Below are 250,993 nucleotides of genomic sequence, written 5' to 3'. Positions count from 1 at the left end.
TATCCATAAGGCCAGTAAACCTAGCAAAAAGTAAGTAATAAACTAAGTTATTTTAGTGCTTGAGGTCCAAATTTATTAGTGCATTTTTGTAAATGCATTAAATTCTCCTGTCATTAAAATGGCTTCTGGTAAGGTTTAGGAAATCATTTATGAGATATCATGATAGTTAAAAACATGATTTCTATCTTTAATTAATCATCCACTCTATGTTATTAATTCTCATTAAAAAACCGGTATAGAAAACATAACTTCTTTCTGATCTCAGTGTTCATAACCTTTAATAAAGTGTCATAGTTACCTGTTCAGGCAAGGAATAATTTTGCCCCATTTGGGATACATCCGTTTGTCCTGCACATCCCTTGTGAGAACACATATTGGTTTGCTTCCCATTCTAAAATGAGGAGGTATGAAGAAATATTTTGTAAATAGTTTTATACGTTATGCATAATAATATTACATGTTATATATACTGATACTATATATACTGGTAATTATAACCAAAGCTACTAAAAAGTTTTCAATACTCTTGTAGCGTAACACTTTATTCATATTCAATATGATGTGGAGCTCGAGTGTGTTGAACTTGTTCCCTGACTTTGCCAGTTGCTTTTTGGGTTGTTTCAGGCAACTCCATTTACCTCTCTGGGTCTCAGTTTCCTCCTCTCTATTAAAAGATAAAAGATACAGAATTTCTCTTCAAAGTATCTGAGCATTTATAGGTTGTAGAGAATAACTATCTAGCCTATTGTCTCTTCCTTGAGGGTTTTTGAAGTATCTCAATTGTGATAAATGGAAGTGCTTTGACATTTTGAGTATCATAAGAATCTTGTAAGAATGATTTTGCCTCATGTTGTATTTAGTTACAGTAAGCAAATACATCTTTTCATTCAACATATTTACAAAACCTAGTCCAAGAGAGCCCAAGCCTTTGAATGAGATCTCTCAGTACTGTCGATTATAAACAACAATTATAGGCAGCAGCTACTAATTTTGCATCCACAATTATTTGCAGGTGCAAAGTGACGATGTTCCCAGTACAAGGATTGAAATGTTTTCAGTTACATGTTCAGGTAACGCTGAAAACAGTCATTGAGAGGTGTGAAAGCATCAGCTAGATTGAGGCCTCTTAAAAGCTGGGAACTTAAAATGTGGCTTGCACAAACTGGCAGAGTAAGGGCCTGAATGAATGTACATCTCTCAATGTGTTTTTGCTAGTTTTTTTGCTAGATGTTGCACTTCTGAATGTAGAGAATGCATTAATCTCAAACCAACTGATATCCCTACCAGAAAAATTTCTAAAAAAAAAAAAAAAAAATCCATTCATGCTCTGGAGCTGAATCAGAAGTTGGAGAACTTGCAGAATTATTAATTTTTTTTTTTTAGATTTGTACTGATCTTTACATTACAGGCAATATTCTCCTCCAGATGTATCCTGCTGCAGTACATTAATTAACTTTGGACCTAGTGAAGTAGCTGTGAACCACTTTTATGAATGATGTATGAACATTGCTCTTCTGTTGGGATCATGCAGGAATCTCTTTGACTTTCATGGGTAGTCAGCTGACTGTATGTAAAGTGGTTTGTGATATCACAAGTGGGTAAATAACCCCTTTTAGACTTAAATAGAAAATAATTGCTAAGATATTTTGCATAGTGGTATGCAACAAAATGCTTTGAAGGGATTTTATACTAATTTTTGTCAACTTTTTGTTTTGAAGAGATTAATGTAAAGATTTTATTTTTTAAATTTTGTGGTTTGCTAATGTTACCTTCTGCAACGTAGCTAAGAAGATTTTGTTTTGGGCAATACATTGAAGAACTGGAAAAACCTCCAATTTCTACACTACAATTCTGTAGAATAAATGAGGGAACTAGGTTTGGATACCACAGAAAATGGAGGGGGTGAAAGAAAAAAGATATCACTTGTGTTATGACTTGAGTTGTGATTTACCTCTGCATTAAGGAAGAACAAAAATACATAAGACATGTAGACATGGCACTTAGGGACATGATTTAATGGTGGACTCGGCAGTGTCAGGTTAAGGGTCAGACTCGATGATCTTAAGGGTCTTCTCCAACCTAAATGATTCTATGAATCTATGTAGAGGACAATGTTAACCTTTCCCCTCCATCACGTAATTAATATTACAATTTAAAAAGAGAGAACTAATATGGCATAGTCCTAAGTGTCTGATTACAGATTGAGTAAAATTGGTGACTCCATTTTGAGGTTATAAAATGATTTTTGGAGTGACCAGTGGTCCTGGAAATGGTATTTTGGAGCACGTGTGGCTAGAGAACTAAAGACAACCTGACAGAATTTAAAAAGCCTCACTGTGAGCGTTACAGAGACTCAAACTTTGTTGGCCAATAATCTGAATTTTCAAAGCTTGTTGAATTTATAGACATACTTACAAACTTAACAGTTAAGCATGCCTGTTAGATCAGGAGTAATCGTAGTACTTCCAGATCTAGGCTGCAGTGATGGTGCTGGAATTCAGGTCTGCTCTATTAGAAGTGACTTGTCAACCTGCAATATTTCTTCTGGAGAAGAAGTTTAAGCTCAAACTCCTTTCTGAGTTCTGTCTTCAGGTTGCAGCTGTGGGCTCTGTAAGTTCCATCACTTGGATTAGGTTAGTAATGAAAACTTGATTTTTAATTATATTTAGAGTTTTCCAAAATAATAGAATGTGACTTTTTTTTTTAATAAATTAGTGTTTGAAGAATATTACACTTGAGATTTCTACCGTAAACTTTGCATAACTCTCCTATATATTAAAGATTGCACCGATTTCATAGATTATCATATATGTTGCTTTGCAAATTACAGTATGATGTAGAAAGACTTTCATTTCCTCTTCCACTAAAACAGAGAAGAGTCCACTTCACCGTACATTTGCTGTAATGACGGTAAGGGACAACCTCTGGGAGTTGTGAACAGGCGGTGCTTGTGAAAATCAGGCAGTTTCTATTTAGAATGCTGAGGCATCTAAGTTAGGGAGATTTTCGCTTCAGTGTTGGGGGGTGTGTGTGTGTGTATATTTAACTTTTTACACTTATATGTAGGACTTCTCAAGTCCCTTTCACCCCTATCAATACCTCTAATACTTCCTCTCTTTGAGGAAGAGTGTTCTGTCTTGAGCCTATCTTGCAGTCTTGAACTGTAAAGACTGCCAGTATATAGGATTGAACTGATGTCGTTTTTCTTGAGAGGTCTTGTTCAGATGTATAAATGTCAGAATTAACTTATTAGTAATTTGTTTCTCGGATGTCACAAAGACCTGCACAGAGTACTTGAGTGAAAATTACCCTATGTGAGAAACAGAAAATGCTCATCCAAAGCCAGTCTCATTTTCTCAAAACAAAAAAGCAATAGCCCCAAAACCCATTCCTGACCCTCTTTTCTCAGAATACACTGTTGTTACTTCCATTTCTCAACAGTGGTTCACTTCTAGTACAAAAATTGTATTTCCAGTGACAACAGTGCACTTGAACACGTGTACAGAAACTCCATTCAGCAGCATCGCGTAAGTAGCAGGTGCCTCAGCACCTGTAACTAGAACATCCACACCTGTAAACACACGTGCAAAAGTTTTGATGGGGCAGTGACGCCCGGGTATGTCCCAGGGTGAGGTGCGGTTGCCCCTGCGGACAGATGCAGGACGAACGCTGCCCTGTTGTGCTCTCTCTGACTAGGCTGTCGCTTTGGTTCTGCCGACTGCCGTGAAACTCTGATTCAGTGCACTTCCATGATGAGATCTTTATCCTGGTCCTTCTCAGAAATGAGTATTAGCTAGCAATGTATGCAGGAATTCAACCCTGAAGCCTTTACAATCTGTTTAGGTCTGCAGATTGCATAACGTTCGTTTTCTCTGTGTTCTTTGAGGCTGTAAAATTTCTCGAGCAGTATTTCATCATGTATATGTTTGGGTCTCTATAGATAATGATGGCCAGAATAAAAATGAAGGGGAACATACGCTTTGTACTGGAATTTTATCTATTGCATATTGTGGCAAAAATGGTGCCTTGGTAAACATACTGTACTGGTGATGAACTTTCATTTAATTAAACGAAGTGCACCATATGGTGCAAAATGCTGCTGTTCTGCTTGTTTGTTTTGCATACACTTACATCCTCTTCTTTCTGATACTGTATGATGCTGGGAAAGGTATTAAGTTGGTTAATATAAAAGTTCTGATTTATAATGCAAGATCTGCATTTTGGTGGATAAATGTTTGCATCCATAAATAATTAAACTTACAGTTTTTCTTAGGAATGAATTGATTGACTGTGTCTTAATATTTACATCTGTAACGTTGCATTTGCAAGGACAAACATGAAGGCTGGGCTGGAGGTTGGCTGAAAATCTGGTCTTGCATATTCTATGAAAAATATTACTCAAATTTCTCACAGGTGAATAAACTGCATGCATGGATGAATCTAGTTAATTCAATGGTTTAATAAACCTAGAATCCCAATGAGGCTATAACAAATCCCCCTGACGTCTTGGAGTTATGAGAAAGATGTATAAAATTATATGCAAGCAGAAAAGCTCTTTCTAAATCTGCGGAGTCTTTTGCACATTATTTTTTTGTTCTGTTCACTGCACGAAATAACTTCTTATCTGTGGCTCAGTCATGATAAGGTATTAGATCAATAATTGTTTGAGGGCAATATCTGGGGTCAATTTCCATCTGACTAGATTTTTTTTTCCTTTGGATAGTCTGTTTTTGAAACAATTCTGCAGCACTAAGACAGATGCCTCTCTGTTAATGTCTTTGGGAAAGATGGTTAGTTTGAAGTGGAAATTTCTGCAGCTCCCTTCCCAGGGAGCAGCACCTTGTCGTAAGCTGCCCCGTTTTCAGATGTTAAACACACGTGGGTCCTGGACCAGAACCAGTTCTAATTAGAAACACCAGAATTGCCAGCTGACTAGAACTGACTGATTTAGCAAAACAACTGGAATATATAACTGTACGAATGCTAGGTTTAAGGTCATTGTACTCTGAACTATAATCTGGACAACTAAGCAATGTGAAGCCTGGTCGGTTCTCGGATGCTAAACCTTCCAGGAAAGAACTATCATACAGGAAATAATAATTCTGCAGTAGGTTTCTTTTCTTTTGCTGCGTTTTGATACAGAACCAAAACCCTAGGTTAGTGATCGTGTTGCTCTTGTTATTTTTTCAGTACCATGTATGTGTTTGTTTGCTATTTTACAGGCATTCACAGAGACAGGATACCCACTCCAAGAAAACCAGAATATGTTGGAAGGGGTATATGTTTTCAGGTGAAAAATAAAGCAGATACTGTGACTACATGTTAGCATGGGAAGATCCTACCATATCTTCAGGAAAAGGACTCTTGTTTTTCACAGCTTCTGAAACGGGGAACAATTCTGCCTTTGTTTTCCCCTGGACTAAATAAAAAAGCAGGTAAAGCAATGCTGAGTGATGTAAACCTCCTCTTTTCTCAAAGATGCACAGGTAATTTTACAAATACACTTGGAATACAGTAGCAGAAACTTATATTCAAAATTTTCAATTAGCGAAATTCTGTGGAGTTGAGAGGAAAAAATAATGAAGCTGAAGAAAATGATGATTGATAAGCAAACTTTCCACTGAATGTACTCCTGTATAAAATTGTAATTTTATTAATAGGTGAGGGAGGATAAAATGCACAAAATGGTAGCTAAATATGTGGAAAGTCTTATACTCTGTCCTGGTTTAGAATATCACAAATATATGAAATTGGAATGCAGCTGAATTGATTGCGATCTGATATTCATTATACTTCAGCACTGCTGGCAGAATCCCGTCTAACCAAACGTGCATAACATGCTTTCTTAGCACTTTCGCAAAGCCTTGAGTTTATAATGACAATTAAAGTGCATCTTTTCCAATAATTACACAATCTGAATTTGGTCGGTGCTAATAAGCTTTAAGAAAACTTAAATTCCACATTTTAATACCAGAAATCCACTTAATGATAGGTAATCTCTGGCTCTGCACGTCACCTGTATTAGCATTTATATTCCTCATTGAGTCTGCAATATAATTTTCTATTTATTGTTGTGAACATCCTTCTAATATATACCTGCAATCTCATGTAGGCCATGGCTGGCAACCAGCCAAGCTCTTAATTTATCTTTGCCTTATCTTGTTTAGCCCACGGAAAGAGAGTGGCGGTGTGAATAGCAAACATTCTACGGGAAGGGCCAAGGTGACAGCCTGAACAAGCACCAGCTTGTTGTCTTCGCCGTTATCGTCCTCATAGGATTCTGTTAGAAATGAAGACCTGATGTGCCTCCCCATTTCTGGAGGCTGGGTACTGGCCTGCAAAACTCACTTCTTCAGCGGAAAGAGCTTATCCAAGAAGGCAGTGCCCTAAATTCTGCTCTGTTCACCATTTGGAAGAGGCAGCCAGGTAGAATTTATTTCTCTCAGGAATTTTTCTTTTGCTGATTAATTGTTTTCCATACTAGGCTATTATGTTGGTAAAATATTTATAGCCATGATGATGAAAATTGCCAGGAAATGAATTCACACAGTCTTGCTACCTTTTGAATTTATTTTTTTTTTTTCCCAGGACTTTGAAACACTGCTGTGGCTTTGGCTTGCCTCTCTATTCTTGCTATCCTTTTCTGTCACACTCAGTAATTGGCCTAATAAAAGGCAGAAACAAGAATTTAGTACACCTTGGGCAATACTTGAAACAAACTTTATTTGCTGGAGCAGCACTTTTTATCTATGCGCTGCTGTGTATTTTGACATTCCTTCTAAATATTAAATTTGACTTTATTAAAAGTTAAATCTTGGCTTTTTTGTGATTGCTGCTGTTTTTGCAGTTTCTTAGGCAGGCTGGTACATATATAAACATATCATTTTAATGAAGCTTGTGGAGAAACAATATAAGATGTGGCTATATCTACTTTGTTACTGCCAGAATCCACAAAAATGGTATGAATTAAAAACAAGCTTCTGTAATACCTTGTAAATTAGTCTTGGAATAATTTCTGTGATGAATTAAGAGAACAAAGATGAGAACTACTCAACTTTCCATACCTTTTCCAAGCTTGGGATTTGATGAAATCTTCCTCAAACAAATGATGCCCTTTACGTTTAAAATTGTTTGCAAAAATAATGACAGTAGTAAAAATGAAATCAGATTAGATTGTTATAATGTAATTTCCACTGTTGAATCTGTTTTTCTTCCACGTACTAGGTGGTAAAACGATCAACTTTTTTTTTTTTTTTGTTTTCTAAAAAGGCCTTAAGAAATAGCAATACGTCATCCTGGAACTGTTTATGCAGGAATTTTTATTCTTTGAAATCTTCCAGTGTTAAAGCAACAAGAAAACATTTAGAATGTCCTTTGGTGGAATCTTATTACACTCGTTATATATGTAAACTGATATTCTTTGATGCCAGCACGTTGCCCATACAGAGGAATCTCTGCACAATTAAATGAAAGGAAAAAGAAAAGGACTAAATAAAAAGTAATATTTTTCTCTTATCTGATTAGAATTAAATACATTAACAAATTGTCTGGTAACACAAATAGGCAATAATACAAAAAATCTACATTGTACATTATTTCAAGAAAAATAACTTCATTTGAATACAAAAGGATAAATACACTTTTTGTCCTATAGCCACTCTTGTACAGTAGGTGAACACAGCATCTTACTGATGCAGTGCTGCTAAGGTATACAAGGATATGACTGGCTTGAGTTTTATTGGGGGGGCTGTTACACATGTGCATCACTAACATCAGACAAAGAAATCTTTCAACCAACAAGGGTTACAGAGCAATGTTCACTAAAGCACAGGTCGGAAAGGATTTGGGGACTGAAGCAGGCCAATATGGCAGCTTTTACAGATTTCCTTATACCCACAATGCACTGACAGCAAAGAATGCCTTTATTTGGTCGGTCCACACACCGGGCGGAGGTACAGTAGCGCACCATATAGGAGTAGCAAACGTTTCTTAAATTCTCCTCCCATTCTGGGGGCTGTCAAAGCTGTTTCAGTCCTGTGTAAGCTTTGCAGCTAGCATTGACTTGGCAGAATAGGCAGCTGCCGACTTGCCTCGAGCCAGAGGTGAACAGTCTTGACTCAGAGCCCGTCCGTAACTGATTCATATGGCTTAGTTCAGTTAGGCCTTCTTAGTTTGTAAGCAGTTATTTTTTCTCTCTTGTTTCCTTTTGAAATTTCAGTAGCAAACGCTTGGATTTTGTTTTGTTTTCATGTGGCACGTTCATTTGAAGCAGTCTGAATGTGATGCCATCAACCATACGGAGTCTAGCATATGCAAAGTCCGGTTGCTCCTAGTAGAGCAGTCAGCAGTAATAGAGGCCCGTGTGATATTGCCCCCTGGCCAGAGTTTTGGCTGCAGCCTCCTGGATCCCTTTCACACTTCAACTTCTCGCATAAAATGCCAGTGTAAGCCGGAGGGCACTGGCATCGCACATTGTTGATGCATGTTCCTCCGTTCTGGCAATGCAGTAGTTCATTGTCACATACATTTGCTGCAAGATAGCAGGGGAGGGAGGGAAAGAAAAGCAGAATAAATATAAGTTCATCTACAGGAGAAACTGCACTAAAACCAGGATTAGAACACTACCTCCCCCCTCTTCCTGAGACATGTAAACAGGGGATGTGTTTTTTTGAACACTTCAAGTTTGGATTTTTTTTATTTTATTTGATATGTTCTCATCCTTTTTTTTTTTTTTTTTTTTTTTTCTGTTTTTAAGGCTGTACTCTTGGAGAACCATATTCACTTCAGACCACTGACTATGATATGTTCATTAATAAATTAATAATGAAATAATATGAATATCAATACCTGCCTTGTGCCAGCGTCTGCATTTTTATAGTTACTACTGAATGGGAACTGTAGGTGGGTGTGTTATTATTTGAAAGGGGCAACGTATCTAGAGCTTTTGGAAAGCACGAACAGTGGTTAAAAAATCCAACATGGCTTTGCTGAATTAAAAAGATCATATGACAAGGCAGGGTTTTATAATCAAGAACCGCAGGTATTAACGATCTGGAAAAATTACGCAAAAAAGATAAGGCAAGCACAGGCAGGAAATTCAGCATGCTATTTGATGGGGTTTATATGGTATATACATATGGAAATAAAAGATAATGTTATTTCCATTACAGATCTTATGAGATTTGCTACTTTGGTACACGGGTAACTGGCATCTTAAAACTACCTTAGTTAGATATTGTAGCCAGATATAATAACTTCAGAAGTCAGATTTGACAGAAAGGTTAAGAGAAAATAACACAGGCAAAAGTTTTAGAGCATCATAATATCGTATTTGAAAAATTAGCAGCTTTACTTTGTATTACTTAATAGCAGTTGAAATATTTCACTGGGTAAATAGGTAGAGATATGAGGAACATACTACTTAAATGTCTCAATCTGTGTTTTATTCCAGATGACACCGCTAGTAGAATATGTGCTAGATTACAGCTCTGTCTTCCATAGGAGAGGCAATTTTGGTAAAGATCTTGCACCTATTATCTAGGCAGAACGTAACAGTAAACATTTTTGCTCAGAGAATTAGGGAAAAGATTATTTGGTTTAGAAGCAGATGCAACGTTATATGCTGTTTAAGCATACCCTAGCCTGGAAATACCCTAAATAATTCAGAACAGGGAAAATATTGTTGATTTTACTTTAAACATTGTTATTTATTGCTACAAAAAAGTAAAGTTTTATAAATGTTAATTTACTTATTTTTAAAAGCAACACAAATATTATGAGAACTAAAATTGAAACAGTCCAAGCTCTTAAGTCATGCAATTCTACATAAATCTGTACAATTTTGTGCACTAGCAACCTTACTGGTAATCTTATCTGTCCTGGCTTGCTTTCAGAAAAATAATTTTCTCACTCTAGAAGGACTCTCTGACAACTGCTTTCTAATGTTCTGCATCCAAGTGGGCCAAATAATAACTCAGTGTGTTAGAAACTCATAGATGCAATGGAGAGAGAACAGTTAAATATTTTTTTTCAGTGATTCCTTTAGCACTCAAAGGTTTTTACTAACATTGGATTATTTACTATGGATTTAACATTGTTGTCCAATTTCTGAAGTGTAATGTCAAAATTTGAATATTAAGGTACAACAAACAACACATTATTGATGACAGCCATATGTCTGAATTTTGATGTTCTATATATACATTACAAAAACTAGTGTTTCTATTACATACAAGGAACAGTAAGTCACCACCAAATAAATGTGGTGAGATTAACAACCCAGAAGAATATAATGATAACAGGCCAAAAAAATCAACTGTATTTTAAAAGTCAAGATTTGAGTTACATCTCTTATAACTGGGGCTATGTATCTTTAAAGCTGACTTCATTATTCATATTGTATATATTTAGCTGTATCAATATGCAAAATCAGAATACTTTATCTGATGGTACAGCTACTGAAGCTGGTTGTTCTAGACTACTCGTTGCTGGGATGCTTCCTGCAGTTCAGGCAATGAAAATGGTGAAATACCTGTCCCATCAATACTGACCATCGTTTGCCTTGAATAACTGAGTGGAATTGAATAGTTAATTAAATGCCACTTCTTAAACAGCAGATGAGCTATTTCACTTCGTGTTCGGCCCGGAATATATTATCCAAATTTTCCCAAGTATTCAGTAAAATAAATTTATTTTCCAATAGCTTTCCTATTTTTAAACTTATTTTGACAACTACAGCCCGTTATTTTAAGAGGCCATCAGCCCAGATTCTCATCTGTAGTTACAGGTTGCTGGAGATGGGTGGCTGAAGTGGCGTTTTGCTCCATGCTGGCTGTTCTGCCTGACGCGCTGATGCTGGCTGCTATTAAATGACTCTAATCCTTGCTGTCTACAAAATTCTGGATACAATGTTATAGATGCTGATTTTTAAGTCAGACCATTTATTTCTCATTAGAAAGTTTTTAAAATGTAATTAAAGAAGGGAGGGATCACAAGCTTCTCTTTCATTATTCTTGCATGCTTTTAAAAGTTTGCCCACAGAAACGCATTAAAGTAAAAACAGGTAGAGTTTAACGTTCTCAGCAAACTACTATGTAGCTGAAAATTGTTGAGCTGTTCATCTTGTATTGTCACAGCTTTCTTCGCCTTAGTTTCATCCTTGTATCTCTTTCTCTTGCACACACACGTACACACATATGTATCATGTAGACAGCAATTGTGGTGATTTGGAAGTTAAATGAAACAATTCTGAAAATGTTAGGAAATCCCAGTATTTATTTTTTGCCAATTTTGTTTTAATTTTATTCTGACCAACTCTAATACCATTTCCACCTTCCCAAAAGCATGGTCACGATTACTTTTAAAACTTCTATATTAACTAATTAGGTTTATTCAGTTTAGGAGTTAGATTAGCTACAGCTAATGAGCATACCACAACCGAGGCCTAAAGAGAAGTACTTTCACTGGAGCACTTTCACCGAATTTAAAGCAAAATTTATGCTTTAAACAAAAGTTGTTGACGTGCTGCCACGATCAAAGCAAGGCAAGTATATTAATTGTTGTTATGAAAGTTAACGATGTTTCTAATGTTAACACAGTATTTTTCTAGGGCACGTGTTATAACACATTTTATTTCAGAAGAGGCTCTAGGCTTTCCTCAGAGAAGGCAGTGACCTGGGAGCTGCTGAGCAGGGCAGGAAGGGCCAGGGCCTTGCAGACCCCTTGCTCGGTGCTGAAGCCCAAGGAGAGCTGCTGCAGCTGGTGCTGGCGGGCGCCGGCAGGGCTGGGGAGCCCCGGCATGTGCCTGGCCCTTGGCCTTTTCGTTTCCCCAAGCAGCAGGAGCCGCGAGCCTGGCAATGCTGGGCTTGCCTGCCCCTTGTACCCCTCCTACCTTCTACCTGCCGTGCCCTTGCCCCTTCTTCTAGTCCAAGCAGTAAAATGCTGCCTCCGCTGCTGAGAGGTGTTGAACCAGCGCTGCCTTACCTTCATCATTAAAAGTAACAATCATGAAAAATTAGTTGGAATTAATCTGAAAGGCATCAGGTATCAAGTTCTGATCAAGGAATGAAACTCGGAGAAGTGATGCAAGTAAAAGTAATGAAGTAATGACACGTGACTATTAAGATTTGTGTGGCTGAACCAGCTGTGGGTTTGCTGGGAGATCTTCATTAATTAGAAGACAGAACATCAAATTGATCATTTAAGAAACAAAACAGAGATCTCTGATTTGCTCTGGAGAGCTTTGCAGGCCTTTTTGGGGGATATTTCTGAGCACAGTCTCCAGATCTGTGCTACTGCGGGAAGTGAAATATTTAAGTAAAATCAAGGGAAAATTTTAATGTTATTTTCATAATTCATCAATTTACAATCTAAGCTATGGTCCAATTATGGGATCCTTAAAACACTATACAAAGGAGACTGAAAAAAGCCACATGTGAAAATGGATAGCTATTTGAAGTTTTTCTGTCCTTGGGACAACTCCCCCTCCTGCCTCCAAACCCCTGCAATTAGCAAGAGATTATTATTATTTTTGAATTAAAATGTAAACATCTTTTCCAAAGTAATCATTAATAAAATATTGAAGCCTCTTTTTTAGGGTAAGACCTCTATGAATGATGATGAAAGATGCCATGCCACAAGTCACAAAATATCCTTGATTTGTAATTCCAATGTTATTACATTTGGAAATGGAATAAAAAAGGAAAACAAGGGGAAAATATCCAGTCTTTCAGCTGGCTCAGGCAGTTCAAGGGGTAAGTGATGTGCTAGTGTTTCATAGAATTTATATTGGGTATTTAATGAAATGTATTGAGAGTAGCATAGTTTGACAAATGTCTACTTTCCCCTTAAATGTTCAATTCTGAATAATACATGAAAATTTCTGAGTCTGTCCAAAACTCAACTTTCATACCTGTGCAGCTTCTTGAAAGAAAAGAGATAGACAACTGTGGCTGATTTTAGTTCTGAAGCAGCAATACAGACACAGTAACACAAGTGCAAGCCTTGTTCTCTTCGAACTGGAGGGCCACCTCAGGCACAGTATTGTGCTGTTGGCTTATGTTCTCTCTGGTTACTGTGTCTGGGCAGCTTCAGAGCACATGCACAGGGCTTTTTGTCTGCCTATGGCTCAGACAGAAAAACAATACGCTATTGGACTTCAACATGATTTCTTTTAGCCTCCTGTCTTTCCTGAAGGCCATCCGGGAGGGGAAAAAATACATTTTGTACCTTTCTTTGTGCTACCATAATTTTTGTACAACTTGTCTACAGTAGCATCTTATTCACATGGGTCAGCCACATGAAGATGAGAAAGGACAGGTTGTTGACTTAACAAAAAAGAAATGAACGTATTCAAAAGGACACCTTTTTTGATCTGAGATAGGTGGTGTTCACTTTCTGCATCAAAATTTATTATGAAATTTTCATGGTTTGTGGAAACAGCATAAAGACCACCAATGATAAAGTCACAGAAAGAAAACTTATTAGAGGTCCTTGCTTCCTTTCTTGAATTCTTAAGTCTTTCATTTCAAGCAATGTTTTGTATGATCTCTCCCATCACTATTTTTCTTCGGTGTGCTCTTTTTGTGGTATCATTTGTTACAGCCTTCTCTCTCCCTCTCTCTCTAAAACCATCTCTTCACTTTTCTCCTTTTTGTCTCCCAGATCATCAGTATTATAGTCCCTGGACAGGTTGGTGGGTTGACAGCTCTGAATATATTACACAACATTTTGGTCTATTCTAAAGCACTGATGCAAGCTTTGACCCTACTTTTGCTGCACTGAATTTCCCATACTCTTCGTCAGTAGTTTGTGTGAACGGCACTACTGAAATCATGAGAATTTTTTGATCTTGGATTCTACCCGTTGTTCCTAACTTTGAAAGTATGCAGGTCTAGTGGCTGAAGAAATTATTCTTGGCTTTTTTTTTCTCTATTTCCTTGGTACTTCTTATCTAATAATGAATGTTACTTGGACTCATTTATGAGGAAGCTTTCAGCGCACATGCTAACAGAATATTCTGTCTCAACATAAGAAGTGAGTAGAAAACCAAGCATAGTCAAACCCATGTTTTCAGTACTGATGTTCATAGGTAGCTTCAGTACATGCAGTGGTTGTCTATATAGAGCGAGCTGTGAACAGCACATTGAAATGCCATGAAAAAATTAGGAGATTTCATCTCACTACATAAATAAGTTCAGTAACTTGAGGCCAAGCACAAGCGATTTCTTGTCAAATACAGAATTAGTGCCTATGCATACTACAAAGATTCTGTAACTAACAAGCATTATTCTCTAAAAATATGATCATTTAATCAATAAACAGCAAAAACAATCACAGAATGTAAGAGAAATTGCAACAAATGAGGAAGCTTGTGTGTACGCCTAATAAGAATACAGAATATCTGCACATACATATAGCAAACAAGCACGAGAAAGCCTCTGCAGTCGTGAAGGTATTAGTAATATTTTTCCCACAATTTGTCAAATAGACATCAATGGAATCGGGGAATGCAAAACACTTAGTCTCATTCAAATGCAAAGGTTTAAAATTGTTTCCAGTTGTATCAGAACATAAGTGACCACAATAAAAATATTTTCAAATTGCCAGTGTTAGCAACAACAAATTATTTCCATTATTTGGAAACAAGCCTAAAAATACAATATATGCTTGTTATGTGTTAAAGATATCTCTGTGGAGCTCCACTGACTCATGAGATTTCACTCATATAAAGTAAATAATAGGAATGAGGATATAAGGGCATGGGGAAAACTTATTGGTAGTCAGGCCTCTTCTGAAAAGTTGCAACTATGGCTGTTACAATTAGTGTTGCACAGCACATGACAAAACCTCAAATTTTTATAACTTAAGTATCTTATTCATTTGAATAACCAGTGGCTAAGAACTGACTTGGAGGTTTTGTCACTTCGATTTCTCCCCCTGCCTGTCTTCCAATTAGATCTACTGTTAGATTATTATGAGAATTTAATTTATTGTTACCAGTCACAGTTACTGCCAAGTGGTTTTTAAATATTTTGCTACCATGAATACACGTGTCAGTGTTGATCAGACTTCTTCAGTGGTTTTAAACCACAGACATACCTGATATGAAAAACAGCTATTGCTCTTTTAAATGAGATACTCATAATGATTTGGTTTTTTGAAGTGACACTAATTCAACATTTGCTGTAGTAGGATCAGTAAAACTATCTTAGGATACCATCAAATGAAGATAAGGTAGATGCTTTGATAGCATGAAAAGAAAACTGGTTTGTGCTTATCTACCAAGGCACATTCCAAAGTTAAGACAAAATAAATCACTGTAGACAAGTACAAGCCTAAAGCGTATCTTACCGTGTCAAAGTTAAGGTCATAAAATGACAAACATTAATACAAAGATCTCCAGCGCAAAGCTGAAACAATGTTGTGATTAATTTTATTGCCAACAATACAAGGAAATAAACATTGACTAAGTGAGAGTAGTTTCTAAAGGCAGACATCTCCATCTTGACTTGTCTTAGAAATGCCCGTTAGAGGCACAATTTGAAATGACACTTGATTTTTTATCAAACCAGTTTTATTAAGTTATCAGGGAGTAAATGAATAGGAGTGTAATGGAGGTACTGTGTTTGCTGAAAATTTCTGGTAGAATTTTTAGATTGCCTACATGTAATTTCTGTTCTTTCTGCACAATTCTCACTTCAAAGCTAAGCCAGTTCTAATCAAATTGCAGGAAAAGTCTTCAGAGTTTCTACAAGAAGATGCAGCTGCTATTCAGAGTTCTCCCCAGTGCACAGCCCCAGAATGGATGGCGATTCCTCTCTCCTGTAAATAGGTACCAATTTATCCTAGCATCCACAGGGGTAAGCTTAGTTGATTATGTTTCACTACTGAAAGCGCAAAATCCTCTACAGAACAAATTTTATTTTAACCATGGTATAAGGATAGCAGAGGTAGAAAGTTACTCTGTTTCACGGGTTGTGTCTGTGCTTTCTCATTTTCCATCTCTAAATCTAAAATCCTTGGATTTAATTAATAAAAGATAATGAGAAGAAATACATCAAATCTGTCAAAAGGACAAGGGGGAGAACTGAATTTTGGAACTGATACTCTTGCATGATAGAGAAGCCATAGTAGCTTTGGCAGAAACAACACAAGATTACCGGTTAAAATGGCTGAAAACAAATCCAGATTTAGTTATCTAAGAATTATGGTTAAGATAATACCTTCCAGTCTTCCTCAGTTTCAGGAAACGATTGATTAACCTTTCCATTTTCTGATTTTGATGGTTCCAATTTTATATTACTCCAAAAGACGATGATTCCCAAAGTGGGGGAAAAAAATCCCCATTCTTTTTATTGCTTTGCTTATGGAGGAGCACCACTGAATTGGTATGACCCTTATCATATTTTAGGATAATCTCAGGAGAGCAATACGCTACATCAAAGCTTTAGTTGCTCAAAAGGGACTACATCCCCCCATCATTCATATTCCACTTACAAAGCTGTAAGCTGCAGTGCCATTATTTTGATCTTCCTGGAGATAAATGAACATTCTTACATGATTTGTCTTCTCTTTCCTTAACTAGGAAGAGAAGCAATTGAAACTACTGTTTTTTTTTTTTTTTTTTTTTTTTTTTTTGTCTAGTGCCAACAGCAAGGTCAGGGTTTGGATGTAACCACTATCAATAAAAACTGTCTAAGCACAAAAACTCCTCAGATACAGAAGATGAAGTGGTCACCAAAAGGCCCTATCTATGAACAGTTGGAGGGTGGGATTTGGTTCCCTAAATAAAAGCAGCTACTGCCATTGGAGGTGCCAGAGGGCATTTCAGACATTTACACGGAGCTGGCAGATATGTCGTAAGACCTATGCAAGATTTAGGCTTGTGGGAGTGGTGGCAGGAGGCCTGCCAGGGGGATGCCCGCCTGTCTCAGGCAACTGCTGGGCCCCTGGGTGTGCTGGCAGGCTCTGACTGCTGCGGGCAGCCTGCAGCCCCCTGCCTGCAGGCTCCCCGCCCGGCGATGGCTTCCCTGGCTGCGTTTGATGTCTGTGCTGATCCAGTGGAGCTGTGCAACACTGGACATGGCTCATGTGGAAACCCCTAAGTTGCGAGCAAGAGCTGTGAAAAGCCTCATCTGAGGCCTCCAGTCAAGCACCCTCTGCCCACCAGCCTGGGAATGCATTTGAACTCAGGCCCTTGCCTTGGTCCTTGCCGAGTGACCTGGTGGGCTCGGCCCATCCTGGCCTCGCACGTTTGACCTCCTGGTGTGACCCCAGACCTGCCTCGCCACTAGAGGCTTATCTGGCAGTCTGCAGGCTGCGACTGACCCCGCTACTGCCACCGGAGCTGCTCGGCTCGCCTGGCTTGGGTGCTGCGGGAGGGACCCTGTGCTGGGGAGCTCCCTGCCGTGCCGCCCCCCACCCCCCTTTCCCTCCCTCAGTCCCCTCCTGGTCCGGGCTTGCTCTCTCCTTGTGGAACCACCAACTGCCATTGCTCCTTAGCAGTGGCACTAGACGCCTACGGTCAGGCAGTTCAGTCCTATCCAAAAAGCTAGCAGGATGGCTTTGCCTGAACAGCAGCGTTTTCAGCTTCATGCACGACACGAGTATTTTCTTAAAAGTTCCCAAGAACTATTAAACAGAGCTGCAACAAGTATCGCTTTTACAGAGCGCAAAAAGGCAGAAGAAAGCCTGGAGAGCAAACCAAAGCAGGAGCATGCAAAGGCCAGCAATTCAAATACATGATTATGAATTATATAAAAGGCTGAATGTTCCTGCATGCTTAGCTCCTAGGGTGTTTGACTTGCAATAATGTTTTGGACACAAAAGAACACAAATAATTTCTCTTTGTTTACACAGACAAAAGTTTCTCTTCCTGCCATTCTTCCCAATCAATGCTGCATTGAAGACTTCCAAAACCCATGAAATAGCCTCATGTACTTATTACTTTATTTGGCAGCAAAACCAGAGAAGATATAATCACAAATGAAAATACCTCCTAATGATTTAGGGGATTAGAATTATTCTAATAATTATTTTCCTAAATTTCTTTCAGGGAAGGGGAGAGAGAGAGTGAGAGAGAGAGAGAGAGAATGTGTTGGTGGCTTCTATTAGTGACATTCCACAGTAGTACTAATCTGAGGACAAATACGGGATGTATTGGTATTCCTCAAAACATCTGCATGGCCCTGGATCCTGAAGTTCTTCCTAGACAAAACTTAAAATGATTTCAGAGAGCTGCTGAGTGAGAAATTTAAGATTAAATAGTAATCTTATGTTATTTAATGACAGTATTTCAAAAAATTTACTCTCTCCTAATTTTTTGCTCCCCAATTATGTGATACGTTTGTGCATGTGTGGGTACTCTCTGGCATTTTGACAAAAGTGCTCATGATGTGTTTAATAAAGAAGAAGAGAGTAATGAGTTATTTAAAGTTTTTATTGCCCAAAGCAGCATAGTTGTTTTAGCTTAATAATATATGCCCTGGTTTCGGTGTTAAGAAAGAGCTAAATTTTTAATAATCAGTTTAGTATCACTCAGATGGAGTAAGGTTGGTTCTGCAAATTTTATTTTACAATACTTGCTGTGTATAGCAAACATTGCGTAGAAAAATTCTTTGAATTCAAAGTAAAAATTTTGCATTGTAATGGCTAGTTTTTTAAAGCAGACTTAGTTGTATTTATTTATTTTTTACACAGAAGGTGTTATATTCATGTCAAGTTAAATTTTGAACATTGCTTTTCTAAAGTTATTCGTGATCTAAAATAATTTGAATGTTGCAAACTTTCTTCTTGCTGCTTTGGCTTAAAGCCAATTGCGTGGTGCATTTTGAAAAATTAGTAACAAAATCTACTGGAAATATATGTTATGATCAACTTCTAAACTATGTGAAACAGCATTTGTAATGGAAACATCAGCAATCTTTAATTACATTATCATAAATATAAAAGATATTAAAATGGAATGGGTATGTAACTAAAAAAAGGCAGTCACACTTACATAAGTGTGACTTATAATCAGCTACGTTACAGTGACCACAAGTAAAGGTAAAGCCAACTTTATATGTCATTACGTATTACTCTTGTGTGCATTTTTCAAAAGAGAGAGATTGAAGATACCAGGATAATACTCTCCTATAGGAGACCAAAACACCGATGTGCAAAGTAAATGGCGTAGAAACTCTCAGGAGATGAGCATTCAGAGTTTATGTGAACATTAGTTGCAATGCAAAGGTAAAGGTAAAACATTTATATAGTTCCTACAAAACATATGAAATGTGAGGGATATTTTTTTTTTGTTAAAGCAGCAATGATGGGAATCAAGAGATCTTCTTTCTGAATCTACATTGACTTATTGTTTTGAACGTGGATGAAATGCTTTGGAGTGCTTTTGTTGAGCTGGCTCTAGCATGGGGATAAAAACACCGCCCTGTAGGTCTCTCAGAGCTCTTCAGAGTAAGAGTGGTTACTGCCAGTGAACAATGGAGAAGTTGATGCCAAGGAAAGTCAAATGATTTGCCTATGCTAACAAAAGAAGGGAACGAACCGGGTCCTTTGAATTCCAGTTCTATTTACTAGATTGCACCGCTTATTAGATAAATGCAACAGTAGAGCTGATTACTGTTTCCAAGGGAGTCTGGAGACTCTCAGCTATAAAAAGGCTTATAAACGATGAAGTTTAAAAAAGGAATATGCGATCTTGTCCACTTAAGTGTCATATGCAATTCCATAAGATGTTTAAATACTCTGACAATTAGAAATACCGATTTCATATATGTACCTCTTTCTAATCTCACTGGTCAGAACTGTAGCAGCTTCATATTCATATATCAGGAACATGGTAAAGATTTGCAAATGTTTTTTATCCCCTCTGGTTTATCTTGGCCTTTAAAAATATTACCTGTTATTGTCTATTTTTAATTATTACAGTAAAATTTAAAAATGACACTCAACAGGCAGATTCTTATATCATAATTCCTTTCTGAGATATACTGGCTGATAATATGCTTTCCTGTAAGCGGGGTTTTAATTGGTGTAACGCTTTACTTTCCTACTCTTTTCATCAGGAGATCAATAAGATGACTCAAAGAGCTGACATGTAGCACTCAGCAAAAACGAGAACTAATAAATTAATGTATCAAATAATTAAAGCTATTAGCTGCTTCATAATAGTTTTCATCAACAATATTTATTGCTACACACAGACTCGCTCTAGGTATCATTGTGCATTTATCTCCATGAGAGAGCAGCCATTAGATGGGAAAACACAGATAATAGATGCTCGCTTTCCAACACAATCTTCTTCAGGCACACTAGTTTTTCTGCAATGTGCTACCCAGGTGTAACCAATGCGATAGTCTTCACCAGTGTTTTAGCTGAAAACACTTTTTAAATTGACTTATAATATCATTCAGCAAAAATGTCCAAAAGATGCTCACACCAAAACACAAAATAACTGTCTTTGTTTATCTAATTATATTGCCTCTTAACAAAATTTCAAAGCCTCTGATTATTTATTTGTCTTTTCAAAAGCGATGCTTTGATAAGTACGCAGTTAGAATTCATAATTCAGTATTACACATTGACCAATACAGATGAAGACTGCATACAGGCAACCGACATATTTTTCGCAATATTATTATGCAGGCTACTATTAATAAGTATCGCAATAGTAACAGGATTCCACTAATCTCGTTTTAGCAGCTCTACAGTTTTTCTACAGTGTAGAAAACATCTGAATAACAATAGACCTGGCTTAGACTTAGAAAGAGCACTCAACATGTGTGCGTTTGGGTTAATGTCTGAAAAGTTCTTCTACATACCTATGAACTAAAGATAATGCCTCTGAACATGGATGTTGATATTGCTTACTATGACAAAATGTTAAAATAATTCAGGATATTAAAAAGTCCAGAGTTAAAAGACTCTCATGAGTAAGAACTGTTTCCCTCTGCTTTATATGGTTCTTGCATTACTTTTGACATGCTGATTAACATACTTATATTTCTGTTTATCAGTCCTGATGCACAAAGGTGTTAAAATTTAATTACTAGTGAAGACTGAAATAACCTGAGATCCTCAAGGAACAGATAACTGCAAAATATTATTTCCCTTCAAAGTAGTTGCTTTATTTTATTTAAAATTATTTTCTCCAATTTTTAGATTGTCAAGTCATGCCAGAGTTGAAAAATAACAGACATCTCCATTAATCTAGACAAAATAAATTCCTCTATAATCAGCGTGTTATATATTTCTAAAGATATATTGTATCAATACCCTTAAACTTCATGATGAAAAGAAATAATTGTCTTACTCAGTCTTCCACTCTCACAGACTGAAAAGCCAAGACCGTGGTCATCTCCTCATGCTCCTGAGAAGCTGTGCATATAACAGTGTTACAAACTCATATACTCACCTTTGGTTTAGAGAAGGAAGGGTCACACAAAAAATGCTCATTTTTTTTGAAAATGTACTTCTAGAATGTCGTATATTCTTTTAAAATATAATGTTTGAGTATACTTTAAAATATAATATCTGAGTATATTTCTTTGTAGAACTCAGAGAAAATGGAAACAGATTTCTGCTAAAGAGAATTGGGATGATGAAGCTGTATTTCCTGACAAGTTTATCTCTTTCGGTCCAGCCCTGCCCTCTGCCCCCAGCCATCCCCCCTTGCATACCCCTACCTTACATAACCCGAACCCCCACAACTCCCATCACATGCTTGTCCTTCTCTTTCAGCAGCCTTGGCAGTGATGGCAATGGAAAACTGACTTCTCCGATCACAACTCCTCCAGAACTGTGTGCGTGCCTTTGCGTTGCCTCCTGTGGTGGGAGCTGGTGTTTGCTGCGCGCCTGTGTAGAGCGCCGGCTGATGGGCGCACGTGATATTGGAGGACGAGAAAAGGCTGTAATTCCAGGTAGGACAACTTTTTGTAGGATGGGTCTATGCCTGGATCCTAATGAGGGGTCAGACACTGAGGCTAAACACCAAGCCTCTTCCTGCTCCATGATGCCACGTGGCAAGCATGGCTAGCCAGCGCGTAATACCAACCTCTGCACAGACGTGCCGTCTTCGGCAGCAGACACGGCGGTGTGGTTTCTGCTCAGGTTTGAAACATAGGCCCAGTGAAGTGAGAGCATGAGAGGAGTGTGAAATGCAAAGGTTTTATGCTGCCTTTGTGAGACAGCATTTCTTAAGTGGTAACATGGCAGATCTGAGTGGGATGATGGTTTTCTGAAGACTGCAAGAAAGCTACAGAGCGAGTAGCTGTTAGGCTAAAAGAGAAAGATAAGTGCTAAAGGGAAGTGGTTGGAACTGGAACAGAGGGGTTTGGGCCAAAGCCAGGATGGGTGGGAGGAGGTGAGGGAGGTGCTCAACACATCTTGGCTGGCTCAGTGTTTTGTATTTGCAAAACAGTCAAGGTCTTCTAATGGTGCAGAGCAGCGTGGGTTGCAGCATCATCGCTAAGTTGTCATGTTGCCACTGAATAGAAGATATAACCCAAGTACACTTCTCTAAGCATCTTTTCAGTTGTGTTTTAAATCAGTAATGGTTTTGCATGAACTAGCAAAGCTCTCAGGTTGCTGCAGAAAAATTATAGCAGTATATGGCTTTATTTTGATAGGTGGTGTAAATCTAGAGCCAAATTTTCAAACCTTTGCATTAGTTATGCTGTGTACATGCAACCTTTCATGTTTCTCCCCAGTTGTGTACCAAATGGCATGTGTGCATATGTAATCTGAGGCATTTCAACACATCTGGCTCAATTTTTGAGACATTTGGGTCATAATACACTTTTGTAATCTGTCTGCGAAGATATGTGGAATAGGATGCTTTTTCTGAGAACCAAAGCCTCCTTGCAGAGAGCTGCACTTTGCTGCATAATGTCAACATAATGGGGCTGATTTAAGGATGCTATGTTTGCCCCCAGTATGAATTTCCTCGCACTAAAAAACAGCCCCGATTTAAATCTCTTTGTGGGATTCTCCTGTTCTTGAAATCAGTAGGAAGTAAGCCAGGATTTTGAACCTTGTGAGAGTAACTTGTTCTCCTTGGACGCTAGTCAGTGCTTATTGCCTCACTATCAAAATGCAGCTTCAGCTCTTTAAAGAAAGAGCTACATGTGGTGAAACTCTCTTTACTCTCCTTGGAAATGAAATGCTAAGCTCTTCAAAGTAAGAGTCCTATTTCAAGGATCTTCTGGCTTAAAGAAGTTCATTTCCCATTTAAAGTATGTGTAACATTCAGAGCTCAGTGATGCAAAATCTCATTAGCAGAGCACCCTGCTGAATTGTCTCCTACGGACAGCTATTTCTATACTGAGGATACTGGAGGCGTTTGTTCCCCCTGCACCTGTCAGCGTATATGGGGCCTGGTTATTGTATGTGGGTAACAAAGCTAGTAGCTCTTTTGATTGTAGCCCTTGTGTATCCCTGATCTATAGCTGCTTGGTGCTATTTCTTAAGGCTAACCTAAATAACTATTCAAGGGAGAATTCCTCCTCCAAAGAGATTATGGCTGAGCTCCTTATAACCTAGCCGTTTTCAAGTGCAAGAATAGATTCGTGGGTCCATTGGAAAAGCCTTCAAATTTAAGCAGGAGATAGAGTAAGAACAGGGGAGAGCACGTAGGTGTTGCAGAAAGATAAAGGTGTCTCTTTGGCTGTTCAGAGATGTTCAATATACAGCTCGGCCACTGGCTCCATAAGCTGGAGCAATATTTTGGTTTATCCACAGACAGATTTTGTCATGCTTTATTCTTTGTACATCTGGAAAATACACAGGGTTTCATAAATGTCTGAAAAGTGTGAAAAGATTTGTAAAGTTACTCCACTCTAGAAAGGCAATGAAGTGGGTAAATTGATCTGCAGACAGAAGTACATATCAAAATATTGTCTCTAGATTCAGCCAGTGGCATCAGTGCAATTGTTATTACGTGGTTTTCCACCTCCATATGAACAACAAGACAGACATTAGAAAGAAAAAAATAGCATATAAAGAAGTACTTGTCCAAGCTGTAGTTATAAAAATACAAAATAGTTTTGGGCATAATACTTTAATCATTGTGGACCCCAGCTGTATATTGAAATCAGTGAGGTTAATGAACACAATCTCTTTAATATAATTATTTCAAGGTGATTTCGATTAGAAGTAATCTTCTATAGACATTAATTACCAACAACTGAATTACGATCAAACTCTCTTTCTCCTTCTCTGTAGAAATCTTTAAACTTCCAGCACTGTCACAGCTTTCTCTTCTCACCTGATGATTATAGGTAAAAATTTTATTAACAATTTAATTATTCTCTTTAGAAGCCAAGATAATTATAATGGGCTTGACTTGGTTTCCGTTAAAAGTCTCTTTTAATGATTTTGCTGTTGACTGCAGTCCAATGTGAGAGAGTAACAGTTCGTAATCAACAAAATCGTATCTCAAAATTGTGCAAGGATGAAAGAAATTGAAAGAATACTACTGTTAATGTTTTCAAGAACATCATGGTACTTTTGTATGGGTTATCAGTCCCCTTTAAATATATATTGGCTGAATCCTGTAAAGCTGTTGCTTTCATAGCTGTTATAGTTGTTATAGCTGCCCTCTCATAGTTGTTATTCATATGAATAGCTTGACTAAAATTTGTGCTGTAAAGGGTAGTAGTCAAAGATCTGACAAAAAGCTGGACTGACATTTATAAGATCAAGCTTTTATTCCTGATTTTATCATACCCAAGTTCCTTGTCAAAATATTTACTTGCATGCTTAACTTCAAGATGAATTTGTAGTTACTGGAAGGGTTAGTACATGTCTCAGGGGTGTGGATCGAGGGGAAGAGGAGGTGATCATGTAGGCACTTATTAGAAAGAAATTCAAGGAGAAGCTAAAGGGGCAGAATGCTTGCAGATGATTTGGTGAGCTGGTCATATTAGAGCTGCAGAGTAAAGTGAGTATCAAAAAAAAGAACACTGTTTAAAAGGATTCTTAAAAATTGCATTGTTAGCAGCAGAGTAAAAGAAAACTTTATCAATACATTTACAAACAGTAAAGAGAAATGTTGAAATTATGAAGGAAAAAAGAAAAGAGTACAGACTGTCACAATTTAGCTTTAACATGCTAAAGTACCAAGGAAGGCTAGAAATGATTGAGCAATGTACTAAAGTCATAAAAATTAGTAATTAATTTTTTTTCTAAACAAGTCAGAAGCAGAAACTTTCTAGGAAGTCTCTATGGCAAATGAATAGTGTGTAAGGTAGGGAAGGGAAAAATCTACGCAGTATTAACTACAGAAGAGCTTTAGGAGGTTACCAGGCTACTGCCTGTGTTGATGGGTGCATGCTCTGGAGGTGTGTCTTAAAGTTTATACAAGCCATTCTTAAAAAATGGAAGATCGTCTGTTGTAGCAGATCACCAGAAGCAAATAATATTGATCCAAGAATTCTGCAAAAATGCAAAAACAAATTTCTGACTATTACCTGTGATTTTGCTAATTTAATTGCCAAGTCAAGCTTGATTAACTATAAGGAGGGACTACGGCAGATGTGATTTTTATAAAGAGCTTCAAGGAGATGGAGAGGAACTGAAGACTAGCACGTAAAACTTTTGCAGCAAGCAAGTTGATAGAAATTGTAATGAAAAATAGAATTAGCAGATAGACGAATGAGCATGATGAGCACAGAAGAGTGAAATTTTGCAGAGGGAAATAACGGTGTACAAACCTACCAGATGATCTTTTAAGGACTCAGTAAGCATATGGACACAAATGATCATGTTGATAATGTGTCTGAATCTCCAAAAAGTATTTCGTAAGATCCCTCAGCAGTGTTTTTCAAAGAAACCAATAAGAGAGTTTTTTTGGTGATTTTCATGGACTAATCATGGATTGAAATATAGGAAACAGGGTAAGAATAAATGTCAGAGACTACTACTCAGTCCTGCAAGAACTGTCTCAGGACTTACACATGCAGAATTGTGCTAGAAAAGTGAGTGAAGAGTAATGTAATAAAGTTTGCTCATATTACAAAAGTATTGTGGCTGTAAAGACCTTCAGAAGAATTCCTAAGGTGACAGCACAATAAAATGGTAGATGAAATTCAGTGTTCAAGAGTAATGCACCCCTATAGATACTTGGCTTTTACCATTTTGAAAAGGGACCTTAAGAGTACTTCAGGGTATTTTATTGAAAATGTTGACTTAATGCTCTTCATCAGTCAAAAAGGCAAATAGATTCTTGAATTTTTTAGGACAGGAAAAAAAGAATGAAACGGAAAACACCACAATGTCACCATATAACTCCATGATGCACCCATCTCTTGAATGCTGCATGAAGTCCTGTATATTGAAAAGGAATAGAGTACTACCAAAAAAGGTAGAATGAAGAGCAATCATAGATACAAGCAGTTCCTGTAAAAGGAGAGATTAAATAGATTAGGTTTCTTCAGCATAAGAAAGGGACGATAGAGTGAAGGAAAATAAAATAGACCTGTCTAAAATCACAAATGTTATGGAGAAGGTGAACTGGAAATGATTATTCATTTATTCTCATTACCTCTTCCTCCCAAGAACTAGGAAGTACCAAATGAAATTGTCAGCCAGCCGGTTAAAACAAAGAAATTATTATTAGTAGTACTACACTTCGCATAATCGTGAACTTGTGCCCAGGACATTTGGATAACAAAAGTATGAATGTCTCAAGAAGTGCTTAGACAAACTAGTGGATGAAAGGCTCATTGAGACTGACTAAATATGAAGATACTGATGAACTCTTTGGCTAAGAAAATCCATAAATTGTAGCTTCCTAGAGTTTGGATGCCTATGCTGAATGAGATACCACGCAGGCCCACTACTGTCAAATAGAGGACACAGGGGTAAATTGATCCTGGTCTAACTCAGTACAGGCTTTCTAATTTTCTACTGTAAGACATTCTACTGTCTATACGCATGCAAGCACGAAGATAAACACACGACTCACACGAGTGAAAGGTCTTGAAGACCAGCTCTGAAACGGGCTAGGTAAGACAGTCAGAAGACAATACGGTGAAGTGGGAATCGGGAAATGTAAAAAGGCACTTCTGTTAAGTGTTTTAGTTAACAGCTCAGCTCTGGAAAGGTCTTGATTATCTTCAGAAATTTATTGCTGAAGTACTCAACCTACTGATACTAAATAATAACTCCTTTAGTTCAACTAAATTTCTTTAAAACCTTCAGTCTGAGATTATTTTTTTCCCCTCTATAGATCACTCATAACAAATACCGTCAATGAGTAAAGACATCTAAAATCTTTTGGAAAGTACCTCAAATAGTATTAATATGTAATTAAAAAGCCTTGAGTTCATTAGCTGTTAGATACTACAATAGTCAGCTCTGTAGAGATACAAACCTGACGTTAGAAATGCTGATTACTTTAGGATTACATCCTTTCAGCATGTTCAAATTCAGGACAGAAACACACCTTTACATCAGGTGTGCCCCTGTACCTAGAATAACTCTGAAATCCATTAAAGGTGGAAGATAGTATTTTAAAATTTAAATTTACAGGTAGACTGAATCTTGGTATACTTACTTCCGCGGCATCCATTTATTAATGCATAATATTAAAAGGCATTTTTTTACTTTTAATAACAGTGGGGGAGCTTAGCTTCTGTTAGGGGAGGCAGTCAGCACCTGCCAAGTTAAAACCAATCAGCTCCTTCTAAACTAAACTTTGGTTTTCATATTGCCGTCACTGTGAACAGAAAGATCTCTTGGGAGAGTTGTATTTGCACATGTGTAAAGGAAGCTAAAACAATAACTACTGACGTCTTAATAGTGCTGGTGTCAGCCATGCCATCAGTTGCGCCCGTGGCAAGAGAGGAAGCACTGACTATCTTTAATTGCCTCGGGTCAGTAGTTTTTATCTGCGGTTAAGTAGGATGGAGATTACTTTACTTACTCCTAAATGATCCTTTTAAGGCCCCTTCATAAAAATGTCCCGTCTGGGCGTGTCTGTGGTGCCACTGATCTCTTTATTTCTGTCCTCATAAAAAGGCAGCGAGCAGGCAAATTACACAGAAGTTACAGCCACTGAGCAGGCTTAAAAGGAAAGCGTGACAGATTTTTCAGAGGAAAAGCAGTCCTGCTCATCACTGTTCAGATGAATATTTAATAATTCATAACAACTAACTGAGTTATAAGTTTCCCCTTCAATACATTTCCAAACGTGAATAGATTAAATGGTGATTGCTATCAAGTTTTATGTTCTATTTCATGTACCTAATAAAAGTTTATCTAGTGGAGCTTACTTTGTATCTTTTTGATCTATTCCTAACCAACTGCAATATACTATATTAAAATATTTATCATTGTGCTATCAAATATTAACCATTTTAAAATCATCTGACTAGAGAAAACAAATAATGTTACTTGTTTAACTTTTCATGAATTTGCTAATATTTAGTTGCTCAGAACTCTCCCATGATACAGCTCCAAAAATACTGAAGACCCTAGAAATTGTCTTCACTCTTTTTAAATTGGGCTGGTTTGAAATGCACTCTGCTCACATCCGTCACCACTGTTCATTCTGGCTCTGCATGCAGAATCCTAGATATCCCGTCTGTAAAAAGTTATGATTCTGCTTCAGTACAAGAGAATCTTAGAGACATGTTTGTTTTTCTGTAGGTTAGTGGGGTTTTTAACTATTTTTTGGAGAGTATAGAATATTTTTTTTTTTTTTTAGGAAAAAGTTTTTAGGAAGTTTCCCTAATTATCCCTCTGCTCATCCATCTGAAATTCTGTGGCTTTGTCTGGTAAAAATACCAGCAACTTGCTAGACTAGAACGTGAATGATCTGACGATGGAAGGAAGAGAATACTGATCCCGCAGATGCGCCACAGTTGCACGGCAGCCTAGTCCAGCCTCACTGCTGGCTGCCAGGGCTACGTCGCTCCCCAGCTGAGTGGGTTATGCTCTCCCAGGGTGCTCCTGCTTGCTCAGCCCGTTGCCGATTCATAGCACAGAACTAACACAGCAGAAAACGATTCTTTTTTGGTTGGCGTCCTGCTGAGTTAGATCTGAAATGGTTCAATGAAAGGTCAAACAAGTGCCTGAGAGATTGCTAGGGGTGTGGGACTAAATAGCTGGGAATTGGGAGAAGAGGGATTGCAGCACTTGCAATTAGAGCAGTTTAGACAGCCATGGAATAGCAGCTTTGAAGCTGACGCCTGGGCAAGATCAAGAGGAGAACCACCTCTTTGCTCCAATCCAATCCTTCACCTTGCTGGGGAACAATTGTTCTATTAAAGGTCAGGTGTATAAATGTTGCTACTGAACCATTTCTTTTCACTTTGGAGAAAGTGAGTCTGATCACCAGGTTATCCGAGTAAATCTCCTGAAGAGCTGCAGTCTGTTAAAGAGCCTGGTGCTTCTTTATGAGATGTTAACTATGCTAACTATCCCCCTTTTCTATGCCTCGTTCTCTGGTTGATTTATGACCTGTTATTTTCTTCAGCTTCCCCACACACGGGTGTTACCTAATTCGCAATCCCCATCCTGTTCATAGAAGCCTTCCTTCCAGCACAGAGATGCTGCGATAACGTCCTTGAGCTCTCACCAGTGCCCCTCCAGTCTGTTCCTTCTGCGGGTTCTTCCATTTCCACAAGATTCCACACGCTTTGTAGGCAGCAGTACTAAAAGCAGCTTGAGACTTGATCCCCAACCTAGGCAGGCTAAGTAACTATGTAGATCTGTATAATAACTATATAGAGAAAGCATCCTACGCTTTCATCTTCTCTGTGCTCTTCATAGAGGAAAGATGCTTCACTTAATCATTTTTGTTAAATACAGTGTTTGTGTTCTGGCATGTTTATTCTGACTAAAATATCCTCTCCCCAGAGAGATATCAACCTTCTTTTTCTCCTTCAAATCCAGTATCTCATTAAAAAATAATACCATTCCATGATATTCATACTTTGGTGAACAATTTTCTATGTATCCCTGTTATTCTGTGGGTCACGCATTTTGGAATGAATGCGTTAATACACACATTCATATTGTCTTTTCTCAGGTTTAAAAGAGCCAGGATATCGGTATGGCATCACACGTATAAGTCGTCAGCATGCTTCCCCTGAGGTGAGTGGAATCAGAGTTTTGCATTGTCTGAGAATCAGGCCCGATAACGCTGTAATTTTGTTTGCAATCTTGCCTTGCTTGTCTTACATCTGTAAGCCATACTTTGCCTTGAGTTGAGCAATGGGATTCTGGATTGATTTAAGGAGAATTATTCTGGATTTAAATTTGGAGCCATTTGAAGCAGAGTCTGTTCCTCTTACATCCAAACCCCTATACACACACAATTTCTTTAGTCTGCATAACAATCATGTAAGACAGGTATTGTGAAATCAGTATTTCATGTATAAAGACCAGGGGCAGATTGTTCCTTGGGGACAGCGATGTTCAGCCCCAGCAGAACTTTATCCTTTTCAATAAATTCTTTCTACGTTTTACTTCCCTCCAGCTCCAAGCGTGGCAGTGCACTTACTAGCACCAGTCCCGGCACCAAAACACACCAGAACTGAAAGTACATACAGCACCTGTGCAGCGGGGAAAGCCCACTGTTCCCTGACCAGCTAAAAGCATTAAAGCTGCTACTGGTAAAAAGATGTAAAAAGATATAAAAAGATATAGATAGATTGTCTATGGCTCCCCACACAGGCAGCTGCAAAGGTGAACTGGAAGGCAGGGCATCCCGGTTCTGAATTTCTGTTTCTTGTTACAGAGTATAGCTCCCCAGGCACAAGTTCAATGTGTAGGTATTGAAGGACTCACAGGATACATCTGTGTACAAACATGTATAAAAGATCATTAACCTTCAATGGGGGAGACAACTACATTTATGTATTAAATCTGTCTAGAAAGAAGTGCATGATGTATTTTTTCAAGAAAGATTTTTTTTTTTTTTTTTTTTTTTTTAAAGAAATGGATGGTAACACGTCTTTTCTTGCTGAGTTGTAAACACAAACTACCAAAAGCAAATGTTAATATAAGTTCCAGGGTTACAATTTCAGGTTTGATTTTCTTTGGCAATTCAGTCTACATGATGATTTTGATCAAATGTCTCAGCTTCTAACATTTGTAACACATGATAAAATGCACACAAAAAAGCTTATATTTAAATAATCATATAATAAGTTGAATGCACATTGTGACAGAATATGAATTATCTAACAGGCTGCAGAGTAATACAAGTTCATTCTGGAAGACAGATATAAGCACTGAGCACAGTTTGAGCATTGAAGATAAGAGTGTAATCCTTTGCCTGCTTTAATAAAAGCTATTTAAAATGAACAAAAAAGGGTAAAATAAAATAAACTATTTGGAGCTTGACGTAAGGCATCTGGCTAAAAACTCATTCGCTAATTGTTTAAGATTTACACCACTGAACCAAGATGATTTATAACAGTGATTCACAATAAATAACGCACTGAATTTAACTTGGGTACAAGCTGACATTGGTAACTCCTGTACTCGGTCTAGGCCTTTGTGGGGCTGCAGGTTCAATGTCTTTATTTGCTCACTGACTGTATGAAGGTAGATAGTGAATAATATTAATCATTGGACCTTCCCTCACCTTTTCCCCTGTGGGGTGATCACGCCTAATGAAAAGTCGAGCTGTGCTGGTAAACCGAGGTTGGCAAGAGAGTCACTTTTTCTTTGCCTGATTGGATAAATATGCAGCTGGTTTTGGAATTGATTCTTGTGTGCGTGAAATTAGAAGGTGTTATTTTCAAATGCTCCTGTATGTATGCAACAGAATTTAGTCACCTGAAATGTCATGGCCAAGAAATACAAAAGATGCAAGCCTATGAGTAGTACACTTAGAAAAATCAAATGAATGCTCCTGCTTAATATTTTGCCTTCATCCATTTTTTTAAAACTCAGGCAGTTCTTCTGTGTGTAAATGTTTCTACCTTTTGTTACAGGCTCCTCTTGTCACAAAGCACTATGTTCAGTTTAAGACTGGCTCAAAACAGCTATAGTTGCTGGTTAAATTTCTTGCCAGGCTTGGAGCTTTTTCTTCTGTTTTTATGTTCATTTTTAAAGGGAATTGTTTAATTTCTATAAAATAGAAAAATGAAATATAGCTATGTATTTTCTCATGTTTCTGGAATTCTAAAAAGGGTTTCAGGACCAGACTGTTCTGTTCTTAATTCATTCCTTGCGCTTTGATCTATGTATGGATGCTGGTGAGAAAACCATTGTCGGTATCTGGGAGGGAGGTGGAGAGCGAAACCCCAGCAGCTTCCCTGCACGCACAACGCCTGCGGCATGAATGGTTCTGGGGGAGGGCTTAGAAGCAGCGCAAGGCACAGTCGCATCTATTGTGCCACTTTTTCTGAGGGCAGCAAACCTTCCTGTACCAACCAGACCCTGCTGACTGCTATGTCTATGCAGCATAAACCCTGAATTCAGTAAGATAACAGCTGTTATCACGGCGCTTTTTATCTGGGAGGCAAAGTCTAAAATTGCATCTGACCTCTGTATGCACAGAGATGCAAGTGATGAGCGCTCTGCCTAGATCCTCAAAGGTTTTAGCCGAAATCAGTAAGAGTGAGGTAGCTAAATGAATACTTCTGAGGATAACAGCTTCTGCGTCTTTTGCCCATGTGTGGTATAAGGTAGACTACAAACAGTAATTTATCAAATGATATACTGGGAGCCTTAGAAAACGCCACAAGACTTCAGCATTGGTTTTTCCCAAAAACGATTACTAATATATAAAACTAAGCCACTTCATTTACTAATACAATCATACAAGTAATTAAACTAGCTATGGTACAGATTTAACTTACTTATTTATAGGTCAAGCTTCTGGTTGCCCTAGGTCAATGATTTTTAGCAACAAAGCTCCGTAAGAGTAGATTTTCTTAATAATGCCAATAGTCTATGTATAACAAAAAGGAAACAAACACATATTGGTCTGTTGACTGTGTGTGCGTGTCCAGCTTTGCATATATACATTTCTGTACAGCACAAGCTCAGGGAAACAAATCAAAACCACACGCTACGTGTCCAGACAAATAATCTTTTTGAGCTTTGCTCAAATTGCCACACTACAAAATTAAATGAACTGGAATTCTGTTCCTCCATGAAAAGACTTGAAATGAGATTTAAATCAGTGTGTGCTTGGTAAAACATGGCAATTTGATGTCTGTTCCGTAAAACTGACAACCGCATCTAGTTGTTTTTCTTCTGAATTTGATTAGATAATTTGGTCAAACTTGGAGAATATCTAACAGTCACACAATCAGACTGAGATTTGTTCAGAAAATCACAACACAGTGAGGGAAACTTAATTAGTTTTGTCAGCAAATATAAAGGCACTAGCTTGCATTTCCAGAAACCGTCTAAAGCTTTTACAAATACTCTGATTCAGCTAAAATCAGGCTAATTATACGTTGGGCTCAAAAAATCCTCATTAAAAGAACATTATTGGGGTTATAATGTCCAAACCTGAAAAGATAGGAAATACTGCATTTAGTAAGCAATTGGCTTGACAAGCTGGTATACCTTTTATTATATTAATTATATGACTGTAAAATTTGCTCCACAGACCTCCAGACCTGTTCAATACCTCAGCTACTTAATATCTTTTTTAGACCCACTGTGTGGACATGGTGTTTACTGTACTTTATTCAAATTCTACTGCAGAGAATCATATTGATTTCCTTTTTCATTTTTTTTTTCCCCTGTGGTTCCTGTCACTACAATATCTCAATGCTTCACAAATTCTAATGCTTGTTTTGCCAGTACCTAGGGTAAGGTACATGGGTGGTGAGAACCTCCTTCTACATAAGGGGTGCAAGGCAGAAGGAGATCCTATGATTTCTGAGTGCCTTTTTTGAGATACCCAGGATCTGATTTTTCAAAATATTAATAATAGAGTACTCTGAGATTTGAAACACTACTTCATCTGCTTTCTGCTGCAACTCTAAGTGCTCAATAATTTTGTGAATCTAAACTCAAGTGCAAGCATCCAGAAAATGAGAATACAGTTAATAACCACATGCGAAAAGTATGGTTTAAATAACCTGCCAAATAGAAACAGGAGCTTTCTGGCAGAAGCTGAGAAAGTTCCAGTTTCCTCGGGTAACATTTCACTGTGTTGCCCATGCAAACCTCCTTTCTCTTCATGTACTAGCTTTAATGCTAATTGGTTAATTAGCACAATCTTTCTTGAAATTCTTTATTTATTGGTTTTCTTTCCAGATATATTTGGTGAATTGTCACAAGCCCAGATTTTCTAGTTCAGAAGTACTCATCACTTGGAGAGGCAGTGGTAATCTCTAGCTTTATTGTTTGTTTGTTTGTTTTTTTAATTTATGATATAAGATTTGCATTTCTTTTAGAGCATTTGTGTGGGTACATGGCCAATTTTATAATATTTGGCTAATCGGTGTCAGTAATTACATTCTCTCTTGTGTTTCTCACTCTTAAAAAATCAAAAGCAAGGTCTTGTAGAAATCTCTTTAATGTGTGTGTGGAAGAATGCAGAGAGGCAGGGAGAAAAGGTGAAAGAAAAACATGAGAGGACTCTCCAGAGTTTCTGGAAGTAGATGATCAAGACAGTTCTAAAGAATAAATCTTAAGAATTTACTACAAAAGAAATTTGCGATAAAAGTCTAATCCTGTATATACCGATGTAGTATTTCCACTCACTTGTTTACAAGACCCGTTAACTGGAAGAGAAGCTAAATATACAATAAGCATTGAAACAACATCTGCCCTAGCAATATTTATGCAAAATTTCAGCACTTATTTTTAAGGATGTTAAGTATACCCCCATTTTTTTTTACCTTTAGCTTTTGTCTAGTTTTCATGAATTGTAACAGGTCATGAGCCAGTGTTTTGCAGTTTTATTGGCCAGGGACATAGTGTTAAGGTATGAAAGCATAGTTAAGTTACTCAAGAAGTTGAAGTTTAGTACAGAAGAAAGTAAACATGCAGAGAAATCACCTTTTGTCTTTTAGTAAAGATTTTAAATTTGGAGTTAATATGCTGATGTTTAGTATAAAAAACTTATTTCACAGTTGGCAAGACACGCATATTTACGTATTTCAGTGGGAGCTCCTCCAGGCATTAGCAAGAGAAAGAGAGAGGACACTGAAAGCTTATTGAAATAAATGGATGGCACAGGCAGTTTACTGTCCTCATCTGGGAGTCCCCGCAAAGGTTCAGGCAGTATGGCGTTCTTACAGCTCGTAGAGCGTTTTGCTTATTTTCTGCTCTTAAGTAGCTGCACGTGATAGCATACAGACGCAGAGGCAGCAAAGTTGCAGGAGAGGGGCGACTCTCAGAGTTACTTACGTTGACAGCCCAAGCTGTGCCAGATATATCCCGGCAGACATTTATCACATTTAGGCCCTGATGCTCCCTCCTTACACTCACAAAATCCTCTGTCATTACAGCGATCATGGACTGAACCAAAAGGGTTACAATAACAGTCTGCAGAAACAAGACAACACATACACACTGGATTCAGGTCTACGTATGGTGGTAATTCATTCAATACCAATAAAGGGTGCATTTCCAGCGCTAAAGGTAAAGGAAGACTGTCTATTAAGGATATCTAGAGTAGTGAATATAACTACTATAGGTCCATTTATTTGTTTGCATATGTCATTTCAGGAAGAGACATTTTATGATGTGAAGAGAAAAAGTAAACAGAAAAGATATAAAGGCAGAAGACACCATGTTCTTTGAGGATAACTGATTGTAACAGATTCTCTTTTGGTAAGAATGTTTTTGACAATTTAATGAACATTAGAAAGGCTTTGTATAGTATGGATATATCAATGTGCCATCAGGGTGAAATGTTTCGCCTCATTAAAATAGGCTTGTCTCTATTACTCAATATTTTCAGAAGCGCTGAATGTCTTTACAGGGCTATATAAATGCACTTTACTTATTTCCAAGATAGTCTTCCTTTATAGTTTTGAGCAGCGTAATAATTTATGTGGATATTTGCCATTAAATTGATGAGATTGTATTTATCAGTGACGTTAATAAACCTTTTACATATTCCACAATGAAGAGCTTGAGGTGAGCAGTAACGTAATGCAAAACTTATCAGAACTGGCTTTACGCTGCCATTTTCATTTCTCTCACCTCCCAGTGGGCAGATGGAAAATGCAATGAGGCTCACTCCCCACTGTATATTTCCCATGTGTGTTCACCTAATTGAAGAATGACTGGGGTAACCCATTTACTCCCACAACACTTACTGTGTTGCTCCTTCACAGCCCTTTTCTTTACCAGGATTGCAATATCTGTGGTCAGCTTTCAGCTAGCTGAACAAAGAAGACAAGACAGTAGCTAGCAGAGCTCAGTTTTGGCACTCCCGATCTTCAGTTCATTTATTTATTTATTTATTTTTAAATGAAGGGCTGTATCTTATTTGTATGTAGACCCATGTAGACCCAGAGTAACTCCACTGTCAACTGAGACCACAGACACATTTTGGCAGCATCTGATCTCTGCTGCTGTGGAAGGCAAAAGATATACAAATCGATTCCTGAATCTGGGCAACCTGCTGGGAGTCTGGCTTTGTATGTCTGTGAATCAGCGCTACTTTGATGACTACCTTTGGCAATTGTTCCCTAGCATTAGGTTAAACCTCAGCAATATTGTAAATGACAAACTGGAGTTGAACTGGGATGTAAAGTATAGAAAAAATCCAAAGGAAAAACTGTAACAGGAAAAAAACTATCAGCAAGACATTTGTCATCTGTTGTCTCAGTGTTTATTAACTATAAATTACAGATGGCACTTTGAACATTTGGCATGCTGAAGAAGAATAGTTACCTTTGGCAAACAGAGTTCCACAATAATAATAGAGTCAATTAGCTAGCAACATTCATTAATGAAGCTGAAAACTGACATGCCAAAAATACTGTGCGAGGCTGAGCAGAATTATAGCACAGTGAGTGCCATTTGAAAAGCTGGCAATTCTGATGTTAATCAGATGTATGAAAGGTTTATGTAAACAGGCATAGAACTGAGATACATATTGAGTGCAGGAAGTCAAATTTGCTCGAAGAGTGTCTATAGAAAACCTTGAAAGACAAAAAGCTTGGAATTACATTAGACATAGAAGGTCTCATTCCTGTACATTAAAAATAGCTTAGTTGGACATAATGGAGTTACAGTGATTTAGGCAAGTGTTTGTGAAAGAAATCTATGGCCGAGGATATTGAATGTTTATAGATACATAATGTTATATTTTCCAGAGAACAAGAACCTGACCCTGAATCAGTGAAAGCTTTCCTACTGAACTCTAACATATAAATACATAAGAAGTACCAGGCCCATATTATGCTGTTTAAGGGAAAGTAGATAGTCAAAACAAAACTCTAAGCCAGGCCCTTTTACAAAAGTAGCAGATCAAATCAGAACACCACCCAGACCCAGTAACCTTTAGTAACTGAATCTAGCCTCCGTCTTTCCCAATACACAATTGATACCATAGATATATAGCCTACGAGGGTCCACCAAACATCCAAGCTCGTTGTCCAACACAATATCACAGGCTGTGGAACACTTCCCAAGACCTGCAAATACTTAAGACATTAAAAAGCTTAAAAGCCACAATTCCAGTGTGCCACCGGGAGGCAGTCAGTATCTCCAATGCCCTTACAACAGGGCATTAAATAACATTAAATTAACATTCCCAGATCATCCTAATAAGCGGACCACACACCAGGTTGCAGGATGGGGAAAAAAACCCCTGCCGATCTGAACTGGGAAGGAATTTTCCTCGTAACCTCCATCTGGTGGCTGTTTGAAGGATGGGAAGATGACAGTGGTAGTCATCTGTTCACTGAGATTCACTATATCAGCGTGATGCTGCCAACAGAACACAATGAAAATAAGTAAAAAAGAAGGCTGGGAAAATGGGCTGAAGCTTGCAGGCTTGCTGCTTATCGGTCTGGGTTGACAGTGGCTACAGGACAACCCTCAGGGTTCACTTAACCATGTATCGTTAGGGTTTCTAAAGGTCTCACAGGTGTTAACTGAAGCTTAAGCCTAAGCGACTGCAAGGTTGGCTTTCTGAGAGGTGTGAAAATAATTACCATTTCAGTATATATGTTGTAAGGCAAAGGAAATGTTTTATTACTCTGGGTCTACTTGGTGGTTTCCATGCTTGCCAGTGTGTGTATTCACTGAAATAGTTATTAGGACTTTATCAAGACCTTGTAAAAACAAAAAGCTCTTCAAGTTGTTAAATTCTCTTTCACTGTAAGCATGTCAAGTGAATGACTTTTAACTTTAAAATACCTTGATTTATTTAGAAACTGCAGTTGCCCATATGAGGTAATTTTGCAGCTGACAAATCCACAAAATTTTGATATTTCATTTTAGGAAATAAAATTTATTTTGCTTCTAAAGAAATTAAGGGCATAATGAAATTAGATTTAAGCCCACTGTATAATGCATTGCATTGGGTTCACTGGTAAAAACCTTCTCAGTATTTCAATTCTTTGTAACTTGTCAGTTTTAAAAATGAAACATTTTACATTTTCTCCGTTTAGTTAGCATCGGCTAAGATTCACAGATTGGTTATTCATGTACTTACCATATATATTTACGAAAACTATGTAAGTAGTTTTGATAAATGAGAGCCAAAGCCCTGTTAGCTGCCATTAAACTAGCTTATCCAAACATTTTTTACTTTTCTACATATATTGCTGAAGAGGAAAGAATTAGCCTGGAAAAATGAGACTTTCATATGGGAATAAGACTTGCGCATGTCACTTGAAATCTGCTTATTAAAATGTTCATGCCAACATTCCACTCATACTTAAAACCCAAAACACTGCTTTTAAACTCAGAGAAAAGAGAAATGAGCGTTTCCAATAGAGCAAGACTCTTTGTACTTGACCTAGAAGGATGGTGAATCCATCAACTCTCTCAGAGGTGAAAATAGTCTACACTTTGCAGGATTAAATCTTAGGAGCCCCAGTTCCTAAGCACTTTAAGAACAAACTTCTGTTTTCTGAAAAGTGCTTAGGTATCTCCTTCACTTCACTGACTTTAAAAAAGAAGTAGTAGGAAAGTCTTCTTAAGTTGGCAAATCAAGTAGGATACATACATTTTGTATGCAGTATGATCACTAAGATCCTGAAAACTGTCTTAGTCCAATAAGAATATTATTTATTTAAAACAAATTACCTACTATGTAGGAAACCAGGGTTTGAACCTATAGTCATCTTACATGGTACAATTCTCACGGGAGCCCAAGAGAATTCCGCTTGCATTAAGGTGAGAAAGTCACCAAATGCATCACATTGCCTTTTCTTTTCTTTTTTTTTTTAAAGACTCTTGTTAAATGGAAGGTTTTAAAATTTTATTTCTGCAGAGTCTGGGCAATTTCAAAGTGCAGAGTTGTTTTACTAAGACATCCTAAATACACCCCTTGCAAATTAATTTAAAATTTACTTATTTTTGACTCCTGGTTTATTAACTTCCTTGCCTTACGTAGCTACAGCTGCTGTCTTAGTATTTCAGTGTATGTGGGAAAACAATTTACTGAATGAGCTGATGGTAAATCCCAAACAGAGTAATTTAATATCATATTCATTAGGCCTATTTAGGCGGCTGAAATTATACAGCTCTGATGTCATACCGATGACGTCCGTCATCTACATCAAACAAATATGAGGGAGAGTGGGTTTTTTCTAAGAACATTTGATGGGGTTAATCTCCTCAGCACAGTCATATAAAATCATGACTTGCCTCCTAAAGTTCTTATTAGCTCAGACTAATTAATGTCAAAGGAGATCATGCATTTTCTGAATGTGTTGCCAAGCAAAGTTAAAAGAAGGACATGTGAAATGCAGTGCATGGATGGATCTGGGTGTTTATCACAAAATAAAATGTAAATCTGTCAGGCTGCAGATTGAAACTAAATAGTTTCTGGCTCGAATCTCAGCAATGGATTATGAAGAATATTAAAATATAATTTATACAGCCGTAGTCTATTTTGGCATGAAAAAAATCTTATAACTACTCTTTCTTTTTGCTTCCTGGAAAATGGAAAGAAAAAAAATCACAATGAAAATTCAGAACAGGTTCTACCAATGCTTATGTCTATAAGAAACATTATATAATAAGTTCTCCACCTCTGTTTTTTATTAGAACAGTGCCTTTTGTGGCTATCTGTTAACTACTTGCCATTGTATGAGGCTTCCTTTATTGACTACATTCAGTCTTCACCTAAAGTGTCCTAACTTCTGCTATACACTGTCTGCGGTGACATGAGAACAATGCATATTCTTCTAGTGTGATAAAGATCTTACGTTTTTTCCTAATATGCTTTTTTTTTATTATGTTCAGACATTTTCTTTAATTCTGCATTTTGGATCTTTACAGCAGATGCTAGGTCTAAAGCACTGTTTTCACCTAGGAATCCCTTTTCTAAATTGATATCATGTCAAACTGATTTGACAAATTCTGCTCCTAACCACACAGGCATAATTTCAGTTTCTTCTCTAAGGAGAGGGGAGGTAACACTGCATTTACAGCCCTGTGCCTGGGAGCAGAATTAGCAGCAACGTGTTTTTATGAAATTGAAGTGAATAAAAAGGGGTTAATAAGCACCACTCCCCATGTCCTATTGATGCAGCTGGCAACTTTTGTAGGTCTCCAGGCAAGTATTCAAGATTCTGTACTAATAATTCTGAAAGTTAGACTGGGAACAGGTATTTATGACTCAGCCCTTCAGTCTTCACATGCGCAACTCCAGTGTGGCGCTCTCCTGCAGAAGGACAGCACAGTCAGTTTCTCAGGGGCTTCTGGGGAAAGTCTTCCCACGACCCTTAGCCAGGGAGGTTCATCATCACACACAGATTCAAAATACCTCCTTGGGGCTACAGGGGCAACAGAAATGAGGTGAAAAGTCTACACAGATGTTCTTATCCATTGAAAAAGCTCATTCTGGCTCGACTGGCAAGTAAGCAGCAGTGGTCCCTAGCAGCTGCCAGTAGCTGAAAAGGCACAGAAGAAAAGCCGCAGTTATCCCGGGACTGACCTATGCACACATTTTCATCGTCCAGCTCTGCAGAAGCATTTCTGAAGTAGCCCAGCCTGCATAACTCACAGTGCTGACCTCTAGTGTTGTGCTTACAGCTCACGCAAATGACCGTATTGAGCAGCTCGATGTAACTGCACCGGTTGGAGTGCCCGAAGCATTCGCAGTCTTTCAAGGAAGAACAGAAATGTATACAAAATGTATACGGCAGCAGAGTAATAGCACATTACATGCTTAGTAAAAATGAAGCATGAACAGAAGTATGAATGAATGGCACATACATGTTAATCAATGTCACATGGACAACAGCAGATGTTTATCTGCAATGAAAGCGAAGTTTGTTTCAGGCAGGTTAGCGTGACCCGACGACCATGGCATGACGTTGAAGGTTGGCTGTTGTTGGCAGACCTGATGGAACTGAAGCATTTGCAGTTGTAAACCTTTCAGGGGTACTGGAGGCTCAGTTTCCGCTGATAGAAATGCACATCTTTTTGCACATTTGAGATGAGTATAAATCAGGACATGGGAAAAACTTCCTCATATTAAAAATATTAAATACAGTGGACAAAATTGTCAAACTTCATCATGCTTAAATCCACAACTGTAAGTAAAATAAAAGCTTTGTTCTGACATAAATGGTGAGTATTCAGAAATACTACCGAACTCAGGGTACTGTAACTAGTAGGCACCTTGGGAACCAGACGGTTTTGTTTCAAGACCAAACCAACCTCTAGTTTGACAATTTTGGCCAGCACCTCCTAAAACAATTAACAGAGAAGAAAAGGAAAGAAGAGAGGTGTTATTTAAGAGCTACTTCTACTGTACTTCCGAGGTAAGCATTAACCCATTTTTATATTCTGAGATGAAAAACAATTGGGCCAGAAAAGATCACGAAAATTCTGAAATGCGTACTAAATAGAAAGCATGCTTACTGCAGCCATCTGAAACGCAGCTGGCACGACAGCCGCTTTTTCAAAACCCCTTCATTAAACATAGCATGCTAGTGCCTTTTAGTCTTTAATCACAAGCAATGCTTGGTTTTATGCAGAAAGAAGTAGAAATTAGAAATGTATCAATATCATTATAGAAGGCACAGCTATGCTTTGTGTAGAAAGCTTGTGTAAGTCTGATCACTCAACTCAGATTATGAGCCCAGAATGAATGCAGGAAAGGTTATTAGGATGATCAGAGAAGTAGAGAGCCTATTTAAAAAGTGAAGACTAGGATAATTTGGCTTGTTTAGTTCAGGAAACTGAAGACAGGGGATATCACTGGGCTATAAATACATCAAGGAGATAGCCTTCTGCCATCCTAAGTGAATATCTGCGCTAATGGACAACACTGGCACGAGAACAAATGGATGTTAACTGAGAAATTTCAACTGGAAATTAGGAGATGCTATCTAGCCATTAGGGCACTGGGGTTCTCGAACACTCTTCCAATTTGTAGCAAAAACACTGGTGCTTTAGAGATGTAGTTTATTAACTGGTAAAAGAGATTATGGTGTATTTCCTGCAGTAATGGAGTACTGGATGCAGTGACTTGGAAGGGCTTCAACCTCTTGAAGTTAACTTAGCCTGTAATTAGATAAAGCTGTAGCAGAGGGTGTAAAATGTTTCCATACATGACAGGGGCCAAGTGCCCTGTGCTGCCTTTCCTATGGCATGCTGCTGATTATGCTAGGGCACCTAATGAGCCCACTGACTGTTGGCATAGGGCATCAGATACAGTATTTGTGCCAGTCTGTATTTTCATAAAGAAATAGCAATACCGGTACATGTTTATCAGTATGTTATGCACACCTAATACATACGTATTTCTTTGGCTGTTGTCTGATGTAGTGGACTCTAAATAGATAGCATCTGTACAACGCTTAGCACAGCATACGTTTCAATGCTGAGAGCTGCCTTTCTGCTGCCAGGAAGCATTAATTCCATTTATATGTACACATTTAGTTAACATACATGCATACTTGCTCTCTTCAAGGTTATACTGCTAAACCGATGTTTTGTGGTTCACACCAATCTGATAATTTTGATGCCTGTAACTGCTGGGGTACAGTAAAACATTTGGTGTATCAGTCTCAGTATGCTACCACTTGACGTAATTGAGGGGGGAGGAAAAAAGTGTTAATGTTTGTTGTCTTTTGCAGCTGGTCAGTATGCTTCAGCATCTCAGCCAGCCACCCAGCAGCATTTCTCCCCTACTATATCCATCTTGCTCGAGTAAAAAACGCCTGTGCGGGGCAGCGACAACAGATCTAAAAGTGGAAACTAGCACTAGCAAACAAAAGTCACAGGGAAAATTGTTACGATTGTAAGTTTTTTATGTGTTTGATTTTTAAAATAAGAAAGACTGGTTAGTGATAAGCAATGTGATCCTTCTGAATCTCAGATTCAGAAGCAATACTGTCTTAGTCTCTCTGTCTGACAAAGGACCTGTCTTCTGCTACCATTAGACAATTTATTTTGGTGAGACGATACCGTACTGGTATGTTTGTCACACTTGTGGCTAAACACAATCATACCGTAGGTGAATTCAGAGGAAATAATTTCCCTTGTTTTTCAAATCAGTAACAGGCAGCAGAATACTACACTTTTATGCTTCAAAAATATGCAGACTATAAAGAAGTGCCAGTAAATCAGACTATGCTACATCAACTTTTGTGTTTAAAGTAGCAGAAAGAAATTGAGAATATTCTGTGAATGAATGACTGCGCTACTTCCACTCTGAAATTGTGATATGACCTTCAATAGTATCACTACTACACATAATTAGCAATTACAAAAGCACAGGAAACAAAGCTGCACATAAAGTAATTCACTCTGTAACAAGGCTTCCTCCAAGTTATGATTTGGACTGAAGAAACATCTACTAATTACGAAGGACTTAGTCTGATGTACACACATGCTCCTAAACATACGCAGGACTACCCAAGTTCAGATGTGGCTCATCAACATTAAAGGTAAATAATGGGACCAATTCTTATACTTGGTTGCATGCCTATGGGTACTGCTCTTTTGTAACAACTGTGCTGTGTAAAAGAAAGCCTTTGTCTCAAAGTTAACTTATACTAAGATATAGGAAAGCTCTAGGAATCTTGATCATCAGACTGGTAAATGCTACACGGTATAGGAAAAAACCCAGTTAACCCCCAAAAAATCTAGCATCTGATCAGATATTAGCAATGACGCAAAGGAAAAAAAAAGGCATGGCAAGTAACGATTAAATCAAGTTTTTGCTAATTTTTGCTTCCCTCCCCATTTTGCTAGTACAATAATATGAACTTATTTTTCTTACTGCTGGTGGCCTGATCAGTGAATCATTTTTACATCTGTCTGTATTTATAAAAAAAGCTATGTAAATTGTCCTTATATGATTGAAATGGAATTATTTTCTCCACTGGCTACACGCGGTGCTACCCTAAACCAGCCAAACATAACGTGTAGAATTGCATTCAGCATCATGCCAGAGGGGAAGCTAACACCTGTCAATGCTGTATGGCCTTTCTAGCTTATGCGGTTCACCTTAACCAGCACACCAAGACCAGAAAGTAGCCTGCTTATTAGACTTGTCAGAAGCACAGCTTAAGGTTTTTAGGCACGTGTCTCTGGCTAGCAGCCCAAACACTTTCATGCACTGGCAAAGCCATGCAATCACTGAAAGAGATGGGGGAAAGTACCAAAATCAGGCTGCAAATGGTTTACCAACAATGAAATGACATGAGCTTACAGTGCTAGAAAATGCTGCTTTCAGTTCTGAGTGCCACATGTCAGAAAAGACTCAGATAAACTGGAGACAGTTTAAAGCTGAATAACAATAACAAGTAAATGGTTTGGAAAATAAAACCTCAGAGGAGAGGTAAAGATAGCTAGATAGATTTAATGTGAAGGAAAAAGGGAGAAGAAAGAGCCATGTTAGATTTGATAATTGTCTTTGGATGATTCAGGAATTGTCAAATCCCTTGCCAACTCACAGAAGGATTTATGAGCCTTTAAAGACTATTTCCAACGCAATGATTCTATTGCAACAATCTTGATCCTGTTGTAGAAAGCATGATAAAATTAGCCATTGAAGGAGGCTCATAAAGAGGTTGATCATTAAATTGTTTTGTTTCTATAAATTGAATACTTTTTTCCCCCATTATGATGCTATGCATTTACATCTTTGAGATGACACACTATTGTGCTGTGGGGACAAGGTTCAGCTGAAGCTTCAGCTGCGACCAATAAAACATGAAACATCATCACATGAAACAATGGTAAACACACACAGGAGGGAAGCATCATTTTTAAACTAAGACAGGTAATGCATGAGACAGCTATCGCTGTCATTTTCTACTTAAAAGCACAAAGAGTATTTCAAGAAAAGTGCATTCAGAAATCATTAAGATATTTTTTCTTTTTCATTTTCCAGTAACTCTGTGTCCTTCCTCTATACACTAACAAAAGGCAAACAAAGGAGATTTCATTGTAACCTTAGAAATGACCTGCTTCATAACAAACAGTATGGCTCGTTATCATGATCTCTTAAAATAGGTGAAACTAAGTTCAAACATTTGTTAATATCCATCCCTATTCCTTGTTAATATGTATTTCATGAATAATGAGATATTCACAATAGCTACAGAAAGACAAAACATCTTTATACATACTCTTTACAGATAAATTGATGAGGAAGAACAATGAGAAGATCTCAGGGTTCAGACTGTGAATGACGTATGCAAGTGAAACAGTCTGCCTGTAAGTCAGAGCGAATATTGGCATCCTTCATTATGCCCATATAATTCCATTTTTTTGATAAAACACCAAAACATCGGTTCCAAATGTAATGGCTACACTCTGAATTTGCACACTGTTACAATAAAATGAAGATATAAGGCACACTTACAACGCATTAAAGGACATAACTATGCATTACACTCCATGGCATTTAGAGAGACTTCTTGAGGATACGGACAATGACATTTAATGTATTGTTTGCCCTCAACTAATCTGCTTATGTATCCTCTTTACAATTTATGCGTATCAGTGAGGAAAACAAGACTCTAGCAAACATTTGCTTTCTAAGCAACAATCTAAATGGTCATATTCATACATTTAACTCCGTTAAAAACAAATGCCATGTCACTTCCTATGCCAGCAGCGACTGTCTAAGAAGCGTATTTGTTATTTTCTTTGTATGGCTTATGTTTATGCAACTTAATGCGTCTGTTGTTGTCAATGAAGATGCCTCACCAGTAAGCTGATGGGTACACTTCACAGATATTCCAGATTCATACAGTGCAATGTTTTCACAACACGGAGCACTATGGAATCACTGTATGAATCCAAGAATTCCTACCTCTCTTGTGGTTTGCAACTTGAACAGAAGAAACAGTTGACATAGCTAATTTGGGAGCAACTGGATAGGCAATAAAATGAACAGTAAATTAGAAAAGGTGTCATATAGGAACAAATCAAAAGATTAGAATAAACTTCTTTATTTTCTAACTTCTAAATTAACTTTAACAATGGTTATCGTGTTGTAAGGAAAGGATGAAAGTTAGGGAAAATGAGTTATATACTGTTAACTGTCGAATCATTTGAGGTGTAATATCCAAGATAAAGAAAGGGAATGTAATTCACATCTGCACACTTTGGCAGTTTTGTGTTAGAGGTTATTTGATGGTTTCCCCCAGTCCATGACCAATGACTATGGTAACCAGAGTGGTCTGCAAAGGGTTTTATGTAATTTACATGCATATTTATTCTGGCCTAATAGCATAGACAAAGAAAACACAATAAAATAATATTAGGTATAGGCAGATTTCTGTAATTATTCTCCTCATACACTATCCTTGACTGAAGTATTTAGTCTACAATAAATGTTAAACACTGTAACAATATACTGCAAGCACATAATCTGAATAGAAATGCTTTTAAGTTTTTGTGCTTTGTGCTCCCAACAAAATGTCAAAACTAAATTTACTAAAACTCTTATTTTTGGGGAAGAAACACTGAATAATTTTGTGCCATTCAAGACGTGTTTTGCAATGAAGTTAAGTCTTAGATCACAAGCAGTGTAATTACGCTATGAAATCCATTAGAAATGCTAAGTATCATTTCACTGGGAATGTTTTGATTTAAAATTCCTGTGAATAATGTAGGCTAATCCTTACAGAGAGCACAGGAGCAGAGATCAATCTGGTTGGTTGGTTGGTTTGTTTAAGGAACACATGCAAAAGCTTGGAAAATATAACGGGGGCTAAATGAAGTTATTGGAATGCTAAGTATCACTTCATCAGGGATATTTAATTTAAAATATATGTGAATAATGTAAACAAAAGTACATTGCTAATCCTTACAGAGAGCACAGATCAATTAGTATTTTCTATTTTGTTGGGCACATAGAAATTTGCACATATAACATAGTAGATTTTATATGTATGTGTGTATGTTTTGATTTGGTCGTTGTGATCAATGGATTTAACTACAGCCCTTCCAATGTCATTACCCAACAGATTCCCGATACATCTTGTTCAGGTTAGTAGCTATTTTCTAGATCACCTTTTCATTAATTTTATTCTCCATCTGTATGTGTTATAGCACAGAAAGGACACCCTTTGAACAGTCAAAGCAAGCCACAGGCCAGATTTCTGCAGGGATTTTTTTGGGAGCAAAGGGCAGTAAATAAGGAGAACAAAAGGATGTTATTTTTTATAACGAACAATCTTTTTGAAATGTGAAGTATAGCTGAATACAACTTCAAAAAACAAAGAATCTTACTTTTATCAGTCATCTTAAGAAGTTGTTCTGTCTCTTTCAATGCTAATCATCATGCCACAGGCTGTGAGTAATTTTTTTGCGTGGCACTCAAATTGCAGAAAACTATGAGCCTATCCTGCAGAGAACTTGCTTGTATTGTGGATGGCACGCAAGCCGAGAATGCCTCTGAGCTCACTTGGGAAAACAAAGCGGAAACAAGACATTAAAAATGGGTTTGATGTAGACAATGACAATCTTTCTCACTCAAGAATCTCGAAACTTACTCAAAAGACAGACTGCTGTCTAAACAAGTCCAACATTATCTAGGGCTTTCTGTATATCAGTACTTATAACCTGTGCATCTGCTTTTCCAGACTTTTTGCAGTGATGATGTGCATAACCTGAGTGTTTGTTGGAAGACTTTTCAGATAAGGTTTGTTTTATGGTTATTTTCTCACAGAATAGCATTACTTAGCACCAGAAGAAAAATGAGTTGGATTATCATTGTTACTACTTTTGCCACCATGTGGGACTCCTTGAAAGCAATTTCAGTAATTTTAGACCACTAGGAATTTTACAGCATCCTACCTTGGTTTGGTTTAGAAACCTCAAGGGAAGAAATATTCGGCCATATCCTATCAAACTTTGGAGGATCTGCATGCATCAGGAAAAATCAGGTTTTGTTATTTACATCTGTGATATTGTTCTAAACAGGCAAGCATATGGACAAAGACATAGATTACAAACATCCATTACTGGACTAGTCTAGGTTGCACTTGAACAGTACATGACTCCACAGTGAACAAGAAAACAAGCAATTGATGATTCCCAAAACACCAAATGGACATAAAATACTGTGCATAACAATTTATCTTCCGTGGTTTAAAATATAATTTTCCTCGATGAGAAGATATCCTAGACCAATATATGTGATTCTAACACCAGGAACAAAACAGGAACATATTCTGTTAAAACTGCTCTGTAGAGATACAATGACAATATCGGACAAATATGGATTTCTTACCAAAGACGCATATCTTACCGTAACATCCTGCTTTAGGGCCTTTTGAGTGAATTATATTTCTGTTATCAGAAGAAATATATTTACCAGTAGAGCGGGCCTTTTCTTTTGCTGTCACACTTTTGTGTGTTGTATCTATTTCCTATCACCTCTACTGATATATTCTACAGCTTGATTTTTTTTGTAAGAACATTAAATGTCTACATTTCTTAAAGGCCCTACATAATGTGTCACCTACGTGTAGAAGCATTTTGTCTCTCAGTGAAACAATTAGCTATGTCTCTTCAGAGCTTCATCTCCTTTGGTCAATGTGCTTTGGGGCGGGGGTAGTGGGGAGTGATAATCCTTAGCAGAACGGTGCTCAGTGTTGGAGCTGAGAGTAAGTAAATGGGATGGGGTTGCGGGAGGAGGAAAGAAAGCTTTTCTTTGGGCCCTGATCTGGGAAATGGTATTTATATTCTCCTTATTTTTCTGATATAATCTTTCGTCTGTTTTCATCTGCCTAGGTTTGAACATCAGATTTGGACCACGTTTTTTTCATCTTCTGTGAGTACTGCAGTGGTTGTGCCCTTTCTGAGCTGAGCAGAATTTTCCTTAATGGCCACATCAGCCTACACAGTGGTGATATTAGTAGGGGCAGAGCTATTTCTTCATTTCTACCTACAAGAAACTCAGCTGGGTAGTGAGTAGATGCAGTTGTCACAACCTAGTTGGCATTAAGGGTCTAGGCTTATAGGTCTTTCGGAAGAAGGTGTGTTTCACTGTTATGTCCACCTTAGCGGAAGACCTGCAGGGATGCTATGACAAAAAGACTGGGGCTTCAAACATCTGATGTGGAAGGAGGACATGATTTTTTTCCATAGTATCTTCTAACCCATTTGTTAAGGGTGAAGAGAAATCGGCTGGGTGGGGATGGCTGACCCAAACGTCCTCCCACATAGAGAAGAATTCAAGGAAAGGATGATGACCTGCACTGTGCCATTTACTGTTAAGTAGCCTTCTGCAATTGAATCAGTCAAGTTGTGACATAATCACATCATTACATCATATTCTTGCATTTTTGTGCTTTTTCCTTATCAATCAAGAACACGGAAGAAAAACAGAGTCAGTTTGGTAGATTCTCAAACAGTCTATGTATTGATCAAAAATAGCCTGCCTCTACTGGTCAGATCCACCAATTCACACACATAGGAAGTGCAAACACAATAGTCAGAGTGTATGATAAAAGGTATCTAAAAGCCATACTTACTGAGGTGGCATGATAACCCTAGCCCACCGAAAGACTGTAATTCCATGCACCTGAGACACCACCTTCCTCCTCCTCCTCCTCCTCCTGCAACACTGACTGACTGGTTATATTAAAGAAGTTTCAAGCACACACAGACAAATTATTTGCACAGTTAATCCACTGTTAAAGTTTTGGTAGTTTTAGGAACACTTAGGCTTAACCTAAAGATTTTAAAGGGACTGGACATCAGAGAATACATATAAAAATCATGAGCTAAAAAAGGAAAAGCGATCTTTATTGACTACATTGTCCTGCTCTCCCCTGAGCCTCTTTCTCTTTTAGCCATTGTGCAACATCAGGGTTGTTGCAGAAAACCTGTAACATTTCAGACCAGAGCTTCCAAAATCCTGCTTCTGTTGTTGAATATTGTTTAGCACACATACTCCAAAATTTCACATGCATGATCATCTCCAATTGAAATGGCCTAGGTATTACTAGAAGTAAAAGTAATAGCGTCAAAGCTTTGTAATTCCTCAGGACTAACCCTCTGGAATATCTGTCATTTAATAAACTATAAGTCCTATATAGGAAATCAGATGTTTTATATAATCTGATTCATATAATCAATAATATTTCATCTAGAATCTTATTCTGATGATTTCCCCAAGTAATCTCTTGTCTTGTCCAAACAAAATCATTACTTGTAGGACAGAAAAATCAGTGTTACATATTTCTTAGTAATCCATTAAATGCTATAGATCTGTGCTCATTTTAGCAAACTTACTTAAAATGGAGGTTGTGACTTACTGCAAAATAATTAAAAATTCCCCGACTCTTTAAATTAGATTAAATTCAGCTGAGTTTCTTAATGGACATCCAAAACAACAAAGAGCATATTTATAGTGCCTGAAGATTACCAATTAAGTATTATTACTAGTGATTACTACTAGTTATTAGTGATAATTACAACCATCTTAGAAGGGACTTCTGGAGGTCATTTGTTCCACCCTTTGCTCACAGCAGGGTCAACTTCAAAGTCAGATGAGGTTGTTCACGGTAATATCCAGCTGAGAGCAGCCACTGCCTTCAGTGTCTCTGGGCTGCTTAGTAATGTGGTTAATGCTCCCGAGGACTTAATGCTTCTATTATGTGGGTGGTTTTGGTTTTTGTTTTTTTTTTTTGATCTTTGGTAAAGATAATATTTTTTTCTTATATCCTTCTTCATGGAATGTATTATCATCAAGATTAGAGTTTTCTTGATAAAGGCCTTTCTTCTTATCTTTGAAATTTACTTTTTTTTTATTATTTTTTTTTTTGTTATGGAGACAACTTTAAATGCTTCATCTAAAAAGGTATGTGAGATGTCCAAGTCAAAGAATGTTGACTGTCATTCCCACAAGTGTATTGGAGCAGATGAGTCATCCTTTGAACAGGCACTGGGAAGACTCATTTAGCAGCTAGTTATTCTTTTATAGCAACTTGTGAAAATATTTCTAGTCCTCAGTGATTACCTCTAAGGGTTTTGTGTATAGAGAAGTTAACCAGATAAACCAAGCATTTCCAGAACAGTTCCATGTATGGACACTGTATTCTGTAATTAAAGTAATTATTTGCCAGAATAGTTAATGATTTTGGTGTAGGTATTGTACAAGATATATAAATCTACTGTAATATATTCTATGACAGTTATTCTGGGCAAACAAGGCTACAGAAATGTGAAAAAGAGTTTCTAAAAGTATATATTTTTTTTATATTTAAAAATGAAGCTACTGTAGGCACCTTTAAGAGTAGAGGTATGTGAGCTATATGACTGAGCAGAAAATCAGGTATGACATTTTAAAGTTGCATTGGAAATTTCTGCATTTTTAGTTATTATTGTTCCAAAGCTGATTATATGCAGAAAATAACTATTCAGAAAAAAATCTTACTTTCATGAATTAAGGAGAAACTGATTGCGTGATACTTATTACATGTATGATCATTTCCTTCTTTTTTTTTCTCCCAATCCTTTTTTTTTTTGGATATACAGTATCGGAATTACCTATGATATCAAACAAAGAAAATCTGTCTCAAATATTCACTGGAACTGCAGTCTGCACCAGGGGCTACATCATGGTTTCAGATTGAGGAAATAGTGGAAATGAATGGGTAGGTTCAGCCTGATTCCAACCAGACAGCTGCACATGAAAAAACCTGTCATGATGTTGGCAGAAATTAATCAGCACTTTGTTGCTTTCTCACTCCAACAAAGTACTGAGCTGGCAGTACAATTAAAATGTATTCCCACTGAGAGGGGCTATCCTTCCTCAGGGAGGAAGAGCACAGGTGATGGAGCGTATGAAGACTACATTGCTGCCTGGGCATCTGTGCTCTACGGCAGACTAGCGTATTTTCATCTCCTAAACTGTTTCTGCTGACCTGGTCCACAAACAATGCATTTGATGAAAATTACTAATAATAAATCAGTAAGTCTTAAATAATGCTTACTCTAACGGAAGACAGGGAGCACTTGTGTTGACAACTATCATTACTTATTTAATTTATAATAACGATAAGGAACCCTAGTGAGAGACTCTGATTAAGGTGTTTTTTAACTTTCCTTCAACTTCTATTTAAAACATAAAAAAGCATTAAAAAAATAGTCAATGTAAGCTTAATGATTCTAGTAGGAGTCCATGTTTCTAGTCATAGAAAATTGGCCTTGCCACTGCCTGTTTTAAACCATGAGCAGTTGAGAGTAAATATCTATTCTAAAATATAAATGTCTGCTGAGCATAGTAGAGTTATATGTATGACAGTGGGTTTGGTCGTTAATATTAGACAAAAAATTAGGAATAATAAAAAATAATGCTCACTGAAATCAATGGCAGATTTAGTAACTGCTGGAATAATTGGGTGTGTTTTTATCAAATCATATTCCTTCACTTATTGCAAAGACCACACTATCATTATTACAGCATTTCTATCTCATTAGGTCTGTTTGAGGTCATGATAACCTACCTCACATAAAATTTGCCTTTCAGCACTTTCATAATACTGCAAAATCTGAGTCATCAAAAGGGAAGAAATGCTGAAAAAGTTTTTTTTAAAAAAATCACTCCTTTATTTTATTAAGTTAAAAAAAAAAATACTTGGCCAATGTTAGGCAACCTTTTTTGGAGCAATGTAGGAAGTTTCATACCTGTTCCTTTGAAGAAAGGAGAATTCTGCATAAATGTGAAGATGTGGTTGTTTTATGGCAGCTCCTCAGCCATAACAGCTTTTATAACTGTTGGAAGAATTTAAATGCAATTAGTCCTTTACGTGCCCACTTGTTGTCATAGAGTAAAAGTAAGTGATCTTTTCAGAGGCTTAAAAAAAAAAATCCAATGATCCGGCTCTGGAAACTTTTAAATATCAGAAAAAAAATCCACTGATTTTAACAAATGTGTCGGCTAATTCTCAAACTAATGAGGTTTGAGGGAGTATTCTTCAATTGTAATACTTCCACTAAAATATTTGCAAAAGTGCACAATGAATTCAAGTATTTTTGGAAGGAAATATTTAGGTACTTTCTTATGGGAAAAAAAAAAAGTAAATTATTCTGGGGATAGTTTGCGGGGGTTGTTTTATTTTGATTCATTCTGCTTTTTCCTACAAAGATGCTGAAATTGGCTGGTTGACTAGGATTATTGTACAGTAATTCACAACTGATAAAGAACAGTAAATCAAGATCTTTTTTTAAAAATCAGAATGCTGATTTGGAAACCTCGTTCTTCCCTTATACACTATGAAAGAAACTGATTACATGTCTAAGGGACAGAAAGAAAAAGAGAAGAGGGTAAAATATAGAAGTGCATTTTTTCCTAGCAATTTCTCCCTAAGCTTTATAGATAATTACATTTTTAAATACCTTCGTGGATCATGTCTGCTCTCTATAAATTCCCCGAGTAACTGCATCTAAGCTTGCGTATTGCAAGTACAATGTGTTTTGCATGGGTACCATGGTACATACCAAAATGTTGATATCTTATTTTCTATAGCGTCCTATCACTGGATTGTTTATTAATGGTTAAAACAAAGATAACTGTGAACTAAGTAATTTCCCATATATTACAGCAAATAAAAAAAGCACTGAAAAGACAATTTGACTGATACACTGTTTTTAACCAACTCAAAATGATGAAGGTAAACTGGGATGAAGAATGAGAAACAATACTAAACCGTAAGTGGCCACGTCTACTAGACTGGTGAGAATGGCTCTTCTTATCTGTTAAAATTGGTGGATCTGGCAAAAGAAAAACTCAAACAAAGGCTCCCCTGAATCCCACCCCAACAACCTGTCCGTGCTCCCTGGAGCAGCGCTGGCAGTCTGACCCTGCGCTGGAAATCACTCCGCAAAGAGAGGGTTTCTGCTCAGCGCTGGGGTCAGCCCGGGCGCTCCGCTTACTGAACTTCAAGGGTAAAATCCTGTTTATACAGAAGAAAACTGGCTTTGTTATGAATCCTACCAGGTAAATAAACTACTCACAATGTCTTTTATTTGGAATGTTAAATGTGTTTCAGATCCAGTGTTCAAATGAGTGTGTGCATTATGTGACATAGGCTATCAGTATTTTCTTTCAGCCCAGTAATGTTTTAATATAATGGAAAATCTAATTGTGAAAGTGAAAAATTCTGAGTGCTTCAAAGTATAAAAGGAGGGAAAACAAATACTGTTACTAGCTTGATATTATAATCAGTTACTTAGATAAGGTGATTGCCTTAGACTAGGAGCCTGATTAACAGTATTACTTATTAAAAAGTCAGATTTGGATAAAATTGAATTGAGAACATTTTGCTAGTATGTCCAAAATAATATATATAGTCTGAAGACAATATTTAAATGTTCTAAGGAGATAAACATCTTAATGATCTCTCAACAGTACAGCTTTCTCTGTAAAACTTGACTTCAAATAATAATAGAAAAGTAATGTACAACCTACTTATGCATGTTTATATCCTACTGACATATGTGGGTGTTGTGTACATACTCTAGTCCAGAGCTTGGCATTGTAATGGTTTTGATCCCATGACTGTAAGTTTAATGAGAGAACTTCTCAGTTACCGCAAGGGGGCAAAATCAGGTCCAAAACGCTTTGTGTTGTTATAAAAAAGAAAAAAAAAAACTCTCACAACCTTTTAAGATATATATTTACCACATTAAAATTTCATAACAAATACGTAAAACAAATAAAGCTACACTCATCCTGACACTATTTTAGTTTCAGAAAAATACCCACTAGATCTTTCAAGGTTAAGAAAACAATAAAATAAAAGGGTGCCCATTCAGTCTGTTTTTACTTTTGTCTTGCATTTGTTATCATTAAAAAAAAAAAGTTTTCTTAATTTGAAATTGGCTATAAAGAAGAACAAAACCATAGAGAACAAAGCAGAAAATACCATTTGATTATTGTGATTGCATCTTGCACTTGGGTGCACGGTCTGTCTCTAAACTCTGACTCATCTGCCACCAGCAGGCTTTAAGGTGATAATCACCCACACAGAGCTATTTGCACATCATGTCTATCCTATCCTGTATCTAATTATACCCTTTATAACAAACTGTTTAGCATAATTAGTGGAGTTATGCTTTACAGGAATAAAGATAGAAGCTGTAGTTTAGAAGATTCAACTTTTTGAAGGCACACGTGTACAGATTAGTAACTTTGATATTTGGTCACAATAATGAACATTTTGATGCATTGGTCTATGTAAAATTGTACAATCATTATTTTAGCAAGTAAAATAATGTTGTTTTCAGAATATTTACATACTGTATGTAAGCATTGCTTAAAATTATGAAATGGTTTTGGGACTCATTAATTGCTAATACTTTCACCAGTATTTTTCCAGACATGGCTGAAAAATGCTCAAAGGGCCAGCACTGGAATCAAGAATGCTGGAAATGACCAGAGAACCTATTATTCAACTGACAGACAACAGCAGGTACAAATGACCTTAATGGGAAAGCTCTGATTTTTTTTTTTTTTTCTTCTAGATGATCAGAAAGGATGTTTACTTAATGACCACTCTTTCTTTGTGTTCAAACTTTAATGATGAGCTGCTTTAATACAAGATCCTTTGAAGTAAAAAAGGAACAGAGAATGATACATATATGTGCACACGGGTAAATATATTTTATTTTTCTTTGCTTGCTTTCATTGTGGTCTTAAAAGCGTTAAATGAACATCGCTTGCAGTGGCATCTTCTTTGTATGCTGGCAGTTTAGCCTTCATAACCCCTCGCCCCAACCCCATCCTCCTTATATACTAGGAAAAAGCTTGAAGCACACAAAAGTCAATACCCACCCGCGCCGCCCCCCCCCCCCCCGCCCGTTAGTGTTTGCTGCCAGGCAAAATAAACCCCAAACTGTGTCTCCCGAGAGTAACTCCCTGTCCCCAGATGGGGAAAAACTCTGCTGATACGAACACAAACATTGTATTAGCATAGACAAAAGAAGAAATCATGCAGAATCCATTAAAGCAGCCACAACTAATTAATCTTGCTTGTTTTTATTTGTTAATTGTACTTCTGTTAAATTCTCTTAGACACCAGGATAAATTTATGGGTTCTATCCTTGTTTAATGATAATTCTGCTATTTCTATTTTATAGGAAAGATGTTCAGAACATTGTGCAAGTAGAACTATTTTTCCCCTGAGCTATTTAAGAAAAAACACATGAAAAAACCAAGCAGAGTATCAGTATTTACTTGTGCTCATGAAGAGATGCTTGTGCTTCATCATTTCCAGGTAGGCAAAGAAATTTGTTGACTTCTACCACATATTATTCCAAGACATTTACAGCAGATTAAAGATAAAGCATAAGATAAGACTTGCAGAAACTCTTGTATTTCCTATGGAATGTTAAACAGAATTTTCTCCATTTGTACTAATCACCCCAATGTAAAATACAAAGAGGTCAACAATGCATCCTTTCAGGTCACCGTTGTTTAAAAGGTATTTGAGTTTCCCTATTAAGTTTTCAAAGGCCAACATCTGCTGATGCTCAGAAATGGTAGATGTGGTGACAAAGGCTGTATGGAGTGTGAAGTGAAAACACAACCATATAGTCCATGCAACACAGTACTAAGAAACTATAGCACAACCAAACTCCAAAGAACTATTTTCCCATTCATCCCGTTTCTGTTATTAATGGCAGGAATATTCCCGAGAACAGTGACATAAACTTCTCTTTCATTTAGTTCATTTTTTTTGGTTATAAATACATGTATAAACACAAGGTTTTGAAAATAGCAATCATGCAAATGCCAAAGGAGATCCTAGAGCGGGAAAATTACATTATTAAGATTGAAGGCTTTCATTTGCACGTTATTGTCATTGATGCTGTTTCACTATTTAAAGCGGCAAAACAGATGCCATGGCAATCATCTGTTAATGCTGCTCTCATTTCCAAGAAGGCTAGTTTTGATGGCATTTGACTTGCTGTCTAGAGCTTAACAAATCAGCACCATTCATGAGCTTAAGTAAACTGAGCTGATTTATAAATTGACAGACCTGACCCTGCATCATAAGAGGCGAGGCAGTTTTACCCAAATTATTAGAAGCTTTTCAGTTGGACATCAGGTATGGCAAATTGCATTTTACTACTGTGATATTTTATCATTGTGATAGTCCTGCATCACACAAGTTGTGTTTGGGGAATATTCTTTCAGTCAGCTGCAGCGGGATCCCATTTCTACCTGCCTGCTTTATTCGTAATCAGCTAACGCGTCGTGACTGTGTGCACTTCTCAGCTCTGGAACTCAGTCGGACTCACGGCTGAGCTACTGTGCACTTAGTCCCTTCAAGTGTTTTATTTAATTAATCATCTATTTCATTGATATACTAGTTCTTTACATAACGGTTTTACAGTTTTGTTATAGTTTAAGTGTAATATTCTGGTGCTTTAATTGCATACGGGAAAGCAGGTTTTTGTGAAGGAACAAAATTCTCTTTATTTTGTGGAGTAAAGCCCGGTTCAAAGGCCGCTGGAGTTAATGCAAAGATTCCAGCAGATACACTGCATTTGCTAAGCTACTTCATAAAAATGAAAACTCTTCCATTTATAAACTCTTCCATTTGCTCTTCGATTTTACACACACACACATACGTGCATGAAAATTAATGGTCCTATACTTCTCTGTTATTAGCAAACACTTTTTTTTTGGAAAAGATTCTCAACAAATATTTTCTGTGGAACAGTGTCTTAATTCTCTGTATAACACTCAGTTTTATAGCACTCAGTTTTCATCTGCTGATCAGAACTGATCAGCAAATCTGCGGTTGAAGGCAGATGTGTTGTCAGGAGTGACATTCTCTCTGACCACGTAACACGGTTACATGTTAATGCAACAGAGGAAGGCCAATATATAGCCCCTGCACTATAGAACACATTTTCAGAGAAACATTATCTGCAACAGAAAGGGATGTTGGGAAATTAGATCCAAGAAGCTGAATGACAATGCAAAACAATACTTGTTTTATTACTTACTACCAATACTGGAAATACTGGGTATACCTGTAAAGAAAACAAAAAAGTACAGTTAGCTGTTTGCTGTGGTTGGCTGAGCTATAACATCTCAGATTCTGAAAACAATTTTCTCCTAATTTTCAGAATATTATCTCAATACATAGCTAAACCCAAGCAACTGCCAATATGTACCCAGCCCTTTATAAATGCAGAGCCTCTAGATTTTTCAGTATGAGGCTGCAGGGACCACTAAAATGTGTTGACAGATGGGTATTTCTGGGACCTACACCAGCTCTCTGAACTTCATGAATTTGTTCAGAACAGTTTTGTGTTTCAACTAACCAGCCATTAGGTTTAATGCTCAAGATAAAAATATCAGTCATGCATGTATTATGCAGATCTAGGAGAATAATTTAACCAAGGGATAGATGCATTGCTAACTGCTTTGGCCAGCTGCTTAAATCAGTTGATACCTTCTGTTGCATTAACTCTATATAGCTATTTTTTTCCTTTTTTACCTGATGGTTATCTAAATTAAGCTATAGAAAAGAAAGGTAATTGAGCGAAACAATCTAATGCATTAGGTTGGTCATATTGACTAAGCCTCTCATTGATTTTTTTTTTCTTTTTTTTTTTTTTCTGCTTTCATTTCAATTCCTAAGCTGAATTAATGCAAGGAAACCATTCCAGAGGCAGGTGAGATTTACCAGAAGAGGTGGGGCTGCTGAGGAGTAAAACTCCTCTGCTGGGTTAGCAATGCAGGATCTCATGTTGCATGATGCAGTCCCAACATGTAGCTTCTTGTCAGGTCTGCCCTGAAAGGTGTGTAGCACAAAAATCCAGACATGAAATCTGTCCTGAAATGCCGTTTTCTTTAGATTAAATGGCATCGGTAATGGCACCATTGCTAGTCTCTTGGGTTAAAGTCACAAACTGCAGATCGGTGTTTAAATCCTGGATATTTGCATCCTCTTAGTTAAATACAGTTTGCCTTTTGTAAGTTTTATTGACTTTTGATGGCATGCATTTTACTGCAGGAATCTGTCTGTTTCTCCATTAAAGATCTGCTACACTTCTTTCAACATCTATCTCGAAGTTCTGTCTTACTCTGAGATGGTATGGACCTCATTCTGCAATTAAGCAAACTGGAGCAAAGGAATGTCTTGGGGATAAATGATATTCACTGTAAGCACTCTAAGTTGCAGAGTCAAGTGGGGAACATTTCTAACTCGTGGCACAGCTAAGCCAATGCTGAAGCAATTGCATTTGCAGAATGGCGACCATAAACAGATCTTTTGTGTTTCACCACATCAGTCCTGGGGCAGATGTCAGAATTGCAGCTCTGGTTCCATATCCTATGGAACCCGTGGTCTGGCAGAGCGCCGGGCACCGCACTGGAGACAGCACCTGCCGCTAACCGAGCCCCACGCTTGGATGTTTGCAAACCTAATTAGTTCTACTTCTGCTGAGATTAACAAGTATTTACCAAAACTTTAGAATCATGAGGGATTAAAAGCTAAATAAAAGTATCATCATAATAGAAGAATGCTGTTATAGTTCTAAAAGTAACAAAAAGTGCTTTTTTCAGTTAGAATAATGTAAGAGAACTTCTATCCTTTTGCCTTAAATGTCAAAAAGGCAGTCAATTTTCAAATAATTTTCCACGAAGTTTCGATAGCAGCTTGTTTATATTTTTGCAAGTCATTCTAGCTGTTCTAAATTAGCAGGATTCATTTTCCTTTATACACTGATGGAAACTGCACAAATATTAGATAAAATACAGATACCGCCTTCTCGCACTCACACTTCCACTGTGAAATGGTATTTGTATTTCCTCTGGGTATACTCCCCCGCCTCAACCCTCTTTCTCTCCTACACGCACATACAAATACCCTTTCCTTTCTCTCCTGAACAGATTGCAGCAAAGGGAGAGGTTTTCCTGCAAGTCTGCTCTCCTCATTTTACTGTATTTCAAAATTTTCAATGAATTCACAGTGATAAATGCTTCCTGGGCAGAGAATAATGAAAACAAGACGCCTGCTAGCCTGAAGGGCTCTCCATTAACCTTGCGAAGTTGTCTTCGGGTTCTGTTTGAAAAGCTCTTTTTCTATTTCTGTTCTGAGTTTCTGGGTTGGTGTGATCTTCTGTAACTAGCTTGATTTTTTCGTAATACCAGGTATCCCTGTGTGTGGTGACTGGCCTTGATAGTGCACTACTTTATGCCCTTTCTGCTAAAGAGAGTGAGAATGGCACGTCTAAGTTTGTCTGGAAAAGAGCTGGTTATGTAGGGCCACGAAGCAGGATCTATTAACACTCTGTGAAAACTGCACATATGATGGGAAAATTATTCTTAGTAAGAGTGGTTTTGTGAGATCTGGAGTTACGTATTGAGGCTAGCTCTTGAATTCAGCTGAGCTGTATTTGGTGCAAGTCCTTAGGTAACGAGGCACAGGCGGTGTGATTCTGCCTCTCCCTCTCTGTCAATGTGGAGGCATGGGGGGCCCGACCCCACGGCTCCTCCCGTGGCACCACCGCTGGGGACACCAACAGGCTGTGGGGACTCATCCCACCGCTGCTGGCCCTTTGGGTGGAAACCGGTATGTTACATGACATGGATCGTTTCCAGTCAGCCTTCTATTGAAATCTGTGAGTACTTTGCAGCAGTGAAATGATGTGAACAAGTTATAGAGAGAGACAAAGAATCAGGCCCGTTACTTCCCTTGATGTACAACTCTATTCAGCTAGACATAAAGGGTAAAAAAACCCAAGGGACTGCATTTATGTATATTCGGTTGTTAAATCAAAGCAATGTTCAGTCTGAATTATCTTCCAGTTGAAATCACCGGGATGGTTATTAATGGTAATAGTTTTATAGTGAGGAAACAGCAAGTAAAGCATGCAAAGAAAGTTCAGGGGTAGCTACTGCCCCCAAAATGGCAAACATTGCAGAAGAAAGTTGCTAATCCTATTTATTATTTTTGACTTGACTTGAGGGTGATGGTTTGGTATATTACATGTTCACTGTAAGTGCATCTAAATATACATGCATTACTTGAGAGAAAAAAATTTGGTGTTTTCCTTTCACAGAATCTTCTGCATCTGCCCTGTAATTTTCTCGTTTCCCCTTTTTCCAGAAATGGGTTGTTTTAGCTGTTAGCTACCATGGAGCTGACTATTAGGAATGGAGAAAAAAGCAAACCAGATGCTAGCAAAGAAAGCAAGTTTTTGATTTCTTCTATAGTTTGTGTCAGCGTGAAATCTGTAACACAAAGGAACAGCGTCAAGCTTTCGGTGGGAAAGGCCACGCTGCTGCTTCCAGTCTCAGGGCAGGTCACACGCTGCAGTCCCTCTTTATCACCTCCATCAGCAATGCCTGTGTGTGCTTCCCGCCAGCACTGCAATTAATGCAGCCAGGCTGCATCTCTTCCCGAGCAGGGAGTATGTGTGGGATGAAGGAATTATTCTGTCAACTTGGTCTTGGCTACCATCTTTCCCACGGGCTTCTCTGCCTCTTCTCCATCACAAGTTGAACGTGCACCTGCCATATGACAGGGAGCCGGGGACGGGCTCCTGCTGCTATCAAAACACTACACCCAGCTCACAGCTCGCTCACATTCAGGGCAAGAGTGTCACCAAGAGCTCAGTGAATTTTCCAGGTGAGGTGAATACAGCCCAGAGACTGAGAATTAAGATTGCCTCCCATGAAGGCAGGGCAGGATACGATAGTAAATAATGCAGTGCAAGTCTGGATTCATATTAATTGCTGATCAAGCTGTGTGAGAGCTTTTGTGCCAAAGGAGACATCCTTGTACTTGCACTCTATACTGCACATTTTAACTCTTAAACAGGAACAAAATATAGAGCTGTATTCCACAGTAAAGAGTCAGAGCAGGGCTGTTAATGCCACATCTGATCTTTTGCTGGAATATCTGTGCTGCAGCATGACAGCACTCTCTGCAGTGAGTCTTTTTTCCCTTTGCAACTCCTCCACTGAGGCATGATTGCAATATCAGATCCTCAGCATCAATTTCAGAAGTTCTGAATTCTCTAGTAATTTAAACCCTGAGAAGCTGGAGGAACCTAGCATCTTGTAATCCCTTGAAGGGAGTGATTGTTATGATCATAGGAGTAAACTTTTCGTGTATTGCCAAACCTGTATTCAGCCAAAGGGCCATACACAGTGAAAGACACAGTTCTTAGGAAATTTCACATGTGTTTCATTGCAAAAGTCCTAGAATTCCTGCTACTGTTAATTTTGCAGTTGCTTGCTCTGTAAAGATTGACATATTTTCAATTCCCAGAAAAAGAACTGCTTAGATGAAGTTTGTTATCCTCCACCTCTGCCTTCCCAAGCAGTATCACCACAAATAAATGGGACAGAGAAAATATTTAGTTATTGGCTTATTGGGTAACACCTTTTAAAATTTGGACCTTTTCTCATGATGTTTTAGTGGCGCCAAACCAGTTTTGAAAACTCTCTGTCTAGGAAACTCCCAGTGAGATCAAAGGATTTTTTCAAGTAATTATAATTTATTGATAGAATATTAGGTATTAGAAACTTCAAAAAGCCCGAAACTCAGACCATTTCTAGAACTTTGGAGTGTCTTATAACAGACACTTTGCCTTCCCATACTGCTGCTTCGGGACTAGAACCCTCGTTTCATTGCTCTTCTTCACTGTATATGGCAAAAATAGAGTTGTTTGAAACCAGTGACGGATGGAAGCAATTCATTTCCCAGCAACAGATGCCACCACAACCAGCACAACCAACCAACTCAGCAGGGTCACGCAAGAGGATAGAGTGCTGAAGAATAATTTTTCAAGCCCCATTTAAAAAAAAATACAGCCTGTTATTTATAGTGCATTGGTTTTTAGGTATGTATCTGCAATGTTTTGCTGGCCATTGCGCTGGATACCCAGCTGAAGGGAAGTTAGTTCATCATTTGCATGTTTTCCTGACACTTCTATCTTCCTGAATGCTCTTGATACGCTACAGTTTTCCCCCCGCCCCCCTCAAGTTTCCCAGCCTGACACAGCTTTTGTGACGTCTTCCAGTGGCTTTACATCTTCTGTAAGCTTCATGAGCCAAAATTAATCTGTAGTGTTAAATGGGAACAATAAGAAGCTTTGCTGTTTTGTAACTTATTATTGCATTCATATCTTCCTTTTTCTCTATGAAAGATGCTACCAAAATGACCAAGGAGCAACATTTTACCTCTTAAACAGGAGTGTCCCATTCCTTCAAATTGAGATCACGTGGGTTCACCTCCTCTGCCTCAGTCATGAAAGTAGCCACCAGAAAGTTCCTTCCAATTGTTTGGGAGAATGGGGGCCTTAGAAAATGGGACACTATCTCCTTTATGAGTCTGCTTTGACAGGACAGCTGGACGCATGATCTTTTCAGTTACAGGGATACATGCTATTTAGATTCCTGAAGAGAAAGCCTGCCATCACACAACCTCTTGGCCAGCTTCATTTACCCCGGTCCTTCAAGATGGCTTTGTGTCAGCAAATATTCATGGGGAAAACTACAAACGCAGATGAGGGTAATCAGTGCAATACTGCAATTGCCATATTTTTTGCCAGAAACTTTCTGCGGCAGCTGTGCTGCAGTGATGCCTCCTAAGTCGTTTCACATCCAGGGAGGATTAAGGCCATGCTGCTGAAACAGAGGCTGTACTATCAGAAGGGGACCCACCGCAGGAGATATTCAGTAAACTGATTGAGACTATCTGCCAAACTGTTGACCGAAAAGAATCCACCAATGTTCCCTGTGTTCTGGTCAATCCTTTGTTTCACGTTGAACTGCGAATTAGGAAAGTCATGTAACAGCTGGGAGGCGGTTTTCGCCGAGTGTCAAGCACTTCTGGTACGGGTTATTGGTTGTGGAGGGACTGACAAGCAAGCAGGCTTTGACGGATGGGAGCCCAGCACAGTCTTAGAGAGCTCTGTCTGATGGAGCAAAGAACATAAGTGCCAAAGATGATCTAAACGACAGGAGGAAGAAAAAGGCTAATGCTGTCAGACACATACGACTGCTTGAGGAGAAAAGCTATCTTGTAATACCAAGTATAGAGAAATTCAATAAGTTCACTTTGAGTGTCAAAACATATTGCAGAACACACTATCCATAGAATGTGGCAGCACAAGGGAATAAATGTAATCACAAAATAGTCAATAAGATAGAGTGAAAATATAAAATAAATGCTATGCCCGAGACAAATGTGGAAATATTGTTAGTGCCAGTAAACAACAGAGTACTCGGTGTCTTTCACAAGCGAAGCAGGGAAAAAATGCTTTGCGTTCTCCTGAAAAACTCATGTTGACTTAAAATGAGAAGGATACAGAAAACAGCTTTATATCAAGGTTTAGGCTATGACTGGAGTATAATCTAGAATGGTCTTGTATTTCATGAGCTGTAGCTTGAAAAGGTACAATAAAGTCTTATTGGCCACAAAAAAATGGCAGAAGCAGAACAGTGGAAATAACAGAAGTTCCAGTTGGGAAGGATCTGGAAATGGACATTAGGCTTCTTGTTGAATCTGAGCAAATTTCCCAAATTCAGAGAGTCTCAAGAAAAAGGATCTTTTTATTTTGTGAAAAAAATTTCTGAGTGTTTCATTTATACAACTATTTTTAGCTGTATCTTATTTAAATGCTCTCATATAAAACCAACTTCAAATCCATTTGAAATTTAAAAGATTTTTGTCTTAGATGGAAAAGATAGACTCTGAGAATTGGAGGAAGGAAGAGTATCAAAGGGACACCGTATTACTGGATTATACAAAGTGTCCCCAGGGAATTAAAGTAATATATCAAGGGAAGTTTAGGGTCAAACCAGGTAAGTTAATTCTAGCAACATGTTCCAGCAACTATTTACAGACTTGATGCCTGACTAGTGAAAGTGTAATGCCAGGGCTGCATTACTGACCACACGATGGAGATGGTGACATAAATGCAACGGGGTAAGTGAAATTACATTGGCTGTGCAGAGAGCTTACACAACACTGCAAAATTTAATATGCTCCAACACATGCGGCATTAAATCAGGAAGTGACGAAAGAAATGAAGCTTTTACATACCATAAATGATTGCTGCTTGTAGCAAGTAATCAGACAACCCCCAAGAAGAGAAGCTGATTCAGTTCTGAGTAGTACATAGGACCTGATTCAAGAAGTAGTTATCAGAGAACCACTTCTGGACTGAAAGTCAACATACTTGTTGAGAAGGAAAAGGATAAAAAAAAAATCCACTGCAGTAATATTTAACTTTCAGAGAGTGAGCAGATAAAAATGAGGAAGTTAGCTAAAAATGAGAAGAACAGCTAAAAAGATTTAATGCAAACAGCATGGAGGCAGGCTAGAGATAATGTGTGTGAGAGATTCAGAATAATCACACAACCCATCAATTTTTAAAAAAAATTATAAAAATCAACTATCTTACAAACAAGAAAACCCCCCAATACCCAACCTAAAACAACAGAATGAAGAAGATTTTGGGAAGACACCCTTCAAAAGTGTAAGTTGTCTCAATGGAGAAAGATAGGGAAAAAAAGCATAAAATCTGTCAAGTTAAATACAAACCACAGTATTTTGAGAATCAACTTGCTACAGACATAAAAGTTAGTAGTTATTTTTTGTTACAATAACTACACTAGAAGCAGCAGGCCTCCCAGAGAGATGACTGGGTAGATAGGCAATCAAGGTATGAAAGTGCTGAATACTAAATTGATTGTTTTCACTGATGTTCACAACAAAGAAGGTTAGAGAGAGTCTCACAATCTGAGGAAGTTTCTCAGTGGCTATCATCATCTGAAGGTGTTTTAGAGGAAGTAAACAATACCGAACAATAAGAGTTGCCATAAGGTGATGTTCACCCAAAAAGTATTTTAAAGGAACTCAAACATGACATTTCTAAACTAACTAATGTAACATATAACCTGTCACTTATGTCAGCCTTGATGTCAGAAGAAATGTTGTAACTGTGGCACACTCTTTAAAAAGGACTCAAGGGCTGATCCCTCTAATAACAAAATATAAAGGAGACACAGTTTTATGCCACTGTAAAAGATCCATGTTGTGCTCATGTCGAGAATATCACGTGTAGTTTTAGCCTCACCAAATAAAAAAAATGACATCATAGAACCAGAAGAGAGCAAGAAAGCACAGATGACCAAAGATGTGACATGGTTTTATATATGAGAAGATTAAATAGATTAGGATTCGTCATTTAGAAAATAGGTTGGAGAAGCGGACACGTCAAGTCTATATAATCATAAATGGTATAATGGATGTAAAAAAGGATGCATTATTCTCTGTTTCCTTCTATCTAAGGAGGTACAGGCTTAATGATATAAAAACATTTAAAGCAAGCAAAAGGAGATACCTTTCACTCATTGTGTCATTAAAATGTGAAATGTATTGCCATAAGATGTCACTGAGATCAAGCTTATGACAGCTGGGTCTCTCTCTCCACTCAGCAGCTAGCAACCACTGTGGCTACGATGGAGGGTCCAGCTCAGAAAGCCAGTTTATTGCTGGCAACTGGGAAGGCAAAGAAGAAATCTTTCATACTTCTTCCTGTTTGCCATAAATTTCTGCTGCTGATCAGTGCTGAAGTCAGGATTTGAGGGTAAGTGGAGCATTCGTCAGCTCAAACAAGGTTATGTTTTCATGATGCTATCATAATAATAGTGATAATAATAAAAAACAGAAAAGACTGCCTATTATTTGCAAAACATTTGGATTTTTGATAGAACTGTATATCTGATGGAATTAAATAATGTTGAAAGTTGTTTTAACAAGCTTCAGGCATCCTTTCGGTGCGTGCTAATTCCACTGGTCCGTCTGGTGTGTGCTCAACTGATTGGAAATGATGTAACTGCCATAGCAAGCCGCATTTAGAAAGATCCCCGTTTTCATGTGCAGATGTACCTTGTTGCTAGTTTAGATCGTTGCTGGGGTAGCAACTGCATTTTTTACATATATATAGGTGTGTGTGTATATATATATATATAATGTATATATGTGCATGCATATGTACGGATGTGTGTATATGTATATATATCAAATATATAAATAAAACCAACCTGGTAAATCTCACCATTTTTCCCGAACATATCTTTAAAGTATTAATTCTGTGAGCCACACTCACTTTTTATAACATCCGAAAAAGTGAATACTCTTACAGAATGTTTTTCCCCCGCTTTTTGGAAGTTCATTTTTTTTCTGCTCAGTAAGAATTTTATCATAATTTCATGCCCCCACACTTCACGGTTTGTTACTTGGTCTATTACTCTCACATTTAACTTGATAAAGTCCTGCTTCCTATGATATTCATTTTTGAGTTTTGATTCTTCACAGCTGCTGCTTTGAAGTCTTAGATAACATTCTGAGCATTGCACATTGCTGCTGGTTTTAAACTTTTCATTCAACGGCAGTACATAGCCCTGTTTCTCCCCAATAACTTTTCAGTAAATTGTTATATTCTAATATTCTAAAATGAATGTTTTGCTTTTAATCAGGGCAAAACTGTGGAGTCTCTTCTTAAAAGAAGCTGGCAACTCCTGTCAAAAGGTTTGGTGATTTATCCTCATCTTCTTCAATCCTTTCTTCAAAGGAATTTAAGTCTGCTACTCAGTTCAGGAGGATTCTGAATCATTGTGTATTTCATACATGCATGAAAGGAAGAACAGATGCTCATACTTGTCTTCGTGCCCTCTCTTTCAGCACCATGTTCTTTTTGACCCAATCCTGTCCAGGATCAGGAAATGCAGCTGCCAATAACTTCCTCTGGATAATATGAACGTGTGCTGGAATAGCGAGTATGTGTGTTGTTGAATGGCTATTAGCTGGAAGCAAGCAGACATAAAAACTCAGGTTTTGCCCTCGCTTTCCCCTTTCAACACTTACAGTGATCTAAAACTGTGATCTGGACTGCAGGTCAACATCAGGCAAAAACTTCCTTTACCAACCTTTAGATTTTTAGTTATGAATTGGAAAAAATTGGTCTGAGATTTTTTTTAACTTTCTTAAAAGGACAAAAAAAATCAGCAAGGGCCTCATCTCACACATTAAGCTGAGGTTGTTTTGAATCTCAAGGCAACAAGGATGTATGAATGGAGAGCTGAGGGCACCATGGCTGGAGCAGTACTGCAGATATTCCCACTGGTTTCTCTCCTCTGTGTGGGCTTTTTATGTGAAGGGTCCTAATTTTTTTACTCCTTAGCCCTTTCTGTGCAGTGTCCAGTGATTTGTCTATGGAATCAAACATGCAGTTCTCATGCAAGTTATTTACAACCATGTAAGAGCACAGATTATGTACACTTACAATCAACACAATTTGACACCTTGTCAAATTATATGCACTGGCTCATAAAAAAATGGCAAACTTTTGCCAGCGTTAATCTTCCTTCAGAGTCATGATATGGGACAGAATTCTAATAATGAAATACCCTTATTATACAGAAGTACTTACAGATATTAGCAGTGCCCTTAGGTATAGGCAGATAAGAACCAGGGCTCCACGGTCGGCCCTGGTAATTCTTCTTGCATTTTCCACAGTCTGGGCCAGTTGTGTTATGCTCACATTCGCAAAGTAGTCTTTTGTTTTCTTCTTTACAGCCAGTAGCATGAAGGTTGCACTTACACCTATTTTAAAAGGCAAAAATAAAAAAGAAGTGGGATATTATTGAGAGATGAGTTTAAGTTCAGATTAAGTCTTAGTAAAGCATGGTCTATGGCAACCACTCTATTTCTGTGTGTTGTGCCTGTATTATTGTTTTAGCATGCTTTACAAGACATCACGCAAACAGCATGTTGTAATATCTTCAACTCGCACAGGTCTAAAAGCAGTAGTTTCACCAAGACTCCAAGATGCTGAATCTTTTCTTGTTTTCACTAACGCAGCTCCACTGAGATCAACTAAATTATTCTTAATTTTCACTACAGACAGATCTATAATCTTGCAAAAATTCAAGAGTTACTCACTACTCCCAGGAACAAAACAAGTCCTCTGCATATGTCCTTAGAGAATCTGGCCCAAATTAAGATCCAAGTTAGGCCCTGGGAGTCTGACAAAACAGACTTCAATTAAATACCCTCTGCAATGCCATACTTCAGTAGAAGGGAAGCTCACTGTAATGGTGTTTTGCCATTCTTCTTCAGCAAGTACTTTCTTGCTCAGAAAGGAAAATAATTTTGCCTGCTTTAATTTGATATAGTTGTAGTAGCTGAAGGTCAGAGGAAATATTTTGGTAGGCACATTTAGTTTTACTTAGGAAAGAACACCTAATGGAACCTTGCGACAAAATCATTAGATTAAACCAGATTCTGCACCTGGTCTTAGAAAAATTGTATTTTCCTTAAATTCCCCTCTTTCCCTGAAACTAGGACACTTACAGAATGGGAAGCTAGCTTCATAAACAGTAAGGTATTGTCACGTCTATCCATCCCTTTTCAATAGATGTCAAAACCGGCTAAAATCTGTTTCTGTTTGGGGCTGGGGAGAAAACTAGTATTTAACGACCCTATCTGTTTTCCTAACGATTGTACATCTAGTGATTTAAAGGGTTCTCATGTGGACATTTGTCACCTGTTCCATACAGTGACCGATAATTAGAGCAAAACAACACATGGAATGGCCAAGTGCAAATTAACAGCTGTCAAGCTGACTTCCATTTGGCAGGAATATGACCTGAAGCAACCGGCCACATCCATCTATATCCCTAGGGTAAAACAAGTTTGCAGTTGTCATAAGTGGCTGCTGGAGAAAATCCACAAGAACCTGTAATACAGTAGATAGTGGAGCATTCTCCTCAGCACTAGAAATGAGGTATATGAAACTGTTGTTATTTGAGCAATGCTCATTCTAAAGAAAAACAGGTTCAGCACCTTCTAAATTGAAATTACAAAATGTATTGAATATGCTAGACAAAAGAAAGTGCAATTCATTTTTATATCATTTCCAAAATAACGATGCTTAAAGACTACATCAATTGTAATGTAAATTTTCAACGACTAGCCACTGCAGAATGAAAGATGTCTGGGTGTCAGTGGATGAGATATACCTACTCATGGAGAGACTGAAGATTTTGGTAAATGGTACTGCTATTAAGAAAAGTGATGGGGTGGTTTTACTGTCCACAGGAATATGAAAATGGAAGACTCCCAAACAGGAGAGATAGATACACAATAATGACAAGACCAAAAATAGAGGGTCAGAGGAGAGAGAAGCAGGAGAGACTGTGCAGTCACTAGAATAAATGAGCGAGAGGAACTGACTGGGTTTCTTTCAGGGGGAGATTTCTGTTTTATTGGAGGGACTCATCAGTGTCAGAGGCAGCAAACTGCTCTAGGCAGGAAGAAAAAGCCAGCTGATTCTGAGGAAAAGCTGTAGTTCCTAGGGCTCTGAAAGGGTGCTGCAGACTGGTGGGGGAACTGAGGTGGGGGAAAACAAATGTAGGTACATTTGCCAATTGGTGTAAATGTGCACAGCTCTTTTAATAAGCATCTGAAAGTAAAGAATGGTTGTGTCAGAAAACCTTGTGCAAAGTCTGTTGGCACTTCCTAGATGCTATACTTGTCATATGTTCCTGAAGAGATAGACCCGACCCTTCCTCAATTTTGCTTGCATGGTTAAAAGTCTTGGGCGGACTCTGGCCTTCTCCATCTCCCTCTGCTTCTCTCCAGTCCTGTCCCATGCCTCTTCATATATATACAAAACATATGCATATATTTATATGTATGGATGTATGTATGCATACACAAACAATTCCCATAAATTCTCACGCATACTGATTTTCTTTAATTTCCCACATTCCCTAACTCCACTGTGATCCGCCTCTTCATAGGTTGTGTCCTCCTTTTCCTTATTTCCCAAGCAAGAGAGCACAGACAGCACCGAATAGCTCTGCTGCCTGTTCTGGTGCCCAGTTTTTTAATTTCTTAGGACAAGATTGCTGCAGAGGAAGTCCTTCTCAGCCCAGAGCTGTGGCGTCACACCATGGTGGCTGTTCTGTGGTCCCCGCGGCAGGGCCCATGCAGTACAGCAACGGGGAGGCTTTCTGCATAAGGCATCTTCTGTGATTTTAGCCACCAAGCTCCAACAGACAAAGGAAAGCTACAGATTTTGGAGGTCTATGTTTGTACCAAATATGGGCAGGTTTTCACAAAAACAGCAAAAAACATTTTCTTGTGGAAGTAGTTGGGGACCTTCTGTCAAATTTTAAAACCCTATTAACTGAGATTTAAAACAATGGGCATTCAGAACAAACACACACAAAACAGACAATATAGGGACACCTTAGCCACTTAGCTCCCTAAATGAAGGAATTGCTAAAAGGCTCCTCCTGCCCTAAACCGGTAGAATAACCACAATTCATTCAATCAATGCCTCTCTGCAAATTAACTTATTTGGATGTTTTATATGTACTTTTGAAAGCTTTCCCAGCAGAATCGCCCAGAATGCTGCATCCTGCCTTAAAAGAAAATTCCAAATAATACCATCTTTAAGAGAAAGGAGAGCAAACTTTCTACTTCCCCCAATTAAAAAGAAAACAAACACCCCCAAACCAACACCTCTCCCCCGCAAAAAAAAAAACAACCTAGCATGGGGAGAGAGGTGTAGCCTTCTAGGATTATGATTTAAAGTGAATGACAGAAAACAACAAATTTGATCACTGAAAAAAATAAAGGACTGATCTAAAACCTTTGTGGGCAGAAAATAGATAGTCAAAACCTAACATTAACAACTGAGCAAAAAAAGAGCCGACGACGCTGAATAATCCTAAAACCCCTCAGAATAATTCAAACTTAGCTGTGTACAATTTCCAAGGAGAAGAAAGTAAGGAACAAATGTGGTTACTGTGGTTTTCTCTAAGACTAGCTAAAGATCAAAGATCAAGGTAAAAAAATACATTTATATTAAAAATGTCAAATGTAGAGTTAATGAGAGCTAGTTAAAGTGGGCACAGAAAGAAATGTTTAAAAAAAAAAATCCAAACCGCAAAAGGTCAGACAATGTGTGGCAAAAAACATTACCTTTGCCTTCTTAGCGTATAGGCAACATAAAAGTTGGGTTTGGTTTATGATCATTAGTGTTATACAAGTATGAAAAAACCTGTACATTAATGAAATCTGAAGAGATTAAACCGGAATTCTTGTTGGTGTCAGTAACTATACATAGGGAGTAAAAGAGCAGAAGCATAAGCAGAAAAAAGACATTCAGAGGACTGAACCACAGAGGCTCTGATTCTCCTCTCACTTGCACCAATTTTTTGCTGAGGTCACTTCACAGATCTCAGAGAGATTAATCATGATTTCCACAGCAAATCAAGGATGTAGCTGAATACTGAATGAGTGTAAAATGCAGACAGTGCTAAAACAAAGAGAACAAAAAGCATCTGTGGAAAGCAAACTGAACGTAAGTCATATGGTACCGTGTCTGGGGAAAAACATGCCAATACCAAATTCTGTGGTGTATGTGAAGAGACATTTTTACTGCAACAGGGAAATAATACTTTGTATACTTGTTTTTTTAGGAAGGCTGCACTAGGAATTGGGCAATCCGTCCCAGGGACCTCATCAGAGTGTATGTACAGACAATCTCAGAGACTTCTGCAAAGAAGAGAAATGCCTGTTGTGCTTGAGGGACAGACTTCTCTGAATGAATGAAAGAGGTAAATGTGCATAGCAGGGCTGAGAGATGACTAGAGTACAATAAAAATCTACTTCTATTTGCGGAATAAGCAATAAGGAAAATTGAAATATTTAAGGTTACAGAAAGAAGACTATTTAGGTAAAAGTACCATCCAGACAGACCACGAGAGAACCACTCTTGCGATGAGATATACTGGATTGTGAGCAGTGTGAAAACAAAGCAGCAGAGCCTGGACCATAGGCATTTCAGGTAACTGTGAATCAGCTGAGCACCACTGATCTGGTACCTGACTTGGGCTCCTATCAGATCACTGTCAGGATGTGGACATCAGCTTCCTATGGAAGACTGCCCAAGTTCAGAGTCCTTCATCTGCCTCGTCTCTTTTTTAAGGAAGGTTACCTTTCTTTTCTGCTCCAGAGGTAAGGAAATATTTTGTTACCTTATAAATTATTACTGCAAATCCTAGGTACCATCTGTAATTTCTTTAAACACTTGCTTTGAAAGGCTGTTCCTAGCTGTTACTGCTATAAATCTGAGATAGCAACAAAAGGCTTAATTAGATATACATACAAAGCACATTAAACACAAAACTTCGTATAGCCCTTGTAGATTCTTCCCTTAGAAGAATGTGGTCACTTTGGCTGCATGTATAAGAATGGAGAAGTTCTGAAAACCTTAAAAAACTGCTTCCACATCCTGTGTACTGAGTTCCAGATGACAATATTTCATGCCTATATAGTTTCTTGAAATCCAAAGAAAAAAGTCAAAGTGCTTTACAAGGTATTAAGTACACATGCCCAGAAATGCAATTACTGGGTAGCAGTGGGTGGGTAGCAGCTGCTTGGCACGTCAAGTGGGTTTGCATGTGTACTGAGGAGGGATGATTGAGGGAGCTGTAATAAGTAGAGCAGGTCTGAGAATACAGGTTAAGGTGTGGCAAATGTAAGAGAAGGTATGCTGCAGCCTTTGCACTGCACTGGCAAATTGCCTAAGGGCAAAATCCCATGTAAGGATGGATAAAGCAAATGTTAAGGGCAAAGTGCAGTTCTGAGATACAGTATATGCTCACCATAAATGGCATTGCTGAGGTCTAATGCTTTGTGCATCTTTACAAACAATGTCTGAAGTCCATGATTATAAATATCAACAACTCCATGAGCAGTTAGGTTACGTATGGGGGGATGCAGGCCTTGAAACAGCTTTATACCTGAAGGGAACAGTTGTCTGACTGTTATATCTGGTGACAGTTTTTTCAGACTTTTTTTTGTTGATCGTTGTGGGAGCGGCTCTGTCAGTGCTGAGCTTGTGAAAGCGGACACCACATCCCCACAACACTTGTCTGCATTTGGAAACTTCCATCCTGATGTTTCCACAGCTCAGCTGATATCCATCTTTTCAGTTCAACCTGCAAGGACGTTTCCTGCTAAGCAGCCTCACACGCAAGAACACATTTCCCTCCAACGTGCAAATTCAATTTTGAATCGCTGGAGATTGATATTGCTGTCCAACGCTATAAACTCTAATTGTGTGGGAGAACAAATTTGTTTTTCTGACCACTCATCTTTGACAGACTCATTATTTTGTCATAAAGCAATTGAAATGATATTTTTGGCAGTTACATAAGGTGCAGGAAGCGCTCTGGCATGCTGAAGGAGCAGTGCTGTTGTAGTGGGAGCAGGAGCCCCGGGTGCGCCGCTTTCCTCACAGGCTCTATTTACATACAGACAACTGACATTAAAATGCTGTAAATATATCACTAAGGTAATTGGTAATAGCGTGCTGATGCTCTTGCATGTGAGTGCCAACCAACAGACTGAGGGTCACATGAGGGGATCATTTATGTTGAAGAGATCATTCATGAGAAAGAAAGGCAAGAGAAGCTCTTCGATACATTTTTAACGACTAGCCATATGTTCCTCACTTAGATACATCTTTGGATCATTCTAGGTCATTGCCAAAGTTTAGAAAACCAACTTAAAACCAACTTGTAAGCAAGCCCTCTGCATGGGCTCTTCACTTTTACATGCCACGGGTCAGCTCTCTGCTCCTAGGTAAGCAAAGCCTGAACTTGCACAGGAGTCGGCATGTTTGCTCTTCACGTTACTGCCCACACAACGTGGTGCACACACAATACAAAATACCATCCGGCACAGTTTTAATTAGGCATTTTAAAACACTGTTAGCAATGTTCGGAGCCCTAGTCAGCTTGCCTCAGTGCTAGCAACTACTTCCAGCACCTTGTTACAGTTGTCCTAAAGGACTTGGCTGTGTTTAGCATGACATCAAATGTGTTAAGGCTGTCATCTACATTATGCCTCTCAAACTTACTAATGACCTTGAGGCAGCTTCACCAGTGAGATTTAGTTTTCTATAATCATGTAGACAAAGATGAAAATTCCATGTTGCAAATACATTTTAAGTGATACCACAGCCCTGAAGGAGGAAGAGACGTAGGTCGAGAAAGTGAAAGTTAAAATACAAATACCTTTAAAATATACCATGAAATATTTGGGATAAAACCAGCTTTGCATCTAAATCATTATTTTTTTTGTTTTTCATCTTTCTCTTTTTTTTATTTTTTTGACACTTTGAGACAAATTCATAATAATTTGAGAAACTGTCTGTACAGGTGAGTGACAAAACTCTTGCACCATTGAGTGTGTGATGTAAACATCATGAAAATACTTAGATATGTCTGTTTTTCCTTTAAATCTCTCTAACAAGTGGAACATCTTTTCATAGAGGCTCACAGTCTCAGAAAATGTCTGCTGAATATTATTATTCATTATATCATAGGATTTTTCCATGTCATGTCAAAAAAAAACAAAGTATGCTGGTCCTTATCCTAATTTCCAAAGCTTAATAGATGTCTACACAGCTTTACTATTGAAGCAGATTTTGTGGGGATGAAAACAAGTATAAAGGACACTATTGTGAAGAAATAAAATGATTGCTGGCCAATTTATTTCTGCGAGGATGGAACAGACAGTGAGAACACACACATAAAAGAGGTAACAAGATAATTACTGCAATCTAGGCTACCAGTGCTCACTGCAGGGACTACCCGTCTGCAGAAGTTCTGAGCTAAAAGGGTCAAAAAAACTAAGGACAGTTGGCAATCAGAAAATGGCACAGGTTGCTGGCTGCAAGTAGGTCTGCTGAACAAACGTTCCAGCTCACATGAAGCAGAAAAGTAAATTCTGGTTTTTATTCAGTGTTTTTTGAGCCATATGAATATCTCGGGTCCACGTTGCTGTACGGAATCCAAGTTCAAAAAAGGCGTTACATCTTTTTCTGGAAGTTATGAATAAGACCCCTGTGGTCTGCTGTTAAAATGTAGCCACTGTAGTGAGAGTAATGAAATGTGAGTCCTTTCTTTCATTTGTTTATTTCTGGAAACGCATTTGGTCACCAGTCATTTTCCCTATGCCTTTCCCTGAATTTACCTAACACATCGTAATCTCCCACCAAAAAAAAAAAAAAAAAAAAAAAAAAAAGATTCCTTTGTGGAATGGGGCTACATCAATAATAAAGGATAAAAAAATTTCAATAATAACAAATATAACTTTGTATAGGTAGATATATTATTCTTTCATTTGCAAAGCAAGGACTAATGTTGGATCAGGTTTTTAAGCTTCTTAAATCTGTAAGTAGCTTTGTGGCTAGAAAAGAAGTTTAACCTGCTCTCAGTAATCCTGCTGCACCTTAGTACCTTAGAACCCAGAGATTTACAGAAGCCTCTTCAACTTTGTTCTTTACTGTTTAGTTTTTGCTGCTAAATTTGGGAGGAAATTGAATTAGATTCCCACAGGCAGTATGGAAAATTGGGGAAAATAGCTTCTTATTCTCCCTCAGCTGAATATAACATATCTAGTGAGGAACAGCAAAAGCCAGGCACAGAGAGCATGTTTGCTTTGCTTGCTCAGTGGCCTACTTCCAAGCAGTTTGGAGAGCTTGAAATTAAAAAAGAAAACAAAGTCCAAAAGGGCAGCATCATTCCCTTTCCAACAGGAGCGAGGACTTTCCAAGACTCACAGAAAGTGTGCAGGGCATGGAATTGCCCACTGTTTGCACTAAGCCAGCCCAACAGTAACAGAACACAAGCACTAAATTTAAATATTAACATGTTTATAAGATTTATTGTCTCCACACGCTAGTAAACATTTCTATATATTCTGATTATTTAGATGGGAACTACTGTCAAGTTAAATGCTGGTCAATGTGAACAAGACCTACAGGATCACTACTGACTGATTTATATCTCAATCTGTATCTGACTAGTACGTTGTCTGACAGATGCATACTGTCTTCCTTTTGAAGGCAAACACTAGTGGGGCAGGTCCTTTTGGCTTCACCGCTCCTATCCCCCTGCCCCTTTCAGGCAGAGGGCCATAGGCAACCTTACCTTGCCAAATAAACTGTAAATGTTTCTGAAATGCAGTAGTTTGCTAGATAACATCCTTCCAAACAAACAGTTTGGCAACTGAAAATGTTTACAGGCTAGATCAGCAACACTCAGAACTCAAACATAGAAAGGAAAAGGCCGTAACCTATTAAACCTCTTACAAACACCTAAGCATTTGAAACTGTTCTGATTTCTTGGCTAGGTAAAAAAATGTTACAGACCAACAGATCTGAAAAATTTCAGACTTACTTCAGTCTCTTAGGTCCAAAGTCTAAGAATAATCCAGCGATGCTTATACCTAGTAGAACGGAACAGCTAATTCTGAGTCCGAGTTATTTCAGTTTACCACATAAAAAATGCCTATCCTTAATATTAAGTACTTAGATACACCTAGCCAAGTGGAATGGCCAAATGCTTTTTCTGTTTTTCATTTCACATTCTCTAATTGTTAAAGCTGAAATAAATCTGTCTGAAAATATAGCTGCTGTTAGCTGCTGTGGAGAACTAACTTCCATTCCTTTCTCAAATAACTCATTTTTGCTTTTTCTTCAGAGATATTAGTTTTCATGGACATGTGTCAATAAAGAGAGCGGCTATAAAATCTGCTAGAGTTTGCCAGCAGCATGTTCCACAATTAATTTCACCCATGAACACAGTTTGCCAGATTCTTGGCTGATGTAAATCCATCTGGCTCCACTAGAATCAATGAAGTTACGTTAGTTCACACTGTCTGAAATGTGGCCTAATTTGTTTCCAGCTTTCATTCATATTATCTTGGGCTCAGTGGCTGTATTTTTAGGTAACAGCAGCTAATCTTTGTATCATTTTAAATGGCAGGCCTGAGATCTTGAACAAGCATGGGATAGAAACTGGGCGTCAGCGGAGGATAAGGAGCCCAGGTGTGATGTGCTTTTAGGGACACGACTGCTGAGAAGGTAGGATGCTGGTATTTTACATTGTTCACATGCATCTCTTTTGCTCTAATCTTTAACCTCAGAAATAGGAAACTTTTATTATCTACCTGAAGGATGCCAAAACTGGGGACCATGGCAGTCATGTCCCTCCCAGAGAGGAAGCAAAATCTCTTGCTAAGGTGAAGACGAACAATGACAGTTTCTTCCAGTGCTACCAACTGATCATTTAACCAGTGATTGTTTTGGTAGGTTCCCAGACTACCACTACAGAATGGAGAAAAAGCAGCAGATGTAAACTCTTAAGTACATCAGTGTTACAATTAGTCCCTCTTTTCCCTTCTCTCCCACTAGAAATTTCCCTTCTTTCTCACTGGAATCACCTGGTCTCACCTGCTAAGTTCCTGTACTTCACGTAAAAATCCATCTCTTGCATACATTGACAGGATGGGAGAGGGGGAAGCACATGTGTTGCAGAGGTACTACACAATTTAGGTGTTCTGAGCTGTGACGATATATGACGTGTGTTTTAATTGGTTTGTTCTAAATATCAAGAAAAATTAGGAGAGGGTAAAAACCAAAACATCTCCTCAGCTGCTAATGCTGTTATACATGAGAGAGAGAAGAGCTACTGGGACAAGAACACAGCTCTCCCTCCAGCAGCTGAAATAATGCAATCTGTTTGGGAGTACCTTGTCATTGGCTGTCTGATGGTGCAAAAATGTTAAGGAAGCATGCTGGCTGAGATTTGGCTACTGCTCATTGCCATCAGGATATTAAGGAAGCAAAGTTTTTGTTATTTTAAATTTTTTTGCTGCTGTCCAACGTCCTGCTTAGCCAGCCTTATTTTGCCATCCAGCCATTGGGCAGTAAGTCATGATCAGCAAGTCAATACACACCAAGAGATACCCTAGACACATGTATTTTAATCACTATAATACCACCAGGCAGAATTTAATCGCTATATCCCAGCAGTTGTAAAAGTCAGTACCACAACCTGCTGGATCGTTAAGAACATGACACACAAACCTCAGATGAAAGGTGCAGCAATATATCACTGCAAACTTTCATAGCTTACACATTTTAAAACGAAAGTTAAGAAGTCTTTAGGAGTCACTGTTTCTTCTCTTTTCTCCTGATACAAATGTGAACATTAGATTTGAAATTCCTGCCATTGTGTTAATGTGCATCACCACTTTTAGGTTTATTGAGAGACCAATTTTTCTGGGTTTAATTTGATTAATACCAGTCTTACATCTGCTCGGCAGCAATCCCAAGAAAGCTGCTCTAAGATGCTAGTGATTACACCAAACTTCCTGTCTTTATTTGTAAGTAGTATTTCACAGTATCAGCTGCCAGCTGGTACCCTGAATTCTTTTTCCCAGCACAACACTGAAAAGGAACAATTTCTTGTGTGGGAGGTCTAAAATTGTGGTCATTAAATTACCATCCAAATGGACATGCTTACAATACCATTCAAAAATGTTACTTAACTCTCTGCAATGGGAAAAAATTTATTCCCGCATGTGACGATAGCCTAAGTGAGCTGTTACAAATTTGTGTCAATGATTTATGTTGGACAGGCCTGGCCGAAGCAGAAATACCTTTACTTTAAGCTTATAGAAAGACTCGGGATGTAGCACCTGTTGTGTCACAGTAGGGAATAAAGTATTTTCATGAGCCATTGTCAGGGGAGCAACGTTTCTGCTACATGAGAAACAAGCAAGGTTAATTTCATACTGATTTCAATAACTTTTTGAGGAGTATAATAGAGAAAAGCAGCATAAAAATATCCATGGTGCGCACAGAATTCGACACCAGGGAAGCCAGTTTCGTGAAGCAGTACATCTGCCACTCTTTTCAAAGGATTTTAAAGCATTTCTGTTTAAGAGACCTCCTATGGACTCATTTAAAGGCTCGAATGTGCCCCTAGTCGTTACTGCTGCAGGGATGGTATATGCGGAAGAGTGGGGTATGGGCTGTAACGGGTTGCCTCCGAGGGAAAGAAAATATGCCTTGTGCTACTCTGAGAAATATTCCTGGGAGGAGCAGTCGATGTAAGCCCTAACTCAGTGCAGAAGCCCACTGCTGCCGCTGTCCTTGCTGGGTGTCCCTTTGCACCCTGTGAGGACTGGTGCCCCGTGCAGCTGCAGCAGATGTTAGGGTGGGATCCCTGCACACAGGCACGGAGGATATGCAAAATAGCCCACCCCACATACGTCTACCGTTGGACACCAGGTTCCACTTGAAAAAGTGAGACACCTCTGATTGATAGCTTTAACACAATGAATAGCTCGGTCCTCTTCCTACTGCTGTCAGTAACAGGAACGGCCTTTCTGTGGGTCCTGGTATCAGGATTCAGTGAGGAACCTTCTCCCCTGTCTGTTCTCTGATAGGCATCTGCTGTGACCAGCTCTGCTTTTAAGCCCTCTTGTTAAGTTTATGTCTGTAGGCGAGAGGATTTTACACATCAGACAAAGCCCTGAGGAGACTTCCACCTTCCTTCCAAACACAGAGGCCAGAGAAAGATCTGTTTCCAAGAAGAAAATGACTCATAATTCAGAAAGAAGCAAATGCGAAGCAGAATTGTTTACAGAGGTTGTCTAACCCTGCCAGAGCAGCTGGTTCAACCCAGCTCAAGGTGGCTCCTACGAAACACCTGCTGGGCAGGCTCCTGCAGTGGCTGGAGCCATGCGGGATGTGGCAGGCAAGCAGCGTCGGAGCAAGGGGTAGGAGACAGCAGGAAAGCTTTGGGCAGTTGATCAGGAGACCCCACTTACCTCTCTTTGAAAACTGCCAGAAAGAAGTCAGATTTTTTCCCAAAGAGAAAAGGAATATTGAACATACCTTGGGGGTTTTTGCTACGTATTTTGGCCACCTTTTGCTCCAGGTGTACCCTCAATACACACAACCAGTGATAAAGCCCACATAAAGAACAAAGGCTGAGGTCTCATCCAGTTAAGTTCTGTTAATAAATATAGTTACACACAATCTAACAGTCCCTGAAAAGCCCAGGACTTAAGTGCTTTAAAAAGACATGTACTTCAAAATCAGATTTCCTTTCTTTTATCTGTCTTGTTTTATAGGAAACGTGTGGGGGAAAGGTAAAGAACTGTTGATACAACCACACTTTAATTTTCAATATCACCATGAGATGTCTAGGCACTGACCGGACATTTAAGAAAACCAACGGGATAAGCGAGGGCATAGCAGAGAAATGTAATTCAGGTTGTTCTCTTTCAAAACACCTGAGAATCCAGACGTGAAAACTTTTGGCATATGATTTAGTGGCCTGTCCTCTTGGTAGATATTTTAACATGATAAATATGTAAAATATTTTTGAACTGTGAATACACAGCCTAGCCCCAAACTAACACTTGATTCTGAGAACTAGCTTAATATTCCTCTTTTCAGGCTTATACCTTGCTCCTCGTCCGCACAGAAGCCACCGCCCAAGAATCATCGCTGCAACCACTCTGAAGGGCACCTTCTACACAGGTAACTGTGTCCTGCTGTTCCTCCCCAGTGTTTTGCTGTTCTGCTGGTTATCGCTGATATTACTTCTAGGTGTTACCTGAGTTTAAGGACTTTGAATAACCTCTCTCCCTCTGCAGCGCTGCCATCACTACCTGAAGGCGAGAAGCACCGGGCAGGCTGCTGCGTGCGTGAGCACCGGTGCCCCAGACACTGTTCTCTGCTGGGTCCTGACGGCACCTCCGTTTGATGCTTCTCAGAAAGGCTACGGAGAAGAACGCACTTACTATGAGGGCAGGTTAATTGATCTCTTTTTGAAACATCATGTTGCTGAACTTGAGCTTTAGGGATAATTACAAGGCACGAGGCAGCTCTATTCTTTTCTGGAGTGTGTTCCAAGGTATTCATGAATAAACTATCAAAGTCGAGGGTGCATAACGAACTATCCAGAGCAAACGAAGCTGACTAAATATTTCAAAAGTGGTTTTGTTCTGGTGTTTTCTTGCATTTCATTAGGGTTGATTTTAAAAATGCTTAGGCCTCATGGCTCCATCTAAAATAATTGGGAACTGGCTGCTGCTTCTTACCAAAACAGATACTCCAAATCCACTTTAAAATATAGATTTTTTTTTTTTGTTTCTCTTTTTCCCTTTTTCTCTTTTAGTCTTTCACCTTGATTGGAGGTCATAATTTGAAAGAGAAAAGAAAGAAAACCGAACAGAACATTTCTCATTGTTTATCATGCTAGTCTCAATTTTTTAACTTTTAAATTCCATACGATATAAGCTCCTTGTCACAGAATAATTCCCTCTGGAATTATTATGATAAGCATTATTTGCCAATAGAGCTGTGCGAATAATTGATTTTTCAGTTCACTGACTGAACTGAAAAAAAAACTGGGGGGAAAAAATCATTTATGTCAAATGAAATGTGCAGTTTTATTTTCAGGTTTTAAATCCCTTTTTAGAAATTATTTTTGACAATTTTTTGAAAAAAATATTTCCAAAGGAAAAATCCTGCCTTTTTTGAGTTTTCAAAAAAAAAAAATAGTCAAAAGTATTTATTAATGTGGGTTGAATTCTGAAGATACTTTTAGCCATCCCTGACAGAAGTTTCTTCTGCGAATAATTTATGCTTCAAAAATACTAATCCTTTCTCCTGTTGAAGAAAACTAGATGAAAAGTGAGCGGTTTGTGTCTGTGCACAGTGTTTGAAGTATGCCAAAAGCAACTTAGCATCCTATAGCTAACTTAGCTACTGAAAAAGAGCTATTGAGTAGTCTTGTCTCTAGCCCTGTTGGTATAACAACACGGCACAATGAAATTATTTGCTAGAACTAATTTTAAATGGTTCAGGGAATAAAGTTCTAACTGTATCTCTTCTTTTTAATTTGGGAAAACAATTCTTCTTTCACCTACTGTATTTCAGTTGCTGACTTCATGTAGAGAAAGCTCATTTTCTTTTTCAAAAATACCATATGATTACTGTTTAACTATACACACTACTTATTGCTATCTGGAAGCCATTAAATTGGCTAGGTTCTGCAAACATTTTATCGTGTTTTATTAAAGTCAGTGAAATTATACAAAGATGAGAAAATTACAAATGCTCTTTAGTATTAGAAGGCTTGAGAGAGATGATATCATTGGTCAAATTTACTGGCTTTTTACCAAAGAAAAATCTGAATGTAGTAAATTAATAGATGGTCTGTGGGTATGACTCCTAATGGATGACCTGGTCTTCTCAGAGGTGAGTGGCTGGAGCTAGGCAATGCTGTTCACTTGTCAGATGCAGCTGGAAAGATGCTCTTAGACCTCAGATGGGGAAAGGGAGAGGAGACCTGGCTTCTGGCACTGGCCTTGGAGCAGCGAGCAGGAGACATGTACGGACATGCACGTACACCTGCCCCTCGCAGTACCACCAACACTACCCGGTTTTCCCCCAGTGCCAAAACAGGTCTGCCACTGGGTTTAATACTTGCCCTAGCCCCAAACTCACGTGACATGGGACAAGAGACTTTGTGTATGTCTTTGTGAAATAGGGTTGACGATACCACTTTGATATTATTCCATAAGTTTAAGTGACAAAGGACCAGTAGTTTCAAAGTGAAGTCTTAAGATTCTGACCTATATGTCAGACTAGAATAAAACAGTGATCACTTTTGGCCTTCAAGTGCGCTGAAACATTTATTATTCATGTTTGTTTTTAACAAATACTGGGTAAATCAAAGAATGTTCAGACAGAGGCTAGAGCTGAGCTGCACTGTCCATTGAGGGGTTGGGAACATGTTTTTGTTGTCTGTGAAAACAGACATGCTGGGAGGTTGAATTTGATCCAGTGACTATAATATTCCATGTACTGGAAGAACTAAACAATTTATATTTCAAATGTTTCAAATCAATGCTTCCGTTCATGTTCTGCGACCTCCACCAGGAAACTCTTATAACTGAAAATTTAAGGAATAGATTGCAAGTTATGAATAATGTAAGACTGTCATAGGGGAAAGCAAATTGTGAAATACTGCTGACAAAAACAATCAGTATATGTTTATACTGAAGAACAAACCTTTGCGATTCCATCTTGCCTAACATAGCTTTTAAAATCCTATACAGACTTTTCAGTTTTCCCTGAAATGTCAAGCAGGCTTCCTCAGCCTCAAAATCCAATGGAAAATGTACAGGCTGTTTCTGTTCTCAAGGAACGTTTGAGCTAATCTGGAAGTAAAATGTATGCATATATATATTTATAAAATAAATACAACACATAGCTCTATGAACAATACTAGAGAACTAATAGATGCAGGTAAAGAACCTAGATTGGAAAAAAAAAAAAGTCACTAATACAGGGATGTCTAGCAGCACCTACTTTTCAAGCAGCGGTTTATTACAAGGAATAGATCTAGCAAGATTGGACAGGATCCTGTTTGGGGCATAGACAGTCAGATGGTGAACAACGTCTTCCTTGCGTTAAAGCATTCTTCAGGGCATGGACTGAAGAAGACTGCTGTTGAAAATGAATTATTTTTGTTTGCACGCTGACAGAGAGCTGCCATTCATTGAAAAGAAGAAGTGGGATTTGTCCCGAAGACCTGACGAGTAGGAAGAGGCAAGGTGCCCTGAGAGGATCCTAACAAGAACTCTTGCATGACACAGAGCTTTATCCTTAATGAACTTGGGCATAATTATCAGAACCTCCTGAATTATGTAAATAAAAAAACAAGAAGAAAAGAATAACGGCCACGTTATTAGGAAATATTTTTGTAAGCAGTACTTCTGGAGATGAAGGAGTTAGTATTTGTTTCTGATATGTTTTAGCACTGTGTTCTCTCTCTCAGACACTGAGAGAGTTGCAGAGGAGAAGGGAGGAGACAGCTCCACTGGGATTTAGGATGGTGCCCACAGCAGTCATGACCTCCTGTCCCCACCATTAGTGCTCATCATCTTTCCTCATCTATTCTTATGCCTGCTCAGCATCTCCTCCTGTTGACCTACACAAGCCAGGAGGGGAGCATCACAGAGGACTCAGAAGTGGCCTCAGATTTTGTTAAAGCTGTTCTCTGCTTTCACGTTCGGCAGAAAACCTCAGGAGAGGAAAAGGGCAGAACTTTGTGGATTTTCTGCTATATACAGGTTTATCATGATATACAGCAAATTGACCGAACCAAATGACTTAGTGGCCACATAATCATATCACAAAGGGAACAAGCTTCTGGCACCTGTCCAAGCTCCTTCTAACAGAAGTTGAATGTCGCTTTCAGAATACAACATTTTTAGTCCTTTTTTTTTTTTCCCATGCAAATCACTCCTGTGTTTTGTCTCAGTTTTACTCCTTCATGATAATCTCCGGCTTTTCAGATGCTGACTTACCTCTGAAGATAAAGAACTTGATAAAACAAAGAAAAAAGTCTTAGTCTCTAACAGGCTGCTCCTGAGATGCATGCACTGCAGACTGCGAACTCCAGTAAGACCCGTGACAAAATGGCCACCCCCCTCTCAGTGCTACTGGCACACGCTCCTGCGGCTGCGGGGCAGGACAAGGGCCGTGGGCTGCTGCCTATGAGTCTCTTAGAGTCTCTTGGTCTCTTCTCACCTATGCCTCATGGCAATTCTTTCCCTTTCCTATTTGCCTCATGTAGTTACAGCAGCTGAATTTTCAAACCTGGTTTCTTATAGAATGTGCTAAGCTTATGAGGATCTAAAAAAGGACACATTTTATGTGTTAGGAATTAGGGGGAAGCTCCTGTACACAGGGCATTGAGACCGGACTTTATGTTCTATTAACTGTGTTTGTTTGCATTGTAGCAATATTTGCGCAACACTCCAAAAGGCCTCTCTCCTGTTACAGCATATACTCAGCCCATTTTAAATTGCAGAACCTTTTCTCTGGGCATAAGCCCCTTTTTTTTGGTGGTCCTAATATGTGCACGAGATTTTTTCAAAAATCCTGGTATAATAAAACACAGACAAAATTTACAAAATCCCCAATTTTTTCCAAGACCCAACCGTAAACCACCTTTAGGTGGTTTCGTTTGAAGTGTCATTTGCCTCTAAAAATGTAATGTTATGCTCTTTGTGTGAAGCCTTTAGACAGAGCATATGTATTCCCTCTCCACAAGTCACAGGCAGGCTGAATGTCAGCCACAGACTAATTGTACATTTGTTAGTCAAAACCCAGGTATGACTGTACGGTGAGGAAAGCAATGAACTATGTTAAAAGTATATACTTCACCTGCTTTTGGAATCAAGACACATAACCCTTTGTCATTTTGGTAGTATCGCTATCCTGCATCTCTCCTATTTAAAGCATGTGTATTTTATGAAGCATTAACAGGCAAACAAACAAATGCATAGACCACAAAATCCAAAGTCTGCTTTAGTCTCCAAAAGCAGCCATTGGAATGAAGAGAGATTTCAAAATCTGATCTCTCAATATAGTGGCTCTGTATCTGTAAAAAACAAAAGTCTAGATGTGTATTTTAAGACATCAAGTCTAAAACATGAGATATTTGTACATGTCAAAACTGAGGCTGTTGTCAACATCCACCTGAAAGGACCAATCTCGGAAAGAATCACCACATTGAGGGTTACTTCTGCAGTGACTAACGGATCTACCTGATGAGAAGGTAAAATGATGCAAACTGGTTTGGGTATGTAAGGATTCTATACTGTTGAAACTTTCTTTTGAGATATGTACAGTAGAGGAGACATTAAATGTTATTTTACTTTTCCCTATTCCTTTCATCCAACTGTTTCTCCACTGCCCATTCACCATTCAGGAAAAAAACAAATGGAAAAGGGGGATGAAACCCTTTTTTTTTTTTAATTTTTTTTTTTTTATTTTTCAGATCTAGCTTGTGGATTGGGTTAAACATTTTCAGTAGCAGAATATTAGCAGTTAATGACACTCAGATTGTTTGATCTTTAGCTCATTAATAACTGTAGCACACCATTCTGGAACCACAGCTTCCCATCTTTTAATTCTCCTCCTGTGTTGCGGAGGGGAAGGAGCTGCCCTTGCTGGCAGACTGCAATTCCTATGGGAGACAAGTGATTAAAAATGTAACTGGCTCCTTGCTGTTTTGCTGTCCTGCTGGAAGAATTATTTCAGGGGCATTCAAAGGAAGGGAGGCATGGTTCCCCAAGTGCAGTATCTTTAATGAAGCTTGTTAAATGATAAGCAATTTTCTGCATTGACAAAGTATAATAGGTTTACTTTTTCATTATAAATTGAGATGTTCCTGCTGAAGGTTTCCATTCCTTCTTTGAGCCACATGGGCAGCGACTCCCCATGCGATACAACTGAAGGAGTGATGATCACCAAAAAGAGAAGCAACGACAGTGAGAAATGAGCAGCTGGAAGTATGCAGGGTGTGTGTGGGGGGAAGGAGGTTTTCCCAAAGTGGGTCACTGACAAAAGAGATGCCTTCTCACACTGCAGCTCCATCCCCTGTCCCAGCTGCCGTTGCTGTACCCTGTTCCCATCAGCCCTGCTCCCCTGGCAGTGTAGAAGGTTGTGGGACCTGCCGTCCTCTAACTAGGGGGCAGGAATGGTAATTTTTTGAAAGGGTTTTTTTTAAGTCAATTCCTGGTTGTGCTTACATGGTAAAATCAAGAGCCCTAGCTCTAAGTAAGGAAAGAAGTGGCCCACAGTTCAGGAAATACAACGAGGAGATCTAGAGCCAATTAAAATGTGATGAGGCTATACAAATACAGCCAAGGTAAAAGTAAGGTTAAAAAACCCCAAACCTCTCAAACGACCCTCCCTCTCCCCCCAAAACAACAGATGGAAAGCATACGATGACCAGGACATTTGTGTCGCAGTGAACACTAGCAACACACATCAAATAAAACCTAAAGGATCAGCTGCTGAGGGAATAAACCTCACGTTCCCTCTCCTGCACAAAAGGCTACCAGAGGTTCCTGGAGTCCAGTTCACGTTCATGTGGCTTGGCTTTTCCGAACAGGCCTAAACAAAAGCACTACAGAAACATTACCAAATCAAATAAGTTAAGATTACTATGTTTAGGACAACTTCAGTAAACACCATCCCAAAGTCTACAGATTCTTAATGCACGAGAGAGTTAAATGGGAAAATGAGTAAAATCAGTTTTACCAAATATAAAAGTCAGAAACAATAAATGGTCCCGCAACCATTCTGTCTCTGGTAACTTGCATTAAAATATATATAAAGTGTTCTGGGAACTGAAGCAATGCTTCAGTTCAATAAAACTAATGCAATTAAAGAGAAAGAATCCTGTTTTTCCCCTGCTTGCAATTTCAAATGAGAGCTTCCTAAAACTTGTGACCATTGCTGGAATCCAATTCAGGACCCCGGCTTATCAAATTCCCAGCTCTGGCACCATGCCTTTGAGGTATTATAAAGGGCTGCTCATCACACCAGCTCTGTCTATAAATGCTCCAGATAACTTTAAATTGCAGACACCCCATTTTGAAACAGGCAAGTGTTCACTGTGAATCAAAATGGAGTGCAGCCTTCAGCCAGCGCTTCTTTTCTTGCAAAGCAACAAAGGAAAATGTGTTAGCACAAAAACGTTGCCCTCTAACATTTTTTTAAACTTGGAAAGCTTTGCAGGACAGCACACCTACACAAAGCCGCAGGTTTCTGAGACCCTGTAGAGCAAGCATCTTATTCTGTAATTCATCCCAGAGCTGAGAAACCGCCAGGCTAATGAGCTCTCCTGCAGCCTCTTCCCCTGCAGGTGCTTCCCTGGAAGCACAATCTTAAATCAGACACTGCCATGCCAGATGTGACCCCTAAACAAACACCAACCCCTCCCTCCCAACGTGCCTTAAGAAAGCCACGGCAGCACTAGCATCTGACTTTGATGAAATCACAAACTTCTTTTCCATTCGGACAGCGGGAGCTGAATTAATTCCTCAGCTTCTTTAATGCCGAGAGCCACGTCTTGGGAATTCAGTACGGGAACATATTAATCTCTCTGATAAGCAATAATGCAATATATTACTGATGGGGGAGCCAGCCCATCAGCACCGTGATAGTGACCCTGACCAGCAGATGACTGAATGGGTAAGGAGAGAAGGAGCTGCTGTAGCTTGAAGGCACAGCCTCAACTTTGGCAGGCAGTCCTTCACTCTTGTCCCACTACTAATTTTCCAATGCATTACTTTGTCACTTGGGTATCCAGAAATGCTCATTACGAAGGTATGTGACAGCCCCTGATAATACATGTCTGTGGCAAAATAATTGATCCCTCTTTGCAGTGGTGATCTTTAACGCTCATAGGGCATGCTAGGTTATTAGATGGAAGGTATCCTTTGATGGTCTCTAGAGTAATACATTACCAGACAGCAATGTGCCAACTATCTATCACTTACAAAATAATGTCATCCCTGGAAAAGGGCCTGGCAGCAGGGTTAGGGGAGGGAGAAAGTTTAATTATATTTGTGGATGAAAAGATGTCCCAAGAAGAGTGGGCAGCCTGATTATTTATTGGCTGTTCAAAAGCACTCAACACAAACTAAGAAAAAGATCAGGCTCTGAGATACGGTGGTTCACATCATTGCTGTTACAGACTCTAGCCTTGAAGTCAAGTTCATGCTTAAGAACAAAATTACATCTTACAATATGTGGTTTACTTCTGAAAATGAAAAGGGTAAGAGACGTATTAGTAATGCTGGCGTTAGTGAAGGCAGCTGTTTTTAGATATTTGATATTTCAGGGATGTGAGTTTAGCATCATTATTAGAAGTACAGCTTACTATATTCCTCTGCTAACTTTCCAACAGTGAGCAGATGGTTACCCTATTACCAACCATTTGCATTTAACATATTGTAATGATTTATATACCACATGTCACTGAGCAAAGTGAAAACAGTTGATGGCAACTAATTAGTTGAGTGTGAAGACACATATCTCAATATATATATCCTTATTGTAATCAAATCTTATCTTTTTGGTTGTTAATAGGTTCAACGTGCAGCGTAACAGAAATACCGACGGCAGTTAAACATGAACCACCATATCCCTCTGTCATCAGGACAGCATTGCTATCATTAACAAATTTGTACCAGTACTCCCATTACATGCCTGTTTTATGAGTGATGGTGCAGGGAGGACAGATTATAACAATCCATTGTGCTTCTCTACCAACCTTTCTTAAGTGTACTTCAAAGTACTTTATAAATCTTAATACATCATATTACAGGCCAACACACATCTAGAGAGGGTGGAAGCGAGGATACTGCATGGCAGAGAGAAAAGACGCTCTGTGTAGCTCCCGTAAAGATAGAGACATGGATTTAAGGGTGAAAATCAAAAGAATCACAAGGTCTTCCAGGGAGTTTACAAGGAAGAAGCAGACAACGATTGACATTTGCACAAACATCAAAGTCAGAGGACAGACTCAAGGGTTCAAAGAAAGAGCATAACTTTAGAAAACTGCCCTCCAGCGCTGGGATATAGGCATGTGTATGTACCATATGTATTGCATTATCCATAGGATGTCCCAAGGCTTCATCAGCCTTAACTCACACTATGAAGCTATGGATTATCAGTTTCTTCCTGAAATGTTTTTGTTTGTTTTTAGGCTTTTTAAAAACAGTGGTCATCACCCCAGAAATGTCAAAATAATCATCAGTGAAGTACAGCTGTGTTACTCCAGAGTATGGCAGCATTTCCAGCATAAAAGTCATACCAATCATTCCTTTTTATTAATTGCTACTCGCTTAGAAGTCTGGATGAACTGTTGTGTAAGCAACCAGATGCTATTCACGGACAGACTCTAAGGCTCCAAGGACTCGGTGTGCTGCAAAAATTAAAGGTGGTCTCATACAGAAGTGGCAGTATATCAAGAAGTTCTCCAGTTCCTGTTCCCTCCTAATGGCATCAGGATGCTTCTTGCCATTCAGCATCCTTTCATTTCTACCATGTCCCATGAATCTAACCAGGACACAGCCCGCTGTCCTGCAAAGGGCTGCAGCTAACATTATGCTTTTCTGAATGTGTCAGCAGCCAGAATTTCTCTTGGGAATGCTACCTGCAGCATAACCCATCGCCTCCTTTTCCCTGACCATATTACTGCCTGCTAAATTCACAGCATTGCCGTTTATTTTTGTAGCTCTTTTCTTACTTTTCCATGCTCAAGATTATATTCTGTGGAATCAGAATTATAGCAGTGTTGAAAACTTACCCTGTTGTTCAGCCCAGCTAACAAGATGTTTTGCTTGTGTTTTACTGAGGACCTTTGGTGCCGACTCATTAGCACTACAGCCCTTTATGCGCTAGTACTGCTGAGGCCCATTAATCCCAGAGACGGACTCAGGAGTGAAGGAAAGGAAGGGTTCTCACAGACCCCATGTAATGAGACTATTAGACCTTGACCTTTACTAATTCACTTTCCAGTTTTCTGAATAGGTGTTTCCATGTGACTGTATCACTGGACTTAGCAGAACCGTCCTGTTTTACATCAGCCTTATTATATGAAGATGCGAGAGGATGAAAAGACTGAGAGGTGTGGGGTTTTTTCTCATTTTTTTTTAACAGAAGCTGGGACAGACTCCTTACTTCTGTCCTCCCTCCTTCCCTTCTTTCCTTCCTTCTGTCCTCCCTTCCTCTCCATCACTTGTTTTCCCTCACTCCTCCTATGTGAATGCATTTGAAACGCATCAGTTTAATAGTGATAACTTCACTGAAATTAACCCAATCTACAGGATGGCACCTGAAACTAGTATCAGGTCTAACTTAACTTTTCGTAATGTATAGGGAGTGATACACAGCATTTACTATGGCACTGTACTAGAGGGAAATAAGAGGAAAGGTAGCGAAGTTCACTCTCTTAGTTTCAAATATATCCCTAAATCACAGCTGAATGATGACTCATTTATTACAAATAACAAAAAAGATTAACAAAGAAAGAGAGAGAAACATCACCTGTGTCAAGAGAAAGCACGTGGATATTCTGGGTTCAACTACTATCTTCTGAGGCACTTCGTGTGCTGAGGAGTATTCAGGAAAAATCAGCTGCTAAGCATGTGTAATTAGGTACTGAGATGGACAAAACTAACGGGAGGCAATCTCACCATGTTGGTACCCGTGGAAGGGATCAGAATGTTAAATTAAAAAACAAAAGAAAAAAACCCCTACAAGCTGGTAGTTCCTGTTACTTGTGAACTAGTTGGAAATTTTTAAACTTTTAAGATGATAATATGTGGTACCACTCCAGCTTTAACTTCAACCTGAAGGACACCCCTGTGCCAGGCATCATTTGTATATGTGATCCAGGAGAACCTTAAGCTTATTGCAGTGTTTTCATTAAATTGAACTCTTTTGAAATGAAAAGCTTAAAGGAAAGCAAGTTTCTGCAAAATATTGGAATCACTGAATTTGTTCAGAAAAGCTCTTTGGATAGCTTTTCAGCATACAAAGTAATACAGAAAGAAAAACTCTCATTTCTTTCATCAGGAGTTTCATCTCTAGTCCTTTAATGTTCAACGGCAAAACGCACTACGGTACAAAAAGGCTTGGTGCCTCTCCTCAGCCACCCTGATCCTGCATGATACTGAGCTTCCTTGAAAGACAGCTGGGGGAGATCAGTAGGGAAATGCTTGACATCTTGCAAAATGAGCCAAGAAAAGATGATCGAATGCTAATGAGCAAAGGTGGTGAGTGAAACCTGGTGCTTTAAACCCACTAGTTTCAAAAGTGTATAGCAGAACTAGAGACCTAGTCAGCCATCCAGACTCTAATGCTCTGCTCCCCTTCCAGTCGCTACAAGACTGAGACCACTCTGAGCTGACGGACAGGACTTGTGTCACTGGGATGGAGGGTGGAAACCAGTATTACTTGAACATGGGCAGGAGTAAAACCCACCCAGGACACCTGCACTGAGTAAACCACTGGAGACTGCTCATATGTGAATAAACACAGTGACCATTTAATTATTTCAATTCCTGATGATCCTAGATTTGCTTACAGAAAATGAAGGACTATTTTCCTTAGTGACATATTACAGTAGATGATAGATTAAAAAAGCTAATTTCACTTGGGAGTTAAAGATAAATTGACACACTCTTAAATACATACATTTCTTTTTCGTTCCTGTTCTCTAATGAGTTCATAATTTAATTGGAGAAACTGCTAGATTCCCTCCAAATACTAGTGAAAATCTCAAAGGAGAACAAGCTGCTTCTGCAAGTGTTCTTGTAAAACAAAGAGTATTCAAGTACGGTAAATAAATACTAGAAACAAGAATGCTATTCAGTTGTCTCCTTAAAAGCTTGAAGCCTACATATCTTCATATTGATGGTCTGCTTCCGAGCTGAACATTAATGAAAACATTTTCTATTATAAATAAAACTAAAGCACTTCTATATATTACCACTTCCCTAGGGCAAAGTTCTGCTTTTGGGTAAATTGCAGAGGGATATTATTACAGCGTTGTCAAGTGTATGCTGGAGTAAGATACAGATTTAATCCAATTAATCCACCTGTAGAACGGATCTGCAGCAAAAGGCAGGGGGAGGCAGGCTGGCTGCCGGCGTGCCGGCCGCCGAGGGCTGCAGCGCGAGCTCCCGACTCGGGGGGGCAGATCAGCTCTGCTGAAGAGGAAGGGCGCTCACCCACCCCAAATCCACCACGGAGATGCTGAGGGGGTCACAGCCGGCAGGAGGGGCAGGCTGGCCGAAAAGGCAAAAAAGCCTCAAGCCCTTAAGTAGCAAATCTGCTTTCCTTCAGAGAAACGTATTCAGATTCTGAGATGGATTTAAATTTGGGAGAGAGCATGTGAGAGCAAGAAACTGTTAAAAACTGAGGATACCTTTCACTCGCGTACTGCGACTTGGAGGTTTCTGTTGCTGCTGGAACCGCAACCATAGCTGAGACAGGGTCAGAAAACCCTGGGGCTTAAATACAGAAGCTTCAAGGTGAGAAGAGTGTAAAAATAAATTCCAAAGGCCTTAATAACATTGTACAGAGGCTGGCTATTCTGGTGTCAGAAGGAAACTGGTGGCTCTTAGATCAAAACCTAATCACCCAAAAGCAATATGATCCTTTGTTTTAGCCCACTAGTTATTCTGTCACCCACTGGGGCAATGGTTTTTTACTAACATCTTGAATTACAGTTAATTTAAAGTGTATAAATGTACACATCACCGACAATATAACAGTTAAAGCAAAAATACTTTGGAATGAACGCCGTTAAACCTTGAGCAGCCTGATCTAAAATCTGCTAGGAACCTTTTGCTTGACTTCAAAGGAATTATTATCGCATTTTAGTGAACTTCTCCTACAAAAAAATGCTAAAAAAGGGAGCTGTGCCTCACAGCTTACTGCCGGGACTGTCCTTCCCGTGGAATGGAAGACGGGCAGAGCTCGCAGCCGGTCCAGGCCAGCTCTGCAGGCAGCAAGTGAGAGAAACCTTCCCGAGGTTGCCACACAGGACACCCTCTGACTCTCAGCAGCAAGGCCAGATGCGGGGAAAAATGCCTGCTCTTTCTTAGTTTCCCATCCCAGAAGACTTTATTTATGCATTAGTCGACCTTTCTAGCCGTTAGGACCATCTTGCTTCAGCAGTTAATTAACACAAGTGCCATAATTTAATACAGTTAATGCTACTTGATGCCCTTTAATGTACCTTCCATTAGTGATATTATTGTAGTATTACCCTGTAAATTAAAATGAGATCAAGACTAAGAGAGGCTCTCTTTAATTAAGGTACTGGCACACTACATCGTCCATTATTCACTAGAAAAAAATCACCCTGATTTAGTGAAGTAGACCATCAGTAAGTCAGAATTAGTTCATGTGGATTATTAGGTTTCTTGAATAATGTGAGCACAATGGGGCTGCTGAAATTGCTAACAGCCACGTTTCCTTTTTTTCATCATCTTAATAAATACACAATGGAAGTGGTAAATTGAAGATGAATAAACAGGTGGTAATAGAGGAGGTAAGGCGTTCATCGAGAGTACACAGGCTTTCATCTCTAATGCAACATACATTAGGCTTATTTTACACCAAAATGCAAAGCAATGGCAAAACGAACCCTATATTAAGCGTGCAAATCCCCTATCTATAATTCGTTGTGAAGTATTAACCACTCCAGCATCTTGTATATTAAATATGGCAGCTTTAAGATAGATGCTTTTCACTGTCATTGGTCCTTAAAATATAGTGTGAAATAAATTACATTTTATGCTGCCTTTAGAAATATGCTATTATGAGCTTTGGTGATTTTAACTATATTTAACCTGCAGGTTACTTTTTTCAGTAAAAGGACTAGCTTTAAAATGTGTCTGCTAGCATCACTCATCCACCACATGTCAAGCAGCGTGGTAATGTCCCCTTGTATCCCATCCTCATGGAACAGTCTAGTCTAGCTTTGCTAAATGTATATAAATAGCTGGGTCTCAAAGCCCAGAATATGAAACATTGTAGCAAAAAAAAAAAAAGTAACTTAATTTCCAGTTAACATCCTAAATCAACTGCAAGGGCTGGAAAGCTCAGCTCAATCAGAAAGAGCAGCACAAAACCCCTGGTAACCCTTGCTCCCCTCCATCGCGTTCCCACCCGCAAGGCGTGCCAGGGCGCATGACCATAATGCTGATTGGAGACTCTTTGGGGAGGGGGCCTATAAGGTTTCTGGTAGGAGACCAAAACTACCTAAAACTGGGTGACAGTGGGCCTACTGCAAGTCACCCTTGGTGCAACTAAATAATGAGGGGCTGCGTCTTCCAGCCCCACAGCTACTTAGCAGTAAGCAAGCCCATAAATTCTTTAACAAGGAGGGCTCACGACATATTGAAGGAAAGGCCACCAAATCCCTGAAGAGCTGTTCTTCTCATTAGCAGAAGAGTGATAAGAATTCACATGAATCTCATCTAGTGAGATTACTATTACACATCAGATACTTCTTTTAAAGCATGTGTTCAATTACTGCAGCATTTAGACAACAAGCATTAGCATCAGATAAGTTCTCTGTACAGTCACGCTTCATTTTTATAGATAATTTTTCACAAGATTGCCATGCCCCAGATGTGCTCGGAAGGTTTCTGTTTCTAATTTGCATGCAATGCACTCTTTAATCCTTCAGATGCTTTCTTTGATAAAGTATTGATAAGTCTAATTGAAGTCAGACTAAGCTCCAAATGGTTTTTCGGATGGGGAGAAGCTTTTCCTTAAAGCATTAAGGACATTCAAATCCTGAGCTTTGATATGATCCCTCTGTAGAGCTAACCTATGTGGGGACCAATAGAGAAAGGATACACATTAAATAGAACTTATGTCTTATTTTTTATATACTGAGGCTAATGCTACTAAACTATTTCAAACAGTATCTTAAACTGTCCACGATCCACTTAGCCCTCTCAAGAGACTTCTGAAAAATAATTTACAATGTAACTAATGAGAGTTACGGTAAGAATTCTTAAACCAGCAGCATTTATCTTATACTTTCACACATTCAAGTAGTGATTCTGTATGCACACGTATGTATTTGGTGTGAACACAGAAGATTGTAACTAGATGCTAAATCTACGGTCCTCAGAAATGTATTTTGATGTCATATAAAAATGTATCAGCACTGCAAAAGTGCTTATGCCTTAAAATCTCTCTGTGGCATCAATTCTTCCTTTATATAAAGTTAGAGAAATATTTTTCAATAGGTTACATCACAGTAATTTGATTCTATTTTCATTTTACGTATTGATTTTTGCAATATGGAAATGCTTATGAACATGAAAGGTTTGTATAAAAGAGGTAGAAAATGGCAAACTCACTACAGGAGTAATAAAAATATAGTCACCAGTGTTTTATATAACCACTGTCTCTATTTTTTTTCACTCAGTCTTGTGTCTGCAAAAAATGCCCTGGCCTTCCAAGATACATTAGCTTTTCTGTTCGCTTTGAGACTTAGCTTCTCTTAAAAAAAAAAAAAAAAAAAAAAAAGTTTTTTAAACTGGAAGGTTTGAACTCTCTATAGAAGAAACAGAGAAGGAAAAGGTACATTAGAGAGGTGAGTGAATTGCTAATAGAGAAGGTCCCATTTATTTCTTCTGAACAAATTGGCATCCAAGACACACGTAAAGGGTATCACCCTCCTGCTTGAGGTCATCAGCAAATTGCTAGTTTGAGTCGGGAAAAAAATTTCCCGATAGGAATGTCATTGCACAGTTATTATTTTGGGGACTACAGCACCTGATACCAACCACTGCTTGCCCCAGAGGGACTATTTGTCTTGAACCCAGCTGAGTAATCATCTTTGTTACATTCAAATCAGTCTCTCCAAAACACTGTTGTTTTTTTCCATTTCACTTCAGCTTCACTGCATTTCAGAGCTAATTAAAGTACAAGGAATGGACTCTAATCTCTGCCGCCTTCCTTGTTGACAGGCAGTTCATAGCTGGACCTAGTGGGAAGGGTCCGTGCAAGGGCTGCTGTATCAATCACAGCTTATATTAAAAGCCCGAAAAAGTAAAATGATAAAACAGAATCTCTCCTTTTAGTTAACTGCCACCAGATGAGGCTCCAACTGTAAAAAAGCAGAAAATGTCCAGGGTGAATTCCTGAGCCAATGTAAGAAACTGTTAATATTATCCTGCTCATGAGACCTAGGTCTTAAGATCCCAGGCTAGGGACAGCGAACACCCGGGACTTTGTGCTGCTGAGTCAGAAACTTCTAGTATGACCAGAAACAGACTCAAACTCAGCCAGACTTTGAATGAACATGTCTCAGCAGAAAATGTCGTCATGTTTGGGGACAAAAACAGTTTTGAATAACCTCTAAAACCAAACATACATGCCTGTTTCTAAAGGTATATATTCTCTTACCTTCCGTATACCCTTATGTCTGAAATGGCATAAAAGTAGCGTGCCAGGTGTTGCTCATCTACATATATTTCTCCAGTTGCTGGCCTAAGCAATCTTATCCTCAGATCCGTGACGGTAAAGAAATCTCTTAACTTCTTGGTTGTGTCAAGCTGGCCGTAAAGAGAAGCCATGTTATGAAGCCGAGGTCCAGCAAAAAAAGCAAATCTATCTTTGATTTCAAAGTGGATTATTTTACTATTTGTCATGTACCCAGTAGAGTATTCCTCTGTGCAAATGATTTCTAGGACTGTGTGCTGCGATAAATCCCTCACTGATTTTGGATCCATGTGGAAAGCGTCTAAGCAGTCCGTGGCGTAGTATTGGTAGGGCTGCCATGTTCGTCCATAGTCGAGCGATTTCTCCAGGATCATTTGGTCTGGACGGCCAGATTCAAAAGTGATAACTATGTTATCTGTAAGCTCAATGGTTTTGTTCCAGGAGAGCGTAATATTAACATGAAGAGGCTTTGGATAATCCTTCCAAGTTGTGGACTGCCAAAATGTGGAGGGATGTCTTCCTTCGAGATCGAACATCAGTTCTGGAGGATGAGCCAGTTCTTGGGTACTCGCATCACATTCATTATTGCACATGTAGGGATTCCCCTGGAAAAGAGCAAAGCAGTGTTACAAGAGGCATGGCACAGGTGACTGTGACACATAAAGATGTTTCTCATCTGGCACATGAGAACTGCTTCTTTTTCTCCAGGAGTGAAACCAAGAAAGAAAACACAAATGCTTGCAAGGAATACCTTTATCTTAATGAGACTTATCCTGGCTATTTTACCTGTTGAAGTAAATGTACGAACACACACATATAGGGTACCCTTGCTTCTGTAACATAAACATTTTTCTTAGTATGTTTTCAAGAAAGAAAAGAGTTTATTTATTTACCCTGAATGACTTGGACCAGCGATCAAGTCACAAAAGACCAAGACCAGTAAGCAAGTTTCTAATAGCTCAGTAACTCTGACTCTTCCTAGAAAGACGCAGCAGCCAAAGAGAATTTCTTCTTAAAACAAGTATGTTCCTCAAAAGCTCCCTTCACAAAGGAAGTAATTTTTAGGGGAAGTGTTTTGAGGTCAGCAGTGCAACTCATACGTATTCGGTATGAACCAGTACCCAGTACACCTTCAAGTTTCCTTTCGCCCGGGCGTGAAATTTATCATGCTTAACTGTGCTCCCAGCTTAGCACCGGCTTGCCTTAAAACATTTACACTCGTCACCAAAAGCCATTAGAAAAACAGTGCTCTGCCAGCTCTGGGGCTTGATTCAGACATCTGCCATCTTATTACAGGGTAGCAAAGTACTTCAGGAAAGACTTTTCACAAGGCACTGGCTCCAATTTATCAGGACAAGATAATCCAGCACTTGATTAGGTGGGAGATGTCAGCAGCTCCAGCTGGAACACTGCCGAGGTGGCTGGAGCTCTGAACTGGGGGTTGAGTTAAAAACAGCAACAAAAAAAGCCTGCCAATAGTGCACAGCTTTTACTGCTGCTTGTCCTCTGTAGCAAGGTGAAAGTGAATTATTCTCTTTCTGGCCTTTTGATGCATTAACTTGCACACTACAATCTCCTGCTTCTTCACAAAGGCTATTTTGTCTGCAGATTGGGGATATCTTGCAGCAGTTGCCAAGATATCAAACCCTGTAGGCTGCACTGAATCACGTCTATCTAATTTTGGCTTTCAACTGTACATTAATATTTTGCTACTTGTTCATTCTGTGTTTGTTCCAGAGAGCAACCGCTGCTCTGTATCCTTCCCTCCACCTCACATACAGATTGTGGAAGAAGCCATGCCTCTTTTCACTGATGGTCAGCACTGCTGGGGAAGAAGATGCCCATGCCTATACCCAGCAGTGCTCGATAAGGGCATAAGTGTAGCTGTTATTGTCATTGATCAGAGTTCCCCTCACCTACCCTGAAAACAGAACAAGCCCTGGTATGATAATCAACCTTTTCTTTTCTTATAATTACAGTTATGCTTCTCTCCATCTCAAAGCCTCAGGGCAACGAAGCGATTCAATGCCATCCAGTGTGGGAAATGGGTTTCAAACGTCGGCTTCCACCTCCGCCACTGCTCTGCTCCTTGACATACTCCCACGAAACATGAGCAAAAGGACTTCTGCACTCACTTTGACCTCCCCACTGGCAACTTCCTCTTACCTGGGCAGGGAAAGACTATTTTCTTTCTCTCTCTCTTTCCCATGAATACAGCTGAATGCTAAAACTGACAATGATTCACTGGGACTCGAAGTTAGGAAAAAAACTACAAGACAACAAAAAGGGTTATTTGAAAAGCAGCACACTGCTTGTTACACTGACAGCTTCAAAGCATGCAGCTGTAACTGAAAATACACTGTAAAACATGTCTATAATAAGTCCCTGTTACAGCTCTGATTTCAAGCTCACGGTTGCTATTTCTATGCCTTCCTTTTGAATAAAACAGTGAAAATCAAAAATAAGTTTCAAGCAGAATAGAGAAAACACTGAATTTTTTATTATTTAAGCTCCATTTAATGTATCAGACACAAATGCCAGGATTTGCTAACTTACTTAGGCCTTTTCTTTTCCTTAGCAAAAATATACATATTGTGAAAGCTGTAAGGTTCCAGACCCTTTGACTGTATGTAAATATCAGTTTTGCAGAAAATGCTCAGAGTTGTGTAAATCACACCTTTTTGAGGTTTACTAGAATAAATCTGGTCACTTCTGTGCCTGTCACCATGAAGCTGCCTGCGTACCTATAACGTATATGCTTCTGTCATCGCTGTGGTAAAAGCGACTTCACTGGGAGGTCACGGGTATGAAAACCCAGCAAATAAATGCTCCTGGGTAGCCAGACAGGTGCATTAAGCACTGCTGAGGGATGGCTTTGGTTTCCTGCTCCACAAGCAACCACCGAGTCTGTTGTGATTCTTCATGTTAAAAACTAAAGCCGCTCTGATCCGCTAGTCCCTGGACGCTGGAGGAAGAAGCATGTTTTATGACTTCCAGTGGGTAACGCAGATTGTGTGGGACGTATTGTTTCTTTCTGTACATAAGAGCTGATTTCTTTTGCTCCCTTTTTCTTTCACCTTTTCCTTTCACCTTTTCCTTTTTAGCAAAAGCTGAGGTGCCAATATAATCAGAGAATGCTGGGAGCCGGTGCTCTAACAAAACACAAGCTAGTGTGAACGCAGTGAGATCATGAGAGCTGGTAGCAATAAGGTACCTAAAAGAACGGTGCAGCGAATGCTAAAAATCAGCCCTAGCTTGCTACTGAATGGTAGTATACATCTCTGTGGGCACAAAGCTTTTTGGGAAAGATGAGGCTCTTCCAATTAATGGCAGAGTATAGTGAGAAATGAGTCAGAATCACAGCGCTGTCCTGCACCTGAAACTTTTACCAGCGGTCACATCAGTGGCACAACCCACCACTGAAACACTGGGGTAAGGACATCACTGCAAGTGAGAATCCTAACAAAAAGCTTCAGGCATATCCTCCCCAATAAATTGAATTATTCTTTTAATTTCATAGCACACAATTCTCTTTTGAGAGGCAAATGATTTGATGACACCAAAACAACCTGTGTGGAATTCAGTATTCTAGAGAAGAAATTAGGAAAAAAAAAAAAATCTAAGCCGACATAAGCCGATAAAATAAACGTCCTGAATTCTAACACAGGGAGGGGGAGAGAAATGATGAGTCTAGGTAAGTTGCCCTCTGCCTACTGACATGGCAGTCACTGATGTAATTTTGAAATATTTAACGTGATTATTGCTTCAGAGGCTTGGAGTCAGATTCCCATTTTCTCTACCAGCAACTTGGTTTTAAATTGCTTCTAATTAATCTTAAATGTAATTTGCATGTTAAATCATACTTACATTACCAAAACAGTGTAAAGGGGTCTTACCCTACATGAATGTCCCTTAATACATGTTAGTATGAAAGCAATTAATTTAACTGGGATTAGTTACATATTTTAATGTCTTGATCTCTGTGATAATCCTCTTTAAGACCTCTATCATCTCAGTAAAATGAATACAACAAGAGAAACTTTCCCCAGTTTGCGAAAACTAAGCCCATTCTGTGCTGGGGACATCTAAAGGACCGGAGCATTAGCAGCTGCAAGTAATTTTGTGACCAGCAGGCAGCTGCAAATAGATCTTCATTTAAGCCTTCCAAGCAGCAGCTCTTCAGCTGGACAAGGTAGAAAATATTTATAACTTTTCAGAACAACATTTAAGCCATTAGGAGATTTCTAAATAATTAAACACTAATAAATACTTCTGAACACTTTACTGCCAATTAGCGTAAAAGGTAGCTGAGGCTTTCCCAACACCATGAGCATCTAAAAGAAACCCATTATTTTCCTGTACAGTAACTGGAGATTGATACTAAATAGCTCCTTGAAGGCAGGCAAATTAAGTTGCTATTTATTTTGTTTCAGGCCGCTCGTGGAATTCAAAATATTAACAAAACTACTGATGTAGTCTGAAAGTTTTGGCGTTAGGAAGAGGTACCTGTTTTGCAGGCACAGCAAGGGCACGTGGCTGTATCACACGGTTTGATCACACTCAGCCTCGGCTGGAAAAAGCAGAGTTACCTGAGAAGCTGCTGACTAGGGCTGACTCGTCCCAGCAGGGTTTCCCTTCAATTAGCTGGATTTAGTTTGTTTTAGCACACAATGATGTCTGTTTGTGCAAGCCAGCTTGAACTTTTATAGCGGTGTCTGAGGTGCTCTGCGAGTGTCCCTGCCTGGGACGGGGCGCTGGGGCTGCCTTGCTCCCGCTGGGCAGGAGCTTGTCTTACCAAAGCATCTTCAGGAACAACTCAGTGACGGATGGGACGGTGACCCTAGAGTGAGGATTTTGGTTAAAAACAGAGGTCTAGCAGTAGTATGACCTTTGAACGTCAGCAAGGGAGCCGGCAGTGGTGCTGCTGCTGCTGTTCGAGGGTTAAAGTCAGAGCGAAGTCGCCAGCCCATCTCTCATCAGGATGGCTCCTCGGTGGCATCCACACAGGCTTAGGGCTTGATTGAAGATGTTGCTTCTTTCAATCTGCTTCCTGTCCATACTAACATCTCATGGACTTTTTTACTCAGGAACAAAGACAGGGGGGCTTAACCTTTCTGCAGTGTGAATATTGGAAGCCGTATCACAGATTACATGCTGTAATAGACACCTGGCTAAATCCCTACGGAGGATTATAACTTGCATTTTCAAACTGGTGAAGGCTGCTGAGATCAAGCAGGCCAAGATTTTAAGAAGGAGCAAAATAAATTTTCAAGAAGCAAGTCACAGCAACCAATTTTTATACCGCTGCCTCAAGGTAGTTAGTTAGCTCAGATGCACAAGACAAGAAATAAATACAGTCTGACTCACGTTTGGAGTGAGGCTGTGCAGTAAATTACTGCATTCAAGTCACACTTTTGGAAATAATAGAGTATTTCTGTTTCCCTTTCCAAGAGATCATTACAGGTTTTTCACTTGGTACTGTGCTGTACATTGTAGACCAACTAATTAGACAGTAATAGCTAATAGCAGCAATTGCCCTAATGCTTACATTTTGCATGTGGTTTCTAACCAGGCATTACTTGTTTACCATGACAGAGCCAGATGAGGAAACCATTAATTGGGAGATACGACTCATTAGGCATTGTCCTACTAAGAGCAAGCAGTCAGCGTAGTGGAGGATTGGCAAGGCACAGAATCTGTCGCAGGATAATTGATGTTATCAAACTCACTACATCCATTAGCTGGTTTGAGAGCATCTCGGTCAATGTCTGCAGAATTATTGTTGTGATGAAGATAGGGATGGCTGTAGACAAGAACATTTTACCATCAATAGCCTTTCATCACTGCCGTGACAGCATTTTAAGCTAAAAAGTGATTTAAGTTAAGAAAGAAAAAGTGCTAAAATCTCAGTGGAAGATTTGATGCTTTTTCACAGTGCTCCCAAGTGAGAGGCGTCTGGATGGTCAGACAAGCACTTTGAACTCTGAGCTGCAGGCTGAACAATATACATTCTCCAAAACCAGCAAAAAGAAAATAAAAGCATGTTTAAATCAATAACTTCTGGGGAGACTTAAAAAGATTAAACCAGGAAGGGTCTGACTGGCCAAAAATAAATAATAATGCTTAACAACTTTGTGCACTTTTAAGCTTGAAAGTACATTGCAGATTATGGCCCTGATCCTGCAACAAACTCAGTGCAAGCAGGCCCTTAAAATTCAGATTTTAAAAAGATATTTAAGCCTCTAAAGATCTGGCACTTTGCCTTGTGGAACATAGACCATAGCTAATTAATCTTCAAGACACCTCCATGAGGTATGGGATCCTATCCCAAATTTACATATAGATGCAGAATTAGAGAGAAATGCTTTTGCATGATGAACTCTGTAATCCCTGATTATACTGTACTGTTTCTTCCAAAGCCTTTTGGTAGATCACATGAAGGCATTCTTGGCACTCAAGAGTAGCTCTCAGATTATTAGATCATGCCTCTCTTCAGTACTACGAACTGAAAATGTATCATAGGAAAACATTTTAATATTTGCAGCACCAAATGTATTGGTGCATTTAGCAAAGGCACTTAATTCCTAGCAGAACATTCTTTCTTTTTAGTTACTTTAGTTACTTTTTGGAAATGTTTTTCAATTTACTTTATGAGGCAAATGGAGTTTTGTTTCCTCTGAAATATGTCCACCCACTTTTGGGAGAAAAAGCCTACTTATTTCTAGTTGGTTATTTTATGCTTCCGAGGCTATCTCTGACTTGGCAACCTTGCTGATGTTATTTTGACCACTTGATCATTCTGGCATTAACAGTACCTTAAGGCAGATCTACTGGCACTGACCCAGGTTTGGTTTTGTTATTTCAGAAGCTCAATATTGGTGTTTTCCTCTTGTATCAGCAGGTATCTGGCAATATAATCACCTTCCTATTTATAGCTTTTGCAATGTCATGAGGTGCATAACGCTGGGACCCCATCGTGCTGAGCTCTGGCTGAACAATACGGCAAACGTTCCAAGAAAAGCTGAGTTTTATACACTGGACACATATTTGGGTTTGAGAAACTGAAATCCCAGAGGACGCAGCATCCCTTTCTCTCAGCACATTGGCACTTGTCCTGGGGAAGCCACCCATCCATGAGGGCGCTCCTTGAACAAGGCAGCAGAGGGTATCGATCTCCAGTGTCGTGCTCAGCTCGTGTTGGTGCATTTTTGTCCAAGCTGCTTTTCCAGCCATCCTGCTGCCCTGCAGGAGCTCCGGCAAGGAAGTCATGCAGGAGATACTGGGGGTCTCCTCAACTGGGAATAGCTTCTACTGTCAATAACAACCACCTTGGGTGTCTCTACCTTACATTTTGTGGTCTGATACAGATCTCCTCTTGTGCACTTTCTGATTATTTTGGACTATCCCTGAGTTTAGAATGGGAGCCATTGGCGGGGGTAGAAAAAAGGAGATGTCTCAAACACTGCAGTTGAAAGTTGTCATCCCTGGGCAAGGGAAAGCCAGCGCAAAGGCAATTTGGTCCATTATCATGGACAGATGGTCTCAGTTATTGAGGTGATCACAGAGGGAATGCGAGCATCAAAAAAATGAGAAATCAAATCACCTCAGTGGTGACAGGGGGAATCAGGGTGCTGGAAACACTAAAAAAATTTTTTTCCTTGTTTTTTTTTTGGTTTGGTTTGTGTTTTGTTTTTTTTGTTGTTTGTTTTTTTTTTTTTTTTTGTGGTTATAAATTACTGTGTTCAGATTTTTGGTCCACAAAGGAAATCTGTGGATAGCGAAAAGTCCGAGAAACGTGTTGTAAGAGCAGGGACAGCCCTGGCAGGCCCTAACGACCCTGACCAGCTGCATCTGGGCAGTAGGTGTTAGCGACCCTGGGCCCCCAGCCCTGGGCCCTATTTAAGCTCAGGCTGGGGTCTTCAGCTGCCCTTTTTTCCTGGGTAGACCTCAGGCTTGTGTTGCAGCCCTATCTCCTGATGGGGCTTGCTTGATGATCCTGCTTTGTCCACTCCTTGTGCCTGGGACTGCTGATGGACTGTCTGTGTCCCCTGGCTGTGCTTGGGCTGTGTGGGATGGTGCCTGTTGGTGAGGGCACGGCTGGTGTTGGGGTGGTCCTCTGCTCCCATGTGTGCCCCTGTGTTGGGTGACTCTGCTTCTGCTGCTCCCTGGCACTTGCTGAGGGATATGCAATGAGGGAGGAGATGGACATAACAGAAACGCAAAGCTTGCCCTAGGCAAGAGTGGAGCAGGTTTACATTAGCTGAGTAGGAGATCAGATCATGGGATATCAAATGGGATAGCATGGAGCCATGGGAGCTCCATGGGAGCATGGAAATTTTGTGTTGGGAAAAATTTCAGGAAGGCTCATGGTGTGAGGAAAGTGGAACATTGCAGTCTGTGTGGGCTCCTGCACCATGCTGCTGAGGGTGGACCGCCAAACCCTCCCATGCAGGGCAGGGTGATCACCATGAGCTGGTGCTTTCTCTCAGTGGGTGAGATGTGTGTGACTGGCAGGAGGTTCTCTTCTAGTAGATAACACAATTGAATAAATATGTAATTGTAACTAGTCCTATGTTTTTATTGCCCATAGACAAACTGAAGAAATGTGCCTTGCAACAGTGATGGAGGCAGGTGGGATGTGATGGCTGTGGCTTCTGCAAAAGGTTGCTCTTAGCTTTCTAACTGATTCCCAAGGATGCTCCATTTTCTGCGCCTGTGGTAAGGGTTTCCTTGCCCTCCTGGTGAACAGCTCTTAAGTAATATCTGTGGAAGCTCATGCAAAGTATTGGTGCCACGAGTCATGGCAACTGAGTAACTTCAGATACAGGCCAAGAATTTCAACCTATTTTCTGTGTAAATCAAGTGAAGTGAGAAGAAGAGAGCACCAATGTGGTGTTTAACTGAAGAGCTACAATAGTGTTCATTGCAGCCCTATCCTGTGCTAATTTCAGTAAATGCATCTTACTTGGACAGTTCTTTACGTAGACCATTCATCACAGCCCTAAAAAAGTCAGTCATGCACATACTAACTCTCATGTGAGGTTAGAAATGAGCAGTGTAGAAACACAATTAAAAATTCTAAAGTTATTGAAAAATGAAGGTACAGTTTTGTAATGACTTAAATGCAAGCTAGATGGGTCTGGACCTCTCCATTAAAGGGCAGAATTATGATGATTTTTGTGTTTATATTTTAAAGGGAAAATATGTTTCAGTGAAAACAGTTTTTACCAAGCTGCTACTGGTTAGTTATACGTTATTATGGTAAGATTTTGGATATAACAGGATGGGCTTACGCTGCAGTTTAAAAATCTTCTGTCCTTACTACATCTGGACTAAAACTTTTGTCATCAAATTGCCACTTAAGTAGCTTAATGATAATGTTGCATGTATTATTTACTTATTCAGAAAGACGCACAACTCCCCCTGTTCTTTTTTCTCCTAGCCATGGTATTTTTAAATCCAGAAGGCTTTTAAAACACTATGTAGCTCATGAACATAGCTTCAAGAATTATCTGACTGTCCACCAAAGCACTGTCATAGCTTTTTAATAGCACACAGCTGTTCTACAGTGTCCAAATGTTTAGAGTAGAACTGAAGATTGCTGTATTTGATTTAAACTTCAGAAGTACTTTCCATAAGCACATACAAAAATGTGTAGTGCAAAGTAACGAACTGTTCTTAAACAAGCGAAGCTTTTTTGTCTGTTCCTACTGTATTTAAGTACAGAGTAATAAGTCCACACTAGTACAGGCAGTTACTATAAAGCAAATAATATGAAGAAAAAACTTTTTTAAAATTACATCCACTTAACCTCTATATTATTGGCTTCTGTGCAGGTTCAAACTAGGTAGTGGAAGTCTGAAATGCTAATGTCCCACTAGGAGTATGTAAAAACAACTTCAGCACTTATACATGTGGTTCATAGAATAGCTCAAGTTACATGTTAGGCTTGGCTGACTGAACATGATAGGTAATACGCTTTATAATGAGTGCTTAATAATTTGGGAATTTTCAGATTCAGTGAAGGTCAAATTACGGCTACAGAGCAGTGTCATATAGTTTCAAATGGGTGGTTTGAAGGCCACATTTGCAAGGGTGGGCCTAAGACTGCACTTATGCAGACACACACAGAGGGCTTCCCCAAGTCAGGGCTTTGCAGTTGCTCGCTTGCTTGCTCTCTTTTCCTCATAGCACAGAAAAACAGACCAAGGGCTTCCAGTTGCTAAAGCTAATTTTACACTAAATTAGAATGAGGCTACTCTTTAAAATAGTGCAAATTTAATTCTTCTGGGTTTGGAGGGGGGCCTCGAAAAAATTGGAAAAATACTTAAGAAATCCTGTTGTCCCACTTTTCTTTCCAGTCCAGCAACTTCTAGTGGATCCACTGGAAAAACCTCTTTCCTTCAGAGCCGCACCTTTGCTATGGGCTGAGCTCTGCCTCAAGCAAGTATCAGCCTGCAATCTAGCACCGTGCTGCTTGTTCAGCCCTCTCCCCGCTCTCCTCCCCTTGCACGCCTGCTGGGGAGCTGACAGCCTCCGAGCTGGCAGTTCCTCTCTAAGGACTAATATCCTGCAAACTTGGGAGATCCCAATTTGTGCCTAGAAATTATGCTGCTGTGTGGTGAGCTGGATGAGAGGGTTGATGTGTCTGAAAAGCAAGTATTTTTTTTTTTTTCCCAGTTTTAGTTTTCCACTGAATCAAGTCTCTGATCTGATGTACTGCTTGGCCAGATGAGTGCTGATACTGCCAGAAGGGGTGCAACAGCTGGGGACTGAAGCGAAGTGGTGCAGATAGATTGGCTGGCTTAAGGGCAACGTGAAAATGCACCCTAAATTGTGAACAAAGAGGTAAATCATGCCTGTCCTCTTACACTCATGCTTATCTGTTAAAAGGTCATTTACATATACAAATAGCTACTTGTATGTGCAAGTGTTATTTATGCTGTAAAAGACTATTCTGGGGGTGTAAATGTGTATTGGACTGGGGCACAACCAGTTCTTTCCCAACAAAATGACTTTCACTACATATGTCACCCCAAGGCATCATTACAATTTTATTCTTACAAAGGGCAGCAGGATTTAGGACAATGAATTCAGATTATTTCTTTTCCTACAGATGTAAACAGCACCTGCAAATGCTACTGGGGTCTGCACTGAGGGTATTTCTGTTGCACTCTCTACAATCTAAATTCAGGTATGAAGAATTCTATTTTGTGGTGGTATTTTGTTCTCTCTCTATGTATGCATATATGTGAGCATGCTTCAGATTTTTTTTCTTTGCTTCATCTGAAAATTTTATTCTTTCCTAAAAGCGGAACTGTAGAATATGCTACACCTGGGAAGTACAGCTGATGGAAGGTATGATATGTTATCTCATTGTGATTGTAGGTTTTATAGTTTACTCTAAATACTGGCAAACTCATGATGAAGACTGAGGTACCAAAATGCACTGTATCGAGCTGTTCTGATTGACACAAAGTTTATAGAAAACTATTTTCATGCAATGAAACATATAACTCCTGTACTAGGAAGTTAAAAGGGGAAATAACAAAATCAAACCCCAAACCTAACCGGCTTTGTAAAGACAGAGTTCTTGTTTAAGTATTCATCCTTAGGAAACAGATCTTACCATTTACTTCCTGCATATAATTGCCACCAATTTAAAAGATGCTATCTGCTTGCCTAAATGTGCAGCTACAACAGACAGTCGTTCTGCATAATCTGTGGGATACTGAGTATGAATTATGGCAAGACAATGAGCAGAAGGATACCAAATCCTCCATGGTATTCATTAATGGTTGTCTGTGACACACCACTGTTGGCTTTAATAGTTTTCCTGGGGTGATCCCTGCTTCCTCTGTGGGAGACTTTTAAGACTGCTAGAGAGGATTCCTAAGTAGTAGCAATAGTTAAATAATTTTTGTCAAATGTGATGCAAAACATAGGAAAAAAGTATCTCAAATTTCTCTTTATTTCTTCCAAAAGAAAGTAATCTCTTAGAAGAGGTGGTCTAATCAAATACCTACACAGGCTACACCAAGCAAGGTGTATATTCATCAGAGCCTTACCAAAATAATAAGCTGATGTTTTACTAATCGTCACAATGAGCAAACACTGAGTGCAATTCAATAAACAGTTAATTCCCCAAATCTGAACAATCTTTTACTTTGTTATCATTGAAAGTAGACAGCTTTGCTAAATCAAGGCAGGTTGTCTTCCCTGACTATGGCAGTCCTGTATTTCGCATACTATCACACCAGTTTCAATGGGCTACCCATGTAATAGGATGTAGTAATGTAGTGCACTTGCTATGGATAAGGGTAGCAAAACTGTCATTTAAAGCTATAAGAAAACTTTATCAATCCATGTTTATGTAATATTGCATGTTTATGAAATGTTTTGCATATTACTTTTTAGCTGTAAATCTCCAAATGACTTATAAGCAGGTACGTTCAGCTGCCCACAAAGTTACAGCTGGGGGAGATCAGACAGAGGTGAAGTAATTAGTGCTCAGACAAGTGGTGGCTAAGCCAGGAACAGACCCTTTTCCTTTGCCCTACAGGCCTTTTTTTCCAAAGAGAATTTTTTTTGTCTTTGTATTAATTCTGCGGCTAATGCCATAGAGAAAAGAAACTGCACAGCCAGACAACAAATAAAAGGGACTAAAGAGACGGAAGAAATTCTTTTCTTGTTGGGGATGTCTCAGCTGTGCTTCTGGGACTGTCTGCATCTGTAGGCACTGTTCATCCCACTCCAGAGTGTTATTGATTCTGTACCCATGGATTTCATGCGAAACTGTATTTCTACAATAACGATAATTTTATTTCTGATTCTTAATGTCAGTATTGTTTTTGACAATTTCTGACCTGCTCCTATATTACCAATGTGTCTACTGCCATTTTTAATAAGCTTTAGAGCCAGTGGATTAACACTGAATGTCAAACATCACAATTAGAATTGCTGATGTTATGCAGAAACACTGCTTTTAATATATTAAAAAAAAAAAAATCTGTCTTACTATTGCCACAGAATCTGCACTCATTGCTGTTGTATTTGATCACTTTTTGTTACAGAACTCCCAGGCTCAGAAGACCCTTGCGTATATGTGAACCACTTAAAGGAAGAATGAAAAGGAACATAAACAAAAATGACAATTGTAAGTGAAATCCAATTTCACTTCTTTCTCTTAAAAGGTGGGCTACGTTGTTTTTCCTTCATTTGTGTTTGTCAGGATGATAAAATAAATATTTTTAATGAATTACAGTGTATGCCTACATAATGTGGAATTGTTATAGAAAGAAATTTAAATGTTGAATTTTATTATACAGTGAAGAGATGTCTTATTAGTATTCACAATGAATTGTGTGATATCTCTGCACATTCAGATTATAGCACAGTGCTTTGAAAGAGAACGAAGACACTCATCAAATTCACATTAGGATACTGCACCAATATAAGTAATTCAATCAAAAAACCCCATACAGTATCTTTTGAGGAAGGGTTGCAAACTTTGTGATAAATTGGTAATTTGTTCAGTTGGGTGCTGGAGATTGTCATGTAGTTTCCTTTATTACATATATCCAGAATAAAAAATAACTGCACAGCTCTGAAAAATATACAATCGTTTCCTAAAATAATTTGTACTGACTGTTATCTGCAAATTTACAGTTTAGGTATGGTATGTGGTTGCACTGACTCCTAACAACCTGTCATTTTCAAAACTTATTTCATCACAGCATGTTGAAATTTGGAAAGTCCCAACTGGCTGGATGCCAGGGCAGGGGGATGGAAAGCAGCTGCTCATCTGTCCCATGCAGAGGGCAGGGGCGCAATGCCTGCAGGATCCCTGCTGCTGCCTCAGGTGGGAGACTCAGAGCAATGGGAACTGGGGATAAAACCAGTCCCCAAAAATATTTCATGGCCTCAGTTACTGTCCCAAATGACAGAGTACCTCCCAAGTCTGAATGAGAATCTTCTACCTGAAATAAAACAAGAGCATCTCTAAGTGCAAGAAAGGCTTACAATAACATGTAATGCTTTCAGTTAATGCATCACATGTGTAGCATGCAAGCGACTCCCTTGAACCGAGCGAAACTTGCTTACTGAGTTGATTGTAAAGTAATTCAAATCTGGAGATGAAAAGGCTTCTTTTACCATAGAGCTGTGGTAAGACTGCTGCAATATGAGGTTCCACTTTGAACCTCTGCATGCCTCTGCTGTAACAAGGAGTCGTCACTGGCACGTGAACTGGGCTAGCTCAGGCAACCCCGTTAGTAAGAACAGGGTAGCCAGGGCTGTGTGGTGGTGCTCAGCATTTCGATGCTATTTGCCTACATGGATGTTGTGCTGCCAATTCTTTGTGCTGTTATCCCTCTACTGAGATTAAGCCTGGGTGGTGCATATGCCAGGATGAGACAATTTTAACTCATGAACATTGTAGAAGGAATACACCCTAAAAAATATTTGACTTTTGGTAAGCATTAGGTGGGGAAGTTTCTCACAAGGAGAGACTGAATGTAATTTTTCTGTAGTGGAAAAAATAGGCTTTCTACAATTGCCTGCTGGGATGCCTGAAGGTAAAGTTTAAGGACAGGGATTCCTTTTATCCTAATACATTTCAATCTATCCCAGAGTAAGTTGATAAGAGAAGCTGTAAGTATGCTCCTTCCCACTGTACCACCCAGGGAAGTAATAAATTACAGCATATTATGTTCCCTATCAGTTCTACCCATCACAGCTTGTCTTACAGAAGATGTGATAAAGAGAAACACCTTAGATAAAGTAATGCAATTAACTGCTGCCATTTGAAATTTGAAAAATTACATTTCTTTATCACAGCCCGTTTAGCTGTTCAAGCATTTTTGAGCAAAAATGCTGTTTAATGACTTGCTGGTTGACTGTAGGACTACTTTCCAACAGACTTTGCTTCTTGCGGTGGTATGGGAAAGGTCAAAACCTTGCACCAGCCGCCAGTATCCTGGCTGCGCAGCCCAGAGATCAGGGATGCCCAGGGGCAGGAGGGTACCAGGACAGCCCAGCTCTGCCTCCAGCTGCCTTGGTGAGGGGCATGATGACAATATCAGCTCCCTAACACTTGGATGTGCTTCTGATGCAAGATGCTCTTGTGGTTAGATAAGGCAGCACCTGAAGCCAGAAAGGCATGAAGTTGCCTTGCCACAATGATAGATATGCATCCGTGTATTCCTACAGTTACTCTGTAATTTAAGCACTCTAGTGCCGTTCAGCATTTATTTTTAAAGGGAGCTTTAGGTCCCAGTTGTACTAAAGGAGCTATATGAAGTACACTTATTAGAATGAAAAATAGCTGTCTATAAAATGAGTCGCTATTTGTAAAGGTGCAAAAATAAAAGACCTCAGAGAAGGTGAGGCATTCTTTCCTCTGACACAGAGTTTAGGGCTGCACTATGCTACAATCCAAAGCCATATGCCTCTTTCTTTAAAGGTATGCAGCATTTACATTTTTTTATACAAAAACACTTTGCATATGCCACCTGAGTATTTTCAGGCCCTAGTGAGCATTTTAAGGATAAAAAAGTGGCATAGCTCTGCCACAATGTCTTTAGACAGCATACAAAATCACCCTGTTCAACATGGCCATCTGTGATATGTTAATGGAAAAATAAAAAAAAAGAAAAAGTAACTTCAAAAGATTTATGCCCTTAGATTTCTTAATTTTCATTTCTCCTAATTTTTTGATTGGGTATTTACTGAAAGTGCTGCAGTGAAATCAATGAAAAATAACTCTAAATTTTAGCTGATAACTTAAGTCAACATAGGGCTCTAAATAATTTTAAATGGATTTGAGATTATTTTTGTGAATTTTATTATATAGCATTTGAACGCACTAGTTAAATAATACTTTACATGGGCACTTGCAAATTCAAAAAGTTGGCCAACAATTAAAATGTACATAAGAAAGCAAGCCTGTTAAATTATTTTCAATTTTAATAACTCATAGTGACATACTAAGGTTATTTTAAATGGTATATTAGTGTAATTTATTTGACAAGCAAGCTGAGAGGTACTTGTCTTTGTCATAGGAGTTATTTCTTAAAAAAAAAAAAAAAACCACACCAAAAAAAAAAAACCCAAACCAAAACCTGCTGTTTAACTCTTGCATTCTTGCAAACATTTGTGACTCTCACTATATCTCTACACTTACCTGTATACATTTTGGAACCTACATATTTTTGCAAACTTAGAATTACAATAATACATATGTAAAAGTTTGTAAACACCTTTAACTCTGACTGCGCATTTTCTTGTAGGGTCCTGTGCTCCCCAAAACTGGAGAAACTGCCTGTATACATGTGGATGACTGGAAACTTGGCTGATGCCAAAATTTTGGATATGATGCTCAAAAATAGAAACTTCTTATTTTTTTTTTATCTGCAATCACATAAGAAAACCATTTTAAATTATGTTGAATATATGAAGAGATATTTAAGTATTTATTGTTATAAAATAACCTTACGCTACAGAAAATATTTTATTACGACTTTATGGTTTTATTTAAATTCTCTGAAGTTCCTTTCAATGAGGCAAATCCTACCCTGAGATTCAATTAATTTAATTCCTAGTCAAGAATTCACTGAAATCAACAGATGTTCTTACAGAATAAAACCTGAATAGCAATTGAATAAAAGCTCTGGGAGGTATCCCAGTATTTATGAGGTCCCAGATCATCCTGTCACTTCCCAGCAGCTTTTAGCTCTGTGTACATCGTGCTCCTCTGAAGCTGGCCTGGTTTGCCATCAGCTGCTCTGCCCCAGTGTCAGTCAAGGAAAACGACTTGCACTAGTTTTTGAGGGAGAAGCTAAAAGTCACCACTCTGCTCCTGGGGGTTGTAGATGGGGCAGGGCTGAGGATGAGGTCCCTGCAGTGCCCCGGGGCTGCGGGGGTCCTGTGGGACCGGGGGCCACAGCCCCACCTGAAGGCAGATAAAAAGGCAGTAAAACAAATGCGTGACTCGAGTGAATCTGAAGAGCAATTATGTTTCTCCGAGTGTAAGGCAAGTGTGTTTCATAGCAGTGCTTGCCTTCTCAGGTATCACCTTTTGTTAATTAAAGAAATGCTTTATAATAGAATAGCTGTCATAGATGATATAATTGCTATCACTTTGACATCTTAATTAAATTATACTGCAGGCTGTAAGTCCTTCAGGGCACCTTCATTTAAGATGCTTGATGTTTGTCAGTCACCATCATGAATGGGATTTTGGTTTTTTTTCAACACCATCTACAAATGCATGGCTTTATTAGCTGAGTCTTGGTTAGCAGGGCAAAGTCAGGCACGGGCTGATCTAACTACAAGAGATAAACAGACTGAAAAGACAGATTTGTGGAGGTTCTGACTAGATTTTATACAATAACAAAGCTCATTATCCTGCAGAAAAGTTTAGGGTAAGTTATGTAGTAATAGTGCTCGAATTCTGATTTTGTACTGGATAGCCCACATTTACCATTAAAAAGCATATTATATGTCAAAGATGGATTCTAAACTCAGTGTTTTTCATCCTGCTATTCATTCCTATTCGCAGCTGAGGAGACCGCCAGTCCATTTTCAGCTTACCTTGTCCAAGAACACAACTGTGTTGAATATCATGGGTCTGTGTAAAATGTTTATAGTTCATTTACATGAACAAGATTAATAGAAAGGTCTGAGCTAAACAGAAAAAGAGAAAAAAAAAAAAAAGCTTTCTGCTGGGCTGTTGAACATATAATTATGGCTATTTGTTTACACATTGGTATTGCAGTAGCCTGATGCTGAGTGGTCTGAGCCCACAGCCTGCTGAGGGGCATTGCACAAACAGGGATGAAGACAACTTCTGCCATGAGGCATTCCCCATCTTGACAGCATTTTGATATGTCTGATTGTCAGTTTTATTATTTTGTTGATGGCCAGCTGCTCTTTTGTCACCGTTATGATGACATGCTGTCATGCACTGGTCTTAGCAAAGCTCAGGTGTTTGCTTGTTGCTGTGCCTTGGAGAAGGGGATGCAGAACAGCCACATCCTGCGCTCCTGAGTAAATCCAGAGTAGGAAAACTTCAGGAAGCAGTGGAAAGAATAACAAGAAGGTTAGGCCTTGTACGTATTTGGTGCTGTTACTCTGGCATTTGGGATGGACAGGTCTGTTACATGTCCCTCTTAATCACCACTAAAGACTGGGGGAATCTTTGCATGGATTTAAATTGAAGCAGATCTGCTCCAAGACACTGAATTATGTAAACAGCAGCAAGAGTCTATAAGATGAAATCCTCCCACAAGAAATAGTAGAACAAAAAATAATGAAGGGGCACACTGCGTTCAATGGGGGATACTGTGAGTAAAATGTCTTAAGGATGAATAATTGTAAAGGTTAAAAGAATGACATTATTGTGATAAGCAATGTACCCGTCCAGTCATCTCAGATGAGGACTTCTCTCCCACTGTGTTTTATTGTTTGGAATTATTTTATTACTGGACTTCATGTAAAATTAATTATTCCTTATTATATCTGCATTTTTTAAAAACACACCAATTATGAAGTATGACATTTAAAATAATTCACCAAGTGAGTTTAATTAAATTACGAATAGACCGAATGTTCTGCAAATAGAACTGCTGCTTTGAGAACAGGCTGCAGCATGCTGCCTGCATGGCCTTAGCAGAATAGGCATGCGTATGCTAGACTTTGGAAATGAAACTTTTCTGAACTGGTGAAATACCAAGAATAATAATTAAATGTGAGAGTGATCTTGTAAGAAAATATACCATTCATCCATAAAAGCAGCACACCAGACTGCAGCCTCCTTAGTGTTTTCATGCTTTGTATTTTTAAAATACTACTTTAAACAGCAGCCGCAGTATAAGTCAAGTCAATGGTGAGAAGTCTGCATGAAGGATTCGTTTTGGGTTTTGAATCTTTAGTAGGGCAGATGACTAAGAAGGGCTGGGGAAGGTTTACTTAATTTTTGCAATGATCCAAGACAAACCAAGTACTTGTAAGGACAATACAATTCCCTTCTTTCAGTATAGTTGCTTTTTTAGTTTTAAAGGAAACTCATGTTTTTTTCCACTCTTACATGACGTAATGCAGAAGTTGTTACAAACAAAGAAGATTCTGTGCTACATCCCTAAACTACTCCAGAGCTTGAGGGGAGACCATCTTTAGCCTTCTGGACGGTATCAATAGTGGCTGAATAAAATCTCTGGAAAAATATACATTCACTCTTTAGTGCTGTGAAAATTAGTTAAAATCTGGACTATACTGCTTACATTCTAATCTTTAATGAATTGTTACAGGAAACCTGTGTAAATCAGGATAAAGTAGGAATAACTTTTGTGACTTTGTTAAAGCTGCAATAGACCAGAAAATTAGGAAATTAAATCCTCAAACATGTATTAGGTTTTCCTGCAGTGTCTTTAATTAAAATCAATTTTCTTCTGAAAAATGCATTAAGACTTCAGAAGCTGAAGATTTTGACACTCAAATATGCATAAACTAAGTTACATTTTGGTTCCCTGACCAATCACAACTGATGCCCGTACCATTATTGAGACTTTTACTTGTCAAAGTGCTACAGAATGGTTAACTGCTTCAGAAGTGGAAAGTTGCAGGGACAGAGGTGCAGCACTCAGGCAACACTTTTCACAGGAAGCATTTAGTGACACATGCTGTTGCAAACCTTCTGGCCAGAGAATAAAATGTGAATTCTTTATTCGCAGCTGAGTAGCTTCCCTGGAGTCACTGCAACTATATCTGAGAGTTCATTGTGTGAACCACATGTGATGCCATATAAATGGGATCAGTGACCGGAGAGTTGCGGGAGCACGTGCTTACAGGAATCCAACTATAAGGCACTGCAGTCCTCAACCCTGCATTTCTACAGGTAGGCTTTGGGGAGTGTCCTAGGTCAAGAAAAGAGTGTGAAAAGAAAGTCATGGGGTGGGGTGGAAAAAAAGAGTGCACCTAAATTTTGAAACAAGTTAGTGATGACTGCTGGCAACACTGGATAAAACTGAAATAGAGAGGTGATAATGGTGTGAAACAGGGAAGGAGGAGTGCGAAGAACTGAAGTCGTCAGAAAAACAAAAAGGCAAAAAACAATTGAAGTTTAAATAAGACAACTTCTTTTTGTTACTGTTTTCCTCCTCCTTAATCCTCAATTATTTTGGATCATTCCTCTGAATATAGAAGCCAGGAAGCCACAGCCAGGTCTTTCTTTCCTAAATAGTAAGGCAATACTGGGAGTCTTGCTGGTTCCTCTTGAAAACTGATGATGGAGAAGGTATGCTGTTAATGCAGTCCTACTTATTTGTTATGAGTATGCAGAACATCCCACTTTGCAGGCATTATGAGTGAACTGCCCGGAGGCAATTTACATATTCACTGGGCCAAGCATCATCTCAGGCAAGGTTCTGGCTAAAAAGTACCTTTTCCCCCTTCTCCCTTTCAGCCCTCTTCCTGTTTTTCTCAGGTATTTGGCTATGGTTCCTTTGCTTTTCCTACAACATGATATTATAGGAAAAAGTACTTGTGCCAATCTCTCCTCATAACTCTGTTTCTGACCAGTCATGCCCATAGTTGCTATTTCAGTCATGGTCCCAATTTATTTCAGGAGCTAATGCACTCAGAAGGCCAACCATCATAATCAGCAACAAAAGGCACAGCATTTCACCCATCCTTAGTCCTAGCACAGTGGATATGCTCACATGGGAAAATCAGGGAAAAACTACAACACAAAAATGCCCATCTACGCCAGTGAGACTCTATTCTGTGTTGGTAACATTAGCACTGAAAGTGTAGGGTAATAGGATCACACATTACCGGAGTTCCCAGAGGTCTTGGCTCCTCATTCCTACCTTTTTTTTTAATATGTGCTAACACAGTCCAAATAGCATAACTACATTCATACACATAAAATCACACCTTCATTTTGCTGTGTACGAGGCAAAGAATTGAGTGTCCCGCCTGAAGGCAGCAGCCTATCTACAATGAGGAATTTTGCACACAAGAAAAAAAGCATAAGAAAATAAAAGGTCACTGTCTTAAGATGGGTAAAGAAAATGGGATGGAATGTGCTAGATTACAAAAAAGTGAATTAGCATTAAGTCATTTTCCCTACTGCCTAATTTCCTCTCATTCCTCTATCTTACTGGACATTATGCTAAATGATAAAACAAGCGGTAAAGACCAGGACAAGAACTTCGCATGCAGAACAACCAGAAACACAACTTTGTAAGTTCTCTTTTTCCTCCCCTCTTTTCCCCGAAAGTCTAAAGATGCTCTTATAAAGAGTATAAGTTTGTGAATCAGAAGAGAGCTCTTAATGGAACTTGACCATTTTTATGGCTTGTAATGTTAAGTAATTCTGTTTAAGTAATTCTATTTTTAAAACTAAATGCATGAGAATATGGAGAAGGAAGATTAATACATTTCCACTGAAAAATAAACTGGTGGTCTGCTTCACTGATACTCTATTTCTCTAGCATCAGGCAACTCTAGCAGGTAAGTCTCCTACAGAGTTTGACAAATAAGTCTACCTGGCACCTCTAAAATATTTTTTTCAAATGAGGGAAAGATCTCACAGTTTAATATCAATTTACTTACTGGATGGACCAGTGTGTGGGCATGCACTAATCACTGCATTAAGACGGGTATCACTGCGCAGATTTTTGTTTGCTGGATGCAAAGATTTAGTGGCTGGTCAAAACCAATTTATGTTAACGATCTGTTAACTATTGAGCTATTGTGTCATATCCATCATCACCACATCTAGTACCCTCTACTTGACAGTTTATCTCAGCCTAATTGCTAAAAAGAAAAGGGTCCTCATATACTCAGGATGTCTAAATCCTTCCTGACTGGAGCTGCTACTGGCTCCACTAGGAAAACTTGTAGGAAACAAAGCTCCTTTTGGCGATACTACCATCTTGAATGCTTGCTAAGATCTTTTATCGAGCCCTAGTGATTATTTTGAATTTTAAAGTAAACATTTCATTTTTTTCTGCTTTATTAACCCCCCAATAGAAGTAAAGAAAGAAAAGTTAATTATACGAATGAACAAAGACAAACTTCATGTTGCAAAGTTATGCACAGTCTTATACCTTACTCCTATTATTATGTAAGCACTATATTGCAAGGCAATCTTTAAAAAAATATTTAGAGTAACTATGATTGCTATGATTTATTTGTTTTACTTTTTTTTTTTCCTGCTTTTCAGTACCTCATACTTTTGTTGTTGTAAGCAGCTATTTATGACCATATGTTTGTTGATTGGACAAAAAAGACGAAGAACAGGTCAGGAAATACGGACTGAGAGTCCATCTGGTTAATTAACATATTTCAAGAGGGCTACAGGAGATAAAAGAAAATCTAACGGTTCACATTTGCCTTTATCCTTCACCAGGTCCAAGGATGTCCCCTAATCTGACTCATACTTGAATTTATTTTTGAATTCCTTTAAAGCTAAGGTGCCTAAAAACACCTTTAAGATCTTCCAGATACTAACTGGAACGTTGTGCTTTTTTCCACAGGAAGCCTCATATTCGCACTTCTGCCTCAAACCAGCCAATTTCTAGGAGAAACATCAAGCAATTCATTGCGTTTGCTTAAGTCACTCTGTTGTCAAATGATGAGATTCAAGGCATGGAAACTTGGATTTTTGCAAATTGCATGATGGGTACAGCAAAGATTCAGGTGGGCTCTTTTGTAAATCATTTACCTCATCTACACAAATCTCCCAACTGGCATTTTTCTGCATGCTTTTCCATTTCTTTTCCCTTACTGTAATTACGAGAGGTACATAAGTGCCTAAGGCTACATTACTATCTCTAGACTCAGGCACTTAAAAAGAAATGTCTGGTTTATGCATCTTCTATTTTCTAGTTTGGTATTAATGCAGACGTATGTCGTGGCTTCTTGATGTGGCAGGTGTAGGTATCCTCACTTCTCAGTGGCCCTGCCTGGCTTCGGTATGTTTGCAAATGTTGAAGCCTAAAAGATGTTTTCCCCACAGAAACCACATGGTAAACGTAACAAGTAATCAATCTTCTGAACAGCAATCAGGAAACCTCTTAACGAACATCCTACACAAACACAATAATTAATCTAAGCTATGACCTGAATAGCAATTAATATAATCAGCTTCAAATGGTGTGCCTACTGTACTCATTTTTTGGCTGTCACAGTTAGGATGTTATATGCAATATAAACATATTGGTTAGTTTTGAGGAATACTAATTTCAGGAGGGAAAGGTGACACAAATGTTTTATGCAGATCAGGTTGTTTGTTCCTACGTGTTCAGACTAAAGCAAAACACGATGTCAATGTCAAAGCAGAACAAAAAGGATATATACACTCAGAAGCTAAAAAAAACCCAAGCCACCAAACCCAACACAAAACAGCCAGCAAACCCAGTCCTCTAACCACAAAGCCTCAGACAAGCGGTTGCGGTCTGTCTGTGAACATTAAGTGGCAGAGAAGGAGATGTGTTTGGGCACAGGTTCAATTCAGGCACTGTAAACTGAGCTCTCCTTTATTAATTAGGAGGATGCATCATTTTGAAAACTACAGGCTGATCCTCAGCCAGTGTAAGTCTGCCTAGTGCCATTCTACTCATTTAGTCCAGTTGAAGATAGGTAACGCCATTTTTTTGAGACAATACATTTCCTTCTCTGAACTAGTATGTAACACTTAAAAAGTGAGTGAATTTTGAAAGTCTCATTCACTTCGCATTCATGTTGGGCAATAAAAGCAGGCAGGAAGGTTTCACTCCCCAGCGGGCAGGCTGGAGGCAGCTGTGCACAGGAGCGTTTATATGGTGGCAGTGCAGAGGTGTTTTTAAATAGGAGCAAGTGTGTTTTCCCTAAGGATTAAAATAATGCACCTATCTTCCAGGCACACTTCTAACAATCTTTTCTTTTACACAGCTTTTCTTTTTACAAATCCAAACTACTAAAATTAACGTCGGAAATGCCTAAAGAAACGTGCCCAAAAATAAGCTCCTCGGACAAATACAGGTGACTCTTCCTGACTTTCAGTATCAGATATATTTAAGGATGGAATTTACTTCATACTGTTTATTTATTTAGCTTGGCTGTCATTTCAAAATGATGGGGGGGGGGGGAAAGGAATTCCTTGTCTTTTCCCTGGTGGTAGCTCAAACTAGTTGAGACTGGGCGGATGCTCCCTAGGGACTGTCAAGAAATGCTCATCATGACATCTTTCTCAGATGACACTGAAATTGTCTTGTGAGTCATTAGATCCATCATTTAAATTTAACTACGCATTATGCACATTATACCAGGTAATGAAAGGGTAGGGCTGGCCAAAGGATGGAAAAGTCTGACAGGTAACCATTGAACAGTTACACGTCAAGAAGAAAATCAATTGTTAATAATAACCTCGCTTACTCACAAAGAAAGAGGATGAGGAGCAATGGAAAAAGTAGGGAAAAAAATCAGAAAAGGAATAGGGCTAGAGGGAGGAGTGGAATACAAGAACAGGAACGTGCTAATGGTGGTTCAAGAAATGCCCTAACACAACTAATAAATCTTAACATATATTTTATTGAAGATTTTTCCTCTTCAATAATTATTTTCTGCTCTTCTCTGCAATGTCTCCACAGACAGCTCGTTTTCACTTCCTCTACCATGCTTCAAAACACATCTATGTTTTCCTCCTCCATATAGTGTGAAAGTAAAAAAATTATTTTCCCAATTTCTCAGCCATTGAAAGAGCACCTGTTGCCATTTCCACAGTGGCCTACACTTTCTTTCCCTTCGCCAAAGAAGGAATCAACAACTCCCAAATTCTTTTTTTTTTTTTTTTTTTTTCCTCCATTCCACAGAAAATGCAATTTTTAGAAAGCAAGCCGCCTCCTTCCCTCTGTCCTCCCCATCTCACAATGCCTGGCCATTTCCTCTGGATTTCTTTGTGGCCGCTCTTATCTGTTAGTACCAGCAAGAGCTCCTTCTGCCTCCTGGCTCCCGTGGGCACAGTTCACATCCAGGTCTCGCTGCCCTGGGGAGCTCGGCAGCCGCACTGTCCTCAGGCAGCCTCCGGGACCTTCCTCCTCTGCGCTCAGAGGCATAAGGCAGGCAGATGGGCTCTCAGATGGTGATGGGGACAGCAAGGCACAGGATGTGCAGAAGCGTCCCTTGTAGAGAGTGAATGGGAACAGACTGTGAAAGGGGGGTCAGGCAGTTTCCAGCCGTGCTTTGAAGAGGACAGAAATTGTAGCTCCTGAAGGAGTTTGAGATTTCAAAGACTGGGCTCTGAGCTGGACATCAAACTGAAAATGTTAAAATTTTAAAATTTTACTTGAAAGACAATTTCCACTAATAATAATTTCTGTATCTAGCATATACATTGTTAAAAATGTTGCCACAAACAACTCTAAAATTGGGGGGGGGGGGCGGTGTTAAAGAAAAAGTGGGATACACAGAAGCGAGGAATGGCAGCACTAGACAGACCACAGATTTTATTTGTGAGATTTTCATAGTTGTGGCAATATCAATCTGACTTTTTATTTCAATTAAAAAAAAAAAAGCAAACCACCAAACAGATCTACAGACTATCTCTAACCTGTTCAGTTTCTATGGTATAAATGCATAGATTAAGTATGTTAAGGGTATCCCTGCTGAAATGTAAAATGCAAGCACTGAGAAGCTAGCCAAGCTGTATGAAAGCATACCAGCTGGGCTGGGACGGGAAAGGAGGAAGGTCAGGAACTCTGAAAAGAACGAGGATCAATACAGAAGTCTTGAGAGGCATGAATTCGAGTCCTACAGAGAAACAGAAAACTACCTTAGGTGAACTGTCAGAAGCAGCTGCCTGTTCTAAAAATAATAGTGCTTGCTCTTTTGCTCAAGTTTCTTTTTCTTTCTCTTTTTTTTTTTTCCCTTCTCATTTCTTTTCCTTCTCTGCTTTCCCTTGATTGATAACAGAAAAGATTTGGTGTTTTCTTTTTTTGCCTCTATATGCTATTGCAAAACTGCTGAAATCTGGCAAGAGCAAAAAGGCTAGAAAAATAAAAGATTAAAAATGTTGAAGTATATTCAGCAGCCAGGAAGCTGACCCAAAACTTCAGGTAACAAGTTCATGCAGATGTCAACTTAAAGTTCAGATGGATCAACATTTCAAGTGAATTTTCTGCAGGGTTTTTAGAGAGAAGGTAAGAAAAAAGGCCATAAAACTGGAAGAAAGCTTTCAAGCTTCCTTTGGGCACGCAGTCCACTCTGCAGCTCAGCTTAGCTGGAAGAAATATTCAAATAGTCTAGATTTTTTCTTTCTGCAACTTTCTCAATTTCTCCTACTTTTTTCTTTCTTTTCTGTAACTTTCTCAATTAGAAATGGTTTATTAATTATGGGAAATTAGTGAGAAACCCCACTTACTAATAGTCTTCCCCTCTGAAGAATGGCTTGCTTTCCCTAGACTTGGCGTCAAGGGAGAGTTCCAGTACCGATCCTGGGCTAGGTGCAAGGTGCAGAAGGAAGGAGAGGAAGAACAAAGTTCACCCCATCTCATCCCTTTCTCTCCCATCTCTCTGCCCTTCCTGAAGCTCAAATTTTGTCTAAATGCTTTGATAACCCTTACCATGGTGGGGCCTGGATCACTGGGACCATTAGCAGTTTCTGAAAAATACTAATATTGATAGAGAGAATGAGAGCAAAACTGTACTAATTCTGCTAAAGCCACTGATGTTAGTTTGAATTTAACTCTGCAAATCAGAGCAGAGTGTGGACCTGAACAGCTGGAGAATAGTAATTACTGTACAAAAGGCAGCATCATTTAAAACTAAGATCTACAAAATCTCTTCATTCAAATTTTTAGCTCTAAGGAATCTTTGTATTTTCAATTTAGTTACAGCTATGATGTGCAATGAGATATGATGCATGCTAAAGACCTCAGCTATCAATTAGTAATAGGCAGGAATGAAAGATGAATATCTAATGTATGACTGACATGGTCTCCAGTGAGAATGGTTGGGTATTTTAAGTGCATGCCTGTGTTTCTGGGGAAGACACAGCGAGCTGCTTGATGCCCACAGCAGTTGGCACTGAACAGTTGTCAGCTTCTTCATCTGCCTCTCAGGAGAGTGCCCGCTTTACACTAGGGTTTGGTTTCATGCTTAAATCTTGCACAGAACCTGTCATGGAGAATCATGGCATCAGTGGATGGTCAGAGAAGAGATGTTCAGCAAAGGCACCGACGTGAGATGCAGTGAGAAAGAAATCTTGCCCGCGCAGTTCAAGTGACTGCTCAGAAATAGGTTAAAGCTCCCGTGGTACAGTCACCCATGGATTTGGTGGGACTTGGGGGGCTGTACGCACACTTGCACAGGCGCAAGGTCCCGCTCTGCTGGCAGGGCAGGAGGAGCCTGTCCCCACAGCCTGTGTCCAGCCCCGGCACAGGAGTGCAAGGTGGCAGGGGCACAGCGAGCGGGGCCGCTCTCCACCCCCCACCCCCTTTCTTACAGAGTACCGCTGTTCAGAGATAGTTATATCTAAGGGGGCTTAAGGCTCTGAACATGTGAATGCAAGTGCGTATCATAGACCTGCTGATAATCTAAACCCTCAGGTACGTAGATACCCTTTTACGTAAATAGCTCACGTAATCTTTAGACACCTGAAGTGAAGACTAACAAAGCTTTTCTGTTAGAGAAGTTGTTTTTGACAAACGCTTCATTACAAAAAGCCAAAAGCCAGCAAGATTGTGTTCCTTATATGCGTAACAGTAGCTAACACATGCAGTACAAATTTATCTATTATTTACTAGCCACCTAAAGCTCTATCAGCACCAGTGGCAAACCAGACTGAATCTTATCAGCAAAACTGCTTTGACACCAAGCTGCTTTTCTCACAGATAAAGTTTTCCCAGATTCTGCCAGGCTTTGCAATGAGAACTGGAGAAACGTGCAGGACGGCGTACAAGCTCTCCACAAACAAGCGCACAGAAGCAGCCTGTGCTAATCATTGGAGCTGCTGGCACACTCTTAACCTTCTCACCAACAGCTGTGAAAGTATTCTTTTTTCAGATCTGAATAAAAAAGAACCACAGTTTTATTTTTTCCTCAAAAAGTTCCAGAAACAGTAATATGACCTTTTGGGGAATGGTATAGAAAATGGGAGAGATAATGGGTCCTTCGAAACAATGAATCCATGGGGGGAACGGAAACAGAATTCATCAGTGAAAAATTCTCTTACGTAATCCATCACCCCGATAAAATTTGTGCTTGCTGTGTTAGGGAATAAATTGGCTATCATTCTGTGGTAGGAGAGTGGCAGTAGTGTGTACTGCCGTCTTTAACGGGGACACACAACTTGGGATATTTTGAGCTTGGCAATTTACATAAGCGAAGAGCCTAATCCTGTGCATGCGGGGCTCTGGAGCAATGGAGAAAGCACGGAAGCAAAAGAAGGAATCACCTATCTTCCACATGTCCCCGGGGCTCCTGCGTGGAAAAGAAATGAGTGGAAGATAAACTGGCTGTGCGTGCCACCGGCCAGGCGGCTGGCACAGCGGGCTTGCTGGGGCACTGCCACCTGGCTTTTCTGCTTGCTGGTCAAGTTAAAGGCTCTGATGGTCGTGAAGAAGAAAACTTGCGCTTGTTGCTCCTCTCTGACAGTCTAACACACCTTTTGAGAGACGTTTTGGAAACTGCATATCACACAGTTGAGGATTTTTAAGCATGGTTTGTGGAATTTGGTGGCAGTTAACAGAAACACCAAAGGTAACCAGAGCTGGATTAAGGTACAGTGTTCTGGACTGCAGATACTAGTCATACAATTGCACTAAAACCTTAGGAGTTAAGCTTGTAAAATACCTAAATATTACAGGTACAGAGCATCAACAGCAGAAGCAAAAGCATTATTTGAGTGGTGGAACAGTCTGAGCCTCAACAACAGGGATGTAGCAAACACGCACCTTGGTGGAGCATCAACTCCAAAACCATTGTTCTGCCCTTGCCTCCTGAGCGACCCAAGCTCAGGACAAAACGCCACCAGAGCCTGTCTTCACCCAGCAAAGCAGCTGCAACCCCAGCACCAGGTCTGACGTCCCGGTTATCCTTGGGGCATAAAGGGGCTATTCCTACCACCCTTTTGGTGCTGAGATTATTTGGGAAAGAAGTTCTAGTAAGATGTAGGTCCATCATGTATCGAAGAATTTGGTTAAAGCCCTTTGTCCTACACCTGGTATGACTTATCCTCTTAATCTACAGATGAATGCAGTTGAGAGTATCCTACTTAATGATCCACCGTACACGAAAAGAGATCCCTGGTCTCCCGGGAACCTTGCCTTTCATTTCAGTGTAGCTCAGATCACCGTTTTTCTCTTGAATGGATGCAATTTCCATACAGCTAATCATGGTTACTCTTATTGACAATTTCTGGTTTTCTGCTGGGAAGTCTCAGTCCAGAGTGAAGTGTTATGATGTCAGACATTGTATAGATCCATTTAGCAGTGCAGAGACAGAGCCATAAAGCAACCATGAGAAACCCACCAGAGGGGAGATGGGGAAATACTGTGCTGTTTGCTGAAAGCAGTTTGCAATCTAGCAAGAACTGGGAAAAAAAGAAATTTCTAGACACCTAATGATGCTGCAATTCAGTCGTGAGATTGAAATCAGAAGCCTCAGAACATCTTAGCTTTAACTAATGAAAAGCAAGGTATTACCTGAACCTATCCTCTTGTGAATTGCTAACTTCTTTCTGTAAGGATTATATTCTACCTGGTGAGGTTTCTGTTACTTTTTTTTTTTGTCACAGCCATTCAATCACTCATAAGGAATAAAACATGTTAATTAGAAAATTAATATTCATTAGAAAATGCACAAAGCCAGAAAGTATGTTTCTGGTTTTGAAATGCATATATGTAATTTTTTATCTTCCTTTCTCTAAGCAACTGCAGTGTGATATTACTGGAATATCTGGTAGATAAGTAAGTCTAAATGGAGAACTCAAGAAGAAGAACCAATAAGTAAATACAGGGAAAAGTATTTGATTTTGGAAAAGGGCTACTAAGGTTTCAAATTTTTCCATACCACGTCTATCAAATATAGCTATATGTCCACGTGTATCAAACACAATGTAGAGCATTTTACTATTTTAATTAAGATGGTGAGCATAGTAAATTAAATAACTAATTAATATTCTTTTCCAATCTCAAGATAAAAAGATGCATCTCTTAAAAATTCCTAGAGCCCACACTAATGTAAAGTTTTCTGTACAGAAAATATGTTTTCTGTACATTCCCCAAGAGTCCTTTGGGAATCCAAAATACTTCATGCTTTTAAAATCTTTATGAATCCACTATGAAAAGAAATCACAGCATAGCAGTATGCTTAGAAAAAAATCTCAAAACTAGTATTCTTTTTAAATGGTGGCAAAATTTATAATTCATGGTAATAAAACTCAAATTCAGTGCATTTTTTTTTTTGGTCCTTATGGTGACATTATTAAACAGATAAGTAAAATAATTCTCAAATTTATCTGTGCTTGGTTATTTGAGTGAGTTTTAGCCAATTACTGCTAAAGATAAAAATCCCAAATTACTACCTGTATAAAATGAAAAGATTAGAGGATTTTTTTTCTTTGTTTTCTCCCCCCTTCATCATCTATACATAGAACAGTACTTTGGATATAGTTCATTTCACTGCCCGCCAGTTAGTCAGGCTGCTTCACTTGTGCAGGGTGTCAGAAATGAACACGGGAGAAATGAACACGGAGAAAAAAATGCTTTACAGTTAGGGTCATGGAAATTGCTGGGAGGATTAGGCAGGCACCATAGCTGAAACCATTTTTGCCTTTTTAAACAGATAATTATGTTTCAATTTGATACTGTCACTTCAAAACAAACAAAGCAAGCTAACATTTCCTTGAAGAAAACAGTAATTTCTTAAGACTAGTCTTAAAGTTTATTTAGATGTTGCTTTTTCAGAACTGGAATAATTCATAGCAGAGAGGTAACGTGTTGAAAGGTGCGTGGTTTGTTAGCAGTAAATAGTGGTAAATACAATCCGGCTCTGCCATTTATGTAGAGGAGCTGGCTGGGCTACCAGCTCTTCTGTCCAAGAATACATTAGCAATTCATCAAAAGAGCAAATGTCATTATACACGGGAAGCCCAGGGAATTATTTTGCATTTGATTTCCAGCTCTGATAGCATTATTATTGATTTAAATATTCCCCGGCATAACATGCGCTAGACACAAAAGATCATTGTATTTTTGAACTGCCAATCACAGTAATCCTGAGTTACCCAAATACTGATGGCTTTAATAAAATTGAATATACAAACCCCTTAGGTCAGATTTCTAGCCTGTTAACTAAAGAACTTCATCAGAAGCTCCCAGACTAAAGTGTAATTTCTGAAATATCTAAGAATGCAATCCTAAAATAGCTGTATCGGTATACTGTATACCAAAAAAGCCGGAATCCTTTACTGCAAAAATCCGTTTTAGGTAAAAGTAGTGAAAATGAGGGAGGAAACATTTCCTTGTGTTGCCTGTCTCACGTAAATAACGGCACAGTGAGGTCAGCGCAGAGAGGTCATGCACAATCACAGCTCAGCCTCCCCGAGGGAGTGAGACTGAGCCTCCCTGGGAGCACAAACTGCTACTGCCTCCATTAAAAACTTCCATTTTATGAGGAAAAACAGGAGAAGACCAAGGAGGTGGAGAAGAAAGGTGATCATTTAATCTTAAAGTGAATAGGCTTTTTACTGTATTCCTTAAAAATGCAAGTTTGTGCTTTATTTAAAGCACAAGACTATCTGGCTGCAGCACTGGGTGTACAACTGGAAGTTACCCAGGCGCTGGGCCTCCTGGGCCATAAGAAAGGTGTTCCTCTGAACGGCTCTGACAGACACCATGTGTCTCAGACCCCACCTGACGTGACCTGTGGTGGAGGGTGTCTCTGGTACATGGCCATAGCATCTTCCGGGACTGGCTGCTGTGGGTTCAGCAGTCTGGATGCAGAAGACTTACTGCTGATACAAATGGTCCAGCAGAAGGACTAAGTTGCAAGTGCACAAAACTGGCATTCTAAGCTGCCTCAGGAAGCTTACGGTGTTGCAGAGAACGACTTGTGAATAGCCTTTGGTCCTCTCGAAGAATAAACAACATAAGTCATCTCCTGAATGTGAAAGAGACTTGGCAGGAGACTGGGCCACAAAACAATTTTGACAGTGGTTAGCAAGATGTCCATAAGAAAGATGGGGAGTTGTTTCTGCAGCTAGTGAGACACTATATTCTGCCATGGGTGGGAGAGGCAGGGCTATAGCTTGCAGCAATTTAAGGCTGCGTATGGATTTAAATCGACACAGCTGCTGCAAGAACCCGGGAAAGGAAACAAAAAGATCTCACGGCTCGCACATCTGAGAGGGCCAGCTGGGATGCTCCCACAAGGCCGCGATAAAACAAGTGGGGGTGAGAACTTGGTATGAGAAAGCACAAGTTTACTATTCCATGGTTAGTCTAACTAGTATTGGATACAGAGGAGAACTGATGCTGAAGGAATTTGATCCCTCTATCTGTAAATGCAACAACAAGCAAACAAACAAAAAAAAAAAGAGAGAAGGAGCTTTGTTTAGATAAGCGCACCCATCCAAAACCAAGAGACGTGAAGCACTGCTGGAGCCAGACACGATGACACCTCCAACTCATGAAGGGCTTTGACATCTACTCCCCAGTGACTCTGGCTGGAGGGATGTAAGTCACGGCCCATCCCTGGAGGTCAGAGTCCCACAGCAGAGCTGGCAGACTAGACCGGCTGCTCACTTCAGTGCAAAATTCATCGGCTTAGCTGACCACCCTCGCGGCTGCAGTTTAGGCTAAACCAGGAGACCTCAGCCTGAAGTGGTGGGGGAGTCCCCTCTGTGGCCACTGCTGAGGGGGAATGGGCAATAACCACAGGAGACAGCAGCAAAGGACATGTTATCTTGAACCATGTGGTGAAAATGTTGAGGTTTTAAAGATAACTTCAAACATCAGGTTCTGGGGAACTAGAAAAGCTCCAGAAGTAGAGAGGACAATAGCAACAAATACTCTGAGATTACCACCTCTCTTCCAGATGCTTCACCAGATCAACTTTCACTTTATTGAAATGTTTGTCTAGCTTCAGCCTCTGTTCCTGGAAGTGACTGAGCCTCTCTCGCCTTTATCAGCAATGAAGAAGGACTGTGGTCCCAAGAGGAGAGAAGATAGGACATCTACAGAAATGCAGACTACTGCTGTTTTCCTGTCCCTGCTGGCATAGCTTAGCTGTGTCACATTTAGCCATAGACAGGTTACAATTATTCTCTGTTTTCTTTTATTCTCACTTAGCGAATTACAGTGGAAAAGTTTCGTTAATCAGAACTAACTTGTTTCTGCCACACTGGTAATTACATACATAACTGCCTACATGCTATATAAAAATTCAGTGATCCCATACCTAGAAAAACACATGCATGTGGGCTAGGAAAAGAGTGGGCTGAGGACAGGTACAAATAGCATGATTTAGTTAGCTCATCTGAATGTTAAGCTTCAGTGTTATTCTAAGATACCTGTTTATTTATGGCTTTGGATTCTTACCGTATAAAATATGTACTTTTTAATAAAATTAAAGTATCCTCTACTGAGAAAGCATCAAAAATCCCACTCCAGATATCCAAGGATGACAGTGGATTTGCTCTGCTTGATTTATTTCTTTAAGTTTTATCCACCTACATCTTTCTCAGGTGCTACCATTCTGCTTCTAGTTTCACATTTTAAAGGGAGCATTATCCTTCTAAAAAGAGGCATTCTTCAAATCCTATGTAATCTCAACACTAGACTGTCACTTCTAAAAACATAAGCTCAAAATTGCAGTACACAAATATATTTTTCATCATGTAAAAACACAATACTGATGGAATGCTCCATTTCTGAATAACTGAAGTGTGAGTATCATAACATGCATTTATTTTTTTCAACTCAACTTTTTAGGTTCACTTCTTTTGAGAGCCATAGTGCAAGCTTCTCCTCACTATGGACCCAGCTTTCAGGAATTAGGTGATAATAAGGTACGGATGATTCTTCTGTTCGAGACTCTCCACAAATTTACCCAATTAAGGTCAGTGACAGTGATCGTCTGTTAACTAAGAGCTTAAGTGAGCATGTCAAGGCTAGTCTGTTGGTGTTACTAAAGGTTTGGAAGGCTATGATGGCTTCTGGTCACTTCTGAGTAAGGTAAGTTTTGAATGACTTGAATAGGACTTGGGGTGTTTTTTTTACTCTCCTAGAATTTTGTGGATATTAATTTATGGATAGTATTTTATGGGTAGCCAGTGTGTTTATTTCTAACCTTGTGGCTACCTGTAGAAATTGTATGCTAACCTCTACTCTGTGTGTTGGTGCTGGAAGTACTCTCAGCAAGTGGTGACGTGGGAGGCCAGAGGAGTAAGTTGGTAGGAGAGAAATGCTTGTCTGATGTGTTGCTGCTGGAGCTGGTACCAATGTCGTGGGTCTGTTCTGGATGTCCTCAGTGGAAGTACTTTGACTCAGTTACACAGTAATGTTGGTTCTCGAGCTCTCAAAGCTGAAGGATTGTGAGGTTGTATGTTGTGCCCCCTTAGCTCACCAGGGAAGGATGCAGCTCATTGTGAGACACCAAGTCAAAGAGCAAACCTGGTGTGCAAGGTAGCAGCAGCGTGCCTGAAGTGCTAGAGTATTCACAATCAGAATTTCTCTTTTTCTAATCTAAAATTTGATATGTACCATGGAGGAAAAAGAACTTCTAACAATATGTGTTCTAATAATTTGCTAATGAGACACTTAAAAATAAGTTCAAGTAATAAAGGACTCTATATTAATCAAAAGTTACCCTACCCCATAAAGGAACAGTAAGAGACTGCACTTGACATAGGATGCTCTAAAAGCACCTGGCTGCCATATACCAACTGTTTTCCAAGATGTTACAAGCACGTGTCTCTTTCAGTAAGCAATGTCAAATATCAATTGCTAAAACCTTCTCAGAAAAGCTTCTTCCTAGATAAATTTGAGAATGTCCATGTTGTATTTCACTTAAAACTAACTTCTAAGTAGCTCTGCTTAAGCTTTGAGGAGTTCAGTGCCTACTAAACCGTATTTGAAATCTTTTCTGTGGTAAACCAAAGCCCTTTCAAGTTAATAAAAGAACCACAGAAACAGCACAATGCATATGGAGCAGAAACTTTCATGGAGGGGAAAAAAATACAATATTAGGATGCAAAAAGAATAGGATAGAAATACTGGAAATATTGAGATGCCACTCCATAAATCATTGTTGTACCCTCTCTTAAAATATACTTTTGCTTACTTCACCTGCCATAGGACATAGCAGAAATAGAAAAGATGCAGAATCAGGTGATGGAAATGATTAGATGTCTGGGCTGACTTCTACAGGAGGAAAAATGAGAGCTTGGTATTGTTTAGGGAGAAATACAACAGCATAGTGTGACTTGCACGAAAGTAGTAAATGAAATGCTCTATTTGCTCTTTTACATAATGAAATGAGACAAATCAGTGAAACAGAAAGGTAATATATTTAAAACATGTTACTGATGGAACTTACTCCTATGATGTTTAACTGAAAGCCTGGGCATTGCAAAAAAGATGACAAACATGCGAAGTAGAAATGGAAGGGAGAACCATTTAGGTCAAGGCAGCTTCTGGATTTATGTTGGTTGTTGCAGAAGGCAGAATTTAGTACTGAAAGAGTATAAAACAGCTATTTAAAACTTGAAAAGAAAAAAAAAAGTAACAACTCTGTTTCAAAAACTGTTTTCAAGTCTCAAAAGGTCAAATTCATCCCCAGAACAGCAGGTACAAAGTACACACAAGCTGAATTTGGTTCTAGAAGTATATGACTTTATCTTTCATCCCCAAGGTTTTACTGATTTTTTTTTTTTTTTAAAAAGCTTGGACTGATTTGTTATTCTCATCACAGTCCCATATGCTTTAATGTGACTTGTATTTTATTTGTGCATTTTAGCCAGATGCATTAGTCATGTATCAGAGATGACCTTGCAAGGGATAACTTTGAAAGTAGGAGAATATTATAATATTATGAAAGGAAATCTAATTAAAATGATATAAAGTTAATAAAGATGGAGCATTAAGTAAAAAGCAAGAAAAGTATATGCTCAGGGAGAGCACTAACTCTAAATGGAAGTATGCAGTGAATATTGTCATTCTGACACAAACATTCTGAATTATTTTTACTCCAAGTATGTCCATTGCTATGGGCATTTGCAACTGAATACAGTTAGCATGTTCCACTTTATCAAATACAGAGCAATCTATTTTGCACTGACTCCTCTTATTGCAATATAAAAAAAAAATTGCCCATTAGGAAATATTTAATCAATAGTGATTGCAAAATACAAACCAACTGAAATAGGAAATAAAATAAGAAATGACTGCTTTTCCTAACTAAGAAAGCATGGTGGACTCGATTATCTATTTACATCAGTGCTACAGGACTGCAAGACATGTAAACACTAAAATGCAGAAAAGGCACAGCCTGCTAGACAACGTAGGCTCTAGCCCATTCTCTTGGATGTGGGGTGGAAGACAACTTTCATGTGACAGTGATGCTGTTGGAGATGCAGAGCACCTGTAGTTATTAACAACACTGAGCAGAGCTGTGGGGAGCACAGAGTTAATGTGGCTCTTCCACGAACCCGGGGGGGGGGGGGGAATGGCATCACCGGGTTGTCCCAGGAGCACAACAGGCTTGCTGCCTCCTCCTCACCAGCCAATATAACCAGGTTGGCCCTGCCCTTGGTACCAAAGACGTGCGCTGCCACATCTGAGCGCAGAAAGCACCATGGATGCTATGATCACCTGTTCCTCCCCTAGCCACAGGGTTGTATAGGTACAATACACAGCAGATATATGGAGGCTGTGCTTATGGTACTGGAAGCCCAAAGAGAAGAGCGAAGAGATGTTTATATCCTGTATCAAATTCTGGCTCCTAACTTGCACTGAAAACTCAGAACATGCTATCATTATAGCCTTATGTACAATATTGCCTGAGGATGCCACCACAGCAATTTGCACATCCTCAGGAAAACTAGTGATTATTTCAACATGGCCAGAAGACAAACTCCTGACTAAATAGAAACAGAATGAAAAAAAATTAACATAAACACCACCAACACATATGAATCTGATTAAATGCTGCCCTCACTGAGGAGAACTGAGCTTTACATGCAGAAGCTGTGCCATGCCTTGAATAAACACTCAAGCTATTTAACCCACATATGGTTAAACTGAAAATTGTGTTATCCCCTTTTTAGCCTAAATTATGGGCAGACCTTGGCATACAAAGCCTGACTTTGGAAATGTGCCAACTGCATGTCACTGCCTCTTTGCAGAGATGATGTGATTTCAATGAGCGCATGGTGGTGCAAGGGGGATGCCGATTGTAAAGAGCAATCCCCTCACCTGACAATAGCTCTGATGAAATCTCTTACACAGATTAAAGAGGGAAGGGCAATAACTCATCAGAAAAAGCAGAACTGTCTGCTTAATTACTTGAAAAATGCCTCAGTCACTACCTTTTATGACACCTGGTGGGTATAAACATGTCCACAGTTTTAATTAATTTTACCTCTTCTTTCATTGCACCTGTATAGCCTGGAGAAATGGAATTCTAATGAAATTACAGTCAAGCATTTCTACCAGAGTTTGAAATGTACTTTGGCAATAATCAGAAAATGAGGCATTTCCATGGGTTTAATTAGGGAGAGCGAGTGTACTTGGAAAAATACTTCCCTATAATTATTCCAAATCAAGCCACAGTGTAAACTCCCTTCTCTTAATTCATATAGCATTGTTTTTCGGTGTCCATTTTAATTTAAAAAGATAATGGAGCAGGCTTTTCCCTGGGGCAAAGTGGAGTTATGGTGAAAATCCCTCTCTTGGCATTTTCAAATCAGCAACAGCATAAGCTCATACCTTTGACCTTGCAGTCCTGCAACTCTCATTTAAAATTGATGAGCGAGACCCTTAAATTTATTCTGCTGAAAACAACGCTTTTTATAATGATGTTTATAAACATACCACTAATTGTCCAGCATCTTAAAGTGCTAGCTCTGCAGAAAATGAAGGGAGCAGAGGTCTTTCTCACCTCCTTTTTTTGGGAGGGGGGAGGGAAACAGGTTTGCTTGTAATCTTTGGGGACGCTAGGTAGGAGTTGCTGTCTTGTCAAACTGCCAAACGACTCCAAGACAGGCATGTCTCGGAATGACTAGTATACGCTTTGGGAAGTAGGTATCTGAAACACTCATATGTTTAATTGCCCTGAATAAAGCCATAGAAAATCTGCCATGCTGAGGCAAGAGAAATCACAATATGCTGCTTATCAGAAACACGGCAAAACAACGGATCCAAAAGATATGCCTATTCCTTTGAGTATGCCACTCCTCCCAGCACATGTCATCGCTGACATTTTTTATCATGACAAAAGACCATTCCCCAATGAGGTGGAAGACAAAGCAGAACTTGACCCTCAGTTTTAAACATGAGGTACTGGGGGAGGAAAAACAGTTGCTGTAGGGCAGTTGATCCGCAATAGGAGAGAGGCTGTAAGTGACAGAAATGGAAAACTGTGAGTCAAAAGCAGGGCTGCAAGCAAGAAGGAAAACCAGAATTGCAGGAAACATTCTGCAACGAGTGACTTAAAGCGAGCAGGATCTGCTGTACCTCCTGCCTGTCAGGTGGATTAATTTGGAAAGTCACACTTAGGCTAAATATGTTTACGCTGTATTTAGTTGCACAGAGCAGAGATCTGAGCTAGCTAGAAATCTGTTGTTTAGATGTTCCTGCGATAGCTACAAACCCGATAGCTTGGGTAGCAGCAGCCTAGCTTTGGCAGCGCAGTGCTCATCATGGGCTAATTGACCTTGCTGAGAGTGCACTGGCTCCACCAGATGATTTATGGCTTCCACGCTACATCACCATCATACCTCTATGATACGGTCTTTCCTATCCATCTTCCCAGTTAAACTCTCATTCAGGCTCTCGCCATACCGTGTCTTGATTACAGCAACAACCATTTCTCTGGCCTTGACAAATGCAATCTTGCCCTGTTGATAACCATCCAGAACGCTGCTGCAAAGATCATTTTTCTAGCTCATTGCTTCGGCCACCGTGTGCTCCCATTGCATTCCAGCACCAGCTCCCCCTTCTCCATCTCATCAACCATCGGCTGTTTGGCCTCATTTTCAAAACCCTTCACAGCCTATTCCTGTCCCACTCATCTCCAGTTTGGTATCAGGAAGCCAACTATTCCCTCATACTGCTGCCTGGTGATAAAAGCCTTCGCTCCTTACCTGTTTGATTTTTATTTACTTGTTACACAGGCACCCTCGTACTTTCTCCCATGCTGCTCTCCCCACGTGGGAGGAGGTCTCCATAAACATCAGTGAAATGAGATCATGAATCTCCTTCAGTTGATCTGCTTAAAAGCCTCTCTTTTGTAGTGATGACTAGTGGAAATGTGATACTAAATATTACTTGTGTATTATTAAGACTACTGTCTGTCATGCTAATGTTGACCCTTTACTTCTTTGTGCTCCACAACTTGTTCATACCTGTTGTCTCCTTAAAATGAGAGCTTGCATTTGGGTAAGGGATCATCCAGATGTTTGAACAGCACCCAGCTAGCACAAGAAGGGCTCATAAATACAAGTGCTCCTAAATAATATGGTTGTATAAATAATTTTTATAGCAGCACTATAGAAACTGCTCACTCAGGAATCAACCAGTTAAACCCCTGTCTTCACTAAGTTTATGGAAATGATGTATGGTTAAGTGCCGATGCAGAGTGTAATATTACCCTCCGCCTGACTTCTCTGCAGACTCCTACAACTTTTTAGACGTTGTTACTGCCGGTTATTCTAGTGCTATTTTGATGTTCAGAGAACTCTGATTCCCTTGTGACAAAAAAAGGATTAGAGGCATGGAAAGATTTTTAGACAAAGAGAATCTGAAAAGGGTGGACTGCTTAGCTGAACAAGGAGACGTGTGAAAAATTATAAGAAGCATAAAGACACGCAGGAAGTATATTAAGTTGTTATAACAGCACCATCAATTTTTTTTAACTTATTGGAACGCCTGAGTTGTAACAGTAATCTTTTAAATTTAGCTGGCATGGCAAGAGCTATTCCTTGAAAGCTACCACAGTGACTGACTTTCAAGAATTCTATATAAAAGCCGGAACTTTCATGCTCTGAGATATCAAGTGTAGCCTCTAAAGCTCTAAAAAATACACTTAATTCTTTTGAAGGTACCTAAAGTGAACAGTGAGACAGTAAAGAAAACGTGAATTATGGTTTCCCATAATTTTATTATATAAATTTTCCTCTAGGAGAATCCTTAATCGCAGTGTTCATTAGCAGCTTGCACACTAAAGCATTTAGAAGCAATGCGCTACCGTGGGAAGTTGCCAGCTCATCTGTGGAACTGGTGTGAGATGAGGTGCAGGCGTTCGCGCCTGTTCACTGCACATTCCTGAAACTACAGGGGTTGTCATGGGCACTTCAGATGAATGGAAAGATCATGGTATAAATCACATTGAGCCAGAGGTCTTCAAGTTTTAGAGAGTGCCCCTATCATGCATTTAATCCACTACACATCCATTTAATCCATTGCACTATCAAATGCAATGAAAGTAATCAGAGACTGTACGTCTGCATTTCTTGGAAGCAGTCTTCCAACTTTGCTCTGTGCTTTAGCTCATGGTAAGAAACTGTAGCATGATCAGCTACCACTGTACATCTTAATTTCCGGCCCTTGTAATTTAGATTAGTTCATGCATCTAGAGGATTTCTGTCAGCCACCCCAGTTACATGTGAGTCATTGCTCTGGAGAAGGGACTGAATCCATGCACTCGCAGTTCTCCGCATTTATCACAGCAAAACACCTACAAATGCTTTGGTCTGTTGCTTCTTGCCCTTCGGAGCACTGATTTACATGCTACAAACTGAAAAGGAACATCAGAAGGGAGTATTTTAAGCTTAAGATAATGCTATTCTTAGCTGGCAAGACTTGTGGTTTTGATCCTTCTCAGATACATAGCCAACAGTGAGCTATCTGGCTGCACGAATCCCCCCGCTTTTGTTCTCTCTGTTAAATCTGCGATTCGAATGCATGCTCCAGTACTCGGGAACATTATGTGGATTTGCAAAACTTTCTGAAAGACTTCCTGTCCATTAGCCATTGGCTGCTTTACAAAAAGGCATAAAGATAGCATTTTCCTCTTGTAACAGATGTAATCTCCTTGCAGTGTTGTTCGTACTGTTTGAAGGAAAGCAATATTCCTTTTCTCTCAGACTTGCTGAAATAGTGGCATCTTTCAACATAAACTGAAAATATATTTGGAACTTAATTTGATTCAGCTTTCAGAATTTCACACATGAGGGATGAACACAGGAGGATCAGCTTTCTGTAATTAGTGAGGCGTGTTAGAAGGGCTGGATCCTGTAAGGTCATCTTTGCAATGAACGACTGTGTTTTCACAGTGCCAAGAAGCATCTAAGATCTGCTCTTGGCATGATCCACTAGATTGACAATTGAAATAAAACTGTCATTCTTGAAGCTTACGTGAAACAGCTTCATATTTTTAATTTATGAATATATTGTATAAATTGTTACCCACATTGTGGAGCGAATTCACGTGTTTTGGTTTCCAGTTTATGCTCATCACAAATGAAGAGGCAGAAAAGTAGTCCTAAGAAACACTTCTTCCTGATTAAGACTTGGAACAACTCTAGGCATAATTCAGAGCATCCTAAAGGCTGCTCCAGCTCATGTTGGTTACACACGTCTCGGCATACTGGCTGCACTGACTGTCTGGAAGGGTTTTTCTCAGGTCCGCTTCACATCCTCCAGCTGCTGGCACGGTCTGTCTCCTGAATGTGCCTCTGAAATAGAGGGAGGATCAAAGAGCAGATGGCACTGAGCTGGCTTTGCCAGTCCTCTGCCACTGGAGGAATTTTTCTCTGCCAGTAAAAATCCTCTGCTCCATCCTCAAGCCTGCTTTTCGGCTACTTTATATGGCCAAGGCAGCACAGAGCATCCAAGCCAGGGTCTAGGCGCTTCCATAGTGACGGCAGTGGACTTGCTCCAAACTCTCCCAGGTGTGGCTGAGGGTGCAGAGAAGCCCATGGCAGACAAAATAGGCGGTTTGTAATGAATGAGGCAGAGGTGTCCAGTAAATTTGTCAGGGATACTGTGGCAAGCCCACAAGAGGCAGAGTTCTAATATCCACTGAAGAGTGAAGATAAAAATAAATGTTGAACATCTGCTCTCCTCACTTTGCACTAGACAAGGACATTTTTAAGGCTAAATATTGTTTAGAATAATCCATTGTGCAGAAGCCTTTGGATTATCCATCGCTTCTGTAACACGCTTCAGAATAGCTACCCTGAGTTCTATCAAAGGACTGTCCACAACCCTTTTCCTAAGAAAATCATTAGGAAATGCACTCTGTATTTCAAAATCTGAACAAAGTACTTTAACAAACTTCACAGCGGAGTGGGAGCAAGCTGCTGGTGAGTGGTGACAAGGTGTTTCATAACCGAGGATCTGCAAACCCTTGCTGACAGCAAGATCAGCACAGCGGGACCAGTGTTCAAGGAAAGATATTTTAAGTCTGGCAGAAATTTTACGGCTCTTCTACAACCTGAATCATCATAGAATCAGTTAAGGCAATTTTTATTTCTGAAGGGCAGCATCTGGCCTACTTGGCACACTTAAAAATTTCAAATGTGTATTTTTCAAAGCAAAAAGCATAACGAAAGTATATAACTCAAACTGGCAGAACGCTATACTTTGGATGACATTTTGTAGTTAATAACAATTTAACATAGCATAAACTCCACTTCTGCTGTGCTTCAGCCTGATGCAACCTAGAAAAGCATCACACAGAGTTTAGAATAGAAATGCTAAGAGACTTTTAAAAGCAGTGCTACTACCAGGCTCTGCTGCTCTTACAGGAGCAATAGCTTCTGCGATGTTATTAGTGAGTGGTTTTAGCATTTGATATTTATTGTAAATGGATGAGATCCTGAAATCATAAGGGAATGTCAGGGGGTAACATCTTGGTCATGGCACTGCAAAATTTATACTATAGTTTGTCTGTTCCCAAAATAAGAAAATAAAAAAGCTGTACAAACTTGAAGACTTGTGCCAAGTTCACTGCAATTTGTGGGAGTTTGACTTGTGTCCCCATTCATGTGAAAAGCCCTCCCTGGGGCTAAACCCAACCCTGCCTTGTGCAGGACTGGCTCCAGCTTCATTCATCCCTTACGTTCCCCCCCGCCCAGTCTGCGTTCAGTGTCACTTGTACTTTCTTTTCCTTTCACAAACTGCCCAAACATAATCCAGGCATGTCTCAGAGAGCTAAGCTGTGCCTGAGCAATGCGACTGAGCGCCAGCTGCCTTTGTTTGTCCTCAAGTGCCATGATACCCCTCCGCTAGGTACGTTCTGGAAAAATCTGGGTAGCCCCCCACTGTGCCCTGGAATGGCCAGACCCTGGGATGTGTATGCACTCTGCAGGCTGGAGGAAGGCCAGATCAGCTAAATCCTCATTTGTGCCAATGTATTTAAGCTTCTTCCTAACAATATTTTGACCTGGGTAGAGAAGAGAAGCCATATGGCATCTTCCGCCTCTGACAACAACTGCTGTTAGTACAATCAGCACATTACCTAGGTGATTTGTTTAGATTCAGCTGTGTCACTACTTGTGGCAAACTTAATTACAATTAAGTTGCGTATTAGGCAGGGTCCTAGTATAAGCTGGTTTCATTGTCGTATGCCACTTGCATTGTATTATTTTCTGCCATAATGCTGCTTACAAATGAAGTGTCCTGACCAACTGCTGCTGAGGGCCACTGCCTTTCCCACCTTCTAATCTGAGCCCAATGTGAATTTGTCCAGGGTGGCACCCCCAAGAAATCAGGCAACTACAGCCAAGAGCTGTGCCATAATTACAACAAAAACCAGAAATAATGCACAATTATTAGCCTCACAGCTCATCTTGCTAAAGTCAGCCTTCAGATCCCCACTTCTTACATTTGTGTTTCAATTATACTGTAAGCTATTTAAAACAGGGACAATGCCTTCCCTTATTTTTATACAAGATCTAGTGCAGTGAAGCACCAAGCTTAACCGAGGGCTTTGAGAGTCAGAATAAGCCACCACTTATTTTAGCCATTTGCTGTCCTAGGAGGTAAATGATGGGTCGGGGAACGGCTCTGGGTTTCAGCAGTGTTTTCTAAGGTGTTTACCATGTATATCTTCTCAAAAAGCATACATGAAATAATGATATGTGTTTATGCCTTCTAGAACTCCTAATTCCCCCAGACAGTTTCTTGTGTTTAATAACAGGATGAGAGAGCTCAATAGTGCCCCCCCCCGCCAAAACCCAAGCATCTCCCCCCAATGCATTACAGAAAGAACAGTGATACCCCTCCTTTTTACAGTATAGATTTCTGAATCAAATATTGATGCTAAGCATAACGTAAATTGGTTCATAAAGCTTAGAAAAGGACAAAACGGTGTTGAAATTTATCTAGGACTATTCTATTTCTCAACTTTACTGCGTTAACATGTTACTTAACAGAAGGCATACCGTTCTTAAAAGCTTACTGCTTAAGAATACTGAACGGCAAAAAAAAATTTGTAGATACTGCCAGATTCACGCATAATCATTGCAGCTGCTTTACAAGCTTTTGCTTTTGAACCATAACCTCAGAACAACAGGGAAAAAGATCATAATAATCTAATTACAAATAATGACCAAGTATAGAATTACGGCTTTGATAAAAAATATTTTTAAAATTGCAGTGATAAACAAATTAGCACGCTTTTACTATGCAGTAAATAGCTACAGTTCACTATAAAAAGAACAAAAGAATGTCCTTTCTGTAGGTATTTAAGATAAGTGTGGGACAAAATACGGGGCAGCAGACAATGGAGACTTAATCCCAAATGAACACTATTAATACCATAAAAATTCAGCAATTCTGTGAGTTCTCTACATCTTCTGCCTGGAAATGGAGACGACCAAAATAAGATGCAAATCAGTGCCTTTATCTAATGAATAATGCAAATGAGTGCTCCTCTTATGGCACGGCAGTCTGCAGGAATCCTCTCTGTCTCACCTCACATTTCTTGTGGATTTAAGCACCATGTGTCAGAAGAAATTAGAGAATGGAATTGCCAAGAAATGACAAAGCCTTGGAGCCCCAAGTCAGTGCAGACAGCAAGGTACATTAAGATGCACAGTACAGAGGAGGAGAAAGCAGACATCTCATTAAAATTAAAATGTTGCTATTTTTCCTTCACCTAGTTAATGGAGTTGTACGACATTGTAATCTGCAATTATTTGTGTGGGTACTAGTTAGAAACATCCTCTAAAATGATACCAAGGTGGGATCTCAAAAACTTTATAAAATCTTTCAGTTTGGTGTTTTTTTTTTTTTTTTTTAATGGTGGTGCTATTTTATCTCTCTGATATCAGTTAACTGCATCAGCATTTTTCTCACAGCATCACAGAGCACACTGCATCTTATCCATTAGTCACAAGCCTCACTGTAACTTTCCCTTAGCATCTAATATTACCCTCAAAAAATATTCTCGAGCAAACAAACCAGAAGGCATACAAGCCCTGAAAATTAACTTTTCTTTTTTTTTTTTTTCCTCTCCTCAATTGTTATTTTGCCTGAATGAATCTGTGATTCAGAATCCAGGACAGATTTCATCTGCTCTATTGAAACCTCTTAGCATGCAGACCAGCCATGCTGCAACAGCCGTTGTCAAGTCCCTCCTCTTTGTCATTGCATTGGGTCCCCAAACCAGGGATTTGTGAAACTTAACGCTTTTCTGGCAGGTACTCTCTTAAAATACAGAGCAGGTAGGCACAATCTAACAAGCCATTTGCTCCTCAGACAACTTCTTAGTTATCAGATACAGAGCGGTGAAGGAGCAGCCCAACCGCGAAAGGGATCTCCCAAGGATTTGGGATGTCGGCAGGGGCTCCCTCATCGTTGAGATGCACAGGGGATACGCAGGGACTACAGGGCTTAGCACGCAATGCAGCCAGGCTGTGGTTCAGGCAAGCACATTTTGGGGTGGAGGGAAATTGCCTCTCAGTTGAAAAGGTCACCCCAAAGTCCTGAACTGTAAAGCTGAGAATGCTATTGCTAAATTTTGGGGTGCCAATCATACGTGACACAACCTTAAGGCTGTGTTCCTGTTGTTCACTGAGCTATGTTGTGAACCAGCAGGCAACAAATCAGTGTTTCGATTCAGTAACCCATCAAACAGATAAATCTATGTACTAAGCAAAAGAAGAGATTAGAGATGTCTTACTATATGTCCTTTCAGGAAATGTGAAAAGAAAACCCAACCCCTTTTTCTCACAAGCTGACAAAGACATCGCTGCTATTTATAGTTGCGCTTCAGTTCATCAGTTGGAGGCACGCTGCAGAAGATGCTAAAGCACTAGCGACATTGCTACTAAATTAAAAGCTTACAGTTTCTTTTTAATAGTTGAAAGCAAAGTAATTTCTCTGTTGGGCAGCTTGTTGCAAACTTCGTAACAGTGCAAGAAAAAAAAAGTATATTATTTTGGATGGATTTTCTCTTGGCTCAGTCCTAGTGAATCAAGGGGGAACTGCCTGGGATGCAGGTCTACAAGGAATTTGGTGTGAACTCCATAAAAATGCAACTTGCAATCAATGTAGCATTTTCAATCTCTTAAATTAGAGGGACATGAATAGGTTCTCTGCTCCTGTTCCTGTTAGCAGTTACCGTGCCAGGAATATACAGAGAGTTTAGGTTTCTGATAGCAAGGGCAACGATAACTATGGAGAAAAAACTACTGTTAAAGCAAACTAAGCAGTTGATTTGAAGCAGGGAGACAATTAAAGCACAGCATTTCTGAAAGAGTAATAAAAATGTCACTGCAAATGACGGATTGTTACAAGTCCTTGGCTTCTTCCTAGCACTGCAACAGAATATGGTGTTAAATCAGTTCCACGAGATTATTAGTGGTATATGTTATTTTCACAAACTCAAGGAATTGAGTATCATTTCATAAATCAACTGCAGGTTAAAATTAGATTTTTTTTTTTTTTTTACTACTTTAGTCCTATGACCTTCACATATACAATTAACAAAAAGAAAATTATGAAAAAAATAGTTGGAACCTGACTCAAACTGAGAAAAGCTAAAAACATTCCACTAAAAAACCAAACCAAATGAGAAAATAGGACTACGGCTGCAGATATGCTCACTGCTGTGAGGTTCACTGATTGCAGAATAAGACATTGAGCCACAGATACTGTAAAAATGGACTCTCATTTCTCATTAGCTTAAGGCTCTGTAAATTACTTGTAAAGCATGCCCATATTTTGTATTACGTCTTTAGTTTCTGTATTGCTTTTCTGCACAAAGCATTAAGAAACCTAGGTCAGAAAACTATAAATGATAAAACCAACAATAACTGAACCCAGCTAGCTGGCATGTGGAAGTCTATGAAGCGCAAGGCTTAAATAGACATACGTATTGTCAGATACAGCAGTATTGTAAACTCAATTTTAAGTTTCTCTGCTTCATGAGTTTATGGGCCAGATAACATCTTCTAACAAAGTCTGTGTGACGATACTGTTGGAATGTCACAAGCATTTCTTACGTGGAGAAAAGCTGATTTCTCCTGCAAATAAATTATCCAAGAACCCTCCAAGATCCGCACAGAAATATGAGGGATCTCTGTTGTCTTCTGAGATGCAACATTACTACACGCTTCTCTCCATGCGCATGGGTTTCTCCGGGGCTGCAACACCTCCTGGGACACTCTGGGCATGTGCAGGATCACCGGGCAAGGTCTGCCACCAACACCAGCATTACCTTGTAGACTGCCTTTACTAGCTCAAGCAAGGAGGTTTATCGCCCTCTTCTACAGCACTGTCAACGTTCACGCTTATTTCCTAGCAAAACCCTGTGGTTCTGATCCCTGGTTAAGAGGCATATTTTTGAATTCCAAAGGCGTTTCCAATTTATGACTTATTTCATCATTGTAAAAGTAAACATGCTCTGCTCTTCCTGCAAGGCTTTATACAGCTCATAATTATAAACAAACCAATTACTAATCCAGAGTGAAGGCAGTGACAGCAAAGGCTTGCTCAGCATTGCCTTACATCTACTTTCTGAGGCCTTGGACATTGGCTATGATGACAGCCAAAAAAAACCAACTGTGATTGGCTTATATGACAGGAGTTTAGAGAAGCTCATGTAAGGTGGTGCCATTAAAAAAAAAAAAGTGTTAAAACAGGTCATCACAGGTGCCATTTATCTCTAATTAATTTGTGAAAAGCATTATTTTTTCTTGGTCAGCTCCTGTAAATCTTCTTTTGGGGTATCAGAAGGAACTGGCCTGGCAGGAGGAGGATGCTGACAGTTGCATTAGCATAGGTGCAATGACCTTGAGGATGGAAACTGAAAAAAAAAACCAAAAAAAACCCCCAAAAAACCCACAAAAAAACAAAAAACAAACCAACCTTAAGGCTAAGGTTAAATTCAGTGGGGCCCTGCTGCTGTCTGATTTTTTTTCTGGTCTTATGCACAATTTTATCATTCCAAACCCATCACTTACCAGTATGAGGCCCTTTACAAGATACAATCACCAGAATGACATTTACTCCAACTTCTTAGTCAGATTATTATTGATCGGTAGAGTCGAACGCTGCCTGTAAAAAGGCTGTGCCTACTTTCTCTGCACTCCTGCAATGTTATTTACTCTCTTGGAGACTGTGCCTAGGAAAAGCAGCATGATGATCCTCATAAACCAATCCTCATTTCAGCACGTGCTTCTCCCATCCTACTGCTGAACTCCTTAACCTTAAGACTTGAAAAGGATTTCAAAAACACTTCACCTGTACCCATCTAAGGTCCGCTACTGAGGTCTGTGTGGGTCTGTACCATTTAAAAAGAGCCTGTTGCCCAAAAAAGGGTAGCAAAAGCATAAATTAGAACAAACCCATCAGCTCTGGTGGCTTCTCAAGCCACAGAGCCCTTAAGGTGTGAAGAGACAGGAGTCCAGCCAGGAGGAAGGCAGGCTCCTGTGTTCTTAGGAGCAGCTCCCATTTCACTCTTCAGTCTTCCTTTTCTCCACCATTTTCAAGAGCCTCCGTTTCAGGGAGGCTGGAGAGAGGGGCTGGTCCCGCGGAGGGGTGCAGGGATGGCACAAGTGGCAGATGTACAGGAGCCACCTTGTCCACAGTGGTTGCACCGTCCTACTCAATGTACCTACACCACTTTACACCAGCTGAAGACTCGTAGAAACAACTTGTAGAAGGAGGGGAAACAAAACAAACAAAACCCCTGCGAATTTCAGCTGTCAACCATTTGTCCATTTTTTAATGTTTAAAAATGGCATACTCTCTATTACAGCTTAAAATTTCACAAAATGTTGTGCTGAAAACCCCATCTCTTCTGATTAACAAAAAAAAAAAAAAAGGGAACTGTTGAACTCTTGTTTGGAGACTTGCTTTTAAACCTACAAAACCTGAAGTTCGTGAACGATGATGCTTAGCTAATGTTGAGTGCTGCAACTGATGATGGTGCAATTACAGAGAACTATGGGCAGATTATTCAATAATAGTCTTCTGTTCTTTTTAATTATTTACAAATAAGCCATGAGATGCATAAAACTAAAATAATATATTTTAATATGCAAACCCCAATATGTATTCTATATCCGTATTCCAGCTGGCACTTTCCAGCTAGCAGGTCTAAAATACGCTTTTGGTGCATTCTTGCATGCCCCAAAGTTGCCAAAACTGTACTCAAGAAAAAAATGTATCCTGTTAACCAAATCCTGTCCTGTCACTGGAGACAATCAGCCTTGCACTGAAGATCACAGAGGTGAAGTAATCCAAGACCAATCACCAGTATAATGAGTAAAGAAGATTTTATAACTGAAAAAGGTTGGAAATAAATGAACTTTAGTGAAATTGCTTCTGACAAGAAAAAGATGAAAAGATAAAGGCATACTGTTAATTTTGCTTTTACTTAAGATGGTTTTAAAGTTTTCAGTTGGGAGTTTCAAACCGGTATGGTACAGAGGATAATACGCACTACTAAGGAAGCAGTATTTGGGCACGATCCATCGCTGTCAGAAGTCCTTCTGTTGACTTATACAGGGCACATTAATTTCAATGGAAGATCATATCTGAAGTCCTGTTTATGGAAAGTCAAACACTGACTCTTAGGCATGAAATACACCTTATGATTCACCTCTACCTGCTTTTTAGTTATTGAAGGGTATCTTTTTTTAAAAAAAAATCGAAGCCAGTGCTTCAGACAACAGAAAGCTTGTATGTTCTTCACCTTTTATTTTCAAAAGCTTCTCCCACTTCTATTTCAGGAAAAAGGGGACTCTAGGTGTGAACTGCTGGCAAAAATTTACCCCAAAATTTTAGTGAGGAAAGCTACAATGCTTGAACCCCTTAAACCCATTACTTAAAGTTTCTGGAAGTCCGAGCAAAGTCTTGCAAAGCAAGAAACTTTGCTAGGATATTTCTGCAGGCTATCTCTACAGTATTCATACTGCTTGGCAGATCTGTATGGTCAAGGAGCCAAGAGGCATGTCAGAGCCTGGAAGGCTGCGATAAAAATAGATGGGGAAAATAGCACATGTAGAGAGAGTTGGTTTAGCAGTCAGAAAATTACGTTCTGTAGTTTTTTCTATAGGTATCCACATTGTTGTTTTTAAAAGATGAGGGCTTTTGTGTAGTTGTTTGCTACTCCCTATTTTTTTTTACATATTCCCCCCCCCCCCCCCCCATTTGTAAATGTCACCCACAAGCAGCTCTCTTTCTAGTTTTCACTGGAGGAAAGCACGTTATGAGCAGGTGTAGATGGTAAAAATCAAATTGATGAGTTAAAATGATGGCTCCTGACAGTTTTGCAGATAAAAATCTAAAATGCACCAGGATGCTGCAAAAACACAGTATGTATGTGTAAGAAAATGCTTCTCTCATCATAATGGTGCCCTCTTTTAAAGGTTTTACAACTACTTGGCTGTAAAAATTCTCTCTGGGCTGAAGCCTGACATAAAATCTCTCTGGTATAGTACGATTTCTTGCTTGTAATAAATACAATTAAAATTCATTTGTGCCCTTTTCTTTTCTCTCCTTTTTTATTCCTAAATTCCATATAAACAATCTGCCTAAAGAACTAGAAGATAAGAAATAAAACCATTTTACAGAAAATACGATACAGCAGACATCAAAGCTACATGAAATCACTTATGCGCGTTGCCAAGCCAGCTCACTGCCAAGGATTTTCGTGTCCCTAGCTATATTTGTACTTGTAGATCAAGATGGTGTCACTGCAAGTGACCTGTGAAAACATAAACTTCCATACCTAAAATGTGTATCAACAGCCATTGTTTCTACAAGTAAATCGGGTACAGAACTACTTCTTACTTTTCAGCTAGTGAGATTAGCATCCCAGTGTACACAGGGACGTACATCTAGTCAGTCAATGAACTTAATAGTATCTGGGATTATTTTTGACTTTTCATATCCAGCTAGTACTTACAGGCCTTGAAAAAAGTCAGGAAATAATTGGTTTAACAGATCTCTTACGTGGTTTTAGCTACTTTTAAATAGGTATGTCGGTTTTTTATGTATTGGAAATTGCAGCTTTGGCAAAACAGTATCAGTATTGTTTAAAAAAAAAAAAAAAAGTAGCAGTGGTCCTTATACTACAATTCAGCAGCTCCCACAAATCCAGCCCTTTCTAAACTTTGTGGATAAAAGCAAATGACAAGTTTTCATCCTTGTGTAAAGAGATGGGTAATTTCCATACTTTGCCAACAAGGACTGCTAATGCTTGTCTGGATTTCTCCCCCTCTGCTCCACAGCATAGAGCAGAAGGGAGAAGAGCCCCCAGTTATCGTCTCGGTCTGTACATTTACTTTTTCTTGAATGCTCTGGCAGAATACTGTGGGCTTAAATGTTTGCATTGGGCGACTTGGGCTGTATATGGGACTGGCTGCTTTATAAGTAACATAAATGTCTAAATGTTAAAATTGTGATTTGGGAGTCAACTTATTGACTTCTGCCTTCTCGAAGGACTCCAGGGGAGTCCACTAACCAGAATGGTTGTCCTGACGTACACAGGGTTTGCAGACCTCTTGACCGAGTTCACTTGGCTTTGTTTCAACTAAGATGCTTACAAATGCAAATTTTAATATATCGAAGTGCCTCAGGAACCTGCATTTGGTTTCCAGTGATTCTTAGCTGTTACAAAGTACAAGCCCTGCAAGAAAGAAACATGAAACTCTGGGGTTGAGAGACATACAGGTACTAAATGAAGAACGAAAAATGTTTGTCCAGCTAATTGGGACAAACCTGAGCAGCATAAAACTAGCTCTGCTCTGTTCTGCCAAGTAAATCTAAAATTTGCACTGTGAGACTTGTCCATCACAGTGGGAGAAAATATAATATCACACTCCTTGTACACTGTCTTCAAAATGAGACGGCAGCCTGGAAAGTCTAATGCTGCACAGCTCACTTGGGACCGTGGGGCATCACATCCGTGACCGAAATGTGCGAAAGCAAACCGGCTGCTCCCCGTGAGGGGGGCGAACCTGCACCACCGCGCCTCCAGGCTGACTCCCTGACACCAGCAGGTTAGAAAGCAAAGGTCGCTCTGCTGAAAGGTGGATTTACCCTTCCTGGAAAAAAAAAAAAAAAAATCTCAGTTCAGGGTTTCTAGCAGAGAAGGAGTGGGGTCACCGGCTGCCACGGGCCCTCAGCCCAGGAGGGTGGGGGGTGATGTGCTGTCCTACCCTAGATGAGGAGCACTGGTTGGGATGCTGTTTTACTGCATTGTCCCTCTGTACCCCAGCAAATCCTCTTAGGAGAGCCTCCCTGCAGTAAGCCACAGGCTCGAGATCACCTCTGCTTTACCAGAAGAGATACAAATTACAATACGTTGCTAGTAAAGATTTTATTTACAAAGTAATATTGTTTTATTGCAGAAGGCGGCACTAAAGGTGCTGTTGAGGGGACGTTTCTGGTCCAGCTGCGCTGACAGCAAGCCGTTCAGATTCCCCTGTGGATGTCAGAGTATCCATTTTGCAGTGGAAGCCATTTATTTCTTTATAAAATTGCTCTTGCTGTTTCCACAGTCAGACAAGACCAAATGCCCAAGTTCCTGCAGAGTACTCGGGCAGCTCCCCCCAGATACCTGCCTCGGTCAGTGGGGGAAGGCGCTTCGGGGGGCCTGGGGTGCTGAGCGCAGCAGGGGGACCACGAGCTCAGGTATTTGTGAGAACCTCATCCGCAGAGCCACAATTGCCCCCAGCGATCCCTTGCTTTCTAAGTTAAAGTATTATTACAATAAATTGATCATTGTGTTAGCTACAAATGTCTAATATTTCCAGCTAACTTCAGGGGAAAAAACAAAATAGGAGAGCAAGTACCAGATGGAATAAAGGCAGTGATAAAAACAGCAGTTAAGCAGTTTCTATGAAGCGTATTTATAAAATATACATCTTGTTAAAAGGATGCACTTTTACACATAGTAGTGATATGTGCCTTAAAACTCTGCAACTGAAAATAAGTAAAAGCCCTTGACTTTGTTTAGGAACCCTGTTTTACCGCCAAATATTTTTAACAACTTAAGTACTTTGTGGGCGTGCTTTTGCTTTGTTTAAGTTTTGACAACACTCCAGTACCCAAAGCGTAACTGAGGAGGAAAAAAAAGCAACTGGATAAGAGTTTTGTTAATGATTTACTGGGGGATCTTGATGTGTGATAATGAATAAAATGCAAATCTGTTTTACTGGCAATCCTCAGTTTCGATTTATGAGAAATTATTAATTTTTAGATTGCTTCCAGTTGGAAGAAAACAGAGATTTTACCAAACCATTTTTTTTTTATTCCTGCTGTCATTAAGTATGTAATTTTTTTTTTCTCTTTTATGAAACCAAGAACTCCTTTCCCAAGAGGTCCGAGGAACAAGGCGGCTTTGAAGTGTCTGCGGGCAGGCTGCTACCAAAGGCACAGGTAGGCTGGCGCCTCCGCGCTGACCAGCGGGAGGGAGCCGGGGGCGGGATGGAAGGAGCAAAGGGCATGGTGTGTGCTTCTCGCTTTCCTCTTGTCCTGCTAGCTGCTCTGGTCTGAGGCTGGAACGTAAGGACCAAAGTGCTGCTTTGATGGGAACAGCCATGTCAGTGGGGTGGTGGAGGTGTCCTGCCCTATGCAGGGGAGAGGAGAAGGGATGGAGGGGCTGTAGCTCACCATATAGGTCTTGTGGTACAAGAAATGAAATGAAATATCCAGTAACTTAAGAGGAAACACCAAAATAAAAGCTCCACTCCCTGAAGGATAAGGTTCTTTCCAACAATGACAAAGCAACACTTGTATTAATTAAATGTGCTCAAAAGAGTTCACAATAGATTAATTCAGGAATTGTAAATAAAGTGTGCAATAACTTTGAGCTGTACATACTTTTAAAGTATACAACTATGAAAATCCACTTTAAACAAGACAGTAACAATAGCCTCATCTTTAACTCCCTGTTCCCATTCTACCCCATGCTACCTAATAAGATTGCACAGATGGAACTAAAATGAAGGATTGTATGTCCTTATACAGCCCATTAAAAAAAAAGCTTTTTTCTTATCAGCATCTCTTAATGGGATTGTTCAACACTGTTTTAAAATGTCTTACCCAAGAATGCATGTATGCATGCCAAAAAGCCTCAAAAAAGTACATTTATTTCACATTTTGATTTATGCGTTACTCAGAAGAATATCTGCTCATTTAATTATTTCAGTAAACATAATAATGGTATCACTAATTATACTACAGAGCATTTTCCCTTTTTTAAGGAATATGAGCCTACTTGTAATTAAAGGAATGCTATATTAATGATACTGAAAGTCTCAGAGGGAAAAATTTAATGTCCACCTCATAATATTATGCCAGAATTACATGCACAGAAGACTTTTTAATAATCTTTGTTTCTTAATTTAGTTTTGATTGGCTATGAAATACAGAGTAGCACTCAAGGGCTCAAATTTCTACTGTCATCAGCATTTTTGCTTTATAAATTGTACAAATGCATAGGACCCCCATCTGTAGGCTTCTTTGCAAGCTTCTGTTTAACCTATGAAGAAAATTAGCTGCAGGCAACAACAATTGCTGATAATTTAATCATTTTTTAGCCATTGGGATGTGGAATGGTGTTATGATAGCTAGGTCTAAACAAAAGCAGAAAATTTTATTTTCATGTTGCCATTTCAGCCGCCAACAGAAGTTGGTAACGTAAATTCGTCTCCACTTTGCAAATTACAGCAATAGCCACTAGGAGTCTCCTGGTTAAGTTCGTGATGAATTTACACACTAATCCTGGCAAAGGTTTGAATGCAAACCCCATGCTAAAGGCTGGATTTCAGCACAGGGGCCAGCCCATGTGAGGGGCAGGTACAACTCTGGGGCGAAGGGACCCCAGAGCTTTGAGTGGCACTGTGGGGGGCTCCTGATGCTCGTACTGGGGCCACAGCCAGAAAACATTCTAGAAATAAGGAAGTCAGAAGGCACCTATGCACTGTTCTTGTAGGGCAAAAGATGGTGATGGTCATGAAAAGTCAGATTTGTTTCTTTTTATAACTGGACAGAGTTTTGTGAAATTGTAACAAGTGCTTACAAAGAGGGAAGTAGAAGATTTCACCAACGGTCAGTTACTCCCGGGGATTTAAAGCATTTTTGTTTTGTAAACTGAAATGCTGCAGGCCACAAGAACTAGCACTCCCAGGTACTTAAAAATTTCCTTACAGTATCTCTGCAAACTGAATCCTGCAGTTCTGAAAGAGTGAAGCAGCTTCCTTCTCTTCTCCTTCCCCTTCCCTTTCCTCCCAGGCCAACTAAGCCTAAGCATGTGGTGCCAGACACACTCTTACCAATGCCAGATGCTCAAAGTTCATGAATTACAGACCCACAGGAATGGTCACACTGGCTCAAATGCTGTGACCGTCCAGTCCAAATCTGGGACTGACAAAGGACGGCCAAATTTCCTCGAAGGAATGCCACAGAAAGCAGATGTGCATGGTCTGCCAGCATGCGTGCCTCACTCTAAGCAGCTAGAGGTTGCTTTAAAACGTACAGGGCAGCCAGAGGTGACCAGTCAGCCCCCGCTCCGTAGGGCGCTGGTTATCCCGCAGGTGGGAGGAGCACTGCCTGTTCGGGAAGGATGCTGTCACATCCTCCTTACAGACACGAGCAACTCCACGGCCAGAAACCGTGAGCGTTCACTGCTGTAAGCCATTAATTTGTTTATATGTTTCTTTCATGCATCTCTCCTCTCGAGCAAAATCCTTTCCCAAGCCCTAAAAATCCTGAGTGACTTTAAAAATGATGAGATTTTAAACAAATAATAATTTGGAGGACTATTTATTTGGCTTCTGCTTTTTGAGCTTCTCAGTTTCATTTTCAAACTTTTCTCTGCAACCAGGACTAAGAGAATAAAGACGATGTTTTAAATGAAAGCTGAGAATCTCACATAATCATAGGACTCCAGGGGTTTGAGGTTTCAGAATAATCTCACGAGTTGTCAATACTGAATGTTGCCAGAAACTATAATGTTATCCTCAGACTAGATTGCATAAAAGCAATCGTGGGGTAGTTTTCCTGCTGCATGTTCCCCATAATACCTACAGACGCTGTCCTGGAGGAACGACCGAAAGGCACTTACAAGTGGTGAGCTGCCACGTGCTAGGTTTAGCTACCAACTAGAGGAGTGTTGCATTTTGCAACAAATCTGCGTGTGCAAAGCCTCATTATTCGGTCCGTCAACTAAACAAGCTCACTGAGTAAAAATTTATAATGGACTCTTAAGAACATTTAATTCCATGGGGAATATGCAGAAATAAGTAGGAGGCAAATTTTACCATTAACTGCCCATCTCCTCTGTATTGTATGCTTGCGTGCACTGCAATGCATGACTGCGTTGTGTGTTATTGCAGACTATTATCATCTCCCTCCCACAGACTGCCTTAGATTTTACCATAATCTCCCAGCAGGACTTGGGTGAACTTCTCAGTCTGGTTGTGCTTCAGGGATATAATCTGTATCTATACTACACTGATAGCTGACACAGACTCAGCTAGTACTTTGGTCCGTATAGTCTGTGTGAAGAGAAAATTACTAAGCCTGATCGGAGAACTGATAAGGAAACAAAACAGGAGGCTACTTCAACCTCCTCCTCTTCCTTTGGCTCTTTGGTACCCTTGCTTATTTTTAGGATATCTGAAAGGACCCTGATCTCCTCCAAGGAATTACCAGAAGGCAGTTGAGAGTTAACCTGATTTCAATAACAAAACACTGGTGCATAGGTTTAGCACACAAATATCCAGTACTCGCAACAATAAAATGAAGCATTTGTATAAGTCAATTCGGCACTCCACCGTGCTGAAAAGAAACTTTTGGATCTCCGTCATTTCAAATTTGGGATTTTTTTTTAGTGAAAGAACATGCCTAACAGGAATGTACTCTTTTCCACTGCCCACCTTCTTTAAGTATGACAGTGCTATCTTCTTAACTCATTTTCTAAAACTAAAAATGAAGACAAAAATAAAAGATCTCCTCATAGGGAAATGCCAAAGGCTCAGCCCAACAAATACCTAAAACCTCATTTTGAAGGAAATGTGTAATTTTCTAGAGTAGCTATAGAACAGATAGACATGAAGCCTTTTTAGAGATGAGAGTGCCCTGCTGCTGTGCAGTACCTCAGGAACATCAAATATCTCTGTCATTTTCCTAATGTTTCAGGTAAGTCAAGCAATTACCAATGCATATGTGAATATAGTGTATACATACAATATACATCTATACTGAAAGGAAATACAAGAGTTTATCATGTAGGAGTCAGTCACTCTACGCTCAGATCACTAAATACGATCCCTCGTTGTGTGTGCTATCTCCCCAGTTCTTCTTTCTCTGCTCCTCGTGACAGGATTCTGGTGACCTTCTGCATCTCAAGGGCTTATGCAGCAAGGGAGCTACACCCGTCACCTCGTATGACTCCTGAGCAAACTTTCATCCGCCATCACAGCATCAAGGACCTTGCTAGGTCAAACGTTTTCAGGAGTTCTGGCACCATTTTTAATACTCAGATTTAACCAAAATGTCGTCTTTTTTTTTTTTTTTTTTTTTTTTTGATCACTATTCTAACTAGAGAGTGGACTGATAACCAAGGCATTCAGAAACTTAAAAAATTACTTAAGACAGGAATTGCGGCAATGTTTGTCTGCACTAAAAAGAAGAAACTAGTTTTGCAGGGCAGTTTCTTTTGCATTAAAAGAACAACTTCTCTTATTCACTGCATGATGAGTTACTAAACGTCACTGATTGAGGGCTAAGTCACAGCTATTACTATTCTGAGGGAGAAAATACATTTTGAGATAAAGAAAAAAGAAAAAGACCATATTATGCGGGACATGTTGCTTTTTTTTGGTTTTAAACAGTGCCTGCTTGAAGCTGCTCAGAGGTTTAGAGTGTCAAAGCCATGTCAGTAGAGATGGATTAGTGGGCAGAGAGCAAGTGGTGCAGTCAAAGGTTCACAGTGAATGTAATTTATTCACGTAGCTCCGCAATTTGTCACGTGGCTATTACCATAATGTACGTGGGAAGCAGCTGCATGCATGCACATAATTCCCTAAATGTATGTGTGGTTGGACCTGAACTCCTTACAGAACAGTAGCGGTTGAAAATGATACCATAAGGCATTTAAAAGCAAATTTCCTTCCTGTGGGGATGCTGTCATACAGCAATGATGATTCGTACACAGGCAAATAAATATCTTGTAGACTTTTCTCAGTTATGATAACCTCACTTACCAGAACTCATTGGTTTTTCAAATCTAAATTATGTAGGTAATGTGATGTACATTTCCAGTGCTTTATTAATGTAAGTACGTATGTTTTGCATCTCAAACTCACATTTTCTAGTCAAGGGATACTGTATTTTCCACTCAATATTTAACAGAAATATTCAGTGGCAAAGAAAATGAATTCTCCGTGTTTGTGAGGAGAAACAAGTTACCTACAAGTCGAAGATTTCCTTTAACTCGAATGACCTCTTACAGCATGATCTATCTATCAAACACTTAGGAGAAGGACAGCTGTAAAAGGCATATATAATGTCTGCCTGCTTTCTCACACCTGTACATTTACCAAGCCCCACATTTCCAAAACTAGTCTCTAATTTTAGGAGCATCTAAATTAAGGAACTTGACTTTGGTTTCTTTTAGTTGGCTTGAATGCCTACAGTTTCAGTTAAAGAAGAAAGCTGTCAGTATTTGGTAGAGCTGGCCCCCACCTGAAGGTGTTCCTTGCTGCACTGTCCATATGCGCAGGTATGGACCTGCGGGTACGCACCTGCTGTGCGCGGCAGCAAAGCTCCAGCAACGCTGCCTGCGGCTGGGTGGGCTTGCCAGAAAAACTCCACCAGCCCAGCTCCCACCACCACTTTTTAAGCTTCCGCAGTCTGAGTTTCTAACAATGGTCTCATGTTTGGAAATGATGCTGAATTATACCACGTTATGGTGCTTTCAGGTGACCGTATTGGAACCAATTCACTCAAGTCTTTTGTGATCCAGGCAAATGCACCCCAGTTATGGGTTAGTGCACTAGGATTTTCATGCTGCTTTCTTCTAAGTCATTAAAAGTTGACCTAGAGAGACACCGAATTCAGACAGTCAAGTTAGGTCCCCATAAGTAGAACATCTCATTGCCCAGCTTAATGTACTGCTCAGCATTTTGTTCAGCAGAACCTTTCGCATTCGGAATATGATGCAGATTTTCTTGGATAATTACATGTGCACTATAGGGCTTCCATTTTGAAGCCATCTATCACAAATATATACCTAGTAATTATGCAAGATTAAAAGCTTGCCTTACCATTGCACAGAAAGTCTCAGGAGGATCTCCACACGTTATGTCTGGGGGATCCAGAGTCACTTTCACGTATTTGATCATGTCTCTGGCTTCTGGCTGGCAGGCCATGTAATCCCATATTTTTCCTTCTTCTGTGTAAATCTGAGTCTTACACACGTCATAGTGTCCCCACACGGAAGGGTAGTGCTGCATCACGGAGGATACGGTAACCCAGAGGGCGTGAAGTGACAGGAATCTTGACAAATACATTTCTAAATCCTTTTATGCCACCTTCGTAAGGATGCTCAGTACTGGTGTACGTGCAGTCTATAGATTATACATATATATATACATGTATATATTTTATAAAATAGGTTCCAACTCAAACGTGAAGCATTAGGACAGGGTGATTGTTTCATTAAGTTGAAGACTTTGGTAGAAGCCACCCAGACCCCGATGACAGCCTTTCACAGCAATGCAGCGCTTGTCCTTTGTCTTATAACTTATCTGTCAGGGCTTCTTGTAAAAGATGTCCAATAGCAGATAATAATTTGTGAAGTTGCAAGTCTTCAGCTACGGTGTCGATAACCCTGAGTGATCCTCCGTGTTCAGGGCTCACAGGGGATGCCCAGATGCACTGATAAATCAGTATCCGAAGCAAAAGGATGAGTGTCTACAGGCTGGTGTCTGTTTCCCATCAATCATTCTTTTCTTCTGGCACCAGCACCCTTTTAGAAACAATAAGAGTTAGAGTTATTGTCCAAGAATCAATGCATTACAAAATATATGATATGTTGACATTTTGGAGGTTTGATGCAATAACAGGCAAATTGGTGTAATATGGATAACCTTTACCGTGGGTGCTGTGCTAGAACGAACAAACTACCAAAATCATTCACAGTGAAAAGTATTTTGACATGAAAGATTTAACTCTTCTCTAACAAAGACAGATTTATAATGTTCCAGGTGAGTTACAGGTTTCTGCTTCCCAAACTGTATTTTCACCCTAGCAAAACCAGAGAGCAAACTACCGAACTCAGCCATTGCCCAGATTGTGCAGGCAGGGGAGAGGGCAGCAGCAGGAAGGCTCTTTCATTAAAGTGCCACAGAGATGGGTATCAGGGCTACCAGGTGCTGATAGTCTCTTGGCAAGAGGAACCTCAGCGAGCTCAAAGCACCTTACGCATTTCTTAGATTTTTTAATTTTATTTTATTTTGTTTTTTATTGGAAGAGTAACAAAGATATTGCAAGCACACTTCTGTTTCCTTCAAATTTCTCATTAGCATTGGAAGAGCTTTGCTCCTTTTTTTTTCTTTGAACTGTGATTTACTGATCACACTGATGATAAACTAATGATAAAGATAATGGTTCATTTGTAGCTTACTGTAAGGATGCTTTCCCCCTCTGTTATGGCAGTCTTATTTTCCTAGGTTTGGGAGTGGGGATACCTGTGTACTCAGAGTTTATTTCATAGCAGAAATACCCTCTTTCCTCTCTTCAGAAAGCAACTAGAAATTCCCTCGGTTTGTATCACCTCAATCATATTAATACAGGTATAAAATCCTAAGATGTTATTACAATGACTTAAAATACAGATTTGCTAAAAACAGGTAAAAATACAAATTATGTATGAGAGAAACTGCAAAGACGGAGTAAGTTCCCTAAACACGGACAAGGAAAACCAGGGCTAGGAACTCCAACTCATTCCCCTCATCCTGCGCCCGGCATCAGCCCATGCCAGCCGAGGACAGGGAGCCTGGGTGCTGGGCTCTCTGCAGAAGGAGGACTTCAGCCAGCTGCCGCAGCACCTCCTCACTCTTTTTGTCTGGATGCTAAAATCTAAGCAAACCCGTCAGACAGATGTTAAGAAACAATCGTAAGTCACCACTTTCTGCAGCCCGCTTTGCTTGTTCCCAGTTTTAAATTATGCCCAGTGTCATGAACCCTCCTACACCCCAAAACCACGGGAAGTGGTGTGTGACCTGATGAGCTCCTTAGCATGTCACTTTGGTAATACACATTTTCAAAACTTATCTTCAAAGCTATTCGCAAACTGCCTCCCTATATTTAAATAATGCTTCATCTTAAACTGAGCTAAACTACAGACACTATGAAATGCCAACAGATGGTTGAATTGTGTTTCCATAGCAAAGTAATTTACAATAATTGCCGTATGGACGTAAATGCAATTTTCCATTATATTCATTTTATCGAGTGTTACCATACAACTCTCATATATTTTATCAGAATATGCAGAGAATATCTGAATTTTCATGCAATAGCAATTCTCAATTAGTTCAGATATATTTAAGCTTCCAATCTGAATTTGACACAAAAGCAGAAATATCTAAGACCAAATCAAAATTAAATCTTTTTAAGAAGCACACTATGTAGTACCACTGCTTTTTTTGGTGACCTTACATTCTCTTTTGTTTTCAGTGCGAATGTTTACTTATTATTTACTTATTATCTTGGAATTCAGTAATTCAGAGAACACTTTCCATGTCTTTCTAAAGACACCTCATACTCTTTCCCTCTAGTCCTTTCCAATGTATTTTACTATTTTGCAGGGGGAAAAAAACATGTCCCAAGCCCCATAACTTAAAGCAGTCATTATACAAAAGGGAAACAACTGCTCTGCTGAAAAAGGAGCAAATAATTTTAAATTTGTGACAAATCAAAACATACTCTGTATTGGTGAAGGCTTGTTTATAGCTGGAATAAACGGTAAGTGAATATCATGTTTCTACGTAGAAATAAGAAGTTACTCAGTTTAATTATCCTTAGACTACAAGCCTGTATATTCAGGCAAAAATAGATTTGTTTTCTTTAATATTTTCCTTGCTAGCTCTTCAGTTACCCGTAACATTTTTATAACTGCTGAGACTCAGATCCACTAATAAACAGGACTGGATAGGACTAAAATAATGTGAAGCAAGCCACTACCTTAACACACTGTGCTAAAATACTTCCCATATAACGAATTCTCATTAAAGTAAGCCAGAGTCATAATGATGGTCGTTACACGGAATTATAGACTATAACATCGATCGAATTTAGTGCACTGACAAGGAAAAAGTGCAGAGGAGTGCAAGACATCTGAGCATTAGGCAGCTGTAGCAGTGTACGACAGGCATTCCTGACAAGAAGCAGCCAATTATAGCTTAAATTTCTGGCATATAACCAGTTCTGATTAATAGTTTTCCATTACATTACAGACATATTATTAATGTATTAAAAATGTCAAGCTTTGGCAAGAACCAATACGGCATGGCTCAGTTAGTCTGCAATATCTTCTTTTAATGAGCTTCCATTGATACAGAGAAAGATATTGACCAAAGCACATTAAGGATCATGTGCTGAGCACTGCTGGGGTTTTTCTGACGGAGCTATATGATTTGTCTTGCTTATATTTATTCCTGCAGAGTCACTCACGATATGCGTTCTATGTTTCAGTGCTCTATTGCTAAGGACATATCTATTTGAATTATTCTGTAAAAAAAAAAAACATTTAGAATAACATCACTGAAGTTTACAGCTGTACCAGTCGCATAGTGCTAAGCCTCTAGCTGGGGGCAACAAAAGCGATGGTTTTTGTCCCCAGTAATGCCTGTGCTTTTGACCTTACAAAAAAGCAATCAAACAAATCAGGAATAACTGACGTCTGGTGCCCCGATCCCCTGCGCCCTGCGGCGCTCTGCTAGTCGCACACCCTGGGCATTGGGGGCCTGTGGGGGTGGCAAAGAGGGAGCAGCGTCCTTACTGACTGAGGGCGAGGGAACGGGGAACTGCTGGACGGACGTTAGCTAACGTATGCAAAGCCTCCAGAGCACGCTGCGCCTGGAGATCTCCTTTGTGGGGCAAGAGCGGTATGAACTGCGGGGCCTTTTGGGCCTTGAACATTCCCATGTGCCATAGCCTCTGCAACACTGAGAACACCTGGAGGCAACGGTGCTGAAGGCCACTTCTGCTGTCTCTGCCTTCCCCCAGAGCACTGCTCCGTCTGCAAAATGATGGGCGTTCAGGCCACAGTGAGTATGTTAGAGCTGTTTGGGAAGAACGGCGTGCAGCTGACCCCCGGACTACAATGAGCTGTGGAGGCAGCTCTGAGCACACGCATCCCTTTCCAGGTGGGTAAGTCACACCTCACGCAGCGTTTTCATTCCGCAGCCTGAGCAGATACACCCTTCACAAACCAGCTAAAATGCATCTTGGCAGAACCGAACCGGTGCTGGTGAAGAACTTCAGATCTCATCGGGGGTTGTTAGCAAATACTCCTCCTCTGCCTCCTTCCATCACTGTGAAAATCCACCCCCTTCCTCAAATAACTCCCTCTGCACAAAGCGTGTCGGCTGGACGCCCTGCACGAGCTCCCTGCCGGGAAGTCGCGGTGCAAACCGCACGGGTGGGCTCCTGGCCTCGCTCTGTGGCAAACAGCAGGTACGCGAAGGAGGTAATAAAATAACAAGCGATCGCCTCTCACACAGACCGTGCATTTGATAAAGTGTGCGCTGCCACCGTGCACGAGTAGCAACGAGAGCCAAAACCAGTTGTTATAATGCATGGCAGCCCGAGGAGAACCAGCTAAAATCATTAAGCAAGGCAAGGAGTGCTGGCTGTCACCTCCCAACGCTGGCATCTGCAGAACAGTTTTTTTCCAAAGGAAACATGCTTTAAGTTTGTATCCCTAACAGCTTCAGCAGATGAATGTATCTAATCAAGCCCAGGTAAAAAGATCCTTTGTGTCCACTCCAGTTATTAATTATTTAAAGACAGTTTAGAACGTAGGAAATAATGTGTATTATGAAACAGAACTAATTCTCATACCTGCAACTTAGATTTAATTAAACCCAAGTGTTTTATACCTTGCAACACCTAGACAGCTTGAGAACCTGGCACATATAAAGCTCCGATATTTTAAAAAACCCCCAACCCAACCTCTTTTATAAATGCAAAATTATTCATATATGCAAACGAGAAGGGGCCCTGTATTTAACGATTTAATACACACTTTCCATCATACTTGCATGAAATACAGTATATTCCAAACAATTGCTGTGGTGCCTTTGGACTCAAATGCTGCTCCAAACAAAGTTTAGGTTCTATTTTTATCCAGCTTATTTAACTATTTAGCAGAACAAGATTTCTTTGCCTCAGGAGGAATTTAAAATGTCAATACCTATTGGCTGAAGAAAATAAAATACAGCGTTCTGCTACCACAAAACTGGGATTCAGCACTATACTTAAAATATTTCTGACTTTCCCACATCATTCTTTGCTGAGTGACACCTCACGCTACCGCTGCCATTATGTGCCGGGTATCATCAGCTGTCAGCATATGGAGTAAAAGCACTTCAGCTATTTAAATTTTAGAGGCTTCATACGTAGCTGCTTTAAGTTTTTCCTCTAGAATCTTTGTAATTGCGGCTTTTTGCCTTAAATATCCCTGTACCTAGCATCAATCTGTTCTGCAAGTTTTTCCTCGCAGAATTTAAGTTAGCATTTGGGGCGGTTGCAGTTTTTTTGGTTGTTATTTTTCACCCTCGGTAAGGTAACACATGTTCCTCAGGCAGTGTATCCGGGATACAGGGCTACCAAGCTTTCGAGCCGTGGTGTGAGCTGCTGACTTTCTAACTCTAACTTCTTAGCCTCAAAACTGAATGAAAATGAAAGCCTACCGGACCCTAGATTTGTTCTGCGCTATTGCCAGATTGTACATACGTAGCTAGAAAGTTGGTGTCACTTCTTATCAGTGTCACGGGGTTGAGGGTTGATGGCAAAATCCACGACTCCATGAGAATATCGCCGCTAACTGCTGGAAACTCCCTGGTAAACATCCTTTAAAGCTCCAAAATATGCCAGAAATCAGCCTTTATTTTTTTTCCAAAGAAAAAAAACAAACCAAAACAAAACCCCCACAGACCAAAAAACAAGCCGGGGAAAGTTCTACTGTGGTTTTCTTCCCTTCGACTGGCTGCCCAGGCCACAACTCCTCATCCTTAACCGCATTGTCTTTAGGCAAGACAGTGATTTATTCCCTCTTTAAAAGCATCTCCACCGTTTGTTTCACTCACTGTCTCCGCTAACATCTCCGCAGAAGTAAGGCTGGCTCCTAGCACATCAGATCCGGAATATCGAAAAGTTGATTGCAGAACAATAAAAGTACGTTCAGCAGAAGCCAAAAATGCACATGCACCAACTTTGAGCGCACAAAGGCATCTGTGTTATCGGGTTTAGCCGATCCGCGCTGCTCACCGCCATGTGGGGTTTCGTTAGGGGGGTCTGTGTGCGCGTCTGTCAACGCTCAGAAAAGCCGCCCGCAATTCCCGATGCGAGGGAGGGAGCCGTTTCCAGGTTGAGCGCCAGCGACCCGGCCGCTGCTCCTCGGCCAGCGGCGCTGCTCCCTCCACCGCCGCCCCCGCCCTCTGCCGAACGGGACTTCGGATCTCGCTCGCCCCCCGCGCGGGAAAGCCCGCGCTGCGGGGCGGGAGCCGGCGGAGGGGCGGGCCCCTCCCTCGGGGCTCTCCCTCCGCCTGCGCGCCGCGGCCGCGCCCCTTCAGAGCCCGGCGGGGCCCGGGCCCGGCTCCGCGGAGGCGGCCGCGGCGCGCAGGTACCGCCCCGCCCCGCCCCGGCCGCGCCGCGCTCCGCTCCGCGCGGGCGGCAGGGGGCGCGCGGCCCGCGCCGATCCGCCCTCGGTCCGCGGCCGGCGCTGCGGCGGGGGGGCGCGGCGGGGGACGCCGCACGCAGACCGGCGCAGCGCAGACCCCTCCGCGCCGCGCAGCACCCCCCGTCCCGCCCCGGGGTGCGCGGGGTCGCGGGCGGGCGGTACTCACCGCGCGGGCTCGGGCTCCGGCTCCGGCCTCGCCCTCGCCTCACCGCGGGGCGGCGCGGAGCCGCCGCGGCGCCGGGACGCGCTGGTGGGGCTCCCTCGGCGGCGGCATGAGGGGCCGCGGGGCGGGCGGGGGGCGCTTCCCCCGGGGAAAGTTGCCGGCGGGGCGCGGGGGCTCGGCGGGGCGCGGGCGGGGGCGGCCGCCGGCCCTAGGCACTTGTCGGCGTCGAAGTTTGGCGCTGCGCGGGCGGCGGGCGCTGCGCGGCGGCGGCGGGGCGGGCGGGCGGGCGGCCGCTCTCCTCCGGCGCTCGGCGGGGCGGCGGGCCGCGCGCGGGCGCGCAGATCATCGCCGCGGGCGCCGCGCAGGTGCTGCCCGCCGGGGCTCCCCGCCCGCCACCGCCGCTCAGGGCGGGGCCGTCCCCGCGCGGGGCGCCGGCGGCCGCGGCATGGGGCGCGGGGCGAGCGGCGGGCGGAGCGCGCCCCTGGCCGGGGCCGGGGCCGGGGCCGCGGCGCGGAGGTCTCCGGTGGCGCGGCCAAACTTCGGGCAGCGGCGGCGCCTCCTCACTTCGGAGCGACCTCCCCGCGACTGGCGGCGAGCGGGGCGGCGGCAGCTACCCCACCTCCGGGCCCGCGCCACGCGCGGCCCTAGCGCCGCCGCCGCGCCCGCCCCCCCGCCGCCGCGCTCCCCGCCCCGCCGCCCCCGCCGAGCGGACCGCCGCCGCGGGGCGCGGGGGGAGCACCGCGGGGGGGGCCGTCGCCCTCCCGCCCGCAGCCCCGGCGCGGGCGGGAGCCGCCCAGCCCCGCAGCGCCGGGTCCGGCCGGGCTGTGGCTGCGCCGTTCCCGCTGGAGCAGCCCAATTTTCCCTTTTTTGTTACGGCTTCAGCCCGGTAGCGCCCACGCGGAGATCGCGGGAAGCGCTGTAGCTGCCCCAGCCCGCAGCCCCGCGGGCTGACCCCGGCCCTCGGGCGCGGGGACGGGGCAGCGTCCTGCCCCCCTGGCCGGAGGGCCCCTCGGCGGGGCTGGCTGTGCCTGGAGAGCGCTGGTCCTTCCTCTGCCCGCGGCACCGAAGGGCCACCCAAACAGAGAGGAAGCCTTGTTTGCACTCTTGTGGTGCTGCTGTGACCGCCCTCCTCGTACCAGTCCTCCCGGGCTCCAGAAAGATGCGAACACCCCGGCCCCACGTTTCGCTCTGCCTGCGCAGTTCCCTCCTGCGCCCGCTCCACTTCTGTCGTTTAACTGAGACATACGCAGTTCTCCCCTTCAGACTTCTCCAGGCTATAAAACAGTATCTAAAATTAATAATGATTAGTGAGTCCCGTGTAGGAATTGTGCTTACTCCTGGCAACTACCTGGTTACTGTATTTGACCGACTCCAGGTGCCAGCTGTGGGCAGTCGGACACTGGCTGTATTGTGAACACTCAGGAGCTGTGTTTATCATTTGTTTGCGTGGCTTGCATGTTAAGAGGTGTTAAATGTGTTCATGTAGGCAACAGTGCTGTTGCATTCGGTTGACAAGATTTGGCATTTTGCAACGCCAGGATGTAACCGGCTGAAATGAGGCAGTGGATTTCTGGTGGAGTAAGACACTTGTTCTCCGTTTGGGCTGTGGAATTTGGTAGGTTGTGTAAATAACTGGCAGGAGCCATTGAGAAGGACATTTTACTTCTCCTTATGGGCAGGTAAACCAGCAAAGTCAAAAAGACACCTTCTAGTTCCTCCCAGCTTTTGTTTCACTGTGTGGGCAGTGGTGTTGCTTCTCTTTCCATTCCTTCCCTGGCATCTCTGTGGCTGTGTTAGTGCAGGTACCACATACGTGGAAAAGCAATTTGTATGGGAAAGCTGGGAATGATCAAAGGGGTGGGAAAATTCAGCTTCGGGGTCTTTCAGCCCCCAAAGCAGTTATTGTCTGTTTGCAGTCTCCTGGTGCAGGGAAATTGTCCCTGAGCCTGGTACAAAAGGATAGAAGATGAAAATGGGTAATTTTCTTTTACCACTTGAACTGGAAGCGGGTCAGGCATCAAGGCTCCATAGGGCCTTTTGAAAAGGAGAGGGGCAGAGTATCACTGCAGTTGGAAGAAATGGATTGTTTCCCTAATTACAAGACAGATGGATGGCTGTACAGCAAAGTGCAAGACACCGTACGCGCTGAGCCAAGTCCCTGCGGCAGCACTTGCGGGCGGACCAGCCCTGCTGCCTGTGACAGCTGTTGGGGACCTTCACCTCGGAGGTGCTCCAGGCACGGTGGCTTTGGCTGTGGGCAGGTCCGGGTTGGCTGTTTGCAGGTGCTACAAGGTGAATGGTTTGGAAGTGCTTGAGAGGGCTCTCTTGCTTTAGACTTGAATTGGGAGAGGAAGCCTCCTTTCCAAGTGTGGAGAGCACAGCTCTTCCCGTTACAATGATGCCAGCAGCAGTGGTGTACTTGGTGGAGAGCCGAGCCGAACGTGCCGTACGTACCTGCTCTGCACCTTGTGCTGCTCGGGTAATGTGCCTTAAACATCGCTTACTGGACTGCGTTAGAAGCTTTCCATCCTCCATGCCGAGTCTTTGGCCTGCCCACTGAGACCATCTCTGGGCTGGTGGGACTGGCTGGCCACAAAGATTAAAGGCAGGACCAAGTCATTTGGTATGTCAAACATCATTAAGTTCTTCTGCTAATGATATTAGCCTCTTCTGTATCAAAGCTGGAGCAGCTGTTTCGAGTGCAGTGTCACCAAGGCTGAGATTAGATGTGCCGTATGGGTAAAAATGATGGCCAAAAATCAAACCCAGTCTGAGAATGCGGCCAAACTTCGCAGCCAAATTTTAAGCTCATCAGAAAGAAGGGATCTGATTTCTTTGTCAAAGGCTGTTGCAAGGATGGAAAAGCAGATGGAATTCGGCAGCTAGAGGAGACTTGCCTGTGTTGTTTTTGTGCTTGCTAGAGTCAGAAGCTGGAGGAAAATGTGGAAAGGACGATGCCTTTATAATCAAACTGAAAATATTGCGCAAATGCCTGTATTGAATTTCTGACGGCCCCTTTAGTAGCAAGTAACGATTGTTCACCTGTGAATGGCCTGGGGAACTCACTGCCACATCACCTTGAGACTGGACTTTAGCAGGATTCCTACAGTAGATTTGGTACTTAGACAGAAAATAAGATCAGCCAAAGTTTGAATGGAATATTTAAAAATGTACAGACTACTGCAGGTCCCACTACCTGCCTTACTGGGGTAGAAATTGGCTAAAAGGAAGATTTAGCCAGTTGTTAAATACCAAAGGATGGAAAGTCACAACACTGGGAACGCATTATCTTGAAAGTGCTTCCAGCAGTATTTCTTACGTCTTCTCAGTAATAGCTGGTATTGGCCCCTAATGGAATCAGGGAAAGGGATTAATTTTTGATTACTTGCCTGAGCATGGGAGCACCTATGCCTGTTAGGATACTCCTTGCTACAAGGCATAATTTCTACTGGAAGCAGCATAAATTGTGGGTACAGAAGTGGTTATCGCTGATTGCAAACTTTTCTGTGAAACAACAGCTAAACTGCGAGTTTTTAACCAAGTCCTAAACCTAACTAAGCTTTGCATGATTTCAAGCTGTGGTTTGGATATTTAGTGCATCCCCTCATGTGCCATTATGAATCTTTTATTACCTGCTCTAGTCCGAGTTGACCTCTAATGATACAGCAGAATTATTTTATTAATGCGTTTCCCCGCAGCAGAGGACCGCTGCACTGGGCAGTAGCAGAGTCCCTGGCTTTGCCTGAAGTACCAGGTGTCCCTGGAAATGTGTCCAGAGACACAGGGAGCTTCCCTGCCTGAAACCCAGCGTTTCAGCGTATCGGTATCCGAGGCCTGAAGTGAAATATGCAGATGTGACATGATGCAGTGGCTGAGGCCTGACCTCAAAATAAAGAGGCTGATCTGGCCGGTTGCTGCCCCACGGTGGGGCCGGTGCCCTGGCAGGGCAGCGGGGAGCAGGCAGCGGGTGCAGCTGCTTGGGGCTGAGCGGCGGCAGGGAAGGTCCCGCTGTGCGGAGAGCGGCTTGGTGCCGTTGTGCATCTCTGTGCTGCAGAGCTGCTGCCTGCTCCACGTGCTGCTCTGCTCCTCCGGCACACTGCATACACGTTTCTGACCTCTTTTGCCGCCAGCTGAAGGAGGTTTTGCGAAGCAGCACACAAAAGGTGCTGGAGGCAAGAGCAGGAGGAGTGCTAATTTGCCCCTGCCTCCCCCTGCTGAGCTGAGACAGGGGTAGAAATAGCCAAGAAACAGCGAACTCTCTCAGAGGCAGAGCTCGTCTGTCCACTTTATTGCTGCTTTGCCCACAGTAGTTTAACCTGTAAAGTCAATCGGTTGGCGAGGATTTGAATGTTGGTCTGGGCTTGCACCTTTAGTGCCTCCAGCAGCGTCATTTCCAGCAGAATGATTGGAAAACTGTATTGAGATAAATGACAAAATCAAAAGGCTTCTGCATTCGTGCAGGCAGGGGGACAAGTCCTGACTCTGTTCAGCAAAGCAGCAAAAACGCAGACATCCCCAGGCAGCCACTGCTTGAGCTTCAACACAGCTCAAGGGCAGGGGACGGGGAGGCTACTGAAAGAAATGTCACCCCTTGCTCTGAAGCCTCCATCACAGTACAGTTTGCAAGAGGTTTACTCTGAGCGGGATGGATGGCAGAACAGAAAAATGCTGGCAGCTACAAGTGCCTTGTCTAGACCAGGGCTTCCATCATAGCGCTCTGCCCAGAGCGGACCCAGCTAGCAGCACTGGGAAGTTTTAATGGAAAAGGCTGGTGGAAGCACGCAGCGCTCGCAAAAGCCGTCCAGCCCCTGAGTAACATAATCTGGGCAGCCAGCTGGGAGTATGATGTTGCACTGATGCGCACTACATAAAGAGATATGCGAGTCTGACATCCTACTCCTGCCTCCATTTCCATATGGCTTGATAATGACTTTTTCTCCTTAGAGGGTAAGCAGATCTTTCCCAATCATGTTTTCAGGGCTGAGAGCTTCTCTGAACAGGACATCTTGGTCTGAAATCTTGAAATTGGGTATGTATGAAATCTGGGAGAGAGACTACCTCATCAACAGGGTTTTTCATTTGCCTGGGATTGTTTCCCACTGCCAGGGCATGGGACCCCATTACTCATTTCTCGGGTAGATAAAAAATGAACCGTTTCAGGTCTCCTGGGAGAAGCGTTTTTGTAATTCCCATACAGTTCCCCAGGGAATGCGGTACAAAGGAGTACGACGAGGTATGCCCTCAGTGAGAAGGCAAAGTCAGTTATTTGATATACAAAGGGTTATTCTTAAGTATTGGACTTGTTGATTCAGGGATGCATGTAAATTACAGCCTGGATTTCCACTCGCAGGATGAAAAATGTTTTGTTCTAATAATAAATACTGAATCTCTGCTGTTTCCATTTACATAACACACATGACACAATGTGTAAATCCTTGACAATATTTTTTCAGAATTTAGCAGCTTGTTTTTCTGCAAACATAAACATTTATTTTTGGTGTTAATAATTAATAATATGCCACATGCCCATAATAAATGCAAAATCTAATCTTGTATAGACATAAATGTGTCTGCCAAAGTGGTCTTTCTGTGCTGTGAATGACTTTCACAAAGTGGTAGCATACATTCTATTTTCAATCACTGGTGATCTGTTTTGTGAACAGATATGTCATTAAACCAAGTGTTTTCCTTTGAAAATAACAAATACTTCACACATTTTTTTTTTCAAAAGAAAAATAGTTGATAATTATTGTAAAAGAGGAGGTGGCTGATGTCAAAATCTTTGCAGCTGTATCCAAAGCAAAATACAGACAGGAATGTGGAAAATCCTAGCAATGGAGGGGAGGGAACATGAGATATGAGAGCATCAGTCCTCATCTCTGCAGGGGAAAGAAGGAAACGACCTCCTTGGGGTCAAAGTCACTCCTGCAGTTGGACAGAGAATGACTCTACGCGGTGCAGAACAAGATACCGGAGTGGCGCAGCATAGCAGATCTAGGTACGCTTTTCCCTCACCTATTGATTCCTCCCTTCAGAGCCCAGTATTTTTAGGTTTCATCATTTCCTAGAAACCAGCAGTAGCTGAGAAACCTCCCGACAAAGCCTTTGGGTTGTATTGCTCTTAATGGCTGTCCCACCTGGCAGCTGGCAATGCGGTTGCTCTCGGTTACGGCGTGACTGCTCTTCCTTACTGTGTTAGCACAGCCGGCGGCAGCCGCTGCGCTGAAAGCTGTAGCTGTGCTCATGAACCCCGCTTAACAAATTGGGTCATATTTTAACACTGATCTATGGTACAAGATGGAATGTAGTTTGTCTCATCATCAGTGAAGCCACATGTAACTGTGGTTTGCTAAACTGCACTGGAAATAGCTGTCTTTCTAGAGGAGGCTAAGCTGACTTTTTGGGAAAGGTAGTGATATGCTAACACCAGAGGAGTAACAAAACATGAGACGTTTTATCAGTCTGTTTTGTAAAGACTTAGTTTCTATATTTGTTCTGCTTTTATTTATGCTGTTCCAACTGATAATACTCTCTTTAGATAACTCTCATCTTTGTTGAAGGTTTAACTATTCAGTTCATTGGTTGTGGTTAGCAGTGTGGATGACATGAGAGTCGTCAGAAATTGGCCAAACCTTTCAGAAAAAGTAAACCTTAATATTCCAGCATGAAATAAGAGAGGAGATGAAAGAGATTTATCTGAAGCATTTTCACGCTATCATTATGCATTCTGTTGAAGACAAAGATCATAAAAGTCCAATTGCTATTCATGGACCAACACTTATTAATCAAATTAAAATAGGGTGCCCTAATAAGAATGGGGTCAGAGTAACGAGGCTGGGCTGACTCAGCCATTTTTACAGTGACAAACTCCCTGAATGGTATTGTCCAAGGTGCTTTGGAGGAAAGTTTTCAAAATTCCCCGTTTTCTGAATTTCTTTCTGCTCAGTTCACTTTCTGCTTGGGCACTCTTTGTGCTGGGAAGCCACAGGCACATAGAGCTTCATGGAGGCTCACGTCGCTGTAACTGAGCCGAGTCCTGGGGGAGCCTACTTGCCTGTATGGGTGACCATAGGGTACAGCTGTCAGTACAATTGATCAAAAATGTGCACAGCAAAGTTCTTTTTTTGTATTTGCAAAAAGGCTTTTAAGAATGAAATATTCTATGGAAATGGCCAGCACCAAGGCAAGCTTCAGCCATTTTTCAAACATAATAGTAAGCATAATATATTATCTAAAGGAATAGATTATTTGTCCAAAAATATTGAACCTGTTTTTGAAATGGAGGTTCCATCTTTTAATTCCATATTTTGAAAGTATTTAATGTGCTTGGTTTTTTCAGCAGATATACCCGTCAGGTCTTGAAGTCAGGGACTGCTTCTTACGTTTGCATACAGAACCTAACGCTGCTCTCATCTGAGTTATGTGTCTAAGGTTGGACTTGCTATATATTACGTACAGTAATTAACAGTAATTCATCATCTGTTGTCAGATATGTTCTAGCTGTTAATACTATCCTAAACATCTTTCCTTTTCAAAAATAGCTTTTTTAAGATGTGTAGCGCTCATAGTATGTATGTGATGATAGAATCATAGACTCATAGAATCGTTTAGGTTGGAAAAGACCTTTAAGATCATCAAGTCTAACCATTAACCTAGCACTGCCAAGTCTACCACTAAACCATGTCCCTAAGCACCACAGCTACCCATCCTTTAAATGCTTCCAGGGATGGGGACTCAACCACTTCCCTGGGCAGCCTGTTCCAGGGCCTGACTACCCTTTCAGGGAAGAAACTTTTCCCAATATCCAACCTAAACCTCCCCTGGCACAACTTGAGGCCATTTGCTCTTGTCCTATCAGTTGTTACTAGGGAGAAGAGACCGACCCCCACCTCGCTACAACCTCCTTTCAGGTAGTTGGAGAGAGCAATAAGGTCTCCCCTCAGCCTCCTCTTCTCCAGGCTAAACAGCCCCAGCTCCCTCAGCCGCTCCTCATAAGACTTGTGCTCTAGACCCTTCACCAGCCTCCTTGCCCTTCTTTGGACACGCTCCAGCACCTCGATGTCCTTCTTGTAGTGAGGGGCCCAAAACTGAACACGGTATTGAAGGTGCGGCCTCACCAGTGCTGAGTACAGGGCGACAGTCACCTCCCTGGTCCTGCTGGCCACACTATTCCTGATACAAGCCAGAATGCTGCTGGCCTTCTTGGCCACCTGGGCACCCTGCTGGCTCATATTCAGCCGGCTGTCGACCAGCACCCCCAGGTCCTTTTCTGCCAGGCAGCTCCCCAGCCACTCTTCCCCCAGCCTGTAGCGTTGCATGGGGTTGTTGTGACCCAAGTGCAGGACCAGGCACTGAGCCTTGTTCAACCTCATACAGTTGGCCTTGGCCCATCGATTCAGCCTGTCCAGGTCCCTCTGCAGGGCCTTCCTACCCTCCAGCAGGTCAACACTTCCACCCAACTTGGTGTCGTCTGCAAACTTACTGAGGGTCCACTTGATCCCCTCATCCAGATCATTGATAAAGATATTAAACAGAACTGGCCCCAATACTGAGCCTGACAGTTAGCTGAAACAACCAGCCACTCTGAATTCAGTTCCCAAATGGAGCTTAATGTTTGGGTACAGTGAGATTACATTGGCTGTTTTAAAGAACCAACTATATTCTGTTCCCTCAGCAGGGCAAAAGGCACATATTGAGAACTACCGGTTATTTACCCAATCCCACATGCATTCTTACACAAATACGGACATTACTTAGTACCAATTTTAATCAGCCCAATATTTTAATATTGAATAGAAACACTCCAGGGATGATTTTCTTTGTTCTATTGTTAATGAATTTCTTTCATGGAGGAAAAGCATATTTTAACATTCAGGAGTGAATTACAGTAGCACTCTGACATGGGATAAAAACACAAGAACAACGGGCAGAGATAGTATTTGAAATTATCCCTCCCAATGAAAAGGAGAAATAAGTATATAAAAGCACTTACTGCTTGAGAACCTGGATTATGAAGAGGAATTTTTGGGTGTTCATTTGATAGCAGTGTGGAACTCCTGGAGAGAGAAGTAGGGAAAACTCAGTTTTCATATGGCTGAACCACACTTTTGTCAGGTAACCATTAGTTTTGATTTGTGGTATACCATTGCGAGCCAGTGAAGGGCAGCACTAACCAACTGTTTTAGGTAACTAGAAAGATCACTAATTATGTTTTCAAGTTTAAAATGATGTAAACATTAATTGTTTGACTGGATTTGCTATGAAATTGGTTGCGTTGCTGTATTACTGCAAAACAGTAACTTCAAGAGCATTCTGTAATCAGAGCGGAATTCTGCAGCTACAAATTAACAGCTTACTTGTAATGGATTTTAGGAAAGGGCATTTCATTTATTGAAAAGCTGAATCTCTTGCTAAGAGTATGGTCAGTTCAATTGCTTTATTAGGTTATAGCATAGGATCTACACATCAAAACAGATTTTAGCAGACTGAACTATGATTCACATCAGAAATAAACAATAATACAGATATTCTTATAGTTCAAAACACTGGAGGTATCTTTTCTACACAAATTGGTAGATGAGATTAGTTCATTTATTTCTGAAGTTTCCTTCAGGGTTTTTTATAGGAAATAATGATTTGTATGTTGGATAAACCCATATTTATACTCAATATAACAGGATATTGGAAAGAACTTTCACTGGCAATTTTATTCTTTTCTTCGTGTTTGAAAATTTAGGTGTAAACTTGTACAAACTCTTTCAAAATACTATCTTATTTACTGTTGTGTTTGGGAGGGAATAAATTAAAAGGTGCTCTACTATTTAGTCTCATTTTAAATGTCCTATGCCCATGTGCACATTTAAATATTACTTTAACAACCTTTTTTCCCCCCCCAAAAAAATAACATCTTGACTTTCCATATGAAGCTGTGTTATATTATAAGTTCACGCAAACAATAGTTCATCTATTTATTTGCAAAAACAAAGCTATGCACCATTCTGAATTTGAAGGATTTGTCATGGCTGTGAAAAACAGATGAATCAGTCCCGTTAGATGATTAACGGAACACTCTGTAAATAAAAGATTTTATAGTAGAGAAAGGTCTCTCCGTGTATATTCAAATAGCTACCAACAATATTAATTTTCAACATTGTTCCATTTTACAGAGAAAATCATTATTCTAATACTAGGAGTATTTTAGTGCTAAAGAGAACACGTCTTGCCTCAGCTCATACATGCAAGCGTGAGCCCATTCAGCCTTACTGTCTCCTTCACCTCCGCGCCGCCCGCCGTAGCCCCTGGCCACCCAGCCTGTCCGCAGTGGGGTTGCGCAGACCCAGAACGGTCCCCAGGGCTGAAGAGAGATGGAGAAATGTGGCTGGGGTCTCCTGGAGCAGTTCTGAGTGGAGTGACTCCTGCTGACCCTTTGGGCGGTACACTGCCGATTAGCTTTTTAGACACATGATAAAGATTAGTGTAAAGCCCAGCCTTCAGGCAAGCCCTTGCCTATTAATCCAAAAGCATCTACTTTAACCTCAGAAGTTTTGGTGTGCGATATACGTACGAGTAGTCATTGTGTATGCCTCCACTGTGAGCAAAAAGCAAGTTTGTGAGAAAAGTTTTAAACAGTTGCTAGAGTTAACAGAACTTCTTGCTTTATCTGGAATTATTTTTGTTGTTGTTTTATCGGCTCTCAATATTTGAAGTACTAATGTGAATTCGGATCATGCCACTTACTGTGTACTTGCAATGTTTTGCATGATGTGAATACTGCAGCTTTTTTTAAAGATGTCTGTACAGAAGTCTTTCTGGCATACAGCTGGCCTTCCTGCCAAAAAAAGGTCCAAGTGGTGGAGAACAGAGTAGGAATAGCATCCGTGGCACTTCAGGCACAGAAAAGTAGGCGTTTGGTCTAAGCGAGTTACCTTGGCTCCCTAGGGCAAGGGGATGAGATAGGCAAGGATTCATCCCATGTAAGAGATCTGAATTAGGGAGGATTAATTACAGAGAGGACTCAGCTGGGAGCATTAAGGCTTAGGGGTAGGCTTCAGGTGAGCGATACCCTGGGCACCGTCTCCGCAGCCCTGGGATGACTGCTGAACCACTTTTGAGAGAGGTGCTGGTTTTGTTTCCTCACCCTCTTTCACACTGACGTGCGATTCCTTCAGCCTTGCAGTAGTGGAGGGAGGTTGTCAGGGCCAAGATGACTCTAGTTGTTTTCTTTCTCTAGCAGACTTGTGTGCTAACTGAACATAAATATCAGGATTTTCACATTCCTATAGTCAACAACATTTATTTATATTTTAAATTTCACCTGCATTGCAAGACATTTATTACTATATTTAATGTGCAAGACTGTCCAATTAATTCATGAAAAATTCCCCTTCTCCTTTTAAGGTATTAAAATAATATTTTATGGGATGCATCTGGGACACTGGGTACAAATTAAAATGATGACATTTGCTGCAATAATGGTTTTTATGTTGGAGAACCAGACCGATAGATCAGATTATAGAAAAGACGAATGAATCAACAAATGAATTAAATGATTAAAAGCTTAAGCTGGCACTGAAGTTTATATGTTTACTCTGATATGTAAAACGTCTATTGATCTGAAGTTTGATCAGTAATATTTACAAATTTATTCTCGTATACATCATTATTATTGTATTCTCTTGTATTAAAAGTATGCTAGGTTACCCGAGTAGGTCCCTGGCACTTCAGCCTGAACACTGATTACCCAAGCTGCTGCAGTTGCTCAGGCACCTTGAGGAGCTCTGCTTTCCATGCATTGGTAGGGCTTCCATCTAAAAAAAAAAAAAGAGCAGGAGGGAAAATGTTTTCCCCCAGGTGAAATTATACCATATAGGTGCATCAGTTCACTAATGGCGGTGTGTGTTTTGTGTGAAAGCAGGTTGAGGAGAGCTGGTGGAGCCATCTGTGGGTGCGGACGGTGCTGCCGTGCCCCAGATGGCTGTGGCTGGAGAGAGAGGCAGAGCGGTCTGGGGCTCTCGGCAGAGAGGGTTGTCTCTCTGAGCAAGAACAGTGGAGCGGAGAAGGCCAAGGAGCAAAGACTGCATGAGTTTGGCTGATGGCATGAATAAGAGCTGGAGGAGAGGGAAGGCAGGAGGAGGTCAGACCCATCTAAAACACGGATCTGTGTCAGGCTTGTGAGCTCGGACTGCAGGGCAGTGCGTCTCTGGAGATTTCTTTTGTTTGTTTTCAGAGATCTGTGTTTCTCCAGGGCTTTTAAGAGTAAGGTTTCTGTGGGTAAGCATTTCTTTTCCTAATCCCTTGTTCCTCATTTTCTTGACACATCCTGTGAAAAGGCATTATATTAGACATCACACACAGTTGTGACCTTGATGCTGCTGGGGAAGGGTGCATGCGTGCCCTCCCCTCCTCTGAGTTTGGACCTTTTGAGGGGTCCAAGGACTGATTTCAGGACCTGAGAGGATGGGTACTCACTGTACCATGCTCCAAAAAGGCATGTACAGAGAACAAAAGATGTGAACCTTGAGGTTTCTTATAAAATAGAGCTTAAAACGGACTGCTTCCAATAGACAAGTAATTCCAGAAAAGCAAAACTGGATCAAGCTGAACCCGGGGTTTGTTAACAGCAGAAAGCTGGGCAATGGACATGGGCTGCTGGTAAAAGAGAAAGTACAAAGGATCTCCAAAGGTTTAACAGAATTAATTTTTTTCAGACTTATGCACAGACACAGAAAAAGGATTAGAAAGAAAAGTTTCTGAAATTAGAAGTTAAATGCCGAGGGGGTGCATCTAGCATCCATTTGTAGTTGATGCTGAAGCTGTAATTGCTTTCAACAGGTGCAGGGTGCAGGTTTGGCTCTTTTGAAGATGCCTGTGATGGGTCCTTTGGGCCTTCTACCCTCTTTGGCTCTTTGATTTCAGCAGCTTTGTTTGCAGATCTGGGGCTGGGTTCACAGGGACTGAGAACTGGGAGAGCATGTTTTGACGTTAGCATCTGCCACGCTGGGGAATCTGGCCACTGGCTTCCAGTCCTGCCCAGCATTTCACACAGATCAGAAATGACATCACCTGAAGCTGTAACTTTAAGCATTGGCCATGTGTATCCTTCTGACTGTCCAGTTTGCAGTGCCCTTCTGTATTTTTTCCTGAACAGAAAAATGGTAATTGAAATTATATGAGGAACACACAATTGGACGTTGAAGCAGTAGAGCACAAAGAGTATAGCCAACATATGTAAGAATATAAACTAAAATACTTGTTCTCATTTTTCATATTCTTCACCTGATGGCTGAAATCACAGATTATATCCAGAATGAGAAACATTGTGTGCTCGACTAATATATATTGCAACATTTAAAAAATGTATTATTTGTAGAGAGTCATAAATATATTATTTTACATTTGTAGGTATTTGGTGGCATGGATCTAAACGATATTTTTACAGGAAATAAAAACATGCTGCTCTGATTGGAATCTGAAGTGAACAACCCATAACAGGCACCAACAGCAGGCAAAACGGGGTGGGGGAGACAGGGAGCCAGCGGGAAGGGTGTGCTAAATACTCGTGTGAGAGTCGAGGCAGTACAGCTTATAACTGCAGATGCTGAAGCTTGTAGGTAACTCTACCTAGGGGAATAATTTCATATTAGTTCTTAAGTGTTCTTTTGTGTTTGTAATTGCATTCTCTTGTAAATAAATATGCAGGATATCTTACCAAAGGAAAATACAAAATCTTTTACAATAGGGAATTGCAATATTTAGGGTCATGTCATGTCACAAGTTGTTGCCTGAACACCCCTTTACTTCTGAGAAACTTAGTCCAGCTGCCCTGAAATAGCTGCTTACTCCATTCAGACTCTTATAAAAAAAAATCTATTAAAACTGGGATCTGAACTAGTTTTTGGTTTTTTTTAAAGGCCTTGTTTTGCTCAGCCCAGCAATCTGAGAATGCAAAAGATAAGCATTTCTCAACATGAACAACCTGAAATGTATTTTAAAAGAAAGTCATTAGAAACATTGTTTTCTAATACATTTCACAGTTTATTGCTGCTGAGTAGTGCAAAAAATTATGAAGAAATACATCTAGAGTCATTTTGTCACTGGACCATCATAGAAAGTGTGATTAGTCTCACAATGAATAATAAACAATGTGCAGCTGGAACTGCAGGGAGGCAGCGCTTGCATGACTGCAATAGTGGTCTCATGGGCTAATTGTGGGCGTTAAGGTCCTCTCCCCTCCCCCAAATGCAGAAATGAGCATCTAGCGGCACGAACAATTGCTGTTCCATTGTCTTTCATACGCAGGCTGCTAAAAGAGTATGGGAAGTGAATTGAGATGTGTATCAAAAATGACATTAACATGGAAAGTCTGTTCCCTTGCCATGGTGCTCTCTAGGATAACTTGTGTGTGGTTGTCTCACTGCAGCTGTGGTCTTACCATTATCACCATCAGATGCACCTGCTTGCTTATTTCTGCATCCTTTTATTCACAGCAAATGAAAACCAGAATGTCCATTTCAGCTGTATGCATGTTCTCCAGTCGATCCAATAACTTCATCTGTTTTCTCCTGCAGGTAGGCTTCTTCACTCCCATCTGCCACATAGATCTCTAAAGTGTTGTGGGAATTGCTTAAGCAACGTTGGTGTATCAGAGAAGAGAGAGGCATCTAGTGGAACAGATAAAGAACTTTTCTTCCCTTTTAACAGTTTTGAATCAATTAGTTAATAGATGGTTAGTGGTTCATGTAGCTTGATGGCTCCTTGGCAGTCGTGAATCCTTGGATGTGAATCCTTGGATTCACAATAATCCAAGTCGTGAATCCTTGGATGGTGTTATTGCACCACGGTGACATAATATATGTAACATCATCCGCTGCCACAGTGGTTGTTAGCAGGAGGATGGAATTAATCCAGCAGCCTGGGGATTTCTGGAGAAGCCATTCTAGTTTTGTCCTGGCAGATACTGAAAAGAGCAAGGATACCAGTAGGATGAAGTTCTTGTTAATGCCATCTTTGCACCACCCTGTATGGTATATTAACCATACCTCAGTCATCCATCTATATCTGCACCTCTCAATCCTATTACCAATTACTGGAACCAGCCACTCTCCATATGTATTTTAGAAATTAGTCTCTGATTATTAAATCATGACTGCATGTTAACACCCATTATTTTTATAAACCCACTGCAGACTCCCATGCATTATAAATAAATTGTATTAACTCCAGTTCATATGAAATATTTATAAATATTCTGGAAAGGGCTCACTTTCTGTGCATAGTTATTAGACATTTTAGATTATAGAAGATTGCAAATGGTCAATTATGTAAAATTATGAGAATACAGATTAGAACTTGGCTCATAATCCTACAAGAGAGACACACAAAACCAAGATTCCAACTGGGTTCAAGAAGAGTGACATGCTTTATGTTTCTTAATTATCTTTTATTTCCCAGTAGTATTGCTATTGCCAGAGCTCAATTTACTATGTGCCAATGAAAGAGTAATAAGTTGCAGAGACATTCCTATATCAGATGAGAGAGTTCACTCTCCTGTGTTGTCAGAACATAAACCCGTAGAGGACAGATGATTTTAGCTATACTGTGTTCAACTCGGAGCAATTTTGGAGTTTGGGCAAAATTCAGTTGTGAAGTAAATGGTTATTACCAAAAACCCTGCTGGAGATGGGCTGTGAGGCTGTTGATGTCACTGAATGTTAAGCAGCTAATAGGAATTACAAATCTAAATAGTTTTGTAAATCTAGGTCATAACTCCTTAGTCTTTGAAAATATCCCCTAGTGTGGTAATAAAAACCAGGAGCCAGAGCAGGAGTACTGAGGCTGCTGGTCGCAGTGCTCTAGTTTAGAGAGTAGGGAAGGACATGGCTGAGTGACAGCTAGAAATTTTTAAAAATATTCATCCAGGTTCCACTGTGTCCAATGGAAACCATCTTTGCTTCTCTGGGAGAACCCTGGGGAGACCAGTGACAAATACCTCTGAAACCCTCAGCCTGGTGGTCCATGCTGGCCTGTCGTACAGCTGCCCATTAGTTTGCCCACCAGGGATTAGAAGCTTCTGAGAAGGTTTACGTTTTTGTTTTGGTAAGGAAGCGCTTCTAAGAGGACTTGGTATGGTCTTTTACATAAACATGATAAACCTGTTTACCCAACCTCCTTTCATCCACAGCTGCCTTCTGACTAAATCTAGGTTATGTCCCTAGTTAGAAAATTTAATTAATAAATAAGTTAAATGTTTATACAGCACCTTGAAGCTGTAAAGTGCTGTCTAAATCCCGAGTACTAGCAAGTTTCTCAATTATGATACAGCATGTTTATACAAATATGTTTGATGTCCTCAGAACATTTGGACTAAGTGGAGCATATTTCCTGTTGAGAATAGATTTTGCTGGTTGGAAACCATGCCTTATGAAATGCAGACTGCTGTCACAGCATCCAGTTCAGGAAAATAACAACATAAAGAAACATGATTTGCAGCATTAAAACTGCATTTTCTAAATATTTGGAAGCAGGAGTAAAAGATTTCAAAGAATCCCCTATTACTTGTTTAATCTGAATCGTGTTACTCGGCTGGTTATAGGAGCACCTGTGAGTTTTATTACAGTGGTATTGCATTTGACTGTAGTTAATGGTCTGACTATTTTCATCATGTATTTTTATGAGTTTATCATTCGGACATTTTAAAATGGAAACATAATGAAAATCATAATAGAATTAGGAAGCTTTGCTCTAGAAGAACACTTTTCTCCATAGTCTGCTCCTACCAGTACCATTTTTCTCATTGTAGTTAAGCAGAGGAGGGTGCCGGCTTTGGGAACACCAGGACTTGCTGTGAACTCTAGGACTGCCATCAGGGAGTAGGCTTGCTCGAAACCGGTCTTGCTGTCACTGTAGTTGGAGGGGAGCTGTAATAAGATGCATGATAAGACTAAGAGAAAATGTAGTCTAAGTCAGAGTTCTCTTCTATTTCCACACTTAAGACAATGACTTCTTCCTGTATATACCAGGCTGTACTTTATTACCATAAGCTTTCTTTGACTTAAAATATCTTTAGCATTCTGATTCTCGAGTGTTGAAGCTGTCAGGGTGCCTCAACAAGCAGAATGTATTTTTTCCAGGGAAATATTTCACATCATTACAATGCTTTTCAACCCCAACTAAGGATACTTTATGAACTACGGTGTCACTGCTAATGCCAGTAGAGAGGTCACATTTTGCTGTGATAGAGAAGAAAAATTGTGCCTAAGGACACCAGAGAATGTACGTACATTTTGGGTAAAGAGCTGTTAGACTTCTAACAGCCATGTCAGAATTCATGTGCTTATAATTGAAAACTGATACTGGATAATTAAGCCATGCCAACAGATAGCCTCAGAGATGTGCTACCAAGGATACAGCATGCTATTCATGGCATTAAAAAAGCTTTAAGGTAGAAAACTCTGAATTGCTCACCATTAGGCTGGCTCTGCTGCCACTGAAGTCAAAAGTAGAACTCCTGTCAGCCTCCATAGGAACCATGCTGCGCTACTGACACATGCGTCAGATAATTTCATCATTAATTGCATGACCAAATATCTTAATTGTAAATCTGACTCAGTCTTACTCATCAGTAACATATTAAAAGTATAGACGGGCAAAGAGCAACTGTTCTTGCAATGACTATCAAGCCTTCAGCATTATGGGTTTTTTTGCCAGATGAAATTAAAGTTGAGAGCAGATAGAGAAAACCCCGTTCAAAACAGTGGTCTGATAAGGAACAGCTGCTTACATGCTGATTAGGAAGTCATCTAAGTGGTGGTTAAGAGAATAATTCCATGAACTTGAGCACTAGCCTGCTTATGCATTGCTTTCCCTCTACTCCCTGGGAGCCACTGTGCTCTAGCAGAAGTAATAAATCACAGCGGGAAGGGCCACAAAAGGCTGCCCGGGTCCCCAGCCTGCCTCCTCCCTTCTGCAGGCTCCCTGCGTGCCCCGCTCCATCATGCCTCCCCTGCTGCCGGGCTAGGGGCAGCACCCACGCTGCACAACTGCTTTCACTGGCAAAAACTAGCCGGCCTAAAACTCTCCTTTTGCGGCTTCACTAGCTCCTGTCATGGTGCTTTCCGAGACCATGATTAATCCCCATCTTTTATGTCAGCCCTTACCCTGAAAAGCATTTCTGAATGGTGCTCAGGTCCCTGGGATCTTCCCCCTTCCAGGCTACAGTCATTCGCTTCCTGCAGTTGCTCTTCATAAGCCAAAGGCAGTTTTTTTCTGCTGTTCTTGCTTTTAGCTCTGTTTTCTCTGATATTTTCTATCCTATGGAAATCAGATGACAGGCAGAACTACAGATGGAATTAAACTGAGTAATCCTCAAATTCATTATTCCAGACTTCTACCTACGTTTTGCATATCTGAAAGCTGGTAATGATTTTTCTGTGGATGATTTATCATTGGTGCAACCTTTTGTTGTCTCACCTTTTCCCCTATCTTATCAACCAAGCCCAAGCCTGTAGAATAGAAACATTCTCCAGTTCTCTGCCTAACGCTGTACTGAGACCTGCTGGTTTCTCTGCCTGTGATCTCACACCTGCAGCACCGCTCTGCATTGTAAGACTTTCCTTAACTACCTCATGGTTTTTGTATTAAATACATGAGATGATATCGCAGACAAGTTGAGCTGTCTTTGGTATATGCTTTTTCCTCCCATAATACAGTGGCCATGGGAATGGGCTGCTCTGCTTTGCGTGCTCCTGCTAATCTGGACAGCCAGTACTCCGCCACAGCTTCACCAATGCACAGGACTGCTGTTTAGCCAAGCGCGTGTTCATCCCATACCTGCTTAATTGCCTAAATCTCTGTTTTTCTGTTTACTTTAAATCTTGTCTTGCAGATGAATTTTTTGATGTGTCATTTGGGTGCAGAAGCTTCTCTTCTTTTCCTGTGGGTGTCTTGCAGTTGAGGTAGCCCATCAGTGCAGGCTCCCTGGTCCTGTGTGACCTCAAAGGACGTCTTGTCCACAGGAACTTCAAATCGCTATTTAAGCTGATTAGTAAAGAGCATTTACTATAGATATTAAAATCCCCAGCACTTAAGAGATCTTCACACTGCGTAAGCTATTATGCAGCATCTACACTTTTTGTCTTTTTTTCTGATTCATACAAGTCTTATAAATTTCAGTTCTCACTGTGAGCAATTTCCAGTGTTGGTCAAATGTTTTCCGGTGACTCCTGAAGCTTCCTGGCTGTCACCTGGGGTAGCGACCCAAACTGTGGTTTTGGTGTATGCAGTTTCCTTCTTGAGAATGATCAGGAATCCTAAGACAGAGTTGGGAGATTGCTGTGTTTTGTTCTCAAGCACCAAGCAGCTTCACCCACCAGGCTGTCCAACTGGGCAAAGTTGCAGCTAGTATCTGAAGTATCTGTTTTGTTTGATGGGGAAGTGATGGATGATCACAGTGTAGATCCTTTCCTTGTTTCTTCAGTAAACATTAAGACTTTTTCATGCTTTACTGGGCGAAATCCTATACTCATTTACACGAATGTAATAGTACTAATGTCCACTGGATTCTGTTGTTAAAACTGAGCAGAATTTAATTTATTACATTTTGTTTAGTTAAATGCAATTTCTAATTAAAAAGTAGTAGTTCCTATGATACTCTGGATTCTTTGTAGCATGTGTGCATTTTAAAGAAATGTACAGTATGTACTGAGAGCATACTAACTGGCATGAGGGTTTCCAGAGCAATTGCTTTAACTGAAATCTACAGTAAATAGAAGAATAAAGCCCAGGGTAAATATCGGTAGCTTTATAGCTCCCCATAGCACAACAGGGAGTGCTACAGGAAAGCAGTCAATTTTTATAAAGGATATGTTTTTCAGCGCTGGTTTTTCAGTGGATATAGTGATCTGGAACCGAAAATGCACAAAAATAGTTGCTTTCACATAAGCAAAATGCTTTCTCCAGCACTCTTTTCCAAGCACTTGATCAAGAAATGGCCAGTGAGACATGTAAGAGATCCCCAAGCTACAGCTCTATTAGCCTGGCTGAGATGAGGACCCCTTGGCATGTTTGTGGGACGCTGTGTGGTGTGAGACCCCCTGCCCGTCCCAGCCAAGGTGGTGCGTCCACAGCGCGAGGTGGGCCAGATCCTGGTGGGATGCAGAGGCGTGCACCTCAGCCTCTTCCAGAGGTGGACACTGCCTCTCTTCTTGCCCCTGTGAGTTGTCCCATCTCATGAATCTTTAAAACCTTCCTTCATGTGGTTCCAGTTCTAGCTCTCCAGCTTTATTCTTCTGTTACTATGAAACACATATATAGACATAGACCATTCCCCAACAAAGTGTATGAAGAGAATTGTACTTCCCAGCACTTATTAACATGTTATCTGGATGTGACTTCTTTAGGAGTTATAGTACAAATGTGCATTAAAATACATTAATGATTTAGCTGTTGAAATATTCTTAATTAACAAAATTAACAATATCCTTTTCACCCACCAGTGGAAGAAAGGCATCAAGCATGGGCAAGTGAAGTTGTTTTATTTTGACGAGAAGTATGAATTGCACTTTCTTAAACCAGAATGCTTCCCAGTTCCCCACCCCACTCTGAAATTCAGAGTGTAGGGCCAGAAGGAGCTTGAGATCGGCCAGTCAAACCTTCTCTTTCTGTCAGAACATTCAGTTTCTCCCTGTTTGCTAGCAGGCTCAATAACTCACTGAATTCATAACTAAAAATATGTTCTTAATTTTTAGTTTGAATTAACCTGCCTTCAGCTTTCAGCCCTTGCTTCTTGTTACGCTTTTTTCTGCTAGATTAAAGATCCCTTTAAAGTGCCTGGTATTTTTTTCCCCACGAGGTGCTTATCTGTTGTAATCAACTCACCACTCAATCTTCTTCTGGGTAAGATAAACAGATTGAGCTGTTCAGGTCTCTCACTGTAAGGTATTTCCTCCAGCCTAACATAATGTATGTGAGCCTCTTCTGCACATTCTTCAATTTTTTTTAACATCCTCTGCCTTACACAGCTTCTCATATCTAAAAGGAGCAATCTACCACGAAAATTGCTTCCCCCCCCCAAGGAACAATCATCATACAATGACCCTATGCAAGCCTCAAAATAACAAGAATGGGATTTCTTTTGACAGAATTAATTTAGTAGGCAGTGAGGCCAGCAGAACGTATCTGAATCTTACTGCTTCGCTTTCGCATGAACCAGATTGCAGTAAAATCCTCTGATTCATCAGAGGGGAAGGTGAACAGTGGTGCATGTCCCCAGGAGGGGCCACCTAGCCGTGTCACAGCTGCTGACGTGTCGGACTTAAATCTAGAAGCTTTGTGGAGGGGATAGGAATTATACCCAGCACCGGGACAAAGCTAGGGATCATGCTGTGGCCAGCCCTGCTATGCCAAACCTGGGAGCATGCTCATAGCATGGTGATTTGGTGATTTTAAACATCTCCAATATCAAGCAGTAGCAAACATGTGAGTGCGGAGCTCTCTAAAGAGAAAGGCAAGTCAGATGAGCACCGCTGGTACTGCAGCCTTTGGGTTTATCCTGGCTGCACTGGGGGGGGGGGGGGGGCTGAGAGCAGAAAGAAACTGCTTCCCCACTTGCAGATGTCATGCAGACCCCTTGTTTACTACTTTTGTGATACTCACTGGTATTGTTGGTAGAGATGTGGTCCAACAACCAAATGGTATCAGCCATTGTAAGTTTAAAAAAATTGTGATTTGCCCAAATTTGGTAATTGCCTCACTTTAAAATACAGAGTAAGTTGTACATAATTAAAAAGGCAGTCTTAGGGCTAGTAAAAAGAGTAGAAGAACAAAAGACATACTCATTAAGTTTCTCTCTATCTACCTGGTGGAATCAAACTGCCTTTTAGAAGGCGGAGTGAATTACAGGCGAGTTCTTCCTGATGCTGTTATACAGAACCTGGCTTTTCTGCTGTCCGTACCTGCAAATCCCCATGTGAGTGCAGGGAAGCTGCCCACAAAGACTTCACTGCGTGGCCAGGACCTAAATAACCAAAAATTCCTGCACTCTTATACAGGAATGCTATATATGGTGAAACATGTGGCATTCATGCCTTCAGCTGCTGAAGGACTGAGGAGATGATGTGCTGGAATTTCAATAGTCCTCTATGACCTAACAGTCACGGTTCAATAGTTTTTCCATGCTGTTTAAAAAAAGCTATTTAAGAAATTGCTAATACCTCATTTAAAACCTTGATCCTTTTGATGTGATGACAGGGGGTCAAGCTTGGAGGCGGTGTCACAAACAGACAGATATGAATGTTCAGCATACAGAAGTATTCATTAATGACTCATAAGCAAGTATGCCTGGCTACTAATTGGAGATTTTTGTGCAGAAGGATTGTATTTATGGGCTCTATACAATCTAACTTATTTTCATTCTGCTGCTTGCGAAGCTATCTTTTTGGCAGGAAGAACTCATTAATCAAAATCCTTCCTTTTGTAAATGACAGGGTATTGGGAGGGTAGGGAGAGAGGAGGGCAGGTAGAACATGCATCTGAAATGCCAGAGAGATGCTGCGCTGATACCACCAAATAGTGAAAGGAAAGTCAGAAAAGAGGAAAGCCTCTATTCTAGTGCTCCTTATGTCAGTGCATCGTTGATGAAACCCAGCTCTGCTTCTGCGTGTGAAACTTGAAGTTACACTTTTATGATCCTTTTATATCTGTTAATTTTTTTTAAAGCAGTGCAGCTAAAATCCAGTCTGCTTACCATCAAAGTATTTGAATTAACATTTTATGTTCTCGGCTGATGCAATTTTCTCATTGTCTCAGGGTTCTCCTTGGAGTCAGGGTTTGCTGTGGAGATTTGGCAGGGAGCCTGGATCCTGCTCCTGCCGGGGCCAGGGTGCCCCCCTTCTGCCCATGTGCAGTGGTTGCTCTCCAGCTACCAGAGGCAGCGCAGCATGGAGAGCAGGCTGCGGCTGCACGGCGGTGGAGTGCACAGGGTACCTAGAAATAGAGAACCGCTATGTATGTGTTTAACAATGTGCAAGGGAAGACTGCAAGCGTTCCCTTGGCTTGCTTCCCCTCAAGCTAAGGCCTCTGCTGTTTTCACATTTTATTGTTCTTGAGCAAGAAACAGATATAATTTAAACAGATAAAAAAGGTATCTCCACCCTTTTAAAGGACTGAATTGTGCATTCTCTGAAACAGTTTTCTTGGCACAGAAAACTTAGTGTTTAAGCTTTTTTTGCTTACTCTATATCATAGGCTAAGAGATAGGGATTTCACATGTTTCTACTGGCAGAACCACCTTTTATCCTGTTCTAGCAAGGCCATATTGATCTATTTTTTAAGATAATAAATATGTCATTGACCCTACCTGCTAGCATACTTTACGAATTCATTAACACTTTCCTATGTTGATTTACTGTCCTATACAGCTATGCAAAGAGACCTCCAGCCATTGTACTGTAAATCACTGATACACAGACTGAAAGCAGTTGCTGTAACGAGATAGCTCACCTACCACTCGCACGTCAAGAGACGTTATTAAAAGCAGTATGATGTGCACAACTTTGGTGGAGGCTGAATTTGTGTCTGTAATAAATGGAGGAAAAATGGACAGGTTGGTTGGCCACACACCTGAGCAGTCCGTCTGCTATGCCAGCACTTTGCAAAGAATATTAGAGAAATTAACTCAGATGTCCTTCTGATTAACCAGCTTTTCAAAGTCTAGCATAAGCTCTTTACTCTTTGGAAGGAAATGCTTCCAAGGAGAATAGAGAATTGTTTTTAATGGAGGTAATCTTCTAATAAATTACTTCTAACCAAGGGGAGACTTGGAGGGGCAAGGTAATCCCAGAGTAAAGTTGATTTAACTTCTCCATTATCCTCAGGAAGGCTCGGGGATTGGAGCTTTGTGACATTTTTAAAAGGTTTCAGCAGAGGCTTAAACTCCTATAATGTTAAATATGTTTTCTGAAGCAATGAGATTCTCATACCAGGGCAAGACATGAGCAACATTTCTGTGTGTGCACTAAAGGAGATGATGTTGGCTTTTTGACAAGGTTACAAGATGCAAAAATACCTTTTTTTTTTTTCCTTCTGAGTACAGTCTCATTACTTTCCCAATTAGCAACAAGCAGGTGTTTTACGTGTTTCTCTGGAATTCAGCAATGTATGTATAGGGAACGTGTGCTTTCAGTTCAGTTCCTAGTGGATGCGACTACGTCAAAGCTGTGCCTGATGCAACTTCTGCCCGCGCACTCGAGGTCTGGCGTGAAGCACGTTGGCAGGGGGACATTGGCAAGGCTTGTAGTGCAGCTAGCTGCCCTCGCTGGCCTGTGCATAAAGAGAATATGACTCTGCAAGTCTTGAGAACCAGCACCTGTTTCATTCGGGTACAAGAAGGAAACCTGAAATTGTCATTTTTCAACAGGACGTACTGATTTGCATTACAAGGCTGGGAAGAAAACACGCATTTCATCTGCTTTGACAGTTGGCCTTCTGAATTACACTTATCAGCCATATTAGCCCAGCGGCCTTTGGCAGAAGAGGAGCAGGGGTTGGTAGCGTTGTTCTTGCCGATCAGGGACAATGCATGGCTCCGGATTTCTGCATTCTCTTCGGCACTTCGGTGGCATTTATAAATGTGACAGCTGCGAATTAGCTCAGCTATTTACAGGCTGGATTGCACATGGCTCACTGACAGGAAAGGTGCAATAGATTTTTTTTCTTGCCCTCACTTAGTGTTTGATATCCACCAGGAAAGCTGTGGCAGCCAAATATAATAGCGGTCACAAGCCTTGATAAGACTCTGCTGATCTATTTGCCTTGCTAATTTCTGTAGACAGTTATGTTTGCATCTGCGGTCGGTCTCAGCAGGAGGAGCTTCCTTTTGCAACTCTATGCGGTCGTGTTATGGGATAATGAAGATGAAGGAGGCTGCACACCTGAATTCCTGCCCTCGCAGAGGACTCTGCCTCACCCTTGGTAGTTGTTGTTCGGGTGCTAATGGTGCCTCTACCTTTCACGTGGCCTGTTTGATTGGTGTTCCTTGCTGGATGGGGCTCTGTAATGAACAGTAATGCATGGCGAGAAGTTCACATAGCCCCTGCACCACTACTTTGTCTTCCTTAGTAGGCATAGGGGAAAAAAAACCACAACCACCTGACTTTTATTTTCAGAAATTTCTCTCTATATTCTACTTAGCTTGAAAGTTTAAATTTTTGCTGAATTTCTCTGCTGTAGTAGACAGAAGTGAGCTTTTCCTTAGACTGTACTGGCATGTCGGTATACGAGGGTGTGCAGAAAGTGCCCGGTGGGGTGGGAGGAGAGGGGAGGGGAGCTCAGCTGGAAAGGTAGCGGGGCAGAGAGCAGCCACAGCCGCAAATCTGCCTGGGATGGGGCAGAGAGTAAGCTCCTAGAGCTCTGTTGCAGCAGGCTGTGTGCTGGCAGGGTTGAGGCTGGGCATTCATCCAGACTGGGCCACTCTGTGAGTGGCCAGCAGGGGCTTGCCCATGTCCCCTTCCCTTGGCAAGAGTTCCTGCAAGCCACCAAGGGGTTAAACAGGGGAGACACATTCCTTCCTCCAGATACTAAAAAATCTCACTGCTGCCTTCTATATCAGCCATGAAAATCTCCACGTCCTTATTGATGCTGGTAAGGTTCCCCCCGGCTCTGTGCATCACAAACAGCGTCTAAGGGTCTTCAAACAGGGAGATGCTTTCCTGCCTCAGCTCCAGGGGAAACCTGGACTTCCCTGGTCAGACCTCGCCTCAGCAGCACCTCTGCAACGCCTTGTTGTATAGGCTTAATCATACGGCTCTCTTAGGTTACCTACCGTGGTGGGTTTGTGTCACAGAGTAGAGGACTGGTGTGGGAAACTATTTTCTGTCTTATAAGAGTTATTTCTGTTATAAATGCATGTTTACACATGCACACCCCTTCAGACCGTTAGAGAGTGAGCTCTTTTAATCTCTTCAATACCTCCTATGCAATTCCGCACAGTCACCACCAAAATCAGTTATTGTGGAAAAGCGTTCCCCTTCTGCCCCCTCACATTGCTAAAATCCAATTTTAGCCTGGGAAAAAACGATTTAAAGGATTCATATGGGCAGGGCGAATTTTGTGACAGACTGGTCCAGAGCTCCATCCTGGAAGCAGTCCTGCCTGTCAGCTGAGCCGCTGCAGTATTTGTAATTTTTATGTATTAGTGATCTGGCACCTTTCTCTGGCATCTTATGCCATACAAAATTAGCCCAGCATATGGGTAGTGTAAATTGGAGGCCATAGGTTTGAGTAATGAACAAACAGTGACTGTGCTAATTGGCTTATGGGCACAGAGTTCGGTGTCTGCAGAGTAGAATCACCTCAGCTGTTTTACAATAAATAAATAATAAAAATGAGAGTCCCTGATTTGGGGATTTTTTGTTTTGTTTTGTTTTGGCAATGGCAAATATTTCCAGCCTCCTACTTATTGTGATTAGAGTTTGTGTGCAGCCGAATTCTCTGCATATTGTAATGAATGGCTCTTACAAACAGGTGAGCCAACCTCTTTTTCCTTTGAGTTTTTAATGTAGCTGCAGTTGATAATAAAGATCGACGCATCCGAAGGTGTTCATCAAGTTCTAACATGAAAACAGTAAGGAAAGCAGGAATCGCTGTGCTCGTAAGAGCTGTAAATATTTGGTAAGACTGAATATCAATTTTCAAAAAATAAAGCTTGCTATAAAAAGAAAACCCCAGAAAGATATATTTTACAGTAAGATTTATTTTACGAATTTCTACTGACTACAGCGGTTTCCAAGCTTGCCAGGCTGAATTTTTTTTTTTTTTTAGCTGCAAGTGTTTTAATGACCCTCATTCTTCCTCTGCCTGATCCTAATTCTGCAGCCCATGGTCACCGCTGGCTTCTGCGCCCGAGTGACCTACTGCACTGACAAACGCTGAGTCAGCAGCAGCGCCGACTCCCTCGCCCAGCCCTGTTCCTAAATCCCGGCTGGCAGAAGCATCCTATCGCCGCAGGGCTGAGCATGTTCTTTGTCCTTCCAAAAGGGTGGGGAAGGCAGATCTGGCATGGAGTGGGAAGCTGGGACGCATTTGGGAAGTCGTTTGCTGCTGTTTAGGTCCCTCTTCTCAGTGCAGTTCTTGCCAAACACTAGCGTTGGGATTCAGTGCTTTTACTCTTTGTTACTTTAATGCAGGCTGAACTTGTGCAAAGTGAATGCAAGCAATTGCAGTTATCCTCTCACTATAAAAAAACCAAAAGGGTGGAGGAGAGGGAAAAGGAGAGAAAAAGATGACTTTGCCTTGCGAAAACTAGTTGCCTGTGAGCAGGTATGCTTTTTCCTCAATGATGCTGTACAAACATACCTCAGTCCTCACATTAAATTTTACCATCTGTGTTTTGGGAAAAATAGAAAGTGATCTTCTAAATGGAGTATTTTGGCTTTTGGCTGTAGCTTTTGGGGGTTATGGAGGTATTTAGAAACTGAGAAGTGGGATCTAAGCGCAATCTATGGAGGACTTCTTAAGGTGCCTTCATTCCTTGGCCTGGTTTTGAACACCCGGTACCTGCATTTTAGGTGCTGTTCCTGTAGTTTTAACTCCAGATAAATGAAGGAATTTGATAGTTATATCTGTCCTGGATGAGAGTTACCTGCTGTAGCTCTAACTTAAACATTTTCCCCAGCTGGTCATAAATCATAATTCATAAGGAGATATCATTATTCATGGTAAATGAGCTAGAGAAATTCTCCTTTCTGTCATGCCCCTCCTTGATAACACGGTGATCATTACTATACTAAAAACCTTAAGAAATATCCTAAACAATCTGCTTATCAATACAAGCCTTTATAATGGAGATATGTGTATATGTATATGTGAGAGCCTAATAGTATTGTTATTGTAGTGCTGGTGTTCTAAGGATTTAAATGGGCAAGGTTTTTAGAAGGATAATGTCTTTTATTAGATCAGCAGTTTTAGTTGGAAAACACTGCCAAATTTTGGTCTCAGTTCTCTATCAGCCTTGCAACAATACTGCCTCTTCAATGCAATGCTCATGCTCTCTTTGCCTGTTGTTATTTACACTGCTGCTTGGGTTCCCCCTCTAATCATGAACAATTAAAAGCACATTTTTTGTGCTTCAGATTGCACCTCTGTGTAATTATCTGTGGGAATAAAGTCCTGATGGTGGCCCCTCTAGCCAGAGGCATGCTCACAGTATATGCTGCTTAGAGATTTCCTATTTATGGCTCTCCAAAATTCTCCTCAGTTATTTTTCAGGCATGCTGCTCTTTTCTTGAAATTGGATTGCAGAGTACTCCTCATCTCACAACTCATGCAATGGGATCAGGACAGCAGCAAATGCTGTAACTCCTAGCCAGTGTTTTATATCACCAGCTGATCTGCTCTTTGTTAGACGAGTCTGTCTGTTATTGTCCGTGTGCCTCCATTGGTGAGCAATGACTTCGTCTGCTGGGAATGCAAGTAAACTAATTTTCAGTAATTTTTGGAAGAGTCATGGCTACAATCTCCTGTTGGCTTTGATATCTGCAAGATTTTATGAAGTAAAGGAGCTAGGACTGCTCCACCTTCCATACGCTAACTTCTGTCTTGATAACAATCCGAGGATTATGAGAAGAATCAGATGGGTGATGCCATGGTAATGAAAAGTTTATCTAAACATAAGCACAGAGTTTAAAAGCAAAAAATTATGATCTATACTTGTTGTTTTGGCTCTCACGTAGTTTTCATGAATTCTTATATACAGCACATGCAACAATAATGTGTTCTTGGTACTCTGATAGATGACTATGAGAACAGCCGCTCATTCTGAAACCTGAGCATCAAATACTTTCACCCTTTCTAGTACATAATTTTTAATTCTTTCCAAACAAAGCAGTGCAATTCAAGCAGTGCAAAGCTTGGCAGGTAGCATGATGATGAAGATTGAACAACTTAATTGTGTTCTAGATAGAAAGTGCCAAAAGGAATCAATGATACAGGAGCCAATAAGAAGCACAACTCGGGCAGTCATACTCTCTCTCGCTTTCCATCAGAGCATAGGGTGGTTTGTAATTTAGTATTCCTGCATCAAATATTTTTTCTTTCTCTTCCATAGAGGTGTTCATAGGAGAAATTCACAAACCTTTACAAATATTTAAATTAAGTTTCAGGTTCCCTTTATTATTATTTCATCTGTATGGGTATATCAAGTGAAGCACCTTTTTTTCTTTTTTTTAATATGAGTAGACTTTGATCCAATGCATAAAATGTATCTCATTCAATTTAATAGCTGCCCATATATCCTAAAAGAAAATCACAACTAAAAACAAAAACTGTATTTTGCAGGTCACAAGTAGAAGCTTGGTGAAAAGCATTTTCCAGTTCTAGTGTTTTTACCTGCTTTGTTTTGCATAGAGAAATTAAGCACCCACATTATAAGTGTGTTTAATAACATAGAATCTAGTGATTTCATGTGGACAGTAAGGAAGTAGCTTACCATCTTTTAAAATAAATAGAAACATACTCTTTATGTTACCTGCTCGATGTGATCCATTGAATGCCAAGGGTTACAGTGGCAAATCTACAAGAAAAGAAACAATAATGAAGACAAAAATTCTTGAACAAGAGAGATACCAGTTTCCAGCTGGAGAATAACCTCTCTGCAGCTCCTTGTAGAATATAATGGATTTACTCATCCCAGAGCTGAGCTGACAGTCCCCCCCAACAAGCATTGTTCGAAATAATCGAGTATACCATAACAGCACTTCAGTCTTACACATTATTGCTTTAATTGTATACCAAATAGAGTGAATAGGTATCGTATCACTACTTCTAGATTTCAATTTTAGGTGCTCTGTGAGTTTAAAAAAAAAAGAGAATGAAAAGACACTTTTCATCCTGAGGCAGGAATCATTTCACCTGCTTCTGGTCTGGGCCACAGCAGCTCAGAAATACCACAGAACACTTTGGCAGAGAAAGAAAAAATAATTCTGCATCTGACTGTAAATCCGGCAGTAATTTAGTCTATCCCAATTGAAATTTCTCCCAGATACTGTTATGTTTAACACTCCCACACTTGCAGAAAATGCCATGGGCTCTTTAGCAATCATTGTCCCTGGGACCTTGGCTTTACGCTTCCCCCTGAAGCTGGGCTGCCTGGCGGCACAGCCACCCCCCTCCCCGCACAGGCACTGAAACCTGAAAGATTCTAGTGGATCTCTGACTCTGACCCTTCCTCTCACAGACTTTTTTATTGGGGGAGAGTAGCAGGAGCATCCCTGCTGGAGCTGAAACATCTTGACGTGGCTTTTGTTGGTGGTGTTACCATTCTCAGACGTGCCAGCCAGGGTCCCTGCCCGGGTGTGGGGCAGGAGCTGGGGGCCAAGGGGCCGGGGCAGCTGCCTTCCTGGCATGGATGTCCACAGAGGCTCCTGCGCATTGCCTGCCTTGTTAGCAGCTCTGCTTTTATAAACGCTATGCTGCTCTCTGGGCAGGCGATATACCTACCAATCAGCCCTTGGAGGGCCCCGTTTGACTGGTACCACCTTCCCCCTTCCTACATCTTTCTGAAGCTTGATGAGAAGAAGGTTGGAGTGATGCAGGGTGCCAGCTGCCCACCCCTTCCCTCCTCCCCACGGCTCTAGCTGTGTTCCTGATGAAACAGTAATGCTGTGGCAGATCCTGTTCCTGGAAGAAGCTGCCTTTCCTGGTGGCTCAGTGGCACCGTTTTCAGGAGCTGTTTACATGGTCTCCCCTCTGCCTTGTGAATCAGTGAACCACAGCAAGCTTTGAGTGTGGTTTGCCAGCCCTTGTGTTGCTGGCAACGCTTGCCATACCTCTCTGTCGGATGTGCCTTGAACGTGACAGCGTACGTAGCCAGGCTGGGCAAGTGTCTTCTCGCAGGCATTGTAGGGCATTGCTGACTCTTCCGCTTTATTTCCCTAAACTAATTAGATGCAAAATGGAAATCTGTGCCTTTAGAAGCTGAGTATAAAACCTGCATTAGTCTGGAACTGGAATAAACTGTGTACATAATTCTCATTCAAAAAGGCAGTCTGCTCAGGTAAAACGTGCCGATGAGCATATATGGCAGTAAAAAGCAAAAAATGAGGCAAACACAAGCAGTCCCTGTGCTCATTCATGGCAGCAATTTACTGTTCCCTCCCTGCTCCCCCCCATGTCTGAAACTGAATCATCCTTTCATAGGAGAATAGTTATAATTTGGTACTACCTCAGGCTCAAATTAGAATGAAAGTTGGTATTTTCAACAGTTCTGCAAGAGAAAAAAACTTACAAAAAGTTTGAGGTCAGAAATGCCAAAGCAGGAGGTGCTGACTGCTCCATCAGTCAGAAGCAATTTCACACATTAAAATCAAATTTCCTGTTTAGAATCAGCAGGCAAAAATAAAAATCATTGTTTCAAACTTTTATTTAAAATAAGAGCTATTTTGAAATGTTACTTTGAAGCAATTGTTCTTCAGTTGTCCTGGCTGGAAGATAAAGACCTTTAAACAAAATTGAGTTATTCCTGCAGAGAAATAATATATTGGCAATGCTATATTTTCCAAAGAAAGAATCTTTCAGCCAAAAAGATGTGAAATTGGAACAAGAACTAAAGTTACATTGTTAGACCAGGTTAAAATACATTTGAAAGTGCTAGTGTTCGAAACCTGAAGCTGCAGTCTGCCCACTCTTTCTGAAAATGTAATGTAGCAATGGTAAACCACAACTAGCAGCGTGAACTCTGGTGCAGGTAGAGATTTGGTGTGGTGCAGGGGCAAGACGCAACAGCGTTTGTCCAAGTGGCCTTGGCGCCAGCTGGTGAATAGCTCTCCTGTCTCTGCTGGTGGCACCCATCTTGGAGTCCCCCTGAAACTAAGACAGCAGCTCCAGCCTGCCCAGCTCCAACTTCTCTTGCAGGCAGCGCTGGAGGGACAGGTTGAAATGGCTTTGCCCTCAGATGCAAGCCCACTGCGCACTGCGCCGTACCCACATTTGAGCTTGCCATGGGGAAGAATCAATACGACCTGGGAAACCTTGTGTTTCTTTAATTGCCAAAATGTGTTGGCTGATACATTTTTATATGCTTCCTGCTAATTTACCAACACATTATGGTGGAGAGAACCTCTTGCAAAGCTGCAGAGTGCACTGACTGACATCATTGCTATGCTTTGGCTTACTAGAAGCGGCACTGACTCGCCTGCTTACTACAAAAAAATCTAAATTACATTTTAGCAAGTGGTAGGGCTCCCTTGGGCAAAAATCTCACTCAAGGAGTGTAAAGGGACAGAAAGATGGCAGCTCCCCTGGGTAATCATACAAGGAGCTAAATTCAAAACAGTTGTAATTTAGCAAAAAAAGATAGATTCATTGTGACAGTTTATTGTTTGGAATTTATAAAATGGGGAGAGAAGAAGGCCAAGAGAACAACTAGGGGAAGGACAAGAGCAGCTTTTATAGTACATACCCATAAATTATTTCCCCCAGTGCACACATATGCTGTGGCTGTAATTTCATCTTCAGATTTTGGTAACATAAACCAAAGTCTTGAGCACCACTGGCAGAGCTGCTGCTCTCACCAGAATCCTGAGCAGGAATTCAAAGCTTGTGCAGGAATGAGCACATATTCCTCCTTGTGTCCTCTCAACTCTTTTAAAGGAGTCTGGATTAAACGCAAACTTAACATTTCCATACATTAATAGAATGCATAAAAAGGAATTTATGTTGCTGCCTATGTTGTTTGTACTGCACTGTTCCAGTAAAGGTGTCGATATCAGGAGTGTACATAACTGGAATCACTTTCCTGATGTGGTGGTTATTAGAATAGGTATAGGCCCACACAAGCTGAAAGAGGAAGTGTTTCTTCAAAATATAGTGACTGATCGTACATTTTAATGCTTCCTACTATATATACACTTGTTTTTATTACAGCATAAAGTACTTTTCCATGGTACAATAAATAGAAATACAGCATATGCATGTGTATTTATCACGTTTGTGGCTGAAATACTTCTGGTGAAAATTAGGAATAGAAATAGGACTATGAATACTAGGTCAATGTGACAAGTAAATTTAGAAAAAGATAGCAAGCTGCTATCTGGGACCAAACTTTGTACAAGGATTTTCTTCATACGGATATAAGGATAAATCTGAAACAACTCCACAGAATTGATTAAGGTGAAAAACAAATATAAAACTGAAGCAAATAAAGCCCTAACTCTGAGTCCTCTCCAGTTTGGGGGAGAATTTTGGAGACTGCAATTTAGGTCTAATTCTCATCAGAATGTATGTTCAGATATAACTGTTTATAGCTGAAGTCCAAGCCCAGGAATAAAAACAGTGCGTGGCCTGCTTTTAGATGAATTCATTAATTATATCTGTAGTTACAAAGAAATTGGAAATAGTCTAAATTTTGAGGAAAACAACCATTATTCAAATCACACTTTAATGTAGTCCTTGCCAGTTTGCCTTCCATAACAGATGTTACTTCTCTTGACAGTTTATTGTGGCCAAACTATTTATTTCTAGCCAGAAAATTCAATAAATGATACAAGCCAAAAGGGAGGAAGATGCATGTTTTTGTCAGTGCAAAGGCTTACTTTTCCCCAAAGATGACGTTGGTTGCACAGGAGGTTGAGTGTCTACCCGTGTGCACATGCAGACACGCACACGCATTTGCCTTGTTCTTCACGTGCGTTCATTAGCTTAGGACTTGTTTGTTTACATTTTTGCTCTTCTAGCTTATTTCTTTTTTTGTCTCCTCAAACGTCTGTTTTCTGTCTGTCCTTTCTGTTCTGCTCCAGGGGAATCCTCTTGGCCAGTTTGGAACATTTTGTCTATGTTTGATCTGATGGCCCCTTCTGTCGTTCTGCATCCACGAGCAACTTTACATCTCAGTTCTCAGCCCTTCTGTAGGGTCTCTTCCAGAGGGACCTGGACAGCCATCCAGAGGGACCTGGACAAGCTTGAGAAGTGGGCCTGTGTGAACCTCATGAGGTTCAACAAGGACAAGTGCAAGGTCCTGCACATGGGTCGGGGCAATCCCCGGTATCAGTACAGGCTGGGGGTGAAGGGATTGAGAGCAACCCTGAGGAGAAGGACTTGGGGGTACTGATAGATGAAAGCTGGACATGAGCCAGCAATGTGCTCTCGCAGCCGAGAAGGCCAGCTGTATCCTGGGCTGCATTAAAAGCAGCGTGGCCAGCAGGTCGAGGGAGGTGATTCTGCCCTTCTGCTCTGCTCTGGTGAGACCCCACCTGGAGTGCTGCATCCAGCTCTGGGGCCCTCAGCACAGAAAGGACGTGGACCTGTTGGAGTGGGTCCAGAGGAGGGCCACAAAAATGATCAGAGGACTGGAACACCTCTCCTATGAGGAAAGGCTGAGAGAATTGGGGTTGTTCAGCCTGCAGAAGAGAAGGCTGTGGGGAGACCTTATCGCAGCCTTTCAATACTTAAAGGGGGCCTACAAGAAAGACAGGGATAGTCTTTTTAGCAAGGCTGGCTGCGACAGGACAAGGGGTAATGGTTTTAAACTAAAGGAGGGTAGATTTAGACTAAACACAAAGAAAAAATTTTTCACGATGAGGGTGGTGAAACACTGGCACAGGTTGCCCAGGGAGGTGGTAGATGCCCCATCCTTGGAAACATTCAAGGTCAGGCTGGATGGGGCTCTGAGCAACCTATCTAGTTGTAGATGTCCCTGCCAATTGCAGGGGGGTTGGACCAGATGACCTTTAAAGGTCCCTTCCGTCCCAAAGCATTCTATGATTCCAACTTCTTTCCTAGACTGAAGGGTGCACCCTGCTCTATAGGGCAGAGTGCTTTGAAACTTGAAGTCCTGCTTTTGGAAGACAATTATCAGACTCTGCCACTCAACACCAAAATACCTTTAATAAGAACTTGCTACTAAACCAGCATTGTAGCCTGTTGAAGGTACCATTCTTTGGAAGAGATGGCAAATTATAATTACATAATGATTTACTAATTTATATTTTTCCTTCTCAGAGATTCTAAGCAGGTAATTACACTGCTACATTTGTGACAGCAGCAAGAATTTTAGCATGGTATAATACTTCATGGAATAAGCAAAATTGCCACAAAATATTGTGTTTTATTAGGGTATAGAGTTACCACAGCCAACCACAGAGATAAGCACTTACTTTTAGTGGACAGTACTTGCATAAAACATAAGTGATAAAGCCTAAAGGAATGTTCCTGAGGTAGTCCTATTGCCACACCAGTGTGCCCAAATTTCCCTGTGCTATAGAAAGAACAGCCGAGCCAGATGTATTTCACTCTTAAATCAGGAGAAGGATCCATGCCCTTTGAGTATAAACTGTCCTCAGAAACCTTGCCTTCTCTGAGCCAATAGTCTGTCTATCTTTCAGTCTCCTCCAGTGTCCTTTTCACAGGTTTAACAGCTACATGCATACAAGAAGCATGCAGAGGCTGAAAGCATCTTGGCCACAGTTCCACAAGAAGACCTAAGATTCAGCAGAAATGCCAAGGAATTGAGATATTTTTCCAGAAGCCATTGGAAGATGGGTACGACGAGAGGTAAAGCATTTTGCAGAGGTAAAGGTAAAAGCAAATTTCAGATCTCAGATTCACAGAAAGGATGTGACTTTCATCGTGATGATTTCTTCATCTGTGCTGAGCTGCCAGGATGCTTCTGCCTGGGCTCTGCACGTGCAGCCGCAGCCGAGCACTGGGGCTGAGCACTACCTTGAGGGTCTGAGAACAAGATGCTGCCAACGGTTTGCAGGAGTGACTAGGAACCCTTCTGGACGAAATGATCTGCGTAAAAGTAAGACGTTATTCTTACTAATAATATTTTTCATATTCCCTTTATTACAATTACTTTCACAACATGACTGAAGAGACATGCTGCTAAGAATAAACTTGATACTTGCACTGCATTATAATAAAATTGAAGACAATTTTCTACAGAAAGGGAGAGTAAAAAGAAACATTTTTTCTTTCCCAATGGCATAGCAAACTACCAGCTGTTCAGCCTGCCACCAGCTCTACACTGCTGTGTTACATGGGAAGGAGGCAAGGTTTCATGCACTTTGAAACCTTTAATTTCTCTGACTAAGAAGCCCATTTTGCATTATTTGTAATTTCACACATTTCATGGCTTGTCACAACCTTAACTGCATTTGAATGCAGTTTCTGTGTGTGTTAAATATAGCCTGTTTAAATAAGTGACATTTCCCATATTTTACGCAGTGACAAATTGCAATTGTCAAAGTAAGGATCTTAAAAATACTAAATGACATGCATGGTAGGCCGGTGAAAACAGGTGTCTTGGTGTTTCACCTCTTCTAAGGGGTTCAAGCAATATGTAGTCCATATGCAAGGTGTCAGCAAAGACACCACAGGATGTCACAGAATGGGTGTAATGGGAATCGTTGTGTTATTCCTCTTTGTGCCAGTTCCTAAAAGTTGGAGTCATGACTTAGGTTCAGTGTGTCTTGGGCACTGCGCGAGAAGACAGTCTTTGCCCCAAAGGGTTTGTCATCAAAGCCACTCTGATTTTTAATTTTTTTTTTTCTGGAATGTTATAGATGAGAACAAATTCTACTGCCAATGGTGCAAATAGTTTCTCTTGATTTCACTGGATAAGCACTGAGTATATAAAATTAACTATTTTTTATCAGGTTTTGAAAGCATTTAACCCTAAATTGACTTATTCTGTTCTACAGCTATGCATAAAAGGAACCATCAAGAACTGCAGTATCCTTACGATATTATAATTTAGGAACTGCTGAACCAAGTTTTTCCCTCAGTATGCCGAGGCAACAGATTTCACTTTCTCTGGCATGGGAAAGATCAAGGGAAAACTTTGTTTGAAATTTGTTAGTAAAAAATCACAGACCATCACTAACAGATGATAGATAGGTGATGGGCCTGCATTAAAAGAAAAATACCAACCCAGACTTGCACACAATTAAGCTCAAAGATGATTCTAAGTAGTATAGCACGTCTCTGTTGCATATTGCCTTATCTTGTTAGTGTCAGCCTGAAAGCGTTCCAGGCAAATCTGTTCAGAAAAAGAGCACAGTATGTACGAATCTCTCTAATCTAAACAAGATAGGATGCTTCTTACAGGTATGCAGTTTACAAGGCATGGAAAATATGCTGAATGAGGAAAACAAAAGAAATCGTGATCATGTAGCAATCAACCATGTGAATAAACAAGGATGCTGTTGACAAAAGTCTTTCATCACTTAAATGATCACGAGTGCAAATTAAGCCTGCACTTTCAAAAGACTTTGTTAATATATTTTGGGACTTTTTTACCTCTAATGCCATTGTTTTATATTCAATAGAAGTATTATTTAGGGGGGCATGAGACACTCAGTGTAGCTCATGCAGACAACAAGCAAAAGTCTTAATAAACTAATAAAAAATTCTTAATAGACTGTGATAGTAACAAAGTAGCTTGATCAAAAAAAACCCAACACCCCTAACCCTCCAAATCCAACCTGATTGTAACAGTACATTTGCCAACTGTTCACATGGGAATGGGCCAGGATTCATCATTTAAAGTAACACCTAATTAATGCTGTTTTGCAACAGATGTCAAGCTTTTTTTCTGGTCTTGTGTGCATATAACTTTTATCTTGTATTAAGCATGTCCTCTGAATCCCATTTTTGACCTCTGTTTTGGTGCAGCCCAACCAGAACTTGCCATAAAGGAATAGCTGAGGATCGCCCTGGTGTTCAGATGTGCAAAAGTCAGAGCAGACAGCGGCATACCGGGGACCAGAGCTGAGCCCCGGGGCTGCCATGGGGTATGTAATACACGATCTGGGTCACAGCCGGTCGCTTGCTTCTGCTGCACTAATTTAGCTCTGTGGCCTCCTGGGGTCTTAGGACAGCAGGAGGCCAAGGGCGTAAGACTGTGATGATTGTTTTTCCTCGGTTTTGTCTGTTTATGGGCCAGTCAGCTCTGCCTGTATACTCCTATGGCTTTTATGCTACTTGTGTTCCTGATAGGTGCCTGCAGAGAGGCTGTTTGGGACAAGCCCGTGTTTCAGCCAGGCAAAGCAAAGTGAGTCAGCCGTAGCCTGCACAGCAGCGCTGAGCTGTGTCTCAGCAGAGCTAGTGACGTGTCCCAGGCCTCCCACTGCAGGTAATTTTGTTCTGCAGTCAAGAGAATTTGCTACAAGTCGCCCACCCCCCAGTAAATTCCCTCTGCTGCCCCGGCTCCCTGCGCCGTGCTGCCGCGCGGGCTGCCTGGGGCTGGCACTCACAGTGCTGCTCACGAGCAGCTTCAGGGGGTTCGTTTGCACTGCCAAACAAACATTGCCGGCACAGTCATGCCGTCACGTGCCTTTCTACCAAAGCCACATTCATATGACGCGCGCGGGGAATTATTCATATGGGTGTCTGAGGAATTTTACAGATAAGCCCCATTTTACAGACTCAGGTAGAAAAAAAACCCCAACCATAAGAAAAATGACAAGAACATGAAGGAGATGGAAACTGGAGAGACAGCAGAGAGTGCAGTGATGGGGAGGCAGCTCTGAAGTGTTACACGGTTTTGTTTTCTCTCTCATCTCATCTGCTGTCTAACCTGCAGCGCTTCCAAAAAGAAATAACGCACAGCTTAGCTTGTGGAATTAAGGAGAGCAAGTTTTGAGGTGGATATGGCCCTATACATCTTACTTTGCATCGGGCCCCAAAAATCTAGGGATAATGGTGTAAGCCACAGGGATGACAGGGTGGAATGAAACACAGAGACAGGCAACAAGGGATTCTCAGCAAGGCAGGCTCGATATATTTAAAACAAAGTACAGTAACAAGAGACATGTGTGCATGTGTCTGTATGCACATACCTGAACCTATCCAAAATAAAATTCCTAACAAAATTTTGCCAGTGTGACCATAGATTTAAAAGCTCAAGGTAAGACTCATACTTTCTCTCTCCAGACCTTATTCTGCTTCTGTTTTCACCTGTGAAAGGGAGGTGCAACAAAAGTGGAGTCAACCCATCTTGTAGCGGGAGCAAGATGATGCTTTCACAGCCTAACAGCACCGGATAAGGCTGATACTAATAAACCTTCTTTGTTTTTTTGTTTTTTTTTTTTCTGCTGCTTTTAAATATCCTGGGCGCAGGGACTAAAGTATTTGAAATGGGCAGATGACACGGAGAAGACAAACTTTGGGGTGTACAATCTATACGGATATTTTAAAAGCCTAATTTCTGGACTCTAAAGGCTCTCCAACTCAGACGTTAAAACAATGCTTTGGCCAAGAAAGAGTACTGTTCTTTATTTTGAGCTTCCCAGCTTTTGTTGGCTTATAACATGCATGAGTGCAATAAAAAACTGTTTGGCATGTACTAAAGCTCTTCAAAATTTGACATAAAAATACAAAGTATTTACCTTCTTTAAAGAACTTATTTATTTTTAGGACCTCTCTCTTCCCTCCTCCCTCAATTTATATGAATGCATGGGGAAAATTTAAAAAAATCAAAGCTTTATAACGATGGGATGGCTTGCTTGACGTTTCTCAACAAAAACTGAGTTAGTTTCAGGCTATTTTTCTAGCTTGAACGAATTTTTATGGTTACATCGTAAACCCTTGAAAATCATAGTTTATAAGGAAAAGGGTGACAGAACCTTAGTTATGATATATCATGAGCTGCCATTATAAACAAAATTGTTAACTCCTTCTGGGAACCGGAGAATATATTGTGATGTTCACGCACCATCTGTTTGATTATATTCCAAAAAACGTGATGGTGAAACATACATAGTCTACGTGTCAGTCGAGATTAACTTACCAGCTCCATAAACTACAAAGACAGACACATACCTACACAGCTAACCAATCTATACTTCATTTGTCAGTACAGTCTATTTCATTTGGAGGGTAGAGGACAAATGCATATGTTTAGGGTAGTTAACTTTGGAATGAGAAGGCTTTTCCTGGGCTGTGTGTTTTCCCCGGGCTATAATTCCACTTTGGTGACAAAATTTGAAATTGGTGAGTCAAACTCTTAGGAATCCTGATGTTGGCTTAGAAATCATGACTTTTCAAATGTAAAGACTCGGAAAACTTTTTAATTAGTCCCTAGACTTTGAAGCTCTAAGATTTGTGTCTCAAAAAAGAAACCCTTAAAAACATAGCTATGATCTTCACGAATTAGTAGACATCCAGGGGCTGGGACTTTGAACAAGTTCTAACAAGTAGCAATTATTTCGACAAACAAACATTTTCCATGGTTAGGTAATCAGGGTCTGCGTGCCCTCCAACATCACTAGTGCGTATCAGATACGAGCTAGAACTGCGGTATTGAACTGTTAGCCATCTTTCACTGCTGTGCTTCCACCACGCACACGCTGAGGACTTGTGGGTTGCAAAGCTGGCAAGCCTGCAAATACAGGGGAATTTTATTGTTTTAGTAGAGCTATCAAAAGTTATTGACCAAAGAAATCTCAGCAGCTGAGGATGGATCTGTTAGTAGAACTGCTGGCTGAAAGAAGCAAAAAGGATCTCCCTCCCCCAGCTCTGCAGACGAAGAATGAGAGAAGCATAGAAATTTCAGTTAAGGTTAATGCCATGTTGGCTGACGCACAGGCAGCTTCAATTCACTTTAATTAGTTCAGAGTTAAGTGACAAAGTATTTAATCAGTGAGCTAACAAGTGCAGCAGCTGATTGCTCTGTGCGTGCGTGTGCTTCTGTGGGGGCGTGACTGAAAAAAGTAAATAAAATTACTTTCCTTGCTTTAAATGAAATGGGATCCCTAATTTTATTACAGCTGCAATCAGTTTAGAGGCATGATAGAGCAATAAAAATTGATTCTATCCTGTTTTATTCCTTTAACAAAGTATTTCATTTAAGAAGATAGTGCTGTAATTTCACTGTTTGGCTTCTCAAGGTATGAATTTAGGCCTTATTTCCACAGTGTCTCTGTGAAGGGAAAGATCCAGCAGGCTTATCTCGATGTTGTACTGTTGTATTTAAAGCACACCTATTTCTATTTGCCGCTGATCAGATTGAAGATTGAGCCCCCTTTTCTTAGAAAGGTCTAGAAATCATGATCCACGTACGTGAGCTTATTAACTTTCAGTATTGCAATTCATTACATCCAGGTCTTAAGACAAATACTGTGAAAACCCTCTAACTGCTGCAAGCCACTTACCAGCTTGGTAATGCAGATTACCATCAACACATCACCTTGCGCTACACTGTCTGCCTGGGTTCCCGTTCAGTAAGGTCCGGTTCGTGATTTCTGTCTTAGATCCAACGCCCTCTGCGTAGAGCCTGCAGTTGCCTGCAAGATTGTCGCTCTAATGCGCCGAACCGAGAACATGTCAACCGGCAGAGGATGGCATATACAGTCCTTTATTGGCACCGAGCTCGTGGATCTCGCGCATCTGGGCTGGAAATGGCCCGTGGACCTCTTCTCTTTCAGAGTTATTAGTTCCAAGCCGAATTATTGCTGTACCTGGAGCTCCAGGCCCAGAGGGGACCCTGCGCGTTAGGTACATGCGGGGCAGAAAGGCAGACCTTGTCCTAAGCAATTTCTGAAACTAAATCTGACAGGAGGCAATGGAGTTAGGTGGAGGAGCTCAGAGAAATACTGAGGCTGTATCAGTTAGTATTGGCAGCAGTCTGGGAACAGCAGGAATTCAAATGAGCTTTGAAATAAATGAACTTACTAATTTAGTAGTAGCTAACTACTTTACCTAATCAAGAACTTCCTTTGTAAGTCTCTACAGAAGGAGAGAAGAGACTTTTCAATTAATTGGTAAAAAATATGACTCACAAACACAAAGTGACCCTTCCTAGCTGAGTGGCAAAAATCCTGAAAATTCATTGAGATTTTTGTGATTGGTTTCAGAGAGACCACAATTTCAGCCATAATCGATGCCTTATAGTAGGGGCCATCCCAGAAACACAGTTTGCGATCAGCAACAGGGGCTGAAATAACTCAGATGTCAGGGCTGAAGTAGCTCAGATGTGAGCAGCTGGTTTTCGGATGGGGTTGTGCGGAGTGCACCACCACACAGTCCTGGGGGTGGCGGAGAGGGGCGCATCCCCACGGCTTTTCCTCACTGCCCACCTAAGTCCACGCCTGAGGCAGTGGAAGTCATCAAAAATCTGCAGTGTTGTCTCCACTCTTGAGCAACAGCCCTACTCCTGGGAACTTCGTTTTTTAATTTACAGTAGAGTGCTGAGAGAGGTTAGCTTGAGAAGACAGACATGGAAAACAGACCCTTGAATATGAAGCTGACAGGTTTTATTTAGAAAGCCAGCATATGCACTGGCTGCATTCATATCTGCAGTGTTCCCCAGCTTGACAGGCAATCTAGAGTATGGTGTATATTAAAGAGAAGTAGTTATGGATTCAGATTTTGGTTCCCTTCTTACAGTTCCTGTAACACTGAACATTTTTAGACAAGTACTGGTTTTGTTTTTCAATAAAGACTACAGATTCAGTTTCTCTCATAGCTTTTTATTTAACAGCTCACTGAAAAAAATTGTGTTTTAGCATAAGTCTGGCTGCCTAGTTAGGCAAGTTTACTTGCATTTTTTTGTATGCAAGTAAAATACCATCAGAGTTGATCATAAAGCCCTGCCTGAAGAGACTATAGGAATGCATGACAAAGTTTTTTATGGTTTTAATTTAATCTCAGAAATAATATCCAGCAAGTAGAATGCTCTACATAGCTACATAAACAATATTCCCATGTTCAGAATTCCTTTGAATTTCTCAGTGACCTTAGGAGGATGGGTTGATACTGCAAGTTTTCTCAGGCTAATGCTACTCCTCTGAGATGACAAAGTAAACGGCCCTGTTCACGGGAGCTAATGTCAAGTTACGTCATCTCAGTCACAAAGAAATGTATGTATAAGAAATATATGATTAAAGACCATGTGCTATGGACCTCAGTTCAAGTCCTGACTCAAGGAAATGTCCTTAGGAGAGCACTTAAACACAATGCATGTGTTTACATGCTTCCCTGAGAGGAGGTGAGCTGCAGAATATGCGCAACTCCTTTCTTGCACTAAGATTGAAGAAAATGTATGTAGTACTGTTTGTAAATCTTCCTAGAACTGGAAAAATTAGGAAACCTAAAAAAAAAAAAAAAAAGCCAGGCATAATTGTTGTAGGGAGTGGTCCAGAGTGAAGGTGCTGCTAGATCTGTGTAATAAACAGTACCAGCTAAGGAGTAAAACCATGAAAGCGGGGAACTGATTTAACTTGTCTTGAATCAATATTCTGTGAAAGGTATAGATAAAACACTCTGTTTACAGAATCCTTCTCTAAAGATAAGAATAGCCATAAATGTTGCACTTAAAAAAATTTCTCTCAGTTTTTAAAGAAGTGGTACCCACACAAGTCTTTTCTTGTGTGTAGAAGTGTTACTAAAGACCTCTACCAGATAATTTCTTAACCTGGTGCATAAATTCACATGCAAAATCTGAGTGCACACAGAGCACGCCAACACCAAGTGACCAGCTACTTCTGCCTCTCTCTGCCCCTGCTACACGTGGAGGTAACCCGCGCTAGCTACCCTTGCACAGGGAACTGGGGCAGATGCTGGGAAAGATGTAGATCCTGAGAAAGCAGCTGAGCAGGTCTGTAGATTCATTTAAATTTGTCCCAGTGGTTAAACATTTCTAACTATTTTAGACTTAATATGAGATGACTTTTGTAAAGTAGCAAACAGAGAAGCCTTCTGCAACTTTAAACGTAAACCAAACTCAGAGATGGCTAAAATCAGATAAAAATAAATGGAAGTTAAAAATTTATTATGCAAGTTACATCAATTTAGGTTTCCTGTTAGACTCCGTAATATTTTCTTTCTTTGACTCATACAGACTTATCATTATATGCCGTGATTTTTACAGCTCTCTTATAGATCTTCATTATATTGATTCAGTGAGTGCAAATGTGAAAAGAACAGAAAATAAGAATATGGCAAAAATGAACTACTAGAATTTCCCCCAAAGTAGGGGCTTAATATATGTACATGGAAATAATCCCAGGTGGTAAAGGCTTTCTAGCCTATGAGATGACAAAACGAGACCCGAAGTCTGACAGCTGATTGACTCACCTGATCCTTATCAATCTGCAGATAGGGATGATTTTGCTGTGGCCAATCAGGCCATTTCCTAAGTGATATCAGGGAACCCTTCAGACAGTTGTTGCCAAGTAAGAAATTTTAAGAACAGGCTTCAGTAAACAAAGTGTTTAAAATAGTTATGTACTTCCTGGGAGTGTAAATTGTTTTGCCTTCTGGATGTAGCTATGAAGCCTGAACAGCTGGAGGAGTTAAGAAAGCTGATTGTTCAGTAACTGGTAAGTGAAATGAACTTGTGATTTTAATCCAAACCCCACAAGTGCATGTTCAGTTAATAAATCCTACAGCTATTACTACTTGTGTTTTGGTCGTCTTAAAAGAAAGTTCCCTGGAATTGGAGTTTAGAACTGCGGCTGGAATATAGAAAATAAGGGGCAATGATCACACTGTCAAGAAGGCTTCCACTTTCGCTTGTCCACTAGGTGCTATTTCTGTTTGTAGCTAAAGATTGCTCATAGTAAGACAAAAGGATTGACTTTCTGTGGAGGGGTATGCTACTGCATGGTCTGAAAATTCTTATTTAAATGAGCATCTAGGCATATGAAGAATTACTCTCTGGCAGGAGAGCAGAGCTTCTGGAGAACCCTGGACTAGGAGAGGACATGTTAACAGTGCTTTGCCTTGCTATGATATAAATACTATATCTGTTTTCTGTGGACTGACTGATTTCTGGCTGGACTGGCCATGCAGGTGTATGGCATCTCAGTGGTTTCATGACGCTGCCTGCTGTGCAAACCCCAGAGCTGCTTTCCCCTGAAAACTGAGTAGAGCAACACAGTGGACATAGATGCAAATAGAAGTGAGAAGTACAAATGAAAATGGTAATTTTGGAGTGATCCTTCCCTAGATTTTTTTAAGGCTCTTACTGTACTGCATTGGAATATGACTGATACGTAGGAAATATTTTTAATATGTACTTGTTTTTCCTTGGTTAAAATAAAATATTTAACCTAACATGTTAATCTGTGTATGTGGACAGAAGGGGGACAAGGACAGGAAAAGGGGAGAAAAGAGAATCTCTGAGGAAGCCGAGGAGCTTTCCAAAGAACAAATAGTATCATCTACTTTGTGGCTAAACTGATTAGCTCTCTTATAATCACATCTCAGCTGATGAACTTTGTGATCTTCCTCTGTAAGAGCCCTCTATGGCTGTTCTATTTCATTCTTTAAGAAGATTAAGTGGGTAATCCTGAAGCTCCGCAAAACCACCTGTTGTTTGGGCCCCTGTGTAATATGGCTTTTGAGGCAATCCTTTGACAGTTCAGTAGTAGGATTGTGAACAGGCTTACTTATTTGTGTACCTGCCGGTTTCCAGTCTGCACGTGTTGTGTGGCACAGTGTGCTAGGTTTCTAGCAGCATAAGTAGCTGACCCTTAGGAAAACTGGGCCAATCAACCTGTCCTCTCTCCCGCTTTCCCCTCCCAAGGGACAGTTTCTGTCTGTAGGAACACTGCTTTTGTTGCGATAATGGCATTTGCAGAGAGACTCTCTCTTCACCATCTGGCTGTGCCGGGGTTTAAAATGCACCAGGTGTTGGTGAATACATCCACTTCATCAGGAAGGGTCCCTTGCAGCATGTCTAGAACAGAAATGCCTATTAAAAAAAAAAAAAAGACAAAAAAGGTAAATGCATTGGAAAGAGAAAGAGGTAAAACCAGGAAAGCCAGTCAGTTGCAGGTTGAGCTTTAAACAACAGTCATGCCAGAACTGGGTCAAAATCCTTGTTCTATATAATCTGCTGGGACACAATGGCAGCTGTTCAGGCTGGGATGTATTCCTGTAAACCACACTGTCTGACCATCCTACTCAAATGTCACTCATTACAAGTGAAATTCCTAAATTTAAACCCACAACCTTCACTCCAGGGGAATGTAGGAAGACATTTTTTTCCTGTACAGTTCAGAATCCTGCAATGATAGATCATATTTGTAAGGCATGAGTTAAATATTCTGGATTTCCTGCTTTTCTGCTCTGCCAAAGTGAAGGCCACAATCCAACAATATGTTAAGCCTGTGCTTAATTCTAAGCATCTTAATGATTTGATGGTAGTAGCCAGTAGTGTGGTTGTTTGTCTGGTGTGATTTAAAGACTTCCTTAAATGCATTGCTGACTTTGGCCTTCTCTACCACAGGTTAATACATTATGATTAAAAATGAATAAGTTCAGTTGTATCATCATCCACAAAACTGTCTCTGTCAATCCATTAATATAAGGTTCTTCTCATCAGTACGTTTATTCTTCCCCATCTCCCTCTTAATGAAGCCTGTAATGGGGGGAAACGTAATTTTCAAGTTACAAATCTTATTATAAATGGTAGAGGTATTTCAGCCAAACGTCATAGGTTAAGAATGTCTTACACTTAGTGACTTTTCCTATGAAAATATAGGCCAGACATTGATGCTTTTAAAGTAGTTCTCTGATGTCCTGCTTCCACATCTGCCTTTCTGTCCTACTCTGCATCCAGCAACCCTAAATCCGTGTGTTTCGGTCAGAAGGTTTTCCAGCACCAGAGGAATACATCCTAGGAGTAATACTTGCACACTGCTTATGTCCTCCGTTTGAGCCATGGTGACAGGTAGAGCTACAGCTGTTTGTTGCAGTTTGATTACAGACACAGGATTTTGAGACATGGGTGCTGAGAAAATCACACATCAACTTGTCAGTGCTTTTCTGGCTGTGGAAGTCTGATTGCTTACAAAAAAAAAAATGTAAACATATGGCCATTGTGTTTGATTAATCTGTTCCTTCACATTCCCTGGCAAGGAATGAAGGGGTCACCAGACTTGAGCATAGATAAGTCACTTCTGGTTGCCCTTCAATTTTGTCTCTAGTAATCACCATTAATGTTGCGTGCAGCTTAATTGAATGTTTTATGTTGCAAAATGGATCAGTATGATTAGCACTTTTCATGCTAGAAATGGCTCGGTAGAGGAAGAATCATCTGAAAACCATTTTTGTCAGGCTGTCTTAAGTGGCAGAGTGAGGGACTAAAACAAAAGATTACTGTTGTGAGAATCGATTTGATCAGTGGTGTTAAGGGTAGATAGAAAATGGATTAATCATCCCATTCCTGACACTGCAGTGCAGATAGGGTTAATAACAGGAGTATTCTTTCACAGTGCTCTTCTGGCTGAGGAAGATTGTGGTAACCAAAGGTAGGGGTATGCTTTGATTGACAGTTTATTCATCAAGACATTGATCGTTTCTTGCCATTCAGCTTGAAGATAGGTTGTCGAGTAAAGGAGAAGTGTCTAATTAAAATTCCTTTGTGATGTGATTCCCCTAGAAAGGCATGAAACCAACAGTTGAGATAGCAGGAAAGTTTAATAAAAATTCTGTTTTCCAGGTTTCAAAGTACCTGTTTTGCATGATCAATGTAGAAACCTAATTCTGGGGTTTTGTTCTTCAATGTAGTTACCTAGGCATAGCTGCCCTGCAAAGTTTCAAGGCAGGCACATGCCACTGCTTTCTTTTTGGCTAATGGCTTTGTATTTTCTAATGACAACTTGCCAGGGGAGAGCAGTGATAAACCTGACCTTCTCCTGAGATAAAGAGTAAACAAGCCAGGGAATTTACTCCGGTTTTGTTTGAGCAGGTGAATTTGAATTTTTGACGGCTCCCTTTCTTCCCCAGAAATTCACCCGTAAACTTAGGAGTAGAAGGGAGCTTAGCTGTCATAGCTGTCTGAAGGATATAGGATGTGATATAGGAAGACACCTATTTCTCTCATAGCAGTTGTGTGAACAGCAGCATTTGTGAAATGTTAATAAACGCTGAAAACTCTCCCACTCCAACAAGTCAGCATGCTATAGCTCAGCCTTGTTGTGGGTGCTCCCATTGTGCACGGGACTCCTAGGAGTTTTGTGTCCAATATTCTCTGTAAGCCCAATATTCTCTATACTGTCGATGTCTCTTCCTGTGCTATTCAAAAAAGAATTACAGTAACTATCTCCCAAAATAAGTGTTATACTAACTAGGCTGTCCCAAACGTTTTGTATGAAGAGGGCTTTTAAAGCGTAAATTAATGCTCAGCAAGCACAACTTTTTATCCTTTATTAGTCTGTATTGCTCATCTTGTAATCTCCTGTAAGTCAGTAAATAAAACCTCTTCGTAGTAAGAACTCTAAATTGTATCTTGAAGAATTGCACAACAGCTGAGTGACATTATATTCCAAAGTACTGAGATACAGCTACAACACCCTCACAGGAGAGAGAAAGAGCTGTTGCATATATAAAGAGCACTAAAGAAAAGTTGACTTTTTCCTAATGAGTTATGAGTTCCTATTCTTTAGCTGGCAATGGCTATATTTTTCATTGCAATGAAATATAAGGATACAGACCCATGAGAGCAAAAGTGATTGTAACTATATTTAATACTGGTATTTGCATATTCCAGATGATAAAAGGATCAAATGAGACTTGTTTTAGATCAATATGAAAGGACTTTTCAATATTGTGGTCATTAATTCTGGATTTTACATAAAATATTCAGAAGTCAAACAATTTTTCTTCATGTCTAGGTATTTCTAGAAAAGTTGGCTGCAGCTTCTTTGTAGTGTTTATTGGAAATGAGGGGGAAATAAGAGCTGTATGGCTTGAGACACTGAGAAAAGTCTAAAAGTCACCTCTTACAGAAACAAGGCCTGGACAGATGAAGAAAATAAGTTACTGGTTACTTTATTTGTCATTAAAGTATTTGGCTGTGGAGAATCTGTACTCTTTAGCAGGATCATTTCTGAAATTTTGTCATCGTACTTTCATGAGGATGAAAGTTGACCACAAACTGCAATCCTTCTAGCTGTACAGGGGCTGTGGTACAAAGCAGCAGATACAGCCACCTTCACTGGCAGGCAGTGCTGCGCACATACCTGCCGTTAAGTCTTCTTTTACCTAAAGGAGATGTAGAAATTCTCCCTTGGAGGGTAAGTGAGAGAGAGCAGAACAAGTAATAGAAAGATCTGGAGTTATCAGAGTATCTAGAAGTACTTTCTTTTAATTTACTATTTTCTTAATGGAAGATGGACTTCAGTCACAAATGTGGCAAACAAATCATTTCACTACATTTGGGAACAATGTGACTAATCCTGTGGTGTAATTTATTATGTGCCATTGAAAGCAATTTTGGTTTAATCAGAAATCATAGTAAATGTGTAATTAAAAAGTTCTCAAAATGTATGGGTTAAAAATGTCAAATGGTATTGGTTGGTAACAGCTTCATTTGTCTACTTCTGTACTTGGAGTTGTATGGCAGGGCACAATCACACGTACAGCTCGGTGATTTATAGAACTGAGAGCAGACACTAATGAGAAAGCTTTTAAAATAAAGACTTCTATTATATCATTTATGTAGCTATGTCCATAAAGGTCAAAAAAAAAAAAAAAGACTGAACAGATAGTTTCTAGGCCTGAACTTGGGAGTATCCAAGCTTATACCCTCATGGAGATAAGAATTACAGAAGGAAAGAGTCGACAATAAATGTGGAGGAAAGCTGTATCTTGCTAAGTGGCACTTCAAAACTGGTATTAATTCTAAAAGCTAATATCACACTTGCCTTTTCCCTCCATTCCTTCACTAATGAAGAGTTTGGTCTTCAGCTAGTATTTAGTTTATTTTGTGTTTTAGATGAACAAATACCCTTGCATACGCTGTAGAGGCATTGGTCAGGGAGAAGCGTGTGTTATTTGATACAATACAGGCAGCAAAGTTTTTAATAAATAATTTATCTAAAGTATTTTTGTGGTAGTGAAAGCAATGCCCAGCTCTGACTAGTACAAATCGGTGCAGCAATGTTGATATTGAAAGACTGGGGCTGACTTGTATCTGCTGCAGAGGTAATACAGCCCATCATCTGAGTTGTAGCATCAGCTCTTGCTCATGTCTAGCAGTTGGGTGGAATAGCAGTGTTGTAACATGAGCACTGGCAAGCGGGTACCCAGCTCTGCACACGAGTGGGAAACAACTGCAGAGGGAATACTGCTGCCTCCTTGTCCCAACTTATGTGGACCTTCTGCCATGCCTGTCTGCTGGGAGTGAGCTGAGTATGAACCATACCAGATGTCTGTGCTGCCATCAGCAGCTATGTCTCTATCAAAAAGTCCTGCTTATGCTTTTGAGCTGGAAAAGGTTTTGCTAATGACAAAGGGAAAAGTGAAGAAGCAAAAAATTATTAACAACACTCCTAGTGGACAACTTCTGCAGCAAGCAGAATCTTACAGGAGAATCGGGTGATCTATTGTCTAGGTACTTTCATGTACAAATAGATACCCAATTCTTAATCTCGATTTACCAAGGCATGTGATGCTATGTATGTGTTTTTTGCTGACCGACATCCAGTAACTGACTCAGTAATACTCTACTGCTACCAGATAACTGTTCTGAAGGGTATTGCAGGGCACACTATGCATTTAACGTGATTTCCATAAGTAATGGTGCAAACATTACATTGCTATTGCAACTGCTAGCTCAAAGCAGAGCCAAACTGTGGTCCCTCTCCAAGAGGGACTTGAATGATGTAGGTAAATATCTATGTATTACAGAAACTAAATAAGCTTCTACTGTACTTTCTTCCAAATTCTACAAAAACAAACCAAGAAAGAAGAGTTGTGTTCAAGGACTGGTGGACTCTGGAATATGGATTTTAATTGGGAAGGAATAGGAGAGGGTGTTTTGCTTTTTTAATTGCTTTTAGCAGCAATATTGGGTAGGAAGCTATGTGAGAAACTGTAGTAAACTTCTAAACCAGGAATAGAGATAGACTTACAAACCTAGCTCCTATGTGGAGCTTTATGGTAGGAGTCAGAGGAATTGCTAGAAAGCCTATAGGGTGGATGGCTTTCCATTTGGTTTAATGCTTCCTTTCACTAGTAACTCTGTAGTAGGAAGAAGATGCTTGGCCCAGTTATATATGCTGATGAGTATTGCCTCACCACCTGGGAAAGACCTTGCCTGCCTCCCCAGGTAAATTCTCTGGGGAGATTACAGCTGAGGAGAGAAACAGCCAAGTCTTTTGCCCAGCCTGGGGGCCTGAGCCAGGCTGGAGGCCGCTGCTGACTGCTGCACAGTGTAGCATGCTGAATGACTGCCCATCAGCTAGTAAAACCATTGCCTTGTTCAGATATCCAAAGATATAGTAAGTTTTATTTTGGCACTGTATTCCTGAGGCAAGTGGTTAGGAAGGATGGTCAGAAACAGCCTTTCAAAGCTGTCATGTGCGGAGGAGCTATTGCATTCCCAAGTACAACGTCTAAATTTTTCTGAACCTCAGGAGCTACTTCAGCCATGGGGACTATTTTGTATGGCATAAAGCCCAGCATCATTCCTTTATATAATGTACAATGGGTGGGCTTTTACAAGGAGTATTTGTAGAAATAGTGATATTAATATACCTGTTAGTTCACATCCATGATGAATTGCAAGTTATACTAATTATAAAGCAATTTATCTTTCTTATTTAGAAATCCTCATTCCTAAGCAGTAGTGAGTCTTAGAGCAAGCTACCAGGAGACTTCTTTCTTTTCAGCTAATTAATAAAAAATGCAGTATTTCCAGAATGTATGTTCTTTACTTGGCTTTTGTTAGATTAATAATTTAGCAAATATAGTTGAGTGTGCTTAATGCAATTTTCTCCTCTTTAACTTTAAAATGTTGTTCTGGTATGTAAAAGAAAAAAAATCACTTTTATTCGTGTTTTCATGAAATGAATCCCATTTTCCCCCACTTCAGGATGATCTAATGCTGCAGTAAAACGGGGTGGGGGGGAGGCTTGAGCAGCCAGGTTATTCAAGCATAGCTGTCAGGTTTGAATGGCCAATGCAAATTAATTGTTTTTCATAGCTTACATCTTTGCAAGTACTTTACATATCACCATAAACTTTAACTGAAGAAAACTTGGCGACAGTGCCGTGGAAAAACAGGCAGTAGGTAGGTCTGGATGGGCTTGCTTTGGAAGTAATGGTGAGACATGAGGACAGCTGGGGAAGCAGAGCCTGTTCTTGCTCGCCTGTCCCTCCACAGACACAGCAGAACTATAGTGTTTCATGGGCTGGGATCTGCTCCTTTGCTGCTGTGTATAGAGCATGGGGTCAGGGTGGTTCCAGGTATTAGAGCACTGACAGGTAGAAGCATCTGTAGCTGGATTCTCCTGGCCTGCTGCCCTCGCCCTCTCCCCAAATGGGCTCCTTCACTGTGTGCTGATACCATGAGCTGCATAAAAGAGAGGAAGACCATAGCTGCTCCAGTCACTGCCACAGAGGCTATGAAGGGTAGATACACGCTGTTGTGGCTGCCAGCAGGTGACCCTCTCTTATATGCCTGATGGGCTCCAGGGCAGATCATGTCACTAAAAAGATAAGGAAGGAAGGGTATGGCCATCCACCCACCAACAGCTGGGCTGAATTAAACATTACATAAAATGGGTCTACTGCTTTCTGCTGGAAATAGAAACAAGCAGTAAGCAGGAGAATAACATGATGGCTACTTTTAGCATAAGCAATGGTTTGTAGCAGAGGATACCTTTTCTTTTTCCCTAGAGACCATCCAGTGCATGATCTGCTGCTGTGGGCTGTATGCTCAGAGCCAAAGATTGTCACTTGGGGAGCAGGTGTTAAGTATTTTTTCCCTAATTCTCCAGAAGTCCTATTGGAAACTAGACCAGGAATTACACTGCCTGGTATGTAAATTATATGTTAAGTAGTTAAAATGTTCAGTCCAAAAAATAAAAAGCCTCACCCTTTCATAACTGGAATACGGAGCAGAATATTCAGGTAAAAATAATTTATGATAGTAATTATGGTAAAAACCAACTTGTCAGCAGCTAGTTGTTTAAATTCCTTCTTCCCCACTCCAGGCTTCTCAAACCTGTAGGGAAATCACTGTAAGAAATACCCCTTCTGCCTGCTATATTCACCAGAAATAGGATGCTGTATGTGAACACTTATCTGTGTAATGAAAAAAGGATCTCATTTGCAATGATCTGGAGTTTCAAGAGGTCAACCAGTGTTCTGATAACTAAGCTTAATCTTTGCTGGCAACATCTAATATTAATTACTAACGCTCACACCTTTCACCATTAAAATCTGAACATTTATGCGCATAATTATGAGTCATCTAATGGCTCAACAGCTCTAATTTTTTTCACTGCGTGCATTTCATTTTGCTTAACCACGAGAGAACTGGACTTCTGTTTATTACGGGCAAAGGTGATTCGGAATAAATCCTGACAGTTTGAGTTACTCCTGAGGTTTTTGCATTTAATGGAAACGCAGCGTGAAAGCCCTTTCTGCCCTCCCTGTGTGGGAAGGGGGGATCGGACAGTAGGAGAGCTGATATCACCACTAGTGGAAGTGACAGCATGGCAGGGTGGGACAGGCACGTGTTGCTCAGCTCTTTCTGCATCAGGAACCCTTCCTTCACCAGCAGGGAAATACCAGTAGCCTCACAGTACATCCTTATTTTAAGTATAGCTCTGGCCTGGTGGCCTTACCACAGACAAACTAAGAGCAGCTCCAATGGGTAATATTAGCTGTTCTACTGGCTTTACACCAGGGGTTTCTGCAGACAAGATATAGTCAATAGATGATCAGATATCCCTTCCCTCACCCATCTGTTGATATCTCCAGGCAAGCTGAAGTCTGTATGGTAGATGCAGATGCTGCATTCAGAAAACAAGCATGGTTTGGTTGTGCTCTTCCTCATTGCCACAACAGCCTCACAGAGCAGTCCCTCTGGTCTGGTGCTTGCTGGACTTTAGGTAAAATGCTCAGTCTGGTGGGACGAGCATGGATGCCAACTGGGATAATAGATTTATTGCTGCAAAACTGGAAAGTGGTCACCAACTCATTTCATGTCGGCTACTGGACAGTCACTGACTGGATAGAATGGCATGAACTTGGTTTGGGATTTAAGAAAAACAAAAGCCAGTTTGTAGCCATTGAGAAACAAAGCATAAATGAAATGCTGGCCACTGAAGGAGGCTAGTGGAGGACAGTGCAAGGCCCCAAGGGAATTTCTTATAGGAGAACAGTTCTTGCAGCAGAGCTTGGAGATGGTAGGGAGAAGCTCAGCAGCAGGGAGAGGGTGGAAAGTGTAGATGAACAGCCCTTGATAGGGTTGTGACTATTAAATAGCAACTGCTGCCATTGCTTGCTTGTCTGCCTTGTTTTTTCACTTTGACTCTGCATGAATAGTAGCTTAATAACTACTTGCATATAGGTAGTCCCCTGAAGCTGGAGTACTATCAGGCTGGAGAAGTTGTGAGAAATTTTGGACACCTGAATGCAGAGATGGCTCTATCCTCAGGTGACAAAGCTTGGTCCGTGCCCCCCCTGTATCTCCTCACTCCTGCTCTCAGTGCCAAGGGGAAGATTTCTCCTCATCAGTTCTCTGACACTTTTCAGTCTTTATAACATCTATGTTTTACAAAACTATCTTAAAAGTGTCAAATCTAAGCTGTCTGGAGCTCAGGCTCTTGTGCAAGGAGACTGCTTGACAGGGGAAAAAATCTTTGCAGTCCTTACTCCTGCAATAGCATAAGCTAGTGAGCAGGAAATGGTCTGGTAGTTAAAGCAGATGGTTTCTCAGCAAAAGCCTTCTGTGGCTTGTATTCTCTGTAATTTTTTTAGTGAGACAAACCAGCTTTCCTGATATGACAGCTTCGTTGCTGTGCCTTGTGGAAACATGCTGCCAGTTATACTAATTTTACTTTGTAAGAACACAAGTATGAGAGCACACTGGTAAAGCAAAAAAGTCAACATTGCTGTGGTTTGAGAGATGCTTTTTTTTGGACATAAATGGTTGCCAATAGAGGGAAGTAATTTATAAAAGCTATGCAGAGAATAATAACAACATTAAAATAAAGATAGACATATTCCTGCTTATCTTGATTTTTTACATATGCACACTGTGAGCCAATGTAGTTGCTAAAAGAGTACTCCCCAAAAGGGCCGTTCTACATCTACATGGTTTGTAAATGAGAACAGTGAGGGGAAAAATAATAAAGACAAACTTATTCCAGAAGACTGCACTAACAGGGTTTATAGTCTGAAAACAGGGAGCATGGAAACGAATGCAGAGTGCTAGTGTTAGTAAAGGCCAGAGACTGCTGCTAGCAGAGGGCTATGGAGCTGTAAGAGCAGGCTGGTCATACTGGGGGGGGAGCGAGGATGTGGTGACACATCTGACCTTGCTCTGTGCAGACCAAGAGAAAGAGGGATGCTTCTGCCTTTCTTCTGAGGGCAGTATAAGGCAGGAGCATACCAATTCACACTGTCTTCTTGTCTAACTAGTATATCACAACTCTGTGTAAATCAGAGATGAATATATGATAATTGGTTTCTTTTAGGCTATACTGACTTTCATGGAATATATCCAAAGATTTCTGATTAGAGCCTGAGTGGACATTGAGGTCTGTCTTCCTACAGTGCAATCAACGATGTCTTCCTACAATGCCAAACCATACCTGTTTTTGCTGGGAAGGGTTCACAATGGTACCTGATTAGATTCATGTTTTGTCCTTAGAGTTCTCCTTTTGGAGTGATTTGAGGTTCCTGAAGGTCAAAGTACAGGAACTAGCACTAATATTTATAATCATCCATGATCATTCAGAAACAATCTCTGGAAATGGATTTGTTAATTATCTGCCATCACCATATTCATTTTTGGGGTAGAATAAGAATTCTGAAATGATTGTGCATCCGTCATTCACATTTAAACTAAATGACAACTCATTCATTTTAATTGCGTATGTTTGCATGGTCTCTTATTTTGGGTAGGAGTTTAAGGTGAAATCTAATCTGCTCTGTTGAGGATATATAGAATCCAAAGATAATGCAGTTAGTGGGGTCAACTCTTTTTTTCCTTTTAAGACTGCATATTTGAAATCAGTTCAAGAATTTCAATGATTGCAAACAAAAATTCAGTTAGAGCTGTGTAGTTCTTTTCTCCACAATGCCAGTTAACGCTGCACATGGGAAGCACTCAGTATAACCACATGTAGAAGCTGAGCATTGGCTCCTCCCTGCAGAGAACTGACTGAGAAGGGACTGAATTGCAATTTACAGTTTCAGACAGTTTAAAAATTTTTTTCAATGCCACGACACTGTCAGTAAAGACAACTAATTTGGTCCAAGTGCCTTAATCGGTTTCTGTTGCAGATGCATAATAAAAAGGGACAACTGGATGAAATGCTATAGTTAATCTCCAAGCAAAGCATGGTCTTGTAGCCATACCTACTTGTAAAAGAAGCCACAGGGTCTAATCATTAGAGGCCAGGATAAGAGCTCTGGACACCCATATTGTAACAAGAAAGTTCATTAGGTACGTTTTATGACCCTTTAAAAAGGAGAAATAATGGTGTCGAGCTGTTTGTATGTCAGAGATGTTTATATATAATTGGATAACATCTGGAAGGCAAAAGACAGCCTGCATATAGCAACGATCAATTAAGTATTATTTTGAGTATTACAACCGGGAAGGAAAGCAAAATATTCTGACCTTGAAGATCAATGATGATTTTTATAGGATCGTGCTAATAGCTATAGCGTGTCAATTACCTTAAGCAACTTTTCTATCTTAAATATACTCAAACACCTAACTGTAAGCACCTCTTCTGGAGCAATGAATCTGTTGGAATGGTTCTTCAGCCTGACTTGTTTCATATTCTCTCTATCAGCCCACCATCTCATTATTGACCTCTCCATATTGTTAGTTATTCTTTTTTATCAATCTTTGTCAAATTATATTTGATTTCCAATAGCCTCCAAGAACTTCGGGGCCAGAAGAGCTCTTTGGAAGGAATGCGGTTCTCCTGAGATTGAGAGCCTCAGGGTCAGACCTTGCCAGCACTCGCCTGTCTGTAGGACTCAATGAAGGTGGATGTTCCTGTCCTGCTGCAGGTCACCTGCCTGTCTGAGTGTTCATCAGGAACATAAGGAGCCATATTAAGACATCCTTCTCTTAGGGTGGGTGGGGAAGAAGCGCCTTGTCTCCTGCTTCAGGGTCAGGGTCACTGTTTCTCTGTGCAGCAGTTGAGGCTGGCAGCACAATGTCACCTGGTCTCACTCACATCTCACCTGGAAGTACCTTGGCCTGGAGCCAGCCCTGACCTTTCTGAGGAGGATCAATTCTCTCCCTTGCGCCCAGGGTCTGTCCTTGCACAGCAGTCAGGAGAAGGTCATGTCCTCCCCTCTGCCTGCTCACACTGAAGTTTTTTAGGCAGAAGAGTACTTGCACATGCTGTTGACATGACAATAAGCTAGATAATGTCCACCACAAAGGGGACATAGCTTTTTAGAAGGAAAAAACCACTGATGTATAGTGAATGCTGAGGGTCAAATATTTCCTCAAACTTTTTTGGAATTAAAACCCTGTGAGGGCATTTGTAATCGTGCTTGAGCACTCTGAATAAAGAGGTAGGAAAAAGAGAACTGGTCCTGATTTAAAGGGAAACAGTGTAGTCAAGACCATTAATGCAGAGAGACTGAAAATGGTCAATTGAAGTAAGTCTCTATAGCATCCACAAGGCACAAGCAATTTCTCAGAGGTATATGCTTTTTCCTCACACTTTTTTTGTTCACTATTTAAATAATAAACCTCCCCCAAAATTCTGAAAGCAATGATTTTTCTCAAGGTACACTGCAGTTCAGTTTCTCAAGACACTTCCTTCAGTTACTTGGCCCTGCAGTAGGGCTCTTAATGACAAATTGATGACATAATAATAATTTTTCTTTTGTAATAAATGGTGAAGCCATTAACACAGGACTATGACTTAACTGCAGACCAAAGAGAATGAACAGCTGGCTTCTCAAAGAAAAAAAAAAAGCTCTTATTCAAACACATATATCTTCAATAATAGCAGGGGAAATACAGAAAATTACTGTCAAAGTAAATTGTATTTTGTATGAATGCCATCTTCTTTCACGTTTGCCCCAGCGTGATAATCCTTCTTTATTTATTGGTGTTGCCCTTTTCTCTTTAGAGACCTTTAGTGAAGTCGTCTTTTATATTTCTTGTATCATTAAAGTGGCTTAAATGATCAGGGATGTGGTAGGCCTGACATTCATTTTTAATTATTTGCATAAATAAAGAGGCATCTATATTCCACACCTGCTGCAATTATAAAAATATATTTTCTTCATTTATAAAACGAATTATGTGCTTCGGGGAGTCAACCAGAGAGATGAGAGGCAGTTCTTTTTAGTAATCTCTATATATTCTCAACAGTTATTAGATCTGACCACAAAGGACCAACAATGTGGTTTTGATGCCACTCAATTCATGGCTTCTGTGCAGTTTCTGGGAAGGATATCTGCATAGCATTGAAAACAGAATTGTGGAAGAAAAATACTGCAGAAGTCTTTTATCACAGCCTTGTATCTGCAGTGCAGCTTCAGATGTTGTGTCTCTTCTGCTATATTGGTCACCAAAAAGTTAAGCTAGAACATAGAGAAAAGAAGCCCCTTCAGCCATTTAGACACCATCTAGAAAAGTATTTCAGTTTAAATTTTGGATCACTAAAGATGGAAAGTTTCATGTAAATCCAAAAAGCTGAGCTCCATTTTGCTGAGCATTGCTTTCCAGTTTTCCACATTTGTATGTGTAAGTCAGCATTACTTATAAAATGTATACATAATTACGATTTAAAAAATACAATAATTGCAATTAACCTTATCTGAAACTCCATTTGTCAAAGTACTTTGCTTTAGTAGTTTATATTCCTTATGCAGGCTGTCCTATTTCTTTTTTCTTACCAAAAAATCTATCTTGAAATAGTAATGGTATTTTAACACTCTTGGCAAGACTGGCTACAGCACAACAGTGGAATCAACTGGTTACAAGTAAATCATTCCTCTTTATAGTGCAGTAGGTTAGACAGTCTCATCTAACAAAGTTGAGAGAACCCAGAAACTGCACAGTTTGTCCTTTTCTGTGTTTGGTGGAAGACAGAAGCTATCTAGTGTAATATAAAGGAGGCTATTTCCAAAGCTCTTCCTCCTGTTCAACTATTAACTGACTTCAATGAATTGTGGTATATGGTAGTGCAAGTTAAGATGATGACTCTTTTGCATGTTTTGTATCTGGAGATTTCTTGTGATCCCCTTACATCTAAGGGAGGTAAACTTTAAATCTGCTGAGGTCCATGCGGCTCTTGGTCTCTGCTGAGGCTTCTTCATCTTATGGCATGTCACGGCTCTTCAGACTTGCAAAGGTTTTCACGGTACTGGCTGTCTAATCTGACATATTTGCCTCTCACGACACACCTAGATTGTCTCTAGCATTTGGCAGAATGCAAGGTATGAGCTGAATACCTGTTGCTAAAATAAGATATGATGGTAATTTGGTAGTTTAGTGTAAATTTGTGGAATTGTTTAAAAGTTTAAGTAATTAGTTAAAAGCTTTTTGATTAATGGTAGCTAACAGCTTGTATGTATGAATATTATAGTGCTGAGTGGCTTAATTCCAGGTGAAGTGATTGATTGTGTTCTGGGGGTGCACATGTTCCTGGGTGCATATAAATTATTGTTAGTCATGCAGTTTCAGTAATAGGTTTATTTTCAGTGATATCTCTTCCATTTTAATGTCTTCGCTCTTCAGTCTGATTCTAGACATCCAAGACTGACCTGTCTTGCATCACTCCCTTGGTAGTTATTCCCTTGTTCTCTTTCATGTAACTGTCATCACTGGGACAATGACAACAAGAAGAATGAAAAGAAAATGTATTTTGATGTCTTGATGAAAATAGTATTTTAAACAACAACAAAAAAACCCTTTACATTTTAAGCAAGTAAAAGGTCTGCTTTGACTTTGTTGTGACAAAGCAATTTGGCTTTAGGATAATGTTTTCACAAATGCTCAACAGCCACATAGGTAAAACTGTTTAGATGTCTGTCTTCCATTTGCTTCAATTGGAGAGAGGAGTCCAGACTACATGGTGAAAGAAAGTGGTTTCTAAACTGTTCACGCAATTTGTTCCTCAGGATGTAGACCTCTGTCACTTGACATTCAGTGAAACTTGTGTTCTTTTGTTACAAAAATGTTCCTTGAAATTTTATTTGAAGGCAACAAACATAACTGCATGGGCTTAGCTCACCAAGTGTGTTGCAGCTGCTCTGGCTGGTTTGCTAGCACAGATAGTCCACCTGGCATCTCTGGCTCATAACAAGAGATCTGTGTGAACGCTAAGCTTCTAGTACATGGCCAGAGCCAAAGAGTTTGACTCAGACTCTGCTGCATGGTGTTAGATATCACCTTGACCCACTGGGGGTTTTGACATTTTATGTAAAATGGAACAAGCTACAAGGGGAGCAATTTAATACCAAGCCAGCACAGGACAGAGGGAATGCAAAGGTGGCATCAGTTCAGTTTTGGACCCAACCTCTGACTTAGGCAATAGCTCTTTTGCTGCAACCCACATAGAGCAAAAACAAACCAAATGTGCTAGACTGACAGCAATTGCTGTGGAGTGCTCAGTTGCCTCAACGATGCAACCAAAAGGGCAGTAACCAGCCATGTCTTCCACCATTCCCTATGCCTGTGAACCTCGTCTGGGATTTGCCAAAGCCATTTTTAGAGATAAGGTGTCCTCGTGTCCTCTCAGGATTTGGCCTCTATGCTCAGCCTGTTGTCTGGAATTTTGTGGGGAGGATGCCTGTCTCCCACAGCCCAGACTCAGACCATCCACTCATTTCACACAGGGCATAGAGCAGCTGTCAGCTAGTAACTGCTTTCATTCACCAACCCTCTCCCTCTGTTATTTGCACATTACTGTCACTTCTGCCTCTCTTCTCATGTGCAGCATATCAGCTTCTAGATGTTCAGAGCAGTTTCTACATGCAGATCTGGAGTAAGTTTGCTATCAGAAATCAATATTTTAAATGATGTTTTCCCCAGAAGATTATTATCATTGTAAAATCAAAATATTTTGCAATTCTTGAAAGCTCAAAGAATATTCTGTGTATGAGCTGACAGGAAACCATAATCAAATTGTCAAGCAATTGCTCCTACTGTGGCAAAGTGAGAATGTTAGATTACATGTGTCAGCATGTGATGATAAAGATTGCATAGCGAACAGCACACTGAAGGCTTGATAGGAGACGGGAAGTTTATCGCTGTACACTGTAACCTATTGTAGACAGTTCTGCTACCTCAGCAGTCCTCAGTTTGCATTAAAAAACCCTTTATAATCAATAAAATGCCTCAGTTTTGTCATTTGGAAAAGACATTTTAAATTTTCTACCAACTTTATTTGGTCAATTAAACTGAAGACTAATTGCTATTCTAAAGGGTTAAGTAATAAAAGATGCAGAATACTAATACACGTACACTAGTTGTTTACTGACTCTAATATTATCACTGCTCTAATCTCTTCAAACGGGCACCCAAATTCATGCTGCTGTGATTATTTGAGTAAGAAAAATGGCTCATTTATTCAACATATACATTGGCTGCTAGTCTGGGTTTTTAGATGTTTAAAGATTTATGTTCAAATTATTTTTCTCCAGTTTTCCTGTCCTTTTACCTATTCTTCTGTAAACTCTTCAATCTTCCTGTTCTCTATGGCTGCTCTGCACAGTGGATGTTCACTGAAAACTTCTCACCAAAGTATTTTGTTCTGAGCTTGGGGGCTGTAACTCAAAACCTGCTGAGAACTTGAACTCTCATTAGATTCAATCAGAATTAATGACTCAGCACCTTGCAAGATCAGGCTTGTGGGGCATGTTCTCAAGCAGCCTGGTCATTCCTGTAGCTCTTTCTCTTTTAGAGGCAGGAGCAGAAAAGAGATTTGCAGGAGGGAAGTTTTAAAAGGTTTTTATCTCTGATAACCAGACTGTCATTCAGGCTGGTTATTTAAGTGCACCACAGAACAGGCACTTAATGTCAGTTAAATAAATTCAATCATTTTAGAAGAGTATGGTATTTAGCCACTTAACTAATACAGTCTTCTTTGTCTGACCCTGAAATAGCTTGTAATTCCCTAACAAATTTTGAAAGGGAAAAAAATAGTGATACATGACGGGAAGAGGAAAATAAATAGTATACAATGAGAATCAGGTCACCAACGGTAGGTTTAACTGGTATCATACATTGCTAAGGTGACTGACAAAGGGAATGGACTATATTTCAGCATTTTGGTTAGCAGAAAAATATTTGGGAGGATATTCTTTAAAAGTAGATGGAGAGAAATACAGTGGAGAATTACAAATACATGAGGACTGGAAACATTGAGTTTTTAGTGTCAAGAAGAGAAAACATGGATAAATTGTGAATGTTTAGACTGTGATTTAGAAATAGATTCCTAATCTTCCTGGAGTAAGGGCCTTGGAGCATCCTTCCAGCAAGACTACTAAGTGGGAAATTGAGCTATATGGCTGCAGATGGAAGCAGAGAGGGGCTGAATATGGAGGCAAGATCTTTCCTCTGACCTCCACTAGAAAGGACAAAGCAGCCAGGCTTGGCTATGCCTCTGCTTTTCTGTTAGTGGGTGCAGCAAGTGGACTGCCACCTTCATACCAAAAAGGAAGGTAGATTTACCTTTAAACTGGAAATTAGTCAGCTAGTGAGACAATTGTGTAACGTGAGGCCAGGACTAGACTGGGTATCCAATGAGTCAGTTCCAGTTCTTTAATCTTACATACTCTATCCTAAAGAACACATTATTTCTTAGAACTATTGTATATCTGGTGAGTGCATTTAATCACACTTTGAACGGCAAAGTCTGTGCTTCTGTAATCAGTATAGCTCCTCTGCTGCATTAGAGTGTATAATTTGGAGAATGTGTGCTGTGGAGCAATTGGGTCTAGGCTTGTACATTTATTTAGTACCTACCAGCTGAACTGTCTAACTCTCTAGATTTTACTTCCTTTGCTGCTTATGGGGCCACATGCATTTTTAACCGAGTTCTATGCCCATTAAAGCAATAGGAAGACTACAGATGAATGATAGTAACCTCTTGATCTCGAGAAAATATTCTTTTTCAGGGTCTTGAAGGCTTATCAAATGCTAGAGTGAGACTTAGAGGAGCAGAAAGACTGAAGCTGTGACTGGTCCAAGATCTGAGTGCAGTGCTCGGGGGGGGGGGGGGACAAAAACAAACAAAAAAAACAACCAAAAAACTAAAAACTCTTCCACTCCTTGCTGCTAGTTCTAACTGAGCATTTCAGTGTCTCCTCTCTCCTTGATCCCTCTCCATGAAAACACTCTCTTCCTACAGTCGGCAGCAAGGTATATCTCCTAAATATAAGTGATTTGAGAATGTTGTTGAAAAAGGTATGATTTCAACGTGTAGAAAAAATGATGATATATGCAGATTATTCTAGAAAAAGATTGAAGTTTTAAGTACAAAATGAAAGTTAAGAAAACCTGGTGGGCTGAAAGCTTGCTGTTGATTCAAGTCCAGTACACACTAGTGTTAGTGGTCTGAAACTTTTGTTTACTAGCAATCTGCAGGTCTTTTCATTAGTCAATTAGTATTCATTGTCAATCACTGTCTCTTCATCCCAAAGGCTTATCAACTCTATTCCACGAAGCAAATGCATCCCTTCAGTGAAATTTGTTGATCATCTTAGTTGACAGCTAAGCAGCTGATCACTTTTGTGTGTCACCTGTGCCTAGGCAATGAATCCCCACTGGCTGCTTCCTTTGTGCTGCCATAACAGGACCTGCAAATGAGTAGGAATTAAGTAATAATTACTGTTGCTTTAACTCTTGGGTTGAAACTGCTTACTTGTGGTTTATTTTTGCACAGCTCTCCAAACTGCTTGGCTAAAAAGGCATTTAAAACGTTTGTTGTATTGCTGGGAAGGATAGCCTGCCAAGGGCTATTATGATGATAAAATAAATGACAGTGACTGTACTTTGCCAACAGAATATTGGACCATAACCTTTTCCTTCAGCAGTTTCCACAGGCACTATCTGAATGGAAGATGGGGATAGTGTTGGGGTAAAATGCCTTAGATTCAGCATTCTCCCTTGACTGGCTCTTCTCCTTCCTTAGAGGACCTTAAGCACACATCTTCCTGAAATGAATCTTACATAGGACCCTTCTTCATCTTCCCACCTCCTTCAGTTTCTTCCATAATGAGTAGAATTTTAGCATTAGAAGAATGCCTTTGTAGTATCATTCAAGGAGGAGTCTTTGTTGTCATATCTTAATAATTTATCATGCTCTTGATAAGAATTCTAAAAGATCAGTAGATAAGAGTAAACAGGCTCAGGGAGACAGCCCTTTGATGCCGACGTTGTTAATTTTGCAGCAACTGAATTGCTCTTCTGTCATTACAACTTAAGAAGCATAATTGCAAGATCATCATTTTGAGGAAGTGACTACTGCCAAATATTTTACAAAATCACTGTGTATTAATTAAGCAGTTTAAAACAGAAACTACACCTTGCCTTACTAACAAAGAAGGGAGGAAAAAACCTGTAGTGTCGAGACCTTAGAACACTTACAAATGAGGAGAAGGGAGAGTTGCAATCTCTTTTCTAAAATTAGAAAGAGTTTTTTTTGGAATATAACCAAGCCATTAGATATGGGCAGACTAGTTCAGATAAAAATAGAATGAAACTGAAACTATAGTTAATAGTCAAAAATACTGAAGGCTTAAGAAACTGATAATAATTTTTGCATATCTCAGTATCTCCTGGGGTTAGTAGGGACTAGAAAACATGGAAATGTGTCATGAATAAGGTAATTCTGGAGAGGGAAATGGTTTAATGATCTAAGCTTAAGGAAAGACATTTGGGAGTCTCTACATTAATTTTTTTTGTGGTCTCAGGATGATTTTTGTTGTCACTTTTTGCTTCTGCATGGGTAGTTTGGATACTCAGTTGTGTGTGTTTGGGTTTTTGGTTTAGGTTTTTTTTTTTGGTTAGTTGTGTCCTGGGGTGTGTGTGTATGTCCCTGCTCCGGACTGTTTGCAGAGAGCTTTCTGTACGCAATGTGCTTTTTTTCATGGTCTTGTCTGCTATAGTGTTTACAAAGAGCTATGGTAGGGAACTGTATAGAACAGCATCCCAGCATCAGCCCTTGGAGAAGAAATGCCTACAGTTACTTGTGAACTTGGGAATGGTGCACTTTGTAATGCCCTTTGTCAGTAGTAAAAAGAAAGTGGTGGTTCTTAATTTCCTCTGGTACACTCCTTACCAGAAGTGACAGCAGAACTGAGTGATCTGTGAAAATGGAGAGCACGAAATCTGTGACTTCTACCAAGTTTGTGCTCAAGTGCAAAGAGAACAGCAAAAATGGCTGCTGGATGTTAATTGGTGTATTGGCATACTCTTCTTGGTTACTACAGATTTCTTGCTACTGGCTAAAAATCCATTTGGGAGAGAGCAGACAAGTGTAGCTGGGGAGATAAAACTACAGCATTACAGAATATTTCAGGGAATTTGAGGAAATGAAACTGAAATCCCCAGGATCAACCCTTTGAGAAGTTTAACACTTTTGGAGCGTAATGGAGGGGAAATAGTGCAAAAGAGTTGATTGATTTATTCCTATCAGAGAAGGCTAGAGGTTAGGTTCTGGTCTAAGATGCAGTGGTAGAAGTCAGGAATTGCTTTATAAAAATGAATGGCATTACGGGAGTATAACTAACAAAACCTAACCTTGTGGCTGTGGTGACTTGAGTTCTGCTTGTGGAGTTATGTACTGTTTTAAGAGTAAACACGTTCAAGTATTTTCCTCATTATTTCTCTGAACAGGCTCTGGTTCTACCTGTAGGTAGATATCTAGGTACAGCCAGGTGGGTCTGTTGATCAATTTTGACTAGACCCCCCTACTCAGACCAGTTTACTGCCCAAAGGCAGGAGAAACCTGGCCCATAAATCTGCTTTTCCGTGCCTTTGTAATCCAAGTCCCTGTTCCAAGAGCACTGATTGCCTGCTAACGTTTCTGGTATGAGGACAGCAGTAAAGACAGCTATTACAGAGGAAATGGAACCAAGCACAGTTATAAGAAAAAAGCTAATTAAAAATGAAGGGGATGAGGAGCCTGGAAGATGTAATGGTCCTGGAAAACATTTTGGTCCCAGAACAAAGGGTATCTTCTGAAAGGTTTTCTTAAAAGCATTGTCAACATAAGTTCCTTCTGTTCTGTAGAGATCTCTTTCTGTTTTGGGTATCTGTCACAAAACTGTTGGTCACTGTGTAATCGTTGCTGTCTCATCTTGTCCATCTGCATGTTTTCTCTTCTTCAAAGTGATTTTATTTGTTTCAGTAACATAGCCGTGCTATGGATCTCCTTTGTTGCATTCTCTAAGAACTCTTCCCCAGTGCCAAACCAGGGTTGAAACTATCCATTATGAACCAAACACAATGTAGCTTCATAAACAGCATTATTGAGGAGGCACTTTGCATGATTTCAAGTACCCACTTTGCTAGCATGTGACTGTTCTCAAGAGTAATAAGGGCTGCATTTGATTCTCGATATCACAGCGAACAATTCAAGGGCTGGGGTCTAGACTGAGCTGCGCTAGAATAAATGTAGAGGAGCAGCACAGAAGTCGGTTGTTGTTATGGCTTTGTATGGGGGAACTGAGATCAGAATGTTTTTCTCTGTATCATGAATAAGGCTCTCCCAGGCCCAATACATAGATTATATTTGTTAAGCACTTACCTTACCACCAAATAGAAGAAATAAGTATTTAACAACCTCACAGAAATGAAAGTGGTATTTAGTAATTTAAGATATTCACAATTTTTGTCAGTTTCCAGTTGTTTGTCCTTTTTCTGTAACACTATTGCTTGCAGCTTCCCATTTTATTTGGGGGGAAAAAAAATATGGAGTAATATCTTTTAGCACTTTTATAGTGACAGTTATGGTAATTTTAGAAAATTGTCGTGCCAGTCAGTGTGTTAAGGTAATTTGAAAACATTACAACAAGATGGGGGGGGGGGGGGGGGATCTTTTATGCTGATCATGGCTGATTTACCAGCCGTGGAAGCCTGGGTTTTCATTACTGTTAGTGTAACAGTCCTAGTGTTACACCCGCCTCAGTACTTCACAAATAAAACATAACAGGCTCGTTGAAAGAAGACTGAGAAACTTAAAACAGGGAATATAACCCAGTATAGCTCCTGGTTTTGGGACACTCCTGGCTGAGCCCCCCGCTGCTGAGACCAGTCTGACCTGTCTTGAGCTGCACAGCAATGCGCTATGTTATTTTATTGAAGGGGAATGAAGGCAAAGAGATTTAGGATATTTTGTCAAAAGTCATGCAGGACTCTGTGCTTGAGTTTGAAATGTGTTTTTTGTCCTTCGAGAGCCTGGGATATGTTGTGATGCTGCTGAGGCATGCTTCTGGTGCGCACCCTGGGTTGAGGCAGTGCCCCCCACCATTTTGTGCCCTGCTGCTCCCACCTTCCTGGGGCCTGGCCCTCCTCTCCTCTCCTCTCCCTCCTGTCTCAGTGTGAGCAGGAAGATGTGGTTCCCTTGAGCTGGAAAAAAGAAAATGTCACTTTTTTGCCTTCAGTGTTTTAGTGACTTTAATGAGCGTAGGAAGTATAAGAGAAAGGCTGGAGCTGGCTGAGGGGGAGAGGTTGCTGTGGGATCGCCCCGGGATGTTGAGGTGGCATGGGGGGGCCGTGCACTCAGCTAGGAGCTTTGCTGAGGAAGAGCGAGGCCCCCCCTCATCCCGCCTGGCCCAGGAAACAAGGAGACCTCATCACCACAGAAGTCGCTGAACCATGAAGACTGATCAGTTCAGATGTGCTTTCAGCCCAGGTGACTTCCCTCGAGGGCGGTCTGTGGAGCCACCTCTGCCTTGACCCCATTTTCCAGAAGGGTGTGATGGGGGCGACCATGTGGCAGGGAGAACGGAAAGAGGCCATTGGCCAAGAAATCCAGGTAAGGGCTTTGGGGGCTCACAGGGCATGTCCTCAGGGAAGTGAGCTGTTCTTGAGCCAAAGCTTGTGAATGCCTGCCTCTGGGTTGATGCCACTCTCTCTGTACCTGTAGGATTTAATCTAGTCTGCAGGCTCAAGCTCCCAACCTGTGGCTATCTCTTGGAGGACGAAGGGGTTGGCTTTGCCCATCCCGTTTAGCGGGCCAAATGCAGAAGCCTTTGAAGGAGGCTGGCACCTGGGGTGCCGTCCGCCCATGAGGCAGTGGTCACGTAAGCCAGGGGAGTGCATGTCCGCCAGAGCCTTTTCACACCTACACAGGGAGCAACAGGGAAGGAGAAACAGGAGCAGCCTGGCCAAAAGTTAAAGCTTAAAGCATCCTTAACAGGAGAGTGGGAGTGAACACTGTTTAATCTCCGAGTTTTACCACTCTCTCAGGAGAGATGAGTGGAGGATTGAGGAAAGTACATCGTGACATACCCTGTAACATGGCAGAGAAATGTACTCTTTTTTTTAACTGCAACGTTGCTGAGGAGCACCAGTTATTGACTTGTACTCCGTTGTAGCCAGGTACTGTACAAACTCGGCAAAACCCCTGTAAACTCCTTAGGATGGAGGCTTTGTAAGCTGGGGAGTACAGACCCTTTCTTTTGTACTCCAACAAGCTGGCTTTCCCACAAGTCAAACAACAATGTTTCCATAAAAATCAGAAACAGGTGCCTGTTTCAAACGTTCTGCAAGTAGTACCTGTCTTGCCCTGTCCTCTCCACATGTGTGCCCAGGGGGCTCAGCATCTTTTTCCATGGTGTTTTACCTATTGGGCTTATCTGAGGCTTTGGTGGATTTACAGCAAATAACTGAACAAAGCATTCTCTGAGAATCAGATAGATTTTTTTTTTTTTATAACTTGTTACAGATCCTTAGATTTATGCATAGCTATTCAAAAAAAGTGAAAGTTCTTGATGCAGAAAACATTAGTATAGACTGCTTGTTCTCATAATACAGTGATAGCAATTCATTGCTGCCTTTCCCATAGCTTCTGGTATAAAGAAGAGATGAACTTAAAGTCCATTTCACCTAATCTTTGCTCTGAATGCCATTTTAGGTGTGTCTACACCATAAATAATATCACAATGTACAATTTACTGTGCCGTTTGAAGTATAGAAAGCTATCCACACTGGGCAGGGCATAATCATGTAGAAATGGTTCTTCATGTCTCAAAAGCAATATGTTCCCCTTAGTACTGTGCAGCTGGTAGCTTCTAGGTTTGGTAGTGATGTAATTGTTGTCCGAGTTGTTCCCTGCTGTGTAGTGTTGATTTGTCCTTATGGGGCTTCCATGAAAGACTTTTGTTGGGGATTTTGTGAAGATCCAACAAAGGTGTTCGAGTTGATGTCGATAGTGCTTATAAGCTTAGAGAGCAGAACACCCATACTGCATTAGTGATTATAGTACATGTTTCCTAGTGGAGTTTGGTAACTTAACAGCTTCTTTGACAGCCCATTTGCTATATATGAGGGCTTTGGTGGATACCATTTCACAGCACCTATTAGGAAATGACCTGACGAAATATCAGTTCTTGAAAAGTCCTTATATTTAGTAGCTGGAAATACCTACATGATAAGGTGCTCATTGTTTTATTGGCTAATCAGGAATTTCAGTGTCTTCCAGTATTTTTTTTTTTATCTCCAAGGAGGAAATGTAACTTCATGTAGTTGAAAACATCATGTCTTTTACTATCTGGAAACTTCTGAAAGCTGCTCTGGGGGGACCTTATTGCAGCCTTTCAATACTTAAAGGGGGCTTATAAGAAAGATGGAGACAGACTTTTTAGTAGGGCCTGTTGTGACAGGACAAGGGGTAATGGTTTTTAAACTAAGAGAGGGTAGATTCAGACTAGATACAAGGAAGAAATTTTTTATAATCAGGGTGGTGAAACATTGGAACAGGTTGCCCAGAGAGGTTGTTGATGCCCATTCTGGAAACATTTAAGGTCAGGCTGGATGGGGCTCTGAGCAACCTGATCCGGTTGAAGATGTCCCTGCTCATTGCAGGGGGGATTGGACTAGACCTTTAAAGATCCCTTTTAACACAAACTATTCTATGACCCTGATGCTGAAGGATGAAAATGAATGAAGTATATTACCTTGCAATATAGATATACCAGTACCTCTCAAAGTCTCTTTTTAGGCCCTGAAGCTTTTCAGGGAACATGTACAAAGCACAAAATAAATGTTACAGTCCATTCTTTCTCCCACACTGTATGTAGAAATTTCCTTAGCGTCAGTACAGATGTGTCCACACTTGCTCCTCAGGATACAGCAGATCTGTTGACAGAGTAATTTTCAAACCGAGGTCAGTGCAGTCTGCTCCCCTGCAAGTGGAGGTGCACAAGAGCTGTTTATGCTGTGAGTCGAGTGGAAGCCATGCATTTCTGCTGCCTGAGACCACATCTGTCGTCTTAGCTCAAACCTGATGCTGCACTCACTGCAGCCCCTTTCCCCAACACCCCCTTCCCCCCAGCCCCTGGCTTCTGCTCATTTTAGAGTGCAGGCAGAGTGAGGTGGAAAATATTTGTATAGAGTCACTGCTATGTAAGTGACACAGATTTGGAATGACCTTGGAAGGCAGAAGAAAATGCTCTCTCTGCTGGGATGCTCAGCTGAGATAACATTGCTTTGGTTCCCTTTCCCTTGCTTGAACAGTGGTGAAATTTTGGGCAAGATGTTGTACCTCCCTGTTTCCATTTAAGCTTTTAAGGGCCTTGCATAACAACAGCCTTAACTCTTTCAAGGAACAATCTGTCTCTTGGTGACCGACCAGTGACTGTGCCTTAGGTGCCTCAGCCTTTGTCCTGCCACAGCCCCTCATGTGCTGCTGCAGCCTGCCTCGTCTCTGCAGCTCTGCGACCTCTCCCTGAGCTGCTGCAGCAGTGTTTGCCCCGTGTGCTTGTGCTGCCTTTCTCCTGGCTGTGCACTTCCAAACCCCCCATCAGGGGGCTGACAGTTCTCATGGGAAGCGATCACTACCAGCAAGAGACTTGTCTCCCTCTCTCCCTGCACACCCACTCCCCCCTTTTCCCGACAGTTGGCTGTAGCTCTTGGTTTATGGCAGGGGACCCAAAGATACTGTATTGGGTCTGGCTGAGATGGAGTTAATTTTCCCCATAGCAATCCTCAGTGCTGTAGCTAGAAAGGTGTTGGTAACACACCAGTGTTTTGGCTGCTGCTGAGCAGTGCTCGCACAGCATCAAGGCTGTCTCTCCAACATTTCCTTCCTCTCACCAGTAGGCTGGGGGTGGGCAAGGTCTTGGGAGGGGACATAGCCAGGACAGCTGACCCAAACCGACCAAAGGGATATTCCAAACTATATGATGTCCAATCAGCAATAAAAGCTAAGAGAAAGGAGGAGGAAGTGAGGGCATTCGTTATTTATGATGGTTTGTCTTCCAGAGCAACAGCTAGGTGTTCTGAAGGCCTGCTTCCCGGGAAGTGGCTGGACATTGCCTGCTGATGGGAAGTAGAGAATAAAATCTTTGTTTTCCTTTTGCTTCCACGTGTGGCCTTTGCTTTTGCTTTTTTAAACTGCTTTATCTTGACCCACGAGTTGTTTTTTTTTATTGCATTTTCTCCTCCCCCCACCCTGTCCTGCTGAGGAGGGAAGTGATATTGGCTTGGTGGCACCTGGTGTCCAGCCAATGTCAATCCACCACAGACATATGTGCAAAGATTACAAACTAGCCAGTGTGCAGCACCTGCTCCTGATCAACACATGCTCCAGTCAGTGCAAGCAGCTTCACAAGCAGGAGCAACCTGTTGGGAATTTGATCAGGTCCTGATGAAAACAAGATAGTTACTGTGGGAGATGTATTTGGAGGTAGGCAACCTGCTGCACTGGCAAGGATGCCCAGGGTAGGATGCTCATCTTCCCCCCCAGCTGGCCACTGGAGAGAGATTAAATTTCCCTTTCCTCTTTGTCCTTTTGTTGTACTTTTTTCACCAAAGTAACTTCAACCATTACAGTCAATGTATGCCATTAGCTATGGACCCTACTAATAAATCTTTGTGTGTGTGTGTGTCTGTCTCAAGGTCCTTTGTGCTACAATTAGCATGGTAGGACCCAATTTCAGTAAGAGTCTTTGGTTGTGGTAGTAATGCAGTAATACAATATCACAGAGCTCATTTGTAGAGGCTGTCAGGTGTTACTGTGGTGCTGTATAACCTCTTCTAAAAGGATGGGAGACCTGAGAATTTTATAAATAAATTTAGAGGAAGAGCTACAACTTGTATTCATTTATAGTTAGGATGCTTGGCCAGTACACACTTCAGATAGAGCAATAAGCTTTCAGCTTCCATGTAACTATGCACAGCAGGTCACCCGGTTGGTCTGTCTGGTTTTAGATGAGAAAGGAGATTCCTGTCAGTAATCCAAAGGAGGCTCTATGGACCAGATTTTTAAAAGAAAAGTCATTATCTGCAATATGAGCCAGACTTCCTTCAAAAGCTTATCCCCAGTTTAGGCATCAAAACAAAGTGATCATATTCAACCAAAGTGCTCAGTGTTGTGTGTGCATGTGTTCAGAGTCCTGATCTCTGTGGTGCTGCCAGGGCAACACGGGGGGAGCTGCTTCTGTGGATCTAGCAATCATGAAACTGTCTAAATATGACCTTGGCATATTGAAAATCTGTCCACAACTGAGGGTGCTGAGCCCTTGAAAATACCCCCCCGGGCTCTTATGAAAGCCTGATCCCGCATCTGTTCGATCTGGAAGTGCTGGGAATGAGCTCGTGCTATGCAGATTTGCATTCCTTGTTGAATTCATTTAGAACTGGTTATCACATTTTGTAATTATGCTGTGTATGTTGTTATGAGCATAAATACATTTGGGGGAGTAAGAAAATTATTATTAATCTGTTAACACACTATTACAAATCTCTTTGGTGTGTTTCACATCATTCTCTGTTTTGTTTGAAGCATGTATCTTTCTCACAGCAAATAATAATTTAGTTGATTAAGTGTTGGGAGAAACTTTGCTCCCTGTCACTGGAGCAGTTTTTACTAAGGCAGTGGTTGTTCTATACTTTTCACTTTGTCTAACTTCAGAGAAGTAAGTTGAAGAAATAATTAGTTAGAAGTAGATTGCACCTGAGAGCATTTTTAAATTTTTTTTTTTTTTTTTTTTTCCTTCCCCAGTCCTTGGCTTTGCTTCCTGGTGGTGTTGATAAAAGAGCTCTGCTCAAAACTCCCTTTCAGCTTTGACAGGTCAGGAGGTCACCACAGGGCCCAAGGGTTCTCTGTGGCAGACTGTGGTCTGGTTTTACCCTGTTTATTATATTTAACTTTGTTACTTCCTTTGTAACAACACGAAAATTCTGGGATATTGTGAGGAGTTCCAAAGAGCACAAGCCTGCAGTGGGGAGAATGCAGGCAAGCTAACAGCTTAGCTGATGTCATGCACAAAAGTCATTGGTACAACTGAGAACAAGGCTGAGCCTTGCAATCAATTATTTCTTCAATGTTTTCCAGAATGAAAGCCCACTTATGCAGACTGTGGGTTTGTGCCATGAATACAGACAGTAAAACACTCAGTGATCCTCTGGCTGAAAGAGTTCAACCCATATATGGAACTATGGTTATTATTAATGATACACTTTACCCATTGTTATAAATAATTTGTGGTTTTGCTAAAATGGTGCTTTGACTCATTGCAAACCATAACGCACTTTCGATATGTACTTTCAAGACTTCAGCTGTAATCTTTCAAAACTTTTAATTTCATTCTGTAGATTCTTATAATTATGTTGATAAACAATTTAGATGTCAACTGTCATGTACAGCTGATATGATGTACATTACTCCTCTCAGTTTCTATTGCATTGTTGAATAATTTGCCTGAATACAGCCTGTACAGTAATCGAGCAGAATTTTCTGCTATCCAATCCCCCCCTGTTTGCAGTAAAATAAACATTGGAGTCAGATTCTCTTCTGGCACAGCTTTGACCTCACTGGATTTATCATACTGGAGAATATCATCCTCTCTATGCAGAAGTACATTAAAATGATTGTATTTTTTTATCTGTGGATATTAATTAACCTAAGGGAGTATCCTAAACTTGTCCTATGGTGAACCTTTGAATACCTGGACAAACAGAAGGAGTATTGAGAGAGCGACATCTGTCTGATAAATAATTACTCATTCCTCTTGATGCCTGGGGTTCAAAGATTAGCTTACCCAGCTTAACCAGCGATAAACCTGCTATCCATTAAATTAAAAGGCTTTTTCTTTTTGAGACCACTTTCACTCATAACCTGTATCTTTGTATAATAGATACCACGTATCTCTATTAGAATCATAGAATCATTAAGGTTGGAAAAGACCCTTAACATCATTGAGTCCAACTGTTTTAACATTTCACTGCCAAGTCCACCACTAAACCATGTCCTCGAGCACCATGTCTACCCTTCTTTTAAATACCTGCAGGGATGGAGACTCAACCGCTTCCCTGGGCAGCCTGTTCCAATGCCTGACTAATCCTTAGGTGAAGAAGCTTTTCCTAATATCCAACCTAAACCTCCCCTGGCGCAGCTTGAGGCCGTTTCCTCTCATCCTATCACTTGTTACTAGGGAGAAGAGACTGACCCCCACCTCGCTCCAACCTCCTTTCAGGTAGTTGTAGTAACTTCTGTACATCCCATGGATAGTCTATGGTGTCTGCAAGTTATGTATAATCTTCCCTGTTTTGTTAATTGGTTTTGTGTACAGAATAAAAATAATGTTGCTCCCCATTTCTGTGGTTCCTTATTGAAAAGGGAAGTCTGGCAGTGGAATAACTGTACGGTCTCATCTCTCAATTAGAACATGCAGTAAAAGGTGGTGATTTGGTTACTTAGCAGCATACCTGGTACTGCCTGGCACTTGGAGAGGGCTTTTTCTCTCAGAAACTCAGGCCCTTCACAAACAGTGGTCAGTGTCATTAACTGTATTTTACATGCAGGACTATGAGAGACAGAGGTTAGTTATGACTTTTTTAAAAAGTAACTTCTGATGTTTGGATGCCTCAGTTCTGCTGTAAGTGATTGAAAAATGACTTCTTCCAGGAAATCTGAGTTTTATGCTCTTGCCTGCATCTTCTGCATTTCTAGGTCTTGGACTAATCTTTTTAAGTAAATCACTATTTGAAAGGGTTTTTTTTATAGGCTATTATTACTGGGTAGTACTTGCAAATATCCCATTCTTGAGGTTTTTGTAGAAGGATAGGGAGAGACTTCATCTTAGTTTTCAGGCAGTAAAATGTGACGAACAAAAAAATAATAGTTTGAATTTGGTGTTACACAAAGGTAAGAGATTCACATCATACTGTATGTTTAATGTTGACATTACCCAGGGGTACTTGTAGAAGGCAGTGAAACTCCTGGAGTGCAGTGTGGATTCAGGCTTGTGCTGACCTAGCGCAGAATAATTAATAAGTCCATGTGGTGTCATTTCAAAAAGAGAAAACAAGAAGTGAAGGAAACCAAAATACCAATCAAAACAAACAAAAGTATTTTTGACAGGCAAGAAACAAACCCATGATTTCATTCATAATCAGCCTTGGAAATGAGAGGTTCTAATCCCAAGACCTGCCTTGCTTGTTACGGTGTTTGATTTCAAATGCACAACATAAGTTTTTGTTTGTTTGTTTTCTGCCACTGCCTTTACATACGATTTTGACATCTGCTGTCAAAATGTTACTATGGTACTTTATCATTCTTTGTGCAGTAATTCTGGGTATCTTTTCAAAGGATACCACCATGGAAACGTCTTTTTTTTTTTTTTTTTTTACTCTTGCATTCCATAGCATTCCTGATCTTTTTTTTTTTTTTCCTAAGTGGTTACAATTAGTCTGGAAAAACATCTGCTATGACTTTTAGAGCATGTTGTCTTTGATTTATAGCATTACTATAATATTACTTTAGTCGGTTAAAAATAAAATAGCCATTGCTGTTACTACATAAAAATCTTGCAACAAATTAAGTTTCAACTTAACAATTTCAGATAACACTGACAAATGCTTGGGGCAAGTGTGTCCTGATTTGCTTTCACTGTTGGCAAAAAAAGAGAAGGAAAAAAAAAAGCTATCTGCAGTTATTCCCTTCCTGGGGAGCAGGCTTGAGGGATGAGGAACTCTACGAGCACCTGCAGCAACACTCAGTATTTCTCATACACTCAGAGTAAGCAGCCACACAAAGTGCTTTTGCATAGGAAACACATCCTCCAGTGAGCTAGGCAAGAACTATTGATTATCAAATAATGATAGATGGGGTATAGCTCCACAAGTGATTTACTGTGCAACATACATTGTTTATAGGTATGAATCCTTGTCATGTCTACACACATCGTTCTGTGCAGCATGCTAATGAGTACCGAGTGCCTTGTGAAATGGTCTCTCTCAAGCTGGTTCCTCAAGTGCTCCAGCATCATGAAGGCTCTTGAACTTCTTTCATTTAGCCTTTCATTTAGGCACTTCCCTGTTGGAGACATGTGACTATGGATATAACAACTCATTTGTAGAAAATGTTTATAAATGTATATTCACTATTTCCTTGTAGTTATTTTGGGAACCTAGGCTGACTGGTTCACCTGTAATCTATTAAGTAAAGAAAGCACTTTTTTTTTAATAGGCAAGATATAGCTTTAGAAGCTTTATAGCACCACTTTAAAATAGGCAAAATAGATCCTACAGATGCATTCATAGTGTTAAACGCATTTAACAAGGCATCTTCTATTAAAATCATAGGTTGCTGTCTGGAAAAAAAAAAAAGACCAGCAAGAGTGTAATGGAAAACAAAATAAATCTAACAAATGTAAACTGAATCTTAGCTATGAATCTGGCCTTAGGCAATTTGGCACCAGTTTGCACCCTTGGAGAGCAGCTGCATTGCAGAGGAGCTGCTCTCTGATGGGAGGGTGGCTTTACAAGCCTGTTCAAGGCTCTACTGCAGCACTCTGCCAAATGAGTTTCTTCTGCCCAGGGACAGGTGCTGAATCATGTCTCTCTTGGTCAAACAGGAGCCACCTGCTTCGGTACCAGCACTGTCCTTTCCTGGTGGATATGTCGCCCTCTCCTCTGTGGTGGAGAGGCTGCAGGATAATTGTGATTCTGGACCTAAGCAAAGGGATCAATGACTGGGTAGTGAATCTAATTCTGTATTCTAAGTAACTTAAATTTTTCTGTTAGCAGAGTGAAGTTGTCACTCCTTTCACTAACTAGCTCAAATGAGAAGATGATTCTGGAGCCACTGGCATGTTATCCAAACCTTTTGTGGAACAGCTTCTTTTTAACCAACACCTCTGATGTATAAACTTATGAATTTGAGCAATAAACAATGGGTTGGGAGCAACAGCTAAACAGGATGATAAAGTCAGGCTTATAATGAAGGAGCAGAAATCGCACTTTCCTGGGAGTCTGGGTTGTTCCTACAGCTCCCCAAAAGGGTGAATTAGCTCATATTAATTTCTCAGTGGTTATGAAGTGCAGTAAGCCAGCAAAATGTAGGTCCTGTGTGGCTTCATGTGTAGTGACATTGTCTGAAACTGTCCTGCTTTGGTTCCTTCTTAAAGATCTAAATGTGACTTTAACTCAGATGCTTTTGTGCTTGAAGTTTTAAACTGGTGCTATAATTGTGCAGAAAAGGTGTTTTTGGGGAAGGTGGCATAAAACAAATGTCAAAACAAATGTCTGGTCCCAGATTCCCTGGAGCAGCTTGCTTTCCTTGGACAGAGCAGGATGGCAGCATACTAAGATTCAAACACTGACAAATGTTTTTGAAGTGCTACTAGGTATATTAAAACTGCAAATGCTTACAGTAGCCCTATTTTAGCCACTTATTTGCAGTTTTCCTGTAGTCATTATTTGTTCCCATTATTTTTCTGTAGCTCAGCAATTCTCTGCCATGAAAATGGTACACAGAAATAATATTGACAAAAAAGGGGAGAATAGATTGAAAATAAATATAGATGTAAACATTTATGAATCCCACATTAGCTATTACCATAGAACATGCCAATTAATTAAACTAGTCCGCATTGATAACTGCTATACAATTACTTGAAAATATTGCAAAACAGCGACTCAATCTGTAAAGAGCACTGAAGAACAAATGCAGGAGAACATTCTGGTACAGGAAAGCATATGTTTAATTTTAGGCATGTTTAAGCCTTCTCACCGAATGTCTTAGGACTTGCATATCCATTTAAATGCTTTACTAAATTATGACCTAAACTCTCCAGCTATCTGGAGATAAGAGTAAACATAAGAAGTGCATCTAATAAGGGAAATATTTTAAAAGAATAAAAACAACAATAAAATGTTGATGCTGGATATGTTCCTGTGATTAGTGAAAGGCCACTGGCCTTGCCCATCCAGTCATTAATCTATGAGAAATTCCATAAGCTTTGGTTGTCACCCACTTTTTCCAGAAGAAGAGTAAACCTGTGCTTCTTAATGGCATGTGGAGTTGTTAGATACCTCTCTTTGCCTTTTATAAGGACAGAGGTGTTCTTCCACTCTGGGAAACAACAGGTTGAATCCTTAGCAATTTAAGACCAGCCTAAATTTTACATTTTGCCAGCCTGAACAAGGACTGATATCTGTCCTGGGCTGTTAATAATAATTCTTCTATTTCTCAAAAAGATGTTATTCTTACTTATTGTAAAACAGTTTACTACATTTTATATATAAATAAAACTTGCATTTGAAAAGCTATTAATTCTTATGGACAGTAGCGAAAGAATAAGTTCTTCCTTAACTCATTTCTAGATGCTATGAAAATGTTTTGAAAAAGTTTTTTAAAAATAAACCTCATACCAGAATACTAACCTTCCATAAATACTTTTTCCTTATGAAACATTCAATAGCAAGAAAATTCTGGCTGAAATCAGCACAAAGAAAAATATTAGATTGTTGTCAACCAGAGCAGAGTGCCTGCCAGAAATATTTAAAGCAGATATTGATTGAGATACCATCTTACAGTCTTGGCAGCTAGATGACTTTTACACTGAACAGGGAAAGCCAAAAGGCTAAATCCTCCGAAGAGGAGGGTGTTCAAAAACCTGCCCAGGCTTGTGACCCCAGAGCAGTCGCCTCAGAGTACTTCTGAGTGAAATAGTCTATTATTGATTCAACAGGCTTTCTTGCTTTCCTTGTCTTTAGTTTCCTCTGTTGTCCTTCAGTTCAGGCATTTGGGGCTTTTCAGGAAATCTCAAAGTGGAAGTATCTGATGTCTTGCTTTGCAATTTCTATTATTCCCAGCCAAAATACCTTGTTAAAGTGCTAAGAAGTTTGAGCACACAGGAGCAGTTTAAGGATGAAGAGCATTAAAATTGTATATTTGTATTACATGTGTAGACAATATTGTCTACATGTTGTGTATATACTGTGTGTGATTTTTGTGTATTTATATATATGTATTTTATATATATGTAAAAAACTGCAATATTCTTACAAAGTTTCAAACATTGTCAAATGCACTATCAAGGCTGAATGTCAATGAAGCCAGAGAGTTCTGAATGACGGAGGTGCATGGTTAAGGTCACTCCAGCCAACTTCTGTGTTGTTTTTGTTACTAGGGCTACAAAACAGCCTTTGCGTAGATTAGGGGATTAACCTGAGAGGAAGAGCACTTGTAATGTGCAAGAATACCGTCATCTTAGAAGGAATTCATAGCAAGTTTGCCTAAAGCATAAAGCTAGATTTTCAGCTAAGGTAGATTGGTCTCTTTCCTTTTGAAAGCAATGGGCTATGCCACTTGTGTTAGCTGAGTTGTCCAAGTCAATTTTTATGAAGAAATAACAGACTAATATGGCTGCTGCTGCCGCCCCATGGCCAATGAGTCTTAGGTGGGGTGGGGTTTTTTGTTTTGGGGGTGTGTGTGTTGTTTTTTTTTGGGGGAGGTGTGCTTTTCTGGTTTTTGTTTGTTTGGTTTTGATTTTTTTTAAGAACAGCTCTATTCATTGAGAATTTTATTCACTGAGGTCAGTCAGAACTGTAGCTCTTGCTAAGCTTTTAAGAACGTGTCATCTGATGTGTTGCAAACACCTCTTTTGGAATAGAGAAAAATGAAGCAAATCAATCACTTGAAGTTTTTTTTTTTTTTTCTAAACTATGTGATCAATACTTTTTCTGAAGGACTGAGTTACAAAATAGCAAGCACAGAATACACATGGAAAAAGTGAAATGGAGAGGAGTGTTGGAGAAGTTTGGAAGCGAGGGGTGGGGAAGGAATGCTATTGCATTTATAACAGTCTTTCTGGTTATGATCTGATTTGTTATCAGTTCAAGCACTTAAGAGTATACCATTTATATTTACTTTTTAGTGTTGGGTTCAGGAGATAAGATATAATATTTTATTTGGTATTCTAGAGCCATTCACTTCATTCTCAGCTTGTTTCTGTTTCCATTGGAAGACTTCTGTTTTTAACACAAGTTTCTGGAGCAGAAATATCATAGAATCATAGAATCATTTAGGTTGGAAAAGACCTTTTAAGATATGTAACCTTTTAAGTTTTAGTTTAAATTGACGCTACAAAACAAAGAACGTGAAGAATTGCATTAAAACTGGTTGGGTACATCTAAGCTTCCATCTGTAACAGCACATCTTTGCCCAATGCAGGTTATTCTCTGAGCAGCTGCAGTCAAGGCACAAACAGTTTCACAAGGGCCTGGCTTGGAGCCACTCAGCCTAGGGCTTTTCCATGTTGCCAGTCCCATTCTCTCTAGATGTCGGTACTTTTTAGTCCCACCTCTTTTTGTAGGACTACTCTTCTTCACAAAAGGCGTGAAATATGTTGTGATGTTTTTAACACGTCTGGCTGTTTATTAATGGTTGATGTGAAGTGGGCGCACAGGACAGAATAGGAGCCTCTCTCTCCAGCCAAGAGTTAACACTATGTCCCTTAGACTGTAAGTTTCTGACCCAGTGGGTGCCAGAAGCGCCATATTGTCTAAACACTGACTTCATGGAGATAGGCTAGCTAACGAACTTACTTTTCCTTACCATTTAAGTACAAATCTCTATACTGGGGTATAACTTATAGGATTATAAATCCATTTAATTTATAATAGTCTTATCAATAGCTGGCCCTTTCTGCTTGACTCTAACATGCTTAACAATGTGGTCCATGGACAGAAGATCTTACAATGTAAGATAAATAATGTGCTTGGGTTCAATTCTTAGAGATAAAAGGCTCAGTAGATTTACTGCAGCTGATCTTCCTTAAATTCTTGTCATTTACTAAATTCCTTAGAACTGAGACTTTGCATGCTGCATAGGAAACTTTTTTTAGAATGATTTCCTGAATGTAATATAGCAAGTCAATTACATAAATTCATTTCTCTTTTGGTGATTTGCTACTGGCTGCTTATTGATCTCTGATGAAAAAGTATTATGAAAAGAAATTTATGTGCCCATAAACTTGATGGCAATAGTGATAAACAGGATTTGCAGGCAGGTATAGCTACTGCTTACCTTCCCAGCAGAAAGATTACATTGTTTCACTCCAGATGATTGGAAGTGAGGAACAGTGCTCCACCTTTTAGATTCATGAATTTGGTGTGCGTGTGCCTGTACATGTGTGCACGCATGGAATTTACTCATCATATGGTATATTAGAGATGGTTAGCTTTTATTCACATGTAGTGGCCATAATGCATGCCTTGGGTAGATCAGGTCTGGCAGTTCAAATTCACTCTACTGAAACATTTTCCATACAGAAAGTGCGCCCATTAGTCAGACTTCTCATATCCATTCTGCTGGGGCAATATCTCCAGTGGGCTGCATCCTTTCTGTTTTTCAAAGGTGGCCAGCTGGTTCATAACTGTATAGTTTATTCTGGGGTTGGATGTACCACAAACTGAGTTTTGATTGAGGCTATTACCTCTAAGTATTTGGTTCGGTACTGCTGACAAATAGGGGTTAGTTGCTGGACATGAATGTAGGAGTTCATGGTACTTTGAGAGCTCTCCACAAGTATGGAGGACAGGAGATAGGCCTTTCTGCAGAAACCTCTGGTGCAAGGGCTGTAGGGCTCAGCCAAACACAACATGGTATCAGCAGGAGCTACCATTTGTTGAGTTTCATGGTTTAAAGTAGAAGTCATATAAAAATTGGTGACTTAACCTTGTGATCCATCCTCAAGGTGTTAATCATCCTCACAGTACATTAAACAGTCAATTTTATCTGTGCATCAATCTTCCACAAAATGATGGGAAAAACAACATCATAGTAAGACAGCCCAACATCATAATTAATATGCAGTATTAAATCTCTCATAAGCGGACAGTAAGGAAAAGAAAGCTCAATCATTACATTGGATTTAATTTGCTGAGGGAAACAGCCTTCACACCTGAGCCACAGTCACAGCTTGGTTTTCTTTCAATTAAATCCATGCTTGTCTAAAGCAATGAGGGTTTGGAGGACAAGATCAGGGCATGTGCTAATGAAATTCCCTGCTGTACAAGGGCATTATGCAGAAACTATTACAAGGCAGAGACCACATAATCTGTATTTAAAATTCTCTCTAAAGCAATGAATGTAAGAGCTTGGTGAACATTAGATGTAGACCATGCTATTAATAATCAGAAGTGTTTTGTCAAAGTAAAAATTCTAAAAGTATAAAAGTACATTTATGACATGTTTAAGGACTGAAAAATTGGGAATGTTTATATTTAAAAATTTTTAGTCATAAAATATGGGTATTTTCAAATTATAGCATTAAAATAGAGATTTTTCTGTATGATATCACCACTCAAGAATACTGATGACAAGATATATAATTTTTACACCTACCGTTTCAAAATCTACTGTAATAACAAAAAGTTGCTGCTTACTTCTACCCAGATCCATTTTGAATTCTTCCCTTCATACACTATGTTGTTGGCCAAATCAAACTATAGCACTATGAACTACTGTAATACTGCTCTACTAATTAGGATTTCTTGCCAGACTGTTAGAATTTCTGGCACTATCACATAGCTCCCAGAGAATCACTAAGTTGGGGTTTCCAGAAAGTCGCTGGTAGTTACTATTATTGATTGCTTATCTTTTACTAAAAACTATGCCTTGGAAGGATGATGAGAAATTCCATTCAAGAAGACTTTGAGGTATGCCTATGCAATAGCAGACTGTTCTTCAATTTTTTTTTTTTTCCTCAGCTATGGCAAAAAAATTTTTGGGAACTTTCTCAAGGTTCTTCATCTGTATACACTTGTAAGCAAGTACCCGTATTAAACATGCTCCACCAAATGTGTATACACTTGCTCATTCGTTCCCCAAATCTTCTTTCAGTGAATAGAATTTGAACTGCTTCAAGTCATTCCTAACTAACCCATTTCTCCCATGGTATAGTGCATTAGTCTTCTGTCTGTAGCTCTAACCTTAAGAGAACTTAATAAAAGAAATCTTGAGTAGCTTAAGAAGTTTGTTAAAGCTAATAGGAATGCTTTCATTTGCCTCCAAAATACTAATTCTGAGATTTTTTTTTTTTTTTTTGAATTGAAGTCATAAGTCTTGAAATTTGGCATGAGGAGAGAAATACAACATTACAAATTCACAATTCTAGGAATCCCATCCTGATTCTTACTGGCTTTACAACAGCTTCACTCCAAGTAGTTCATTTCAATAGAAATACAGTACAGCCAAATAACTATAACTGATTGGAAACTGGACACCCATTTTCAGAATTTGTTTCTGTGGAAAATACTGAATTAAAAATATTAGAGATTAAAATAGAGGGTGTAAGAAGTCAATCAGTTGATCTCTTCCTTTCCCTGCTATCTCTAGGCTTTTCTTGAGTCTGTCTAGTTTTATACAGGGGGTCTAGATGACCTATTTCCCTCTATCTCAGGACATTTTGCCAGGTATTCAGCTATTTTTATCATATTCTTAATTTGGTCCAACTTGTGTCATATGTCACATTTATGTCATTGCAATTTTTTCTCTAGTCTTGGTGTTTAGAAATATGACAAAAAACTTCCTACTGAGCCTAGTCACTGGGCTCCTATCTGTAAACTGAATTTCAAAATACTGAACTGGGTCTGAAACAGGAAACAAAACCCTTAAAGGATTAAAAAAACCCCAACCAACCAAACAAAAAGAAACCAACACCACCATATATTGATAGCCACTTAGCAGTGCATCTTTCGAACATGCTCGTGTGCTTCTGCCATGAACAGTGCTTAACTAGACTATTTAGGGATTTGCTATTTAATCACTTAAGAAAATCTCCCAACTAGTAATTTACATTTTGGTGTGGTTGTTTTGGGTTTTTTTTCTGTTGATTTTTTTTTTTTGAACACTTCCTTGAAGACTTGCTGGGTTGGTGTTTTTGTTTTGTTTGGTCTTTTTTTTTTTTTTTCTTTCTGACCTTGTCTATTTTGTGTAGTCTGACTAGTCATCAAGAAACGGACTATCAGCTGTGTGCTTATGGTACTTTATTTGCATATAAAGACCAAAGTAGCACTGGTGTCTTCACAGAATCATAGAATATCCTCAGTTGGAAGGGACCCATGAGGATCATTGAGTCCAATTCCTGACTCCACACAGGGCAACCTGTTAAACCATATATCTAAGAGCATTGTCTAAATGCTTCTTGAGCATTGGTAGGCTTGGGGCCATGACCACTTCCCAGAGGAGCTTGTTCTAGTGCTCGACCACCCTTTCAGTGAAGAACTTTTTCCTGATATCCATTCTGAACTTTCCCTGACACAGCTTTAATTCATTCCCTTGTATCCTATCACTGGATGCCAGAGAGAAGAGATCAGCACCTCCCTCGCCTTTCCCCCTCATGAGGAAGTCATATGCAGCAATGAAGTCATGCCTCAGTCTCCTCTTCTCTAAGCTGGTCAAACTTAGTATTCTCATAAATCATGCCCTCTAGTCCTTTCATCATCTTTGTTGCCTTCCTTTGCATACATTCTAATATTTTCATATGCTTTTATTGTGGAGCCCAAAACTGCACACAGTATATGCTGTATCACATCAAAGATGCAGTCCTACTACTTTTTCTTTGTTTTTCACCCATATGACTCTGACACTACTACTTCTCACATTTCTTTTGCATTGACTGTTTTGGATGTTTTGGATTCTTCCAAAAGTAAATGGTCCACCACATTTTCTCTCTCTTTTTTTGTTTTTTTTTTTGTTTTTTTTTGTTTTTTTTTTTAAGGCCTTATTGTAACTCCACCATTGAAAAATTCATGCTGGCAGAGGAAAATTGAAAATTATAAATTCTTCGGACTGTGAAATGGGTACAGGTCTGTCTCAGAATATTTATATAGCCAGCCCCATCTTTGGGATACCATATTTGTGCCACGTTCATGGAATTGTCTTGAATCTCCTAGCACTATTGATAATATCCTCAGTAAGACCTGGAAACAAACTTGTGTGGAATAACTAACTAACACGCTCAGGGGCCTTGGGAATTCTGAGATTAGGTATGGCAATAACCAATACATGACTCTGCATATTTAAATATGCAAAGATAAGCGGAGTAAGAGATGCGAGAAAATTGGCAAAAATAAAGACAAGGTTGTCTTTAAAAAAAAAAAAATCTCAAATGATGGAACACCTTGTAGTGTAAATGGATTTAGTGATTACATTTAAAAAGCAAGAAATGAATTAACTCCTTACCACTCCAAACTACAAAATAAGACTCAGAGCTATGGTCTCTCTAAGTCAGAAGGTGAAAAGCTAAAAAGGGATGGCTCTGTGAAGGATTTTGCTGTTATATATAAACAAATAAATAAAACAAAACACACCCCACATCAAGCACTAAGAGTTATCCTAGAAATAGAAGGATAGTAATAATGTGATACTAAAGGAAACTAGCAGTATGACTGGAACTCAAACCAGTATTAGTGGTCACAACAAAAGAATCAAAAAATGCAGAACA

At 40.3% G+C, this 250,993-nt stretch overlaps 1 protein-coding gene across 2 annotated transcripts; it reads right to left on the bottom strand.

The window, feature by feature from the left end:
* Positions 1 to 8,303: 8,303 nt before the first annotated feature.
* Positions 8,304 to 158,578, bottom strand: NTNG1 (netrin G1; the record flags this gene model as incomplete). Of its 2 annotated transcripts, XM_082313239.1 has the most annotated exons (7): positions 8,304 to 8,530; positions 35,335 to 35,472; positions 41,057 to 41,224; positions 58,564 to 58,590; positions 69,019 to 69,191; positions 98,296 to 98,936; positions 158,333 to 158,578. In XM_082313239.1, the coding sequence occupies 7 exons, from the start codon at positions 158,576 to 158,578 to the stop codon at positions 8,304 to 8,306; spliced, it is 1,620 nt and encodes a 539-aa protein (XP_082169365.1). The 2 variants fall into 2 exon arrangements, with proteins under 2 accessions (XP_082169365.1, XP_082169366.1); XM_082313240.1 differs by lacking the exons at positions 35,335 to 35,472; positions 41,057 to 41,224.
* Between the last annotated feature and the right edge of the window lie 92,415 nt (positions 158,579 to 250,993).

This window comes from Platalea leucorodia, assembly GCF_965183815.1.
Source record: "Platalea leucorodia genome assembly, chromosome: 5".
Taxonomy (NCBI): Eukaryota; Metazoa; Chordata; class Aves; order Pelecaniformes; family Threskiornithidae; genus Platalea; species Platalea leucorodia.
This window is presented reverse-complemented; position numbering and strand designations above follow the sequence as displayed.